Source organism: Aulonocara sp. 'chitande type north' Nkhata Bay, linkage group LG5 (assembly GCF_057382095.1).
Source record: "Aulonocara sp. 'chitande type north' Nkhata Bay isolate Kocher_YH1m ecotype deep benthic linkage group LG5, A_spYH_male_GT1.1, whole genome shotgun sequence".
In the NCBI taxonomy this organism is placed as follows: domain Eukaryota; kingdom Metazoa; phylum Chordata; class Actinopteri; order Cichliformes; family Cichlidae; genus Aulonocara; species Aulonocara sp. 'chitande type north' Nkhata Bay.
The window spans coordinates 25,097,403-25,375,112 of record NC_141348.1 but is presented as its reverse complement, the minus strand read 5'-3'; the positions used below and the strand labels follow the sequence as shown (position 1 = coordinate 25,375,112).

The following is a 277,710-nucleotide window of genomic DNA, read 5'->3' as shown; positions in this document are numbered from 1 at the left end:
GGGGGGGGGGGGGGGGGGGGGGGGGGGGTAATGACACATCCTAGGGACCTCTATAGTTTCACCACATTTTCTTACACCCCACACCTTTATCTCTACAGGCAGACAATTACACTTCCTACTGACTAACCGAACCACCATAGGCTTTCCTCCTTTCTTCTTTACATCCTACTCTTTTAATCTTATCTCATGTCAGAGGGATCAACTGAAACTAGCCCCACCTATATAAAAACATCCTAACCAGACACCCTGTATTTTTCCTCACTACTTCATATTGGCACTAGCGAGCACAGCACTTTGTTCATCAGCACGGTCAACAAAACTAACAGCGTTCTTTTTTTAACATGGACTTCATATCTGGTAAGTAAAACAAAACTATTATTGTATTTTTAAATTTATACCGCAGTATATCATAGTATGTTCAATCTGTTTTCTTTTCTAAAACAAAAGCCTGATTTTTAGGAGCTCGGCACAACGGGACAGCATACATTTCACATACACAAGGTTCGTGTTTCTTCTTCTTCTTTTTTTAAAAAAAAAAACCAGTCACCCGCTCACACAAAACAGTTTATGTCTCGTTGTTTAGAACCAATCATACCTGTTTTCTCATATAGTAACATTTAAAATGTATATTTCTCTCTCTTTCTACAGGATCACAGGCCTATATAGGTCAAACTACACCTCTAAAAAACACAAGGTAAATACAGTGTTACACATGTTTTAAATATAAGTGTGTTTTGTTTAAACCGTGTATTAACTGTGCTTATACCCCCGGCACAGGGTCAATAAGTTGACCACAAAAACCCACAGAAGCGGATGCAATAAGACCAAGCCTTACGTTAGGTATGTATACAAGTCTCTGTATACATATACATGACAACCAATTTAAAGGGAAAAAAAAGGTTTAAATATTTACAAATGTTCTAATACATCAGATCTGAGACAGAGTACCCAGCGTGTCAAGAACCGGGGCCATCTGGAATAACACAGAACAAAGTGTGAGTATAGTCATAAATAAATCAAAAGAGCCAAACATATCCTGTTTTTGAAATGATACACTATATATATATACTGTATAACACACCCAGCACGCCCCTGCGTGCGGTTTATCCTTCAAGCTCGGGTCCTCTACCAGAGGCCTGGGAGCTTGAGGGTCCTGCGCAGTATCTTAGCTGGGAACAGCTAAGATACTGCGCAGGACAGAGTTCTCCGATGTTGTTCCCGGGATCTGCTGGAGCCACTCGCCTAGCTTGGGAGTCACCGCACCTAGTGCTTCGATTACCACGGGGACCACCGTTACCTTCACCCTCCACATCCTCTCGAGCTCTTCTCTGAGCCCTTGGTATTTCTCCAGCTTCTCGTGTTCCTTCTTCCTGATATTGCTGTCATGCGGAACCGCTACATCGATCACTACGGCCGTCTTCTTCTGTTTGTCTACCACCACTATGTCCGGTTGGTTAGCCACCACCATTTTGTCCGTCTGTATCTGGAAGTCCCACAGGATCTTAGCTCGGTCATTCTCCTCCACCCTTGGGGGCATCTCCCATTTTGACCTCGGGACTTCCAGATTATACTCGGCACAGATGTTCCTGTACACTATGCCGGCCACTTGGTTATGGCGTTCCATGTATGCCTTGCCTGCTAGCATCTTGCACCCTGCTGTTATGTGCTGGATTGTCTATGGGGCATCTTTACACAGCCTGCACCTGGGGTCTTGCCTGGTGTGATAGACCCCAGCCTCTATGGATCTTGTACTCAGAGCTTGTTCTTGTGCTGCCATGATTAGTGCCTCTGTGCTGTCTTTCAGTCCGGCTTTGTCCAGCCACTGGTAGAATTTCTGGATATCAGCCACCTCCTCTATCTGCCGGTGGTACATACCGTGCAGGGGCCTGTCTTTCCATGATGGTTCCTCGTCTCCCTCCTCTTTCTTGGGTTTCTGCTGCCTGAGGTATTCACTGAGCACTCGGTCAGTTGGGGCCATCTTCCCAATGTATTCTTGGATGTTCGTTGTCTCATCCTGGACTGTGGTGCTGACACTCACCAGTCCCCGGCCCCCTTCCTTCCGCTTAGCGTACAGACTCAGGGTGCTGGACTTGGGGTGAAACCCTCCATGCATGATAAGGAGCTTTCTTGTCTTTATGTCAGTGGCTTCTATCTACTCCTTTGGCCAGCCTATTACCCCAGCAGGGTACCTGATCACGGGCAGGGCGTACGTGTTGATGGCCCGGATCTTGTTCTTACCATTCAGCTGACTCCTCAGGACTTGCCTGACCCTCTGCAGGTACTTGGTGGTTGCAGCCTTTCTAGCGGCCTCTTCATGGTTCCCATTCGCCTGCGGGATCCCCAAGTACTTTTAACTGTACTCTATGTCTGCAATGTTGCCTTCTGGTAGTTCAATCCCTTCAGTTCTGACTACCTTCCCTCTCTTTGTTACCATCCGACTACACTTCTCCAGTCCGAACGACATTCCAATGTCATTGCTGTATAGCCTGGTAGTGTGGATAAGTGAATTGATGTCTCGTTCACTCTTGGCATACAGCTTCATGTCATCCATATATATATATATATATATATATATATATATATATATATATATATATATATATATATATATAAAATGTTTTTAACACACGTATATTTCCACAGCAATCACACAACCCCTTCCCACTATGGACCCCATGAAGACCCCTTGATGCTTTTAGAATATTTACGCGATGTTGTACTCCCAGAACAACAACAACAAGAAAAACCACAACCTTTGTGCAACAACGGAGACTCGGAACCCCATTCTTCATCGCCGAACCATGCATAACCGTGAGTGAGTGTCTGCCTAATGATTTCAGCGATGTTTTTGAGTACAGTCTATCAGATTTCAATATAGTTGATATACCCACCACACCAGATTGTCTCAGAAACAATTGTCCTCTCTTTCTCTCTTCCTTCTCTCCAGATTGAGTAGTGTGGGCTTGCGGGCCTCATTGCTGCTACCAGTGAGTAGGTTGGTCCTGTAGGCCGCAGAAGTGTGTTTATTTTATTTTATTTGGGTTTTTTTTTCTCTGTCTTGTTTGTTTCTTCTTCCGTCTCCTTAGTCACATTGCTGCCTTCTTATATATGTTCCCTGCTTGTAATGAAACATGCTGGTCGTTATTCTCTTCGTCCGCATGGTTACTTGTTGCTTTCTGTTCCATTTGCCCGAACTGAACTTGGTAAAAGAGCTTTTGTCCATTTAGCACCCTTGGCTTGGAACAAACTGCAGAAGGAATGGAAAATGACTGAATTCATTTCATTAAGTGCTTTTAAATCTAAACTACGAATCCTTGAGGCCAAGTCCATAACATGCAACTGTTTCAATTAGATTGATTGTCATTTTAACTGACTTTTTTATTTTTATTTGAATTTTATTGAATTTTATTTTATTTTATTTGTATTCTTTCACTTATTGTTGCATGTGTGTTGTTGCTGCCTGTGTGTGAGTAATTTCTGTAACTGTGAGACACCTGCTGCTGCCTATCTTGGCCAGGTCTCCCTTGAAAAAGAGGTTTTTAATCTCAATGGGATCTTCCTGGTTAAATAAAGGGTAATAAATAATAAATAAATAAAATAAATAAGGCCAGGTCTCTGATAGAGCGGTGTTGCCATCTTTTTGTGTTGAAACTGTTTATAATAAACACTTATTATTTACCATACTGCTGTGTCATATCTTCCTTTTTCTATTAAGGATTTAAGCAGTGATTCAAACTCCTTTAGTGGAAAATGCTGGAGAATCCTGCAGTCAAGCTATAAACAACCTGATGGATGGATGGATAATTTCAGTTCACTAGCCAATCGGGCTTTGGGCAACAGTGTTTTAGAGAGTTAGCAGCTGGTCGTGTTTTTATGTAAACACAGACACAATACACAATGATGAATTAAGCACTTGCTTATACCTTACTAAAACTGTTCCTTAATAATGCTTAATACTGTGACATTAGTATACAATGCTGTCCAGAGGGCCTCAACCTATTTAACTATAATATATTTAGACTGTGCCCAACTCTGCCCCAGTGTTGACTAACAGCTACAGAGCGATTTACCAGTGTATTCATAACAACACACTTTAGCAATAGTGAAGTATTAGTAAAACTTAATTCAAAAGAAAGTAAATAAGCATTTTTTTAACCAATGTATCAAAGTTTTTCTCTCTGGTCTCTCTGGCAACTGTTTCATAGCCAAACTGTCACACAACAGAACATTTTACAATAAAAATTAAACATTCAAATTCAAAAAATATATTTTTCTCTTAGGTCATTGTGGGACATTTAATGCACTGTAAACACCATCAGTACAGGGACAAGTAAGTGTTCAGCTAAGTTACATTTAAATATAATAACATTTTGAAAACTAGCCAAATGTTTTGGTTATGTTTTTGTAAGATCCAAAATTATTCACATAAAACATGAAACTTCAGATGCACAGGTGAAATATATAATGTGCAAAAATAGTCAAAGTAAACAGCGGATATAGTGGTGACAGAAAAGCATAGTGACTGACCTTGTGCTTTGATGTCATGAAAAGAATCTGTTGAGGAAATTTAAAAAGAGAAAAATATGCAATGATAATAAAACTTAAAGTACAAACTAGCAACAAATAACTCAGATATAAATGGAATAGCCAACATCAAGTTATATCCAATTTGAAAAAAATTTACTTACACACAAGCATGACTAGCAGCAGAAGTTCAGCCATGATAAAAAGTGAGTGTACAGAACAGACTACAGCAGTCTCTCTGATGAATCTGATTTTCACCTGCCTTACATGACATGTGAGAACTCACTTTCAGGAAAACCACAGGATCACAGGATCAAAAGTTTATCACACAAACTGGTCACAGTAAGACCCACTTCACATAGACCTGTGTTGATAGACTGAAAGCCTCAACCCATTTAACTATGATATATTTAGATAAACTCTATCCCTGTGTTGGCTAACACACACATGGTTTATGTGTATTCATTTCTGTTGGGTCACACTTTATTAAAAACAACACACTATTGAGCATTGGTTTATTCTTGATTAATAAGCTCATACAGAACTAATAAATGACAGCATTTTTATAATTTATAAATGATGGATTAACTATTTCAGAATAAAGTATTACATCAAGAACTAATACATTGTTTAGGAACTGTTTCCAAAGTCTATCTATGTTAATGATTTAAGTGTTTAGATTCACATTTACACATATGCGTGCGTTAATAGAAGTTTCTAAACATGAGTATTTATTTTATGATGTCATTTATGGTTAATTCAAGCAGTTTCTTGTTGTTAGTTCAGTGTTTTGTGTGACCTCATTGTGACATTAAAAAAACACAATAATTGCAAAATTTAATTTGTAGTTCTAAATATATAAGTGAGTGTTTTTTACTCACTTATGTCCTTCCACAATGTTATTTCTCTCCCCTACAATGTCTGTTACAATTATATAAGCATGACCAATTATGCAAATTAGGCGATGATGCCATTTAGCAACTTCTAGCAACTTTTAGAACAGCCAATAGCGATTTTCCTTAGTGAGGAGTTGGCACCATTGCCTCAGGATAAGGAGGTTTGGTGTGAATCAGGTTTATGGGTGGCTTGGCATCTCCTTCATTGTGGAGAATCCCAAAGAAAAAATTTCAATGGAGTCTCAAAAGTTTTATCATTTCACAGGCTCACCTGTTCTTAATGTTCTTTTGTATGTAATTTCATGTACATTTCAGTCATTATGCAAATGTAGTCTTTATAAGGGTGGAGAAACCTGCAGACAGCTGAGACTAAAGAAGTCATTTGGATGATTAACGAAACGTTTCTCCCACTGAAAGCGTTACGTCCAGATAAACAGAATCAACTTTTGGGGTTTTAAAGGATGAATTAAGTGTTTATTATCGTTACATGACAAATTTAGATCCAAAATTCATGTTACTTTTTCACAACATGCTTGGCGTGCAATGGCCTTTATATTAACATGAGAAAAAAGTAACCTGGCATCCAAAGCTCAAAAAAGTGATTATTAATTTTTAAAATTTCCAAGTCATTAAACCTTTAAAACAACCCAAAAGAGCAGTAAATGGAATGTGAAGTCAAGTTCACCCATCAATATTGAAATATAGAGTCTGCCATACCAACGCATCAACAGAGAACACAGCTATAAGGCTATTTAGCGCTAGCTTAACACTAAACTCCCCAAGAAGGGTTTCAATGTAATTATTCCTTACATAAATGTTCCTGAATCTCCTCTTTGAGTGTGTACAACTCATGTCTCATGCTATATTTATCCCCATCCAGCACCATTTGTTAAAACCGAATGGACAGCGGCACTCTCTTTTACTTTGTTTCCATGTTATATTCATTTGTATAAATGTCATGCTAAAGAGGCGTAATGCTTTATAACAGATGAAGTATTTATTAATATCATACTAATGCTTAATATTATGTAGTTTGAAGTATTATTTTGCTATCATGTTTTTTATAATAGATTTATAACATCTACATCAAAATCTCCATAATTCACAGACTTTGAGTGTTTTTGAAGAGACTTGCTATTATATTGGCCTGAGTACATTATTAGTGAACTTTTGCTGGTGCATAGCTATTGAAACCTGTTAGACAAAGATCCCAAAAGTGTAATGGCTGTAGCTTTATATAGAAATGCAAGGGTGGTATTATTTTTAAACCCAGTGGCATCACATCAGAGCAAGCAAGGCAAGCATTGCTTGTCTAACAAAACAGAAAACAGACATCAATTTAAACAACCAACAGCTCTACTTTTATCTTAAAAAGCTTTCTGTGATAAAGCTTCTCTTACGCATGTTTGCATCCATCCACATCACTGCCATCTTGTGGCCTAAGACGGCCATTCTCACTGGAAGTTGAATTTATGCAGCTTGACAACAGAGCCAACTAAATCTGTATGAGGGTAGGCGTTCTCGTGAGCTGACACTTTTAAAGCTGAGGCCTTTAGCTTTCAGCAGGTTGTTTGTGCATCCACAATGTAGATAAACCTCAGGTTTTAGATGGGACTGGCTTGTTATAGAGCGTGCTAGATTTTTATTTTGTTTGTTGTTTTTATAAATGTACGTAATCTATCGTTGTTGTTGTTGTTGCTTTTGTTGTTTTTAAATCAGGATTTAGGTATGTTTCTGAGCTGAGGTTCCACTCTCGTTCTCACTGCACAAACACTACAAACATATAATTTATAGATAATGATCCTTTACTGTAGATTGAACAGTTTATAAGCGTTCTTAAATGTCAGATCTTGAATATCTGCAGCACTAACACTGAACCATATAACTTTTTTCTACAGAATAAATATTTACATTTTTGATACTTTTCTAAAATTTGCCAGTAATACAATTTGTGTGTAGTAATTTTTTTTTCATAGTAACTTTCTTTTATTCTAACAAATTCTGTCACATCTAATACAACTAACATAGTTTTCAGCTAGTAGTAAAAAGTTTGATAACTATAGCAGTAATACAATTTGCAAATCCACAGGAGAAAGGAGAAGATGTCCAGGAAGCAAGCAAGATCCTGTCAGAGCAATATTGTTTTAATCTGAACCAGCTTGTCTTGTTAAAGAGCAAAGGAAGCTTTATTTTATTTTATGCAGGGGTTAGAGGGGTATAGTCGCTGCTTACCTTTCTGTAAAAGTCACAGCACACCACTGTTTATACCACTTAACAGGAGTATAACTACTGTAAGCATTTTTACTAAAATGTCAAAGTTTTCCTCAATTGAACTTTTCACAGTCGCTCTAATTAACTGACATGTTATCTCACATGATGTCCTTCAGGGCTTATTTTAGGTTCATTAATACATGTTGCCAGTACTCACAGATCTTTACAAAATGAACAGACTTGATTATGTGCGAGTGGACCTGGCTGTTGCCCTCTCACATGTATTTACTGTTAGTTTTCCCCTCACCATGTCTAAATGTATTGTCATATCTCCATCCTAAAAGTTCTATTTTTTCTCTTTAATCTGTAATTGAGTGTAGTTTCCTTGTTTGTTCATCAACTATTCCAAAGGGAGGTTAAATACAATTTGGCATATACATATGTGTGTGGCAGAGTTCATGCTAGTTCAGCAGCAGCTACATGGCCCTCATGCATTAAGATCTATGCTATTTTTTTCTTGCCAACCATAGCAAAGGTGTCAACACATTACAACAGACTGACAAGCAGCATAGCTAAGAAGAGATTGTATTACTCAGAAACTCACAGAACTTTGAACTGCCGTTCGTCATTGTGATGCTCAACCAATTAGAAGAAAGTGTGTCTAAAAAGAGGATGCTAAAACAGGTTGTGGCTGAACTCAGGGGTTTTACTGAGACCTATTTTAAATAATGTCCAACAATAAAAAGATTAAACAGAGCATGAAGTTCTATATATGTTTTATTCTATGTGTATGTTTTCTGTGTGCATTTGTTACAGATAACTAGAGACAGGGCCCAAATGCAGGAGACCTCTGTTTCATCTAAAACCACAGAAACACAGAATCTAAAAGCTGGGGAAAAAAACAAACCTGGAATCCAAAAAAGAAGAGGCACAAGGTGGACCTTCAAGCTGAGGTGAATCTTATAAGAACAGAACAAACAATACGTAGACAGAGAGAGACAGACTTGACACTGACCAAAGCCTACTAAATATTAATCATAATCAAAACAGTATCACTGATAAATCAAATCATAATCTAGAAAAACACCAAAGCATGAAAAACAGAAAGCTGGGTCAACATGACCCAGAACCGTGACAAATAAGGTGACAGTTAGAATCCCCACATCATTCCCCTATATGCTGTCAGTACAACATTGTACTTTAAGAAATATAGTTTTAAATAGCGCTATAGAACATTGATATCGCTTTGAACCATGGTCAAATCTGACGTGATATTTTTCATCTTTTAACCATACACACAGCACGTGTTTGAATCATAATTTCTAAGTTATAATTTCTAAGCCTTCTGTCAGTTTTTGACCAATAAATCATTAAGGTGACCATGAAGATCTTGGTGGGTGTAAGCCAAATTTTAATGGATTTTTAAAATGACCCCTCTCTACACCCCTATAAAGTTTTATTAGAAACTTAGATAGAAACAAATTTTTTTTAAAAACCACAACAGTAGCTTTCTGACACCAAAAGAGGGGTGCTGTTAGGATTTTATTTCCTCACTTCAAAAAGAAAAAAGCTCAAGAGAAAAGCTCAACCTTAAAAAGAATGAATCCGCTCGGTAGCTTAACAACTCTCCTAGAAAACCACAGAAGTTCACTAACGTACATGATGACAAAATCATTTTAGTATAAATGCAAAGTATAGAAATAGAGGCTAGCTATGCAGAGTTGTTCTCCCACTTGTGTGGTCTGCATATGTTTAGGTTTTATGTGAGGTGTTCATTTTTTAAAGAAAGATTTCATAATCTACTGCCTACGTATCTGTTCAAGCAAACAAATCCAACTTTTTATTCATGGTATGCTTTTAGAGAACATGAATAAAATAGATTTGTGCAGTCCAAAGGCATGTGCTTAGTGGGGATAGGTTAACTGGAAACTCTAAATTGCTCATAGTTGTGAATGTGAGCACGAATGGTTGTCTGTGTCTATGTGCTAGCTCTGTGACAGACTGGCCACCTGTCCAGGGTGTACCCCGCCTCTTTCCCTAAGACAGCTGGGAAAGGCTCCAGGATAAGCGGAAGCAAATAGATGGATGGATGGACATCACAAAAATTACCAGAAATACAATGTGGATTTTAAAATGGTTTTATTGTGATTGTTCTTGTTTTAAAGCCAGCAATATTTAAGAAAAAACTCCCTAATTTAAAATTTGTTTTGTTTGTGTGTGTGTGTGTGTGTGTGTGTGTGTGTGTGTGTGTGTGTGTGTGTGTGTGTGTGTGTGTGTGTGTGTGTGTGTGTGTGAACGTGCACGTGTGCTTTTGTGTATCTGTGTCCAGAGGAACAAAACATGTCCTAACATCTGAAAAATACTAAATCAAGACTGAAAAGTGTGTTGTGTTGTGCTGTGCATTATGAGTGATGCATGTTGCAATAAAAGAATAACAAGATAATGAAGCAATCTCCAACCAGTGACAACAACAACGATCAATCATCTAGTCAACTAGTCACGCGCATCCCTAATTGTAAGCTATATGCCTGAACTTTATGTTATCTTATTAGTGGACTTACTTTATTATTTTGAGTATTTGCTCGATCTTGTTAAATAAAATCTGCAACTGAGAAAGAAATTAACCTCATCGCCATTTTCCTTAGTCTTGCCAATTAATAATCACAATTTTTGAATAACAATTTGGAGACAGAAAGGATGAGAACTGTGTGTGGATACACAGGAAGCAAGGGGACAGAGCACAGGAGAAGCTGTTTGAAGCCAGAGACTAAACTAGTTTTTACCTTGCCTGGCTGGTTCTGTCTTTTAACAATAATCTTTTTTTATTGGAAGAAGTATCATTTTATTCATTACATGTATGTGGAGTTTTAAATGGACACACATGCAGAAGTTTCAGTAAGCTGCAGCACCAGCAGAGGGAGGTGTTTTATTTCAAGCCAAAATGAAAATAATCACAAGAAAGTGTTTAAAAAAAAAAAGACTAACATGTTTACATGTAAATGCATATTAGCCACCTAGAGTCGCTTAATTGTTTGTGTTATTGAAGCAGCCTCCAATGTACTTCATACTATACCTTCCCCGTTCACTAGAAACTTCTTTACTATACATACATTATCTTCCCTCCAATATCTGCATGCAGATGCTGCATGCGTATCTGGTGGACTGGGTGCATTTCTCATGGTCACTATAGAACTTATTTCCTTCTTACACCAAGGCAGTTTTTGTATTCATGAAGCTGTGCCCTGACCAATGGCTGAAACACGTACTCGTAAACCACCTGGGCAAAACATAGCTTTTCACAACACACGGCTAAGAACATGGACTTTTAGGAGAACTCAAGTTGTTTAATTCATTTAATGGTGATATTTGTAATGGGTCTGCTCCTGAATTTTAGTTTAATTGGTCTATACTAGACATATGCAAGGTCTTGTATGCCAACTAACAACTTGGGCTATTAACCTAGCACATACATTATTATACATGGTCACACATAGTGAAGAAATTCTCTCACATACTCATATATTCTTGTTACAACACATCTAGGGGTGGCCAGAACATAACACACAGGAAATCCATCCTCGTCAGACCCCAAGCAGCACGCCACACAACTGATAGCATTTGATAATGATTTATTTACAATAGAATGATTCCTGAGGTTATTTAACACAAAAAGAAGAACTGCCCATATGGAAAAGATATATATAAATCTTATAAAGTTTGTATCTGTCTTGTGTGAAACTTGTATGAAAAGCATATAAGAGTGAAAACAGATATAAGATCTCTTGAAAAATTATATAATGAAACTTGTATGTTTTGGATACTTACTAAAACAATGTATGAAAGTAATGAGAAAGTGGCCACTTTCATGAGTAATCACATATAAGTTTTTACTATTTCTTTTCCATATGGGTGATTACAACTCAGGGTGGACCTAATGCCAAACAAAAAAAGGGAGACTACTTCAGGATTGAACAAACTTACCTACTGAACAGAATTAAACCAAAAGACAAAAACTTACCTCCCTAAGTAAGAAAAACTGGAGAAAACTATAAAGAAACAAAAAGGCAATCTACCCCTACATACTCTAGTATAAAGCAACAGCAACGAGCAAGTAACAAAAGGGTCCACTAGTTAGGGTGCGCCGAGGATAAATCCACTGGTCTACATCCACCAATGACAGAAAGGCACCTGCACACTTAGATTTGCACTCAAGATTACGATGGCAGTCATAACATTCTTCATTCTTAATGTTGTATAGGAATGAATGCTGCCAATCTTTGCTATGCAAAATTGTTCAACATCACTGGCTATTGAGGTTCAACTGTGATTTTAATTATCATTAACTGGTTTCAAATCAATAGTGTATTTTATGAGACTCATTAAACTAATAACTTAGTCAAAAGATTAGAGTTCTCACTGATTTTAGTGATTTTAGTTCTTAGAATGCCCAAATTAATGGTTAATCAGTTAAGATCAGCTTAATTCCTTTATTGGTTTTCCTTCTTTTAAATCTAGAGCCCATTCTTAGCAACACTACTTTTTCTGGACCTGACAGACTATAGTAGTGATACAAAACCTCCCAGGTCTGCCTTAAATTAATCCCCTACTAGGCTTTTCTGGCTTAACTCAACGATGTAGCTGTACCATGAAGTGTGTTGATTCCTGTACACAAGAGTTAATATAAACAAGTGATACTAAACTGTATAAATATATAAATGAAAGGAAATTAGGAACAATACAAGGCTGGAGGGTGGGTGGGAAGGTCCACATAATGAGTTTTCTCATTTTTGATTTTGCTGATTTATTTGTTTTTTATTTATATATATTTTTTGCCTCACTTACTGTCTTACTCCAATCCTACCTATTCTTTTTTGTCTTAATTACCAATATTGTGATTATTTTTGGTGTTTGGTTTTCTGATGCTTGAAATCATCCTTGAATGGCATGGATACAAAAATATACACTTTTGTTTCTGCAGTGACAATAACTTATTATATTGTAATGAGTTGTAGATATTTACTATGTGCCATGAGTATTCTGTAACAGCTTTTGTTATTAAAATAAAAACAAAAATAAATCTTGGGGAAAAAAGGTTAGAAAAACACAAATGCTGCTTGAATAACACACATTGCACTGTTAATACAAAGCTATGGGCTGACACCAAAATAAAAAAATGTATGTTAATCTTTTGAAAATTGTTGTCTTTAATACAATTTGAAAGCTGAAGTAGAAAAGTTATCCAGGTGAGATTCCTACATAAAAAAAGAAAAACATCTCCTGCCTTGTCTATACGGCTTGAGTGTGTAATGGCCATATAGTCTTATCTTTTGTTTTTGTTTTTTTCCAGTTCAGTATTTTTTCATATGCTTCAGTGTGGCTGTAGAGTGCTGTACGCCAGTTCTGTTTTCGTTGTAGGTGTTTCATCTGGCTCCTCAGGGATGGTGGAGTACAAGTGGTATACAGAAGACTAGAAATAAAATAGAGCAAAAAGGTTTTTGCATCTGTATCTTCTCTGTTGTAAATAGTAATCTCTGTAGTCAGTTCAATACTGAGGATGCACTTGTTTCACTTACATTCTCAGTTTGAGACTCTTTTCTGTTTAGATGATCAGACCCTGCAACAGAACCAGAAGACAGATCCAGAGTTACCTTTCTTTCACTTTGTATGTCTATACATGAAAATGTAATGTGTATGAAATAGGAAAAGGTCTGAGGAGTGTTCTATGAAGCAAGGTTATTGACTGAGCAAGGTAATTTGAATCTAAACTCAGAGATTTTAGTGTCACAAAAGTGGATCTCTTTTTACCACCTACATTCCCATGGTAACCTTTGCTAAACACATTACCTGGTCCAGACCAGTCTTTCTTTGAAATTTTGATTTAAAATTGGCTGGAAGTGACATGTTTTCACTAATTTCACCAACATAACTGTGGTTATGTTATGCTAACATAGCTGTGTCACTAGATATCATGTAGCACATCATTATATACCAGCTAGCCCAACTTCAGTTACCCTACAAAAGTCACTGATTGTAAGTGTCACAGAAATGGCTTATGTATAAAGAAGTTTAATAGATGGTTCCAGCAATTAAAATGTTCTTGCTTGTACGTGTCTGTGGTCAATATTGTAAGGGTGTGTTTATCTTGTCACAAAGAACAAGTTTTGTTACACCGCTATTATCGCGAGGTTTGGGCGTGATAGTATAGGCTGTGAGCCCACGTTTAATAATCACGCTAAGGAGTTCAGCGAGCTATCTGCAAAGGCCGGGTTAGTCTACCAGCTGTACAAGGTATTTGTCATTTGCCATAACTGTATTGTAATATTGTGAAAATTTGTAATGTATGGTGTTCTAATTATTTTATGTTTTAATTTAGAATGCACAAGACTGTAAAGGTATTCTTCTAGGACCTCCGAAGTGGCAGGTGGCCACGGGGTAATTTTCGTTGTTAAAGCACAAGTGTTACTTTAGATAGACTAAAGCGCTTAAAGCCTTTGTGTTTTATGTTTGCAGTTTTCACGGCGTTCAATAAATGCAGCGAAGCGCCCATCTTGAAGAAGCCGTGCCTGTGTTGTCATTTCGGAGTTACACTGATGTTTAGTTTTCTGTCTTCATTTATGTTGGAAGTGATAGCAGAGCTGTACCTTTTTAATTTTTTCAGAAATCTCTCTGTCAGAACATGGCATATCACATTTAGGCTAACTTCCTGCTAACTTCTAACTCTGTTAAATTTAATAAATTCTGTTTTCATGGATGCCTGGACATTAAACTTAATTGTTACTTCTGGTAAAGCAGAAACTCTGATCATTTTATCACAGATGAAAGAATTCAGACAGTTTTTAACTCTCAGTGTTTGTTTGACTTTGGGACCTGAAATGAACAGAGTTTTGGATCCAGATTACTCCGTGAGGCTCTGGACTACGGTAGCCGTAATCCATCAAATGGTGCGGCTTTGTAGCTTACCAAAGTAGTACTAAAACATTTTTTGACAGATTTTTGAGCGCATACAATCGGTCCGTGGTCAGTAAGTACAACCAGAATTCATACATGAGGCGCACAGGATTATAAGGCGCACTGTTGATTTTTTTAGAAAATGAAAGGATTTTAAGTGCGCCTTATAGTGCAGAAAATACGGTAAATAGAACAAGATACAAAGCATTAAAACATGTTAAAAACAAAACAGCCTTAATAAACGTAGAGTAGGTTGGACCTGGAAGCAGGGTTCATAAGTCATCAATCAAAGACCGTATATCCCATCTGCTTTAAATGTTTTAATGCAGTACAGTTGTTATTATTATTACTTGTCACATCCTGTTTATGACAGTTAAAATAAATAACATTCATGTAAGAAGTAAAATTGTCTTGTGTAAACTATATATGGTGTTAAATAGGCCTATACTACTGTATTTTAATGTTAGTCATCAGGGTGGTACTTTAAGAGCCATATATTTTATGAGGTAGAAAACTTTGGGAACAACTGGTGTATTTAGAAGCAAATGTCCGCTTGTGGGACAATTAAAGGATTATTCTATTCTATTTAAGCCCTCTGTTTCCCTCCTGCTGAGGGAAACAGAGGAAATACAGCAGCTCACCTTTAGGTGGGTCATCACCAGGGACTAAATTGGTCATATTGAAGGCTTCAGTATCATCTGGAGACATCTTATTTGATAAAAAGAGAGCAAATTGAGAAAAGAAGAAGTAAGAATGACTAGCAATTAAAAACGTGAATTATTATTAGATACAGGGAAATTTATTTAAAAAAAAAAAAACTAACAAAATGTAAAAGAAAAAGAAGAAGTACCCATCCTCCTCTGTCAGTTTTTCTTGTGCTTGAAAAATCACCTACAACAAAAGGCAAAACTCATAAAAAACTACCACAAGAGAAAAAGCCCCAACAACAACATTGGCTACAACACATAGTTGATGTGACAGTGATGTTACATCAGGGCAAAAAGATAAGCATTAATTGTCATGTGATTGTTAGTTAATAAATATGAAAGTAAAGTGATATCTCTGCTTTCGTCAAACATCTGTCATTAGCTTTTCATGAAGCCACAAAATGGCAGTGTTTTTATCTAATACCTGTTTGGATGGACGCAAACAGGTATGAGAAAAAACACTGCATTTCGTGACAGCAGCTGCCTGTTGACTCTGGAAGCAGAATTCTACTTGAAACTGGACCCACTGAAATCTATATGGGCATAGACATTCTCATGGGTGTGTTAACTGGAGCTTGTTAAGCTGAGAGGCCTGCAGTTTGCAACTGGTTGTTTTGTGTGCAGGACAAGCTAACGCTGACTCTGAACAAAGCTCTTGTGCGTTTTAATTCAGCTCTGATTTTTTTTTTTTTAAATATACATAAATTTGTAATTTAGGCGTATTTTCTAACCTTATTAAACACTGGGTTTTTTTGTAATTACTGAACAAACTCGACAAACATAATTTTAAAGAATCAATGTATCACTTTAGATTAGACTTGTAGTCAAGACCGCCTAATCCGAGACCAAGACAAGACCAAGACCAGAGGGTATTGAGACCAAGACAAGACCAAGTTGAGACGAGCCCAAGACTGAGACAAAAAAAAGTCTTTAAACTGCATAGCTGAGCCACTGTGTGAGAGCTGAGCAGCGAAAGGAAATTAAGTGAGGGTAGAAATGACTGAAAGATTATTAGGCTCTGTTTTGAGTTTTGTTAAAAAAAAAAGAATGACTTCATATAGGAAAAAAATAAATATCACATATGCAGGACACCTTAAACTAGTTTTTTTTTTTGTTTTGTTTTTTTTCTAAATGACATCAGAAACAGCAGTATGCGACATTACGTGATGGCAGAGCTTCAGTTCATCCTTTGTCATTTTTTTTTTTTTTTTTTTTTTTTTAATAAATAGGACAGGGGGAATGAATGAGAGAAAGAGGGGGAGAGAAAGAAAGAAAACCAAAGGGGAGAAGAGACGGTGAGAAGGGGGGGGAAGAGAGAGAAAAAAAAAAAAAGAACTCCTGGGTCACCTGTATGGAGAAAAAAAAAAAAAAAACAAAAAAAACAAACAAACAGAGGAGACAGCAAACAACAAAGAACAACATAATAATAGAGAAAACAAAGCACCATCACAATAAACTAGCTAGTCATAGATATCAATATTTACTAAATAATAAACGATATTGTGCAGCACGCAAGATAGACAGCGCACAGTGTGCTTTGAGGCAGCAGCCAAGAAAGCTTTAGTCCGCGTCTGTGAATACCCATGTGTGCATACCTGTGTGGATCAGCATGCTTGCATTCCAAAGGTTTCTCCATGTAATGATCTGCTAGGGAGTGTGGGGGGGCCACAGCCCCGTCCTCCAGGGTGTGAAGTGGGTATGGAGGAGATCAAAACTCCAGACATCCAGAGGCCCCCAGAACACAAGAGACCATGGAAGACCAACAGAGGGGCAGCCGCTCCACTGTCCCAGTAAGAGCTGAGGAGAGTCCCAGATGAGGGCTCGCCCAGCAGCCGCGGAGCAGAAGTCAGGGGGAGTTGCAGTGACGCGCCTGTGAGCTCCGCCGGCCCCCAGCTGTGCCTGAGTGACCGAGCCCCAGGCCGAGAGGCCGGGGGCACCCCACCTCCAAAGGGGGCCCGAGCGAGCCCCAGGCCCCAGGCCCCGACAAGCGGCCGCCAAGGACGCCCACCCCCAGACACAAAGAACCACCAACACACCGACACCTGAGGGAGTCCGCCACCGGCAGGGGAAGTGGTGGTGGGTGGAGATAGGCCTCCAAACCTTGGAGGGCCTAGTTTTTTTTTAATTAAGCAGCAAGGCAGAACAAAGTCGGGGCTGTATCAAGACACAGGGACTAAACCCCAATTCAACCAGACCCAGAACTGATCCAGAATTAAAACAGGACAACAACAGTTCAAAATCAGGACTACTTAGGATTTAACCAAGACAGAACCAGAATCAGAACTAGATGATAGCAGCACTAAAAATCATCATAGACCTGCACTACACTTATTTTTTTAATTCTACCAAAGCATTGTTGTTCGGCTTTTTATTTATCCATTTGTTGATTCAATCGAAGAGCAAGTAACGCAACCAAGTGATCAGTTTGATATCAATCTTTTGTGATACACCGTCATATTTACATTATTTGTACAGTACGAATGACTTGCTTTGGTACCTGGTCAAACTTAAGCTCTCCTCTGTCTGCAGCAAACTCGCATGGGTGCTGTGCTCAGTCGCCTACTGCCTGAGCTCGGATCATACCAAAATTAGGGGGAATTTACGACGGTGCGCTCTGTGCTTCGTGTGTTGTTTTTGTTTTATACAGTTGTCAGTCAGGCATCTAACTAACAAATTACACTCCAAAAGACCCCATGCTTCTGAAAAAATGACCCGGGCTTAAGCCCAGTAAGCCACCCCCCCGCTCCGCTGATGGTTGACTCCAAATCTCCCGAACACTATGTCGATTTGTGAACGCAAGACCGAAACAGCGAGACCAAGACCGAGACCAAGACCACGTAAAAGTGGTCTCGAGACTGGTCTCGAGACATCCAACTCTACTTTAGATTAAACATAGAAAGGATTTACAATGAGCTCAGTGTTAAACATTTGCAGCACTAATCCTCATCCATATAAAATTGTTGGGGAACATTTTCTGCAGAATAAACACTTTTGGAAATTGTGGGAAAGCATATAAACATGCATATAGAAAGGTTTGATGCTTTACATGAAATAAGGAATTGTTACTGTCCTTACCACTTCTTTTTTTCACACACACTAGAGCCATTCCCAGTGAGATGACGCCCACGACTACACCAAAACCAGTTGCAATTACAGGTAGAAGTTTAAAAGGTACTAGAAAAAACACAGCCCACAGGCAAGACTCAGTCTCACTTCCCATTTTTGTTAAGCAAAGTATCCTGAATGTCATATAGGAAATAAATACTGAAATTCAAAAGCAAGATGCTTTTAGTATGACTAATAATACAGTTTAAGGAAATTTCATTTACCTGAAGATATCCTTGGTGTAGTGACAGAAGAAGTAGTCCTTTTAGTGCTGAGCTTTGTAGAAGTTAAGTCTACTGAAATGAACAAATATCACCAAATGTCAAAACACTCCACAACAATTGACCTACGCATTTTTATTAACTTGTAATACTCTTACCAATAGTTGTGTCCCTCGTGACTGTGTCACTTGTGAAGTTTATAGAAGTAGGAGGAGCAGAGGTCAAAGTGTTTTTTTCAGCTGCAATAACAGAAGATGGTGTTGTGATTGTTTCATTATTTGAGTTTCTTGTGGATTCACCTCAGAAGGCATTTTCCTTCCACTACTGCAATACTGACATACAACTGCAAAGTGTCAATGTTTTACACTTAACATTTAACTTATAAATTCAAAAGAATATTGTTTTGCTGTCATCTGATATCAGTGCATAATACTGAATGCAGTATACAAATGCAAATACATCTATCATTACTGAGTATTCTGCTTCCTGGATGGACTTAAATCAATTCAACAAATGCACATTTTTTTAAGAATGAAATTATGTATGTCCTCCTAATACCTGTTACATTTAAAGGTAATTAAAGACTTAGAAACATCTGATTATGTGTCTTCTTTGGTTTGAAAAAACTGAAGGCTTATGCACATCCTATACTGAGGTATAATATAGACCAGCACAGTATGATTACTTACTTTGTATACTGATGAAATATATGTTGCTGTGAGGAGACTGGTATTGTTCTCCTTTATGTTGTGACATGTAAAAACATGTGACTTCCACCTCAGCAGGTGAACTCTGCTGTATCAAAGAGAGCAGCTCAGTTCCTCTTAAAATCTGCAGACAGGAGATGGGTGTAGAGTTTCTTCTTCTTGTAAAGTACAAAAAACACTGAGTCGCAGAAAAAGATGATGGAGCCTGACAATTCAGTGCGACTGAGTCTGTTTCTGTGATCATCCGTGGATTCACTGTCAGTTCAGGTCGAGTAGCTAAAAACAAACATTTGTTAAATTACAAATGTTTCATATATTTGAAAATAAAATCTAACAATAGAAAATGTTCTGAGGGTTGTTTTTTTTTAATTATCATGTCTGTTGCACATGATAATTTTTTCTCACACACCCACAAGTTGAGAACACCTTTGTTGTTTTGTACTAATATTGTAGTTTAACATTCACATATTAATACATTACTGCAGTATTTACAGTATTTACGTGATGATTGCTGTCATGTTACTCACTGGAAATTTGGTCCTAAATGCATTTAGACTTAAATCAATTCAACCAATTGACAATTTATTTAAGAATGAATTTATACATCCCTCCTAAGATTAGTTAATTCTAAATTAAATAAAGCTTTATTAACATCATTTTAGCTTCCTTCTTTGGAAAAACTGAAGAACTTATGTCCATCATATACTGAGGTATAATATAGACAGTTTAATCACTTACTTTGTATGTTGATTGAAGATGTGTTGCTGTGAGGAGACTGGTATTGTCCTCCTTTACGCTCTGTCATGTAAAAACATGTCACTTCAACCTCACCAGACGAGCTCTGCTCTGCCATAGAGAGGAGCTCAGTTCCATTAAGTCTCTGCTGACAGGAGATGGATGTAGATTTTTTTCCTCTCACAAAGTACAAAAAACACTGAGTCACAGAAACAGATGATGGAGTCTGACAGTTCACTGTGACTGAGTCTGTTTCTATGAGCGTCCGTGGATTCACTGTCAGTTCAGGCCGAGGAGCTAAAAAAAATAAACATTTCTCAAGTAAAATAAACAAATCTTTAATTTACTTGACAATAAAATCTGATAATAGAAACTGCTCCAGGAGTTTTACTATTTTAAATATTTATGTCGGCTTCACATGCAGATTTTGCTCACGCCTCGTACAACCCCCAAGCTGAGAGCAGATTTCTTTTTTTCTCTGTAGCCAAACATCCTCATATTATTGCACTACAGCAGTGTTTACTCACGTTGTATGGTGATTGCTGACATGTTACTCATTGGAGATTTATATGCTAAAAGGTAATAACAGGTCACTTCAATTGTAACAGGTGAACTTTCATGTGTCCATGACAGAAATTCAGATCCTGTCAGAGTCCACAGACAAGGAGCTGTTTTATCAATTTTATATCCTGAAATGATGAAATAACACTCAGAGATAGGAAGAGGATTCTGACAGTTCAGCGTAACTGAGTCTGTCTCTGTGATCATCAGCGGGCTCACTGTCAGTTTAGGTGGACGAAGATCTGAAAAATTAAAGTTTATGTCAGCACTCAAAATGCTTTATACAACATGCCACATTCACCCAAGTACTTTCTTCTATGCTTTTAAAGGCTTTCTAACTAACATTTACAAACATTCATACTCCGAATGATGCATTGGAGAGAAACTTGGTGTTCATGTCGTGCCCAGAGATATTTGGCATGCAGACTGGAGGAGCCAGGGATCAAACCAACCTTCCAATCAGCAGATGACCCACTCTACCTTCTGAGCTACAGCCACCCCATCGTAGTCTAAGGAAGGAAAGTGTCTGAACTGCTTTAAGTTTCTTTAAGTCTTTCATCTTCTTTGAGTTTCTTGAAAACTTAAAGATGAAGGACTTAATAGACTTAAAGAAATGTAAGAAGCCCAGATGCTTTCCTTCCAAGCTCCTTAGACTGTATGTTAGATTAATCAAATAGATTTAGCCCCATATTGTATGTAATGGTAAAGTAAGCACTGAGATAATAATAGATTCAAAAAGTCTTAAACATAGTTGACTGAAACATATTGAAACATAATATAAACAGTGCATGTAGTTACACAAATAATATTCATGATGAGCAAAGCTGAGTAACTGTAGAGAAGCTCCAGAGACAAAAAAGAAAGTAAACATGAACCTGAGACTGACCTTGTGCCTTAATTTCATTAAAAGAATCTGAAGGAGGAAGGAAGAAAATAAAAAATTAATTTAACAATAAAAAGATGAAAAATTTAAACTAGTGTTAGACATCTGAGGCAAACAAGAGAAACATGCTAACATGAACACCTAATAGAATGAACCTGATAAGAAGTGTAACTTACACATGAGAACGACTAGCAGCAGGAGATCAGCCATGATTAAAAGAACAATGTGAATATGCAGAACAGACTACAACAGTCTGAATGACTGCTCTGACTCTCATTTAGATTAAATGTCATTAGGAGAAGTTGCTTTCAGAAAAACCACAGTGTTCACAGTGTCACACAAGCTGGCCACAGTAAAACCCATGTCACACAGACCTGCTATGATACACTTTTCAAAACCTTCACCAATATAACTAGAGTGTATACAGCCAGCTACAGCGTTGGTACAGAATAGTTAAAGTGTTTGTTGGTAATTTGTGCTGCTTTTTTTTTTCTTTCTTAGAGGTGCTTATTCACTAGAATGACAGGACGAAAAATTATTAATGAACTTTTAAGATGCTGGTACATGGTCATTGAAACCTTCCACCTCGTGTCCTGACTGTAGTTTATTTACTATAGAAACATCAGAATAAACCTTTAAAAATACTATAAATAAGCATTTTGCTGTTTTACCATTATGATGTACTCTTTTAGGCATATTATGAATACGTTTTTTCAATCAGTGTGATATAATCATTACATTTTTGTATTGTGACACTCATGTTAGACTCAGGCATGAAGTCTTCAGTCAGAACTGCAGCTCTCACAGCTCTGTGAACCTCAGCAAAGCTCTGGTGCGCTGATCTAAACATTTACAATGAAAGTAATATGCTGACAGTAATCAGATAGCAATGTCACTTCTGGCTGTCATTTTTGTTTGGGTATTCATTTAGTGATCACATATTGCACTGAAAATGTTGCATGTTAACGGCACTACAATAATAAAGTCTGTCATGCCTCACTTCATTCCTTAAAGTCATATTATGTCCATATTTTAAAATACTTGTCTCAGTTCTCATTTTAAAAAATTTCACTTCATGTCCTCAGAGAAGTTTCCCTTCATGACTTTACAGAGTCATATGAGCCCCAACAGGATGAGGATGTGGTGCATTAGTGGGTCAAACACAGAACACTAACCGAGACTAGAGTTTATATCCTGTGAGAAACTGAAGCTTTGCAACTTATAATTCTTTGACGTAGCTGATATTTATTTATCTATTTGTTTTTGTTCACCGTTCATTAACAAGGGATCTGTGAGATTAGCATCCGGATTGGAATATACATGTGTCAGACAGAATTAATATAAAGACTCCAGCAGAAGCAACATTATCATGACCCTTGAATGTCTATGCCATGTTTTTATTTAGCAATCCAAAGCAAAGGCTTCAACACATAACGCGACCAACATGACAAACCGTTGACAGTCAGGATGACTTATAAAGTAAGAAAGCTTTGACTGTGAGCAGAGCAGCTCCTCCTAACTGCTGTAAAAATGTCGTCATTTTGATGTTCAACCAATCAGAAAAAAGTTTGTCTTAAAGGAAAATAAAAAAAGGCTGTGGCTGAACTGAGGGGTTTAACCAAGGTCTGTTATAAATAACCTCCAATAATGAAAAAAACTGATCTGAAAATGGGTATAAAAGGTCTCCTTTAAAGCTAAATGAACAAAATTGAAAGCTGACTCACATGTATATTTTATCCAGTTTGTACCATTTTTTAAACAAAAAATGAAGAAAACAAAACAGGAAACCCCCCAAAATATACACAAAATATTAAAACATTTTGCGGATGAAGTTTTTAATTAAATTCTAGGGAGAAAATGTTTTGCCCTTGTTTTTACCTTTGTTAAACACTACTTTCCTTTTTTAATTAATTATTTATAATTTGTATTTAATGAGTTCACTACTACAGATATTGATAAGCAGCAAAATGGAAACAGGAAGAAAATAATTGATTCTGCAGAGGAAATAAATTAATGTTTGCACAAAGCAAGTTATACTGAACATGACTGCATTGTAACACTAATGTCAACGCAGAAGCTGCTGTTGAGTTGAAAATATATATTCAGGACATACATATGAAATAAAAATACAGTTTATAAGCTTAAAAGGTAGACTTCCCAGTATTTTATAAATCCTCAGTGTTTGCATACAGAAAATCCAGGATTTTACTGTCCCATGTTTTACAGTTTACATACAACTTAGAAGTTGGCAGAGTGCAGTCCAGATTAACATGGTTAAAAATGCCTTTGAAGATGATGAAAGTCTTAAGGTGTTTATACTATAGGTCAACTACAGTCAAATGTGTGATGTCACATGCCACGACCCCATGAGCTGATAATGGTATGGCAGAGGAGAATTCTTATGATAAATAATATGGAAGCATACCTACAGCTAAAGGCTCAGTCTCTGGAGAGCAGAGACAGCCCTTCATGCACAGCAAAATCTCCAGTGTTAAATTAACACTGGAGAGTGTCTATATGGGTCCACACCTCTGAGTGTTAAATACAACACTGTTGAGTGTTAAATTAACACTTTTGACAGTGTTATATGTTTAAAAGTAACCTAGTCAGTTTTGAAGATTAACAATGGCTAACACTGAGCAGTGCTGGTTTTCTAACACTGGAAAATAACTCAAAATGTTAGAAATATTCCAGTGTGTCTGGTGTCTGGTGTTTTTGTGTTTGTTGGGGTTTTTTTTAAATTGTTTTATTTTGCGAGTTGGTTATTAGATGCTGCTCCAGCCAGCCAGAGAATCCCCCGCCACCCCCCCCTCTCCTCCCTGTGCCGCAAGCAGCAGGCGCACCTGGCAAACGGAGGGCGCCCTTACTCCCAGCAAATGGGCAATAGAAAATCGATCGGTGCCTGTGACATTCCCAATATGCGCTGGCTGATGTCGGGGAGGCATGAGTAGGAGCATTTTTTTTTTTTTTTTTTTTTTTTGCCGATGCCCGTGAATCCGCCCCCCACTACGATGCCGCCCCGGGCAACCGCCCGTGTCGCCCGTATCAAAAACGGTAAGGTTTACATGTAAAGTCAATGGAGAAGCGCGATGACGCGCAATTGACTCGCGAATAAAACCACGCGCATCAGTTTTTGTGTTGCATTTTGTGCATTTGCGCATATCGTGTCTACCGCTCAAGTTGGAAAAATCTGAACTCTAGCGTCAATTTGCGCCGCGACAACCAATCAGGAGCCTGGTGATGTGACGCACTGACCTAGTTCAAAGGGGCAGGTCCAGCCAAAGCCCTTCCTACTTCATTCAATATGGAGAAACGGCTAATCAACGCTGTAGCAAACCACCCAGAGCTGTACTACACCAGCTGCTTTCTGTACCGAGACAGGAATATAAAGGACCGAGCTTGGAGGAAGATATGTGAAGAGATCAGGCAACCTGGTAAGTTCATTCATTTCTCTTTTGAAATTTTTGACTGACCTGGGGAAGCCGCACAAAAGCCAGCAAGCCCGCCTACTGTCCTGCTATTTTCCCACTGATGTACAAATACCTTTGTAGTTCATGCATGTTGTCATATAGAAATATATGTTATTGTTTATTAATAAACAGCACACAGTGGTCCCGCTGTTCATCTGTCACTGCCTCGCTTTTTCGCAGTTTTTTATTGCACAGTACAACCGTCAACAATGCGCATTGCATTCTGCAGCCTGATTGACAAATCTCCTCCGTGCTGTGTCTCCTGCGCTTGCCAAATTTATCATGTTTGGTTTTGATAACCATCACTTCCAATAGAAAAAACAGCACAAAAACACCCATAACTATGACCCTCATTCGGAAAAAGACACCTGCACCGCCAGGGAAAAAGGCGCACAAAAGTGGCAGGCAGATGAAGACAAAACATGGCATAATAATACTTTTATGTTTTGCAATCTACAAAGGTTTGCACTTTGAGAATCAACTTGTGAGTCCTGTAAGTAATGTTCATGTGTGTGTGAAAAAACAGTGTATAAAGTGGGTGGCGAGGGGCTAGTTATGCTGCATGAGGGACCACTGTATATAATTTCTCTATGACTATTGTTTTCAACCTGTTAACATTTAATATTGTCTTGATAGAACCAACTGATTCTGCAGCAGAGCATCCCCTGTTGCTTCTCCTGGCTCCCCAGTCCCTGAGCTCCTGCTGCTGCACCCACAGATATGCAATTGTAGCATCAGATGTACAGCAAGCACTGATAGCTTTGTACTCGGTGGGTTTCCCTTGTGATCACCTTTACTACTAAATATCTACAACCAATCTGATTATATCCTGTTTTTTCTTTTTCTTTTTTCAATGTTGAAATTAAAATCTAGTAGCAGCCTTCTCATTTCTTTGTGTTTTGTGCTGTTTTACAGGCCCACAGAGGAGGACGGCTCCGAGGCAGATGAGAGACGGGTCCCAGGACGGTCCATCGGCGGTGGAGCTGGCCATCCTGGAGTCCCTGAAGAGGCCACACCAGTCTCCAATGGAGCATTTCCTCCTCAGCCTTGTTCCTGCTCTGGAGAGCAGCTGGGTCCTTTTTATTCATGTCTCTCTGTAAATACTTATATTTTATATATTTATGTTTAATGTTTTTCTGTGTGAGAATTTTAATATTATTTCAAATAAATGTTTATAATGACTAATGTCTCAGTTCTACTACACAGCAAACGTTGGCACACGACTTGACACATGTAGAATTTATTTCATATTATACTAATGACATAATATACTAATACAGTGGGATGCAAAAGTTTGGGCAACCTTGTTAATAGACATTATTTTCCTGTATAAATCGTTGGTTGTTACAATTAAAAATGTCAGTTAAATATATCATATAGGAGACACACACAGTGATATTTGAGAAGTGAAAAGAAGTTTACTGGATTTACAAAAAGTGTGCAATAATTGTTTAAACAAAATGAAGCAGGTGCATAAATTTGGGCACCACAAAAAAAGAAATGAAATAAATATTTTGTGTATATCAATGTTAATATTTTTGAAAAATTCTATCTTGATAAGACAGCTTATCAAGATAGAATATGCTAGATAGAACCATATAACTAAAGATGAACCAAACTAAATCTAACTCTCAGTTTTAAGAAAGGCTGGTGACCCCTGTTATAGTCTGACAGCTGCTGGTTTTATATACAAATATTAAACTATACCAGAATTAAACCAGGTCTAAATAATTAAAAAAAGGAGTGAGTATCACTACAAAGATTAGCAAGTGGTGAAACTCACCAAACTGCTCACGCGTCTGGAGGACCTGATGAACCCAGGTACGGCGAGGACGTCCTTAACGCCACTGCTCTGCTCTCCACAGTAAATAGAGAAGGGAGACTCTCTCTTCAAGTGCTAGCTCGACAGCTGCCATCTAGCAAAGATACCGTCTGGCACAACTTCCTCCCACATTTCTGGTTCACGCGCGTCAAAATATGCAATTTTGAGGCGCGATTGATTTGTGTTGGACACGCATCGAGGTGCGAATGTGCACGCGTCAAATTAGGGGCGTTTGGGGCGTTTTCGCTCGTATCTATCGCGTTCGGTGTGAACACACTGTTAGTCTACTGTTGCCTGTTTTTATATTCATGCTTAAAGTCAGTTGTAGTAAGTAAGTGTAAGTTGAGCAAGTGGACCCAGATAAAAGTCAGAACAGTATGAGAACAGATCTAACTAATCAGATCACACCAGTGCAAAACGTGTACCAGAACTGAATATACAATGATACAGAAGTACTCAAATAATATGGTTTTACCTCACAGACTAGACTCACAGCTAGATGCTGCTCCGGGTCAATCAAAATTATTTCTCTTCCTCCTGAGATGTGGTCTGTTAGATATTTTAGTATTATGGGAGCATGTACTGGGTACTTCTTTTATGATGATATTAGACTGAAGATTCTGTGACTTAACAAGGCTCTTTATGTTAACCGTTATTTTCTCTTGCCTTGTCAACTCAAGATTTATGGTGTGAAAGTAGATGCTAAGGTTGGAAGGAAAACACCAACAAATCACTCTTTTTACTTATCACTCCCTTGCAGAGGATGTGTACGTAAAGACCATCTGGTTTGTGTCAGAACTCAGGATGTAGGAGACCTCTGTATAAGATTCATAGGCCTTGAGAGTGCATCTGTAGAACAAAGGATTCCAACTATCGAAGGACACCACCCCACCCAGTGGGCAGGGTCTGAAACTGAAACTTGTTGTCTGCCTATAAAAACTGCTGCACATAAGAATAAACTTTGAGTTAGTTTGGGATGACAATCTAGAACAGTCTCTGCGTCTTTTTGTTCTTCCAAACTGCTCCCGGTACTCCGGCCGGTGCCGTAATTAACCGTTGATCATACTTGAGAATATTTTAATTGTTATAGGTTAAAGGATGAACTCTGATGATGAAAGCCCACGCCTCAGAGAAACCCGGAATGGAGTTTCTTACAATTTGGTGTCAGAAGTGGGATCCGCTGACAAAGGTAAATACGTGTCTTTTTTATTTTATAAGACTGTATTATACCTTTCTCAGTGACCGATATATATTAAGAAATGGGATATGCTGACGAGCTTTCCTTAGTGGCCCAAATTATAAATGGGATACACTGACGAATCTTCCTTAGTCCCCGTATAAAGTGTAAATTAAAAAAGACACAGGAAGTTGCCTGTTGTTTTGAAACGCATGCTAAAAAAGTGAGAAGTTGCTCACTCAGAGAGCTAGCAAATAATTAAATTAGAGCGGTGATTCTGCAGGTCACCAGCTATTTAAAAAAAAAAGAAAAAAAAAGAGATGTGTGTTGATTAAGCAGTGATGATAATAATGAAAGTCTCTCAGTCTGTCGTTTACAGGTAGGGAACGGACCTGGATCAATTCTCCACGGGCAGCAGTCGGAAGAAAATTATAGGTTGAAATCATTAGAAAAAATAGAAAACACCCAGCCAGAATTTTTTGGCTGAATTGTTTTGCAGCTTCCCGTCCTCATCCCAAACAAGCAAGCTCCAAGGAAACGAATCTCTCCCTGAAGACACCGAGTGCAGTTTCAGAAGCACGAGCATGAACATCAACAGTGGATAGGAGTCCAAGAGACAATCTGAGCAGAGAGGTCAAGCAGCGCTGTGGGCAAACGGCATCAGAAAGAGAAGAACCACCATCTAGATTGGATGGATGGAGATGCGTTTCCAGCCAGCTGCAACCTCACTGTGTGTGAAGGACTTTTGAGAAGACTGTCTGAGTTTGACATTTGCCATGTTTGGAGTGAGATGGCAATGAAAGAGACAGTGGGACAAAGAGAGACACGGGACAAAGCTGAAAAAAACTGACTGCCATTGGACTGAAAAGTGGGAGAGAAAAGGAGCAGAAGAGGACTGAGGCTGCTGTTTTAGTGTGGGGAGTCAAATTAGGTTAAGGAATCCGGGGAGACAAGCGACTGCCTGGAAGTGGAGGATTGACACAGTGTCCAGACCACCACAAAAGGGGGAGGAAGACAAGCACTGAGGTATGCAAGTGTGTATGCAAGTGTACTGCTAGAAAAATGGAAAGTGACACGACACATACAGATAATATGCACCAGAGATAAAAAAAATCATTAACACATTAAAAGAGGGCATTTGTAGAAGGGGTTAACAACACACAGTGTGGTTGCCGATGGTAACCTGCAAGCATTTGGGGTTTAGCTGTGCCTGACTATGACAGAGTTTTTCATTTAGATGTTTCTGAAACAAAATTTGGAGTGAACGGAGTTTTGTTTCAGGAAAAAAGGGGGGAAGGTACATGAAAGGATACATAAAAACAGAAAATGTATTAACCCTACTAATACAAACACAAAATAACTCATGAAGATTAGACAATATTAGTGTGATGCAAAGACCAGTGGACTCATAGCACATTAGTTAAGAAATGATCAAATAATAGTAGAGAAATGTGTAGGAAAGGCAGCTTTAAGAACATGCTCTGCTGGATATGCAGCTCCACAGACATGCATTAAACCTGCCTAATAACACAAACACACATGCAATGAAAATTAGCTTGTTATCTTTCATCAGTGTTAAAATAGTGTCAATTTAGCAGACACTTGTTATTAAATACTGAATTTATCCAATGCAAAAAATTGACTCTCTAGGTTGCAGGACAACAGTTTAACTTTTGTGGGAAAAAAAAGATTCTGGTTTGACCAACCAGTGATCAGACAATAAATTTAGTTGTTAATATAGTAAATTGGGAGAAGCTTCCTGCTTGATTGATGCAGCACAAGTAATTTACTATATGAGGGAAATTGTCTTTTGTGATACTATTTTGAACATGCATTTCTGTCGTCCTGTCAACTTAGTGGGTTAATAGCTGATATGTAAATTAGTTGATCGTTCTTAGATTAATGAAAGATGACTGAATTCTAGCACGAGTGAATGAGATGTGTTGGAGTTTGTTGTGTTGAGTGGAGACTCTAAAACACTGAGTTTCCTGTTTTGATGTGCGAGTGAATCCTGTATTTAGATACACAACTCTGAATACGTCAGAACAAACGTCTTTTGTGAAGTGCATGACAGCATGTCACATGTTTTATGATGAAGGGAAAAAGGAAAATTGAATAAAATAGATCTGTGACCTAAATGAGTGAAGAGCACAGACCTGGTGACTAAACTCATAGCTAATAAGACATTAGGGTTATGTTGTGTGTTGTGCAGCTGATGGTTGGTTTGGAGTGAATCTAGCTGATGATTCTTCTCCTGTTGTGAAGTTGATGAGGAGTTTGTGTCATGACTTAATAAGGGTTATTTTCCATTTTTATCTTTTGAACAGGCACTGATTTTGTTTGTCTATTTCTTTTCTTTAAGCAGATCTGCATGTCGGGAATTAAAAGCGCTACACGTCGTCGAGAAAATTGTGTCAAGTGAAGTTTCTCCACATTAAAATGGGCTCTGGAGAAAGCCACTTATTGGGACAAGTTCCTGTCCAAAAAGGATTCAGCGATGTAATCCAAACTAAAGTTCTTCTTTTTCTTTTTGAAATGACGTCATTTTGCTGAGAGTGGAAACTAAATGCGACGATAGGTTCCACTATCAGCAAAGAAAGAATGAATGAATGAATGAATGGAAATAAAATAAAAACAAACTGACTGACTGGTAAAAGCTGACAAAAGCTGACAAGACTTTACTGATGTAACACGACTGTGCGAGGTTAACCCCCACTTGACAAAGGTGCAGATGAATCTATGTGTGTTTCCTTTTACAGGAGCAGAAAGATGACAGCAACATCCGAGGTTGCATGACGATTTAATCTGTTAAGTGCCACTTTCTGTGTCTGTGCATTTACCAGGGGTGCTATTCCCTACCTTGTGTTGCTTACAGAGGTAACGGTGACAAAGTATGCATACGCCTGCGCAGCGCTAACATTTGTATTTTCTTTTCTACAGCATTACAGTTTTTCATGTGTTTGATCATGTGATTTATAAGAGGATTAGTTAATGTTTTTCCTACTACAGGATTTCTGGGTTTATATGTGAATGACATTCTTTCCACAGCTAGGGATGGCTAACTTTATGGTCTTTTTATGGCACCTCTGGAACCTGTTGACCTGTGTCTGACCTGCGTCTGACCACAGTCAATGTGTATTGCTAATGTTTGTTTTTCTGAGACTGCATGTAGAAGATTCAGCAGAAGCGGACAAGTGACATGAGAAAAATATATAAGGGATGTTTCTGGAATAGTTTAAAATGGAGCTCATTTGCTGGCCACTTTTGAACTCCTAGTAATATATAAGTGGAGTGACCTTGCTTAAGAGAAGTCACCGATTACATTAATGTTAACTGAGCACATGGGATGATCCATGTCTGAGGCAAATTAGGGTAATAGTTGTAGTTTACTGATTTGAGAAAACCTGCACATGACACTTGTCTTGCTGATGTTGAATGCTTATTACCCTTATGATATAATTGGTTACAAGTGTGAAGTTTGATTTTACTTCCAGATTTTGCTTTCCAGGCCATGATGGTGTGTATGTAGGCTCCTGGTGGAGCCAGTTTTAAGCAAATTTAATATGCAAAACACACTAACATCTTTCATTGCAGGATTATAGGTCCAGGGTGGTGCTGCTCCAGGGGAGGAGATGCCCTGATGTTGCCTGGGATATGATCTAGTTAACCTTTTTCTTTAAGACAGGAATCTGATTTGAGTTGACTCATGGGAGTGTCCATGTGTCAAAAAGGGAGGGATCCAGGATTAATATGAAACAACGAATTAACATTAAATTTTGGAATTAACATTAAAATTTGTTTTATATGATTTTTGCAGCGATCTGTGTGATTAACAATTCATTCAACAGGTATTAAACCTATGCAAGTGGTGCATCCATGTTCAGACGAGGCTTTGATGGCCTATAAGTGAAAGGTCATTGAACTAAAGAATGTGGTTAGATGATTGTTGACATGCTCTGCTCCATCCGCAGCTGTTCCCGACATCATGGTCAGCCTCCAGAGGGGAACTCTTCTAGCATAAAGGTCAAAAAGGGAGGAATGTTAGGTTTTGTACTGTTTATTGTTATTTATGCTTAGAAATATCTATATATGCTTAGAGTTTATAATTAGTTGTAGATTGGTAGAGGTTTGATCATACTTGATAGTCTGCAAACTTTGTGTATTAGAGAGCACTCTGGAGCATGGGGGAGGTCGTACCTTGTTTTATTGTTTTACGACAGGATTAACGTAGCTATGTCTGTTTTAGTTTAAGTGCCTTCTTTACATATAGATGAACTGTTGGATTTTCCAGACCAGCAGGTTAAGGGAAGTCGTTTATGGGGTCACACTCTGACCCCACACACCCACACACACACACACACACAAAGATCCAGAGGGGAACAGCGTTACTGAAAGCGATTGTCCGACTATGTTTACAATTTGGTAGAAACACTGAATAATAACTATCAGAAAGTTTGTCTCTCTCAGCCTCTCCCTTCTACAGATCTAACCCATCGGTGGAAACCAGGAGACGCGGTGTTGGTGAAGTCGCTAAAACCAAGGACACTCGGGGAGGCCGCGTTTTCCAGCCCCCAGACTGTGCTTGCAGTGACGAGAACCAGCATCCTTACAGACGGACAACCGCAGTGGATACACGCCAGCAGGGTTAAGAGCAGCCCCACTGGACCATCACAGGCGTCGGATCAAGCAGACGACGACTCAGGCGAGCCAGCGCCCGGGGCCAATATACATACACACACGCAATCACTGATTAACACACAACGCCTGAAAGAGCCAAGACTCAGAGAGCTCTTTGATCCTCCACATGAACAACAACAAGGTACTCGAACATCCAGCAGGAACAGAAAGCCGAGAGTACCACATGATGTCTAATCTGATAAAGCTAGACTCATTCCATCCTGATAATGGAGAAAATGAAATGCCCATTGTCATCATACGATGCTTATTCGATGCCTCTCGAACCTGGGACCAGGCCAGGAGACGACTGAAGAACTGTGTTTTTTCTTATATATTTAGGTTATTTATCATATCTATCGCATTAACTTTAGGATTTTTCTTTGCTATTTTGTATTGTAGACTGCAACCATGTTCACATTTTTGCAGGTCGTATTTTGCTGACAATACCTCATGCTCCATTTGGCAAGACACCCACCTAGTACGCTCATGTATTATTTTGTTTTTGATGATTATTGCCTGTTGTGTGATGCCATGTATATGCTCAATGATGACCCGTATAGCTACTATTACAGCTACCTCAATGTATTTGCAATTGGCACAAATTGACCCAGATGATGTGCCAGATGTCGCCAATGATGATCCTGATATATATATTGAGCATTAGGTTGTGAATTACTCCGTTATCAAAGAAGGGAATGAAGTTTTTTTTATTTCTCTTTTTCCTTTTTCTTTTTTCTTTCTTTTCTTTCTTAGAATTTTGATATCAAGCTTGCTCGGAGGACAAGTTACATTTATGATTTTCCTTTAGATTATGTTATTACATTTTGCCTTTATATTGTGTTATTATTGTGTGATAATAAAAGAAGGGAACTGTTAGATATTTTAGTATTATGGGAGCATGTACTGGGTACTTCTTTTATGATGATATTAGACTGAAGATTCTGTGACTTAACAAGGCTCTTTATGTTAACCGTTATTTTCTCTTGCCTTGTCAACTCAAGATTTATGGTGTGAAAGTAGATGCTAAGGTTGGAAGGAAAACACCAACAAATCACTCTTTTTACTTATCACTCCCTTGCAGAGGATGTGTACGTAAAGACCATCTGGTTTGTGTCAGAACTCAGGATGTAGGAGACCTCTGTATAAGATTCATAGGCCTTGAGAGTGCATCTGTAGAACAAAGGATTCCAACTGTTGAAGGACACCACCCCACCCAGTGGGCAGGGTCTGAAACTGAAACTTGTTGTCTGCCTATAAGAACTGCTGCACAAAAGAATAAACTTTGAGTTAGTTTGGGATGACAATCTAGAACAGTCTCTGCGTCTTTTTGTTCTTCCAAACTGCTCCCGGTACTCCGGCCGGTGCCATAATTAACCCTTGATCATACTTGAGAATATTTTAATTGTTATAGGTTAAAGGATGAACTCTGATGATGAAAGCCCACGCCTCAGAGAAACCCGGAATGGAGTTTCTTACATGGTCCTAACTCTGCCAACATGCGCTCAAACTGCCCACTGACAACCTGAAATATGTATGAACGCAGTCGTGATACAGCTTCAACTTCTGGATCAAACCATGACATTATCCATGTTGCTGCATTCTCATGAGAACTGGCAGAAGTCAAAATCGTTGTTTTTTCCTTTCCTTGTTTAGAAACATCAAATATGCTAATCATTGCTTGATCATTGCTTCATTTTTTTCATTGCATTCATGCATTTTTTGAGGAAGAAATTTGTGCGAAAACACAATGCTTTCGGTGTGTATATGTACAAGTTTGTAACCAAAAAATATTCAGTTTGATGTTGTTTTTTGCAACATCAATAATAATAAAGCACACTAAAAAACCAAGGGTATACCAAGGTGCTTGACAAAAAAATGAAATAAAATAAAATAATGCCCGGATAGCAACAGGAAGATTGTTCCATAAGACTGGGGCAGCTACAGCAAACGCACGGTCGCCCCGAGACTTCAGCCGAGAACGAGGTTGCTCCAGAAGAAGTTGGGTAGCAGATCTAAGTGTTCTGACAGGTGTGTGTAACCTAAGAAGCTCATTGAGGTAGCTCAGCGCCAAGTTATAATAATTTTGTACGTGAAAAGTAGTATTTTAAATTGAATACAGTATTTAACTGGCAGCCAGTGCAAGCCAGCAAGAACAGGAGTGATGGAGGAAAGTTTCCTGCTACCTGTTAAAAGGCGTGCCGCCGCATTCTGGGCAGTCTGCAATCTAAGGAGAAGGGAGGAGGAAAGGCCAATGTAAAGAGTTCATAATTTTTATGGACAAGATTTCTAGGCGCAGCCAAGTGGCGGAGGGCTTTCGCTTTGGTGGCCTCAGAATCTCATCTCTGATTTTTGCGGATGATGTGGTTCTGTTGGCTTCATCGGGTGAGGGCCTCCAGCTCGCACTGGAACGGTTCGCAGCCGAGTGTGAAGCAGCGGGAATGAGGATCAGCACCTCCAAATCTGAGGCCATGGTTCTCAGCCGGAAAAGGGTGGAGTGCCCACTCCGGGTCGGGGATAAGTTCCTGCCCCAAGTGGAGGAGTTCAAGTATCTCGGGGTCTTGTTCGCGAGTGATGGGAGAAGGGAGCCGGAGATCGACAGACGGATTGGGGCTACAGCTGCAGTAATGCGGACGCTGCACCGGTCTGTCGTGGTGAAGAGGGAGCTGAGTGTAAAAGCGAAGCTCTCAATTTACCGGTCGATCTACGTCCCTACCCTCACCTATGGCCACGAGCTGTGGGTAGTGACCGAAAGAACGAGATCGCGGATACAAGCGGCAGAAATGAGCTTCCTCCGAAGGGTGGCTGGCCTCTCCCTTAGAGATAGGGTGAGAAGTTCGGCCATCCGGGAGGGGCTCAGCGTAGAGCAGCTGCTGCTCCACATCGAAAGGAGCCAGCTGAGGTGGTTCGGGCATCTGACAAGGATGCCCCCTGGGCGCCTCCTGGGTGAGGTGTTCCAGGCATGTCCCACCGGGAGGAGGCCCCGGGGCAGACCCAGGACACGCTGGAGAGATTATATCTCTCGGCTGGCCTGGGAACGCCTTGGTATTCCCCCGGATAAGGAGGAGGTGGCTGGGGAGAGGGAGGTCTGGGCCTCTTTGCTTAGGCTGCTGCCCCCGCGACCCGGCCTCGGATAAAGCGGATGAAGATGGATGGATGGAAGAGAGTTGCAGTAGTCCAACCTGGAAGTCACGAATGCGTGAATAAGTTTTTCCAGGTCATTATGCGGAATATAGTGCTTAGCCTTAGAAATGAAGCGCAGCTGATTAAAACTAGACCTCACAACAGCAGACACTTGCTTGTCAAATTTAAACAAGCTATCCAGTAATATGCCCTAATTATCGGCATAATCAGAAGGGGAGCAAGCAAAAGGCATCAGAGCAGCACACAATTGGTTGCGGGGGATTTTACTGTCGGACACCACGATCTCTGTTTTCTTTTCGTTCAGGACAAGAGAATTACTCTTGAACCAATCTTTAACCTCACGCATGCATTCATTCGAAAATAGTGAAAAGACATAGCAAGATCGTCAGTAATCTCAAAATAAATCTGAATATCATCAGCATCGCAATGAAAGGCAATATTAAACTTCTCAAAAATTACTCCAAGAGGTAGCAGATATAGTGAGAATAGGGCCTAATATAGATCCTTGAGGCACACCACAGCGTACAGGTACCGAGAAAGACGAGAAGTTTCCCAAATTAACCGAGAATGACCTGTCACCGAGTTAAGATTTGATAAGCTTTAATATGATCCAACTCTGCCAACAAGAGCTCAAACTGCCCATTAACATCCTGAAATATGTACGAACACAATCGTGATACAGCTTCAACTTCTGGATCAAACCATGACATTATCCATGTTGCTGCCTTCTCATGAGAAGTGGCAGAAGTCAAAATCGCTGTTTTTTTCCTTTCCTTGTTTAGAAACATCAGGAGGTGCTCATCATTGCTTGATCATTGCTTCATTTTTTTCACAGTGCAGTTTTTGAGGGTGAAATTTTTGCGAAAACACAACATTTTGGTGTGTATATGTATAAGTTCGTAACCAATATTCACCAATATCCAAATATTCAGACTTTGATGTTGTTTTTTGCAACAATCTTAGTGTGCAAAGCTGTAACCCTACACTATAAAATCTAATTAGTTCACAGAACTCAAAAAACTATGCAAACCCGTTGCCTCAAAAAAATGAGTAAAGTTTTACTTAAGATGATTAAGCTAGGGCAACTTACTCATTTTGAGTACACTGTACAACCTCGTTAGTTCCCAAAAAAACTAAGTAAAGCTTACTTAAGATGACTGTTAGGACAACTTATTAATTGCAAGTATGCAGTGTTAAGAATAACTTGATATTTCTGACAGTACAAGTTTACCTACTGACAAACATTTCAAGTTCAACTAAATGAAAAACAATGTGTGGTAACCTGAATATGATTAAAAATAATTAACAACACTTTTTGTACTGATGTTAAAATCAGCCCAACTTTTATTTTCAAATGCAACAAAGTATAACAGCCAACATACTGGACACTGTTCTACTGAACAACAAACAATTATATTGCCATCACTGTTATAATCTTAAAATGAAACAAAGTCTCAGATTTAATTATTAAGAAAATAAGTTTAGGCCTACCACAAGTTTGTTTTGTACTTACATTACTTATATAATCAAAATAAAATATATTTATTGTTCTTCACAAGTGCAGTCTCTAATTTAAACAACACATTTGTTTTTCATTCCAACACATGAGCTGGAATGTTGTAATATTTTAAGGATGGCTTGTTTCCAGTCCAGGCATTACTGCCTGAATGACTATCATGGATCGAGGTGATCCAAATGTAGGTGCAGAAGAAAGTCTTTAACTTCCCTTAAGTACAGTGGCAGTGGATGGGGGTTGGAGATGCAATGAGCTTGAACCTGCAGGCGACCATCTTCACTGACCACACCATCTGCGACGGAGGACTCATCTCTCCTGTTGTCCTGCAAGAAAACAATCATATTTTTTGGAACACAAACTTAATTGCTTTCTTAAAACATTTTTTCTGCATTTTGTATAGAACAGACTCCATTTTAGACAATCTCAGACTCCCTCCTGAGATTCAATACATTCAATGTCCCACTTGTCAGTCTGGATAGCCGTGACCACCACCCGACACACAATAATGTCATGAAAGCATCATTTTAAAAAGGGCTATGCAAACATGGCCAATAACTTTCATTCTAATGATGTGCAAAATGATTTGGGAACAAAACAAATTTTGCTGTTAGAAAACTTGCAGACTTCACTATATACAGTGTAGACCCTCTAAACTAAGTTTGGGGGATGTGATCTTTCAAGAAATGCAGACCAAACTGTTGTTGTTTGTTTACTTACACAACATGTCTTGTAGAATTAACTGGAGTCACCAGCAACAGAATAGTGCAGTCATATTTCAAGTCTAATAACAGAAGACAGGAAAAGATCAGTAAAGAAACAACTTCCCCAAACCAAAGCACAAATAAAACAATAAGTAAAACAGGCTGATCTAAAGTATGATTAAAGTTCAGCCTGAATGTCACTGACAGTTGCTGATATATTGGAAAACCAAAATACTTACCTTAGTTGAAGTCTTTCTGTCCAACAGCAGGAGTGCTGTTCCCGAGCCTCAAAGACAGTAAGAAGCAAGCAGAGGGAGAAAAAGCAGAACATTTTTTAGAAGCTGATTTGATTCTTAATGGCCGTGCAATCATTATAACTTACAACACAGAAGGTCAATGTAGACACCATACAACCAAATTAGACTAACACCATCTACTATTTTTCATTAAATCATGTGACCTTTCTCCAGTGAGCCTTGCAGTTGAGTCATTTGCATAAATTGACATAAACAAAGGGGCAAAATAATTCCAACAGAAAACAAGGACTGTGATTTTTTTTAATGTACATTAATTAATCAGCCCTGAAAGTGCTGATTTATCTTAAACGTTATTATTTTGTTGCACTGCAGAAAATGTCACTGTGTGTAGAATTAAATATGTTTGATTATTATTATGTACCTTAATTAGGTAAGAAAGATTTTTTAATCACAACATAATAATAAGATGTTTACAAAAGTTTACAAATGTTTATTAAAAGCAAAGGATCTTTGCTCCTCAATGTCAACTTTGAAAATATTTCTTTTTACTTTGTAAATCTTAAATACAGCAAGATGGGCCCTAGTTTGAGGGATAAACACTCACATGTGTTACAACCTACACATGCTGACCTTGACAAATCAGTTTCTAGTCCAAAACACCAATATTAAAACAAAAGAAAGAAAGTTTAGCAATAAATTTCCCAGGCCTGGAACAGCTGGATGAGGGCGTGATGTACAGCCATCATACTATAGAAAATAAACAGACAGGCACAAATTAACTGATTTCAGTTAAAAATATTTGTTTTCCATCATTATGCAAAATGTAAAGTATTTCATATATGACACATCAAAACAACTTATTTTCCATGTCGCATATAAAACGATTTTACCTGTAGTGTTGTTTTTAGTTTCAGTAGAATTTGAAAATGAAATCGGTCAGTTCCTGCCTGTGTTCAGCTCACCAAAGATGCAGTCATAGGTGACGGTACTGTAGGTGTCACTATCAGCCTGTAAATTATTTCAAACAGACGTTAGGTGGAAGGGACAGAATAATTCCTGCAAAGTGGAACATCTATGAGTAGAAACAGAAGTTTTTGAAATATTCTTCAACTTTTGAGACTTACCATAGATTTCGAGTTATCTAAAATAGAAAACAAAACAATAAAATGGCTTAAATGACCAAATATATATAGACTATATCACTGCAGTGAAAGCAAATGAGCAACACATTTTATGTCACCAGTGATGTTGCGTCATTTATACGTGACAAAAAAAAGAAAGAGGGAGTTTTTCTTTAAAACCTTTCACCTTCCTCATTCTCTCCCTCACTTCTCCACAGCTGTTGCTAGAAGCCACCGCCTGTGACTGATTGGGGCCCAATCAGTCTGTCTGCATTTAGGTGGATTTGTGAAGACAGTATATCTCTGAACGCCTCAAAATTCATTCGGCTGCTTCTTTCCTGTTTCACATCATCAATAAACACTAGTGTCTAAGTTCCACTGGCAGCCATGCACACCCAAGCCATCCCACTGCCTCCACTGTGTTTTATAGATGATGTAGTATGCTTTGGATCAGGAGCTGTTTCACTTCTTCTCCATACTTTTTTCTTGCCATCATTCTAGTAGAAGTTGATCTTGGTTTCATCTGTCCAAAGAATGTTTTTCCAGAACTGTGCTGGACTTTTTTTTTTAGATGTTTTTAGAAAAGTCCAATCCAGCCTTCTTGATTCTTGCAGTGAACCCTCTTTGACCGCATGTTGCCTGTTCATAGCAAAATCTTCCAAATGCAAGCACGACCCCTCAAATCAACTCCTTTTATCTGCTTAACTGATAATGATACAGCAAAGGAATAGCTCACACTTGCTCATGAAATAGCCTTTGAGTCAATTGTACTTTTCGTCCCTTTAAAAACAGGGTGACATATGTTAAGGAGCTAAAAGTCTTAAACGCTTCATCCAATAAAGGCACCTGAGCTTCCATTTCAGTGGGCACGGGAATCACCCGTACAAAACAAAGGAATTCTTGGTCAGAAATGACCTCTTACATACTGTGAAGGCTTGAAATTTGAACAGTATGTAAGAGTTGATATGAGAGGACTGTGGTGGCCAGAATGAACATAATTGAAAGCAATAATGGAAAAGAAGCTGTAGACTGGTTCTTAAGGAAGATGACCAGCTTGAAAATAATATTACTTATGTCTTGGAATCACATTTCTGTAGATTAAAAAAAAAGAAAACAACAAGAGTAATACTTTCATAACCCACAGGAAATCAGAGATACAGTATATTTTATTACTAAAAATGTTATCTGAAAGTTAATTGTAATAAATTGAGAAGTAAAGTAACTGCAGCTGAGATTTTTCTTACCAGTCTTCCTTTGATTAAGCACAAGAGGTAGTGTAAGCAAGAGGACATCCACCATTACGAATGATCTGATTGTCCATATCATTTTTGCAGCTTTAAGAAAGGAGTTCAATTCACATTTTAAGTTTAAAATGTTAAAACAGTAATAAAAAAAAACTTATTGTGGGCATGGTGTAAGAAAAGCTCTACATTGGTTAAATTCTGTTTTTTGTTTTTTAGAGTGCACTGGTATCTTTATGATTTTATGAAGGTGTCATAAGTTGGTGTGAAGGTGGACTTTTAAATTTGAGTTAAAAAAACAAAAAACAAAAGGTGAACCTTTATTCATAAAAATAAGAAAACAATGTCCATAAATTAAAAGGGTTAAAACATACAGGCATTCAAACACGCAGCAATCAACAGTAACAAAACATTAACAATGAGGAAATAAGGTAAACTGAGGCTTTTAATATACTGAGATAACAAGGGAAGGGAAAACACACACAGCTTAAACTAATCATGGTAAACGAGACAAAGGAAGCAAAACTAAACAGTGCACATGAGACGACAAACTAACAAAATACAACAAGAAGTGACTAAACATGGGAACATCTAACAGGATGGAAAACACTGGGGATGTAAAGTAAACAAACTAAAACAAAGTAAGACAGAAAACATTAAATTACAGTCCAAAAACTCAAAACGTTAGTTCAAAGACCAAAGATTGTGGCAGATGCTGACTAACCTATTAAACAATATCCTGTAAGTGCAAAAACATTGTTTTACTTTATTCAAAATAAGAAAATTAAGTCTGTTATTTCATCACTGGTTGCTGGATCTGTAAGAGTGTTAGCAGTGGTCAGATTACTGGCAGCTGTGTCAGTTATACCAGGAAAAGAAGGAGAAAGGGAGCTGCCTCCAGTGGGACAGCAGGAGAAATAATTTATTTAGAGCTGAAGTCAAGCCTAAAAAGTGTACTTGTTCAAACAATTAAAACCATTTCATTTTTAAAATTCTTATCTGCAGGACCATGTCCTGTTGTGACTTTCATAGTAGGAGCAGAGGTCAAAGTGCTTGCAGATGAGAGTGATCTACAAGTAGTCAGAACTAATGCATTCACAAAAAGAAAAGTCAAATCTTCAAAGTCAAAAAGCAATAAACTACAATCAACTACTACCTCAACTTTCCTCTTGGTGTGGCTATATGCACATAATGTAAAAGAAAAAGAGGAGTATGTCACTTACTTCCTATGTTGATGGAAAATATTTTACTGTGAGGACACTGATGTTGTCCTCCTTTATTGCTGTGACATGTAAAAACATGTCACTACCACCTCAGCAGTAAACTCTGCTGCCCAAGATAGGACTTCAGTTCCTGTTACATTCTGCTCACAGGAGACGGATGTATATTTGCTTCTTCTTATAACGTATGAAAAACACTTAAAAGATGACGGAGTCTGACAGTTCACTGTGACTGAGTCTGTCTCTGTGATCACAGGTGGATTCAGATGAAGGAATTGCTGAAATTTAGAGATACTAAATAGAAGTTATATTAAATAGATAATAATTTCATGTGTCAAATCACCATTAACAGAATAATATATTGTTCAAGAATAGTCAGTATATAGTTGACACACTGATGACAGAAAAAAAACAATAAAATAATAAATGAAAAGTTAAATGTGCAAAATCAAAATCAGTGTTTTAATGGGTAACTTTGTATGGTGATTGGTGACATGTTACTGAGTGGGGACTTCTGAAAAAAAAAAAAAAGCAATAACATGTCACTTCAAGTGTAACAGAATAACTTTTGGCAGTTTTTTTTCTTGAAATGAGGAAATAACACTGAGACACAGAAACATGAGTTCAGTGTGACTGAGTCTGTCTCTGTGATCACAAGTGGAGTCACAGTCAGTTCAGGTGGCAGAATGCCTGAAATTTCATATGCACAGATTTTTATTTCTAATAGTTAGTTCCCAGTGTCAGAAATCATAAGGTGATAAGATTTTTGTAGAGAAACTGCAAAGAAAGTCTAAATAAATAGCCAACACATTGGTGACAAAAAACAAAACATGAAACTTAGAGACTGACCTTGTGCTTTAATTTCATGAAAAGAATCTGGTGAAGAACGGCAATATGAGAAAAAAGTGATGATACAGCTGTAAAATGAAATCATAACTGACATAATAACTGAATAGATTTTAAGTAATAGGAAACAATAAAAATTAGATGTGACAAAAAGTTTGACTTTAGAACATTTACTAAATAATGTCAAAGTAAAAAGCCCATAGAAACATAAAAGCTTAGAGATTGATCCCGTACTTTGTTACTGATAGTTAAAAATACAACACAGAAGCAACAATGTACGAAATTTACTGTCTAGTGTTAGCATCCTCATGTAAAAATGCAACATGCTAACAGTGATACCTAACTGATAAATCACCTGAATGGCCGACATCAAGTACCAGCTGATATGAGAAAAAGTTTAACTTATATGCAAAGGCCACCAACAGCAGCAGGAGTTCCGCCATGATGAAACCATGTGAACAGAACAGACTACTACTAACTGCTTTTACTTTTGCCTGAAATAAGTGACATTTTCAAAAGTTGCTTTCAGGAAAACCACAGGATCAGAAGTGAATCACACTAACTGGCCACAGTAAGCCATACGTTTTTCTCACTCTGTCCTGTACATGTTTTTTCATAATATTTTAGGTTAATGTGTAAAGTCTTTTTCTTCTTTTTTTTTCTTAATTCTATATATTCAGGTAAATAAATGTGTAGAAGGAACAACACTAAAAACATTCATATACAAATCAGTCTATTTCTGATTAACAATCGTTCTACTTCCTGGGAGTGGTGTGAGTGTAAACACTGCATCTGCTGAGGTTCCGTTCTTCTGAATAAAATGTGCAAAAAAGGTCTTTGTGAGAACAACTAATGAGCAATGAATAATGAGTTCCTGTTTAGCTGTTTTGTGTGTCATACCATGTTGAACATTCCTGATGCTCTTTTCACAACATCTAACGTAAAAGATAATTGTGGTCGTAAATAAATTAACATTTGCATCTGCTGTCTTGTTCATCATCTTTTTGTCAATAACTGTAAGAAGGCAAAGTTTCACTTCTACTTTGTGTTACGGCCGAGAGGCCAGACCAGGTGAGAGGCCTCAAGTGCAGACACAGACAGAGGCAGATGAACTCTGATGTGAGATCAACAGCCAAAACTTCTACAAAACAAATTCTGTGATCACTGCTGTTTCATTGCCAGTTTTAGACCAAGACATGTTATACTGAACGCTTAGATGTTATGTCACATAATATACCTGGGCCTTTTTTTTACCCTATTTTCCCATGTAAGCAGTTATACATTACCCAATCCAATCCAATCTAATCGTGGAATAACATACAGTTACGACACAACTCAGCAATAAATACAGTAGATCAGAGACTGACCTTGTACTTGCATTACATGGAAGGACACTGTTGAAAATATATGTCAAGGACATAAATAAATCTATTAATAAGTCAGAAATAACTTTAGCAAAATATATGTTTCAAGTGTGAACTTACACGAATGTTGAGAGATCACATTAAATATTGCAAAATCTGCAGGATGTTTAACTCACACATTAGGACAGCACACCAAAGGCTCTGTTGAGAAGAAGATTCTCACGTTTCTGACGACACAGAAGGGGATGAATCGTTTTGTAGCAGTTGGTCACAGGAAAACCACAAGAGGCAGGAAAAGTACTTCATCACATATTGAGGCCACAAAGCTACACATATAAAGAGCAGCTAATTAAAAGTACATATATGTGTGTTATATATACCAGCCACCACAGGGGGGCTAAGTTAAGATTACTAAATATATGCTACAGTATCATTTCTGTTGCTTTAGCTGTTCCTCAGATGAAGGTCAATCAAGGTGCAGTGCACAAACTTGATAGTACAGTAGGGGTCTTAATTCCTAATGCTACTATGTAGCATTAGACAATATATACAATCAAGAAATTGTATATATTGTAACACAATTATTCCAGAGTTCAAATTTCAGACTATATTTTCATTTATATTAATTATAATTTCACAAATCATGTGACTGATTCAGATACCACAGTTTATAAATACACCAGTGGGCTCTGTGTCTGAAAGTCTCACTGGCCTCAAAAGATGTTGTGAAAAAGGAACTTCAGGCCGCTCGCGTGAGTATGACATGTGCTGTGCATGCCCACATTGTCCTTCTTCTGGTTATATGCATACACCCAGAAACTGCTGATAATAATGTGGAAATAAACATCAGTCTATGAGAAAAAACAATTAATAATATTATAATAATATTTTGAGAAGAAAATGGTAAGTTTACCCACCAAAACAATTTAAATATGTTTAATGTTGTTATCCGCGACCTGGCCCTGGATAAGCCGAAGACGATGGATGGATGGATGTTTAATGTGTGAGGACTAGAAAAGTGGTTTACAAGACTTGTGCTGGCAAATGGTTTGAGGCTTTTAATGCATTTTAGATCACTTTCACAGTTAACTGAAATTCTGAGCACTGAAAATAATATAGTTAAATTGGGCTACTGAGCCCTCAGAATAAAATAAGTAGAAAAGTTATAGATTCACATGATTGAGAATTGTTTGTGCAGACTTAGTGAAAGGAGTGTGGAAGTAAACAGAGCGAGGCCATAGACAGTAGCTCACATAGATAGATGCAACTTTAGGTGCATGAAACTGGGTAACGGGTCAGGGAAATGTGTGTGTGTGTGTGTGTGTGTGTGTGTGTGTGTGTGTGTGTGTGTGTGTGTGTGTGCGCTTTCTTTATCCTAGAGAAAAAAAACACGCGACAAATACTGTGGCTTATTACCTGTGTTAGTTTATGTGTAATAACCAGGAACCAGAAACTGAAAATGAAAAACTACATATTTCTAATACATCTCACAGTGATATATCACACAAATGAAACCTAGAGCCAAAAACATACATCTCTATTTACTGAATGTAAATTTCAGATCTTCCCCTTGTTGTTTTACTTCTGTTACCTGTGTGGATACAAAGTATCATCATCACTAAATGTTTTATGTCACATGATTATGTTACTACTACTAGGCAAACTGTAGCAGCTGTGTAGTGCAGTAATCAGCTACAGTACATTATTCTTCCTGTATTTTTTCATCATCATAATCTTTGGCCTAAAATGGTCTTGTGTGCTGACCTAAAAACTGCAGCTGGTTGGTGGGCTGAGGGTCAATTGTATGTTGCCTATTTTTACAAGCCTGTGTGCAGTCACAGCACGTAACAAAAGACTAACTGCTAATGTTATTGTCACAACTCAGAGTAGTAGAGCATCATCTACACAAATTTATATACTGGAGTTGTATTATATGGATACATTCGAAGTACTAAACAGCTTTATTAAGTTGTGCAATAACAGACAGGGTACAGATAAGATTAAGGGGAGATGTATTTCATAGCCCTCAGTAAAGATAGAGATTCCTCTAGATTCCGCTTATTAGAAATACTAAAGCTGAAATCATCATCATGTCAGTTATCTTTAAATAGAAAAAAAATCTACAACAATTCAAGCTCAAGATTTTTTGCAAGATTGCATCTATTACCTGTCACACTTTTCTCACTTTGACATGATTTAGATCATTTTAGGCATTTTACCAACAACGTCACCAAACATGTCTCAGTGTGCATTCAGCATGCTGTATATCGTGTCCTGTGAATCTGGTGGATCTGTTGCTTCAGAGATGGTGGCGTACACATGGTAAATGTCAGACTAGAAGAGAAAGAGTAATGCCCTTTTAGTCATTAGCATTGATTAAGATGAGAAGCGGACATATTTATTACTACACCAGGTCTAACTTACATCTTCATTTTTTGTCTGTTCCAAGTTTAGTTTCTCTCCTGAAAGAGAACAACATTGAAAAATTATTTCTTTCAGTCAGGATTAAAACACACACACACACAAGTGCAAGACAACATGTAGTCCAGTGGGTTCACAAAGTTTGTCTTGTAACTGTATATGTCATAGTGTTCTTCTAAATTTGGACATTTTAAAGGCTCTTTAGTGGTCAAATAGCTTTCCTTATCACAAGGTAGTAAAATGTTATAAAAGCCAAAGCTCCCTTGTCATACACTGGAAAAAATCATTACTGAAAGTTAGTCAGCAGTAATAACTAAATATGCTATAGATATGAAATAAAGATTTGAGCATATTAACAATATTACTGTTAAACAGTCATCATGTTATTGTGTTACTTTCAGAAACAACTAATGGTACACATAAATAATTACTCCATGTAGTAGGGCTGTGCGATATGACCAAAATCTCATATCCCGATATAAGATATTTATCGTCCACACAAAGATATATATCACAAAAATCTCAACAGGATCTTGAGCTTTATTGTGAAATCTTTATGTGGAAAATAAACAAGCAGATGACAGAACCACGCAATGGTTTTACCATCGTTGTTGCTAACGTCAACGCATAAAAACAGTCGCTTGATCGTCTGTAGTGTGGTTATATTAAATATAAGCGAAAGAGAGAAATTCTACAGTGACCATCAAAACAATGAAAAAATATTGCCATAAACAGATTGTTTTGCGACACCACGAAACAAACGATAGTGTAATATGCAATGATAGACGTTTTCATATCGTTATCCAATATATATCGTTATATCGAACAGCCCTACCATGTACAACAATTTCACCATCTTATTACTAGAGGCAAAAGCTGTCTTACTAGTAAGACGGTTGTCATCAGGTACTGAAGTGATCACACTGGAGCCTCCATCATTACCTGCAGGTAACTTAACACAACAGGGAAAAATCTACTTTATGTCCTCGGTATTTAAATTGATTGTTTTAATTAAGAGTATTTTTATTTGACTGAAACATTTTGTTTACCATTCTTCCCTGGTTCATTTTAGTCATTGATATAAAATCACCTGTAACAAAAGAAAAACTCAACAAAATAAAAACCATAATACATGGATTGATAGTTTTGTAATGCTGCCTGACAGCTAAAATGTATACAATACCTGGTGATGTTGCCTTTGTCCTACACATAAATAAAGAAAATGTTTAAAAAAAATAGAAAAAGCTGTATGCATTACATTACACACAAAAAAAGTGTGTTTATTGTAGAGAATTAGAAAACAATATTATGAGACATATTTATTAGGCGTTCTGCCCTCAAGCAAGGCATTTGATTCACCACTGCTCCAGTGATTCTGTTCACTGGATAAATAAGAAAAGGTCTGAAGTAAATAAGACCAACTTCTGGTTGTCTGAATGATGACAGGAAAACAGCTTATTAAGGTTTGCTGAGAAAATATTCCTTACCTGCTTTGAGAACATGTTTCTGAAAAGGTAGTGGCAAAGAAATGTCTGATCAGCATCTGATTAGCTTTAAAGTCACAGGTTCATTTATAACTATGAAACTGATAACATTTTTTACACGTGTATAAATTAGGCATGATGAACTTTTTCTGCTTGAACTTTTTTTCTTCTTCAGAATAAGATGATCTTTTTAATGTACAATTATTATTATTATATATTTAATGCAGCTATGAAAAATGTATCACTATATTACAAAAGGTTCATGAGTTCCAGGTTCTCAAAGTGGGGGTGAATCCCTGTGAGCCCTCACAATGTTGTACTATAACTACAGGAAATAGCCACATTGATTTTTTTCAGAGCAAATTTTTCATTTGCTTGTTCATGGCATAGATGAAGTGAAATAATCATTGGTACCATGGGCTTTTTATCTGTTTTCTGATCATTCAAAAGATATTTTTTTAAAATGCATATTTTGGTTAAACTTTCAATGGTAATATTATCTTATTTTTGGTTGACAGGCAGATTCTATCTCTAAAAGACATAAACATAAAAAGTTGTATGCTTTCATATGTGCCCTCACCACTTCTTCTTTTGAACGTGAGAAGCCCCAGCACCAGTAAGATGACACCCATGGTTACTCCCAATCCAGTCACAGCTACTGCCAACTTCCATATCGATGCTTCTGCTTTGAAAGCCAAACAAGAGTTTCACTTCTAACTCAAAACCAAAACACTTAAAAGTAGACACAGTTGGTCCAGCCAAACTGCTTAAAAAAACTGTGAGACATTAATACATTATTATTATTTTTTTTATTAATTCTATTAATAACCATAATGCCATGTACAAAGAGAAAGAGTTGAAGACATTGTTGTTTACCTACATGATTGTAATATTTTTGAAGAGGAGTTTACTCTACTGTCAGGCTGGCGTGCCTGATCCACTAAAATGAAACCGAAACATTGAGAAGTTGTGAAACTCATGTGATAACATCTTTTAAATGTCATTTTTCTTTCAGTTCTTTTAAAAGCAGAGGTCACACTAATAGCAGTTTAGGATAAGCAATAACTGATCCTTTAGGATATAAATATATGATAAATATTATAATGTTATATACACTATATCACCAAAAGTTTTATTTATATTGTGTTAAATTGCAACAAGAGTACCTCTATAGGATGCCCCTAATCTAGACATGATATCTCCTCGCTACTGAATATTCCACAGTCTGTTAGTGGTATTATAACAAAATGGAAACAACTGGGAATGACAGCAAAGTGGTAGGTAACATAAAATCAGAAATTTGGGTCAGCAAATGCTCCCCCTGTGCTGTGTGCAGTTTGTGTAGTTTTGTTTCCCCTTGTCTCGTTAGGTCTGAGTTGTCCCAGCTGTGTTTCAACCTGTTCCCCATCCCACAGCCATCCCTGTCCTCGTGTGGCTGTGGCTCAGGTGGTAGAGCAGATCAGCTACTGATTGGAAGGTTGGTGGTTCGATTCCTGGCTCCTCCAGTCTGCATGCCAAATATCCTTGGCCAAGATACTAACCCCAAGTTGCCCTCCGATGCATTCATCGGAGTATGAATGTGTGTGAGTTTAGTTTGGACTTGAGTTTAGAAGTGCTTGTATGAATGGGTGAGTGAGGCATGTTGTATAGAGCGCTTTGAGTACTCCGGGAGAGTAGAGAAGCGCAAAATAAGAATCAGTCCATTTACTTTCATTATCCTTCTGTATTTTAAGTCCTTTGGCTTCCTCTGTTCAGGGTCATGACATCTGTTGGCTTCTGTGCCATGTCTCATGTTCCAGGTATCTTTGTATCCAGACCAAGTTTCATGTTTAGGGTTTTTCATGTTTATTTTTAGTTTCCCAGTTTAGGTTATGGTTTATTCCTGTCTTTGTTTGCCTTGTTTTGTATTTTTCCATCAGCCATATTAAACAGCTCACTTTTTGCTAATTCAAGTTTTGTTCCACGTTCCTTTGTGTTTGCATTTGGGTCCACTATACATTTTGAAAATTTTCATTCTTCTATCTTTGTAAGAACAGTTTGTGGATGTCCCCTTCCTGTTCCAACATGACCATGACCATAAAGATTTGGATGGGTGAGTTTGGTTTGGAATAACTTGACTGGCCTGCACAGAGTCTTGACCTAAACCTGACTGAACACCTTTGGGATGAATTAAAGTAGAGATTCCAGGCCGGGCCTTCTTGTCCAGCAGAAGTGTCCGAGCTCAAAATGTGCTAATGGAAGAATGGAAGTTCCCATAAATACGTCCTTGCAGAAAGCTTTCCTAAAAGAGTTAAAGCTGTTATGGCTGCAAACAGTGGGCCAACTTCATTTTAAACCCTATGGTGTGAAAAATCACTCCACAGGATTTAAAATGATTAAGAATGGGATGGCACTCCAGTTCATATGCATGTGAAGGCACTTTTAGTAATCACAAAAAGTTAATTCTGTTAATGTTGATGTAACGTTTTCAGTGGGAGAAACTTTTCATCACTCATTCAAATGACCCTGTATAATGACTGAAAACAGCACCACTGACTAACAATGTGCTGTGAGATAAGTTTCACTTTTGATAATATAGTGTATGTTACCATTTTGTTTAAAAAGAAAAAATAGATACCTGAGGTAGCAGTGGCACGGGTGGAAGTATGAGACCAAGTAAAAGTTGGACCTGGTGAAAAACTTTTTACTTTTGAAATAACAGATAAAACAGATGACTTTTATAATATATTTTTTTATATATGTACAGTTTAACTGCACATTGTCTTACCTTTGACTGTAGTAATAGTCACTGTAGCATTAGTCTTGTATGGATCTTTTTAGAAAAAAAAATATTTGGATCAAAATTTCAAAAAGCTGACTGAGGTTGTTAGGTTCAGTGTATTTGCACAGTTAGTTTGAAATAACATATACTGCAATAGTTGATTCATGTGTTAGCTTATTTTTTTGAGTTGGTTTGCATTAATGTAGAAATATATTTGTATACAATATTTTACAATTCTACTGTCCCTGCAGTTACCTGAAGGAGAATTCACAGACGTGGTAGGACTGGAAGCACTAGGAGTACCGAGACTCGAATCTGTTTCAAAAAATGCACAAAAATGAGTTTCTTTAAAGAAGTTGTGTGTGTGATGATGTTCTGGATTATATTTCGATGTATTGTATTTCCTACCTGTGGCCAGACTAAATGGCATTTTTGCGCTGGTCATTCTTGATTCTCTTCCCACAATAACTACAGTTTTAAAAAGAACTATGATCATGAATATTCATAATAAAGAATATTAAACACACAAAATATCTACAGATAAAACATCTGGTCATTTGCATCAGTGTTGGAGGGTTTGTGACCAAGGGCCAGCAAAATTAGTAACTTCATTTCAACATCAGCTATAGCCCTGGTTACAAAGTACTGCCATTTATTTAAGATGCTGAACATGGTGAATATTTACTGTTCCTGATGAACATCAGAATTTTAGAGTTAGAGTTGAGATTTTTTTTTTACATTCTTAGAATTGAATCAGACATAAATAAAACAAGGACATTTCAATTTATCTTCACATTATTGATGCACTCGGTCTCACCTGTTGTACTGTCTGGTGAGGTTATATACGGAGTTGTTTTGACAGGAGTGTTCACACCAGTTGTAGGGTTTAGATTACGAGTACCCAATCCTTTAAGATAGAAAAATATCAAATAAATACTATAATGTCACATATGTTACTATTCTCTGTAAAGAAATTCCTGCTTCTTTTTTTTCTTTACATTATTCAACCCAAATAAAGGGAATGAAATGTCAAGTATTTGAATTGTTACACATTGTTTCAGTCTTCAGAATATTTAGTTTGAAAAATAATATATAACAGAAAAATTAAATGTCTAATTTTTAATTTGGGCAGATTTACTTTATCACAGAAAAAATATTTACTACTTTACTAACACCACAGCAGTAATTTATTTACCTGTTATCGAGTTCACTGAAGTGGAAGTTGAAGCACTGAGTTTGCTGAGACTTGATTCTGTTTCATAAATGGACAATAAAATGTTAAAGACATTTAAAAGAAGTGATGTGTGATGATGCTCTGGGTTGTTAGTTAAGTGTACTGCATGTCCTACCTGTGGTCATGATAGATGACGGTTTGTTGATCTTTGGTGATTCACTTTCCAGAATAGCTACAGTAAAAGGAAATGGGTTTGTGTACAAATAAAGATTTTGTTATTTATGCAATCAATTCAAAAGTGATTGAAACATTTTGAAACCACATTTACTATTTTATTAAATGTCACATCTGTCCCAATGGCAGTGTCAGGTGGCCCTGAGATAATGAATGCAAACAAGTTTAGGCATTAAGGCAAAATTTTACTTGAGATGTTTAGTGAAATGTGAAATGCTAACAAAATGTGTTCTGTTTAAATTGATCACTTTAAGTCCTGTTCTGATAACTTTCACTTGATTTTATAAAGGACAATCCGATGAATTGTGAAAACATACTTGTACACTGTAGACTCTTCTGCTAATGAAAGGTTTTTGTTCACCTAAATACAATATCAAATTTATTTTAGGTTTAAAAAAAATTTGACCAACTGTGAATGTGGAAAAGAAATGTTTTAGCTGTCTTTCAGTTCTGTCCTTCTTATTTTATTTATTTATTCTTTAGACACAATTATAGTTTTTAAAAAAGTAACCTTTCAACAAATCTTTCAAAGGTTGGCATATTTTGAAAGTTTATTGGTTTGTTTGCCTAACAAACTAAGTATCATGAGCAGGGTCATGTGTACTCCCACACTCAGATACTAGAGTTGCATCAGGAAGTGTTTCCAGTTATAGAAATTCATCCCACACCAAAAATGTTATTTTAAACCTCATAAGGTGTATTGTATTGTGATTTGGTAGTCAGAAAAATTCCAATTGCCTAAATTCAGTACTTAATATGTAACAATAATTTCAACAATAAATGAATCAACAATGATTGTTAACACACAAAGACATTTGAACATGTCATGTTAACAACCTGGAAAGTGCTGGCTGCATATTGTTGTGGTTTACACATTCACCTACGAATAGATGCCCCGATACCCTCCTCTCCCAGGAGAAGATACAGTGGCTTGCAAAAGTATTCGGCCCCCCATGAACTTTCCCACATTTTGTCACATTACAGCCACAAACATGAATCAATTTTATTGGAATTCCATATGAAAGACCAACACAAAGTGGTGTACACGTGAGAAGTGGAACGAAAATCATACATGATTCCAAACATTTTTTACAAATAAATAACTGCAAAGTGGGGTGTGCGTAATTATTCAGCCCCTTGAGTCAATAGTTTGTAGAACCACATTTTGCTGCAGTTACAGCTGCCAGTCTTTTAGGGTATGTCTCTGCCAGCTTTGCACATCTAGAGACTGAACTTCTTGCCCATTCTTCTCTGCAAAACAGCTCCAGCTCAGTCAGATTAGATGGACAGCGTTTGTGAACAGCAGTTTTCAGATCTTGCCACAGATTCTCGATTGGATTTAGATCTGGACTTTGACTGGGCCAGTCTAACACATGGATATGTTTTGTTTTAAACCATTCCATTGTCGCCCTGGCTTTATGTTTAGGGCCGTCGTCCTGCTGGAAGGTGAACCTCCGCCCCAGTCTCAAGTCTTTTGCAGACTCCAAGAGGTTTTCTTCCAAGATTGCCCTGTATTTGGCTCCATCCATCTTCCCATCAACTCTGACCAGCTTCCCTGTCCCTGCTGAAGAGAAGCACCCCCAGAGCCTGATGCTGCCACCACCATATTCGACAGTGGGGATGGTGTGTTCAGAGTGATGTGCAGTGTTAGTTTTCCACACATAGCGTTTTGCATTTTGGCCAAAAAGTTCCATTTTGGTCTCATCTGACCAGAGCACCTTCTTCCACATGTTTGCTGTGTCCCCCACATGGCTTGTGGCAAACTGCAAACGGGACTTCTTATGGTTTTCTGTTAACAATGGCTTTCTTCTTGCCACTCTTCCATAAAGGCCAACTTTGTGCAGTGCACGACTAATAGTTGTCCTATGGACAGATTCCCCCACCTGAGCTGTAGATCTCTGCAACTCGTCCAGAGTCACCATGGGCCTCTTGGCTGCATTTCTGATCAGCGCTCTCCTTGTTCGGCCTGTGAGTTTAGGTGGACGGCCTTGTCTTGGTAGGTTTACAGTTGTGCCATACTCCTTCCATTTCTGAATGATCGCTTGAACAGTGCTCCGTGGGATGTTCAAGGCTTAGGAAATCTTTTTGTAGCCTAAGCCTGCTTTAAATTTCTCAATAACTTTATCCCTGACCTGTCTGGTGTGTTCTTTGGACTTCATGGTGTCGTTGCTCCCAATATTCTCTTAGACAACCTCTGAGGCCGTCACAGAGCAGCTGTATTTGTACTGACATTAGATTACACACAGGTGCACTCTGTTTAGTCATTAGCACTCATCAGGCAATGTCTATAGGCAACTGACTGCACTCAGACCAAAGGGGGCTGAATAATTACGCACACCCCACTTTGCAGTTATTTATTTGTAAAAAATGTTTGGAATCATGTATGATTTTCGTTCCACTTCTCACGTGTACACCACTTTGTATTGGTCTTTCACGTGGAATTGCAATAAAATTGATTCATGTTTGTGGCTGTAATGTGACAAAATGTGGGAAAGTTCAAGGGGGCCGAATACTTTTGCAAGCCACTGTACAAATCCCTTTGAGGATGTGTCAGGAAGAGTATCCAGTGTAAAAACTACCCACTGTGCCACCCACTTCTACTGTAAGCATGTTAATATACTGACAATATCATCAAAGCTCAACTCTTCCTACGTTCCAAGAGACTGCTAACCTGGATCTATTCTTTTTCACATCTAAGGTCGTGGCCAGTGAAATGAAATGATATCTTGCGAGTAACAACTAAAAAACATTTTTAGAGAAAAATACTTTGTATACTTTTATTTTAGTCATTTTCATCATTTTAATTAATTAAAGTAGCATCTGTGCTATAAAGTCTGCTTATCTTCGACTTACCTGTTAAGTTGTATCGATCACTGCGAGGAGACAAAGACCTGGGTTCCCTTTTCAAAGTGTAATCACAGCTGGCATCTTTTTGTTGAACAAAATGTAGATGTCTCAAAAAATCATCAATTGAGACATAAAACTGGCAGAACTGCTGTTTGTTTTTTGTCTTGCTATTCTTCCAGACAGCTACTGTGAGGATTAAACGACTTGCTTCTCCAAAGTACAGATTACATCTTGTATCATCTTTCACAGATCCAGGCAGAGAGCAAACAAACCGAACATGTTCCCCATTAAAATGCTGCACACTCATCTGTGGTGTTTGACCTACATGAAGATTAATCAAGTCCCATTAATATACAAGAATATTGTATGTTTTACCAGCACAACAATAACAATACTGGTGTTCATAAAAGCTGAACGGCAACACATTTTGTAATTAACTGTAACTGGTCATGTTTAGATTCCTGCGTGCTGTCTTTGGTGGTGTAAGAAAATATGTAAGAACAACACTCCTAAAAAAGTTTTGTGAAAGAAAACATGAAGCTTTATAAAGATAATAACGTCTAACACACTGTATGATAACTTATCCAGTCACAGGAAGAGCAGTCTCTCACTTTGTATGGTGATGGAGGATGGTTCACTGTCAGCAGACGTTGAATTAAGGTCTCCAGTGTAAAAACATCTCACTTTAACTTCAGCAGGTGAACTGTGATGTGACATTAACAGCAGTTCTGTTGCAGTGAAATTCTGCAGGCATGAGAAGGCTTTGGAAGTATTTTTGCTCACCGTGTAGAAAAAACACTGATGAACTGAAACAGATGTTGGTGCCTGACAGTGTAACGTGACCGAGTCCGTCTCTGAGATCACCTCTGTGTTCACTGTCAGGGTTGGTGGAAGAAGAGCTGAAAAATTAGAGGTAAAGAAAATTTTGATCTAATAGGTAATTTTTGGTTTTAATAAAAAACAAATATGCAGTCAAAGAAAATCTTTGTGGAAAGTAGAACATCAGGGACTCACCTTGTGCTTGAATTTCATGAACGAAAGCTGTTGGAAAGAAAGTCTGTCAACAACGTACTGGAGGCATGTATGACTCATTAATACAACAAACTGTCTTTTCAAGATCACAGGGAATCGTCCTGCTGAGGAAGTTTTAGTTTTTGATTCCACACGTTAGTTTATCAGTTAAAAATATAAACAAGGAAGCACCAAAAGACACAAAACTGGTTACAAGAGGTTTAACTTACACATGAGGATGACAAACAGAAGGTGTCCAGCCATGATGAAGAAGATTACTGTGACTGTGCAGAACACATCTGAAAGTCTGACTTTGTAAAGGCTGATGTTCCAGTTTAAGGAACTTCACAGGAAAACCACAGCAACAATGAACGCTTTTACACAGCGGAGCAAATGAACGTGAACAGCCCTTTGAAACTACTTATGAGTTTTATTTAGATCAAAGAACAAGAAAGGAAGTGAAATAAAGACAAGCATGAGTACATTTGTGTCATTTCTGTTGCTATGGGCTTAGTTTCCCAGATGTCTGTCCTAGCCTGTTTGGCGCCCTGGGCGAACACTCCCTCTGGCGCCCGCCCCCCCCCCCCCCCCCCCCCCCCCCCCCCCCTCCACACACACACACACACACACACACACACACACACACACACACACACAGACAAAACATATTAAGGATTGTACATTAACATAAAGCTGTTGTACACACACACACACATATGAAGACAGAGAGAGTATGCATAGTATGCAAACGGCTACCAAACAGCCATCATAATTTGTCATACAATGAGAACAGGACAAATCAACAATTGACAAGGACTAATTAATATTAAAATCTGTAACATAATGTATTGTTTGGAGTTTAGTCCGTTACTGTTACTATTTTTACCATTTCTTCTTGCAGCAACTGTAACGCACATAATTTCCTTAGGGATTAATAAAGTATTCTGATTCTGATTGTTTCAGGATGACCTGCCATTATCCAATGACACATCTGCTTACCTGCATCTTTTGCTCGTTTCTCCTCCTCTTCTTTTCTCTTTTTTTCTAAACTGAGGACCTGATGGCTTTGAACTTTTCTTGTCCATCTTCCATTGGTTTTAATTTTGCGCCCCAGTATGAACACCCATCACCACAACATGATCTAACACACCTAAACCTTAGTTCACAGATTCACTTTGTCTAGGGTGCATTTCTGAGATTTCACACAACCCAGGATTCAAATCATGGGCTTGGATTTACAACATTATAAATGAAATGTGCTCTATTTGGAAGCAGCCGGCCCCCCTCCCCTTTCGACGGGTTGTGTGTGAGACTTTAAATCATCAAACTGTAAATTTTAAATTGTTATTGATCCCTTTACCCCGAGTCCTAAAGTGTATATTTATTTTCTTACTCTTCTTATATATATTGTTTGTTTACTTGCACTGCTGTAACTGGAGCCTCGTCATCTCGTCTCTCTATATACTGGACTGTATGTAGCGGAGATGAGAATAAAGTTTACTTTGGCTTCTGCAGCGAGCAGGCGCACCGAGGGCTCTCGCGCTCACTTTTCGTGTATAGAATTTCGAAAAAACATCGGTGCAAATTATAAGTCTGTATCTGTCTGGTGTTTTCGTGTTTGTTGGTTTGTTTTTATTTTGTTTTATTTTGCGAGTTGGTTATTAGATGCTGCTCCAGCCGGTCAGAGAATCCCCCGCCGCCCCGCCCTCTCCTCTCTGCGCCACAAGCAGCAGGCGCACCTCGCAGACGAAGGGCGCCCTTACTCCCAGGAAATGGGCGATAGAAAACCGATCGGTGCCTATGCCATTCCCAATATGCGCTGGCTGACGTCGGGGCAGCATGAGTACGAGCATTTTTTTTTTTTTTTTGCCGATGCCCGTGATGCCGCCCCCCACCACGATGCCGCCCCGGGGAACCGCCCGTGTCGCCCGTATCAAAAACCGCTACTGTCTGTGTGGCAACATGTGGCAGTAAAGAGCTCAAGAGTTTTAATAACAGGGACACCATCATGGGAATTTAACCAAGAGAATATTTATTTCAAACCAGTACAAATAACACACAGTTATACTTGATTAAGACCTTAAGAAGTTATTTTTTTCTAATATTCATTTTAAAAATATTCACACATGTTTGAATCCCAGTTTGGTGTTGTGGTTTTCCTGTAAGCAGAGGTCCAGGGAATTACTTTACCTCGAATGTACATCTCAGTTTTACACACACTGTTACTACAGTGCAGTTCAAACCAGGGCTGCACTGACAACCACTAACCACTGAAGAGAAAGTCTCCACCGTTACAGCCCAGCTACGGCCACTTTAGGCCCTCAGCTCTGGTCAAAGCAAAAGCAACAAAAACAAAAAAGTAACCCCTACTGTTCCTAACCCAGATACAAAAGCAGCCTCCTGCCAGTGTCTAACAAATATTTCATAGAATAAAATACAAAAGTGGAAAAGGGTCATTACTTGGATACACTATATGCAAAAAAAATAGTTTCAGGAAAAATGCTGTGCAAAAATTTTGAGCCAAACACAGATAGCAATTTGACATTAACCAGGCAGAATATATCCAATTACAAAATGTTGTGCTAACATTGATTAGAACAAAAACACGGTTTCAATCTTAACTTGCAGCTTCTGCAGAATACAGTTTGTTCAAGGGACAAAAAACATTTCCAGTACTGACAGAGTGACAGTGGGCATTTGGTTCCATTACTGAAAATAAAATAATAAGCATCATCAATGTGCCTGCAGCATGCTGTAGGTCATGTCCTGTGAGACTGGTACAGCTGGTTTCTCAGCGATGGTGGCGTATGGATGATAAATATCAAACTAGAAAAGAAAGAACACAGCTGTGTGAGTCATTTACGTCTCGCATCTTCAAAGCCAAATAACAAACATCTTAATTACTGAACCTTTGTCTCACTTACATCTTGATCTTTCCTTTCTTGTTTATTCAGTTTCTCAGCACCTGCAATTAAAAGAATCACAAACTAAAACTGCTGTTTTAGACAGATACAAAGTGCAAGAAGAACTGAAGTAATACAGTTTTGTTCTATTCCTGCACAAATATGACCTGGTGTACTTCCCCATGTACTGAAGGGCATACACCACATGTTACTGTCATTTCACTATTTTTTTTTTTTCTTTAAGAGGACCTGAAACATTGGGATCTTTTGTTGGTGTTTTTCATGCAACAGATAAAAGCAACAATGTAACTGAAAGATTTGCTTTTTCATTGGTGCAACTCTTTAAATGATATAGTATTCACTTTTTCATACTTTGAAAGAAACACAGCAACTAAACAACTAAACCTGCAGATAAACTGAGGAAGAGTTGGGAGTTCGCCTTGTAATCGGAAGGTTGCTGGTTCGAGCCCCGGCTCGGACAGTCTCGGTCGTTGTGTCCTTGTCATTGTCTCGGTCTCAAGACACTTCACCTGTTGCCTACTGGTGGTGGTCAGAGGGCCCGGTGGCGCCAGTGTCTCTGTCAGTGCGCCCCAGGGTGGCTGTGGCTACAATGTAGCTTGCCATCACCAGTGTGTGAATGGGTGGATGACTGGATGTGTAAAGCGCTTTGGGGTCCTTAGGGACTAGTAAAAGCGCTATATAAATACAGGCCATTTACCATATTGTACATTCTCTATATAGCAGTAGGGACTGCAGGGATTAGGGACACTGATTGTCCTGCAGCACCCCCTGGTGGATGGTGGATGTCCACAAATATAATTAAAAACTGTGTAGTTGTGTGTTATGTTACAAGGTCTTTGCAGATAAAGTGCTGCCATATTGAACTACTTTTCAAACACGTTTCATCAAACATGCATAACAATGTACAATTTACAACATTTATATAAATATTAGAGGTGCAACGATACTCGTATCGATATTGAACCGTTCGATACAGTGCTTTCGGTTCGGTACGCATATGTATCGAACAATACAAAATTTTTAATTTATTTTATCAACTTTTCTTCTGACGATGCTGTCTGTGTTGAGCGCTCAGTGGATCTGCGCTCGACAGTGCAGCCTAGGCGGAGTAGTCGAACGCAGATTCACTGAGTGCAGGGCAAGCTAGCGAGACAGAAGTTAAGCTCTGGTTGCAACATGGCAAATTGAACCTCCCCCACCCTCATTCAGATGTGGCGTTTTGAACCAATTTGGTTTTCATGTGAAGTATGACCCTGAAGGTAAGCGCGTCATGGACTAAAGTAAAACAGTATGTCGGATGTGCCACGCAATGCTCAATTACATGGGTGGGAACCAGGGCTGGACTGGGACAAAAAATCAGCCCGGGCATTTTGACTAGTGACCGGCCCACCATGGTATTATAGGAAAAGCCATAAAGCCTTTATAATAAACTTAAACCTACACCACCCTCCCTATTCTGGTATTCTAAACGGTCTTTAGCAAAAATATAAAACAACCTAATTTATAATTACATATACCTAAGTAATAGGGTTGCCAACTCCCAGCAGAAAAAAAAAGGGAATCACTCCCCCACCCTCTGTTTCAAGATACTTAATTGACAAAACTGATTTTAATTTAATGCACATATCAAACAAATGCACAGAAATCTATTATTTTTCTCCTGTAATCAAATAGATTCAACATCTTTCTTCAACAGAATTGCAGACTCCACAGATGGTACCTTCCCAAAGGAAAGAATACTATAACTTACTAGGGTATATACTAGACTCAATATTTACTGAATACAATAATGTATTTCTATACATTTTACATCAGATGAAAACTTTGGTTGTAAGATTCAGATAAATATTTATTAAAAGCTAGACATTTTAAATGAGAATAAGAAAGAAAAGTATGGATTCTGGTGTTATTTGTCTCTCAGAAACAGTTCGTTTCTTCCCTTCAACTCATTCATGTCACCTAAAATGTAAACCTGTTTCTCCATCACCTGTTCAGCTCTGATGATTCAGTAAGGACATCTCCTGGTTTCATCTTCATGTTTCCCTCTTACCACATATCCAAACCGATATCATGACCAGCAGCTTTACAGCTGTGGCTCCAACGAACATCAGCTGATACTTGAAATTAACATTAAATAAATTCTACCGACAGCTGATCAAGCTTAAACGTGCTGCTGTTGTTTAGCGCGACATCTGCTGGTTCCCTCTTTCTGGAGAGAAAAGCCGATCAGCTGATCATTGATCAGTTTCATGACTGAATTAGCAATTTTCTAGCTGAAGTAGTGATGAAATCGTGTTCCTTTTCACCTCAACTTTAAATTTCGACCTCCTCTGCTGTAACTGGTCAAGCCCAGAGTCGATCATGACCAACTGGCCAATCCACCACCATTCATTTATATCGTTAAAAAAAAGAAAGAAATAAAACCCCATCGGCCCATAAAAATGAAAAATTACGAGTGGCCCACCGGGCAAATGCCCGGTATGCCCGATGGCCAGTCCAGCCCTGGTGGGAACTAGTGTGTTAGCGCAGTTAGCTCGTTAACGTGTTGGCCTTCCAGCCCCACGCACGGGGTGATCCGCGGTAGCTCGTTAACGGAGATTTGCCGTGTTGTGGCGTTAACGTCATTTCAACAAGATTAACACTGACAGCACTAGTGGGAACACAACGAATATGACTGCACATTTACTCCGACATCATCCTAGTGCAAAGACAAGTGGAAGCAGACAAAAACAACAAGCACGCATGCTACAAACTTTACCCGAGTCATTTAGACAGCCGTTAGCACATGATTCTCCTTATGGGGACCTGATTTGTTTAATATGCTACTGAGAATATAGCCCAGAAGAAGCGGATAGTATAGCTTTTATTTTGGAAAGAGCCATTTCGCTGTAATAAACTCTCTTTTCCAAAGATGAGTGACTTCTCCATCAGATAGATTTATTATTTTATACCTTTGTTGTTTCAGCAACATTAAATTTAAAAACTGTACTTTTGAGTTAAAATATATATTTATAATTTTAATAAATGACAAATTAAAAAGGCATGAAAAAAAAATTTTGTATCGAAAAAATATCGAACCGTGACACCAAAGTATCGAACCAAACCGAACCGTGAATTTTGTGTATCGTTGCACCCCTAATAAATATCTATTTTCATATTGCTGTTGAGGTACCCCCAGTTTTCACACATGTCATCCTTTCAAAACCCCCTGCCTCCACATAAAACATGTTCCCACAGCTGTGGTATAATAATATAATTACAATATTGAAATTTGTCTTCCACCCTGCACTACAGTGTTTAAGTAGGTGTAAAACAAAAAGGAAAATAAAAATAAATGAATAAATAAAAACAGCTCACCGGTAGCACAGCTGACACCGGGTATTGAAGTGATCACACTGTAGGCTCCATCATCACCTTCAGGTAACTTTATGCAGCAGGAAAGAGGACATTAAATGAGAAAATCCATTAATAATACATTAAAGTTAAACTACCCTTAAACCTCTTGCATTTCAATTTTTGAATGTTTTGTTATATTAGTGTAGAATTTGACAAACATTTTAGTTTATTTACCATTCTTCCAGGGTCAATATTTGTCATGCACACAAAGTCATCTGCAGCAGTAGGTAAATCATAAAGCTCAGTTAACAAGTGTATAAGTACTGTCCTAATATTGTATAAATCAACAACACATTGATGCTGCAACTGAATGAATTCAGTACCTTGGATGCTGGTTCTTGTCCTAAACATAAAAAAGAAAAATTAATTTAAAAATTAAACAAAAATCATATAAATGTTGAATATTCTCCATAGACCAATCGTATTACTCTGTTTGGTTACTACTTTAAAGACTGTTTTTTGATACAGGAAAGTGAATGGACTTTCTGCCCTGAAGTGCCCCGCTGCCCCTGAGCAAGGCATTTAATCCACAACTCTTCCAATAATTCTGTTTAGTTGCAGAATAAGAAAATCTAAAGTCAGTAAGTTTAACTTCCGTCTATACAAGTGATAACAAAATAATACTTGCTGAAAACAGGTTTCTTGCCTCTTTAGAGAATATCCTTCTGGAATAAACAGCAATAAAGAAGTGACAGTTAGTCTGCTGGGGTCAGATCAGCTTTACAGCCGTTAATTACAAACTGACAAGCTCTGATTCAGTGAGACGTCTGTGAAACAGAAGAGCCTCTAACAACAAATCTGACTACAAAACTGCTTTTAAGAAGAAGACACTGTAGTTGGTATTAATCCACTGAGTGTGAAATGTTAATATTACACTCTAACTATCAAATACATCTGCATGATTTTACATAATAACTGATTGAGATCTCACCAGTTCTTCTTTTAGATCTGAAAACTGCCAGTACCAATAAGATGGCACCCACAGTTACACCAGAACCAACGACGACCAACACAACAGTCAGTGTCCACATTCCTGTTTAGGAAACCACAAACACATCTCATCTCTAACTGAAAAAGAGATTAATGTCTGCTCTGATTTCTTATTAACTATTGTCACAAATAAAACATCAGTAATTTAATTACCTGATGGTGAGATGACAGAAGTGGGAGAAGTGGAAGCACTGAAACTGCTGAGACTCGATTCTGCTGTAAAAGCACCAGAAATGTTTAAGATCTAAGATTTAAGAAGTGATGTGTGATGATCAGAGTTAATATTCACATGAATTGTATGTCGTACCTGTGGTCAAGGTAAATGATGATTTTGTGTTTGTTTTTCTTGAAACTTCTTCTACAATGTTTAGAATAAAAGCATATTTAAAAACTAAACAAAACAATATATTACACCAAAGCTCCATGTCTCTGCTTTGAGGAGGATTGCATTAATAAAGAAAAATCAATAAATTCTGATTAAATAACGCTACAATGCATAAAACATCAGTAATTTAGTTACCTGACGATACGTCCACAGTACTGGTAGAAATGGAAGCCCTGGGTGCCGTGAGACTTGATTCTGCTGCATAAATACACAAAAAATGTTAAAGACTTTATTTATAGTGATTGTGTGATTGAGTTATCAAGTCATTTTGAACTAATAATCAAAAGTATTATCACATTAATGACTATTTCTTTCCCAGCAGTATTGTTAGTTACTCAGTCAATCCACTGCTTTGTTCCAAATTCTAATATTTTGTTTATTGTTGTAAATTTAGTGCAGACATAATATGAGTGCAAATGTCTGGAGATGCTGAATAGTTCTTGTCTTTGTGTCCTTCTGGTGCTTATTTTTGTTGTTACACTCAAAACAGTACTTCTAGTTTTCTTGGTCAGCAGTCACAGGAACAATAATTAAGCTAAGAGAATTTAATGATTACAACTTTTGTTATACAGATAAGAGAAATCATGTAGGTTTTGCTCTGATAAAAAATGTGTTGGTTTCTTTATTTTCCCTGTGTTATTTCAGTTTTAGAAATCCCCGTACCTCAGGGGAACAAAATAACAGTAGAGACCAGACAGTAGACAGTCGTAATTATAATAGAAATCAAGTTAATGTAACTTCTGTGCCTGACTGTGTGAGTATGTTCACTGTGCGTCTAACTGGAAAACTGATGCTAACTCTGAGGACAGAATTACTTCAGTAAATATTTTGTAATTTCAGCCACAAAAAGAAAAAAAACTGTTGTCACTCTACTTAGTTCCTCTACTTTTACACGAACAGGCTCTTTCTTTACCTGCAGGAAGTTACAAATTTATGATGAAAGAAAAACATTGCTAAATTAATGGCTCAGCTGCTCAGAAGCACATTTTAGCAAATGTTTATGCTTATGTCTGAATTTTTGATGCATACCTAACAATCTTACCACTCAAAAATCGTCACATGTTTTGACTACAGAGGTGGCACTAACTGTAAGGCTGACGCTAACTATTTAAATGTGCTATCAACAATTGTCACACAAAACACATCAGTTACCTGACTTAGACGGTGAGTTCACAGAAGTGGTAGAGGTGGAAGTATTTTGCTGCGGTTTTGCTGCATAAATCCACAAACATGTTTAAGATCATTTTAAGAAGTGGTGTGAAAAAAAGAAGTGATCTGGATTGATATTTAAATGTACTCTGTGTCCTACCTGTGGCTGTGGTAGATGTTGACTTTGTGGTGGTCGCTCTTGATTCTGCTTTTCACAACAGAGTAAAAGAAGACAAATAAATCAACATGACACGTTTTTTTCCTTTCACACAGTCATTTTAAAAGAAGCAATTTTGGAACTAAAAACAAATTTACTGTCACAGTACTGCAGCATTTCCACCCTAAATGCAAGGTTGAGTTAATCAGTCATCCCCCACTTTGTTTCAAACTGAAATATTTGGGGACCTGTTTTAAAATATAAAATTAGTTTTTACCTCCACCTTTACTCTGAGTCTTTACTGAAAATGTTTTATATGTCTGTTAAATATTTATCGTTCTCATCTTTGTATTTCTCTGGTGCTTGGTGCCTGTGGTGTTGCACTCAACAGTCACATGGACAGAGTTAATTATTAAGCCAAGAAGAGAAATTATTGGAATCATGGTATTATTGTTATTCTATTAATAAAAGGTCTCTAAGATGAGACCTTTTATTATCATTCAGTGGTCAAAGAAAGGACAGAGCCAGTGGACACTGTGGATTTATTTTCAGCTCAGCTATCAACGCAAATCTCTCTAACTGTGACTCTGGGGACAGTGAGCAGTTTCTTTGCACAGGAAACATTTGACACTGAAAGCTGATGTGTATTTTTTATTTTTTTTTGTTATTGTTGTTGTTGTTTTATATGTAAAGCAGTTACTGTTGCTTATCTCTTATTAGCAATAAAAAAGTAAAGTATTTCTGTTATGGGTGTAAGAGCCAACATCTCTCAGTGAAGGCTGATATTTTTCATTTATCAAGTTATTAATGGTTTTACTTTGGAAAATTAAAGCAGTGCTTTTCTGTTAATCTTATTCAGCATTTTTATTTCAGAAATCAAAAAATACTCTATAGAAGTGAGGATGAAAAACAGTAGTTTTGTATTTATTTACAAACAGATTTAATGATGAATCCTCCCCAGGTGTATCAGAATTAAAATGGCCACTGCCAGTGGCGGACTCCCTCAGACATCGGTGTGTTGGTGGTTCTTTGTGTCTGGGGATGGGCATCCAGGTACACACCGGCTCACTCCTTGGCGGCCGCTTATCGGGGCCTGGAGCCTGGGGCTCGGTCGGGCCACTTCAGAGGTGGGGTGCCCCCGGCCTCTCGGCCTGGGGCTCGGTCACTCAGGCACAGCTGGCTGCCGGCGGAGCTCATGGGCGCGTCACTGCAACTCCCCCTGGCTTCTGCTCCGCGGCTGCTGAGTGAACCCTCATCTGGGACTCTCCTCAGCTCTTTCTGGGACAGTGGTGCGGCTGCCCCTCTGTTGGTCTTCCTTGGTCTCTTGTGTTCTGGGGGCCTCTGGATGTCTGGAGTTTTGATCTCCTCCATACCTGCTTCATGCCCTGGAGGACGGGGCTGTGGCCCCCCCACACCCTCTAGCAGATCATTACATGAAGGAACCTTTTAAAAAAACAAGCGCGTCCATGCTCACAGGTGTACACACGGGTGATCACACCCACAAACTACACCCCTTTTGGCTCCTACCTCAAAGCACACTGTGTTCTGTTGATCTTATGTGCTGCACAATAATGTTTAATATTTAGTATTTACTGTCATATTCCCATATATCATTGTGATGTTGTTTATTCTATTACTCTTGTTCTCTTCTGCTTGTTCTCTTTTTTCTTTCTCAGCAGGTGATCCAGGTGATTGATATATGCATTTTTTTTTCTGCCCATTCTGTTGGTTTTTGTTTTTTGCCCTTCTCCCCCGTCCCTCTTCTCAGCTGTTTCTCTTTCCCTCTTTCTTTCTCCCTTTCTTTCCTCCAGTCAAGTCTGTCCCGTATTCAGCAAGTGAAAATAAAATAAACAATAAAAGGTGAATCAAATGGACCATTACGGCAAGGCTGGGATGGTCAATTTGGTAAAGTAAATCCGTTGGGCATCTTTCTTTGCCTTTAGACAACAATTCTGATGGCAAAAGAGCCAAACGGGACAGGCCAAAAAAAAAAAAAAAAAAGAATTAAAATGGCGACATAGTGTTTTATATACTCATTGCACGGATGTGTCCTTGTTGTGGAGTTCAACTGATGATGACTTTCTTTTTCTAATATGCTTAACTCAGATGAACACACTGGGAGCTGAATGAACTTAATATGTTAACATGGTGAGAATTTAATGAATGCACAAAGTACACACAGCTGCTGTATCATGGTACATAGAAAAAATCTGGTTAAAACTATTAATAAAAAAAATATTATGGATTTAAAATGATTGAATTGTTTTTACTTACCTGATGTTTTCTTGTTTGAGGTATGGTTTGATTCAGGCTTTTGAAGTTTTGGAACTTCTGAAGTGAAACAGAAACATTAAAAAAAAAATCGTGTTTTTCCATTTTTCATGTACTCATAACAAAATCACACATTGTCATCTCTACTCATGCCATGCTCTTAGGTCACACTAATTGTGGGACTCAGATTAACAGACTTTTCTATTTCTGATTAATTACTGTCACACATAACCTATCAGTAATTTAGTTACCTGATGGTGGGGTTACAGGAGTGGTATTATTGGAAGCACTGGGATTGCTGAGACTCAGTTGTGCTGCATAAATACATAAAAGGTTTGTTTGTTTTTAATTTAAAGAAAACATTCACAATGTTCTGTATGTTACTTAGATGTATAGTCTGTCTTACCTGTGGTCATGGTACATGGTGACATTGTGCATTCTTTTGCCAAAATATCTAAAAATTAAAAAAAAAAAGTGTTTATGTATATAAAAATGAATGTGTCTATATTTTGATGGGTGATTTTGTTGGTTGGTTTTCTTGTGTTTGCCTGTGGTGCATTGGGAGTCATCTGCCGGGTATTTAAGGAGCACTGTGACAGCTCTCGGGTGTCGGATTGTTGTCTCGGCCTTAAGTGGTAAATCATCAACCGGCTTCTATGTAGTACTTTGATTTGCACGACATTCACGGATCGTCATCTCTTCTGCTTCACTGCCCAGCCATTCTCAATCTGGAGTTATCCTGGCTAACTCTCCAAGCTACCTCCCTGCTCACCTGCGCTGCCTGGGGTCCACGTCGTCCCCACTTCAATGTCCAGCCTTAAGTACCTCGCCCAAGCCTCTAGTAAATGTGTGGCAAGTAAGCTCTCTAACTTATTCCTTGTGCAGTCTCTCGTAACTCCTTTGCTCCGTTTCTACAGGTCGCTTAACTGCATTTTCGCCTTTCCCCCTCCGGACAGTTTGAGTTCTCTGTTCAGACAGAACTGTCATGTTTGTTAAACTGAACTACAAACATTAATCGAAATGTTTGTAGTCCCAGATTTAAACCTAGTGGGGAGTCCCACTAGGTTTAAATCTGGGACTCTCCACCATTTGACCTTAGAACTGAAGAAGCTTCTCGGATGAGAGGTGAAACGTCTTCAAGCAACTTAAAGAAGTCCAGACGCTTTTCTTTGCAAGCTCCTTTGACTACGATGACCTGGATGACTGAGAACCTTCACAGACATTAATTGAAATCCTGAAATTCAGGATCTTTTTCAGAGCCAGAGTATACACTAAGTGACTGCAGAGATGAGGTTTTCATAAAACACCTATAAAACATGAAATTAACAAAAATACACAGCAGTCTTTAATAATAAACTCATTCATTTAGAAACTGCATTTTGTGACTACTTGTGTTTTCTTTGTCTAATATTTACATTTGTTTGAAAAATAGGAAAACAGGAAGGTTTTTACACCACTGTATGTCTTTGTAAACTACCCCTTCTTGGGAAATGACAACAATTATTGAATATTAAAAACAGATGAGATCTGTGTAGGAGATCAGAGGGTTGTAACCAAGTAGAATATTAATGATTTCATGTCAACCTCAGCTGCAGCCTTGCTCACCACTAGCACATGCTGGGCTCAATGCTCAACATTGTTAATATTTACAACGCTTACAAAATGGCTTACTAAGAGTTTAATCATAGCTGAACTATGACTTTATTCACATCTTCTGGCACAGCTGCACTCTTATAACCACCAGTTCCAATAATTTTGAAAAAAAAAATTTCAAATAAATTCAAATAATTTTGAATTTTAATGGACAAACAGGCTGAAATTCAATAAACTGAACAGAATTCAGTCAAATTAATCAGATCAACTACAAGAAAAGATGGAATAATTATACAGCGACTAAGGCACACTTTGTAAAGTTATGTCAACTTCAACATTCAGTAGCAGTTTATTTAATTAATGTTTTATTAATTTCAAAAGTAGCATCATATACACTAAAACAGGTTATGCTATGTTTCTCTTTGACTTACCTGTCATGTTGTATCGATCACTGCGAGGTGACAAAGACTTGGGTTCACTTTCCAAACTGTAATCACAGCTGGCATCCTTTTGTTGAACAAGAAGTAGATGCTTCAAAAAATCAGCAACTGGGACATAAAACTGGCAGAACCTCTGTTTGGTTTTTCTCCTGCTTTCCTTGGAGACAGTTTGATTTAGGACTGGACGACTTGCTTCTCCAAAGTACAAATTACATCTTGTATCATTTTTCACAGATCCAGGCAGAGAGCATGTGATGAGAACATGGTCCCCATCAAAAGGCTGAACACTCATCTCTGGTTTCTGACCTGCATGAAGATCAATGTATCGTCATTAAGTATCAGTCACATACTCGTCATGTTTCAACAGTGCAATAATAAAACAGTGTTGACATTCACAGAAGTCCTACTGTAACACTGAGTCATCATGTTTTATAATTTACATTAACATACATGTGTAATGTTAGAGTTTAATCTAAACTGAAATGAGAAACTGTCTGTCACTTCGTACGCTGACAAAGATTGTGTTACTGTGTGAAGAGGGAGAATTCACATCTGCATACTGCACAGTGTAAAAACATCTCACTTTGCCCTCAGAGGGTGACCTCTGATGTGGCACTAACAGCATTTCAGTTCGTTGTCTGTGTCTGTAAACGTGAGAAACCTTTGATAGTTTCTTGCTCCCCAGTATAAAATAACCTAAACATATTGAAGCAGATGATGGTGGCTGACAGTGACTGAGTCTGTCTCTGAGATCACTGTTGCATTGGTCCAAGACACGCTAAACAATAAGAGGTAAAGAGGCGTTTTATCAAAAATATAATTGTTAAATATGACAGTGAGAAATTATGATTTCAGTAAAGAGCAACTCATCAGAAGAAAAACATGTTAAATGTTTAAAGAACAGCTTGAAATTAAAATAGTAAATTGTGGACTGACCTTGTCCTTGAATCTCAGGTGAGGAAACTGTCAGAAAAAAATGACAAGGTAAATATATATATTAATAAGTAAAAAAAATATAAATAAAATGTAGAAACATTTTTTATTGTATCAGAGTCCAGATAGAAGTCAAGATCAATTTAATTTAACACAGGGAAATTTCTTTTGGACTCCATACTGAATTTTCTCAATACAAATAAAAATACAAATAAACAAAATAAACACACACTGCATAAACACTCAACACAAAACCAGCCATCAAAAATTACTGCTACATAAAATGCAAAAACTTTCAGGATGTTTAACTTACTCACGAAGATGACAAATAACAGGAGTCCAGACATGATGAAGCTGAAAACTACAACTGTCCAGAAGTCTGACTGATACACTCGATCAATCATTTTGCAGAACTTACACAGAGTAAAACCACAGGAAGTAACAGTGCTGAAACTCCCACATAAAGACCACAAGCTACACAGTGAACAGGCTTTTGAAAGTGCCTATAGATGTTAGCCTGAGCTAAAACCACAGGAAATAAAGAAAAGGAGAGCATGTTTTACACCATTTCTGTTGCTGTGGCTTTCTGTGATCCAGATACAGATCCAGGCAGAGAGCAAGTGATGAGAACATATTCTCCATTAAAATGCTGAACGCTCATCTGTGGTGTTTGACCTACATGAAGATCAATGCAGTATCATTAGATATCAGTCACATATTCTGCATGTTTTACCAGTACAAAAACGACGACAGCGGTGATAATCACAACTGTCCTACTATAACACTCAGTCATCATATTTTACAACTGACGTTAACATTTTCGATCCCCTGAAATTTCTTTTAACACCACATGGAGGCTGAAATGTATTTTACATGTATTCGACGAATCAGTAAAATTTGACATTCAGCCTTCTCAGATGATGCGTGAGAAACACATGTTGAACTGGTTAAATATCAGCTGGACCATCACATCATGTCTGTTAATATGAACACACAGAAAGGTGTAACTGAAATCCATCATAATTTTATCATAACAGGTTTTTATATGAAATACAAACAGTGATTCTGTATCAGGTTTTTGTATCTGCAAATTTAGCTCAGTGTAGTAGGCCAGATGTTTATAACCAGAGACCTGCAAAGTAATAACTGACAACAACTGTAATTAACTTTAACATACTCTCCTAAACATGAAGCACTGTCCACCAGATTCCTGCTAAAGGTAATTGTATGATAAATGATCTAATAACAGGAAGAAGAGTCTCTTACTTTGTATGGTGATGGAGGATGTGTCACTGTGCGGTGAAGGAGAATTCACAGCTCCATATTTCACTGTGTAAAAGCATCTGACTTTGACCTCAGCAGGTGATCTCTGATGTGACATAAACAGCAGTTCAGTTCCTGTCAGTGTCTGTAGACACAAGTTGCCTTTGTTACTTTGTTGCTCCCCAGTATAAAAATAACAGTGATGAACTGAGGCAGATGCTGGTGCCTGACAGTGTAATGTGACTGAGTCAGTCTCTGAGATCACTGATGTGTTCACTGTCAGAGTTGGTGGAAGAAGAGCTGAAAGATTAGAGGGAAATACATGTATCAAATATCTAAAAGGTTATTATGGCAACACTCTGAATGAGAGAGATTTGTTGTAAACAAACAGTGTGTGAAAACTTTGTTTGGTTATTTGCAGACTGTATCAGTTCATATGATGCTAAAAGAACAGTTTGAAATTAAAACTGTAAATTGCAGACTGACCTTGGACTTGATACTCATGAGAGGAAGCTGTCAGAAATAACATGTCTAACAAGGGAAATACATGCATGTGTTAATAACTGGATATGAACACATATGTAACATTTAAACAATTAAACTGTTAAAGTTTGAGTTAGTTCTTGCTCAGAGTCTGTATAAATGCAGATTTAATTTAATCCAACAAGAACAATAGTTTCTCAATAAACGAACCTGCATAGAATCACCAGCCATGAAAAATGTAGGTAATTTGCAAAGATGACCCTGAGTTCATTTATGGTGAAATCTACAGAGAATTGACTTACTCATGAGGATGGCAAACAGCAGGTGTCCAGCCATGATGAAGCTGAATACTGCAACAGCCAAATTAAACAGACTGATTGTTATTTTGCAGCACTTGTTCAAACTAAAAAGACAGGAAGCAACAGCACTGAACAACAGCCAAAGGCCACAACGATGCAGCTTTCGAAAGTACCCATACGTGTTTTACTGAGAAACAAAGAACCACAGCAGAGGGGTGAAAAGAAGCTAATGAGAGGAGCACATTTGAGCATCATTTACTTTGAATTTGTGTGGGTTAAAGGCCTCACTATCTGCACACATGCATCACTTGCATTTATTTTCAAAGCACTGCAACACATGAAGTATTCACAAGTTAGTTCATAAGACAGTAAAGCGCACATTTTAGCTTTTGTATCTGCTGTTACCTGATAAACCTGTTACCTGATATTCTGCCTCTTTACTGAGCAGTCTAAATGTTTTCTTGCTTCATATATAGATTCATTCAAAGTTTCAGTGATGAGAGGTCAAATCAAATTTAGTTCCTGCCCTTTAGCTCTATTAAATAAATGTATTTATGACAACACTGAAGTCACTATGATGGTTTTTACTGAAATAGAGATTTTTAACACCTCTACAACACATCAAATACATCTGCTTTTGATACAGACAAATGTGCGCACTAAACAACAGCTGAAACGATGTTCAACATTCTCAAAAGTGGGACTCAGCTTTTTCAGTGGGAGAACGATACATTCAGAAAGTGCCGCATTCACTGGAAACACTACATCCAGATGAACAGAATCAACATTTGGTGATTTTCTTACCTGAATGATTGAGTATGCATAAAGATGTTCAACATTGCACTATCAGACTAAATTTAATTACATCTGCACTCTCGGATAATACTGAAATAATGTTACAATCATGACTACAGACCATGATCGACATGATTTTTTTTACCAACTTGCAACCCAGAGACAATAACAGAGCGCTCTACATATCCAACATTTAAGACATTTCAATCAATGACTCATTGCAAATCATCAGCCTCTTTTTTAAGTAATGTCTGCTTGATATGTTATTTGTGTTTCTTTTGTTGTATGTCTGTAGACACATGAACGCATGGAGACTATATTCATATGAAGGTGGAGGAGAAAAGATGCAAAATGGAGCCCACTACATTGTATCTTTTAGGGTTACTGGAGCTGTTGTTTCTCTATGAAATAGACAAAATAGAAATAAAGTCGCATAATGTAATGGTGCATGCTGCATGCAAATTCAATAAATGGATGAAGAACTAATATTAAATGCACGAGTGGTTAATTCATTTTCCCAAGGGACCACATGGGAAATTGGGACTGTTGTGAAGGGCTGCATCAATAAGCTGGACTCAGTTCTGTTTAATTCTAATGTTATCCGATTATAAGCTTACCACAAGAGTCCCAGTGTCCTGTGTGGCCCCAGAGGAAAATTCATAAAACATACTCTGAGTGGAAAACCCATCATGTCACCACTACATTGTGTTTTCAGAGGAGCCGCGGCTGAGTTTCTGAAGTCCTCAATATAAACATATCAAAGCCATTTTTTGTTTGTAGGCATTTCAAGACCCAAGGCTGAACTCAAGCATGAACTCATCCTCACCTACGCAAACATTTTTACACTCATCACAAGTCTGCCTCTGCAGTCACTGAGCAATCTAAATTTGATTTTGCTTCATATGTAAATTAGATACAAAGTTTCAGTGATGAGTTGTGAGTACAAATTTAGTTCCTGTCCTTTTTCTCTAGGAGGTAATTTTATCTATGAGAACACAGAAGCCACTAAGGCGGTTATTACTAAAGTAAAGATCATTTTCGCACGTCTACAATGTGTGACACGCATCTGCTTTTGACACAGACACAAGTGTGCACAATGAGATAGCAAACAATAGTTGTTCAACATTGTGCTATCAGTCTAAATTTGATGAATTCTGCATTGAGCATTGATATTGTTTCTTAATCAGTTTTGCACCCTCAGATAATATTGAGATAATATTAACAACATGACCGGAGAACTTCAGTAATAAAGCTAAACAGCAACAAAAATAGGAAGCATCTCAAACACTGGCTGATAGCAAACCAGGTGTGTGACCACCCAGAACTCATTTATGTATTTATTTTTGTTGTATATCTTTATGTCTTTGTTCATTTTAATGTTTTATGTGACGTGGCCTGGGACTACAGATATAAATGATGAGTTTTGTTATAACCTGGCATCTTTTAATTTTGGCATACTGATGTACATCAACATGCAATTATCCAGTCAGATAAAGAAAAACATTTCATTTAATCAATACTGAATTCTGACATTGTTTTTTAATCACTTTTGTGGCATTTCAACTCATATTAAAAGGCAAATTACTAACAATACTCAATACTTCAGAGTATTGTACTTCTGTATCTACAGCCAGGATAAATTGTGTAATGATGTTGAAATATATTATCCTTATTAAACTTCTTATTATTCATTTAACTCACGTTAAATACTTTTTAGAATATTTTATTTAGCTTGAAATTATGTCTGGGGAATTTTCTCCTACCTCTGTGATGTCCTGCCTCCATCCAGCCTAGACTGTAGCTTTGAACTGCTTATAGCTAAAGGAAAATTCTCTGTGTAATGCATTTGCACCAACTACAAAAGAAAATACAAAAACACAATGTGAATAAAGCACGTGAAATTTTAGAAACCTGTCAAAAACTAAAAATGATTAAATTCACATCTCAAAAGCTAATTTTGAGCATAACATTTAACCACCTAAAACAGTTTATTTTACTATTACAAATATCATCATAAAGAGGTGCAAAAGGTTGCATAAAGTGCCAAATACAGTCAGCAAAGATATGTATGTGATAAAGTGCGTTTCAGTCCCTGGGTAGGTTGTCTCTTGGTCATAAATCCGTGATTTTTAAATATTATTCCCAAAATCTCGATCAGCCAATTAAAGCATACGTCACTGTCGTCACACCGTCAAGTTTAATCAGTATTTAACATTGATCCGACATTTATTTAGGTCTGAGATTTCAGTCTCAGCCACAACGACGATTCAAATAAAAAGGCAGCGTTGTTTTAATGTCGCCTTGCTATCTGTGCATTTGAAGCACTGCTTGGGTGTTTTGACACCGGATGAGGTGACAGGATTCAGTGATAACACATGAAGTTGGATGAATCCGCGGTGGCTTTCAAATCCTAATTTACCACACCTGGTGCGATGCGGTTCACCTGGTCTCATTATACCGGAAACAACAGCATAAAAACGGAGACAGTTGCCAAATAAAAGGAGAGTACGCATATTTTAAGACTTTAGCTTGTCTGCCTTTATTGTGTCCTGTTTTTAAATTTAGCTTTTAGTGAAATGCCTCCCAAAAGGCCACCAGCATACTCCACTGAGCCGTCTGATTCATCCACAAGCGAGGCGTCGGTGGATGAGAAGCCGGAAAAGAAATCAGGTCTGTGCGCAAAAGGCGAAAATCTTTAAGATGGAACGAACTTTAAAAATTATATGTAAATTTACTCTGCGTAGATGCTGCGCCTCATCCATCCACGGCGATCATGGTGAAAGAAGCACTTCAAGCGTTGGACTCGCGCAAAGGGGTTTCATCCCAGGCGATACTGAAGTATATCACAGAAAAATATCCGTTGGTGGATTTGGCGAGACTGAAGACTTTAGTTCGCAAAAACCTGAAGAAGGGAGTGGAAAATGGGACGCTGGTGAAGCCTGGAAACTCCAGCGCGACAATGGCCACGAGGAGATTTAGGGTAAGAGGTTACATCTGCAGCTGGGTTCAAACGAAGAGTTCAAATGTCAATTACGGGTTTCGTCTTTATTAAGCTTGCACCGAAGACTAAACCAAAAGCCGAAAACGCAGAGCCCAGTGTGAAGAAGTCTCCAAAAGCAGCCAAGGATGGCGCCAAGAAGCCCGGGAAAGCGGGTATGAATGACCGTTAAACGTCGAGTGAGCAGTAATTTAAGCTGTTACTCGGTGTCAACTCGTCATTTCTTACAGGTGCCACAAAGAAGAAAGACGCTGCAAATGGACAAACAAAGTCCAAAGAGGTGAGCGGGCGCAAGTTTGGCTTTAGATGAGAAGTTGGGAAGTTGACTCTTCATGTATTTAAGAATGTGGATGAATCTCATGGTAATTTACATCTATATTCATGGTCAGAATGTTACTTTTGCAGAACTATAAATTTCAACAAAATGTACAGCCTCACTAGAGGAAAATCCAAAATTGCACAATAGACTTGAGCATTTATTTTAAGCCAGATGTAGCAAATTTGATGTATTTTATTTACATATGACTTGATTTGGAGTGTGTTTGATCATTTGTCAGATTCATCTTAAAGTGAATTTTCTGGCAATTGCGTTACAATTCAGGCTTTAAGGGGTTAATGGCTTGGTAAAGTGTCCTGAACATGTCAGTTTTCATAGGATCTCTTATTTGTCTGGTAAAGTAGTTTACATTCTCTCCAGTGTTCATAAAATTCTGGCATTCAATCTACTGCTGTCTCCTAAATTCCCCTTTTGCCTTTTAGGACTCAAAGCCTCCCAAAAAGTTGAAGGATGAAGAGGCTTCTACATCAAAGGTTGCTCCAGCGAAGAAGCCAAAGGCTAAAAAAGCTAAACCGACTGGGGATGGTGAGGAAACTGCTGACTCGACCAAGACTAAAGCAAAGAAAACAAAGGAGTCAAAGCCTGGAAAGGCCAAGGTTGCCAAAGCGGACAGTAAAGTGGCTTCTAAATCAAGCGGAAAATGAGGGACAAAGTCTGAAGATTGAACTTGTAATTCTAGACTGTTTTTATATCGTTTATCAAATAAATCTAAGTTTTTAGCTCGAGTGCATTTCAGTATATTCTAATTACCTTTAATTCTAGACTATACAATAACTAACCCCAAGCATTGCAAATGTATTGAATCTGGCACCTAATTTACTTCAGACCTTCTGCATTTGTGCTACTGAAGGTCTAACATGTCCTACAATGAAAGAAACCTGACCGATTTTTGCAATTGTGAGTTTATGACAGCAAGTCTATAATGCTGTGTAACCTGGTTTCAAAATAAAAAGTTGTTCATCTGCAAACATTCTGAACTTAACGTTCAGGTGGCAGCTTTTCTGAGTGAACCATATTTGCACAAGTCTCAGCAGACAATTGTGTAAACGAGCTGACCTAGTGGGCTCCTCACCAAACTGAGTCACTGTTTCTATAAATCGGTGCATGTCCCTGAATATGTTGACCATCCTCAGCTGTAGATTCGTGTCCAACATGTGCAACATTTTTGCACATGTTGAGGAGCGTGTCAGGCTACATTTCACTGTGTGTTATACTTGTATAACTATGCATGTGACAAATAACGAACCTTGAACCTGTAAACAAAGGATTCATTCCTGTTTAACTCGGACTTCACTGTATGGGCTATTGCTTTCTGTAGTAAGACACATGCACTAGATTTAAGTTTCCATACACTGCAGTAATAAAGATGACGGAGTGGTGTCTGCATTCATTTTATTTGTTTCCAAGATGTTAATTGCAGAAGGGTAAATGGTGATACTCTAAAATAACATCCCAGTGCCTCCACAGGAAAGACAAAAGGACCAGAAAAAGCAGTGTGCAAAGCATTAGAAGGGCTGTCTTGAAAAATGGGGCCACCCAGCTGCTCACTGTGGACATCAGCACCAAAAGCACAGTTATAAAGGCTAGCGATACATCAATTAGTTTTTCAAGTACTGTCTGTGCAGTGGTATTGGCCCATGTCTCTGGATGCCCTGCATCCTCTTCTTTCTGCTGCTGCTGCTCCAGCTTGAACTGGCGTCTCTCACAAGCCTCCAGCACCTCCTGCAGGCCAGAGACAGAACTGAAGTTTTCTACTGCCCAAGGAGAAGTACAGTTACAAAGTCAGTGCTAAAAAGATGCCAGGCCCTTATAGTGGTTAAAAAGGGCCTGGCATCTTTTTAGCCCTGTCAGAATCTGTTTTTGGAGTTTTTTCCTGAGGTGGAATAGTAAAGAGTAAATCTGGATTTTTTTTTTTTATTTTGTACAGAAAGGAAGAATCAGCACATCAGTTACATACTGGAACAACTTCTCTTGACATGGGAAAACATTATTTGAAACTTGCATAAAAATCTTGTGTTGCATCAGAAGACCGATCAGCACTCTTCTCCGCTGTGGCGGCTAACTCTTTTTTCATGTTCCAAACGTCATTCTGATACTGTTCTGTCAAGTCAATGAATCGCTCTTCTAGAGATTCCCTTCTGCAAAACACAACACTACATAAAAACAGCAGATGGTTTCAGCCTATACAGCTGTATAGAGTAATATAGTACCTGTTCTGTAGGTCTTTAAGGTCCTCAAAGAGCAAAGAGTAGTCTCGTTGGTGACTCGCATTTAAGTTTTTAAAGTGTTCTTCAAGTTGGCTGTGGCTTTCCTGAAGCTTACCGACGTACTTCAGTACATCATCAAAGGCCTCGCTGTGGTCACAGGTACACTGCCTTGAGCTACTGTATAAGATATTGAAAGAGACATTTTAGTCAGATTTTGCACCACAGTTGCTGAATAATTGGACTGAAAGAAGATGTAGAGGCCTCCTGTTTGTTACTAGCGGTATTTGGATAACAGCGTGCTTTCCAGATGACGGCTGTAACCTGAAAATTGGTCTGCCTCAAAGTGGGCCTCTGTGGGGTGACTACATATATAAGCATGCTTTTTCCACTTACAGTAAAAAGCAATGAGCAGTGTGTCCTTACTGATAAAATCTGTCTTTTACTGCTGTTTAAAATAATAAAACAATTTCTTAAAAAAAAAAAAAGTGAGATTAAATTAATTAAAGTCTTTAAATTCAATGGGTTTTTTTGCATTAGGACAAAAATTCATTTAAAACGATTTATAAGCACTCATTTTAGTGTGGTGTCTGCTTATAATCTATCTATGCTTTATTTAAAAAGTCCATTATGTCACTGTTAAGTTGTGCTGATAAAATGGGAACTAACCTATTACAAAAATGACTGAGAGAATAAAAATTCACCCAGAACTCCAAACCATCATCACAGTCGATCAGCATCACGCCAGGGCATGAGTAAATGTTGTATTAAATGTCATTTCTAGAGTGCATGAAACATCCAACAGTTGTAAATGTTAATATGCAATCACCAGCCATTTTATTAGGTACACTTTACTAGTAATGAGTTGGACCACTTTGGGCTAAATTCTTCATGGCATAGATTCAGCACAGTGTTGGAAACATTGTGTGAGGTTATCATGTCAACATGGACCAAAAACTCTGAGCAGTTTCAGCTGTATGTTTATGATGGGAATCTCAAGTTCCTAAATAACCTTTCTCCTCCATTCTGATGCACTGTTTGAACTTCAGGAGCACGACTTGAACATGTCAACATGCTTACATTGTTAAATTTGCTGCCATGTGATTGGCTGAGTAAATATTTGCTGTGACCCTAGTGTAAATCAGTATTCTCGAAGATATTTTTATTTATTACATTTCAAGAAACACCTGGGCTTATACAGACCACAGAGGATATGTTAGGGCCCTAGCTGGGCCTCCTGATACTGCCCTTGTGTGGGCGTGGTGTTTTTCTCCGCCTCCTCCTCTCTTGCTCCACCCCTCTGTCTCTCTCTTGCTCTTCTCTCTCCACAGGACACAGCTGCTGCTCATTGGACTCATTTACCACCTGGGCCCAGTCAGCAATCACCTCTCTGAGATCATATAAGCTGGGGATGAGCTGTGAGCAGGGGGGGGTGTTCTTGGTGTGGAGTTGTGGGAATAGTATAGCTGCTTTATGTGAGTAGTGTGGGCTGCTGCTAGTGATAGGGTGAGCTTGTGGGCCCCTGGAAGTGCCTCCTCCTGGTGTGGCGTTTTTGTTTGGTTGTTGTGTTCTTTGTTATTGCAACCTTTTTTCCTTTTTCCAAGTGTTATTGGTAAAACGGCGTTGCCGGCTCTTTATGTTAAGATTATCTATAAAGACTATTTTATTTACTGAAAACACCTCTGTTTTCCTTTCATTTGTTACTGGTCCCCTCACTCGCATGCCCAGACCCCTTCGGGGGGACGTAAAAGGATAGAAACAAAGTAACGATCCTATCACCCTAGTATCGATCCGATACCAGCGTTGGTATCGGTATTATCTGCCCGCCTCTCACCGGGAGCTTTCGTCCCTTAGGCTGCTGCTGCTGTACCCCGTGTGTGTGGCCTGCAGACTTACACCTAACACACAGTACACGGCGATAAAGATCCCTACCTCACACTTGAATGTAGTGAGAACATCATTTTTGATGACTGTGCAGTTCTTCCTGGTTATATTGGTCGCTTCATGCTCACCTGGCTTCAAGTGACATCGTTGAGTCGTAGTCGGGTGTCAGTGACCTCTCAGGCGTTGATATGTTGAGACACATTTGTCACCTTAAAAAAAAATAAATCCAACTACTTTGCATGTGTTAAAGTTTAGCGGAATCGAAGCGATAAATGTTGTAAACAGTAAAACGACGTTGGTGCCCAACGTTCATGTTGCGTAACAACATGTAAAACTGTCAGAAACAGAAACGTTCACGCTGATTCAGGTTTGTGAATGTCGTAAACGATCTGCTATCCGGTGTTTCAGGTTCAGTAAGTTTTCTGCAGTTAAATAAAATCTGTGGTAGTTCAATAAAAGAAGTTGTTTTTCTGGGTGTAGCTAAAGGTCTGAAGAAGGAGGCAGTTCCCAGCTCAATTTCACCTTCATCCGCGGGGAACAGAGAAAAAAGAAGTTTTTAAAACGACAGCAGATTTAATGGATTGTGTGGAGCATCTGTTGGCTTTGACGTTTTTTGTTTTTCTGTACACTCTCGACCCTTTTATGAGACGATGAGAAAGGTTAACATATAATTGTTGATATGATCTTCATTGCAAATATCTTAGCCAATCACATGGCAGCACCTCAGTGCATTTAGGCATGTAGACAGGCTCCATATGAGCTGCTGAAGCGCAAACTGACTTTGAACGTAGCATGATTGCATGTGCCAGAATTATTTCAGATACTGCTGATCTGCTGGGATTTTTCCAAACTACAGCAGCAGCAGACCACACCGGTGAGGAAACTAGAAACTGAGGCTACAACTCCACACAAAATGTGACAATAGAAGATTTAAAAATGTTGCCGGGTCTGATGAGTCTCAACTTCTGCTGCAACACTCAGATGATCAGGTCAGAATTGGTCTTAAACAACATGAAAGCATGGCTCTATTCTGCTTCGTATCTACGGGTCTGGGTGGGGATGGCGTAGTGGTGTAGGCAGGGGTGTCAAATGGGCCGGGGACACATCAGAGGCTCTAATCTGGCCTACAGGCCCACTTTGTAAAATGTGAAGAAAGGTATAGATTTTGGACTTTTAACTGCATTTTCACATTTTACATTTACTAGTGACAAACTTCCTCCATGGCCTCTCATACTACATCAATTTACCTAAGTAACAGATAAGCATTTAAATAACAGAACATTTCCTGCATTTTTCACTATCTAAAATAGAACTTTCTTTTTTTCTATAGAGGGTCTACAGAAAAAAAAACTTTTCATTACTGGGCAATAAGCTAACAGCTTTCTGTAATTTTACACATCTATGTGTTACAGTTTAAGCCCAGAGAGCCATGCTGACAGATTTCTTCCATTTATTACAGAATCTATTTTTTTTAGAAGAACTGAGATGTTCTGTCGAAGCTGCACTTCTGTTTTCTTCTTCTAAGATATGTGAATCATTCCATGTGTGGTTAAACTTCTTTACACTGGCAGGAGAATTTCACCGATCCAGCCTACAGAGGGTCAAACACAGCTCTACGTGGCCCACGATGTAAACAGAGTCTGACATCCCTGGTGCACGGGACATAGGGATAGCACACTGACAGCCCCCTTAGTGCAGGCTGATCACTGTTGCCTACCTGAGTAATGTTGCTGACCATGCCCATCTTCTCATGTCAAAAAGGTCAAATCACCTGAAACCAGTTTGTTGATCATGCCAGCGAGCAAAAGTTTTTGTGTTTTTTACCTTCGTATTATTTTGACTATAACCCTCTTTAATGTTAAAGGTGTATGACCCCATAAAACAGATTTTTATAGACAACCGAGGATGGAGAGAAGTTAGACTTTCAAGTTCAGTTTTTAAACAGCAAATTTATTTATCTTTAATTAAAAAATAAAAAACAAGAAAAACCCAACTAAAAGTATTACTATTTCATTGTCACTAATAGAAACAGTACGGAAGCACTGAGTCTTTGAGCACTTTAACTGCTCTTCAAGTATGTTAAATGAGTTCATAGATGATTCCTCTGCAGTGGAAAAACCACCAGGATAGTAGGGTCCGGTTTGCATGATTGCAACTCCAAGCACAAAATTTCATAATAGTAATATCCTGGCTGTGCCGTTACCAGTGTTACTGACTTCACACATCCAGTAAGAAACAAGAACCCACATGTGTCTGACCCAGAGCAATGTAGCTGATGTGCAAGCACCCCGTTCTTTAGAGTGTAGTGAGCAGAGAGAAGAAGTTTTGGTCATAAAAGCTGAAATCTGAAAAGAGAGCAAAGAGGGGAAAAAAAGCAGACGGAAAAAAAAATTGAATCACAAGACCAGAAAAAAAAAAGTACAAAAAAGAGAGCGTGGGCGACTATGACTGCAGAACACTGTAGGCTCATTACAGTTAAAAAGAACATAAAAATCCATCAATCGGCTGTATTAAAAATAGCAGTAACTCCAAAACAATACCACTTGAATCAGTTGAAAAGTAATAAAACTCTGAATAATATTTTCTTCTGTGGGGAAACAATGAAATGTTTTCCCACATGTAAACAAATTCACTCAGAAGAGAGAAATCAAGTGTGCAGTTCTCTCAGCCCGCTCCTTCAACTATGCCCCGTTCACCCTTTTACAGTATGCTCGTGCCACAATTGCACCAGATATAGAAAGTCCATATCAAACATCCAGCCTTTTCTCTCCGTATCCACTTTTATTCTCCTCGAAACGTATTTCATAGAGCAGTAAAGTGACAGACAGCTTTGTAATCCTCCTGTTTTGAGAAGCTGCTGGAAAAAGGAGGACTGCTGAGATTCATCTTCCCACATGGGCCAGTGTCATTCCTTTATTATCGCTTTCACACCTCCGGTCCCTTCATGTTTAAATTACTTAAATGCACCTTCTCCAGGCCGGTCATCTGGGGTGCAGAAGAAAGCGATGCATATACTCTGAAATGGCATCCCAGTGCCTCCAGAGGATGGCGAGGATAATTACAAGGAGCAATGTAGAAAGTGTGCGGCTGCGGGTTTTCATCAGGGGCACGACGCAGTTAGCCACTGTGGACACAAACACCAAAAGGACTGCCATCACAGCTAGCAGCACATTGATTAGTTTTCCAAGAAGAGTCCGCGCTGTGGCATTCTCCAAACCCTCCAGCTGCACCACCTGCTGTTGCTGCTGCTGCAGCTCCATTTTGGAAATGCGTGTCTGACAAGCCTCCAGCGCCTCCTGCAGGTGAGAGACAAAAGAGTCGGTGACAGAGCTCTAATAAGGAAGCACACGTGTTCTGTTCATCCAAGCGAGGCTTACCTGTATGTCTCTCGCTCGTTCATAAGACTGATAGGCGATCTTCTCCTCCATGCTCGCCAGTTCTTGTTTCAAGTTCAAAATTTCATTCTGGTGCAGTTCTGTCAAGTCATTCAGTTGTTCTTCTAAACGTTCACACCTGCAAAGCAGCACATTTCACAAAATGGTACAAGTCCTACATAAACAGACTATACTGCAGAGCACATGACAAATCTACCTGTATCGTTCCTCTTGCAGCCCTTCCATGATCATAGTGTAGTCCCGCTGATAGTGGGCTTTTAAATTTTCAAAGGACTCCTCGAGTCGACCTTGGTTTTCCCGAAGCTCTTGGATCTCGTGGAGTATAGCATCAAAGCCTGAGGCTTGTGCATGATCAAGCGTGTTGCCCTTAGAGCTGGGGGGGCCTCCTGGGGCACCAGGGGTGCTGTTTGCTCCTGCAGAACCAGAAGTAGCACTAGAGCAGTCATCATCACTGGGATACTTTGGGCTGGATGGTAAGGCCCCTGTTCCAAGTGCCCTTGCTCCCCCAGGACCAATGCCCTCATCTCCTTGGGTTTCATCGAGAGAGTCCTTCAGAGCTGCGATGTTATCAGCGCTGCCAAACTTGTTACGGATGATGTTAGCTATTTCTTTCGGCTTGGACACCACGGCTCCAGCTGCAGAATGAGTTGCTTGAGAGAAGCTGGAGAGGCCTCCTGTTACCTGTAGTGAAACAGGATCAAGTCAATACTCAAGAATGCTTTTGTGATATACTGTAAAAAAGCTCTGGCTACATTAAACACCAAGTGTATCGAGACAGTTTGCAGAGCGCACACACTTTTAATTGGCACATCTGCAGATCTGTGCATGACTGGGTCAATCACAAATTAAACAACATTTTGAACTTTTACTGGTATGTTTTCAAGTTGAGGTGAGAGGTGATAAACCCTATCCTAACTGACACTGGTTAGAAGATAAGAGTACACCTGAACAGTTCAGCAGTCCAGATAATCACAGATAAATCTGTGGATGTATTTTGAATTATCCATTAACCCATTAACCCATTAATTGGCTGTAACCAAGGAACCTCACACGACCACAGGGAGAATGCAGACTCCGCACAACAATTTAATAAAAAAATAAAAAATAAAAAAAAGTTAAAAAACGGAAGACTAGTCTATTTTTTTACTTCTGCACCTCTAATCTACGTGGCTGATTTGTACAACTGCACTGACACTTCCAATGGCATCATCAAAAATGGCTAAACCAGGTGAAGTGCTGCAGCAGATACTCAGCAAATGGTCGGTGAAGCCACAGATTAAGATTGTATGATGTTTGTTATCAAGTAAACTGAAGGAAAAAGGCCACAAATATGTTACTGCAACACTATCAGATGGAGAACTTGAGGATTGATTCCACCAGAAAAATAACTAGTCTGTTATTCATGTTTATGCATTTCAGTCTTAACATTGAGCATTGTCCTCCATGTGACCTGGGAGCTGCTCTGAGAAAATTCACAAAGGTTTAACATAAATAATTAGTATGGAAGGTAAATGGTAACCACTACCACTGTACTCCTCTATATCGAGTCACATATTTTATCAGTTATTCAACAGAGTTCTGCTTTTCAAGAAAGTCAACAGTGAGAACAACGACTGGCAGTATGTGCAGTAAGTATGCAGTATTTACATGCAGTGATGTATTTCAGGTAAATGCCACAGCACCTTGCAAGAGAGCAGAATGCAGAGGTTTGTCTTATTTGGTTGAGATAATATGAATTTTAGTGTTCTGTTGTCAGGGCACTTTTTTAAGGCATGAGTGCACTACAGGAGAACGACTTGGACAGGATGATTTCAAAGCTTTGGAGAGCTATGAAAAAAAATTACCTAAAAATTTAAATGACGCTTAAAAAAAAAAACAAAAAAACAAAAAAAAACACAGACCTTGGCTCCGACGTCCTTCAGGCCCTGATGCATGTCTCGGAAAACGTCTTTGGGCTGGCGAGGGATGCCGTTGTGCTCCACCTCTCGAAGCTTCCGGTGGTAGTGCTCAAGCTTCCTCTGCAGCTGCTGGATAGTCTGAGCCGACTTTTGGTTCTTCTTCTCGAACACCTGTTTGATGCGTGCACTCTGCTGTTTGTCAGCATTATTGGCGAGTTTCAGGTATTCGGCCACATTGTCGTCACGTGCAGTTTGTTCTATCTTGATTTGTTCTGTGAGCTTGAGGATCTTCTGCTGCAGTTGGGCAATGGCCTGCTTGGTACGCTGGGGGTCTGGGGTACTGTCAACCACGTCATATCCATCTGCGCCGTATGGGAGGGCATTGGGTGATATAGCAGGGCCCGATGCATCGTAACGATCAAGCTGTTCAAGAAAAGTGGAAAGAGGAAAGTATTTAACCACTTAAAATATAATCAAAACATTTAAATCACTGTGCCATAGTTAAAACTAACCTCCTCGTTTCATATAGTGTGCTAAACGGATGTGTTTTATCAGTTTAGTAAGTCCTGCACTGAAAGTGTAAAAGTATCAACTACTCCACAATTTGTATAAATGGCAACATCGTTTTTGATACATTTCTCTAATGTCTCTGGATCACACCATTTGTGTCCAATTCAAAATGACAAACTGCTCTTGCTGGGCCAATTTTGTAGTTTTAATCATCCTATAAACGCTGAGTAACCTGTGAATCGCTCCTTTTAAACTTAAGGTTTAATTTGCAAAGATTTTTTTAGGCCAAAAACTGGCAACACTAATCAGCACTAACTGAAGGTATACAAATGACTATTTTCACCTACTCATGCACACACGTTTGCACCCTTCAGAGTGATCTGTAACTACATATTCACAACAGCAGAGGGCACCTGTCAACAAAATTCCACCTTAACTGTCACTGCCCAGCTCCAAATCCAGAAGGTACAAGTACAATAAAATAGGTAAACAGAAGGAAAGAAAAATCATTCAAAAGGCAGCAAGTCAACTAATTTTTGTGGTGCTGCTTTGACAGCAATTTAAATGTTCCCCCTGTGACGTGCTTTAGTTACAAAGTCCAGGACAAGTAACCCGACTCCACAAACGAACACCCTCACCCTGAGGCCGCGGGAGAGAGAAACATTAAATCTGAAACAGAAAATCAACAAACACGAGAGCCAACACCCATGACTGAAAACACGACTGCAGCCAACTAAATGACGTAAACCCAAAAAGGTGATGCAAGGTTATGCTATCTAATAACCTGCAAAACAGGAAGACTACTTCAAATTCCAACTGCAGGGTTGAATATACTTGAAACGACAAGGGTGAGTCGTAGAGCAGCTACATAATAATGTAACATCTTCTACAAAGCTCGTGTTTTATGTGTGATTGTGACCCTATTCCTATAATCACAATAATCTTCTGTAACAGCATAAATAAAGTTTTTATATTCAGAAATCATGAAATTTTCCTCCTACATGATTTCTGAATCAGTGATCCTGACTGGTGTCGGTTTGTATCCGGCTAAAAAAAAAAAACCACATTCAACACACCTGCCGACTATAAAGGTAAAGGACTGCAAGGCTGATGGATGTGATGTTTGACCACATGCAAAAACTAGCTTTAAATTTACAATTTGTTTATATAAACTTGTGCATCTCAAACTGAAAACTCATCCATTAACCTGAATTTGTGCTTCATTTTTAATGTCTACTTCTTCTAAAAGTAAACAACAAAGAGATTGAGAGACTTTTTTTACTGTCAGCCATAAGCAGACTTTAGCTGAGAGCTGCTGATTACAAGTTCAGCATCATTAACCACATTCCAAGTGTATCACCTATTTAGAGACGTGCTAATACCCCCCACCATCGCTTCTTATTTCTGAGGTTGTTTTGGGGGGTTTTGCCGAATAATCAATTTAAGAGAGTTTCCTGCCATTGTGAGGTCATGCAGTCTTTCATAACTGTACTTAAATGTCAAACAAACAAGTTTTGAGTTTGTTTAGCCCTGCAAGCCCGCTCTGACCTGAAGTACACTCGGACAGCAAAAGCTAAATTTAGAAAGGCTTAAAGCACATAGTGACCAAACACTCAAAGGCAATCTCTGACCTTCCACCGCTGACAGCTCATCTCCCCATTCAGCAGCTCATCCCTGCGCATCTAAAGCATTAATGGCCTCTTAACAAGTTTGTCCAACTCATTTAGTTTTGACATTCCTGCACACAAATTAGTGCGCGAGTCAGTTTGTGTTTATTTTTAAAATGTAACCGTTTATTTTTAAATAAGCCAAACAAATTAATCCTGAGTGCAAAGCCTTAGTATTGCACCTTGATTCTGAAGGTTTAGACCTCATCTCTATATACAGTATAATGATGTCAGGATTTGCAGTGAGAGTTGTACTTCACATCCTGTGCTTTCACAGTACACTGCACATATTTGTATGTGGTTAGAGGTGAGTGTCATTCTGACTTCTGGAACTACAGTTTCCATCCGTGAATCAGGAAATGTCTCATTTTCAAATTAGAAACTAAGTATAAGTAAAGACTCTGGTTCTATTTTTGTCTTTCGACATTACAGTTTGTAAAACAAGCATTTTGACAAGTAATACTACATTAACTGGAGGCAGATCCTGAACCAGCTATAACACACTATTACTGACATTAAACACTTTTATTTACTGGCAAGTTTCAGTTCAGACTTTTTAGGGCAAACACGCCAGATTTTACAACAAGAATCAAAACTAAGACTCTCACCTTGTCGGGCTCTTCAGTGGAGTGGTAACCAGAGGTCAGCAGCATGTCAGCCAAGGCTGGGCTGCTGGGTGTGTCTGTGGTCGAAGAGGAGCGTGGGCGTCCAGCCTGCAACAGGGCTTCATGGGTGCTGCGCCGGTGGATCTGTGGGCTACCTTTCTGGGGAGGGTCCCCAGTGCCGCCCGCCTTGCTGCGGCGGCTCTGCAGGCTGGTGCCTCGCTTTATCATTGGTGGACCTCGGATCTGCTGCAGGACACGGCTCAGAGCTGCAGGAGGGGCGGAAGTGGCAGGGGTGTCAGAATCCAAAGGGAGGGCCGAGGAGGCGGGGGTGTCCCCTACTTCTGACCCTACGTCAGCGGGTTCGGAGGGAGGGGCGCTTGCGCAGGACGAGGCGGAGTCATGCGGGGAAACGGAGGAGCGTCGGCGCTGTGGCTGGAAGAATTGCTTCAGGCCATGGCCCAACGCTCCCATGTTCTCCAGGGCATTATGGGTGATTTTGGACAAGCCGTGCTCTGACTCCGACGCCCTCCTGCCGAGCTCTGGCTCCGCTCGCCCTCCTGCGTCCGGCTCCTCTGGACTCTGCTCACTACTACCCTGATCCATCTGAGACCTCCAGTTTCACAGTGAGGGTCCTGCTCGGGGTGTGAAGGAGACTAGCTACGCCCCGTCGACACCCCGCCCTCTGAGAGGCAGGTTGAAAGCAGGGAAGCAGAGGGGATGGCGCTCAGTTGGGCCTTTTGAGTGGGCATGCATCTGTGGCTTGGCTCAATGTCATGCTTGTCTACCACAAAAGGAAAATAAAATGTATTATGACATGCAGCAGTGAGTGAGGAACATAATAAGCAGCAGAAGAATAGGAAACAATACTAAGCAACAAAAACCTGGGTTGGCACAGACATGACCTTTTTTTTTGCAGTCAACATGATTCTTAGTTAACTTTTGTTCACAATCTGGATAAAGACATAGGTACCCATTTCGGTTCGTGCTGGGCAGATGTACTGGACGTGCTGGTATACCAGTCGTAATTTTTAGCGTGATATTAATTTTTTTAAATGCCACTGTTTCAGTAAAAAGACAAAACACCCACTGTGGCTCATCAAGGGGTTTAAATGTGTTATAATATTCAGACGGGACCTGTGGTGACTGAGCAGCCTTCCTCCTCACAGTTATTATCAATGAGGCACTTGTTCTCGTTGTCCAAAAACACAGACATGCGTGTTAATCTATCGTGTTATTCTTATTTGGTGAGATGGCAAATACAGCAAATGGTTCAAAACACCGAACAACTGAATAATTAAAACTTATATTTATTGTTCTTGTATTTGTTCATCATTTTGAGATCTGCAACTAAACTTCATATATATAATTTGCAAGAATTTGTGTTATAAAACTAATTCCCAAATGCTATTTACATTTAGATGCTGGTGCACTAGGTAGTGTCATCTAGATTGGTTAACACATCCTGGATGCTATGATTATTCAATTAAGATTTGATGTAAAAAGCCATATAAGGCAAATATTATTAACCTACAACTAAAGCTACGTTTCCCTGCTTCCTTGTCAAAAGGGTTCGTCACAGCAGGCAGCGCCGCATGTTTAATTTGGCACAGCTTTACACCGTTTGCCCTTCCTGACTCAACCAAAAAAGGAATTTGTGTCTCCAGCTGGAATTGAACAGGTGACCTTTTGTGAATGTGAATGTGTAAACCACTACATTGTGATTAATAATCTGCAACTAATCTGTGAATCATTTACTATTTCTCACATTAACAGCTGAATGGAATGTAATTACAGCTAACCAGGTAGAATAACAGTGTGTGATAGCTGCAAGGGCAATCTGCCACTGGTCAGAGGACGAGAAAATACTAAACTGGAGACGCATCAAAGTAACTTGTGACCAAGAGAGACTGTGAATGTTCTATTTGGATATTTGGTGTTTTAAAAATAAAATTGACAAGTTTGCTGGAATTTGTGCTCATGCAGCTCCTCTGTGTTCAGTAAGGCAAAGCAAACTTGTTATTCGAGGGCTTTTCCTGATGACAGCAGAGCATGTGCCACAAAACTTGGAAGAGTAAGTTTGAATGGAGGCTGTGGCAAAGCTGCACATAACTACACTTCCATGGAAACATTAATGCAACACAAAGGGACATTATATGTAACCTAAAAGCACAATCAGCACCCTGTTAAGGATCAACTTTGTTTAAGTATTTTATTTTTGCAAAGAGATCCTAAAAGTAGATTACTCACATGATATGTAAGGGAAAAAAAACACCAGAATCACCACCAGAAAGCTATACTGCGTGTTTCGTGTCATGACTGTGTCAACCCAGAAAAGCAAAAACATAAAATCTACGAAATAAACAAGTACAGTTTCTGAAATGCTCATATCTGATATACTGCACATGTGCAGATAGTGTCCATTCTTTATTTTTGCCCTTATGTATAAAATCATTGAATTATTACATTTCAGAAAGTGTTCCTTACAGAACTAAATAATCAACGTAACTGAGAATGTTCAGATGCTAACAAAGAGACCACAACAAACTAAACGTAAAATAAACATAAATGAAGATCTAAATGGAGAGTGACTACAATCTATTTCTCAACTGAGTAAGGTGCTCCACGATCCACAGCGGCCTCCCCACTTTGCTTCTCATTTCATGAGAAGGCTACATCCTGTAATATAGAGGGCCACTCCAAGTGCTCGGCTTTTAAATGTCAGTTTGTGCTGAACACAGCTCTTTGGGTTTATCAACATGAAACGACAGAGTGAGGATGAGAGCAATAGAGAAGGTTAGATAGTTTGTAAGAGAGCTTACCATCAGCCCAGCCTCTCCTCTTCTGACTCACAAATCAGGACTGGCTAAATGAAGCAGAAGCGCAGACAAAATAAAAAACATAAATTACAATATTCAAATAACAGGAAAAAGAGAAAAACAGAGCTGAACAAAAGCCACTCAGTCACTAATGAGTGGAATGATGGATATGTAAACCAGCACTGCAATAAACAACTTATCAGCATCCAACATGTTGCCCACCGGAAAGCGTCAACAGCCTAGTGGACCTTTGGTTAAAACCTTTAGTCCCTGACACTAAGTTTATGTTTAATACGCATTGTTACTGTTGAATAACAACTACTAGATATACACTACAACAGCAAGACAAGACAACAGCTCATGAATATGAAAACATGAACGCAGCTTAGAACTGCTCCAAGGAGCTGTCACTGCACAGCTCATCTGCAACACATACGAGACGGGAGGATGTAAGCCTGAGAGATTCCTACTTAAACACTTTTCAAATCATTTGTCCTACAAGCTCCAAACCAAACAGCAGAGTTAGCGCTACACAGTCTTCTTTGTTTGAATTCATGGGCATGTTTTGACAATAATTAAACTCAATTATTTTTAAGTACAATTTTCAAGCATGCTGATTTCTTATATCACTAACAGGCAATTTAACTGGTCTCAAGCCGTGCTTCTGCATGCTTCAAGTATGTGAGATCGCGCCTGTCCCTAATCAGAGTGCTTATGGACAGCAGAGGATTACCAATTAGAGGGTTTGATGTTTTCTAAATCAAATATTCACTTGCTACGTTACACCTTTAATACATCTTTCAAAGCATGATAACCAAGGGAACATTACAGTCGACGCTGCATGTCACTAAGGCTGTGATGCGGTTTATTTTGCAGCAGTAACTTTATGATGAGCCGTCAGACAGTCTGTTTTGCGAGACACAATGTACCGTCTGTTTCATCGAGCCATAAAGAAAACATCCAAGGCTTAAAGTGATTGAGGACGAGCTACTTTGCAGACAAACAGAAAAATGATCCTTTGAGTCAGCACAGCTATGTATGTATCATTTAACAAGTCAGCAGAGCAAACCGGCCCAGAAAACCCTTTGAAATGCTCCATTAGTGACACTGTGACTCACTGCATGCTAGTCCAGCTTTTAGACCTGCAGCATCTGAGAAGAAAGCTCATTGTTCAAGAGTAGGTGGTGGTGAACAGTTCAGTAACGAAAGGAAGCTCCTTAACCGCTTCTTGCAGAAACAACACATTAAAACGCTGCTATTTAGTTTTAAACCAGTATCTTGGTTCACTCCTGTTGTTGCTCTTGGTTTTCGTATCTGCTGCTTCAGTTCAGAGGAGCTACCTGCTCATAGAGGTATTGAATACTATATTTATCTAAATAACAACATATCCAACAGATTAAAGCATAAATTTCATCTGATATGAGAAACAGAAGCTCTTTGACCACACATTATTACTCTGAATCGCTTACAAGACTCGTGTGAAGACAAATATTCGACACAGATATGTGACAACGTCCTACATCTACAATAAAAGTACAAAGGCATCTGAGTCCTCCAGGCTGAGGGCAAAGTGTTCTCTTTGAAGTGGGTCAGCCAACATTCGCCCATCACTCTGTGTACATACAGTGCTGCATGGGCACATCATCTACATGAGGTACGTTTTCACTGCAGGAACAAGCGGCAGGCACGAGGCAGCTCGAGGATGAATGAAACCACAACAGAGGGAACATCGTTCCACTTCTCCTAAATTAGCGTTTTTCAGGAAAGAAAAGGTGGTTAATTGACTTTAGAGAGTTTAAACCAATGCTGCTATGATTCATTTTTTAACCACTGAAACCAGCTGTTGTTGTTTCAACCAGTTGTTGTTTCAAGGTGCCCTGAAACGACCCACAAGTTCCTACACCAGAAATATGCAAGCAGCGTTCCTGTTTGGAGCATGTCAGCAAGTCCTTTTGGAGCTGTGTCTTACTAGTATAAAAGACACATCTCCTGGATGCACTGGTACGCATCTTCAGTGATGTATCCTGGGGTCATCAGGTGTTTCGGGTCTCACAACATCATACCCAGCCGGGGGTGATCAGGCCCCGACTTGCGGTACGTAGCTACCCACGGATCAGCCCTCTTGATCCACAGCTACCTTGTGGCTTTCTCTGCCGCTTCACTCACAGCCTGGATGGCCCTCTTCTTGGCTGCCCCAGCCACGCCCAGCCGGCCTAGGACTTTGCAGAGTGATCGTCTGGCAAACCCCTACAACCCACTTCTATGGGCTCATAGAAAGTCTTCCAAGCCGTCGTTTCCTTTCATTGGCCTCCTCAATCCACTCTTCCCAGGGCACTGTGAGTTCCAGCATGATCAGCTGTTTTGAGGCCTCAGAAATACTCTTGAATACTCTTATTCACACTCATTACCATAAACTAGGTTGAATGCATTAGTTTATTCCTTAATTTAACTGGGGATAGAGATAGATAAGTGAAAAGATCCAACAATGTCAATCCTGACAAAAAGGGCATTCATTGCAGCAGGAGTGTACTTGGTGATAAGACATACCTTCAAATGTGGTCATGTGCAATAGATCTATTCTATTGCCACAGAAAAAGACTCAGTAATCCAGGCAAGTATCCAGCACTGCTTCCTCTGGGTACGTTTTTCCAAATTAAAACTGGCAGAAGAGCTGTCAAACTTCAGTCAACTGTTTCCGTGGACATTTAGAAAGATCACATGCTGCAAAGAAAAAGAAGAACAAGAAAAACAAGCATTAAAAAGAGATGCAAAAGTGTGTACTAATGTGCGGTAATAATCAAGCAGTTACATAATCTGTATTATTAAGACCACAAGCAGCCATCCTCCTGCACTAAAAGTAGAGTCAATATTTGGCACCAATAATTAATTCTAACAATCTTATAAAGCAAAGCTGTAATAGGGTGTTCTTGCAGTGCTGCTGAAATTGATGTATGAGGATTTAAATTAAAAACCACAAGGATTGCCCCTAACAGCACACACAACAAACCAAGGCCATTTAATATCCGATATTCAATCCACAACAAATGGTTACAGCCATCCCCCCTATGTCAGGAAGCTCATACAACTCGTTGGATGGCGGAATGAAAACATGTAGTTTAATTTTGTAGAGCGCAGGGCCCCCGCCCCCCTGAGGACTTTTAGCTTAATTAACTGTGTAATGTTAATTAATAGTGCTGCATAGCCCAGAGGGATTATGTGCTGGACAGGTTTACGGAGGCAAATCTACAATAAAATAATGCGACACTGACACAGATGTAAACATCGCTGTCTGTAAGAATAATCTGCCACAATCAAAGCACAAGGAGTGAAAAGGATCTGTGCCTACTAATAAAAAAAAGTCTCCTTTAAATATACTACAGCACCAAAATGATCCTGTCAAGACAAAAAGGCTCAGCTAAATGTATTTATAGCACTGACACTTACTTCAGTTCGCTTCAATGAAGTTAAGAGAGTTAAATCAAACTGTACTGTGCTAATGTTTTTTTCATTTTCTCAACCAGAGAGGTGGTTGAGTACGTTTAAGCTCTACCATGAATTAATGATGGTCCCGGCATGTTTCTGTTGTTTTTGTTCGTGTTACTGTTATTGATTGATTCATATCACCTGAACAACTCCTCTCTGCACTCATTCTTTGTGAAATAAAGGACGGTAGGAAAAGAAAACACCCTGACAAAACCACGTAAGCCGCCCGTCGTTTACCCATCACCACACAGCCCCGGCTAGGTAATTACATTACTCGAGGGGTTACAGGTGCATTCGGTGTCATTACATGTGACGTAACTGTAGTAACGCCTGTACTTAAAAATTGAAAAGGAGATGCTGTGATAAACTAAATTATGTATGTACATACTTGTCTGTATGAGTGCCGTTATTGAGTTACTGCAAATAGTCCGAGCCCAGCGGTTTAACATTAGCCAGAGATAAGAAGAGGATGGAATTAGCAGCTCGCTAGCTTATATTCGTGGGTCCGGGCTTTAAAAAAACTACTGTTGGACATTTTCACAAAACAATCGTGAAATCTACGGCTTTACTTCAGAGTGGTACAAACCCTTGTGCCAGCTAAAGTCAGAAAACATCGCTTTCCCCGAATTGAAGGCTTGGCTTCTCCACTGGTGGCTAACCGGGCAAGCTAACGTAAAGGAGCCGGAGGGCGTTTATTTCACTCCACGGTGCACACCGGTGTTGGTGTTAAGCGGAGCGAGGTCATGCTTAAAATTCATGATAACAGCACATATCGCAGTGTCAAACCCCTGCCCACATCACACCGGAGCTCACGTGAAGCTCTTTAAAATGCAGTCAATGTTTTACAACCTACATACAGAAGCCGAAACTCTTTAAAGCCAGTTTGTGTTGTTTTTGTGTTGTCAGGAGACCTGATTGATTTAACAGTGTGTGTATCCTGCAAAGAACAGAGTGTAGGCTAGCATCACCTCTCACTGCTGCCACGCCTTGTAATGTGGCTTCATATTAAAGTTCACCCAACATCCCTGATTTGAATGTATAAACCAGAAGATGACCGCTGTGTAAGGTGACAGGTGTTTATGACAGGCTCTCCAGTGATAGCAGCAGTTCTGCAGGAGTTCCCCGTTTTCAACAAAACAAAGCGTTAATACACATTTAGTAGCTGTTTATTACACTACATGGCTATTAATGTCATTATTACAGGTTATTCTAGAAGAGCCTCGTCATACACTTACACCCACAAACACAAACTGAAACACAACTTCTTCCCAGAAGCTGTAGCACTGCTGAACTCTGTCACTAACTTATGCATATCTATATCTTGTAAACTTTCCCTTTCACTTGCTGCTATCCTTCTGTCTCAGATCACCCGTGACGTTCATCTCCACCCTGCCTGCACACGTCTTCTTTATCTGTCTTGTGCACTTTCAGGTGCTTTGGATGGATGACCTCAGGTATTTACATTAACACCTTCACTATCTCTACTCCTTGCATGCACCATGTATAGCTATAATTTCATTATGCTTGCATAATGACAATGAAACCTTATGCAGTCATACCCAAACAACAAATAGGCTACCAAGATACTGAGTCATGAACACTGGAAACTCTCCTGCCATATGAAATGTAACCATCAAAATCCATAATAGCAGAAATAAACTGACAGCATCAGCACCGGAGAGGGGGAGGCGGGGACGGTCCCGACAGGTGTGAAAATCTCGAACACGTTTACATTGGAGGTATTGGGTGGCCATCTGTCACCTACTCCCACCAGGCTTTCTTAATCACACCTTCTTGTATTTCATGGTGGCGTATTTAGTCCTCGCAGAGCAGCTTTGCGTTAGCTAATACTCTTTGTACCAGGGCTTGATGGACAAAATCCTTTAGTTTTAGCTCAATGTTATATTCCTCGAATATCCCGACTGTTAAAAAAACATATACATATATCGTCACTGAATCCAGCTGGGTGTTGTCCCCAAAGTTGAACCCTGACGAGTTACAACATGAGCAATCAGTTCGCTTTTCGTGAGCACACACACATGTAAATACACTCCACATCGCCCACCCTGAACACCCTGGCTGGTAAATCAGGCGCTTATTCGCCGCCTGACCACTCGCAGCTGTCAGTTAGCAGCAGGCTGGCTAGGCTCTCAAAGCTAACCAACATCGCTTCAGCCATGGTTAGCTACAGGCAGCAAACAGGCTCATCGCCAGGCGGCAGCGGCAACCGGATAATTAACCCACCGGCCCTGGAGTGCCTGCACGGCGGGCGACAGCACGAGGAAACACGTTTCATTCATACGAGGCTTCTCACATTTAAAAAAAAATGTGTGTTTTGCGGGTATCAACTTACATGAGCGCTCAGAGGATTGTGTTGATGACCGTTCATTTCTCCCGATGGTGGACACTCCCACGGTGACGTCAAATAGCGTGCTCGACGTCAGAGCAGTGCCGAGCTCTCGCCCATCCTTTGCGCGTGTGATCCACGCAGGTGAGCAGGTTGACTGCTGGGTCACACGTCCCTGACCTTGCACTGTTCAAGTAAATGTTTTCAGGCGTGGCTGCAGATATTTTCTCTTAAATTTAACTCAGTATTTTGTTTGGGAATGTTAGGGTCTGTATTTGTACCCTGAATATAAACGTAACACAAAACAGTATAGAAACCTGGTCGATTATGTATCTGTTCTAACAATGCTTCTTTTTTGGGGGGGAATAAATCTTACATCATTGAAAAAAAAACTGTTTATATCCCTTTAAATGGAGCCAAATTTGTAAGGCAAATACATTTGTGGTTAGAGCAGCAGAGTTGAGTCTGTGGGTTGCATGAAAAGTTTGTCAAAACGTCTCTCCCAGTGCCAAACAGCTTGGAAATGTGTGATTGCCACTGATCGCAGATCAATTACCTCTCTCTCTCTGCATCTTCTCCATACTTTGACCCTACGATCTAATTGCTAGGCCGACTCTGGGCTCAACGCTGAACATAATGTTCACCCACATGTTCAGGTACAGCGCACATGTTGCCAACAACCAGTCCTGATAAAGACCAGAAGCTCAAAACATTAAGCTGTTTGATTCTGGCACAGACGTTTTCGGCCAGTTTTTCATGGATGCAACCAACATACTCAAGTCTGCTGCACAACTCACAAATGCATTTTCCTTACAGATGTGTCACCATGTCAGGTAAAATAAACAGGTTTTCCAGTGGCATAAGTTTTATTGCCAAGAAGCATTCTTCTCAAAGAAAGACCAAACACATATTTCCTTACTTTTGTGCTAAATATATGTAAATGTGACTGGTTAATGACAACATAGATGCAGAATTTCAGTTTTGGGTTTATCAATCAGTTGAACTAGAAGATAAATTTAAGATTATTCTGTTATCAAACAACATTCATCTTGAGAAAGAAACCATGCAAGTTAAGTTTACAGGAATATCTCCACATCAAAGGAGACAGATGAGGTGGTTAAAACACTCAGGTACCTCCTAATTAAGGCGTCTTGTGTATATCCTACTGTGAGGGCACCTAGAGGCAGATCCAAGAAACGGTGGAGGGATTAAGTCACTCAGGTGGCTTGAGAATATTATGGGGTCCCACTAGAAGAGCTAGAGGACGTGGCTAGGGAGAGAGAGGTCTGGGTATCTCTGCTAAGGTTGCTGTCCCCCTGACAGGCTCTGAGGTAATTAAGTTTTATTTATAAATCACTAATTCACAGCAACAGCTGTCTGAAGGTGCTTTATATTGTAAGGTACAGATTCTATTGTTCGGAGAAAACCCCAAGAATCAGACGATCTCTAAGAGCTACCTCTTTGCAAGAGTGGGAAGGAAAAACGTTCTTTTACCAAGACATAACCTCTGGCAGGGGAGCGGCAGCCAGTTGGGGAGTGAGGGGAAAGAGAAAAGAATAAAGGAGAACAAAGTGAGACAAGGGCCAAAACATACTACAGGAGACAAAAGAAATACAGTTTAATGTCACGCAGTAGTGGTGTATAAACACAGGCTGGTGTAGAGAGGTGAGAGTGGAGTGGAGAAGAAGTGTTCAGAGTGTCATAAGAGGTCTCACAGCAGCCTAAACCTATTGTAGCAATTGTTCAGGGTCATCTGATCCTAAATGGTTTATCGAAAAGAAACGTTTAAACCTAATCTTAAAAGTAAAGGTTGTGTCTGTGTTTCAAATTCAAACTAAGAGCTGGTTAGAAGGGAGACGGGCCTGATAGCTGAAGGCTTTGCGTTGAATTCTACTTTTAAAAACAGGCCTGCAGCCTGAGAGCAGTTTCTGTTGGGATTATGTTTCTATGAATGTACCCTGAATGTGAGGGTAAAGATTTTAAATTCAGCTCTGGATTTAACAGGAGTCAGTGAAGAGAAGCCAATATTGGGTCAATATTGTGTCTCTTTCTATCCCTTGTTAGTACTTTCTCTGCATTATTTTGGATTAACTGAAGGTTTTTCAGGTAGCTTGTAGAACATGTTTTTAATTTTAGTGATGCTGCTAAACTAATAGCTAATACTAATAACTTTAGTGAATCTCTGTTTCTGCATCTCATACCATCATCAGGTGAATGTTTGATTTGATATGATAAGAGCACTGTGTTACTGTCGCAGATATTAGGACAGCCAGGCGTGTTTATTAGTTATTAATATTAAGACCAAGCGAAAAGACGCCATATATGAGTATAATTGTTATTTGTTGTAATTTGTTTTAATTGTACGTTTAACAATTAAAAAGCATCTTGTAGTGACAGGTCTTCGTGACTAATTGTGATTTTATATTTTATTTTATGGAAAGTTAGATGTGGTTTGCAGTGCTCAACTAGAGTGACTTTTGTGACAATTCTGTTGCTATAATTAAAAAATAAATAAAAACAACAAATACAATAATTTTCTTACAGACTGAATAATAAAATAAAATAAGTTACTGGCAGATTGGCAGCTGTATGCTATTAAGTTAATGTAAAAAGTATTTACAGTAATTTTACTGCAACTTAAACTACAGCAACATAGTTACTGAAAATAATTTACTGTCATCCAGTTGCCAGTGAGTTAATGTAAAATGTACAGCAACCTGTTCACAGCGTACAGATGAAAGAAAGCAATCCTGCATAAATGTACACATTAAGGAATGCCAAAGGATAGGTGATGGACTGACTGAAAAACACGACAAAACAGTTGAGTATGAGTGTTTTAAACAAATTCAGTCAATGATTGTGTATCCAGTTTTGGCCTCCGATGATAAAGGAAAGGGCAAAGAGGAAACACGGCAGACAGGCTGAAATTCTCTGAGCTGATGGAGCTGTGCTGGTAAGAGGTGTGGCTGAAGGATCAGGAAATACTGGCATGGCAGCCTCACGAGGAACATAATGTCATTACTTGTAAGGGTGTGGATGATAAAATGTTTGAGTCAAAGGCTTCTGAGCGGTGGCAACACTGTTGTTGACATAGTAACAGCAGTATGTTGATGGACACACCACAGGCATCTGGTTAGTCTGAGTGTTCGGGTATTGTGGTGTGGGCTTCTGGATTTACAGGTTTAAGATGCTCGGCAGTTTGAGTTTGATCCTTTGGAGATACGAGCAGTTTGTTAGGGAATGGCAGAAAAGTATATTGAGAAAATACTAGAAACAGGCAAGTGGGGAACTTATTGGACTTGTGATCATTTGTGGCCACAGGTATGGTTACAAAAACCACAGTCATGGAGGAGGGGCAAGAGGGTGAGATGGGGTTGTGGGATGGAAAATTCCAGGTCTCACAGGGAATTGTGAGAACAGAGGAAATGGATATTGTGGATACTATGGAGAGGCAGTTCACGTCTGGGAAACAAGACATGAGGCCTAAATGAGAATTCAGGGTAGGGAAGTGCAGGCACTTCTTAGTTTACAAAGCTTGCAACGGTACCTGAGGGAAGCTACGGATGTAGTAGGGAATACCATAAACATGTGTGATAAGTGTGGGAACTACGTATTGTGGAAACACTGGGAACTGAGGGTACTGAGTCTGCCGCAGGACCTGACCACTTTCACCAGGAGGTGCGATTGGTGTTGTAGTAGGGTTAATGTTGGGTAGCAAAAGGCAAGTAACCAAAAACTCACCATCCGCTCATAAAGGAAGGAGTGAATATTCTTTATCCTGCAAGGAAATAAACTGAGTAAATGTTTGTTTACAATGTTTGACCACAAGAGGGCCCATCACACCTTGATCTGTGAGCACATGCATCAATTAGAAGGTGCAGTAAATGTCAACTGTTCAGAAAACTGTTTAACAATAGATCCACAGATGCTACACGTGTAAACACTCCAGTAGTTTTAATATCTGATTATTAACCATTAATCTTTTTTTTTTAATCTAGTGAATCTAAATTCAATAGTATCAATGCATATTCAATATTCATACACTAAATGAAAAGTGTTTGATTTAGAATAATTAGAATATTAAATATATTCAGACTTTTTGATTTGATTGATGTGGTCTGCTGGGTTTTTATGATCTATTCCAAATGAATAATTTACATTTTAAAATTAATCATTAACAAATCTTTTGTTTAAAAGTAAACAGTGAGTCGCCGGACACACCACCTTTAATAAGACAGATGTGAGATGGTATTTAGGCTATTGAAACTTACCAATTTAAGTCACTCTGATGGTCACATTTGAATGTCAGCAAAGTTTTAGGCTAAACATCAATCACACTGCTGCAGGTGTTTGCACAGCACCCACTGCATCATCATCACAAATCATCACAAAGTTTGAAAAACGATTGAGAAACTGTCACTGCAACATACAGCAAATGGAGGCAAGGCATCACACCTTTAATTATTATATAACGGTGCTTTTGTAAAATGATTTCAAAGGTAATCTCCAGAACCACCCCCTTTTCAAACTGTTGACCAATCATTCAACAGTTTGAAAAGGGAGAAGTCTTTGTTGTGTATGATAAGCATGTACTGGACTAATCAGCTCTGTTATCCTGTTTTTTGTGTTTGCGCACCACTGAGAAATACGACATTACGACATATGCATTGGGGCTACTGAAAGTAGAAATAAGAAGATTAAAATATTTATGGGAAAAATAACCATCGAGTTTGCGATTAAAAAAAACAAAATGTAGGTTTAAAAAGGTTCCAAATTCAGCAGGAAAAAGAAAACTCAGAAAATTTCAAATGTTTCTGAGGTTTTTTCTTGTAAATGTGCCTTTATTTAATCCTGAATTTACCACTTTGTCTCTGTACAATTTTTTTTCTTGTCAATTTATGACTTTTTGAAAATTTTGAGTTCTTCCCAATAGATTCCTTTTTTCTAACACTGGTAGTTATATCAAACAATTCAAGCTGAATAATAACACAACTAAATGCTACTAAGTTTAATTAATTCCCTTTTGTTCGGGATAATTACCCACACCCATGTCTAATATCGAATGTTTAAATTCTATTCTTTTTTTCACCTCTTCTCAAAATCTTCTGTTTCTCGGTTTTTCAGCTTTACGTAAACCAGTTTTCAGTGATCTAAACATCTACTAAAAGATTACATCCTTACACCTCCATGCTGACTGCCATTATTATGATTTGAACACAAACACACACACACACACACATATTTGAGGCAAAATCAATAAAAGTAAATTTGGTATGATGTAAAACATGGTTAGCACAAAATTTATTCTTTCAATTTCTAAATTTATTGTTGATCATATTATTCATATAAATTCAAATTGATTTACAAACAAGACAGTAAAAACATCCAGTCGCTGTTGGTACACTAATCAGATGTCAACAGATAAGAGATGGTAACCTGCTGAATTAAAGGTCATCTGTCCTACATACACAAATAACACTGACAGAACAAAACATATTAGACCTTTATTATTATTAAATACTCATATTATTCACTAGGAGAAAAAAATCTGACTCAACAGATTTATTTAAGTGAAAGTACCATCATCTTCTCAAAAACATAAAGATCACATAAAAAGTGACAAATTTCAGGTCATACTGACTGTATTTTTGCATTATCAAACCCACCCATAGTAAACAGTTTTTACTAAAAGAAATATGATAGTTTATGTAAAAGAAGTTTATGTCCTTAGAGGTCTGTGACATCGTCATCTGACCAGTAATGCTGATGCATCACTGCAGAGAATTCCTCTCTCATGTATGCAGCAGCTTTAGACTCACTGCTGCCATTATTTTCAGATGCAGCACTGGGTGACTGTACTGGTTCTTTGGCCTGGAAATGGTCTAGAGATGCCGAAATGGACTCTGTGTCCATCCAGCCGTAGCTGATAAAAGCTGGAGGGAAGGGTTTTAGACCACCGTCTTCATCATTGGTGCCCATTGTCCATGAGGGAGGCGGAGGTGTGAACAGACTCCCTGCTACAAGCTGTCCGTGGTGAAAAGCATTGTCAATGCTGCGCCTGAGGTTAATAGGAGATGGGGGCCGCATGTCAAACTCTATAAGTGAAAGAATACACTCACGTTCACCAACTTTTTGCCACAGCAATGCTGCCTGAGAGTCCGAGCTGCTACTACCAGGATCAGACTTGTGCTCTGATATTTGGGTGGATGTTCGATCATCATATGGGGACATTATGTTGTTGCTGATACCTGCTTTTGACAGGTTATATTTGGACCAGTTATTTGGCATCAGGTCTTCCCAGCTTTTATCTGATTTTTTTAGTGGGACTTTCCACACAGTGGCTAACACCCTATCCCAAAAGCTTTTATCCTCCATTCTTTTGAATGCCTCCACTCTGCTCTGCACATGATCACCCCTTGTGTGACCCTTAGATGGAGTCCAGAAGATCCAAGATCCCAGGACAAGCAAAGAGAATCCCCAGGCTAACTCAAGGAGTCTCGCCCAGAACTGACTCAGCCACCAGCCCCAGCCAAAGCGCCTCCAGTTTCCCAGTAGCCCATAAAGCCAGAAGAGACTATACATCTGAAGGCTGCAGCATAGCACCCCAAGGAAAGCGCACCCTGCTATGACTCGCTTTCCGCGCCTCTCGGGCCTCTGTGAAGGAGCCCACTGTGGTAAAGAGGACCTGAGAAAGGGTTGCAGATTGGAAAGGGCCTTTGTGAGGATCCCCAAGCAAAATGGGAGGCCCCAGCAGAGGGAAAGGGTCTGTAGCAAAAGAGGGACAGCAGGGGTTAAAGTTAAAGAGTATAGATCGGCTACAAATAATGCAGAGCAATGAAATATACCAAACCCTCCAACCACCCATGGGTGCTGCAGCTTTAGTGGGAAAAGTAATAAATTTAACCCTTTCAGTGTAACCAGAGCGAGAGCAAGCTGCACCCACAGAAGAAGCTGCAGAGGAACATTATGTAGTGCTGCCAGAGTGGCATGAGACAGAATCTGACGGGTACCATAGGGGTCAAGTATGAGGAGGATGGTACGCAAAGAACCACCCATGATTAGGAAGCTATTTGCCAGGATCAGGGTGTAACAGAGGGGCCGAGGAAGCGTACATGCTCCAGCCGTCCCCACAACTGCCAGGCAAGCCATCAGCAAGAAAAGGCTGGCAGACCCAAAGACGTGCAATTCCCAGGCAAACGCCAGTGTGCGCCTCATGTCGTCCCAGAGCAGACTGGTGCCATTAAAGTTTTTAAGAACAATACACGGCCCAACACCCAGCACGCAGGGGCCTCCAGGTTCTGAAGGTTTATAATTTATCATGGAAGTAAACGCACTGGTATGGAAAGGAAGTTTAGGGCGGTCTCCACCTGAAAGAAAGAGAAGATTTTATATTTTTAATTAAAAATAATTTCATGGTGAATTTTTACATACTGTACTGTTAGCCCGATTACCAGCATAGTTGCACAGCATGCAGTGTCACAGACAGCTACATCGAACCAAAAGATCCAATATCAATCACTTTTACTTTATTTGCTTTTTAAATAGATTTAAATTTGATTTTTCATACAAAAATGTGAAAAGAAGGATATAATTTTATACTAGATCTCACTGTGACCACCTGACAATTTGATGCAGTTAAAGAAAAACGTCAAGTAATGCACTATGTGCGCTACTTCACTTCCATATCACAGCTTTACTTACGAGTTGGGAAGTTGTGTTTCACAGCAGAGGTATGACTCTCTTGTAAGCGCTCTGCTGTTATGTGGCCGCCTTCCAGCAGAGCTCCCTCTGAGATTACGGGTGCACTGGGGTGAGTGTTTCCTGTAATTGAAGTATTAGCTTTGTCAGCTCTTTGGTCCAGAGGCCCTGAGTGGTGCAGGCTGGGTTCTGTCCCCACTATGATTCCAGACCCAGAGTGGGTTTCTTTGCTCAATGGAGTGACAGCCTGATTGATGAGTTGCTGCAACTCCATGCTGCCAACACTATATCGGCTGCCTTCTACAGGGCTTTCTGATTGAAAGATTACTTCCCTGGCCAAGCTGTCCAGGCTGCTGTTGTTTCTGGCTCCACTTTGAGTTGTTTGGACTGAGCCAGAGTTGGATGGTGAATGCGAAGACTGAATAAGGCTTCCAAGTGAAGAGAGGGACACGGTTAGTGTCACAAAGAGCAGACGCCCCATTTTTGACAGCCAAGATCTGTAGAGAAGACAGAGCGAAAGCACTGAAACACGTTTCCATGCATTCAGGTTCCTAATGTCCCTAGCACTAAAATTAACAGTCTAAAAATATGCTTTACAGTTTTTCTGAAGCTAACGCAAAACTTCAGCCAACCAAGATAATAAAAAGCCTCTTTTAATAAAAAGTTCCTCTTTTGTTGCCACACTTTCACAGCAACTAAATAATCAAAAACTGCTTTGGTAAACACAAACATATGTACTAAAAATATTTATTGATGTCAAGATGGCTAAAACTTGATTTTACCTTGAAATAAACACTGAAACACTTTCTTCACAGCCATAATGGGGAGGTAAATGATTATTAAATATATTTAGATTCACACAGACGAACTTTTATGTTTCAGTTCTAAATGACAATATTTTCTACGTGTAATCTGGAGGATGTGCACCCTCTACAATAAATGCACATTTGAATCAGCAAAATTACAACACAACTTTGGAAAAACTGTTCACAATATGAGTCAGTCGGACCAAAAATATAAAGTAGCCATTTCAGTAATAAATCAGGCAGTGTAAACAATAGGTATCTAAATGCAATTAGAAAGACTAGAAAATGCTGTGAATCCAGAAAAACTCTGAAAAACTGAAATATTTTACCCCTTCATAGTTCAGTTATGATTCAGGCAAACACAAGTATAAAACACACATGACAACACATCATTCAGCTGTCAAATCAGTCTAACTCATTGACTTACCTGCGATCAAGTCTTATTTTCTGCTTTCTTTTTAGTGCATCACGGGTTGTGCTGCATCTCTGGTAAAAGTATGTGTAAAGCCTGATTTCTGAGGTGATACACAAGGTGCATCACAGTGAGCCTTGAACATACTGACTGGCGCGCTCACAACTAACTAACGGCTTATTGCACCTGCTGGTTACTTGGCAACTTTCCATCACTATGTCGCTAGTAAAACAAAGACCTGATTACCATGGCCCATTTCTGGAGAAAAAAAGTTGAATAAATAATTCCTGTTTATTGTTTGCAGTGTTCATAAATGAAGGATTTTAAAATGAAAATCAAAGTTGTAAATGACCGACTGTTAATAACAACCTACAAGCCTTCTGTTTTGTTTTAATGGCAGCTGTTTAAAGGTAAATCCTTCTCAAAAGGATTACATTAAGATTCTTACAGTGGCATAAAGTCACCTGCAGTGATAAGCCAGTAAGTCACGAGCCAAGTAAGCTGTTTCATGCCAACTTACTAGCTTATTATTTTTCCAGAGTGTGCATGTGAAAGACTTACGCTTTATGATCAAATTAGGAGAGTGTTAGTCACCACTCAGATGAATCCTGTGGTCTTTTCTCTATCAATAATGGATCAGCTTTCTTTCCTCTTAACATCCACCATGGTGATAGTGTTCGGGCTAGATTTTGCTAAACAGGCAGATTTTCAGAAACTAGAAGATGTTACATTTCAAATGAAGATTCACCGCATTATGACTTTCGTTTTTTCCATGAACCCTCTTAGTTCCAAGTCATCTTTGCTGACAGCCCCAATTTAGCCTCAAACCATAAACGTAACCCTGTATTTTGGAGAAAAGCCAGTATATATTATACTGGAAAAAATAGTTCTGTTGCATATGTTAAAATAATTTTGTCCCCTTACTGCAAAGAATTTGGACATTTTCTTTTTAAATTACATCTTCTAGGATCATTGCTTGTGATGAGAGACCTCAAGGGGTTAATTATAATAGACTCAGAATTTGGGTGTTTTAAAGTCTATAAACAGGGGTGGACATTTAACAAGAACCTATCCTTAACCCTAGATGTGTTGCCAACACCCTGGAAGATGTTAAGCAGTTAAAGAAAAATGTACACATACTACATAAACGCTGCCATAAGAGAGCCCTTGTAGAGTCAGAGATAGTCTGCAGCGAGTGTGGGAATTAACTCTTTCCAATCCAGTGTGTAGAGGACACAGCCTATGCACACAGCGCATCTGTCTAGGTCCACCTTAAGAAGGGCAAGAGGCAGTTTGTTGTGGAGGGAACAGGGGGAGGCCCTCAGTAGCACATGCCTGGCTCTTTAAGGCAGACTGGGGAAGTTAGAACAAGTTAAAGGCACATGCATTCATGTTTACCAAGCTTCAGGAGAACCATCCTGGAAGAAAATGTTTGTGTTCATTTAAAGTCACGTATCTTGATTTCCAGAGTCAGAGGAAATAAATTAAACAGTTAATAATAAAATAAAATGATTAATAATCAAAAACAGAGACATCGTAACATAAAAACAGTTTGACCGAAAATAATAATTTAAGTAAGGAATCCCTACTAAAATATTTTAAAATAAAATAAATAACCAAGGCCAATTAACCACATAATGTGGCCAATATCTATCTAATTTAAAACTATACAGATCCTACTTTTCTGTAATATTAGAACAGATATCTAATAGTATGACAATGATCAGTCATTATTTTGTCTGATTTTTAAATTAATCCTCAATGAAAGGAGTGGTATTGTAAAAGGCTGTCTATTTATTGCGATCATTCAAACTGGGTATCTGTGTATATAGGTTCTATCATTTCAATGCAAATGACCCTGTTTTAATCTGAGAGACTGTGATTATCTTGCACTGCCAGATTACGGTTGACCCACCGTTACAGATGAGACATGCCCTACCTTTAACTACACAAATGTGGTTGCACTTCTCGTCCAAATGTCATGTAAGTTTTCATAACAGTGCTGCTCTTGCTACCGGGATGGGAGCTGCAGTTATCAGCCCGTTGGTTGGCAGAGCAGTGTGGAGAGCAGCCGCGTTGTTTTCGGGGCCTATACTTCCGTCATTTTATGTCTCACTTGGTAAACAGTGTGTGGGGTTTTGTGCGTGTGTCGCTGAGTGGTGTTTTTTTGGACATACGACGTGGGATTTCGCCGCATAACTAAACCTGCGCTTTGCTGGAAGTGGTAAACTTTTAACACAACCCGGAGCTCAGCGTGAAATAAGCAGACGTCAGAGAATCGGCCAATGGTTAAATTTTATCTCCGTGTAATCACGGCATTGTTTTGCGGTATTGCACAGCTGCTAAAATGTGCTATGTAGCCAAGTAAATGGTATGCTGGTGGTAGCTGTTAGACGTTTATCGGCTTTTTGGTTTTAAACACCGTGCCTTGGCGGAAACAAGAGGATTTCATTTTATTTAAGGTAGCATGACAGGATCCAGAGCAGCCGAGCTAGCTCGCTAGCTAACGTTAGCACAGTGGTTAGCCAGCGAGGTGTTGCTGTGTTAAATACAGTTCGATAGCCTCTATTATGAGTAAAACTATAGCCGTGTTGTATAAGTTACGGCATAAATTATATTGGTATTCAACAGTGTAGAATGCAGTCGGCGGTTGCTACTCAGTGAACTATCCATATGGGTTGTGGCAAAACAGCGCCTAGCTAACATTGTTAAGCTAGCATGCTAACAACTAGCTGTCACATAAACTGTCAATATAATGAAACCAGGCACCATTGTTGGTGCGTTGCTTCATTACTTCATTGCTATTAAACCCAGTTAATCGCTCATAGTAAACATTTAGGTTTACCTTTCAGCTAATCTGTGATTGCAGTGTTTCTTAATTGTAGGAAAAGTTGATTTAAGCAAAGCACAGTCATTGTATTAGCTCCAAGCCAAATGCATTTAACATAGCAACCCTAACGTTCCCAACCTTACTGACAAACATTTAAACTGCATCATTGTAGTTGTATGTAAGAGAGAAAAGCTGTCTCTCATCATTTTACATGAACATTGCAAATGCAGCTTGTTTAGGATGTAATGGATGTAACTGTGCTCTTAGAAGTGTAAAAGAAAAATCTCCTTTCCAGGTCCAGTGACGATGAACGAGCAGGAGAGTGGGGTGGTCTCCTTTGACGAATATGTGCGGCAAAAGGCCCGCACTGTGCCTCAGCACAGGATGAAGGAGTTCCTGGAGTCTCTTGCCAAGGGCCCAGAGGTGCTGCAGGAGTTCAGCCAGCAGGAAGGGGCAGCCACCAGTACAGCCATGGTGTACCATCAGCAGGGTGCCAACTGTGTTTACACAGACAGCACGGAGGTGGCAGGATCTCTCCTGGAGCTGGCCTGTCCAGTAAGACACTTTATATTGGGTGTTGAATTATGTTGTTTGGTGGTTTGCAATTACATGTAAATGTTTTATAACAGGTACAGGTGACCTCAACAGAGATGTCACCCCAGCTGCATCAAGGATCTGAACAGCAGCTTCAAGTGCAGGTTAGTTTCTTCTTGTTTCAGCTGCTCTTGTTATTGGTCGGATCATCTGCCTCCATCTCACCCTATCTCACCCTATCCTCCTCTTTCACACAAACTCTCAAAGTTTGCATCCACACTGCTCAACCTGACCTGGCCCAATGATGTATTCATTTCTAATCATATCCATCCTGGTCACTCCAAAAACAAATCTGAGCAACTTCAGCTCTGTGACCTGCAGTCCCGCCTTGTCTTACTGTCAGTGCCACTGTCTCCAAACCGTAGATCAGAGCAGGTCTCACTACCGTCTTTTAAATTCTTGTTGCTATCCTTCTGTCACAAATCACCCTGCCACTTGTCTCCATCCACTCAACCCTGCCTGCACTCTCTTCTTCACCTCTGTTGTGCACTGTTTGTTGCTTTGCATGGTTGATCCTAGAAATTTAAACTAATCGAACATGATGTCATTTGCAAACGTAGTCCACAGAGACTCTTCCTGCCTAACCTCATACAAAAACATAGTGTGTTTAAATTTTATATAGCCGATTGTCCTCTCAGTCTCAGCACACCACAATTACTCACTAGTGTTTGTGTCATTACATAGAGACCAGAATATGTTACAAATTATTAGTTACTGTTTTAAAAAGCAGTGCGTTATTTTTGCATTACTCCATAGCATAGCCTGATACACTGTCACACATATGAGAATGCATCTATGTTGACATTAAAAACCTGAGGCTACTAAGGATGTACCAGTCCAGCTTTTTCCCTTTCTGATCTGACACCACTGCTTTGACTGTGAGTCTCTGCTGATGTACTGATTTGATCTCAGTGTTGGATTAGAAAGCTGTATTTCTCACTGTGAGGAAGAGATTGAAATAAGGGTGGGTAATTATAGATTCAAAATTTATATCATGATATTTCATCAGAAAATTTGTGCTAATTTTGGTGATATAGAAAAAAAAATACAAAAATTTTAAACGCTTGCAGACAGCAGCTTTTTTTGTAAGTGTAAGTACATGAAGTGCACTCTCTTACTGAAATGAAATTTGAAATGTGAATCTGTCAAAACAAGATGGCAACAGCATTACATACAGTGACACAGCATACGTCAAATGTAATCACAAAAGTAGCCGAGGTAGTGTTTCCATGTAAGTCTGTATAAACATATAAAATAACTGCTTAACATTTGAGTTTATCAATAACTAAAGTAGCTTAACCTCAAACACCTGCGCAGTATTGTCATATAATTAACCTGAAAACGTTTTTTTTTTTTGTTTTTTTTACCCGGGATGTTTTATGTTGTTGTTTTTTTTTTTTTTTTTCTTGGGTTGAGCTGTTTAAACACCTGCAGGTGATTGATTTGGTAATTTCTACCCACCATTGGCTCTTCCTGTCGTAGTAATGCTTAGTTTGAGGCATTTGTTTACTTTTGGGTTACATGTCAGGAGCTGCGAGGCTCTCCTCAAAGTTTCTCCACCTTTTGCAGGAGTGGTTTTCTGGAATATTTGAAAGGTAGCTCCCTTTTTACTAAATCTATCAGAGGCTGACATGTTGCTGTTCCTCTCAGACATGCCTGGGTTTTTCTCCTAGTCCTACATTTGAAAATGTAAATGTGAGACATTGCTGTAGCCAAACCATCAAAATATGACACTCTTATAGCACATAAAATGTGTACTGGTGTTGTCTTTATCAGCTATAGATGTGAATCATTTGTATGAAATGAGGTCATACTCCACTTAAGTTTTCACAAGTTTTGAAAAGGGTTAGGGTTAAAAACAGGCTATAAATTTACAGAATTTATGGTATTTATTATTGAAAAAGGGAGGATATAGAAATATATTCTTGTTCATTTAATCTATTTGCACTGGACTGGAGTCATTAGGCTGCAAACTGGTGTCATTTACAGGCGTTGTACTTTCTTCATCAAGAATGAGACAGCTGGAGTGAAATTAACTTTAACTGACTTGATCACATTTTAAATTATAATTATATCATAAGTTTAGTAAACACTCCTAAAAAGTGTTACACAAAACTTTCCATCTTGCATGACTGGACAGAGCATAATGAGAGTGAATGTAAACAGGAGGAAAGTTTCCAGTTAAATAAATGCTTCTGCAGATGTACAGATAGAAGTTGTTGGTGTAGCAGCATGAAATGACCCCAAACCTCCCTCCATGCTGTGTTAGCTGTGGCGCTAACTGCTGCTGTTATCTGGTAAACAGAAAACATTGTAGAACTCAAAGGAATGGATCCCATACTGACCCAAAAAGTTGGATCGAGTATTGGACTGATATCCAATCCAAATATCAAAGCAGTGCCTTCTGAGAGGCTACAGTCAGGCTCACTGGGAGGAATCCCTTTCCTACTGAATACAAACAGAAGATCTTTCACTTAGTATTTAAGTATGCATACAGAGCCAACAGGAAATGTGAAAACCACGCAAAGGAGCACTTTACAGAAAAATGTTGTGGTCACAATGATTCTTCAGTAGGAAAAGGTGCAGGTGGAAATGGAGGATACATTTCTGACTGGTTATACTGATTTGTACCATCACATTGTAGTCCTTCTGTGCAATAAAAATTAAAGCAATGTAAATGTTTTTAATGTAATTGGAAAGAGGGTGTTTGCTTTTTGTTTGCCTGTTGTGCAGATAATTAAAGACCTTGTAGCACAATCAATGAAATATCTGTTTGATTAGTAGCAGAAGTTAGTTCTATGAAGTATCACAAGCCAAAAAAAAGATCAACTTTCTCTCAGGATTATGGTTGCTGTTTCATGCTTGTTCAATTCACATTAATGTAATTAAAACAGGATCAGTCACCTCAGACATGGGTGTATCTTACTGAGACTTCAAATGTATAAACTTGAGACGCCTTATGACTTTGATGACTGTTGTGTTGTTCATAGCAGAAATGTCAAAGAAAAGTATTTCAGTGTGTTTATGATTCATAAGGTTGCTTACAAGTCTGTTTGTTTTTCTTACTCTCCCTCTGTGCCAGGTTCAGATCCAAGAACAGCAGGGCCAAACAGTTGGTCAGGTTCTTCAGGTGGCCCACCCCTCTCAGCAGGACATACAGGGAATCTCAACAGCCCAGCTTGTGCAGGCAGGAGAGCTCACAGAGGAGCAGCAACAGCAGGTAGAGGATTAACTTCAGTTACGTCTATCAGGTTTTTCCATGTTTCCCCATTTAAACAAACAAACAAAAAAAACATGTTTACTGTGTTTCACAGATTCAGGCTCAGTTGGTTGCCGCCGTAGCTGGAGGACAACAAATCCAACTGTCAAGTGGCCAACAAATCCAGTTGCAGGGAATGCAGCATATTCAGTTGCCTGGGGGACAGCAAATTCAACTTCAGGCCGGCCAGCAGATTCAGTTACAGGGTGGGCAACAAATCCAGATCCAGACCATTGAGACCATGACTCCTGCTCAGCAACAGGACTCTACCAGGGAGGCAGAGCGGAGGCCCAGCACTATCCCCACTGTTCTCCAACCAGCCAAGAAGCGTAAGATGGATGTCCCCCTAGCTGTTTCGTATGCTGTTCCACAGGGGCAGCAGGTGGCTACAGTTTTAGCCATCCCTCAAGGCCAGCAGCAAAGTTATGTGTCCCTACGACCGGATTTGCTCACAGTTGACAGTGCTCAGCTGTACAGCACTACAGGAACAATCACAGGTCCCCAAGGTGAGACCTGGACCATCCCTGTGTACTCCACTCCACAGCAGCAGGGTGTAACTCACATTGCTATACCACAGGAGACGTATAGCACAGTGCAAGTAACTACCGCCAACGGCAAGGACAAAATGTCCCCAAATTCCACATCGAGGTCTGCCGACGTGCATTCGGCCACCACTGCAACGCAGGAAGAGATCGTGCAGACCCTCTTCCCAGCACAGTTCATGAACGGCAACATTCATATCCCCGTGGCAGTGCAGACCGTAGGAGGGACATACAACACTACACAGTCAGTGCAAATATGGGACCCAAATCAACAGCAGAGTCAAGGGGAAGATGGACAAGACCAGCAGCTCCATCTGCAGGTTAGAAAAGACTCCGTCTTACAGTTGTACTCTGGTCCTCGATGATTATGGCTGGAACTAAATTTGCCCTGTGCAAATGTAACAGAACATAACTGATAATTGTTGCTTTGGTCATAATCATGATGGTGTTTTCAAAAGTTCATGTTTATTTTTAGCCTTTTTTTCCTTTCTGAATTAAGAATGTGAACTAGTTTAACTAGGACTAGTTAATACTACTAATCATAACAATACCATGTTACAACATAACAGTATTATCATACTATGAATTACCATCATGTAATTAATAAGATGTGTTTAACTCTGCTGCCATCTTTCTCAAAAACCTTTTTTTTTTTTTTTTTTTTTTTCCTTTGCTCTTCTACTGCAGGGTCAAGTAGCCACTGAAGCTCAGGGCGAAGCACCCACAGAGATTCTGGTTCCTGTGTGTCTAAAGCCAGAGGAAGGGCTGGAGGTTTGGCGCCTTTGGGTGAAGAGAAAAAATGCTGAACTAAGCAAACGGGAAACAACAAAGCTTGCGCCCATAGGACGTAAGTAGGCCTGTTACAGTTGTCTCAGTAACAGTGAGCTCTTGCTGAAACCAGAGGAAGTCACAACATTTTGCTGTTGGCACTCTGTAGTACGTACTGTTATTCTTAGTCACCTAGAAGTAAAGTCAGTTTTACACTGCTTCTCCAAACGTAGTGTTTTCTGGTATTTCTGCATTCAGGTCGTCAGCCCCTGCGTTTTCAGGAAGATCTGGTATCCAGTGCAGTGGCGGAGTTAAACTTGGGTCTTTCCCTGATGACTCAGGAGGCACGAGGATCCGAGGACGAACAGTTTGCTCCCGATGTCCTGTATTATGTTTTCTTGTGTATACAGAAGGTTAGTATCTCCATACTCAACCACAAAAAGGCAGGAAGAATAAAACTAAGGCTGAAATTGCTTTTCTGTGTTGTTGGTTTTTTTTTTCTTTTTTATAGTATCTTTCTGAAAATGGACGTGTGGATGATATTTTCAATGATCCATATTACACTCGATTTTGCGAAAGTTTACACAAAATCCTGCACGACTGGAAACCCACTGTGCATCCTTTAGGTAAGGCAAAATCCACAATTTTGTAATTGTTTTCGATATTCAGGCAGCATTTACATGTCCATTGTCGAGTGTTTACATACATCTTTGACATTTGGGATCTTTTCTGGCATGATTGTCATAGCAACAACCATCAGTCATTCACAAGATTAAAAGAGCTTCTGTTGCCTGTTTGCATTAGCCATGCTAGCTGCACTTTACTAACCTTATGCAGTTAACAGCATTTTTTTTGGCAAGGACGAGCTAAGCAGCAGATCGACGATTTAGTTCGGGATCACATCATCCTGTTCAACATGACGGAGATGCGCTGAAGCCTTAAACACATGCATGTGAATCCTGCCGTACTCATGGTATGTTTTCCTCTTAGGTTATATCATCCCAAGTCACGTGACAGAGGAGATGCTGTGGGAGTGTAAACAGCTTGGCGCACATTCACCTTCCACATTGCTCACAACTCTAATGTATTTCAACACTAAGTGAGTAACCATTGAATGGCCCTTAGTCTTTTATCCTCTCTCTAATCGCTCAGAGTCAAATACCGAATATGGTACAATGTCGTATTTGTTGCAGGTATTTCCACTTGATAACACCTGAACAGCACATGAAAGTAGCTTTCTCTAAAGTCTTAAGACACTCAAGGAAGAACCCAACTAACGCCAAGGACAAAGCAACCAGTATTCGCCTTCTCAAAGGGCAAGGCCTACACAGTGCTGGACAAAAAGGTACTCTCTTGCTCAGGTCGTGATTAGCTCAGTGTTGGATAGCAGAAATGCCCGTTGTTGACCTGTTGCTGTGTACTGCATCATTTAGGAACCGATGACATGTATGAAGAGCAGATCGAGGATCCTGCGAATCCTCTTCGTTGTCCCATCAAACTTTATGACTTTTACCTCTTCAAATGGTGAGCAGCACTTCAGCTTAGTAGGATTTATGTGATGATTACTCTTCAGTTTACACCCCCAGACACATGCTTAACTAACTTTTCCAGCCCACAGAGCGTTAAAGGACGTAACGATGCGTACTACATGACTCCAGAGCCTGTCGTTGCACCAAACAGCCCGATGTGGTACTCCTCTCAGCCCCTCACAATTCAGCAGGTGGAACAAATGCTGTCTCGCATCATCGTGGTCAGAGAGATCCAGGAGATCATCTGTGTTGTTCCAGAAAATGTGAGCTAGATTGAGGACTTGGCTCACAGGAACTTGTTCTCCAGATTGTTGACTATGCAGTATCCATCCTGACTATTATCATCGATGGCCATTAAAATAAAGTGGAACAACTTCTGAGGAGAGTATCATGATTATGCTCATCAGATCCATAAATTCTTCTCTTCTTATTATCTCTGTTTTTGACCGGTGGGTTGGACTTCTTGTTCTCTTGGCTGCCTTTGTAAGATATCACCTCTGTAACTTTTGAACCGGCAAGTGAGCAAGACTTTAGTCTCTTCTCAGCTGGGCAGAGATGATACACGTTCGTGTACAAAGTCAATCTTATAAATGATTAAACAACTGTAATCTTTTCTTTCTTAACCTCACAGGCTGTTCACGTCTTAATTCTCTAGTACCACTAGTAATAATCTTAAGACAGTTACAGGGACCAGTGCTCACAACTTTTTTTTAAAAATACATTTTGGACCATGTATGATAAGTTTGAATCTGAAATACTTGTGCCTGTTTTTTCCAAAACATAATTACATGATATTGCTTGTGGAATAAGTTAAAACTCAATCATTCACATGGTTAAGTGCTACAGATCGGTGACAAATTGAAGGCAAAACCAGTGTGTTTCAGTAACTTGGTTGCCTGTGCTGCCTCTTTAACTCAGCTGTAGTGAAGGACACAATTTTTCTTTATCTAGAAGATATCCTCTAAATGGGTATTTTAACCATGGTAGTGGCCATGTTGGCCCAAACTCCCCCGCAGGGCACTTTTTGTTTAAGATCCGGTGACTCCAGAGGTCATAGCCTGATTCATAATTTCATAGCTCAAGTATTTCAACCCCTTGCTGCATCCTGGGAGATGCCACTCATGTCAAAACTGAAGCATTTTAACATAGGATTAATGTGAGCTGAGACGTACTCCCTCAGCATAACTGAGACACCATATAGTGTTGGATTTTTTTCCCTTTAATTTGTCACCTATATCTGTATATTGTAGTCATTCAGATTTTTCTCAGGATAAAACTAACATCTGAAACACCCATCAAGGATTTTTGCCAACGTATTCCTTCATGTATGTGTGTATAGTAGGTTATTAAACAATATATGCAGATGGAATCTTTGTAGTAAGTCATGTCAAGCTGAAACATAATGATTACTGTCTTCTAAAAAGAAAAAGTGAGCTGTGGGTCTTTTTAATAATGACGCATTTGAATGGTTCTTATTCAGTTCCATAGCATCAGTTTTTAATAATTAACACATTCTGTTCCACATCTGTCCACTATCACACGTATCGGCGCTGTAGTTACACATCCTGATGTTCTATTCCACATTTAAATTACATTTAACAGGGTTGGACTGTTAAACGCTGAACAAAGCAAGGAGATGATCACGTTCGTTTTTCATCTGGGAGAGTTATATGCAGTCGGCCCAGTGTTTGGGTGAAGTATTTCGGTAGCGGGCAGGACACGTTGACGTCAGCTTGGCTGCTTCCTGGCAGCGTCAGCTGTCGTGCATGTAAATGAAGGGGGAGGTGCCGAACCTTGCTCTGTTCAATCCCAAGTTTTCCCAACACACGTTCTGGTAATTTCTGTGGAAGGAAATGTATTATTTAGTCATCATTTGTGACAAAATAGAAATCAAACTCTTATACATGTTAAAAAAGAGACTGTAAACATCTTACCTGTGGTGCCAGTTTGCTCCAGTGGGAATATTTGTGGTCACCAAGAATGGGACACCCGAGAGCAAAGGCCATATGAACCCTCATCTGGTGCTTCACTCCTGTGAACACAATGAAGCAGAAAAATACCGAACATGTGCCCAGGCAGGTTTTTGGGATGATTTCCTTTTGTTCACATGTGCACTGTTACCTGTAAAAGGCTGGAGTTCCACAAGGCTGCAACCACTGCTGCTGTCCAGGACTCTGTACTTGGTCAATGCTGGATGAGCTTGGCGATGACTTCGGACTTTGGTTACACCATCACCTTCATCGTTCAGTCTGTAAAGAGGACTCAGAGCCATCTGAAATCAAAGAAGTTGTTATGAGACTGGAAAATGCACACCATTATTTAAACAATAACTAGTAATTTACTCAAATGCTCTGGACAACAAACCCAAACTAATTTAATGTGTAATAAACATACTAACTACTAAGCTAAAAGCCGTACATACAAGGATGTTTAAAGCAATGATCATACAGAATAAGAGGCACCTTGTAGTGTGGCTGAGGACCTGTGACCTCTCTCTCTATGATGGGAATATCAATCAGACCTTCAGATGGCACAGGAACACCAACCGTGATAACCCTGAAAAGGAACAACATAACTAACATGCAGTGGGAGTATTAGCATGTACATTATTTAATTAATCCTTATCAGTTTCCCCTACTCACCAGTACTTCCTCTCCACTTTGTTATTTCTATTCAGAGCGAGTACGTGCTCCACCACTTCATCCCTCCTGGCCAGCAGGAGAGTTCCCGTTGAGTCCTTTTCTAGACCCAGACAGGGAATGAGCTGAGAATCAGACTTGATCTTCATCCCATCCATCATTTTTGAGAGAACAGGAAGCACAGAGGTGATGGATGTGACGTCGGAGTCATCTGGGAGACAGCAGCAACATTACATTTGTGGTGCCAGTTAGACATCCCAGCTTCAGTGTGATAGCTGACATTTTTATGGTCATTCCAGCTGTTCTCAGTAATGATACTGCATGTCTCCTAACAATAACAACAACAATAATAATAATAATAATAACAACAATACTGAGCCTGTTTAAGAACACCTTAATATGTACAACAATAAAATATAGTCTCACCACATAATTTTTCATACACATGTTTAACTGTTCATTAATACAAATATCTAATTAGATAATCACATTAATTTAGCATGCAGGCATCAATAATGGTCAATAGTTCAGAGCCATGATCAGAATGGGAAAGAAAGGTGATTTAAAAGACTAAATGTGGCATGGCTCTTGGTGTCAGACAGGCAGGTTTGAGTATTTTATAAAGTTTCCCAATCATCTTTCGGGTTCACACAGAACAGTACAAATGGATGATGTCAGACGATGTTTTCTTGGCACACTCTGTGCCCTTTAGTACCATCGTTTAAACACCACAGTCTACCTGAATATTGCTGCTGACCATGTCCATTGTAAAACACCATGTTACAAAGATCTCATATTGTTTTTTTTTTCTTAACATTACAATGAGTTGATTTTTATTTTTATTTCAAACTGAAAATAAAAACTTTTTCAAACTTCTTGTCAGTGTAATCAGATTAAAGAAGACAGCCCAGTGTTGGTTTACCTGCCACAGGGATGCCGTAGGGTTTGTTGACGATCACTACATCCTTGTCCTGGTACAGCACGCTTCTGTGGAGGTGTTTGGCGAGCACGTTGGGGTGCACATTTTGTAACTGTACACTGAACCGTTTCAGCTCCATCACCCTCCTCTGCTGGGCAGACATGGGAGGCGCTGTCTCTCGGGTCTTCGACTTCTCTCCTCGGATCTTACGGGCCAGGTCAACGGCTCTAACACGGGGTTTGTCATCTGCGTCGGAGCCTGGAGTGTGGTTGGCAGCGGTGCTCTGACCCCGGGCGAGGGGCGGTGTTGTCTGCGGACACTGGCGGCAGGTTGTCCGGGGTTTGGCCAGACAGAAGAGCACATCCAGGCCGGAGCTCCGGTCAAACACACGCGCTAGTCTCCCACAGCTGTTCATCACGGCACTGAGTGAACCTCACAGACCAGACGGCGCACACGAGCTTCAAAACACAAGCATGAACTCTGAAGTTATTAAAGAAGTTCCGGGCCAAGCCTTTCAGAATAAAAGCATAATTTCATCCATTCATTCAAATTAAAATAATTCCGACATATTAGACACTATATAGATAAAACCAAACGACAAACGATATAACTATCCGTTTAAATGCTCTTAAACATAACAAATACACACTGCGTAAATGTAAAAAAGCATTCCGGTAATTTCCGCCTTTCTCTCAACGGGTGTATTTGTTAACTACGCTTACACGGCCCGCCAGGTCACAACTGCAAAATATTATAGCTTCTGGCAAGCACCGCCCGCCTGGTAGATGAATAAAACTAAGTCGATCATAATTTCCGGTTGTTACAAAGTTGCATGTTGTCTGCTGTGGATTTTTGTTGCCATAATGCAAATACAAGCACCTTAGTGATCTAATGGACAGCAGATGCGCATAGCTCAACCAAACCGAAATAATTACCAGGCTTCATTAAATCTCAGACAGGAAGCTGATGGAGTGTTTTTTCTCCTAACGTATGCTTTCTTGGTAAAAGCCTGCAGCTATGAAGATCACAGACGGTGTATTACGATGTTTCAGAGTGGCCAGGACTCATCGGAAAAACGAAGAGAAGGTCAACTGCGTGGACTACAGCCCAAATGGTGAAAATGTGATAACAAGCAGCGACGATGACCGCATACTGCTGTATGACATGCGAGATGGAAAGTAAGTGGCAGCCACTGTAGACAGTATACTGTATATGATAAATAAGATCCTTAATGTGACTGCATTGTGTTCTTATGGTGTCCTTGTGCTTTTCTCAGGTGCAAAAGCAACCTCTTCAGCAAAAAGTATGGAGTAGACCTCATCCGCTACACGCATGGAGACACAAATACAGTGATCTACAGCTCCAACAAACTGGATGGTAAACACTTGACGCCATGCACAGCAATGCGAATACAGTTAGTGGTCCATTTTGGAAAATGAAATATATTTTGGGATATTTTTCAGATACCATCAGATACCTTTCGCTCACTGACAACAAGTACATCCGATATTTCCCAGGTCACACTAAGAGGTGCGTAAAGCAAACACACAACCTTAATCAACCACAACTGTAAACATGTAGACTGGTATTCAGTGAAAGCAGACAGTTATATAGTATGCACCCTATATGCCTACTAAGTAAATGGACATGCTTTTATTTACTGTAACCAGACTAAATAGAATAAAATGTAGTTGAGTGGAATTCTCATTTTCTACCTTTCTGGAGCTTTCTCCAGTGTGCTCATAAAAATACAGAAATATGCACTCAATGGTGACTTTATTAGCTAAACCTGTTGAACTGGATTTTAGTGGAAATATCTAATCAGCCAGTGTCATGGCAGCAACTCAATACATTTAGGCATGGTGAAGGTGATGTGCTGAATTTCAAACTGAGCATCAGGATGGGGAACAAAGGTAATTTCAGTGACTTTAATGTGGCGTGGTTGCTGGTGCCAAACGGGCTGGTCTGAGTACTTCTGATACTGCTGATCTGCTGGGATGTTCCCACACAACCAACTCCAAGATTTACAGAAAATGATCTGAAAAAGCAAAAAATTCCAGTAAGCAGCATTTCTCTGGGTGAAAATTCCTCGTTGGTGACAGAGGAGAATAGTCAGACTGCTTTGATCTGAAAGGAGAGAAATAGTAACTCAAATAACCACTCGTTATAACCAAGTTATGCAATAGAGCATCTCTGAATGCTCTCCAGACATTTCTGTAGCAGATGTGCTAAAGCAGCACAAGATCACACTGGGTGCCACTCCTGTCTGCTAAGAACAATAAACAGTAGTTACGGTTTATATCGCTACAATTAGACAACAGAAGAAAAACGTTGCCTGATTGAATGATTCTCAATTTCTCCTGTAAGTTTGAGATGTTAGGATCAAAATTTGGATGAAACAAAGCGTTGCACTCAAATGGCCTCCAGAGTCACAGATTTCAGTCCAACAGAGCACTTTTGGATTGCAGAGGAATTCAGATTCTCATTGTGGATGTGCATATAGTGTGCATTCCTGAAAAGCTTGTTCCTGTCTGTCTTTCCTTAAAGTAATTTTACATTCAATAAAACATTAGCTCAATCCTGATCAGTTAAAACCAGTTTGTTTGGGTTTCAGGGTTACTGCTCTCTCCATGTCTCCGGTGGATAACACATTTATCTCTGGGTCACTGGACAAGACTATCCGGATCTGGGACCTCCACTGTCAAAACTCTCAAGTAAGTAGTTTGTCACTTGATTGAAAAGTTCCATTTCTTCTGCCATTTGTACACATTTACAAATGTGTAATAACAGCTACAGTAATAGAATAGTGTGCTTTATATTGTGACACAAAATACTGCCTATTAAAGTGCTGTTGATTAGTAGTCCCTGAGTAGTCTTGACCACCAGAGGTCTCCAAATCTCTCTTGGATCTGCTCAGACATAATAAATCTATGGGTAATACCAGAAACATAACCTTGCAAAAATATAAGGAGTAAATAAACACCAAATGGAAATAAACACATAAATATGAAAACATGTGATGCAGAAAGTGGTCATTATTGAGGATTCTTTTGCATATTTCTTGAAAGTTACCAGTTTATGTTGCACAATCTCTCTGATTTTCAGGGTTTGATAAATCCACTGGGGACACCTCTGTGTTCGTTTGACCCCGATGGGCTGATATTTGCTGCAGGAGTGGATTCAAAGACAGTTAAACTCTATGACTTTCGTGCTTTTGACAAGGTACAGCTGAGTCCATTAAGGGTTTTCTGTTTGTGTTCACATGCATTCTTTCCAAAAGCCTTAAATGAAATTCTTAATTATCTGAAAATCTTCCCGTTGAAGGGCCCGTTTGCCTGTTTTGAAACGAGGTTTAATCGCGTTTGTGACTGGACTGGACTCAAATTCAGTAGTGATGGGAAGCAGATCCTCATATCTACAAATAAAGGGATTATTGGAGTCTTGAATGCTTTCAATGGATCTGTTCTGCACACTTTTTCCGTAAGAGACATATTGGAACAAAAATACGGAATTGCATCTGTTTTTATGTTAATATAATTATTTTCAGATTACATGCTGAAGCCATCCCTGTCTTTCCTCATTTTAAGGGCTACAACAACAGTAAAGGCATCTCACTGGAGGCCTGCTTCACACCTGACTCGCAGTTTGTCATGATTGGTAAGCTAAAAAAAAACCCTCAAACTTTAGATTTGAGCCTTTTCCTTTAAGCTTCCTGTTAACACTCTGGTTTTTCCAGGCTCAGAAGACGGGAGAGTTCACGTTTGGAGCACAGAGAGTGGAATGAAAGTGGCCGTGCTGGATGGGAAGCATCCAGGACCCATCAGTGCGCTCCAGTTCAACCCCAGATTCATGACGTTTGTTAGTGCCTGCTCTAACACGGTGAGAGCAAGCCTATCTTACCAGTGTGTCATTGATCTCCTGCTGGAAAAACTGCTTATTGTTCTCATTTTGACTTTTTAAAAATTATTTTCTCAACAGACTTTTTGGCTCCCGTGTGTTGATGACTTGTAAAGGCACCAAAGGTCACCATCATGGAGTGAAGTTGGACCTTCCTTTACAAACATCATGACCAAGGAATATTTTGGAAAAATGTTATGTTGTTTCTACCTTTTTTTAAAAAGATGTTTCATTAGCTTTTATTTGCCTGTGTTTTTAAAAAATAATAATTGTGCTTTTATTGATGGTTTTATAATAAACTGGTTTAAAGTTATATAATAAAAAATCTTGTTTTTTAAACGTTGTCCCTCATCCCTCCTCAAACGTTTGCTAGGAATTATCTGAATTCCAACAAGTGCTTTTATTATTATTATTTTTCCTTTGTATTAACGAACAATATTAGAAGTATAAGTGTAAACTGACAAACACTAACAAGTGAGAGTTTTCTGTGTGTGTGTGTGTGTGTGTGTGTGTGTGTGTGTGTGTGTGTGTGTGTGTGTGTGTGTGTGTGTGTGTGTTTCCAAATCCTGTGCTTCTTTACCCTAGCTTAGATCCTCGTGGCGCAAATTCAACAAGGTGCTGGAAACATTTCTTAGAGATTCTGGTCCATATTGACATGAAGACACAGAAGTTGGATATCAGTTGGAGATGGTTTACGCTTCGTGTCACGGCACATTATCCTGATTGAAGCAGCCATCTGAAGACCACTACACTGTGGTGATAAAGAGATGGACGTGGTCAGAAATGAATGACGATGCAAGTACCAGTCTACTTCCTCAGCCTGTCTGACCGATTCTGATGCTCGGTTTCATCGTGTAGATGATGTACACATGTCTAAATGCCTGGAATACAGTGGGGCAAAAAAGTATTTAGTCAGCCACCGATTGTGCAAGTTCCCCCACTTAAAATGATGACAGAGGTCAGTAATTTGCACCAGAGGTACACTTCAACTGTGAGAGACAGAATGTGAAAAAAAAATCCATGAATCCACATGGTAGGATTTGTAAAGAATTTATTCGTAAATCAGGGTGGAAAATAAGTATTTGGTCACCTCAAACAAGGAAAATCTCTGGCTCTCACAGACCTGTAACGTCTTCTGTAAGACGCTTTTCTGTCCCCCACTTGTTACCTGTATGAATGGCACCTGTTTGAACTCATCATCTGTATAAAAGACACCTGTCCACAGCCTCAAACAGTCAGACTCCAAACTCCGCCATGGCCAAGACCAAAGAGCTTTCGAAGGTCACCAGGAAAAGTATTATAGACCTGCACCAGACTGGGAAGAGTGAATCTACAATAGGCAAGCAGCTTGGTGTGAAAAAATCAACTGTGGGAGCAATCATCAGAAAATGGAAGACATACAAGACCACTGATAATCTCCCACGATCTGGGGCTCCACGCAAGATCTCATCCCGTGGGGTCAAAATGATCATGAGAACGGTGAGCAAAGATCCCAGAACCACACGGGGGGACCTGGTGAATGACCTGCAGAGAGCTGGGACCAAAGTAACAAAGGTCACCATCAGTAACACACTACAACGCCAGGGAATCAAATCCCGCAGTGCCAGACGTGTTCCGCTGCTGAAGCCAGTGCATGTCCAGGTCCGTCTGAAGTTTGCCAGAGAGCACATGGATGATACAGCAGAGGATTGGGAGAATGTCATGTGGTCAGATGAAACCAAAGTAGAACTTTTTGGTATAAACTCAACTCGTCGTGTTTGGAGGAAGAAGAATACTGAGTTGCATCCCAAGAACACCATACCTACTGTGAAGCATGGGGGTGGAAACATCATGCTATGGGGCTGTTTTTCTGCCAAGGGGACAGGACGACTGATCCGTGTTAAGGACAGAATGAATGGGGCCATGTATCGTGAGATTTTGAGCCAAAACCTCCTTCCATCAGTGAGAACTTTGAAGATGAAACGAGGCTGGGTCTTCCAACATGACAATGATCCAAAACACACCGCCCGGGCAACAAAGGAGTGGCTCCGTAAGAAGCATTTGAAAGTCCTGGAGTGGCCTAGCCAGTCTCCAGACCTCAACCCCATAGAAAATCTGTGGCGGGAGTTGAAAGTCCGTGTTGCTCGGCGACAGCCCCAAAACATCACTGCTCTCGAGAAGATCTGCATGGAGGAATGGGCCAAAATACCAGCTACTGTGTGTGCAAACCTGGTAAAGACCTATAGTAAACGTTTGACCTCTGTTATTGCCAACAAAGGTTATGTTACAAAGTATTGAGTTGTATTTTTGTTATTGACCAAATACTTATTTGCCACCCTGATTTACGAATAAATTCTTTACAAATCCTACCATGTGGATTCATGGATTTTTTTTTCACATTCTGTCTCTCACAGTTGAAGTGTACCTCTGGTGCAAATTACTGACCTCTGTCATCATTTTAGGTGGGGGAACTTGCACAATCGGTGGCTGACTAAATACTTTTTTGCCCCACTGTAACTGTTATACGATTGGCTGATTAGATATTTGAATGACTTAGCAGTTAAACATAAATGTAGGCCCCCTCACACATGTGTAGCTCTAACTGATCCATTTCCAGTTTTCAGACTTTTTCCATTTGTCACACCCCTAAAAGGATCAGTCAACGCTAATGCACGATTCTCTTGAATCTTGAAAGTGAGACTTTGCTTAAGTTTTATGTTTCAGTTATGGTGAACTATTCTTGAACTCTGTTATCTAACTCAAACCTGTTGCCTCATCTAAATACAGGGAGTCATGTTAAACAAAGCTCAGTTTAAGTTATCCAGCTTTTCTTAAGTAAAGAAGCTTTTCTTAAGCTGAATGGTGATTTACATCTTAACAACATTCAAATTAAATAATGCTCTGAATCACACTGAATTTATTTACATATTTTATTATATAATTTGCCCCTGTCGGAGGAAGATGAGGCTATTCTTGTCAAGGCTCAACTGAAGAAGCAGCACACTGGTGTTGGCCAGAGGGGCCGATGGCGCGATATGGCAGCCTAGCTTCTGTCAGTCTGCCCCAGGGCAGCTGTGGCTACAACTGTAGCTTGCCTTCACCAGTGTATGAATGTGAGAGTGAATGAATAGTGGTATTGTAAAGCGCTTTGAGGGGTCCCGAAAAGCGCTATATAAATGCAATCCATTATTATTATTATTATTACAGTCGTTCTTCCAGAATAACCCGAACCGCTTTCTCTTCTTTCTCAGACTTTTCTCATTTCCTGTAGATTTTTGTTCTGAACTCTGTCATCTCTCTGAAAAGTGCTTCATGCTGCACATCAAGTTTCTTGAACCTTTTCTCTCGTTCTTTTAGTGTTTCCTGCTTTTCTTCACGTTTTCCTTCCAGTTCTTTGTTTGCCTCATGCATGTGTTTCTTTGTTGTTCTTTATGATGGGTGGCTTGTTACTCTTCATGTCTCTTCTGTAGTAATTGAAATGAAGACTGTATGTCTTTATGACTTTTCTCCTGCTGTTGCTTCTGCTTCTGCTTTTTGGTGTTGGCTTACTGGACTTTGTTATAGAGTGCTTGTAAATGGCTGTTTTTGGTCACCACTTCGTGGATTCGTCACTCTATATCTCTGCATATTTTCTCAAGTTCAATTTTATTTCCTTCACTTCATTGTAAAATACTTGTAATTCTGTATTTTGTGTTTCAAACTCTTGGAGAATGTGCTGCGTCTCTCTTTGGGTTTCTTCCAGTTGTTCCTTCTCTTTTAGCAGGTCTGAATTTTCTTTGTGCGCTTTATCAATCATTACTTGTAATGCTTCCATTTTTTCCTCTGTGTCTTCAAGTTTGCACTGCATCTGTTGGTGACCTGCCTCCTGTTCTTCCTTGTCTTTAAGCATTCGTGTGTTTCTTCTCAATGCTTCATCAGACGTCACTTGGAGGCTTTCATTTCTCTTCTCTGTCTTGGAGCTTGCACTACATCTCTATGTATTTTTCTTCTGTGTCATAGACCTCGTAAAACATTTCTCTATGTTTGATTTTCCATTTTTTAAACTCTTTCTCCAGTTGTGTATTTCTTTCAAGTGCTTCATCAAACATTACTCGCAAGCCTTCATTATTTTCCTCCATATCTTGGAGCTTGCAATGCATTTCACTGTTCTTCTCTTCCAGTTGACTTTTCTCCTCCTGCATTTTTGTGATCCTGTTTTCAAGGTCTTGTTTTTCCTTGTTACAATTATTAAAATCTCTTTTGAGGGCTGGAAATTCACTCAAGGAGGAGTGATGAGGTGTTCCGTTTGTCTTGGGTGACGTTGTCTCTGAGACAGTTTGGTACCTTGATGCAACGACTCTGTAGTTTTCTATTTTATTTTACTTTATTTAGGTACAAGAATTACCAGTAAAGTTTCAATCTCTATTTTATCTTTATCTTTACCTTTATCTAAGAATTGTCATTATTTTCATATTTTTATTTTCATATTGTTACAACAGAAACAATAGGAACAGAAGCATGCAGCTGGATAGTATAGTAGTAAGACTACACACTCTTGGAGCAGGAGGCTCAAGTTTTATTCCCACCTGGTATCCAGTAAGGGTCCTGGCTAGACCCCCCATGCTAAAACCAAGCCCTGGAATGGCACAACTATGTCCGCAGCTCGTACACAAGCATTTCACTACATGTTGTCCTCTGTATGATTGTGTATGTGACAAATGAAGGTTGTTTGTTTTGCTGAAACAATAATGGAAATAGATATTTGTTTTATAATATATAAATATTGGTACTGTTTGTTGGGGACTATTTTTAATGAGTATATTTATTGTTAGTGTATTTTATTATATAACACACACACACACACACACACACACACACACACACACACACACACACACACACAAATTCTAAGCTAACTTGTTATTTAAACACAAAGAAGCAAGTTTCCCTTTTCACCAGCCATCTTGTGACCCATGTTAATGGTTGGTCGCATATTTATTTTCAGGGATCATCACATCATAGAAATGGAAAATGTAGAATCACCAGTCAAATCTGCTGAGAGCAGGTAAAATGTGACTTTGCCACAGAACAGGAAGTTGAAGTCCTGGTTCCACTGCAGTATAAGTAGTATCAGAGGGTCGTTCATGGCTTTTTGCTCTGCTTGTGTTAAAGTGGTTCCTGTGGTTTTCCTGTGACGCTCCTTAAACTGGAACATCAGCCTTTACAAAGTCAGACTTTCACATGTGTTCTGCACAGTCACAGTAATCCTCTTCATCATGGCTGGACACCTTCTGTTTGTCATCCTCATGTGTAAGTTAAACCTCTTGTAGCTTTTCGATTGAAGATGCTAAATCTGTAGGTTTTACATTTTTCATGGTTGTGGATTTTACGTTGTGTTCTTACAGCAACTTTTGTAACTTTGTGGTGCTTCTATTTTTTTTATTTTTAATCAATAAACTCACGTGAGGAGTCCCAAACTAAAACTTCCTCAGCAGGACAAATTCCTGTGATCTTGAAAAGACAGTTTGTTTGTATTAATGAGCCATTAATACATAATTATAATAATGGTTATTAATACGTGCATTTAGTATGTTGTTAACAAATTTTCTTTCCAACAGCTTTTGTTCATGAGATTCAAGCACAAGGTGAGTCCCTGATGTTCCAGTGTTCAGATTTTTCTGTGACTGCATATTTGTTCTTTACTTAAACCAAAAATTACCTATTAGATCAAAAATTTCTTTACCTCTGATTTTTCAGCTCTTCTTCCACCAACACTGACAGTGAACACAGAGGTGATCTCAGAGACGGACTCGGTCACGTTACACTGTCAGGCACCAACATCTGTTTCAGTTCATCAGTGTTTTTTCTACACGGTGAGCAAAAGTACTTCCAAAGCCTTCTCATGCCTGCAGAATTTCACTGCAACAGAACTGCTGTTAATGTCAAATCACAGTTCACCTGCTGAAGTTAAAGTGAGATGTTTTTACACTGGAGACCTTAATTCAACATCTGCTGACAGTGAACCATCCTCCATCACCATACAAAGTGAGAGACTGCTCTTCCTGTGACTGGATAAGTTATCATACAGTGTGTTAGACGTTATTATCTTTATAAAGCTTCATGTTTTCTTTCACAAAACTTTTTTAGGAGTGTTGTTCTTACATATTTTCTTACACCACCAAAGACAGCACGCAGGAATCTAAACATGACCAGTTACAGTTAATTACAAAATGTGTTGCCGTTCAGCTTTTATGAACACCAGTATTGTTATTGTTGTGCTGGTAAAACATACAATATTCTTGTATATTAATGGGACTTGATTAATCTTCATGTAGGTCAAACACCACAGATGAGTGTGCAGCATTTTAATGGGGAACATGTTCGGTTTGTTTGCTCTCTGCCTGGATCTGTGAAAGATGATACAAGATGTAATCTGTACTTTGGAGAAGCAAGTCGTTTAATCCTCACAGTAGCTGTCGGGAAGAATAGCAAGACAAAAAACAAACAGCGGTTCTGCCAGTTTTATGTCTCAATTGATAATATTTTGAGACATCTACATTTTGTTCAACAAAAAGATGCCAGCTGTGATTACACTTTGAAAAGGGAACCCAGGTCTTTGTCTCCTCACAGTGATCGATACAACTTAACAGGTAAGTCAAAGATAAACAGACTTTATAGCACAGATGCTACTTTAATACATTAAAATGATGAAAATGACTAAAATAAAAGCATTCAAAGTATTTTTCTCTAAAAATGTTCTGCGTTTGTTACTCGCAAAGTTTTCATTTCGTTTCACTTTGTTTATTTGGACCCTCAGTGCAAATAAATAGAACTGAGCTTTGATGTGAAAAAGAGTACGTCCAGACTTGCAGTCTCTTTGAGCTTTGATGATATTGTCAGCATAATAACATGCTTACAGTAGAAATGGGTAAAGGTTTTTACACTGGATACCCTTCCTGACACAAAATATTTTGTTTTAATACATAGATATAAAAATATGAATATTTGCTGATAAATGATCAGAATTATAATATTTTTCACTGTCAGATTCAAAATTGAATTGAATCGAATCGACTGGAATCGGGGATCAAATCGAATCGGGACCTTGTTTAATCAGAATCGGATCACTTGTAGAAATCAGTGATGATACCCAGGCCTAGACACTACCAAATATTTCAGTATAGGTAAAAAATAGTCCCTCGTCTGACACTCCCTTTGGGACAGATTTAACATTTAATAAAATAGTAAATGTGTTTTCAAAAATTTAAATCACTTTTGAATTGATTGCAGTATTAAAATGATCTTAAACATGTTTGTGGATTTATGCAGCAAAACCGCAGCAAAATACTTCCACCTCTACCACTTCTGTGAACTCACCGTCTAAGTCAGGTAACTGATGTGTTTTGTGTGACAATTGTTGATAGCACATTTAAATAGTTAGCGTCAGCCTTACAGTTAGTGCGACCTCTGTAGTCAAAACATGTGACGATTTTTGAGTGGTAAGATTGTTAGGTATGCATCAAAAATTCAGACATAAGCATAAACATTTGCTAAAATGTGCTTCTGAGCAGCTGAGCCATTAATTTAGCAATGTTTTTTTTTCATCATAAATTTGTAACTTCCTGCAGGTAAAGAAAGAGCCTGTTCGTGTAAAAGTAGAGGAACTAAGTAGAGTGACAACAGTTTTTTTCTTTTTATGGCTAAAATTACAAAATATTTACTGAAGTAATTCTGTCCTCAGAGTTAGCATCAGTTTTCCAGTTAGACGCACAGTGAACATACTCACACAGTCAGGCACAGAAGTTACATTAACTTGATTTCTATTATAATTACGACTGTCTACTGTCTGGTCTCTACTGTTATTTTGTTCCCCTGAGGTACGGGGATTTCTAAAACTGAAATAACACAGGGAAAATAAAGAAACCAACACATTTTTATCAGAGCAAAACCTACATGATTTCTCTGTATAACAAAAGTTGTAATCATTAAATTCTCTTAGCTTAATTATTGTTCCTGTGACTGCTGACCAAGAAAACTAGAAGTACTGTTTTGAGTGTAACAACAAAAATAACCACCAGAGGGACACAAAGACAAGAACTATTCAGCATCTCCAGACATTTGCACTCATATTATGTCTGCACTAAATTTACAACAATAAACAAAATATTAGAATTTGGAACAAAGCAGTGGATCGACTGAGTAACTAACAATACTGCTGGGAAAGAAATAGTCATTAATGTGATAATACTTTTGATTATTAGTTCAAAATGACTTGATAACTCAATCACACAATCACTATAAATAAAGTCTTTAACATTTTTTGTGTATTTATGCAGCAGAATCAAGTCTCATGACACCCAGGGCTTCCATTTCTACCAGTACTGTGGACGTATCGTCAGGTAACTAAATTACTGAGGTTTTATGCATTGTAGCGTTATTTAATCAGAAGTTATTGATTTTTCTTTATTAATGCAATCCTCCTCAAAGCAGAGACATGGAGCTTTGGTGTAATATATTGTTTTGTTTAGTTTTTAAATATGCTTTTATTCTAAACATTGTAGAAGAAGTTTCAAGAAAAACAAACACAAAATCCTCATTTACCTTGACCACAGGTACGACATACAATTCATGTGAATATTAACTCTGATCATCACACATCACTTCTTAAATCTTAGATCTTAAACATTTCTGGTGCTTTTACAGCAGAATCGAGTCTCAGCAGTTTCAGTGCTTCCACTTCTCCCACTTCTGTCATCTCACCATCAGGTAATTAAATTACTGATGTTTTATTTGTGACAATAGTTAATAATAAATCAGAACACACAATCTCTTTTTCAGTTAGAGATGAGATGTGTTTGTGGTTTCCTAAACAGGAATGTGGACACTGACTGTTGTGTTGGTCGTCGTTGGTTCTGGTGTAACTGTGGGTGCCATCTTATTGGTACTGGCAGTTTTCAGATCTAAAAGAAGAACTGGTGAGATCTCAATCAGTTATTATGTAAAATCATGCAGATGTATTTGATAGTTACAGTGTAATATTAACATTTCACACTCAGTGGATTAATACCAACTACAGTGTCTTCTTCTTAAAAGCAGTTTTGTAGTCAGATTTGTTGTTAGAGGCTCTTCTGTTTCACAGACGTCTCACTGAATCAGAGCTTGTCAGTTTGTAATTAACGGCTGTAAAGCTGATCTGACCCCAGCAGACTAACTGTCACTTCTTTATTGCTGTTTATTCCAGAAGGATATTCTCTAAAGAGGCAAGAAACCTGTTTTCAGCAAGTATTATTTTTTTATCACTTGTATAGACGGAAGTTAAACTTACTGACTTTAGATTTTCTTATTCTGCAACTAAACAGAATTATTGGAAGAGTTGTGGATTAAATGCCTTGCTCAGGGGCAGCGGGGCACTTCAGGGCAGAAAGTCCATTCACTTTCCTGTATCAAAAAACAGTCTTTAAAGTAGTAACCAAACAGAGTAATACGATTGGTCTATGGAGAATATTCAACATTTATATGATTTTTGTTTAATTTTTAAATTAATTTTTCTTTTTTATGTTTAGGACAAGAACCAGCATCCAAGGTACTGAATTCATTCAGTTGCAGCATCAATGTGTTGTTGATTTATACAATATTAGGACAGTATTTATACACTTGTTAACTGAGCTTTATTATTTACCTACTGCTGCAGATGACTTTGTGTGCATGACAAATATTGACCCTGGAAGAATGGTAAATAAACTAAAATGTTTGTCAAATTCTACACTAATATAACAAAACATTCAAAAATTGAAATGCAAGAGGTTTAAGGGTAGTTTAACTTTAATGTATTATTAATGGATTTTCTCATTTAATGTCCTCTTTCCTGCTGCATAAAGTTACCTGAAGGTGATGATGGAGCCTACAGTGTGATCACTTCAATACCCGGTGTCAGCTGTGCTACCGGTGAGCTGTTTTTATTTATTCATTTATTTTTATTTTCCTTTTTGTTTTACACCTACTTAAACACTGTAGTGCAGGGTGGAAGACAAATTTCAATATTGTAATTATATTATTATACCACAGCTGTGGGAACATGTTTTATGTGGAGGCAGGGGGTTTTGAAAGGATGACATGTGTGAAAACTGGGGGTACCTCAACAGCAATATGAAAATAGATATTTATTAGGGGTGCAACGATACACAAAATTCACGGTTCGGTTTGGTTCGATACTTTGGTGTCACGGTTCGATATTTTTTCGATACAAAATTTTTTTTTCATGCCTTTTTAATTTGTCATTTATTAAAATTATAAATATATATTTTAACTCAAAAGTACAGTTTTTAAATTTAATGTTGCTGAAACAACAAAGGTATAAAATAATAAATCTATCTGATGGAGAAGTCACTCATCTTTGGAAAAGAGAGTTTATTACAGAGAAATGGCTCTTTCCAAAATAAAAGCTATACTATACGCTTCTTCTGGGCTATATTCTCAGTAGCATATTAAACAAATCAGGTCCCCATAAGGAGAATCATGTGCTAACGGCTGTCTAAATGACTCGGGTAAAGTTTGTAGCATGCGTGCTTGTTGTTTTTGTCTGCTTCCACTTGTCTTTGCGCTAGGATGATGTCGGAGTAAATGTGCAGTCATATTCGTTGTGTTCCCACTAGTGCTGTCAGTGTTAATCTCGTTGAAATGACGTTAACGCCACAACACGGCAAATCTCCGTTAACGAGCTACCGCGGATCACCCCGTGCGTGGGGCTGGAAGGCCAACACGTTAACGAGCTAACTGCGCTAACACACTAGTTCCCACCAGGGCTGGACTGGCCATCGGGCATACCGGGCATTTGCCCGGTGGGCCACTCGTAATTTTTCATTTTTATGGGCCGATGGGGTTTTATTTATTTCTTTTTTTTAACGATATAAATGAATGGTGGTGGATTGGCCAGTTGGTCATGATCAACTCTGGGCTTGACCAGTTACAGCAGAGGAGGTCGAAATTTAAAGTTGAGGTGAAAAGGAACACGATTTCATCACTACTTCAGCTAGAAAATTGCTAATTCAGTCATGAAACTGATCAATGATCAGCTGATCGGCTTTTCTCTCCAGAAAGAGGGAACCAGCAGATGTCGCGCTAAACAACAGCAGCACGTTTAAGCTTGATCAGCTGTCGGTAGAATTTATTTAATGTTAATTTCAAGTATCAGCTGATGTTCGTTGGAGCCACAGCTGTAAAGCTGCTGGTCATGATATCGGTTTGGATATGTGGTAAGAGGGAAACATGAAGATGAAACCAGGAGATGTCCTTACTGAATCATCAGAGCTGAACAGGTGATGGAGAAACAGGTTTACATTTTAGGTGACATGAATGAGTTGAAGGGAAGTTGAAGGGAAGAAACGAACTGTTTCTGAGAGACAAATAACACCAGAATCCATACTTTTCTTTCTTATTCTCATTTAAAATGTCTAGATTTTAATAAATATTTATCTGAATCTTACAACCAAAGTTTTCATCTGATGTAAAATGTATAGAAATACATTATTGTATTCAGTAAATATTGAGTCTAGTATATACCCTAGTAAGTTATAGTATTCTTTCCTTTGGGAAGGTACCATCTGTGGAGTCTGCAATTCTGTTGAAGAAAGATGTTGAATCTATTTGATTACAGGAGAAAAATAATAGATTTCTGTGCATTTGTTTGATATGTGCATTAAATTAAAATCAGTTTTGTCAATTAAGTATCTTGAAACAGAGGGTGGGGGAGTGATTCCCTTTTTTTTTCTGCTGGGAGTTGGCAACCCTATTACTTAGGTATATGTAATTATAAATTAGGTTGTTTTATATTTTTGCTAAAGACCGTTTAGAATACCAGAATAGGGAGGGTGGTGTAGGTTTAAGTTTATTATAAAGGCTTTATGGCTTTTCCTATAATACCATGGTGGGCCGGTCACTAGTCAAAATGCCCGGGCTGATTTTTTGTCCCAGTCCAGCCCTGGTTCCCACCCATGTAATTGAGCATTGCGTGGCACATCCGACATACTGTTTTACTTTAGTCCATGACGCGCTTACCTTCAGGGTCATACTTCACATGAAAACCAAATTGGTTCGAAACGCCACATCTGAATGAGGGTGGGGGAGGTTCAATTTGCCATGTTGCAACCAGAGCTTAACTTCTGTCTCGCTAGCTTGCCCTGCACTCAGTGAATCTGCGTTCGACTACTCCGCCTAGGCTGCACTGTCGAGCGCAGATCCACTGAGCGCTCAACACAGACAGCATCGTCAGAAGAAAAGTTGATAAAATAAATTAAAAATTTTGTATTGTTCGATACATATGCGTACCGAACCGAAAGCACTGTATCGAACGGTTCAATATCGATACGAGTATCGTTGCACCTCTAATATTTATATAAATGTTGTAAATTGTACATTGTTATGCATGTTTGATGAAACGTGTTTGAAAAGTAGTTCAATATGGCAGCACTTTATCTGCAAAGACCTTGTAACATAACACACAACTACACAGTTTTTAATTATATTTGTGGACATCCACCATCCACCAGGGGGTGCTGCAGGACCCTCAGTGTCCCTAATCCCTGCAGTCCCTACTGCTATATAGAGAATGTACAATATGGTAAATGGCCTGTATTTATATAGCGCTTTTACTAGTCCCTAAGGACCCCAAAGCGCTTTACACATCCAGTCATCCACCCATTCACACACTGGTGATGGCAAGCTACATTGTAGCCACAGCCACCCTGGGGCGCACTGACAGAGACACTGGCGCCACCGGGCCCTCTGACCACCACCAGTAGGCAACAGGTGAAGTGTCTTGAGACCGAGACAATGACAAGGACACAACGACCGAGACTGTCCGAGCCGGGGCTCGAACCAGCAACCTTCCGATTACAAGGTGAACTCCCAACTCTTCCTCAGTTTATCTGCAGGTTTAGTTGTTTAGTTGCTGTGTTTCTTTCAAAGTATGAAAAAGTGAATACTATATCATTTAAAGAGTTGCACCAATGAAAAAGCAAATCTTTCAGTTACATTGTTGCTTTTATCTGTTGCATGAAAAACACCAACAAAAGATCCCAATGTTTCAGGTCCTCTTAAAGAAAAAAAAAAATAGTGAAATGACAGTAACATGTGGTGTATGCCCTTCAGTACATGGGGAAGTACACCAGGTCATATTTGTGCAGGAATAGAACAAAACTGTATTGCTTCAGTTCTTCTTGCACTTTGTATCTGTCTAAAACAGCAGTTTTAGTTTGTGATTCTTTTAATTGCAGGTGCTGAGAAACTGAATAAACAAGAAAGGAAAGATCAAGATGTAAGTGAGACAAAGGTTCAGTAATTAAGATGTTTGTTATTTGGCTTTGAAGATGCGAGACGTAAATGACTCACACAGCTGTGTTCTTTCTTTTCTAGTTTGATATTTATCATCCATACGCCACCATCGCTGAGAAACCAGCTGTACCAGTCTCACAGGACATGACCTACAGCATGCTGCAGGCACATTGATGATGCTTATTATTTTATTTTCAGTAATGGAACCAAATGCCCACTGTCACTCTGTCAGTACTGGAAATGTTTTTTGTCCCTTGAACAAACTGTATTCTGCAGAAGCTGCAAGTTAAGATTGAAACCGTGTTTTTGTTCTAATCAATGTTAGCACAACATTTTGTAATTGGATATATTCTGCCTGGTTAATGTCAAATTGCTATCTGTGTTTGGCTCAAAATTTTTGCACAGCATTTTTCCTGAAACTATTTTTTTTGCATATAGTGTATCCAAGTAATGACCCTTTTCCACTTTTGTATTTTATTCTATTAAATATTTGTTAGACACTGGCAGGAGGCTGCTTTTGTATCTGAGTTAGGAACAGTAGGGGTTACTTTTTTGTTTTTGTTGCTTTTGCTTTGACCAGAGCTGAGGGCCTAAAGTGGCCGTAGCTGGGCTGTAACGGTGGAGACTTTCTCTTCAGTGGTTAGTGGTTGTCAGTGCAGCCCTGGTTTGAACTGCACTGTAGTAACAGTGTGTGTAAAACTGAGATGTACATTCGAGGTAAAGTAATTCCCTGGACCTCTGCTTACAGGAAAACCACAACACCAAACTGGGATTCAAACATGTGTGAATATTTTTAAAATGAATATTAGAAAAAATAACTTCTTAAGGTCTTAATCAAGTATAACTGTGTGCTATTTGTACTGGTTTGAAATAAATATTCTCTTGGTTAAATTCCCATGATGGTGTCCCTGTTATTAAAACCCTTGAGCTCTTTACTGCCACATGTTGCCACACAGACAGTAGCGGTTTTTGATACGGGTGACACGGGCGGTTCCCCGGGGCGGCATCGTGGTGGGGGGCGGCATCACGGGCATCGGCAAAAAAAAAATAAAAATGCTCGTACTCATGCTGCCCCGACGTCAGCCAGCGCATATTGGGAATGGCATAGGCACCGATCGGTTTTCTATCGCCCATTTCCTGGGAGTAAGGGCGCCCTTCGTCTGCGAGGTGCACCTGCTGCTTGTGGAAATACGACTTTTGCTTTTAAGAGCATTATGAATTCATTGAAAGAGTAGTTCAAAAATGAAGATTCACAGGGCTTTTACTTTGAAATCCAAAATAAGATGGCCTTGATAGTGACAGGGCACAATTAGGGTACAAGGCTGTGTCATATAGATCTAACATTATTGTTTGTAAAAAAAAAAAAAAAAAAGCCTAAATTATATGTTATTATGTTCTTAACATATCTGTTAATTCACTCGAAGTTGGCTTTTATTTTGAAATCCGGTTTCCACATCCATTCCCGTAATACTTTGAATACACAGGGAACGTAAAATCAACTGGAGGCTGGCTTGACTGCAAGTCTCGAATTGGAGGCTGGCTTGACACAAGTGTCTGCGAGGTGCGCCTGCTGCTTGTGGCGCAGAGAGGAGAGGGCGGGGCGGCGGGGGATTTTCTGACCGGCTGGAGCAGCATCTAATAACCAACTCGCAAAATAAAACAAAATAAAAACAAACCAACAAACACGAAAACACCAGACAGATACAGACTTATAATTTGCACCGATGTTTTTTCGAAATTCTGTACACGAAAAGTGAGCGCGAGAGCCCTCGGTGCGCCTGCTCGCTGCTGAAGTCAAAGTAAACTTTATTCTCATCTCCGCTACATACAGTCCAGTATATAGAGAGACGAGATGACGAGGCTCCGGTTACAGCAGTGCAAGTAAACAAACAATATATATAATACGAGTAAGAAAATAAATATACACTTTAGGACTCGGGATAAAGGGATCAATAACAATTTAAAATTTACAGTTTGATGATTTAAAGTCTCACACACAACCCGTCGAAAGGGGAGGGGGGCCGGCTGCTTCCAAATAGAGCACATTTCATTTATAATGTTGTAAATCCAAGTCCATGATTTGAATCCTGGGTTGTGTGAAATCTCAGAAATGCACCCTAGACAAAGTGAATCTGTGAACTAAGGTTTAGGTGTGTTAGATCATGTTGTGGTGATCCTTGGGTTGAGGGATGGGTGTTCATACTGGGGCGCAAAATTAAAACCAATGGAAGATGGACAAGAAAAGTTCAAAGCCATCAGGTCCTCAGTTTAGAAAAAAAGAGAAAAGAAGAGGAGGAGAAACGAGCAAAAGATGCAGGTAAGCAGATGTGTCATTGGATAATGGCAGGTCAGAATACTTTATTAATCCCTAAGGAAATTATGTGCGTTACAGTTGCTGCAAGAAGAAATGGTAAAAATAGTAACAGTAACAGACTCAACTTCAAACAATGCATTATGTTAAAGATTTTAATATTAATTAGTCCTTGTCAATTGTTGATTTGTCCTGTTCTCATTGTATGACGAATTATGATGGCTGTTTGGTAGCCGTTTGCATACTATGCATACTCTCTCTCTCTTCATATGTGTGTGTGTGTGTGTGTACAACAGCTTTATGTTAATGTACAATCCTTAATATGTTTTGTCTGTGTGTGTGTGTGTGTGTGTGTGTGTGTGTGTGTGTGTGTGTGTGTGTGTGTGTGTGTGTGTGTGTGGAGGGGGGGCGCCAGAGGGAGTGTTCGCCCAGGGCGCCAAACAGGCTAGGACAGACATCTGGGAAACTAAGCCCATAGCAACAGAAATGACACAAATGTACTCATGCTTGTCTTTATTTCACTTCCTTTCTTGTTCTTTGATCTAAATAAAACTCATAAGTAGTTTCAAAGGGCTGTTCACGTTCATTTGCTCCGCTGTGTAAAAGCGTTCATTGTTGCTGTGGTTTTCCTGTGACGTTCCTTAAACTGGAACATCAGCCTTTACAAAGTCAGACTTTCAGATGTGTTCTGCACAGTCACAGTAATCCTCTTCATCATGGCTGGACACCTTCTGTTTGTCATCCTCATGTGTAAGTTAAACCTCTTGTAACCAGTTTTGTGTCTTTTGGTGCTTCCTTGTTTATATTTTTAACTGATAAACTAACGTGTGGAATCAAAAACTAAAACTTCCTCAGCAGGACGATTCCCTGTGATCTTGAAAAGACAGTTTGTTGTATTAATGAGTCATACATGCCTCCAGTACGTTGTTGACAGACTTTCTTTCCAACAGCTTTCGTTCATGAAATTCAAGCACAAGGTGAGTCCCTGATGTTCTACTTTTCACAAAGATTTTCTTTGACTGCATATTTGTTTTTTATTAAAACCAAAAATTACCTATTAGATCAAAAATTTCTTTACCTCTAATTTTTCAGCTCTTCTTCCACCAACACTGACAGTGAACACAGAGGTGATCTCAGAGACGGACTCGGTCACGTTACACTGTCAGGCACCAACATCTGTTTCAGTTCATCAGTGTTTTTTCTACACGGTGAGCAAAAATACTTCCAAAGCCTTCTCATGCCTGCAGAATTTCACTGCAACAGAACTGCTGTTAATGTCACATCACAGTTCACCTGCTGAAGTTAAAGTGAGATGTTTTTACACTGGAGACCTTAATTCAACGTCTGCTGACAGTGAACCATCCTCCATCACCATACAAAGTGAGAGACTGCTCTTCCTGTGACTGGATAAGTTATCATACAGTGTGTTAGACATTATTATCTTTATAAAGCTTCATGTTTTCTTTCACAAAACTTTTTTAGGAGTGTTGTTCTTACATATTTTCTTAAACCACCAAAGACAGCACGCAGGAATCTAAACATGACCAGTTACAGTTAATTACAAAATGTGTTGCAGTTCAGCTTTTATGAACACCAGTATTGTTATTGTTGTGCTGGTAAAACATACAATATTCTCGTATATTAATGGGACTTGATTAATCTTCATGTAGGTCAAACACCACAGATGAGTGTGCAGCATTTTAATGGGGAACATGTTCGGTTTGTTTGCTCTCTGCCTGGATCTGTGAAAGATGATACAAGATGTAATCTGTACTTTGGAGAAGCAAGTCGTTTAATCCTCACAGTAGCTGTCGGGAAGAATAGCAAGACAAAAAACAAACAGCGGTTCTGCCAGTTTTATGTCTCAATTGATGATTTTTTGAGACATCTACATTTTGTTCAACAAAAAGATGCCAGCTGTGATTACACTTTGAAAAGGAAACCCAGGTCTTTGTCTCCTCGCAGTGATCGATACAACTTAACAGGTAAGTCGAAGATAAACAGACTTTATAGCACAGATGCTACTTTGATACATTAAAATGATGAAAATGACTAAAATAAAAGTATACAAAGTATTTTTCTCTAAAAATGTTTTTTAGTTGTTACTCGCAAGATTTCATTTCATTTCACTGGCCACGACCTTAGATGTGAAAAAGAATAGATCCAGATTAACAGTCTCTTGGAACGTAGGAAGAGTTGAGCTTTGATGATATTGTCAGTATATTAACATGCTTACAGTAGAAGTGGGTGGCACAGTGGGTAGTTTTTACACTGGATACTCTTCCTGACACATCCTCAAAGGGATTTGTACAGTGGCTTGCAAAAGTATTCGGCCCCCTTGAACTTTCCCACATTTTGTCACATTACAGCCACAAACATGAATCAATTTTATTGCAATTCCACGTGAAAGACTAATACAAAGTGGTGTACACGTGAGAAGTGGAACGAAAATCATACATGATTCCAAACATTTTTTACAAATAAATAACTGCAAAGTGGGGTTGACATGATAACCTCACACAATGTTTCCAACACTGTGCTGAATCTATGCCATGAAGAATTTAGCCCAAAGTGGTCCAACTCATTACTAGTAAAGTGTACCTAATAAAATGGCTGGTGATTGCATATTAACATTTACAAGTGTTGGATGTTTCATGCACTCTAGAAATGACATTTAATACAACATTTACTCATGCCCTGGCGTGATGCTGATCGACTGTGATGATGGTTTGGAGTTCTGGGTGAATTTTTATTCTCTCAGTCATTTTTGTAATAGGTTAGTTCCCATTTTATCAGCACAACTTAACAGTGACATAATGGACTTTTTAAATAAAGCATAGATAGATTATAAGCAGCCACCACACTAAAATGAGTGCTTATAAATCGTTTTAAATGAATTTTTGTCCTAATGCAAAAAAACCCATTGAATTTAAAGACTTTAATTTAATCTCACTTTTTTTTTTTTTAAGAAATTGTTTTATTATTTTAAACAGCAGTAAAAGACAGATTTTATCAGTAAGGACACACTGCTCATTGCTTTTTACTGTAAGTGGAAAAAACATGCTTATATATGTAGTCACCCCACAGAGACCCACTTTGAGGCAGACCAATTTTCAGGTTACAGCCGTCATCTGGAAAGCACGCTGTTATCCAAATACCGCTAGTAACAAACAGGAGGCCTCTACATCTTCTTTCAGTCCAATTATTCAGCAACTGTGGTGCAAAATCTGACTAAAATGTCTCTTTCAATATCTTATACAGTAGCTCAAGGCAGTGTACCTGTGACCACAGCGAGGCCTTTGATGATGTACTGAAGTACGTCGGTAAGCTTCAGGAAAGCCACAGCCAACTTGAAGAACACTTTAAAAACTTAAATGCGAGTCACCAACGAGACTACTCTTTGCTCTTTGAGGACCTTAAAGACCTACAGAACAGGTACTATATTACTCTGTACAGCTGTATAGGCTGAAACCATCTGCTGTTTTTATGTAGTGTTGTGTTTTGCAGAAGGGAATCTCTAGAAGAGCGATTCATTGACTTGACAGAACAGTATCAGAATGACGTTTGGAACTTGAAAAAAGAGTTAGCCGCCACAGCGGAGAAGAGTGCTGATCGGTCTTCTGATGCAACACAAGATTTTTATGCAAGTTTCAAATAATGTTTTCCCATGTCAAGAGAAGTTGTTCCAGTATGTAACTGATGTGCTGATTCTTCCTTTCTGTACAAAAATAAAAAATAAAAAAAAAAACTCCAGATTTACTCTTTACTATTCCACCTCAGGAAAAAACTCCAAAAACAGATTCTGACAGGGCTAAAAAGATGCCAGGCCCTTTTTAACCACTATAAGGGCCTGGCATCTTTTTAGCACTGACTTTGTAACTGTACTTCTCCTTGGGCAGTAGAAAACTTCAGTTCTGTCTCTGGCCTGCAGGAGGTGCTGGAGGCTTGTGAGAGACGCCAGTTCAAGCTGGAGCAGCAGCAGCAGAAAGAAGAGGATGCAGGGCATCCAGAGACATGGGCCAATACCACTGCACAGACAGTACTTGAAAAACTAATTGATGTATCGCTAGCCTTTATAACCGTGCTGTTGGTGGTGATGTCCACAGTGAGCAGCTGGGTGGCCCCATTTTTCAAGACAGCCCTTCTAATGCTTTGCATGCTGCTTTTTCTGGTCCTTTTGTCTTTCCTGTGGAGGCACTGGGATGTTATTTTAGAGTATCACCATTTACCCTTCTGCAATTAACATCTTTGAAACAAATAAAATGAATGCAGACACCCCTCAGTCATCTTTATTACTGCAGTGTATGGAAACTTAAATCTAGTGTTTGTGTCTTACTACAGAAAGCAATAGCCCATACAGTGAAGTCCGAGTTACACAGGAATGAATCCTTTGTTTACAGGACATGAATCTACAGCTGAGGATGGTCAACATATTCAGGGACATGCACCGATTTATAGAAACAGTGACTCAGTTTGGTGAGGAGCCCACTAGGTCAGCTCGTTTACACAATTGTCTGCTGAGACTTGTGCAAATATGGTTCACTCAGAAAAGCTGCCACCTGAACGTTAAGTTCAGAATGTTTGCAGATGAACAACTTTTTATTTTGAAACCAGGTTACACAGCATTATAGACTTGCTGTCATAAACTCACAATTGCAAAAATCGGTCAAGTTTCTTTCATTGTAGGACATGTTAGACCTTCAGTAGCACAAATGCAGAAGGTCTGAAGTAAATTAGGCGCCAGATTCAATACATTTGCAATGCTTGGGGTTAGTTATTGTATAGTCCAGTATTAAAGGTAATTAGAATATACTCAAATGCACTCGAGCTAAAAATTTAGATTTATTTGATAAACGATATAAAAACAGTCTAGAATTACAAGTTCAGGCTTTGACTCCTTTGTTTTCTTTGCTTTAGTCTTGGTCGAGTCAGCAGTTTCCTCACCATCCCCAGTCGGTTTAGCTTTTTTAGCCTTTGGCTTCTTCGCTGGAGCAACCTTTGATGTAGAAGCCTCTTCATCCTTCAACTTTTTGGGAGGCTTTGAGTCCTAAAAGGCAAAAGGGGAATTTAGGAGACAGCAGTAGATTGAATGTCAGAATTTTATGACCACTGGAGAGAATGTAAACTACTTTACCAGACAAATAAGAGATCCTATGAAAACTGACATGTTCAGGACACTTTACCAAGCCATTAACCCCTTAAAGCCTGAATTGTAACGCAATTGCCAGAAAATTCACTTTAAGATGAATCTGACAAATGATCAAACACACTCCAAATCAAGTCATATGTAAATAAAATACATCAAATTTGCTACATCTGGCTTAAAATAAATGCTCAAGTCTATTGTGCAATTTCGGATTTTTTTTTTTTCCCCCCTCCAGGATTTTTCCTCTAGTGAGGCTGTACATTTTGTTGAAATTTATAGTTCTGCAAAAGTAACATTCTGACCATGAATATAGATGTAAACTGCCATGAGCTTCATCCACATTCTTAAATACATGAAGAGTCAACTTCCCATCTAAAGCCAAACTTGCGCCCGCTCACCTCTTTGGACTTTGTTTGTCCATTTGCAGCGTCTTTCTTCTTTGTGGCACCTGTAAGAAATGACGAGTTGACACCGAGTAACAGCTTAAATTACTGCTCACTCGACGTTTAACGGTCATTCATACCCGCTTTCCTGGGCTTCTTGGCTCCATCCTTGGCTGCTTTTGGAGACTTCTTCACACTGGGCTCTGCGTTTTCGGCTTTTGGTTTAGGCTTCGGTGCAAGCTTAATAAAGACGAAACCCGTAATTGACATTTGAACTCTTCGTTTGAACCCAGCTGCAGATGTAACCTCTTACCCTAAATCTCCTCGTGGCCGTTGTCGCGCTGGAGTTTCCAGGCTTCACCAGCGTCCCATTTTCCACTCCCTTCTTCAGGTTTTTGCGAACTAAAGTCTTCAGTCTCGCCAAATCCACCGACGGATATTTTTCTGTGATATACTTCAGTATCGCCTGGGATGAAACCCCTTTGCGCGAGTCCAACGCTTGAAGTGCTTCTTTCACCATGATCGCCGTGGATGGATGAGGCGCAGCATCTACGCAGAGTAAATTTACATATAATTTTTAAAGTTCGTTCCATCTTAAAGATTTTCGCCTTTTGCGCACAGACCTGATTTCTTTTCCGGCTTCTCATCCACCGACGCTTCGCTTGTGAATGAATCGGACAGCTCAGTGGAGTATGCTGGTGGCCTTTTGGGAGGCATTTCACTAAAATCTAAATTTAAAAACGGGACACAATAAAGGCAGACAAGTTAAAGTCTTAAAATATGCGTACTTTCCTTTTATTTGGCAACTGTCTCCGTTTTTATGCAGTTGTTTCCGGTATAATGAGACCAGGTGAACCGCATCGCACCAGGTGTGGTAAATTAGGATTTGAAAGCCACCGCGGATTCATCCAACTTCATGTGTTATCACTGAATCCTGTCACCTCATCCGGTGTCAAAACACCCAAGCAGTGCTTCAAATGCACAGATAGCAAGGCGACATTAAAACAACGCTGCCTTTTTATTTGAATCGTCGTTGTGGCTGAGACTGAAATCTCAGACCTAAATAAATGTCGGATCAATGTTAAATACTGATTAAACTTGACGGTGTGACGACAGTGACGTATGCTTTAATTGGCTGATCGAGATTTTGGGAATAATATTTAAAAATCACGGATTTATGACCAAGAGACAACCTACCCAGGGACTGAAACGCACTTTATCACATACATATCTTTGCTGACTGTATTTGGCACTTTATGCAACCTTTTGCACCTCTTTATGATGATATTTGTAATAGTAAAATAAACTGTTTTAGGTGGTTAAATGTTATGCTCAAAATTAGCTTTTGAGATGTGAATTTAATCATTTTTAGTTTTAAACAAGCTGTTGACAGGTTTCTAAAATTTCACGTGCTTTATTCACATTGTGTTTTTGTATTTTCTTTTGTAGTTGGTGCAAATGCATTACACAGAGAATTTTCCTTTAGCTATAAGCAGTTCAAAGCTACAGTCTAGGCTGGATGGAGGCAGGACATCACAGAGGTAGGAGAAAATTCCCCAGACATAATTTCAAGCTAAATAAAATATTCTAAAAAGTATTTAACGTGAATTAAATGAATAATAAGAAGTTTAATAAGGATAATATATTTCAACATCATTACACAATTTATCCTGGCTGTAGATACAGAAGTACAATACTCTGAAGTATTGAGTATTGTTAGTAATTTGCCTTTTAATATGAGTTGAAATGCCACAAAAGTGATTAAAAAACAATGTCAGAATTCAGTATTGATTAAATGAAATGTTTTTCTTTATCTGACTGGATAATTGTATGTTGATGTACATCAGTATGCCAAAATTAAAAGATGCCAGGTTATAACAAAACTGATCATTTATATCTGTAGTCCCAGGCCACGTCACATAAAACATTAAAATGAACAAAGACATAAAGATATACAACAAAAATAAATACATAAATGAGTTCTGGGTGGTCACACACCTGGTTTGCTATCAGCCAGTGTTTGAGATGCTTCCTATTTTTGTTGCTGTTTAGCTTTATTATTGAAGTTCTCCGGTCATGTTGTTAATATTATCTCAATATTATCTGAGGGTGCAAAACTGATTAAGAAACAATATCAATGCTCAATGCAGAATTCATCAAATTTAGACTGATAGCACAATGTTGAACAACTATTGTTTGCTATCTCAGTGTGCACACTTGTGTCTGTGTCAAAAGCAGATGCGTGTCACACATTGTAGACGTGCGAAAATGATCTTTACTTTAGTAATAACCGCCTTAGTGGCTTCTGTGTTCTCATAGATAAAATTACCTCCTAGAGAAAAAGGACAGGAACTAAATTTGTACTCACAACTCATCACTGAAACTTTGTATCTAATTTACATATGAAGCAAAATCAAATTTAGATTGCTCAGTGACTACAGAGGCAGACTTGTGATGAGTGTAAAAATGTTTGCGTAGGTGAGGATGAGTTCATGCTTGAGTTCAGCCTTGGGTCTTGAAATGCCTACAAACAAAAAATGGCTTTGATATGTTTATATTGAGGACTTCAGAAACTCAGCCGCGGCTCCTCTGAAAACACAATGTAGTGGTGACATGATGGGTTTTCCACTCAGAGTATGTTTTATGAATTTTCCTCTGGGGCCACACAGGACACTGGGACTCTTGTGGTAAGCTTATAATCGGATAACATTAGTATTAAACAGAACTGAGTCCAGCTTATTGATGCAGCCCTTCACAACAGTCCCAATTTCCCATGTGGTCCCTTGGGAAAATGAATTAACCACTTGTGCATTTAATATTAGTTCTCCATCCATTTATTGAATTTGCATGCAGCATGCACCATTACATTATGCGACTTTATTTCTATTTTGTCTATTTCATAGAGAAACAACAGCTCCAGTAACCCTAAAAGATACAATGTAGTGGGCTCCATTTTGCATCTTTTCTCCTCCACCTTCATGAATATAGTCTCCATGCGTTCAGACATACAACAAAAGAAACACAAATAACATATCAAGCAGACATTACTTAAAAAAGAGGCTGATGATTTGCAATGAGCCATTGATTGAGATGTCTTAAATGTTGGATATGTAGAGCGCTCTGTTATTGTCTCTGGGTTGCAAGTTGGTAAAAAAAATCATGTCGATCATGGTCTGTAGTCATGATTGTAACATTATTTCAGTATTATCCGAGAGTGCAGATGTAATTAAACTTAGTCTGATAGTGCAATGTTGAACATCTTTATGCATACTCAATTATTCAGGTAAGAAAATCACCAAATGTTGATTCTGTTCATCTGGATGTAGTGTTTCCAGTGAATGCGGCACTTTCTGAATGTATCGTTCTCCCTCTGAAAAAGCTGAGTCCCATTTTTGAGAATGTTGAACATCGTTTCAGCTGTTGTTTAGTGCGCACATTTGTCTGTATCAAAAGCAGATGTATATGATGTGTTGTAGAGGTGTTAAAAATCTCTATTTCAGTAAAAACCATCATAGTGACTTCAGTGTTGTCATAAATACATTTATTTAATAGAGCTAAAGGGCAGGAACTAAATTTGATTTGACCTCTCATCACTGAAACTTTGAATGAATCTATATATGAAGCAAGAAAACATTTAGACTGCTCAGTAAAGAAGCAGAATATCAGGTAACAGGTTTATCAGGTAACAGCAGATACAAAAGCTAAAATGTGCGCTTTACTGTCTTATGAACTAACTTGTGAATACTTCATGTGTTGCAGTGCTTTGAAAATAAATGCAAGTGATGCATGTGTGCAGATAGTGAGGCCTTTAACCCACACAAATTCAAAGTAAATGATGCTCAAATGTGCTCCTCTCATTAGCTTCTTTTCACCCCTCTGCTGTGGTTCTTTGTTTCTCAGTAAAACATGTACGGGTACTTTCGAAAGCTGCATCGTTGTGGCCTTTGGCTGTTGTTCAGTGCTGTTGCTTCCTGTATTTTTAGTTTGAACAAGTGCTGCAAAATAACAATCAGTCTGTTTAATTTGGCTGTTGCAGTATTCAGCTTCATCATGGCTGGACACCTGCTGTTTGCCATCCTCATGAGTAAGTCAATTCTCTGTAGATTTCACCATAAATGAACTCAGGGTCATCTTTGCAAATTACCTACATTTTTCATGGCTGGTGATTCTATGCAGGTTCGTTTATTGAGAAACTATTGTTCTTGTTGGATTAAATTAAATCTGCATTTATACAGACTCTGAGCAAGAACTAACTCAAACTTTAACAGTTTAATTGTTTAAATGTTACATATGTGTTCATATCCAGTTATTAACACATGCATGTATTTCCCTTGTTAGACATGTTATTTCTGACAGCTTCCTCTCATGAGTATCAAGTCCAAGGTCAGTATGCAATTTACAGTTTTAATTTCAAACTGTTCTTTTAGCATCATATGAACTGATACAGTCTGCAAATAACCAAACAAAGTTTTCACACACTGTTTGTTTACAACAAATCTCTCTCATTCAGAGTGTTGCCATAATAACCTTTTAGATATTTGATACATGTATTTCCCTCTAATCTTTCAGCTCTTCTTCCACCAACTCTGACAGTGAGCACATCAGTGATCTCAGAGACTGACTCAGTCACATTACACTGTCAGGCACCAGCATCTGCCTCAGTTCATCACTGTTATTTTTATACTGGGGAGCAACAAAGTAACAAAGGCAACTCGTGTCTACAGACACTGACAGGAACTGAACTGCTGTTTATGTCATATCAGAGATCACCTGCTGAGGTCAAAGTCAGATGCTTTTACACAGTGAAATATGGAGCTGTGAATTCTCCTTCACCGCACAGTGACACATCCTCCATCACCATACAAAGTAAGAGACTCTTCTTCCTGTTATTAGATCATTTATCATACAATTACCTTTAGCAGGAATCTGGTGGACAGTGCTTCATGTTTAGGAGAGTATGTTAAAGTTAATTACAGTTGTTGTCAGTTATTACTTTGCAGGTCTCTGGTTATAAACATCTGGCCTACTACACTGAGCTAAATTTGCAGATACAAAAACCTGATACAGAATCACTGTTTGTATTTCATATAAAAACCTGTTATGATAAAATTATGATGGATTTCAGTTACACCTTTCTGTGTGTTCATATTAACAGACATGATGTGATGGTCCAGCTGATATTTAACCAGTTCAACATGTGTTTCTCACGCATCATCTGAGAAGGCTGAATGTCAAATTTTACTGATTCGTCGAATACATGTAAAATACATTTCAGCCTCCATGTGGTGTTAAAAGAAATTTCAGGGGATCAAAAAATGTTGTGAATGCTGTTGTTGTCAGTTGTAAAATATGATGACTGAGTGTTATAGTAGGACAGTTGTGATTATCACCGCTGTCGTCGTTTTTGTACTGGTAAAACATGCAGAATATGTGACTGATATCTAATGATACTGCATTGATCTTCATGTAGGTCAAACACCACAGATGAGCGTTCAGCATTTTAATGGAGAATATGTTCTCATCACTTGCTCTCTGCCTGGATCTGTATCTGGATCACAGAAAGCCACAGCAACAGAAATGGTGTAAAACATGCTCTCCTTTTCTTTATTTCCTGTGGTTTTAGCTCAGGCTAACATATTGGCACTTTCAAAAGCCTGTTCACTGTGTAGCTTGTGGTCTTTATGTGGGAGTTTCAGCACTGTTACTTCCTGTGGTTTTACTCTGTGTAAGTTCTGCAAAATGATTGATCGAGTGTATCAGTCAGACTTCTGGACAGTTGTAGTTTTCAGCTTCATCATGTCTGGACTCCTGTTATTTGTCATCTTCGTGAGTAAGTTAAACATCCTGAAAGTTTTTGCATTTTATGTAGCAGTAATTTTTGATGGCTGGTTTTGTGTTGAGTGTTTATGCAGTGTGTGTTTATTTTGTTTATTTGTATTTTTATTTGTATTGAGAAAATTCAGTATGGAGTCCAAAAGAAATTTCCCTGTGTTAAATTAAATTGATCTTGACTTCTATCTGGACTCTGATACAATAAAAAATGTTTCTACATTTTATTTATATTTTTTTTACTTATTAATATATATATTTACCTTGTCATTTTTTTCTGACAGTTTCCTCGCCTGAGCTTCAAGGACAAGGTCAGTCCACAATTTACTATTTTAATTTCAAGCTGTTCTTTAAACATTTAACATGTTTTTCTTCTGATGAGTTGCTCTTTACTGAAATCATAATTTCTCACTGTCATATTTAACAATTATATTTTTGATAAAACGCCTCTTTACCTCTTATTGTTTAGCGTGTCTTGGACCAATGCAACAGTGATCTCAGAGACAGACTCAGTCACTGTCAGCCACCATCATCTGCTTCAATATGTTTAGGTTATTTTATACTGGGGAGCAAGAAACTATCAAAGGTTTCTCACGTTTACAGACACAGACAGGAACTGAAATGCTGTTAGTGCCACATCAGAGGTCACCCTCTGAGGGCAAAGTGAGATGTTTTTACACTGTGCAGTATGCAGATGTGAATTCTCCCTCTTCACACAGTAACACAATCTTTGTCAGCGTACGAAGTGACAGACAGTTTCTCATTTCAGTTTAGATTAAACTCTAACATTACACATGTATGTTAATGTAAATTATAAAACATGATGACTCAGTGTTACAGTAGGACTTCTGTGAATGTCAACACTGTTTTATTATTGCACTGTTGAAACATGACGAGTATGTGACTGATACTTAATGACGATACATTGATCTTCATGCAGGTCAGAAACCAGAGATAAGTGTTCAGCATTTTAATGGAGAATATGTTCTCATCACATGCTCTCTGCCTGGATCTGTGAAAAATGATACAAGATGTAATTTGTACTTTGGAGAAGCAAGTCGTCCAGTCCTAAATCAAACTGTCTCCAAGGAAAGCAGGAGAAAAACCAAACAGAGGTTCTGCCAGTTTTATGTCCCAGTTGCTGATTTTTTGAAGCATCTACTTCTTGTTCAACAAAAGGATGCCAGCTGTGATTACAGTTTGGAAAGTGAACCCAAGTCTTTGTCACCTCGCAGTGATCGATACAACATGACAGGTAAGTCAAAGAGAAACATAGCATAACCTGTTTTAGTGTATATGATGCTACTTTTGAAATTAATAAAACATTAATTAAATAAACTGCTACTGAATGTTGAAGTTGACATAACTTTACAAAGTGTGCCTTAGTCGCTGTATAATTATTCCATCTTTTCTTGTAGTTGATCTGATTAATTTGACTGAATTCTGTTCAGTTTATTGAATTTCAGCCTGTTTGTCCATTAAAATTCAAAATTATTTGAATTTATTTGAAAAAAAAATTTCAAAATTATTGGAACTGGTGGTTATAAGAGTGCAGCTGTGCCAGAAGATGTGAATAAAGTCACAGTTCAGCTATGATTAAACTCTTAGTAAGCCATTTTGTAAGCGTTGTAAATATTAACAATGTTGAGCATTGAGCCCAGCATGTGCTAGTGGTGAGCAAGGCTGCAGCTGAGGTTGACATGAAATCATTAATATTCTACTTGGTTACAACCCTCTGATCTCCTACACAGATCTCATCTGTTTTTAATATTCAATAATTGTTGTCATTTCCCAAGAAGGGGTAGTTTACAAAGACATACAGTGGTGTAAAAACCTTCCTGTTTTCCTATTTTTCAAACAAATGTAAATATTAGACAAAGAAAACACAAGTAGTCACAAAATGCAGTTTCTAAATGAATGAGTTTATTATTAAAGACTGCTGTGTATTTTTGTTAATTTCATGTTTTATAGGTGTTTTATGAAAACCTCATCTCTGCAGTCACTTAGTGTATACTCTGGCTCTGAAAAAGATCCTGAATTTCAGGATTTCAATTAATGTCTGTGAAGGTTCTCAGTCATCCAGGTCATCGTAGTCAAAGGAGCTTGCAAAGAAAAGCGTCTGGACTTCTTTAAGTTGCTTGAAGACGTTTCACCTCTCATCCGAGAAGCTTCTTCAGTTCTAAGGTCAAATGGTGGAGAGTCCCAGATTTAAACCTAGTGGGACTCCCCACTAGGTTTAAATCTGGGACTACAAACATTTCGATTAATGTTTGTAGTTCAGTTTAACAAACATGACAGTTCTGTCTGAACAGAGAACTCAAACTGTCCGGAGGGGGAAAGGAGAAAATGCAGTTAAGCGACCTGTAGAAACGGAGCAAAGGAGTTACGAGAGACTGCACAAGGAATAAGTTAGAGAGCTTACTTGCCACACATTTACTAGAGGCTTGGGCGAGGTACTTAAGGCTGGACATTGAAGTGGGGACGACGTGGACCCCAGGCAGCGCAGGTGAGCAGGGAGGTAGCTTGGAGAGTTAGCCAGGATAACTCCAGATTGAGAATGGCTGGGCAGTGAAGCAGAAGAGATGACGATCCGTGAATGTCGTGCAAATCAAAGTACTACATAGAAGCCGGTTGATGATTTACCACTTAAGGCCGAGACAACAATCCGACACCCGAGAGCTGTCACGCTGCTCCTTAAATACCCGGCAGATGACTCCCAATGCACCACAGGCAAACACAAGAAAACCAACCAACAAAATCACCCATCAAAATATAGACACATTCATTTTTATATACATAAACACTTTTTTTTTTTTAATTTTTAGATATTTTGGCAAAAGAATGCAAAATGTCACCATGTACCATGACCACAGGTAAGACAGACTATACATCTAAGTAACATACAGAACATTGTGAATGTTTTCTTTAAATTAAAAACAAACAAACCTTTTATGTATTTATGCAGCACAACTGAGTCTCAGCAATCCCAGTGCTTCCAATAATACCACTCCTGTAACCCCACCATCAGGTAACTAAATTACTGATAGGTTATGTGTGACAGTAATTAATCAGAAATAGAAAAGTCTGTTAATCTGAGTCCCACAATTAGTGTGACCTAAGAGCATGGCATGAGTAGAGATGACAATGTGTGATTTTGTTATGAGTACATGAAAAATGGAAAAACACGATTTTTTTTTTTAATGTTTCTGTTTCACTTCAGAAGTTCCAAAACTTCAAAAGCCTGAATCAAACCATACCTCAAACAAGAAAACATCAGGTAAGTAAAAACAATTCAATCATTTTAAATCCATAATATTTTTTTTATTAATAGTTTTAACCAGATTTTTTCTATGTACCATGATACATCAGCTGTGTGTACTTTGTGCATTCATTAAATTCTCACCATGTTAACATATTAAGTTCATTCAGCTCCCAGTGTGTTCATCTGAGTTAAGCATATTAGAAAAAGAAAGTCATCATCAGTTGAACTCCACAACAAGGACACATCCGTGCAATGAGTATATAAAACACTATGTCGCCATTTTAATTCTTTTTTTTTTTTTTTTTTTTTGGCCTGTCCCGTTTGGCTCTTTTGCCATCAGAATTATTGTCTAAAGGCAAAGAAAGATGCCCAACGGATTTACTTTACCAAATTGACCATCCCAGCTGTTGAGCTCGAAGAGTTTTCTTCTTCTTCGGCCATGTTCTCTTAATAATGCATACACTTGGTGGTTGATTACTTTTCCCGTTTCTTTTATTGTTAACAACACAGGAGGGGAAAACCATACATTACTTCAGCAGTTCGCGCTTCGGAACAACAGGAACAGGAAGTGAAGTAATCTATAATCACCAAAAAAAAATCCTTTTCAAAATAAAATGACAATCAGAAAACTTCTTTCACAACATAAAATAAATTAATATATTTACTCATGAGAACACAAATCTAACACCCCCCCTTGTTCTCATGCTGCTAGCCCATAGCATCTTATGCATTTCCAAAGAACCATTTTTGAAACTTTCTGAGTCTCACTCTTGTAACTGGTTTTGTTAGTATGTCTGCAGCCATTTCTTCTGATGGACAGTGTTCAATGCAGATTTTCCTTTCATTTACCGCTTCACGAATGAAGTGATATTTCACATCAATATGCTTTGACCTCTGTCTGTTCACTGGGTTTTTACTCAACGCAATGGCCCCTTGGTTGTCCCCAAACAGTTTAGTACATGTGTACCTTTTTCTGTCCATGCCGTTTAACAGTTGGGTTAAGTACATGCTTTCCTGAGTAGTGGTTGCAAGACCAATGTATTCAGCTGTGCCACTGTAGGCTGTTTCTTTGTTTTCCAAGATATTACTGGTCCCTCTTTAGTAAGTGCAAAACAGTAGCCTGTTGTACTGCGTCTGTCTTTTACAGAGGATGCCCAGTCAGAGTCACTGTAAGCAATTAGATCTAGATTCTCACTGCTTTTCTTAAAGATCAGTTCAAAGTCATTTGTGCCTTTTAGGTATCTGAGGACTTGTTTTGCCATTACTAAGTTCTCTCTCGTGGGTTGAGCTAGTGTTTGAGATAGTCTGCTAACAACCCAGCTTATATCTGGTCTCGTACACGTCATGGCATATATCAAACTGCCCACTATTTCTCTGTACTCTCTTGAGTTAACAGTCTCATTTGCATCACTTCCTCCACATGTAGTAGTGTCCGTTTTTAGTTCACACGGTGTGGATCTGGGTTTGCATTCAGACATCCCAAAGCGTTCCAACATTCTTTGAATGTACCTCTTCTGATTCATCCTGATTTCATTCTCTTTTTGTATAAACTGTATCCCAAGAAAACTGGATATTTTCCCCAGGTCTTTCATGTTAAACTTTGACCTCATTGTTTCTTTGAATGTGTTTAACAAGTTAGTATTGCTAGCCGCAATGATCAAGTCATCTACCCAGATGATAACGAGTAGAGTTTCATGTCCAATGTCCTTTCTGTATACACAGTGATCAGAAAGGTTTCTTTCAAAGTCATTTTGTTCAAGGTAGTCATTCAAGAGTTTGTACCAGTTTCTACCTGATTGTTTTAACCCGTAAAGGGATTTCTTTAATTTGTACACCAAGTTTTCTCCTGACTCTGTTTGCTCAAAACCTTCTGGTTGTTCCATGTATATTTCTTCCTCAATGGGAGCATGCAAATATGCAGTTTTAACATCCATTTGGTGGATAATAAGATCATTCTGGACTGCTATTTGCATTAGGGTTCGCACAGATGTCATGTTTGCTGTTGGTGCAAATGTCTCTTGGTAATCTATTCCTTGTGTCTGGTTGTAACCTTTTGCTACAAACCTGGCTTTGAATATTTGTCCTTGTTCATTTTCTTTGAGGGCGTAGACCCATTTTCCTCCAATGGTATTTCTACCAGTAGGTAAAGTAGTCAGTTCGAATGTGTCATTCTCCTTCAGAGAGTTGATTTCTTCTGTCATTGCCTGTTTCCACCTTGGTGCCTCTGGTGACATCAGCGCCTCTTTATAGGTTTGGGGGATTCCACAGGTTGCTCTGTAACAATAATCAACACTTACAGGGGTTTCATTTGCTAAATCTTTGCAGTTAGATGTGTAATCCTCTAAATATTTAGGAGGTTTCCTTTCTCTGTTAGGATAGCGCTCAGTTTGGTTTTGCTCATCACCCTCATTTCTTTCTATGTCAGGGTTTGGTTCATTTGTGTTGGTTTCCTCTTCTCTAGGAGGTATGTTCTCTGCTGCATTTTCATTTTGTTGTTCTGTACTTTCTTTTGAAGGCACTACATGTTCATAAGTCTGAATTTCTGTGTCATATTCATCAGTCTGTGTTTGTTGTTCAACAGTGTTCTTCTTGATAAATCTCACGAGTCTGTGTTTTGACACTTTTCCTGTGCGAGGGTTATAGACCAGGTATGCTGGGCTATTTTTACTATAACCCACAAATATCCCTTTTTCACATCTGGGATCAAGTTTCTTGTGATCATGTATGTATGCATAACAGTCTGACCCAAATATCCACAGTTTTGAGAGATCTGGTCTTTTCCCTGTTAACATCTGATACGGTGTACTTTTAGTTCTGTTACTGTAGCATCTGTTGCGGGTGTGTGCTGCATTTTGGATGGCGTAAGGCCATAATTCTTTTGGCAGCTCTTTTTCTAGTAAAAGACACCTCCCCATTTCAAAGAGAGTTCTCCATTGCCTCTCAGCTGTGCCATTCTGATGGGGAGAATATGGCGCAGATGTCTCATGCTTTATACCCTTTTCCCTTAAAAGAGACTGGAAGGAACTGCTTGTGAACTCGGTGCCATTATCCGATCTAATGCACTTAACACTGCCGTATGGTGCACAGTCAGCTAGAAACTTTGCTGTGGCCTCTGTGGTGTCACTTTTCTGTTTTAGAAAGTAAACTGACACTGCCCCTGAAAAATCATCTGTAAATAATATAGCGTATTTATGACCACTTTGGCCACTAGGTTCAATGGGGCCCGCTAGATCAGTGTGCACCAACTGTAATGGGTCACTCGCTTTTGGGTCGCTTTGTCTGTTTCTGTTGTTAGTGAATTTCCCTTCTGTACACACATTACAATCTAACATGCCACTGCCTGTGATTTTCATGCCATCTACAACATCGGGTAGCTTTAACACATCACTAACATTACAATGTCCTAAAATTTCGTGCCATGTTTTCACATCACAAGCCAGATTAACAGTGTCACAGGACATCATGTCATTGTATGATGTTTCATTGTTTACCGTTTTCAAATAGTAGAGTCTGTTGTATTCTTCGATGGAGAAGACTGTCCCATCTTTGTTCACCAGTTCATTCTGTCCCTTCTTGAAGATCACCTGTGCTCCATAGTTTGTAGCTGCTTTCACTGAAAATATGCTCTGAGGGTAGGATGGGATGAACAGGGCGTCTCTCAGTGTGATGGTGGTACAGTGTCCTTGTATGTCCCGTAGAGAGACGTTGGCATCTCCCCTCTTGAGTGCGACGTTGTTTGTCCTGGATCCATCAGCGAGCTCCATGTAGTGTTTCTCAGGATCAAAAGTCTCATCAAACTTTATGAACTTGTTCTTCTCTGTAATGATGTGTGAAGTAGCACCACAGTCCACCATTAGTCCTTCTCTTATTATGTCAGTAGGCAGAAGTCTTTGACTAACTTTAAATACAAAAGTCTGCTCTTCTTTCGTGTCCTCTTGTTTTACTACAGTTAGTTTCGCATCATCTCTGTATTTGGTTTTTCTTCTACATGTCTCATCACTGTGTGTCGAGCTTCTATGGTAGCTACACCACTTAGGTGTTCCCTTTTGGCGACAATCTTTTACAAAATGTCCTCGGTTTCCGCATCCATGGCAGGTGATTGATGTTAAATCAACCTTCATCACATTATCCGCTTTTACTTTGTTGTCGAATTTCTCGGTTTCCTCATAACTTCGTAGGTTGCTTTTGAACTGTGTGAATGTTAAATCTTCACTGCTTTGAGTTGTGTGAATAGCAAATGGCTTGTAAGCTTCAGGAAGCCCCTTTAGAATCATAGCGAGTCCATCACTGATGACTTCTTTTGCATTTCTTAGGGAGGTCACTGCTTTTTCAGCCCGGATAATATAATCTGTCACTGTCTCATCTGGTTTCTTCTGTAAAGACGTCAGCTCTGTGTACAGTGCGATGATTCTGGGCTTGCCTTTACTATCGTAGTGGTCACGTAGTATTTTTAAAGCTTTTCTTCCGTCGTCAGTCGCATCTCTCATTACCAGTGAAAGGCTTTTATCATCAAGAAACTGTATCAGTTCAGCGTAGCATTCAGCGTTCTTCTCTGCATCTGGGTTAGTGGCTGATAATATAGTGTCCTTTAGACCAATGATCCGCATGTGGCCGAGAAACTTTGCCTCCCAAAGTTCGTAACTGTTTTCGTCTCCGTTGAACACTAACCTCTGCCATCTTCCTCCTGTTGTGTCACGCCTGGGCCCATAACCTGTTGAGCTCGAAGAGTTTTCTTCTTCTTCGGCCATGTTCTCTTAATAATGCATACACTTGGTGGTTGATTACTTTTCCCGTTTCTTTTATTGTTAACAACACAGGAGGGGAAAACCATACATTACTTCAGCAGTTCGCGCTTCGGAACAACAGGAACAGGAAGTGAAGTAATCTATAATCACCAAAAAAAAATCCTTTTCAAAATAAAATGACAATCAGAAAACTTCTTTCACAACATAAAATAAATTAATATATTTACTCATGAGAACACAAATCTAACACCAGCCTTGCCGTAATGGTCCATTTGATTCACCTTTTATTGTTTATTTTATTTTCACTTGCTGAATATGGGACAGACTTGACTGGAGGAAAGAAGGGGAGAAAGAAAGAGGGAAAGAGAAACAGCTGAGAAGAGGGACGGGGGAGAAGGGCAAAAAACAAAAACCAACAGAATGGGCAGAAAAAAAAATGCATATATCGATCACCTGGATCACCTGCTGAGAAAGAAAAAAGAGAACAAGCAGAAGAGAACAAGAGTAATAGAATAAACAACATCACAATGATATATGGGAATATGACAGTAAATACTAAATGTTAAACATTATTGTGCAGCACATAAGATCAGCAGAACACAGTGTGCTTTGAGGTAGGAGCCAAAAAGGGTGTAGTTTGTGGGTGTGATCACCCGTGTGTACACCTGTGAGCATGGACGCGCTTGTTTTTTTAAAAGGTTCCTTCATGTAATGATCTGCTAGAGGGTGTGGGGGGGCCACAGCCCCGTCCTCCAGGGCATGAAGCAGGTATGGAGGAGATCAAAACTCCAGACATCCAGAGGCCCCCAGAACACAAGAGACCAAGGAAGACCAACAGAGGGGCAGCTGCGCCACTGTCCCAGAAAGAGCTGAGGAGAGTCCCAGATGAGGGCTCACTCAGCAGCCGCGGAGCAGAAGCCAGGGGGAGTTGCAGTGACGCGCCCGTGAGCTCCGCCGGCAGCCAGCTGTGCCTGAGTGACCGAGCCCCAGGCCGAGAGGCCGGGGGCACCCCACCTCTGAAGTGGCCCGACCGAGCCCCAGGCTCCAGGCCCCGATAAGCGGCCGCCAAGGAGTGAGCCGGTGTGTACCTGGATGCCCATCCCCGGACACAAAGAACCACCAACGCACCGATGTCTGAGGGAGTCCGCCACTGGCAGTGGCCATTTTAATTCTGATACACCTGGGGAGGATTCATCATTAAATCTGTTTGTAAATAAATACAAAACTACTGTTTTTCATCCTCACTTCTATAGAGTATTTTTTGATTTCTGAAATAAAAATGCTGAATAAGATTAACAGAAAAGCACTGCTTTAATTTTCCAAAGTAAAACCATTAATAACTTGATAAATGAAAAATATCAGCCTTCACTGAGAGATGTTGGCTCTTACACCCATAACAGAAATACTTTACTTTTTTATTGCTAATAAGAGATAAGCAACAGTAACTGCTTTACATATAAAACAACAACAACAATAACAAAAAAAAATAAAAAATACACATCAGCTTTCAGTGTCAAATGTTTCCTGTGCAAAGAAACTGCTCACTGTCCCCAGAGTCACAGTTAGAGAGATTTGCGTTGATAGCTGAGCTGATAATAAATCCACAGTGTCCACTGGCTCTGTCCTTTCTTTGACCACTGAATGATAATAAAAGGTCTCATCTTAGAGACCTTTTATTAATAGAATAACAATAATACCATGATTCCAATAATTTCTCTTCTTGGCTTAATAATTAACTCTGTCCATGTGACTGTTGAGTGCAACACCACAGGCACCAAGCACCAGAGAAATACAAAGACGAGAACGATAAATATTTAACAGACATATAAAACATTTTCAGTAAAGACTCAGAGTAAAGGTGGAGGTAAAAACTAATTTTATATTTTAAAACAGGTCCCCAAATATTTCAGTTTGAAACAAAGTGGGGGATGACTGATTAACTCAGCCTTGCATTTAGGGTGGAAATGCTGCAGTACTGTGACAGTAAATTTGTTTTTAGTTCCAAAATTGCTTCTTTTAAAATGACTGTGTGAAAGGAAAAAAACGTGTCATGTTGATTTATTTGTCTTCTTTTACTCTGTTGTGAAAAGCAGAATCAAGAGCGACCACCACAAAGTCAACATCTACCACAGCCACAGGTAGGACACAGAGTACATTTAAATATCATTCCAGATCACTTCTTTTTTTCACACCACTTCTTAACAAAACTTTTATTTATACACAAACCCATTTCCTTTTACTGTAGCTATTCTGGAAAGTGAATCACCAAAGATCAACAAACCGTCATCTATCATGTTTACAGGTAGGACACACTTAACAAACAACCCAGAGCATCATCACACATCACTTCTTTTAAATGTCTTTAACATTTTATTGAACATTTATGGAACAGAATCAAGTCTCAACAAACCCAGTACTTTAACTTCTACCACTTCAGTGAACTCATTATCAGGTAAATAAATTACTTACGTGGTAAAATTAGAAAATATTTTTTCTGTATTAAAGTAAATCTGCTCAAATGAAAGATGAGACGTTTAATTTTTGTGTTATATGTTATTTTTCAAACTAAATATTCTGAAGACTGGAGAGTGAAACGATGTCTAACAGTTCAAATGCTGTTACAATACTATGTTTAACATACTTCTCCTTTAAATTATAGAAAAGTACTTTGTAAGCAGGGCTATAGCTGGTGTTGAAAGGAAGTTATTAACTTTGCAGGCACTTCATTATAAACCTGATTGATGCAAATGACCAGATACATTTTATCTGTAGATATTTTTGTGTGTTTAATATTCATTATTATAATTGTTTCCATTCCCTAATAAGTACTAGTTTACCATTGCATACCAAATAAAAACTAATACAACAGTGTAATGTCAACTGACCAGCTGATGACAACATTAGGACAGAAGTGTTGATTGCATTGCTAAACAGAAAACACAGTTTTTAGTTTTAGAATTATATGTTGTAGTGATTGTGCAAATACCAAAAAAGATGCAAAACCACTCAAATTATCTAAGACATGGAAAATATACAGTGGGTAAAATAAGTGTCAGACATGTCACCAGTTTTCTAAGTAAATATATTTGTAATGGTGCTACTAAAATGAAATTCTCGCCAGACATCAATAACGACCCATTAAAGCCCCGCGTGGAAAACATCAAACCAAAGATTCCATAAATTAAGTTCAATTAAATTATGAGAAGTGACACAGGGAAAAAGTACTGAACGCGGTAAAAACAGGAGGTGTAAAAAGGCATGGAAATTCATGATGCCTGAAATTAATCAGTAATTAGAAAACCAAACAGAGATGGTGTGTAAAGAAAAAGTGTCTTGTTTAGTAAGGTGTCACACAAGAAGCATCTCATGGTGGGTAAAACCAGCGAGCTCTCTCAAGACCTTCAAATATTGGTGTTCAATAGTTATTTTACCCACTGTATATTATTTCAAACTGAATGTGCAGAAGCACAGAACCTGAAGAATTGAAACCATGCTGTTGCAGCTTTAAGTGACTGAACACAAATATACACCTCTACATACAAAGCTAACAGGCCCAAATCAATTTTCTTTTCCAAACAGATTCAAACAAGAATGATACTACAGGGAAAGTCGAAGGTAAGAGACACTGCGTAGACTTCCATAATATTACTTATACTTTCACTCAGTCCATGGTTACTGCTGCAACTTTGTCAGATAGCAAAGTATCTTGTGTTTGAGTTACAAGTGAAATTTGTTTGTGGCTTTCAAAACAGAGTCATTATGGAATTTGGCAGCAGCTGTGACAAGAAATGGAATAATTATGGGCATGATCCTACTGGTACTGGGGCTTCTTATACGCAAAAGAACTGGTGAGAAATACTTACTTCATGTGCTTAGAAAAACAATTTTTCAGTGTTCAGGTGACACATATTGAAGCACGATTATAGCATTTTCCATTTTATTTTGCCTTCAGCGTATCAAGCAATGTCAATAAATAAACAAATATATCATTAGATTGCTTCAGAATCATCAAAATTAAAATAAAAAACAACTCGGTTTTACACCCACTACCAGTGTCATCATCAAAACTTGTTAAACATAATTTCTTGTATTATCTCTGAGTATGACCAATGTGGAATATGTCATGTCTCTGTAGCAAAATTGCATCTATGTATTATCTAGATCTAGAGTAACAGCACCCTAGACAGACCCTGGATTCTTAAAGATTCAGTTCAATTCAATTTTCTTTACATCATATCAAATCACAACAAGTCACCTCAGAGAATAATTCAGAGAAAAACCTGACAGTCAGTTGACCTACACGGACTTACAAGAGCAATGTGTGTGTGTGTGTGTGTGTGTGTGTGTTTGTGTTTAATGCTGAATGAAAGCAATAATTGTTGAATGTTATTTTCTTACCTGCAGTTGAGGAGAACCTAAACGTGCAACAGATGAAAAATGAAAATGTAAGTGAGAGCTGGTACTAAATATGTTTTCTGTTTGGCTTAATCATCGCCACAGACTTAAAGGACTCTTACATTACTGTCTTTATCTTCTAGTCTGACATTTACCATGTGTACGCCACCATCTCTGAGGAAACAGATGCGCCAGATTCACAGGATACGATTTAGAGCATGCTGATGCACACTGAAACATTTTGGTGATTTTGTCAGTAAAGTGTATTTAAAGGGTTTTAATTCATGTAAAAGTCAGAAACGTTTTACAGGTAGTAGATATTTTTTGCAAATAGTTTTGTTGTAGATTATTTTTTTCTAAGGATAATTGGCATGATCATGCAGTTTTCAGCTTTTGCATTTTTAATAAATGCTTTTAGATCTTCATTATTTTGTTTTAAGTAACTGTAATTTGGAAGATGATAGTCATAACATCTGAGTCATTTCCAAACTTAGAACTGTGGATACTGTTGCCATATAATAAGATATGCTTCTTTCCAAATTGTCCACCTTTTAAACAATTGCTGCTTTTAAAAATTAGCTAATAGACAATGTGTATTTATTTTAATGGTGTCATTTGCATTTCAAATTGTGTTATTCAACTGTTTTTTAAGGTGGAGTGTATTTGTTTTGTGTTAATACAAACTAAAGGGGAAAACAACATATTAAACGTGTATCTACAAACTGTCAACTGACAACACAAAATGTTCTTCCAAAACCTGCCTGGAAAAGGTCAAAGGATTTAACTGCATGTCCTTTTCAGTTTTCTCTTGGTAATGAAAAAAATAATCCCGTTTTGTTTTTTTAAAGTTATATTGACACATTTTGAAGTAAAGGATTTTGCCTAAATATTAAAAAAGCCAATCTTGACTTCAATCGCAGGTCTCAGAAATTGTGGATTTGAATGTCCAAAAATGTATCTTCCATTTAAACCCTGTACTATTGCCATGTCACACTTTGGAATGGAAAACCATATTCAGTGAAACAAAAATATTTATTTTGTTTATATAATTTATTTTTTTAAAAAACATAAATAAACCTACTAACTGTACTCAGTAAGTACCTGTTGTTTCTTAATTTTTTAACTTTCTGCACATGGATACTGTGTTCATTACATATTTAAACATGTATCACAAACACTTGCTACTGTATTATTGATGGAGATTATACATACAACAAATCTTCCCAGACAATCAGGTAATCCACATCACTTTTCATGTTTACATGAGCAGCCTGAAATTCCTCTTTTAAAACATCTGTCACAGCCAGAGAGACTTTCACCATAGATTGTGCCCCTATACAACTACAGTATACAGTGGGCCAAAAAAGTATTTAGTCAGCCACCGATTGTGCAAGTTCCCCCACCTAAAATGATGACAGAGGTCAGTAATTTGCACCAGAGGTACACTTCAACTGTGAGAGACAGAATGTGAAAAAAAAATCCATGAATCCACATGGTAGGATTTGTAAAGAATTTATTCGTAAATCAGGGTGGAAAATAAGTATTTGGTCAATAACAAAAATACAACTCAATACTTTGTAACATAACCTTTGTTGGCAATAACAGAGGTCAAACGTTTACTATAGGTCTTTACCAGGTTTGCACACACAGTAGCTGGTATTTTGGCCCATTCCTCCATGCAGATCTTGTCGAGAGCAGTGATGTTTTGGGGCTGTCGCCGAGCAACACGGACTTTCAACTCCCGCCACAGATTTTCTATGGGGTTGAGGTCTGGAGACTGGCTAGGCCACTCCAGGACTTTCAAATGCTTCTTACGGAGCCACTCCTTTGTTGCCCGGGCGGTGTGTTTTGGATCATTGTCATGTTGGAAGACCCAGCCTCGTTTCATCTTCAAAGTTCTCACTGATGGAAGGAGGTTTTGGCTCAAAATCTCACGATACATGGCCCCATTCATTCTGTCCTTAACACGGATCAGTCGTCCTGTCCCCTTGGCAGAAAAACAGCCCCATAGCATGATGTTTCCACCCCCATGCTTCACAGTAGGTATGGTGTTCTTGGGATGCAACTCGGTATTCTTCGTCCTCCAAACACGACGAGTTGAGTTTATACCAAAAAGTTCTACTTTGGTTTCATCTGACCACATGACATTCTCCCAATCCTCTGCTGTATCATCCATGTGCTCTCTGGCAAACTTCAGACGGGCCTGGACATGCACTGGCTTCAGCAGCGGAACACGTCTGGCACTGCGGGATTTGATTCCCTGCCGTTGTAGTGTGTTACTGATGGTGACCTTTGTTACTTTGGTCCCAGCTCTCTGCAGGTCATTCACCAGGTCCCCCCGTGTGGTTCTGGGATCTTTGCTCACCGTTCTCATGATCATTTTGACCCCACGGGATGAGATCTTGCGTGGAGCCCTAGATCGTGGGAGATTATCAGTGGTCTTGTATGTCTTCCATTTTCTGATGATTGCTCCCACAGTTGATTTTTTCACACCAAGCTGCTTGCCTATTGTAGATTCACTCTTCCCAGTCTGGTGCAGGTCTACAATACTTTTCCTGGTGTCCTTCGAAAGCTCTTTGGTCTTGGCCATGGCGGAGTTTGGAGTCTGACTGTTTGAGGCTGTGGACAGGTGTCTTTTATACAGATGATGAGTTCAAACAGGTGCCATTCATACAGGTAACGAGTGGGGGACAGAAAAGCGTCTTACAGAAGACGTTACAGGTCTGTGAGAGCCAGAGATTTTCCTTGTTTGAGGTGACCAAATACTTATTTGCCACCCTGATTTACGGTTAAATTCCTTACAAATCCTACCATGTGAATTCATGGATTTTTTTTTCACATTCTGTCTCTCACAGTTGAAGTGTACCTCTGGTGCAAATTACTGACCTCTGTCATCATTTTAAGTGGGGGAACTTGCACAATCGGTGGCTGACTAAATACTTTTTTGCCCCACTGTATAAGAATACAGTGGCTTGCAAAAGTATTTGGCCCCCTTGAACTTTTCCACATTTTGTCACATTACAGCCACAAACATGAATCAATTTTATTGGAATTCCATATGAAAGACCAACACAAAGTGGTGTACACGTGAGAAGTGGAACGAAAATCATACATGATTCCAAACATGTATTCAGACCCTTGAGTCAATACTTTGTAGAACCACCTTTTGCTGCAGTTACAGCTGCCAGTCTTTTAGGGTGTGTCTCTACCAGCTTTGCACATCTAGAGACTGACATTCTTGCCCATTCTTCTCTGCAAAACAGCTCCAGCTCAGTCAGATTAGATGGACAGCGTTTGTGAACAGCAGTTTTCAGATCTTGCCACAGATTCTCGATTGGATTTAGATCTGGACTTTGACTGGGCCAGTCTAACACATGGATATGTTTTATTTTGAACCATTGCATTGTTGCCCTGGCTTTATGTTTAGGGTCGTCGTCCTGCTGGAAGGTGAACCTCCGCCCCAGTCTCAAGTCTTTTGCAGACTCCAAGAGGTTTTCTTCCAAGATTGTCCTGTATTTGGCTCCATCCATCTTCCCATCAACTCTGACCAGCTTCCCTGTCCCTGCTGAAGAGAAGCACCCCCAGAGCCTGATGCTGCCACCACCATATTTGACAGTGAGGATGGTGTGTTCAGAGTGATGTGCAGTGTTAGTTTTCCACACATAGCGTTTTGCATTTTGGCCAAAAAGTTCCATTTTGGTCTCATCTGACCAGAGCACCTTCTTCCACATGTTTGCTGTGTCCCCCACATGGCTTGTGGCAAACTGCAAACAGGACTTCTTATGGTTTTCTGTTAACAATGGCTTTCTTCTTGCCACTCTTCCATAAAGGCCAACTTTGTGCAGTGCACGACTAATAGTTGTCCTATGGACAGATTCCCCCACCTGAGCTGTAGATCTCTGCAGCTCGTCCAGAGTCACCATGGGCCTCTTGGCTGCATTTCTGATCAGCGCTCTCCTTGTTCGGCCTGTGAGTTTAGGTGGACGGCCTTGTCTCGGTAGGTTTACAGTTGTGCCATACTCCTCCCATTTCTGAATGATCGCTTGAACAGTGCTCCGTGGGATGTTCAAGGCTTGGGAAATCTTTTTGTAGCCTAAGCCTGCTTTAAATTTCTCAATAACTTTATCCCTGACCTGTCTGGTGTGTTCTTTGGACTTCATGGTGTCGTTGCTCCCAATATTCTCTTAGACAACCTCTGAGGCCGTCACAGAGCAGCTGTATTTGTACTGACATTAGATTACACACAGGTGCACTCTGTTTAGGCAACTGACTGCACTCAGACCAAAGGGGGCTGAATAATTACGCACACCCCACTTTGCAGTTATTTATTTGTAAAAAATGTTTGGAATCATGTATGATTTTCGTTCCACTTCTCACGTGTACACCACTTTGTATTAGTCTTTCACGTGGAATTGCAATGAAATTGATTCATGTTTGTGGCTGTAATGTGACAAAATGTGGAAAAGTTCAAGGGGACCGAATAATTTTGCAAGCCACTGTATATACAATTTGTAAGCCTGTGTATATGTTGCTCTGTGACTCTTATCTTTAATTTAGTTGTTAGTCTTTTGTTACGTGCTGTGACAATAAAAAAATAGGGCTCACCAACTACACTTTTTATGACTAACCACAGAAGACCGTTTTAGGCTAGAGGACATCATAATTAAAAGATACAGAGAAAATATAATGTAGCTGTTACTACTTGTACTTCGCAGCTGCTGCAGTTTGTTTGCAGGGCACACTTGGCTACAGGAGGCTACATTACACCTTGTACATTATACATTTATTGTATTGTTGTTGATGATACTTGTGCAGTGTATGGCTGTGCCCCTATAAAACTACAATATATCAGCCTGTGTATATGTTGCTCTTTGACTCTTATCTTTAATAACTTTAGCAGTTAGTCTTTTTTACGTGCTGTGTGGCCCAGAGGCTTGTAAAAATAGTCAACATGCAACATACAACTACACCCCACCTCACCAACCAGCTGCAGTTTTTTGATAACCTCACAAGACCATTTTAAAGAATATGATGGTGAAAAAATACAGGAAGAATAATGTACTGTAGCTGGTTGCACAGCTGCTACAGTTTTCTTGCAGGGCACATTTGGCTACAGTACAGCTGGTTAGATCCAACCAAGGTTGAACTGTTAAAGACACTCATATATTACCTAATGTCAAGCATACATCAGGTAATATATGACAAAAAGTAATACAGATTCCACAGAAACAGAGGAACGACCTGACATTTACATTTACTGACTCACGTTGTAGGAAATGTTAATTTCAAATATAGCAGAGTATGTAATCTTTCATTGTGCTGCTCTGATTCCTGCTTATTACAACCAAACTACCACAGTTGTTCCAGGTAATATACCTTCTTATTGAGAGCTTAGTACCACTTTAAAGCCAGCATATAAATATTCTCATGCACCTCATGCATAATTATTTAAAACGCAAAGAAAGAGCTTCGCAGTTTGGATAAAAACACATTAAAATCAGAAATATTTCTACATGCAAACACAGAGTCAAACACGCGCTCTTTCTTTCATTCCTGCATAAACACTGATATGCACACATTTCACAGTAGGAGAACCAAAAAATTAAAGAACAGCTAACCTACAAAAATAAGTTTTCAGTAGTCGTTTAAAACAAACCACAGATTCTGCTAACCTCAGCTCGTCTGCAAATAGTAGACAAACATTCTCATCTAGTCATCTTAATTTAACTCCCCGTGTGGTGTGTGATATTAATAATGCACACACAGGACCTTTCAAAAAGCTGCTATTTGTGCAGCTTTGTGACCTGTATGTGTTGATGAAGTACTGATACCCCCTGTGGTTTTCCTGTGAACAACTTGTGCACAACAATTCATGACCTTCTGCATAGTCAGGCACACAAAAAGATCCTACAAAAAGCACACATGTAAACTAAGACCTTAAATAAAGAGGGGAGTAATGGGGACACAACACTCAAAACATTTAACACAGAAACACTTGTAACAGAGGAGAACAGGGAAACAACCTCAAGGAATCGACTAAAAGTAAACTATAAAAGTCAAATACGAATTAAAACAAACTAAGCAAAAGCCTAATATTAGACAAACCCAAACTTGTGAAACTACAACAGAGCAGGTCAAAAACAGATTAACAAACAGCAACTGAAAGTCCAAACCTGACATTTATGGGTTCAAAATCCAGGATCATTCCCTAGTGAGGACCCACTCATGGCCACACTCACTGAGGAAGCCGGCACACAAGCCCAATTTGTATACCCTTGTGATTTTCTATGTCCTTTCTGAGCCTTGTTTCAATTATTTTGTCCTTGTTCAAATTTTCAGCTTTTGTCCCTGTGGGAAAGAGGAGCTATTCCATCAAACCTACCTTTTTAAGCAGCGTGGTTGGGCTCATCTCTGATGGAGATGACACAGCGTGCACATTGGAGGTAGAGAATTTGTTGCTGAAAAATAAACTAACCCTAAAGATCCTTAAAACAAAAGAACTCAGATTTTATTTTATGCAGTGATTATTCTGTCTTAAATGAGGATACTTCGTTCCTTCCACCTAACATCTTATGAAATAATTTACAGCCTGGTTATAGTGACTCCTACAGTATTGTGACCTGTGAGTTGACCACTTTGTTATTTTTGAAATGCCCAATATTTTTCAAATTGATATTTTGCATGATGACCAAAAACCATTATATTTCACCAGGATCATTCAATTTGTACCTGTGTTTTTTTTACCTGTGTTTGTACCTGGAAATTTATTGGACTTTTCAGAAATGAAATTTATTTTTTATTGAACTTTATGAATTGCTAAAAACTGTGGTCTGTTTTTACTGTGGTCATAAAGGGATTGACATGTAGCTGTAGCCCATCTGCTTCAAGATCCAATGTGTTGTGACTTCAGAGATGCTCTCTGCATCTCTTGATTGTAACAAGTGTTCAGATCATCTTGACCATGCTTTGCATTACTTGACAGGCGTGCCTAACAAAGTGGCCAGCAAGTGTATACAGACTGGAACCATTTGGTTTAAATAGAAAATGTGCAAAATGGAGACACAAACACAGTGGTCTACAGCTCCAACAACCTGGATAGTCATCTCTTGTTGCCATGCACAGCACCTCAAAAACAATTAGTGGTCTATTTTGGAAAATGAAATATGATTATAGGATTTTCTTTTTCCTAGATACCACCCGATACCTGTCGCTCACTGACAGCAAGTGTGTCCAATATTTTCCAGGTCACGCTAAGAGGTGAGTAAAGCAAACACTCAACCTTTATCGAACATAATGGTAAACATGTAGAGTGGTATTCAGTGAAACAGACACAGCTACATAGTATGTACCCTATATATAAAAAACCTTACCTACTGAATACATACATTTATTTACTGTAAGCATTTCAAGCCTAGTGGCTCCATACCAGACCAGGGTAGAATTTTCACTTTCTACTTTTCTGAATCTCTTAGTCCAAATATGCTCATAGAAATATAAAAATATATAGTCACTGGGGACTTCATTAGGAACTCCTGTTGAATGGGTCTTTAACGTAAATATCTAATCAGCGATAAAAAATGGACAACAGAAGAAAACGTGTTACTTGGTTGGACTCTCATTTCCTGTTGAACATTCAGTTCAGTTTAATTCAACTTTATTTATACAGCGCCAAATCGCAAATAAACACCAAATAGAAAATAATCACATACAGATAAAACACAGGAAGTCGTCTTTATTTATGATTCTTTTGCATATTTCTTGAAAGTTAAGAGTTTCTGTTTTGCACCATCTCTCTCTCTGTCACGGTCCTGGGTCAGTGACCCAGTGTTTTTGTATCATTATTGTACTTTGATTGTTTTATCTTTTCTAGTCTTTTGGTTTCTGTTTTCCGTGTTCCATGATTGCTGTTCCCTCCTAGTCAAGTCTGCATCTGTTATGTTTCCTGTTTTACTTTGAAAGTCTGTGTATGTAAATGTATTGAGTTTTGCTTCCCCTGTCTCGTCTTGTCAATTACTCCCAGCTGTGTCCTCCTTCTGTGTCTCATTCCCTCATTATCCCTCTGTGTATTTAAGCCTTGTGTTTGCCTCTGTTAATAGCTGGTTTGTCTGTGTTATTTCCCTTCGTCAACCTGTGTACTTCCCTGCGTGGTCTCCTTGAGTTTCCCTGCATCTCCCTTTCGAGTCTGTTGTTATTAGTTGTTTCCAGTTTAGGCTTTCCTCAGGTTCTGTTTCATGCCCACTGCATTTCTGTTTATTTCACCTCCCTAATAAACTCACTCACATCTGAAAGCTGCCTGGGTTTTCTGTTTGTGTTTACCAATCCAATAGTGTTAACAAAAAGATCAGGCCTAGATGAACAGATTTATGGCGTTCTTCAACACTGATCACAGATGGCTGCATCACATTTAGGACACAATAATTTACCAGCAATGGATATCAATAAAAATTTTATAAATTAGATTAAACGACTAGTAAGTCTGGTACCAACTGGTGATAACAGTGATGATTCGTTGGCCAGTCAACTTGTGGCGCACATACCTGCCCTGTACTATTGCACATTATCTTGGGTGGGTGTGTATGTGTGTGTTAGTGTGTGATTATATTATTATGAACATGTTATTACCTTTAGAGTAGTCCAAGTGTAAAACATTAGCAGCCCAAACAAGAGGCAAATTAGCTGAGGTAGGTTCTTAAAATTAAAATACCTCTATCAAAAATCATGTTAGTAGACTCTGAATCAAGGTAGAGAGGATTTTGAGAGGTGGCCAAAGTGTCATCATTTCCATTCAGTGCAGCAAACAGACCCCAGGACTCCTCAATCTCAGAAGCCTTTCAAAGACCAAACACAAGCAACATATGATCAATTATTAGACAGTTGTTATCTTAATTGTCTTTTAGGATCATTGTCCTGCTGCGTAACTCAAGTGAGCTTCAGCTTCATGGCACAAACTGATGGCCAGACATTCTCCCTCAGGATTTTCTGGTAGAGAGCAGAATTTATGTTCGCATTCATTAAAAGTCATCCAGGTCCTGAAGCACCAAAGCAGCTCTCACCTTGAGTACCAAAGTCGTGCAAATGACCTCTGGTTTAGGGGACTCCCTCCTTCTACTGCTGAAGTAATGTCATTGTTTCCTGTATTGTTACTTGATTGAAAGTTACAGGACTAAAAAATAACCACTACAATCAACAGTGACTTAACAGTTAACAATGTTTTTTATAAGCTATTAAAAAACATATGTTCTTCATTTCCAAGCAAAGTAAACTTATTAATGTAAGTCAGGAAAGCATGTGTGTGTGTAGTTGAAGGATTCCCCCATTCACAGCATTATATTTTGGGAGAATATTTAAATGAATAATACAAAGTAATATTTGCTGCATGCAGTCCAACATGAAATTTAACCCTGAAAAAATTGTATTTTGGTTAACTGTGATAGTTAAAGTTTTTTATTTATTTGAATTCAAAAGGGGAAATGTTATCAGAAAGAGTGCATAACTGACGGGTGGATGGACTGAACTGAAGTCTGTTTCAGTGTTTTAGTTGTATTTTTATGTATACATCTCTTCATGTCTCAGCAGAGACGCAGGGACAACTCTCCATCTGACAAGAACAAATGTATCTCATTAGACAATTTATTAGGTACACTTTGCTGGTACCAGTTTGGACCAACTTTTCCTCAGAACTGCATTCATTCTTTGTGTCATAGATTCAGGAAGGTGCTGCAAACATTCTTTATAGATTTTGTCCATATTGGTGTCACACAGGTGCTGCAGTGTATTAACTGCACATACATGAAGAGAATCTCCCATTTCATCACATCCCAATGCTCTAATGGACTGAGATCAGGTGACTATGGAAGCCATCTGAGTACAGTGAACTCACTGTCATATTCAAGAAACCACTTTGAGGCATATTTGAGATCTATGACATGGTGCATTATTCTGCTGGAAGAAGGAGATGGGTAAACTATTGTCATAAACGGATGGACATGGTCAGCAACGATACTCACACAGGCTTTGGCATTTACACAAGGGCCAATAAGAAGCCCAAAGTGTGTCCAGAAAATATCTACCATACCATTATATCACCTGCCTGAACCACTGACACAATGTAGCATGAATGTTACAGCAGAAATCAAACCAGACAAGACTTTTTCAAACTTCTATCGACCAATTTTGGTGAATTTGAGTGAATTGAAGCTTCAGTCCATATTCAGAGTTTTCTTTTCTTCCCAGAGTGATAGCAGGTGTGGTCTTCTGGTGCTGTAGCCCATCTGCTTCAGGGTTCAATGTGTTGTGAGTTCAGAGATGCTCTCTTCATCTCTTGGTTGTAAAAAGTTGATCCGATCATCTTGACCATCTCTAAGAGCTTGAATGCAGTAGCTGCTATTGAATTAGCTGATTAGTTATTTGCTTTAATGAGTTGTTAAACAGCCATGCCAAGTTATTATGTCTGCTCTTCTCTTTCTTACTGTCTTTGGACCAGTGAAAACTCTGATATGGTTCTTTTCTCCCTTTCTAAGGAGTCCTTGGCCCCCATTTTTTTATGAAACCAAGAAATAATCAAACCATAATTGGAAAGATATATAAACAATTCTATATACTACTACCAATAATTCTTACTTCTAGTAAGATCAAACTTTCTCTAAAGTAAAGAGTAATAATAGAAATAATAATAACTTGCTGTTTTATAATTAAGTATTGCATTACATAAAAAATTAATTTTCTTTTTTTTTTTTTTTAAATCCTTCTGTCGATGTTTATTTGATGTTCATATTGGAGAGTTTAACAGTGATCATACAGCACTATAGTAATAATTTTGGATGTTATTAATCCCACACTGGGGAAACTCAGCCACATGAGGGACAGGAAGAAAAAGAGATTTAGAGACATACTCGAAAAATAAAACAAAAAAAAGAAAACTTGTGTACAAAAAAGGCAAAATTATATAAGATCTACAAATGTTATTATATACAGTAAAATACACAGAGCTTTTTATGAGTACATAAAGTGCAGTGGGAGAAGAGACGCAAACAGATATTTGTGTTGTTACTTTATTATTCTGTGAGAGAAGTGCACTCAGCTTTTTTCTGTTTTTATAAGTGGGTCATTTTTTTTTTTTTTTGCACATTAACTGTGTCTTTCTGAAGTCGAGGAGGGGGGGGGGGGTGCTGTGTTAAATAATGTATAGATGCTTGGGTTCTGTACTCACCACTGAGTGAATAATGGATGATCCTATCACAGGTAACCTCACAGGTACACACTAATATTTCTCTCACCCACCTCTGTGTGTGTGTGTGTGTGTGTGTGTGTGTGTGTGTGTGTGTGTGTGTGTGTGTGTGTGTGTGTGTGTGTGTGTGTGTGTGTGTGTGTGTGTGTGTGTGTGTTACTTTGGTGAGTTTGTTAGTTCCTACATCCTTTTGTTCAGACCATTCAGGGACACTTAATGTTTGGATCTCTTCAGTTTACACCTCTTCTGTCTTCTCATCAGAAACCTCATATTCTCGTGTTTTAACACTTAAGGTTGCTTTATGTAGCTGCTCTATTCTCCCTGTTCACCCTTTCATTGGCTTTTGGAGCTAACCTTGCAGATCAAAATATACTGTGAACACCCGAGGCCCCCACCATCTAAATTCTTAGTCCAGGAAACAATGTTGAAGTGTTGCGGTCAGATTCTTGCTTGGTGTCACATTCCTGTGACCAGGTGGCTGGAATTTGAGATCATGCGTCTGCTGCAGCTGATCAGCCACTCTCTGATCGAGTTATCAGTTGCCATTACATGTGGCAGCATCTGAAAATGTGGCACTGACCCCCGACATCATGTGTGGTGGGTTTCTGCAGAGCCCTCCCGCAGGTTACAGTACAGGACAGTATGTGACCTGCGAGACGCTCCCCCGCCGAGACTATTAAAGTTGTGGTCATCGATACGCAAAGAGTTTTAGATCAGTGGTGAGGGTGGCATATCCCCTGACAGGCACGTTATTACTCATCAGCCACAGTTCCGCAGATTGTATTTCAAGTGTTAGGAAGCTCCTGAGTCACCCTCAAGGCGTTTATGTCACTGGTGCGCGTGGGTCCCTCCGTCTGCCATCAGCTCAGCCTACCTGCTGAGCAAGAAGAGCAAGGACACACTGTGACCTGGACCTGGTCCTTGTTGGATGAGAGGAGTGTGAAGCGGTGAAAACTTACTGCCAAAAGATGTCTCACCAAACTGGAATTATTGGTAAGTTGTTTATTTTTTTAAATGTAAACTGTGCCTTTAAGTTTTATCCCAGTTTTCCCTGAGCTCAGTTTGAAAAGCTTTTTAAATGCTTTTTTATTAACAGACTCTGAGCTACACTGCTGCTAATAACACATCTTCACATCTTCTGATGTTTTTCTGCAAAAAAAAAATTAAAGATTGTTCTCAAGTGATCGCTTAGCTTCTTTAGGCTAATTTATCCTGTGTTATTATAAAAGTATGTGCTAACATTTTTAATCTGTTCTTAGTCATTTAAAATTTCTCTTCACCTTTGTGATGTCAGTGCTAACAATGTTTAGCACATTCAGGCTCTTATAGTTGAATCTCATGCATACATTGCTTTTTATGTGTGTTATGGCTTTTGGTAATCGGAGCGTGAAGGTGGGCAGGCTGACGGAAGCGAACCTCTCTCACCTTTCTCACCTGATCTTGCATCATTAATGAGAGCGCTGTGTTTGGTAACCATGGCAAGAGAGAAGGAAAGTACATAACAAACAGCCAAAGTTTGAGTTTTCTGTGATGACGCTCTGTCCTTAGGCTTTTCAAATTGGGGGATTTATCGACGATGGTCCATCAGATCCTTCAGTGATTCTTGGGGGGCACATGTTTGCTCTCTGAGTCACTGCAGGTGATGGTGTGACCGTCTGGCAGTGGATCAAATTTTTTCCCTGAAGTAGAGTTTCAGGTTGTTACTTGGTCAGCTCTGTCTCACTGGCTTTCAACCACCCATCCTCAGTTTTGACTTGTCTGCCTTATATCTGGTTACTTAAGCAACATCTGAGCTGAAAGATTTTTTGGCCCGAGCGAGGGGAGGTGCCATCAGAATCCTGAAGATTATTATCAGAAACGGTAAAAATGGAATATTTGTGGCATTTTACAGTATTTGATATAAGTGAGCTTTCATTAAACATCTCCAAATCTTGACTTTGTTCACTCTTTTCTCTCTGCAGAGGAATTGGTGCTACATTCATACAAAGAGCCAGCCCGGAGCTGGGACAAGGATTATGACCAGTTCCTGCTTCCTTTGCTCACGCCTCTAGAGCCTTGCTACATCCTCTACCGCCTGGACTCCAAGAACGCGCAGGGTTATGAGTGGATCTTCATCGCATGGTCACCTGACCAATCACCAGTATGTGTGCAGCACATTTACGAAACCATCACTGTAGACTGACATAAAAGTAGGACAGTGTCCTGTGGAAAAATCAAAATAACTTCATGTTTAGTGGCAAAAATGTCTTAATATTAGTTTAAGTTGAGGCTAAAATCAGTTTATGCTTATTGTTAGTGAACACACATTGAAAATAGATTTTTTTTTAAATATAATTTAAGATCTGTAACATATCTGATGTGTTGTTGCCTTCTCCAAAAATATTAGAATCAGAGATATTATGTTTTTTAGTTTGTTTTTACATTTTGTTTTCAATTCTGTTTTATTTAACATAGTTAACAGCAATTTATGTCTTAAAAAGGAAAAAAACAGCTCAGAGATCATCTAAAAAGTAAGAGAAAGGCTGTCTGATTTTATTCTCTTTTTAGAGAATAAAATCAAACTATTACTTTTTACTTAAATATATATATACAAATAATCATCTTTAGATTTTATTTACATTTACAGTTTCTGATTTAATGTGATCGTGGTTGTGAGCCAACATCTTAATCTCAAATTTAAATTGAGCACAGAAAGACTTTGTAGCAAATTCATGTAAAAACAGCCTCTGCACATGCTGAATATAACTGTTTGAAATGCCATACATATGTCAGATTTGTAGGTTATTATCCCAAAATTATTATATAATAACAGGTTGGTACATTTTGTCTTATGGATGTGATTTTTTCCAGTGGCAGAAACAAGCTTCCATACATAGACAGGATGTGTGCAATATTGCCCACACCATCACTTTGGAGTGCTGCAGGAAATGTTTCACTTTTATCTTAATTTTTTAACATTTTTTAATTTCTAAAAATTAATCATAATAAAAATAATAATAAAATGCTAATAAAATGATCAAATAAAAATAATATGATAATAAGAATAAAAATCATGTATTATTCCTAAACAAATTACACTATAATTAGTTCAGTAAGAAAAACAGCTGAAAACAGAAAACAAATCCCACATGCTAGTGCAGGACCTCTCCCCCACATTAACTCTGATCAAATCAAAACAATGGAAAAGAGTTTGATCGCTCAAGTTGCCCTTGCTAGTGAAGAAGAAACTACTTTTTCTAACAATGTAACTAGAACTTGTTAGAAAAAAACAATTATAATATCATTTTATTATTATTATTGCGTGACAATAAAAATGACACCGTTTAGTAATAGATTTCTTTTTTCTTTTTCTTTAATTACAAATTGTAATCAAACTCAGTTATACAGGCTGTTTTTCCCCGCTCACAAATACTGTGTGAAGGTTTTTTGTCGCTGTGTCTGTCCTGGTGTTCTCCAGGTGAGGCAGAAGATGGTGTATGCAGCGACTCGTGCCACACTGAAGAAAGAGTTTGGAGGAGGTCACATCAAAGACGAAGTATTTGGGACGGTGGAGGTCAGTATGGTCCTTCCTGCATAATAACTGATGGACTGCCACTCACAACCAACCCATTGGTGTCTCTGTGTTTCTAGGAAGACGTGTGTTTCCAGGGATACCTTCGCCACAGGTCCTCCTGCTCCTCCCCAGCTCCTCTCACAGCAGCTGAGCAGGAGTTACAACGAATTAAAATCACAGAGGTACAGACAGGCTGTCAAAGCTATATGACTCTTATAGGTACGTGAGTTATCTGTGCTCATCCTGTGTGTGTTTTCCTTGCAGGATAAAGTTGTGTGGGTATGTTGATTTTGTTTTCATTATGATAAAAGAATTCAAGTATGTTTATGTTAAAACTTTATTGTATAGTGATTTCAATACTGTTTCTTTTGTCTGCAGGATGAACGCAGACGAATTGGGACTCCGACAGCGAGAGCAAGGGTTTGTGAAGTCTTCGGCATAGACATAGATTGTTTTTTGATTTTGTTTTTTTGGCTGATTTAGTTGCATTTCATGTGAGGAAGAAGCAGTGCAAATATGTTTTTCCCTCCCCTGAAGGTAACAATGGAGTTTGGCTTGGACAAACGGGCACAGACTCTTCAGGGTCTTGCGTTTCCTTTACAAGAAGAGGCCAAACGAGCTCTGCAGCAACTCAAGCATAAACGCATCAACTATATCCAGCTGGTGAGCCCCCATAGAAAACATTTATAGCTCATTAAACAGTGAATATTTACATGTATACAGTAAAAAGTATACAACATATATTTGATAACAACATCTAAGGGTGTGTTTTTGCCAGTGAAACTAACTGCACGTGACTTGACCCCTCAAAAGTAATTACATTTGCTTGCGTATGTTGTGTTGCAGAGGCTGGATGTAGACAGAGAGACCATCGAGCTGGTTCACACTAAACCTACAGAAATCCACGAACTTCCCTACAGGATTCCCACAGATTCACCTAGATACCACTTTTTCATCTTCAAACATTCCCATCAGGGCCAGCAGGAGGAAGCTCTGGGTCAGTAAAAACTCACTGAGTTCCTCACGCACTGTCTGTGACTTGTAAAGCACTAATTTGGTGCTATAAAAGTGAAGGGCAATGAAAGTAGCTTACAGAGTTCACACATATTGTTTTAACTATCATCACCTCCACTTTTTTCAGGATGTTAGTCTCTCCTAACTTCTTCTAATTCTTGTTGAGTGACACCATGTGGTTTGCCAACCACAAGTTAAACTGTACATAAAGACTGGCTTTAGCTATTGTGACATCATCAATTGGTTTGGGGACCATTATTTTGAAGCTTTGAGGTCATCCAGGTGAATTTCTTTTAGCTAACACTAGCAAGTTTAGTTAGGCCTCAGTCACACAGGTCTAGAGACTGGTCAGTTCTCCAGGAGGCTGGGAAAAAAATGCATACTCTCCGACAGGTTGGTTGTTGAGTGGCTGCTGAGTGGTTGCTGGGTAAAACTGGTCGCAAAGTGGGTGCTACACCAAAAATGTCCTTGTTATTGCTTTGGTCCCCCATAGTTTGCATGCCAACTCATCTACAACTACTACCTATATGCCTGCCTGCCTGCCTGCCTGCCTGCCTGCCTGCCTGCCTGCTTGATTGATTGATTGATTGATTGATTGATTGTAAACACGAAAATAAAAATTACAAAAATATTACAAAAATAATTAACAAGTGTGCACAATACACATATAAAAAGGGCACTGAATTACCATCAAGAACACTGCACCGCTCAGCTTATTCACTTCACAAATAAGTGTTTCTATAGATACTGACAAATCACATTTGCTGTATAATGTGAACTCTGCAGTTTCCTCAGGTCTGTGGGGGATTTTATCATCTTTCGCCTCGCTGTTTGGTTCTGTTGTTTATGTTCCCTGCTTTCACTGGCCTGATTTCAAGTAACAGGCAGCTGTGAAGAAGCTCTGATAAAGCCAGCACCAATAAGCAGACACAAACAGTTAGAATTATGAACATTGATGACCGAGCTACAGATATAGCAGCTATTTCTGTCAGCGGCTGGGCCAAAAAGCTAAAAAGATTTGAGTGTTAACTTGGACTTGACTAGTCCAGTCTCCATAACAGCTGCAAATGAACGCCTGTTTTGTTCCAGTACACATGTAAATGAATTACCATTGACAGTGACAGAGGAGATATAAGCTTGTGTGTCTCCTTTTCATGCGAAACCTATTTAAAAACATTGTTTGTTTTATATAATCAGCTGCCGAGCTGTTAATCTAGTTTGAACCTTTTGTACAAGTGATTTTTATACTGAACAAATGAGCTGGAATTATTCAGTTAGTTACTCTGAAAAGCAGTGTGGGGTTAGCCTCGTGTGTGCTTAATTATAGGATGTTCCAGTCAGATCTACAATATGTAACGTTTGCAGCTATCTAGGCCTGTGTCTCTTTTTACTTAAGACCCACTATGGTCTTGCGCATTTTCATGTCATGAATGATGCTTATGTACAAATGAGGAAATCAGCACAGTACGTCATCTATAACAGAAAGTAGTGAAGTAGCTAGTGAAGCTGATTGTGTGAGGCAGAAAATATCAACAGATCAGCTTCATCTATGTTTCAGTGTTTATATACTCGATGCCTGGGTACACCTGTAGCATCAAGGAGCGGATGTTATACTCCAGCTGTAAGAACAGGCTACTGGACGAGGTGGAGAGAGACTACCAGCTGGAAGTCACTAAAAAGGTACAGCTCTCCCACAGAGACGGTGACAAATAATCTGTAGTACCACTGTCACTGTGTAAACTGTCTAATGACTGTCTACTCTCCATACCTGCTTAGATGGAGATAGACAGTGGTGATGGTCTGACAGAAGACTTCCTGTATGAGGAGGTGCACCCCATGGAGCACACTTTAAAGCAGGCATTTGTCAAGCCCCGTGGCCCGGGAGGGAAAAGGGGCAACAAACGCCTCATCAAGGGTGCTGGAGAAAACGGGGAAGAAAATTAGACATTACACACATTTGCATAACACAAGCACACAACACGATATCTAAGAATTGACTTGTTATTTGATTTGAATTTATTCATGTCTCTTAATCTAATCATTTTTTTTAAAGGGGATGCATCATCATCATGAAACTGTAAATTCTTGTTAAAAGTCATTTTAAATCATGCAGCAGACATTATAAAACTTACATTGCATTGTAGGTTTTCACTGTGCAGCCTCATCTCTGTGTAAAGCTCTAAAAATAGACAATAGCAACATACAATAACATGTAAAAGTCTTGGGCCACATGTCATTTCTTTAGATTTTGGTTGGAAGGAGTCAGGCTTTCTGCAGGTCTTTTATAGTTTTTTTTCTCTCAACACTGAATGCTTTTTCAGTTATTTTGCGTCCAGTCCTTGACCATTTTCAGGAGATTTTTTTTTTTACTTATTTGTTAAAACTCTTAACACTGACCTATGAATCATTTGAATCATTCAAATATATAGTTAAAAAAAACTTAAGGAGTAAAACAGTTTTGTTTTACAACAACAAAGAACTGATTTCTTTAGTTCAAATCTATGAAAGACGTCAGCTCAAATAGCTTTTAGCCAAGATCTTGGCTTATCTCAACATAGTGTGCAGTGTGTCTGTAAAAACGCTGATAAAGCGGAACAAGTGGAGGATAAACGTGGCTTAAAAACTTCTTTAAAACTATCAACAGCAGATGAACAGTCTCTGAAATTCATGTCCTGAAGAAGTGGGAAAAAATCCAACAAAGACCTGAAACATGACCTGAGAAATGCATCTGGCCCTTCAGCTAACCCTTCTACTGTTCACTAAAACCTCATCACAAATGCTCTCAGTGGAGGGACGGGCATCAAGAAAGGATTCTTAAGGAAGGGACACAGGGAGAAAAGGCTGACATATGCCACATTACACAAGAACTGGACAAAAATCAGTGACAACAGGTCTAATGGAGTGATGAATGTAAGTGTAATATTTTGTTCAAATTATTGATACGTAGTAATGAATAGCATTATGTTTATTGTTATTGGACATGCATAATGAAATTGGATGCAACAGATGTAGAGAGGAGGTCGGGAGAGAAGTACAACAGCTAAGGGTCTACAGCCATCTGTAAAACATGGTGGAGGCTCTGTCATGGTTCAGGGGTGTATTTCAGCCAATGGTGTTGTAGATGTTGTCAAAATGAATCCCAGAAACACCAGAGATGCAGTAAAAGCATACCTCAATAGAAAAACACAGTGGATCACTGCCAGTCATGGATTGGCCTCTCCAGAGCCCAGACCTGATAATTATTAAAGCATTGTGTGATGATGTTGATAGAGAACAGAACAAAAGGCAACCAACAAAGAAAAAAGCTAAATGTCCTCCAGAACTATTTCTGAATACTACTTAAAGAAAATACAGAAAAGAAAATACTAGAGTTTAGACTGTGCTGAAGATTTTCGAAGTTGGTCACATAAATTATTGACTTTCAAGCGCATTATAATCATACAGACATTGTTTTTGCCTTATGTATCGGGGCGATTGTGGCTCAAGAGTTGGGAGTTCGCCTTGTAATCGGAAAATTGCTGGTTCGAGCCCCGGCTTGGACAGTCTCGGTTGTTGTGTCCTTGGGCGAGATACTTCACCCGCCACCTACTGGTGGTGGTCAGAGGGCCCGGTGGCGCCAGTGTCCGGCCTTGCCTCTGTCAGTGCACCTCAGGGTGGCTGTGACTACAATGTAGCTTGCCATCACCAGTGTGTGGATGACTGGTTGTGTGAAGTGCTTTGGAGTCCTTAGGGACTAGTAAAGCGCTATACAAATACAGGCCATTTACCATTTATATACCCCATTTCCGTGTATGATTGCACATTTCAAATTTAGATACACCAATTTCCAAGCAAAATATAAAGAAAAGGGGGTTGGCTCGAGATTTTTACATAGTACTGTAACTGTTGGGGGTAGCCTCTCTGACATTGGTCATTTCACTTCAAAGTCTCAGCTGCTGCCGTCTTGTTTTGTAGGGTTTTAAAAAAATCTAGATGTGTCAGTCTGAGAGGATATTCCACACTCATCTGATCGACTAACTTGTCGATCACAGGGTAACTACTCCCTACAGCATATTCTGCTTTATCGACTGTTTTACTCTGCATGTGACTATGAGCAACGTGTAGTTTCAAAGCTTACTGGAAACTAGCAATCAAGATCAAAATCTCATCAGTGGCTGCAGATCAAGAGAGCAGTGAGGTCATTTTCTCATTCGGCTCTCTGTCGCCCCCTGCTGACCATTGGAAACAGTGCAGACTATAATGAGCTGCCAGTTAAACCATATCTGTGTTGTTGTATACAGTATGAACTGGACTGCTCTGCTGGTCTCCAGAATAAAGCTGGGGGGGGGGGGTTAAGGGTTAAAATTTTCTTTTACTCTCCACTCTTCTCCTGCCTTTTTATTTCCATCTTCTTTGATCGCCTGACTAATAATTAGTTCAGCTCATCAAGATCTGTGGGGGAAGTTACATGAATTTCTTTGCTTCAGGGTGGAGTATCCTTTACAGTACACTACCCAGGCATGTGCTGTGCCCACAGACCACGCTTTAGCAGACACAAACTCATCCACATTATTTACAGTTGCCTTCATCAGTGACCTGATTGAGCTCTGACTAGGATCAAATGAGGGCTGTTCTTTTACAATGGTTCTACAATAAAATGTTTTCTGTATTTTCTAGTGTGTGTGTCCTCATTTCTTTCCCTTTAATTGTGCACATGTGTTGGTGATAAAAGTCATGCAGGAAAGCAGCAGCAGGGGTCACAGTTCAGCAGCAGAGGTCAGCTGGTTGTATGTGTATGTGTGCAGCATGTGTGTGTGGGTGTGTGCGTGCGTGTTGGTGTTTTCCGGGAATGCGCTCTACTCGGAAGCATTCAGCTGTGCTTTCTGCTGCTTTTGTATCTCATAGGAAACTGAGTTGATTTGAGCTTGTTTTCTTGGAAAACTGGTTCAGAGCTGAATAGCAGCTTTCATGAGGTCATTATCTCTGCACATGGAAACTGTGGGGTACATTAGGATGAACCTGTTTGAAGACATACTAATTTTAAGCACATTAGCTCATCTGCAAGAGGGAAGGCGCCACACCTAATTTTCTTCATGATAACATAACACATTTAGTACAGAAATAAAGAGCTGAAGAATTAAATATTAACATGCTGCAATGTTTGGACATAATCTTCACCGAGTGTCATACAATAAAATAATAACTACAGTCTGCACACTTAAAGTTGGTATTGCGTAATATCACAGTCTTGCGCAGAATAATTGTAAATAAACAATATTTCCTTCGCGCATGACAACAGCACTTATCAACAGCAGCACTTATCAACAGCAGCATGGTAAGCTGAACATAACCGGAAGCTTTCAAAATAAGAGGTTGACTTTGTCAATACACGCTTTAATGCAGCCAGTGTAGGGTGTTGGAAAGGTTACTTTTAAAATGTATTCCACTACAGATTACAGAATATATGCCCCAAAATGTATTTTGTAACGTATTCCGTTACGTTACTCAATGAGAGTAACGTATTCTGAATACTTTGGATTACTTAATATATTATCGTGCTTTTTACAACTACATGAATGTACTATTTCTGTGTGATTTATTACTATTACTGGAGGTCCGCGGCTCCTAACCATAGTAAAGGGACCTCTGGCTAATACGTCCGGTTCCGTGTTGGGCTCATAGATGAAAAATAGCTTTACTTTGTTATCTGGGTCAACTTTGCTTGCGAGAGACAGAGAAAGGCGTTGAAAGGCTGCTCCAACGGAACTTATTGTTTCGGAGGAAAACACGAACACGGTGTAGGCCCTACAGTCGAGTCTTAATAGCATACTTAGAACTGGGCTTGTCAGGCACTCTTCTTGGCTGCAGTGATTATTATTATATTTACATGCTTCCAGCTCCCGTTTCTGCTGAATGACAACTGTTACTTTTCCACTCTCCTTTTTCTCCCTCCTCGCGATCACAGACACATAACGGGTATGGCGGTCCATTCTCCCTGCAGCACGGACTACACTGCCCATGAGGCAACATTCTTTAGGGCGATACCTGTAACACTCTGCCCATTAGCTTAGCACAACAACAACAACAACAACAACAAAAAGGCCTCTCTCACCCAGGAAACACACACTCGCAGAGAGAGCGGCACCCTGTAACCATGGCAACCATAACGTTGCCGCAGAACATAGCTGTCAAACAAAACCCAAACAGTCCTGACCCGCGACAATATAAAACAGGAAAATACCGCTGTGTAATCCATTTATTTCAACAATGTAACTGTATTCTAAATACCACATTTTTAAACGGTAACTGTAACGGAATACAGTTACTCATATTTTGTATTTTAAACACATTATCCCCCAACACTGACCAGTGATCTGTTGTAATAAAGGCTACCTTTAAAATAATTTTGTTACTATGTATTATATGATAACTTCCACAGACTTTGTTTATTTCTCAACATTTTTATTATTTACAAAAAAATATTATTTATAATATTATAGGGTATAATCAAATTTATCAATTTTCCATTTAAAATCTACAACTTTATTTATAGTTATTATTATCATGGTACATGTGGTGTTATCTTCTCAGCATTTTGAGTTAGAAGTCTCAGACCAACCCTAACCCTTATGTAACTTGAAATTTAGAAATTCTAAGTCCATTTTGACTTACGGGCACAAAAGACAGATATACAAACAAATATGTGTTTTTCTAAATAAAGAAAAGAAAACGTCAGTGGCAGAAGCAAACTTCTATGGCTGTTATTTCTTAGCTTTTTTTTTTTAATTGCACCTGCAGTGTTAAAAGATTAAAACTAACTAATTATAACATTAAAAAAAGAATCAAAACGAAAACTAAATCCTGCAAACGTGACAGCAAACAATGAGGCCATTTAACAGCGCCCAGCTCGTTGCGGTTCCGATGCAATTCATCCCGTTTAGTTAAGAGTTGAGAGGGTCTTTTACATCTTATTTTGAAAGGTTTGGCGGAAGTTGTGCTTATTGACGGAGCCCGACGCAGAGGTGGCCAGCAGCGGGCGGCTCTTGCGTCCCTGCGGGCGCTGAAACACAAAACCTTTCTTGGAAACAGATTCCGGGAACCTCTGTCCGGCTGAACAGAGCTGCTGTCTCCTCTGCGCCTCACTCAGTGAGGGGAGCGCTTCAGTCGCACATCCAGCGCTCAGCACGCTTATATATATTTGAATCATTTTGAAGGACTGAACCGAAAACTTTGGAGGACCGTTTATTATTATTTTATAAATAATATTATAAATATTCACTGCAGGGCTGTTTTTACACTGGTTTCAATCCTTATGGTTTTTCCTGATTTGAGGTAAGAACATTTCTAATATGATTTGGGTAATTATGGGTATTTTATTGCAGTATGCATGATTCAAAGTAAGGTACAAAATAAGCTGAAGAGACGAGTTATTATGAACTGGCGCAGTATAAATAAAGCTGGATTCAGCGTAACTGAATTGGCACATTTACTTGAGTTGTGCATGTGTGTGTAAATATAGATGGGTGTCTTTTTAAAGGTGCTCTTTAACAGAGGTGTGGACTCGAGTCACATGACTTGGACTCAAGTCAGACTCGAGTCATTACTTTTATGACTTTAGACTTGACTTGAAAAAATGTTCTAAGACTTGTGACTTGACTTGGACTTTTACACCAATGACCTGGGACTTGAATTGGACTTGAACCGGTTTACTTGAAAAGACTTGATATTTCACCCCAAATATAAAATTTAACATGCATATTATATAGAGATTGAAAATGTGACGTCATTCAGGGGTAAAACCGCAAAGGATTCTGGGAACTCGTGGCAAGAGGTACTAGCGCACGCAGGCTTTCAATTGAAATCAGTCACACAGCGATAAAAAGAAACACAAAAATGTCAAGAAGCCGTTGTATTATTAACTGCAATAGCCGGTCGCATGACAGCCGACGGGTAAAGAGATCGGTTGTTATCGGATTACGTCGTTGAAGAGAAATTGTTCAGCCATGTTTCTGAAGTAACAAAGACGCAACGGATGGTCTGGATTGCAGCCATTCAAAGACCAAATATAACGTCCCAGAACACTCCAGCTCACATGTTAGTCTGCTCCAAGCATTTCCACAAAGGTCAGAGTTTTTTAGTAGTTAATGCGTCATTTTCTTAACATAATTGGTGATATAGGTTACAAGCAAGTCTGGCGCTGAACAGAAATTGTCGCGCTATGCTCCTTTATTTATTGTGCATAAATAGTGAATTGTCCTGACACAATATTGCGTTTCGCTTCTGTTATTATGGTACATTGACAAAAACATATACTTTTATTCACAGGATAAAACAGTTGTTTTGTATCACTAATTGCCCAGTGCGATTACAACATACAGTATTATTGTCACTGCTACATTTCTGTAACGCGTACCAGAAATTATTTCCACTACTAATTAATTACCGTTGAGCTCAAAGGTCCTATTAATAAACGGTTAACGAATGTGTATTTATGACGACAATTTGTGAGACTGGTAAACTTATGATACGTACGATGGTCTTTCGTTCTACACGGTGCATTTCAAGGTCCTGCACCCATCCGTCGGTAAACTTTACCTGGGCTTGTTGCAGTGACCTGAAGTTACTAAACTTTCATGAGTGTATGCACTCACTCCAACAACCGTATGATTATAAATATGCATATAAATATGCTACAATGAGATAGCTGACTTCATCTAACTAGCAAATGTTGTCCAGGCTACGTTGGTGATGCAGTTTTTTTTAATGTGTATGATATTTTTGTCATGCGATTTTAAAGCCGGTCCTACAACCACATCCAAGAATAACATGCAGCTTATCTCAGAACCGTCGGTGAAAATTATTCTTGGAGCTAGGTTTAATTGAGCTGCATTTTAAAGAGGTGCAATTTCACAATTTGTGTATATTTTCTAAGTTCACTATTTTGTCATGTGTTGAGAAAAACACAGATTTAAAAATTACATGGTCTAATATTTACATTTAGCATAACTGCAACATTCTTTTTTCGTTTTTTTTTTTTTTAAAGACTCGAAAGTACTTGAAATTCAAAATTTCAGACTTGTGACTTTACTCGGACTTTTACACCAGTGACTTGAGACTCGACTCTGACTTGCCTGACATTACTTGAGACTTGACTTGAGACTTGAGGATAAAGACTTGAGACTTACTTGAGACTTGCAAAACAATGACTTGGTCCCACCTCTGCTCTTTAACCCTGTGGTGAGGGGACTCTGTTTGTAACCTTAGCGGCAGGCTTCACTGTAAATAAGCACAAAGGTTTTCTGACTGATCACTTTTCCCGTTGTCCTGATGGGAATGGTCACTTTCATGATTATAATGCTTCCATCAGTAGGGTGGTGGAGTGTCGACAGATCTCCAACCAGCTAACACTACGGGGAGATTTGGGACAGACATATTTGACATAAGCAACTCAATTCGCATTAATTAAGGGAATATAGTTCAGATGATCTCTTAGTTCCTACATGGTCATCGTCGTCTCCACAGGTGTGCTGTCAAGTCAGCAATGGTTGTACAGGCGGTGACCATTTTCCATCATGAGGAACAAAGAAAGTCATCCTGCTCGGATCCTGCCCCTTCATCCTGGGACCCAGCAGATGACCTCCGCTGCATCACCACCACCTTCCAGTATCTGCAGACTTCTGGTACGCCAGCCACATTTAAACACTTCTAGTGTCAGTGTCCATGTGGCTATTAAAAAACAAAAAACAAAAACACTAATAACTGAACTGTCTTCTTCCACAGGTTGGTACTGGGGTCCCATCTCAGCAAGTAAAGCTCGGGAAGCTCTCCTCACAAAGTCTGAAGGCACATTCCTGGTGCGGGACAGCAGCCATCCACAGTACATGCTGGCTCTGTCAGTGAAGACTCGCTGTGGACCTACCAGCGTGCGTATAGAGTACAGCAAGGGCTGTTTCTGGCTGGACTCTGTCTCCCCTGGCCTGCCTCAGCTGCAGTCCTTCCCAGATGTTCTCAGCCTTATACAGCACTACACCAGCTCAGGCCACGCAGCACAGGACCAGACATCTAGTGACATTCACCCCCAAATGGAACCTGACCCTTCCCAGCACGCAGCTAAAGACAGAGGAGTACCCCTGAAGCTGAAGCACCCGCTTCACAAACTGGAGGTTTTCCCTTCTTTGCAGCACCTGACACGCCTCACCATCAACAGGCACACTAACTGCCCCAACCAGCTGCCCCTCCCAAAGCCTCTGCTCTTCTACTTGCAGGACTATCCTTTCTCTATATAATACCTGCCCCTCAGCGACAGGACAGTCAGACTGGAATATGGTCGCGTCGTTGAGCGGATACTGTGAATCGGGGACTCTTTGATATATTTATGTATAATAAACCACTCTTGACCTCACTGCTCATGAATGAGCTTATTCTTACTGCACTGCTGCTGGTATTCTTCAATAAATATTCAATTATTTTTACATGCCGACCCCAGCTACTGTGAAATGTGCAATGCCAATATGTGAGTTGTTTTCTTTCCTTCTTTTTTTGATAATGTGGCCCAGTGAGAAGAAAGCAGCTCCTAAACCAGCTGTTTCGAGTGTTCTTCAATAAAGCAGCCTCCGCTTATAAATAATAAATCAGTGAAGAAAACATCTACTCTGTGCTTTGTTGCTCTAGCAGAGATGACAGTAATAATTTGGGGTTTCGTAACTTAAAAACAGTTTTTCTCCAGTGGAAGAGATTAAAACTCCAAAATACACACAAACAGATGTGTAAACTGCAAAACAAGACAAAACAACATGTGAGACAAATAAAGGAACCATGCAGAGTCTGTACCCAGAGTTCTGCTGTCAATTCAGTGTTTGCATATAATGTGATGTGGACTTCTTTAGTATTCACAATCCTGACAGAAATCTGATATCTTTCATTTCCAGAAAGGAAACATAAACAAATCAAATGCTCTTCAACGAATGCAAAAGCCAACAAAGAGGGCCTGTTTGTAGCTTGTAGAAGAGGATTATAAATACCATTTCTGAGAATTAAATCTCGGAAATGTTTATTTTTCCAGCTGTTGTGTGTGTGTGTGTGTGTGTGTGTGTCTTTCCCTCCCTCCCCTCTTCTGAATTACTGGTCACTTGAGCACACAGATAAATGTGAGGTATTACTGTTTTCATGGAAGCGCATCTGAGCTCGTTTCCACGAGTTGGAACTGAGCAGCGCAGAAAAAGCCTCTTATCAGGATTAGAGTAAGTGCTGCGGTTATTAATACACTGCTGCACTGCCAGCTCACGCTCTGTTTGTGTGCCTTTCAGCTCCAACCTGCCGCCGAAAGGCTTAAATCGTTTCTCAGGCCACAGTTAAATGATCGGGATAAGCAGAATAAAATCTCTATCGAGATCACATTGATCTTTATCAGAATGAGGCTCCTTCATTGGGATTTACTGCAATATTAAATGAAGCCATGTGCCATTTAAGAGCTATATGCTGATACAGGAGGAGAGCTCAGGTTGAAGTAAATGTTGCAGCAGCTCAGTGTAGAAATACTTCATTACAATTTAAAATTCTATTTAAGTAGTGACTAAAGTAAATGAACTTAAAGGATCAGACCATTAATACTCATGATACAGATAAGTCAGTCTACAGCAAATTCTTACTGGCAGCTGGATGTCAGTAAAGTTACTGTAAAAAGTGACAGTAAAAACTTTTTACAGTAAAAAAAACCCTTCTGTAAATGATGTAATTGCATTTACAATAAAGTTGCTATAATTTGATTTTACAGTAATTTTTCTGTCATTTCTATATGCAACATTGAATAAAGATCAGACTTCTACTATACTGTACTCTATAATCTCTTAAATCAGACTTTATAAGATGCTCATGTTTTTTGTAGTCTTTACAAAAGTGTATAACAGCATGAACACAGTGCTGTCATGGAAAAATGAGACTTCATCCACTGACATGAAAGCACTGATGGGCTGAACTTTATCTATGGATCTCAAAGCTGTGAAGCAGATTTATTAGAAGTGATCACAGAAAACATTTTGGCACGTCACCCTTTTTCCTGCTTCAGTTTCACGCTGTCAGGCGTGCCTGTGGCCTATTGAAAAGGACATTTAGTCGATGCATTGACTTTCATGGTGCGTACGCCTAAAATAGTTTAGGATTATTTAAAAATGTTGCAGCGTTACCTATCAAAAATCAGTTAGCAGACTAAATCCAGGTAATACTCTAGAAACAAAACTGAAAGCCAGCAATTGATTTTTACTCTAAATCCAACAAAGGTAAAAAAAAAAAATTAAGACTGATAAGGATACCGATATTTGATCATTTTAAAATTACGATATTCGGAAATATCAGCTGGGATTGTTTTCATTTCAGACAAACAGATTTCCACAACACTTACATGTAGTTATTATTTACTCATTTAGGCCTTGATTATTCTCCATTGCAGACATGAACACAGACAGCTGGAAACCCGACAGCCAACTAGCCATTATTTATTATACTTCTCTGAAGTCCACTTAAAGTCCATGACCTTGGGTGCATGCATAGTTGATGCGCTGTAATATAAACAAAAAACAGGCAGGTACACAGACAACCACACTGACTCTCGTATTCACAGTCTGATGAGGAAATTTACGTCACGCTGACCCTAGTGGCTCATGGACATGGAAAGTGTAATCCCACCTTTACTCTTTGCCCCACTGCTCGGATCACTTTGTTGTCGTTGTTTGCAGACTTCAAAACAGGTGTTTCCAACAGGAAGTTGCCTCTGGTGGACAAACTATGAAACATCAACACTCAGAACCAGGTTGAAGGGTGTTTCTCGTGTCTGTCCTTTAATTTTTACAGTGTGTGTGTGTGTGATCATTCTCTCTGTTCTTCCTATCTTGCATTTCCATATTCATTATGTTATGGAGTCCAATATATTCACTATCCCCCCTTTGCACCTGTCCAGAGTATCTCAGCTTTACCTCTAACTTTTTTCCAAAATGTTCAATCTCAGCTGACCCACTGATGTACTCCTTTCTGATATTGCTCATCCATAAATACACAAAAGAGGTAGAGGGGAAAATCCATGCAATATAAACTAATACACAGTTTTTATTTCACTCCCTCTAAACTTCATAGTATGAGTGTAACATCCAACGACCTATGTTGGACATGCAATCTAGACATGCAAACATTAGCACATGCTACTTGGAAATATAAGCAGGTATAGAGCTCAGAAGCTCAGATATGGATAAATTTGATAATACCCTTATTACCAAAATTATGTGTATTGGTAGGCTGATCAGTCCCACCCACAGCATCGAAATACAATTTAGCGGTGATAAAAGTAAGGGCAATCACAGTTGCAAGAAGAATTCTTAGTGCATGAAAAGACACATCCTCCCCAAACTTCAAATATTGGACCAAAGTTATATTAGAAATTGTATCACCTGGAAGAAAATTGTAAAGAGTCGATGATGATGATAATGACAACTCAGGCAGATCTTTGTAATAAAATGTTATTAACAATGTTGATGTTGCAGTTTGAAGATATAATTGCAGGTGTGAGTGTCAGTTCCTGCTTGAAATTTTTATAATGATGCTCTCTATTCAAGTTTAATACAGGAAATGCAAATTTCAATAACAGAAAGTAAAATACGAAAAAAAAAAAACCCCAATAATTATATGGTACTCTGTCCCTCCTTATATATAACACATGTGTTTAATCTAATATATAAAAAAAGCTAATATATATGTTATTTTTATGTTGCTGTATACAAGTATTGATTAAAACAGTGATATTATTATTATTGTTGTTGTTGTTGTTGTTGTTATTGTTATTGTTATTGTTATTGTTATTATTATTATTGAGAAGAGTGGTGTTGTACTGTAGTACATTGTTGTGCGGTCCCCACCCCCTCACTTCCCTCCTGTTAATCCTTCATAGCGGCGCACAGTAAAGAAGCAGCGGCGGAAGCTAACAAAGCACTACTTGGGCTTCATTTGAGTAGATTTTTAACTAATAACTTGGTGAGTTGGAAATATTTTCAAGAATCCTGTAGCTGTTATATTTTCTAACACTTATTGTGGGTAATTATACTATTGTTCTGACTATAAATCTGTGTCTTCAATATTTCGCCTAGCCTAGCTAGTGAGCTAACGGACCGATAAAGTCATATAGACTTCCGTTATGCTAAGCTAAGTCTAGCTATCTAGCCTAGCAGGCTAAACCGGTACCGGTTTGTTACTGAAAGGAGAAGCAATGATTCCGGCTCAGCAGCTTGAAATAAACAACAAACACGACCTGAGTACATTATATCACACGTGTTGTACGCATTTACTGTAGCACCCCCGAGTTATGTTGTAAACATTCAAATTGAGCTTACAGGACACACACATCCGGCTAAGCTAACGCTCGATGATTAGCTAGCTTCAGTAAACACAACATCCTTCTAGACTAAATCTGGGTCAAACACCACTGCGGGGGTCCAAGTTATATTTCGCTGACATACATTTGCATGTTAATACGGCCAGTGTTGTAGTGATGGAATAAATGTTTGACGGGATATGTATGTGTATTTTTTTGTTCGAGCTTGATGCCGGAGAGGGTCAGAAACACCGGAGCGGAAACGTAACATCACAGTAGAGGGCTTCACTGTATGACTCTTAATTTGTAAGCCAACTATGTCGCGATGGGCCCTTGACAGTATGTACAGTATGGCTGATCAGGGGACCATGAAAAGCCGTGATGGTGGTGATATTGTCGCAGAAAGCTGCACAGTTAGCCCCGGTGTTATTTTGTTTGGACTTTGCCAGCACAGCTGAAGGTTGCTGGCAGTTCATCGTTTATCACAGGCATAGTGTTAGAAAGTTGGACAATGCTTCAGTGTAATAAAATAAAATTACCCACTCTGATATAGATGACGTTCACATGTTTTAATCAATCTTCTATATTTTTTCCTGAAGCTATGGCAGCAATCAGGAAAAAGCTGGTCATAGTGGGAGATGGAGCCTGTGGGAAGACCTGTTTGCTCATCGTGTTCAGTAAGGACCAGTTTCCAGAAGTCTACGTGCCCACAGTGTTTGAGAACTATGTTGCTGACATTGAAGTCGACAGCAAACAGGTAAGCAGTATTTATTTCTTCCCAGAATCGGTGTTTTGTAACTGGAGGACTCTAGTGGCTGCACTCATGTAATGCTAAACCTATAGACCAGGGTGGGCAGTTAATTTTCACAGGAGACCAACATGTTAGATCTAGTCTAACCTGCATGAGTTTGAATTATTGAGCAGATTGAGTTCTGCTTATTGGCAAAATTAATTGTCTGACCTGCCCACCTGCTACCGACTGTGCACTGCTCGAAGATATTTCAGCTTCTAAACACTTTTGGCAGGTCGAGTTAGCACTCTGGGATACAGCAGGTCAAGAGGACTATGACAGACTGCGCCCGCTCTCCTATCCAGACACTGATGTCATTCTCATGTGTTTCTCCATTGACAGCCCTGACAGTCTTGGTAAGTAAAAACAGAGGAGACTCAGCAATGTTGCAGCTCATTTTTAATTTTAAATTATTATGACTAAACCACCAAAGGCTTTGTGGGAGGGGGAAAAAAGACTATTAAAAAAGGGAGGGGATAGCTCAGTAGTTAGAGTGTTCACCCCATGATCAGAAAGTCGGGGGTTGAAATCCACCGAACGGCTACCTGAGTAAGGTACCATCCCTGCACACTGCTGCCTGGGCGCTGGATTGATAGCTGCCCACTGCTTTACTGAGTGAATGGGTGCAGAGAAGGCTCTCCTTGAGTTAAAACCTCTGGAGATTGTTTTGAAATCTGAAACTCTTATGTGGGCCAGTTCTTTGTGTTTTCATTGGTGGTTAAAGGTGATATTTGAACACCTTCTAGTTACTTCCACCACCTAGTTACCCCTACTCTATTTAAGGTCTTTGCCTTGTGTAGCACATAAAAGACAAATTCAGGATTCAAATATTGGCCTGAAAATTCAGAGTAAAATGTTTTTTACTTTCCATTTGTTTGTTTTACCTGATCAGCTTCTCTGTTAAACCTAAATGTTTAAATACAAGGGTTTCCATTAAAAAACTGTATTAGAAAAAATAAGATGGTAATACAGAAGAGGCAGGAGTTACGCGCTATATTATTACTATATATATTTAACAGTAGCGCCTGCGTTTTGAACCAGTACCTGGGTAAGAAGGAGTATTGACAATAATGTCACAGCAATCTTGCCAGGAATAAGACGAAGTGTACTAGAGGATACTGGCTTTTAGCTGCTCCCTCATTCACATGGTGTCACCACAGTAGGTTGCCCCCCATGTTTGATTTGGCAGATTCACCGGATGCCCTTCCTGATGAATGTGTAAACCATAACACTATGGAGCCACTTTTTTTTTTTTTTAATATATGTGTATATTTATTGTAAATAATGGCTTGAGCACTTGCAATACCATTGGTAATGAGAAAAAAAGAGTTCACTGTAAACAGACCCGATGGAAATTCTTGAGATTTGGTCATAGCTTGAATAATCTAATATTAAGAATCAGAAACATAGAAAACAGCTGTTGGACACGGAGTCATGTTATGACTGTCTCCCACCATGAGTCTCAGTTTGCTCTCCTCTGTACATCACAGTGGACGCACATTTATCATGTGATCTGTACCATTACAGCACACCTTGTTCTCAAGTTTCTCCATCTAAAGTATCTGCTCTTCTTGATTCAAGTCCACACCACCTTATCTCGCATACAGCCCAGAGCTGCAACTTTTACAAGTTAAAAGAAAAGTCACTAGCAGTGATTTTAAGTTAAGACAAATAATCGTTTAATTTCTGCTTGCTGCCAAATGTCAGCATTTTATTTATTTTTGCATTGTTTGCACTAGGGCTGCTCGATTATGGCAAAAATGATAATCACGATTATTTTCACTGAAATTGAGATCACGATTATTTGACGATATTTATTTAACCCTTTAAGACCTACCATAGAACCAAGTCCACCAGAGCTTATATTATTTTTTTACATGCTGTAGTGCCATTTGTGGGAGCATTTCAAGTTGCTATACATCAATACAACTGTTATAGCCCATATTTTAATAATATGTATGCATTAAGTCCATAGTAATTACATAAATTGCAAAAAAGTGCAATAAACTACAAAAAAAATTGAAAATCGCTTTTGTTTTGTTTACATATATTTCTACTTGGAGAAATTTAAGAGGTTTATCCCTCAAAACTTTAAATACAATAAAGTTGCAAAAAAATAGTTTCCCACCACAGGAAATTTATTTTGAGTGTCTTCATAGTTTTATTTTGGAGATACAGCAATTTTTATATACTGCAGGAAAAACAAAAAACAATCCTATGATGCAAATTTGCAAAGAAAACAGCATGTGCATCATTTCACTGTGGGAAGTGTTACGAACAGCTGATAGGAACGGCAAAGCGTGTTTCTGGAATATTATGTTTTTGTTCCTGCAAGCGCTTTTTATGCAATTTTTGCAAAGCTATATGTGGAAGGAAACCGTGACCGAGGACAAGCTGATGGCATCAGATGTAAGTACAACTCCTCCGGTTTCATATGCAAAACAAATTATTGCGCTAGCTTACACGGTTCAGATTCTACAGGGATTTAAAAATAGTTACGCAAAACGGAGCGTGCTGCTCTGACCGGCTTTAAAGGGTTAACAATAACTTTAAAAAAATAATATAAAATAGTGTGCAACACCACTGAAGTTTTTTTTTTTTTTTTAACTCTCTTTTCAACCAACGGCAGTCACTCTCCTCTCCAAATAACTTCTGCTTAGCTTTCCGAGCTTCCCTCGGGTCCTCTTAATCAGCGGTCTCCACCCTTTTTTGCGCCACGGACCGGTTTATGCCCGACAATATTTTCACAGACGGCCTTTAAGGTGTCGCGGATAAATGAGGGAGGGGCTAATAATCGGCTCAGTCATTTTTAATGATCGTTGAAAGCCCAGATCGTAATCGTGATTAAAATTCGATTAATTGAGCAGCCCTAGTTTGCACAGCAAAACATGTTAAATGACATCCTCTTAGCCTATAGGAGTCTGTGATCATTAGTGTTTTCCTGCTGGGTTACAGAGCAACAGTACGGTAATCCATTAGGAAAATAATCAACAGCCGTGTGTCTCTGCTTTGAATGCTGCTATATTTGTCTCCTTATTCAGAGAACATCCCTGAGAAGTGGACCCCTGAAGTGAAACACTTCTGCCCTAATGTTCCCATTATACTAGTGGGAAACAAAAAGGATCTGCGTAATGATGAGCACACTCGGAGGGAACTTGCCAAAATGAAGCAGGTAAAACTTAACGCCCTGAGCAAGAAAACAAACAAACTTTGTCAGTGAAAGATTTTTTCCTAACATTGCTTCTTGACCTTTATATTTATTTTAGGAACCCGTTAAACCTGAGGATGGGCGGGACATGGCTAACAGGATTGGTGCCTTTGGATACATGGAGTGCTCTGCAAAAACAAAGGATGGTGTGAGGGAAGTATTCGAGATGGCTACCAGGGCTGCACTACAGGCCAGGCGGGGAAAGAAGAGTAATAAATGCGTCCTACTGTAAAAGGAGGCATGAGGACTGCTTCCTGGAGGGGGAAAGAAGGAGAATTAGGTCAAACCTACCCCCAACACACCCACCCAAAAGACTGTTCTCCCCAGTTTTTACTAAAGATGTAATGCTTTTACTTTTCTTTTATTTCTTTATTTCTTTTTGGTCTTAAGCAAAACTAGTCAGGTTCTGTCAGTATTCAACTTTGAAGTTATGGAAAATACTTTTTTTGTACTTAAACATAAGTAAATTTGCCATAATAATCAAACCTCCTTTATCCACACGTTCTATGTAATCAAAAAGGTCAGCGGGGGAACCGTAGTGTCAGCCTGCCAACTGCAGTTAAGTGCTAAAGCCCTGCGAGCTGATCAGAGGAATGTTTCCACAGCCAACTAGGGTTGAAGTACCTGCTCACTGTGACCCGTAGTCCTTTAATTATTGACAAACTCGTGCACACAAAGTCAAAATTTGTTTGTGTTCTTCATAAACAAATCTGCATTATGATCACATGCACAATGCGAGACTGGAAAATCTTTTTGCTAAAATGCAAATGGAAACTTAGTGTTTTGTGTAATAAATTACTTTGTAAGAATCTGGATAACTTGCATCACTTGATTGAACACTGAATTAAACTGAACTAATGAATTAAAGCCCTGCCTAGGAACAGAATTCAACTTTATGCAGTGGTGAGGAAAATCAAAGGCCAGCCTATGCTTTAGGCTCCTCAGTTTATGGTGAACATTTTGGATTAATGCGGGCCACTCTTTGGCCGTTCCCCTGTGAGCTGAGCCTGAGTGCACACAAGCATGTCAATGAATCCCATTAATAGTTGTTAAAAAACTGACAGCCGAGATGTTTACTGATCAGGACAGTGAATGTGAAAAATAAACCTGCCCAGACTTTCTGGGGGTCAAACTGCCTCTACCTTCACTTTTTGTTCTAAGCACATATCAGTAATCATCTCTAGTTGAAGGTGATCTTTTTCCTGAATGAAAACATGAGCCAAAAGTAGTTTCAAACTTTTACTCAACATTTAAAGCAAACACAATTGAGAACCCCACTTCTTTGGTGTCTTTTCTGTTTTACATGTAAGAACTGAATTTTTGATTACAAATAATAATTATTAAACCTACTGAGCTTTATAAACAGTGAAAACAGAGGTATGTAACAAATATACAGTTAAACAATTCATTGGATGCACATAGCTAAAACTACTGCAGTTTCACTTATCAGTGTATTAAATCCAACCTTAATAATGCAAAGTTCTGAAGAGTGTTGAGCACTTAGTTTTGTCCAGGACTGTTGGATTCGACTGCATTTATTTTTAACTGGGTGAAAAACATTCAAGCTAAAAAAAAAACCAAACATATAATGGAAGGAACAACTTTGGTGAAGTAAAAATCTATATATTGCCAGTGAAACTGATGCATGCTGGATTAAATTTATTTAACCAAAAAACAAACCCATACACTCAATGTTTGTTTAAATCAACAACAACCCTTTGTGCAGGCTGTAACAAACTGGGGGAAAAAACTGGCAACACAAAACATCTGCAGCTCACCATCAGAAAATCTATAATCATCAGTTCAATAGTCATGCGTTCTTCTTGGCGGGAAGTCCTGAGCGGGCGAGAAATATCGGAAGAACAGCCAGCGCTCCTAGAGCTACTGCCACCAACGGTCGGTAATAAAGCCAGCCAAACCCAATAACGATAAGAGACAGCGAGCAGGAGACGCACAAGGCGAAGATCTTCAGTCCAATGGACACGAGCTCTCTAAGGACAGGAACCCAGTCCACTGCAGGAACACAACAGACAGGAAGTATGAATAATAGAAGCAAGGAAGGACACTCACAACTGTACAGCAGCAGGGTTAATTTACCCAGCGTGTAGATGATTTGCATGCTCAGCTGGATACCAAGGAACATGAGGGCCCAGCCTGCAGCCCGGAGTCCCCAAGTCTTCATGCTGTTAAACTGGTGCTCCCTTGCAAACACCTCCTACAGATAACACAGAAATACGCTTTACCCAGATAGACACACAGAAAGAGAATTTAAACCAACAAATGGAAATGAAGCCCACGCTGACCTCCGCAGAGAGCTCCTCCAGATAAAGGATCTCCAGAGTGTCTCTTGATCTGGTTTTAAATGGCAGCAGCTGCTCCCCTCTCTGCATGGCAACAATACTGACCTGAAAAACCGCATGTGAAGCAGAGTTAGAGACTTAGTTTTAATCTAATATAAATACATAAATGAGCAACTCTTTTGACAATATTTGTTCCTGCTCATATTTCATGGTAAACTGAACATTTGTTTGTTTGGGGCTTTTGGTTGGAATATAATAAACGGCACATTTGGCTGAAGAACATACATCTTTTTCCTCAACAAAACAACTTTTTTTTAATAATCCCATAAATGTAAGCAGCATGCCAAAGGAGACCAGAACTGTCCTCATGTTGATCTACTAAACTTTCAAAAAAAAAAAAAACAGCTGTGAAAAAGTTTTACCATGATTATTTGGTGCCGTGTAAATTTACTCATTTAACAGTATAGTACATTCTATATGTTTACAGTATACAATTTTTTATTTCATGTGCAGTTTTATAGTAGTACACAGGTACATTATAGATAAAAACAATCAAGAAAATATCCCACGTCATTCTGTTATGGATAAAACTTAAAAACAATATTAAGTTTCCGTACCTCCACCAAAATATTATAATAACTACTCATAAACAGTAAATGTTTGAAATACTTGATCATATATTTGACTATCCAAATTCTATTTGTATTAATAATCATTTAAAACACTACTTAAATTGATTTTTATGAAAGTTAATGATAAAATATTTTATTATTGAATGTTATAAATAGCAACATAAGAACATCATGTAGGTTGTGACCAAAGACAGTACATAAAAGATGGACATAGCTGTAGTGAAGTCAACCTCAGGAATAAGGGTTAGAGTTTACTGAGAATATTGCATGCTCATGACTATTATGTTCTACTGAAGATTTGATGCTAGCAACTGAGACCATAAACTTATTAGGAAAATGTTTACTGGGTAACAGTGAAATGAAAAGTAGGGTCACTTTTCCATAAACTTCTACACAATCAGACTTTGTTTTTAACCAGGAGTCTCCCCCTGGTGGCCATCAGAAAGAATGCAGGTTTAAGGCACTGAATTCACTTTTCAGATCCTGAAGGTACATCAGTCTCCTATAAACAGACTACAGTCAAGACCCAGTGCAAATGTAGGCAGAGAATGTGTTAATCAGACATTTGTAGCTTGTACCGTCTGAGCAGGGCCGTGGCGTGAGTTGTCACTGCTCAGTCCAGCGAAGGAGAACCTCACCCGCACGTCACCCACCTCATGAATTCAAACAAATTCAAAGTCAACAAGTGTGGAACGCATAACATATAACAGAGTGCAACACTGAGATTATTTGTGAGGCACTCACGACTAGATGCTCACCTCTGGCCTGCGTGGATTTGGAGTGTGATAGAAGTAGTCATCATGAATAGAGAGAAAAGGGTCCAAGTTAAAGACAGGAAAATCCCCCAAACTCAGTGTCTGGAAGTTATTTATCTGCTCCACCAGGCCTGATGATAACCAGGAAATTAACTGAGTACTAAAATCCAAACACATGAAACACAGCATATGTGTAGTGGCTGTGTGTTTGCTTAGACAAACCTTTAGACAGAATGAATGGCCCAGTTCGGACTTCAGGAGACACCACCATCACACTCTCAACAGCCATGGCACTGAAACACAAAGACTGAAGTGAGCATGGACTGGATGCACACACAAACACAAGAAGACCATATTAAATATGTTTTAGTACCTCGGGTTCTGGTGACCAATCTCCTTATCAAAATTACGACTGTTCACCAACTCTGGCTTCCACTCAGTGTCTACAAAAAAGGAGTTATAAAATATAACCTCTATGCACAGGCTGTGCTGTTACCAAAGATTACAGACTGCAAAAAAGAAACTCACTGTAGGTGTATGTAGTTTCTGTTTTGGTTTCACCGTTCTCCTGGTAATCCCTGAATTAAAACGTACAGTCAGCTGCATTCTAGCCAACATGTCCACACCCAGTCCCACCCTGAGTGCTGACAAGCCTTACCTGCTCTCATGGTACTCCACCCACTGATACATCTCCACCTGCCGCTTCAGCTTCACTGCATGCACCACCACTTTGTAGTTGGGGTCATACAGGGGCTGCACAGACACATCAAAATTTAACAGCAACAAACCAGATGAAAACACTTACCTGAAGACAACAACACTTCCACCTCTACTAATAATTATGATCAGCTGATTGGTGCATGCAAAATTCTTAATGCTGGATTATTAAACACGACAATGTCAAAGTCTGACAATGTAATGAGTACAATAATGCATTACTATAAACACAAACAAAAGAATTCAAGTGAAACTATATGAAGCTTCAGTATACAGATTAAACAATAAAACATTAGCAGAATCAAAACAAGGAAGCCAACTGGTGGCACATTTAAGTCCACAAAAAATAAATTAAAAATAGAATCAAATACTAGCAAAAATATTTACATGTTGTACAACTCCTGCGGTTGTGTATTAATTTAACATAGATAAATACAACACTCTTTCTCACTGTCTGAGTCTCTCTCAACATTACCTTCTTTTGTCCTCCTCTGCAAAGATATGAGGGTAAACACAGCCAGATAACAGGCACCACCGCCTGTTTATCTAAACAAACTAAGGCAGCCCTGAACTTTTTAGACATCACCCAACAGAGATGCACGTGAGAAGGCAAACAGCCAGAGCAGAAACTCTTTAACCTGCCAGCCCCATGGAACAAAGTCTGCGTGATGTCCAATTGCATCCATGCGAGAAAAACATACATAATCGGTCACAGAGTTCAGAGCAAGCAAGCGGTCGTCCGCCCGAGCTGATTCCTCACCTAAACTGAAAGGAGTATGTTCCAACCCGATTCCCCCAACATTGCTCAGTTCTCTGCAATGGATCAATGGATGGATGTTCTTTTACCAAATGTACATACAAAGGTTATTAGGTTTCTATCACATATTTAAACAAATATGTAAATTGAGCTGTAGGGAACAAATAGTTAACTGAAATGACAATGAAAACTAGACTTGGAAAAAAACTAAAGCCAACTAAAATAAAAATAAAACATCTTCCAGAGTTGTCCTTTATTTTTAGTGTACTTGTCAGTTTGGTAAAATTCTGTTATCACAGAGTGCCTGATGGGGCATGAATACACATGTTGAGCTACACTCTGGATGACTCCGTGAGTCAACAAAGAGTTGTGTTTGTGTAATTCCTACACTGATTTTAATTCATTACATGAAAAGATTAAAAAACACTTCTTATCAAATGCAGTGTGCTACACACACTGCATTTGCTTGAGTGTGTAGCTCAAGCAAATGCAGAATGATGGAAGTTCTTAAAATATCTGGATGTTCGATATCTGAGCACAGTTTCGGAGGCCTGCAGAAACCATAATTTTAGGGGTAGGGGACGCTAAAACTATACAGAAGGCACAAGTTTTGAAGTGCATCTCCACCTGAAATTTTGTCATGCAAATCTGTGACAGTCAGGTTAAAGGCTCCAGACAAATATCCTCCATATCTTAATAATTAAAAGACTGAAACTAATACAGAACCTTTGAACTGCTCTGTAAACTAACAGAAACTGAACTCAATAAAAAAATTTTAAAAAAAAGCTAAAACATAATAAAAAATATACAAATCAGGGACACCGACACATACACGGCAGACCACTGTTCAAAATACAGGCGAGCTCACCTCTGCAGTATGCAGCTTCGCAGACAGGTGAACTAAACGGCCGTTGTTTTGTGTGTCGAAGCTGATATACGGCCCCAGTGATACAACCTGGGAGAGACCTTCATCCAGGGACTTTGCTGTTTGCAGAGTCCGTCCCTGCACGAAGAAACCATCACAGATACAAAGTGCTGTCTTTAGTCTACTGTTAAATCATCGTGACCATGATGATCTGAGCTACTTAGAAGGAAATGTTTCCTACCTCATTGGTGAAGAGAACATAAATCGAGAGGAAAAACAGTCCCACACCAACAACTGCTCCTCCTGTAGTTTCACTTAAACGCTCCAGAAATCCAGGGTTGGACTTTGCAGACACTCGCTTGTGTTGGTCTGGAAACTGGACAAACATAAGAAAAACCTGAATAAACATGACATCAACAATTGGGCGACAGAACCAAGTTTTGGCTTCTCATTAGTTATTTTCTATATTCAATCTTTTAGTAATGACATGACCGTAACAAGACATAACCAGTAACTTAACAATAAACTGTCTTTTTAGTTTATATATATATAATTATACACCAGGTGTTTATCTGAAAACATATGATGGTTTAAATACATGAATCTTAGAAAGCGAAGACACACATTCCTCTGATTTATTACAACTAATCCGGTACCAGCCAACTGCAGTTCTGGTGAGAAGTTTATATCCACTCATCATGGACATGAATGTAATTTTGAGCTTTTTGCTACGTATTTGAACTGTTCTGCTTTCAGGATGTAATCATTGTACAACATACATCTTTACTGACTTTAAAAAACAAGGATTGGGTGAACAAAGTTGGAATTTATTTGGGATTTTCTCTAATCCACACAAGGTCAAATATATACATAAACCCCCACCAATATTTGGTTAAATGTCTCTTGGTGTGTTGCACCTCAACCAGACACTTTTGATTACTCAATAAGTTTGTGTTATAATTCTGGCTGGGTATTTGACCATGCGTTTTGACAAAATTGGTAGAATTCATTTGAAACAGTCGGTTTCCTGGCATGGACATGGTTTTAAGCATAGTCCACAAATTTTCAATAGGGTTGAAGTTGGGGCTTTGGGGAGGCTATTCGATAAGATTAATGTTAGCCTGCTTTATCCATTCCAAACAGTCTTTGGTGTCTGCTTAAGATCATGCAACTGTGTCCAAGTTTAAACCATCTAACTGTTGATTTTGAGGTAAAGGTAGCCCTCCTCCTTTACTATTCCATCTACTTTGAACCAGTACTGCTTGCAGCAAAATTTGTTGTTTAGAAATGAGTTCAAGAGGCCTTCTTAACTTGTGTAAATCTGCAGTTCTTCTTAGATCATTATCAAGCTCCCCTTTCTTCTGGTCAATCATTGGATCGCTGTCCATTTTTATGCTGAGAAACTAGCATTTGTAGTTGATCTTGATAACCAGTGTAAAGTTAATAGGCCTTGGTTTATCAATTTAACAGACGCTGAAGATTCTTCAGTATCAAAATACAGTGAATGTATATTTATACTTGAGCCCGTAGAAAATCTAAATTATTTTCAAGCTTGTGCACCTAGTTCTTGGTTTTAAAGTCACCACCCTGGAAAAAAAAAAGAACAGTTCAAAGAAATCATTAAAAGCCCAAAATTATGACGTTCATGCCCGCGATGAGTGGATGTAAACTTCTGGCAGTAATTGTATGTGTCCCTACATGCAGCCTGTGGTCCCATGTCTCATCATGACTTAGGCGTGAAAGTGACACGCCCCTTTCACACTTCCTAATTTAATTTTCATGTCTGGGCGAAAAAATTAAGACTAAACGACGACTCACCGCTGTTGCCATTGTACGTACCAAATTAGAGCATTAGAAATGATTCGTCAGATTAAACTGACTGAAAAAAGGCGGCAGTTGAGGGTCTAACGCTGCAGCAAAGTTGTGTTAACTGCACACATAAATCCGGAAGGAGTTTACGTTTATAAAGTAGAACCAAAGACCATTATTCGAGCCACCTACTGTCTGTGCTGAAGACATTTCTCTACTTTCTCGACCGCCAACTTTCAAGGAACACGAAGATGCTAGCAACCACAAACTGACACGCCAACGGCCAGTAAGCTTTCACTTTACTCTGGAGTATCCCGAAACTCGCCCAGAGAGGCGGACTATGTGAGATAATAAACTGTGGTTCCCGCCCAACTCGTCGGTTGCCCAAGTGATATTAAGCAATTGCTTTAAGGAAAAAAAAAACAGTTCCGGCACCGACCCGGAAATCTTTTTTCTCGAGGCTTCATGGGAAATGAAGTTTTTTTGGTGACTGTTGTCAATAGAGACGTGAGAAAGAAAAAAAAATACTAGAAATGTATTAGATATTTATTGATATTTAATTTGTTTTAACAGTTCAGAGGAAATAGTATACTGTAAACATATATAGAATGTACTATACTGTTACTGGAAAGAAAAACAAGCAGGCTCACTGAAACCCACATACAACATAAAGGAAAATATTGAAAAATATTTATTATATTTTAGTTTTATACAGAACATGAAACTTTATGGACGGATGTTGTTCATATTATGACACCTAGTGGTGATAAACAGAAGTACCTCAAGAATATGCACATTTGTACTTTTTCTCCACCACCTGGCATTTAGTTTCTTTTCAATTTATAACCACGATAGCGTATCATTAATATAGCTGTTTGTTTGTTGCTTGGTTGTTTTACAGATTGTAATCATATTACAAGAAAGCAGCATACTCTTTTTCCTTCAATAATATAATTTTTAACAAAATAAACAAACAAAAAACAGAAAAACAGACACATTAATTTGAAAATGTGACTTAGTATCATTACAACAGTGGGATATATTATATGTATAATAATACCTCAATCTGCAGTGACTGAGAAGCTCATAGAGCCAATCTCTCTCTATCACACACACACACACACACACACACACACACACACACACACTGCATAGATGGGTCTTAAGAGGATTATTGCAAAGGGGAACACCAAGCAATTGGTGTCACCTATCATCATCACAACTGTTTCTGTCTTACTACACACAGACCCACACTCATAGACTGTGACAGGCTGCGGAAACAAAGCACTGGTACTCAGTGAGGATGGAGCAAGAATATGATATTATCGTGCTTGGAACTGGACTGAAGGTACGAAATTTATATTTGCTGTAAAATCTAAAATGAAATAATCTCTTTTGAATCTCTCTATATATATGATTCTGTTGGTTAACAGGATTTTATGCCTACTTTATTGTCAGTACAAAGCTTGAACCCCGTGAACTGAGCAGGCCATCTTTTGTCATGTGGTCTGAGGTGGAAATGTTCTGAGCTGACCAAAACCAGAAACCCCGCTGTGAGCAAGATATATATTTTCTGCAAAGTGCTAAAAAAAAAAAGATGCCTCACAATAACTGCGACCTTACCAAAACAGTTCTCAAGCAGAGGCACAGTCCTTTTACTGAGCACTTGCAATCATGACTTCTTTCATTTCCTCTTTTTGCTCTTGATTCAATAAGTGATTAAAGTCTGTAAGTGACTGGACTTTCTGCCATGTTTTTCTCGCTTTTACTAATGATCCACGTGCAGACTTGTTAAGCTCTTGCTGGCTGCTAAGGAGGATTTATGGCAATTATCTCTTTAGTCTAGTCCTGATCTGTATACCTTAAACTACCAGCTGCTGATTCGGACACATTTGCCCCTCTGTTTTCTTCCTCATCTCTTTCAGGAATGCATCCTCTCTGGTTTAATGACTTTAAGTGGGAAAAAGGTTCTCCACATTGATAAGAATCCTTATTATGGAGGAGAGAGTGCATCTATTTCTCCCCTTGAGGAGGTGCAGGCAAACAAATACAAAACTCATGAGCATGCATGCACGTACCTTCATTTGAACACTGCTGATAATAAGGTGTTTCCTTTATTTGCAGCTGTACAAGAAGTTTAAGACTCCTGGTCCTCCAAAATCGATGGGCAGAGGGAAAGAGTGGAATGTTGACCTCATCTCCAAATTTTTTCTTTCCACCGGTGAAAGTTTACTGTTTATTGGCAGGTGTTTGTGCAATGTCTTGCTGATTGTTTTGATAGAAATGAGCATGCTTTAATTTTTGGGTGCTGTGGTTTGTGCAGGTCAGATGGTAAAAATCTTGTTGCACACCGAGGTTACTCGGTATCTGGACTTTAAAGTCGTAGAAGGCAGCTACGTATACAAAGGAGGAAAAGTGCACAAAGTCCCCGCCAGTGAAAAAGACGCAGATGCTTCAGGTGCCAAATCAAGTCATTCCACTTTTTAAGACAAGTTTCCAGACGGCCATAGCTTTATAACGCTGAAATATACATATTTTCAGATCTGATGGGCATGTTTGACAAGAGGAGGTTCAAGAAGCTGCTGCTCTTTGCTCTGAACTTTGACATAAGAAACCCTCGTACCCACCATGATGTGGATCCTCAAAAAACGACCACAAGGGAATTGTTCCATCGCTACGACCTGGGACTTGATGTCATAGAGTTTATAGGTCACGCCATAGCCTTGCACAACAGTGAGAGGTCAGTTATAGGAACTTAAGTGAAACAACACTGAAAACAGATTAGTAGGCATGATTTAAACCTGTCTACCTGCCGTCCTCGCAGTTACCTGGACCGGCCCTGTGTGGAAACCATCAGTCGGATCAGGCTGTACTCCGATTCGCTGTCCTGTCGAAACACCAGTCCGTACCTCTACCCACTGTATGGTCTCGGGGAGATACCACAGGGTTTTGCCAGGTCAGGTTCTCACTAGTTCTTTGATTTATGTTCATCAACAGTTTAATTAGTTTAATTCGACTATTTTAATTCGAGTGCAAAAATCCTAGATATTTGCACTCTAGGATTCAGTGCAAGTATATCATCATCAGCCTCCAGCAAGCATGACCTTTAGTGGATGTTCTTCCACTGAAAGTTAAAAGTGGCCCCTTTTTTAAATTTCCATATTATCAGTCAGTCAATCAGTCAGCCAGTCAGCATGATTCACAATTCAAAATTAATCTTATTTATCATACACCAAGCCCCTCAGTTCATCCTTTAACAAAGGCTTCCTTCCACGTCCCTTTAAGAAAACTTTCTTCTGATTGGTTGCTCCTGCAAACAAAAGGTTTGAGCAGCAGGTGGGTGGGGCTTATCTTCTCAAAGCTAGAGCTGCGTACCTGAAATGATCACATTAGGGAAATCCAGTCTTAATGACAACATTCAGAGCCAAGAGTGGGAAAAACTTTATAAAACCAAATATTCAGAGATGCTGATGTCTTTCTTTTAAACTTTTCTCATTTTTAATGTGAGCATGTGCCATTATAGCACTTTCTAGCACACATAAAGAAAAGCATAATAAAAGCTGTTTAAAGGAAACGTTCAGACATTCATGCTTGCACTTATAAGATCCAGTCCTCTTTGTGTTTCAGACTGAATGCAGAGTATGGAGGAACGTTCCTGCTGAACAGGGCAGTGGATGAAATTGTGATGGATAGTGGCAAAGTGAAAGCTGTGAAATCTGAGGGGAAGGTGGAGTAGACAAAATTAAGCCCTGCAGTCACTGTCCAGGAGGCATTTGTACTCCCACTGATGTGGTCTTTTTTTCTCTCCTTCTAACAGCTGTTCCACTGCAAACAGTTAATCTGTGATCCCAGCTACGTTCCCAATCGAGTGAGGAAAGTGGGGCGTGTCGTTAGGGCGATCTGTTTTCTAAATCATCCAGTTAAACACACTCATGATGTCAGCTCCTGTCAGATCATCATCCCTCAAACTCAGCTTAACAGGAAGTCAGGTACTAAGTTATACTACCACAATATCTAACATGTACAAAGTTGAACCCTCTGACCTGCTCTTCCTGGATTTGCTCCTCTACTACTTCCTCCTCCATGCAGACATTTATATATCTGTAGTGTCCTTTGCGCACAACGTGGCATCAGATGGGATGTACATCGCCACAGTCAGCACAACTGCAGAAACCACCAACCCAGAGAAAGAACTGCAGCCAGGACTCGAGCTCCTCGAACCCATCATGCACAAGTTAGTGACACTCTGAAGACTTAAATCTGACAGTTTGTGTTTTTGTGGTGTGATTTAATTCAGTGCAATTCCTTCTTGTTGAATTCAGATTTGTGTCTGTCAGCAATCTGCTAGTTCCAAATGAAGATGGAAAAAAGAGTCAGGTAATGATGGGGTTTCCCCAAAACTAAAGCAATGACACGACTGAAAATAGGATGGTGGCCTTAATTTTTTTTTTAAATCTCTTCTGTCCTTTTAGATATTTGTGTCCCGCTCGTATGATGCAACAAACCACTTTGAGACTGAGTGTGAGGACATCAAAGACATGTACCAGCGACTCACAGGGACAGAGCTCAGCTTTGCAGGATCCAGGCACCAGTCTCATAACTCTGATGACGACTGAGGACAGCTTGATGTCAGCAGCTGGGAGGCCGTAAATGTATGTGGTGTATAATCATCATTCATGGATGATTATATGCCACAGCTGTAAAGCAGAGGGTGTGATGTAGGGTGTAGACTGAACAGAGAGTGTGCTACGTAACTGCCTGACGTCTCTTTTGCCTCTTAATTTGTTTGCTGTAATTTCTCTCTCGTGTGAAAATCTGCTAAATAATGATGTTGCTACTTTGTTATGAGAGAAGGTAATACACCAATATGACTTTTCTGCTGGATAATTTTTACATCGGTTGTTTACACCAGAGTGAAACTTTTTATTTTATTTTATATTACTTATCAAGTTATATTGACTAAAAAACAGAAAATGTCGTGAAAGTATTGAATGTAGTGTCTACCTTCACATTCAATGTTTGTTTGCTCTTCAAATTCACTTATGTATGGCTGAATAATTTCTGCATAAGGAAAAGAGGTCGCCTAACTGGATGTCAGTCAATCAATCAATCAATCAATCAATCAAGGCTTTATTCGCCACATGCAGGTTGCCCTGCAGTGAAATGGCCTTACACACACACACACACAACACAGACATCACATGGGGATACAGGTCAGAGATCGGTAGCGTTACAGAAAAAAACAACAAAAAAAACACTGAAATATACACTACAATAGGAAAGTACAAGAGGGGAAAAAAAAGAGACCTCTACTCATGCTGGGCTCCTGGGAGGACAGCATGAGAACAGGAGAAAAAAAACCTCCTCTGCACAAAAAGCACATAAATGTCCACAGCACAACATTATGGAACACGTGACAAGCAACAGGGATGGGTAACTTTAACCAAAGTTAAAGTTAATTAGATAGATTTTTTTTAAAGTGTTGATCAGTGAGAGTGTTTATGAGCTGCAACATGCAGCTTGTGAGCGATGAGGGTTTAAAGTGTTCAGCCTGACGCTGGGCATCTTCACCGAGACAGATGATTAGCGATGAATCACACTGATGTGTAAAGGATTACTGGACTCTCTTATCTGTGGGGCTTATGTGTGAGAAGGACAAAGCCAATAAATTAGATGCTGCACAAACAGCTTGTCAGTGGCAGCGTGCTGGATGCAGAGGACGGACAGACGCACGGAGTAAAGAGGCTTATCCAAATGAAGGACACTGGCCACCAGCACCTCTGGTAGCCACATTAAAATTATTTCTTTAACAAACGATCCCCTTTAACTGCTTCCCCAGATCACATTCAAAATGAAAACACTGCATGCTGAGGTGATCTTACTACTGATTTATTGTAAACAATAAAAATACATTACACTTATGCTGCGGTAAAGCATTTATATTTTTATACAAGCAAAACTTGTGTTTATATATAAGAACATGCTTACACTTTATTACAGTCTAATTCTGGATTCCTTGACTTGAGTCTTCTTTTAAACTCATGCACACAGAGCTATAAGCAGCTATAAGCAGAATTACAACGGTGATGTGAGACATTTTTATGTGCAACCACATGCTGACTGAAATGTGTGACAGGAAACCCAAAATCAGCATTCACTGGTACACAAACCTCACAGAGATCACTGGGTGAAGGTGGCTGCTACTGCGCTCGTTTACAGCTCTGTATTTATAGACTGTCAGATAGTTATGTTACACTGGGCCTTTGTGCAGCCCTCAGCTGTACGAATTAAGCTTTTAGCATTTTAGCTCCTCACCCTTGAGCTAGCTTCTCCTGACTGGCTGATCCTTCCAAACAGGTTTGAACAGCCAGAGGTGTGCGCCTTAGATGACCACATTAAAGGTATCAGCTCCCACTGACATCATCCAGAGACAAAGTTTAAAAAGAAGTTTTAAATGAACATCTTCTGGTACGACACTATAAATGTCAGGAAAAGCGTAAAAGAGTCACTTAACTTTGTCTATAAGGAAATAAGTGTTGTAATAAAGTGTTGGAGCTTGTTACTACTGGAGTTTTGTGCACAGGCAGATCATCAGTGAACTGCTGACCATTTGTAGTGATCACCTTCTACATGTTGTTGTTGTTCCCAAGGACTTCAAGTGCTGTGCTGGGTGATGGAGGGATCAGGCCTGCGGCTACAATTCTTCGCTCGCTCATTAGGAAGTTGAAGGTTGCACACGCGTTTGGCTGCAAATCAGAATAAATGAATGAAAAAAGACATAAAAGAAGACAATAAGAAGTATTCCAGTGTCTGTTAGCTCATGCCATGCTGTCAGAAAGAGAACAGGATCACTTGTATTTTACCGTGTCCTGCACCTCCACAGAGATGCCTTTACTCTTCAGAAGTGCAAGCACCGAGGGGTTGATTCGTTCCAGTCGTGCGCCTGTGCCCAGCACGAGAATCTCTTCACAAACCAGGAAGAACAGACAATGAGGCAGATAACATTAACAATAACATTTCAGTGGACACATAGAAGAGAGTGGACACTCTGGCAAGGACATTAATGTACCTCACTCAGTGGAACACAAATGATTCTCATGTACAAAGACTGAGCTGAAACAGACTGAGCTGAAACAGACTGAGCGCGCTCGCTGCCCGACTGTTAAAACAGGCAGACACATGAACAGACGTTTGCCAAAAGACAAGCGACTGTGCCAACAGTGTGGTGGAGCCATTATACAAACGGAGCTGCACTTTCTCACTGCTACTGCTCAGTTCCTCACACTTTCACAAGTCCACATACAGAGTGTTGGTGGTGCTGACTAATGAGCCAGAGCAGACTTTCAAGACGGGAACCATGACAGATAACCCAGCAAATGCTTTGGTTTTTTTAATAACTGTGGACCAACTCACTTTTCTCAGTATTTAGTTTTGGTTAAAAACTAGCTTAGAAAAAACAAACAAACAAAGAAAACATGTGCTAGTTCTGCTTTGACACTGTTGGTCATAACATTTTAATTCAAAGCCTTCATGATGCAGATGGTTTAACAGGTCCGGTCCTCGATTGGTTTTCATCACAATAATGAATCTTACCTTACAATACAAAGTGACCTGAGTCAACTGTTGTCGTTGTTGACTGTAGAAATAAAATTGAATTGTACTGAATCACACCTCCAAAAAAACTCCAAAAGTAAAAATTAATCAGGGGTTCCTCAGGGGTCTGCCCTTGGTTCTTTACCTCTTTAACCTTTAAATGTTCCTGTATGGTTCCATCTTTAAAGAAGACAGAATATATATTCTTATGCAGATGATACATGGTTCTACCTATCATTTCACATTGATGATCATTTTACTCTGAAAAATTACTGGATGTTTAGAACATTTTAGAACTAAGCAGAACAGACACAGATATTTGTTGTTGGTTCAGAAAGTCAGAGACAGAAGATTTGTTCACATGAATCAACTCTGTCTCTGAAAGACCTCAAACAAGTCAGAAACCATGGCATCATTTTGCAGTGAACTCAGCTTTGATAATCAAGGTTACCAGAACTGCTTTGTACCACTTAAAAAACTCATCTTTAACTGAATCTGTGAAATCGGTCCATACTTTCATATCAAGCAAGTTAGATTATTGTAATGTTCAATCATCAGTCATCTGTTTAAAGGTCTGCTTTAGTGCGTATATTGGTACCTATTTTTGGTTCAAGCATGTGGAAGAGTGAAACACTTTCTTCTGTGATATCTTTCGAACTTCCAATCTGCAGAGAGAGAAAACACACACATATATAGTTGTTAAAATAAACTACAAAAAAAAAGAAAAAAAAGAGAGAATTTCATAAACTTTCACAAACTGCAAGGACAGACTGGAAAGCACTTTCACCTTCCACTGCAGGATAGCAGGAGGCAGCACGGCACAAGGCCCATACACCCTGTTTCCATCGATATTGAATCCTGCAGAGCTGTAGCTGTGGATGAGGACCCCATTGTCTACATCCTTCTGCATGACAGAGACTGTGGTGCGCTGGTACAACTCGTCATCGGAGGGTTCCAGTCTATGAGCTCGGGACAAAAATGGGCTAAAGAAAGACAACAAGACCCCCACAGTAAGTTAGAACCAGAACCATAAACAGTAGCAATTGTTTTCTATAGTACTGAAAAACTGTGGGTGTGAAACAGATAGAAATCTTTGCACTTTGAATTTCAAAAAACAGGCTGCACCACGGAGCTGCTGCCCAACGGCCCACTTTACACGCCAACCCACTGATAAGGATGTGAGCCAAAAGCTTTAGGCCTCGTTCTGCAAGCCAGGAGCCAAAATATCTGCTCGTCTAAGGAGCTGCAGCAAATGTTAGCCTGCTGTCACACTTTCTTTCCAGGCTATTCCAGAAAACTGAGCTAGATCAGCACTTCTTTGATTCTGAGCTTCTCTGGTCAGATGGAGTCTCACCAGCGGCTTTTAGCAGTGCGACTGGCAATATAAGCCCGGGAAACAGCATGTATGACAGGTAGGTATGAGATAGTAGTAGATTAGAGGTCTCCTGCCTCTGTTGTGTGGAGTGGAGCGGGTGTGGTGGGTTGTCCACGTGCAGTTTCTTCAGTGACCTCCTGTCGCTCAGTGACTCAGACAGCTCCAGATTCTGACCAATGATGGTTCCAGCCTTGTGAATTTGTTTGTTGGTCCTGCTGGCATATCTGGCACTAATGCTGCCAGCAGACAACAGGCTAAGAGAAGAGCTCCAGCATTCTGTTGCACAAATTGATCGTACCCTTCTTGCACAAAACATCAGTGTTGGTCCTCCATATGATGAACAAACGCAATAAATAAATAAGAATAATCTCAAATTTAAACCTGGATGAACTGCAGTTTAGGTTGATCTAAATTTCCCCATCAGCTGCATAGTTACACTCAAGTCAAGTGGCTTTATTGTCATTTCAATCATGTGTAGTGGTACAATACACAGTGAAGCGAGACAACGTTCCTCCAAGACCATGGTGGTACATATAACAGACAATCAATACATGATTACATAAAGTGCAAGTGTGCAAAAATTGCAAAAAAAAAACAAAACAAAGACAGTGCAACACCACCATCATCACATCCCAAAAGTGCTCTAATGGACTGAGATCTGGTAACTGTGATGTTTAAATGATGCTCAGCTGGTACTAGGTGGCCAAAAGTATGCCAGGTTCGACATACTGTGTACTTACAGATGCCTTTCTGCATGCCTCGGCTGCAGTAAGTGGTTATTTGATTTACTGCTGCCTTTCTGTCAACCACAAAGTTGGCCATTCTCCTACAATTCTCCTGCAACCTCTGACAAAAAGAAGGGATTTTCATCCAGAGAACTGCTAGTCAGAGGATTTTTTTTTCTGGACTGTTCTTTGCAAACCTTAGAAACGGCTGTGTGGAAAAATCCCAGTAGACCAGCAGTTTCTGAAATATTCAGACTAGCCTGACAATCTGACACCAAGTCACATTTCCTCGCCATTATAGTGCTCAGGTTCAGGCTTCATGCTGTGTAACTATAAAATATGCTGCCCTGTGATACCATATCAAAGGGTCCTATAAAGCAGTCAGTTCATTCATGACATAAGCTTGCATAATTTCTATTACCTTTTTTAAAAATCATTTTAGGCATGACAAACATTAAGCCGCTAAGCTTCTTTAATATAAGGATATGATCTTTTACCTTATATATCACAGTCAAATTAGATTTAGATGGTTTGCGGGATAAAAAACAAAACAAAAAACTTCTTAAAGAAACTTGGTGACTACTTGGTGTTGAACAACTAATAATAGTCAAAACAATAGCAGGTTGTATGCTCATAAATACTTTGACAATGTAAGTTAATGAAACGTGAGCCTTAAAACGAAACACCGCCCTACCTCCTGAAAGCGGGCACCGCTCTGGAGGAGAACAGAAAGCCCTGGGTTGATTTCTGAAGGAGAAATCTGGCAAAAACCGCAGCAGTGGCCATGTTAACAGAGAAATGGAGAAATGACCCAACCGGTGGCAGGCTGGGGGGCATAACACAGTGTAACACCAGGCACTCGTTTCCGGTGCTGTGTAATGCAAAGTCGAACATCTTTCATTTATTCCTTTTTTGTTTATTCTTTAAAAAAACATCGCGTTATCTTGTTTACATCACGCATTTAAGTTAATCAGATGCACAATAATAATAATAATAATAATAATAATACGTACTGAAGGAAAAAAAAGGGGAGAGGGCGAAATTAACGGGATAACGGCTAACAGTTGGTTACATACGCATGGAGGTAACTCTTACGTAAAAGTATAGATATTAAAATATTAATGTCATTTTTATTTCCGTTTTTGTCGCCTATATGTCGGGTGTTATCCGTATTTAGCTGAAATTTCAATGAAGTTGATATAAAATAAAATACTAAGTCAGCTCTGTCTTTGATTAAAATATCTGGGGGGCGTGTTCGGTGGGATGTGACAGCGCCCTCCTACGGTGTTTACGGTAACAGTCGGGTCAGATGATCCGAGCTGCATTGTAAATAGACATGCCTTCGTAGCCGCTTTAAATCATCCCCAGCAAAGCAGATTTCGGCACTCGGGCACTGCTTATCTCCAGATAACCCTTCTCTGTCGTTATTGGGTCGTTTCGCTGTCTTAAAGTGTCATTAAAGTATGTACCGGTCTTTGTACGCCTTCCGATCCTCGGAGCCCAACTCGCTGCACTTCGCGGCCGGAGAAAGCTTTTTAATCCTGGAGAGGAGCAACAAACACTGGTGGCTGGGGTCCCACTGCAGCTCGGGGGAAACCGGCTACATCCCCGCCTCGTATATCGAAAAAATCCAGGTAAAAACAATGTTTGCAATGCTCACTTTCCCTCTTTGGTTTCAGTGAATGGCATCAGTGACCGAGCTGCACCCTGGGGTGACGTGAAATCCAGGGAATGCGTAGTAAAGCGGCTGAATTGATGCGATCAGACGGATTCAGTGTACCGCTATATGTGCTGCAGTGCAAGCCATGTTGAGGGTGTCAGGGTGGGGGAATGCATGCTTGCGAAATAATAAGCCATAAATTATTGCAAAGGTTGCAGTATGGAGGGACACGGGGTGGCTTTTTTTCTTCCTGCACTGCAGTTGCTGACTGCGACAGAGAGGAGCTTGCAGGAGGATGGGACAGGAAAAGAGTCAGGAAAGGATGCAATATAAGAGGATGAGAGATAGAGCAGATTCAAGGCCACCACCTCTGCCACACAGAGCCATTGTTTCTGCTCAGATTAACTAATCTCCTCCTGTGACTGTGTATCATTTTCCTTTTCTGCTCTCTCATTGTTTTCAAAAGTAGCTGTTCCTTCCACATAACTTTGATTCCCTCTCAGTCACACCCAGATGAGCTCAGCAGTCTCCAGACTCATAGTGAACTAGTCAGAGCATGTTATTTAAAAGAAAAAAAAGTGTCTCACAGGAGAGGAGCGCTGACTGTAATTAATGACATTGGCCTGAATGTGCAGCCTCAGTGAGCATGTGTGACTCTGGTTAAAAGGCTGTTTATGTTAGATAACCGTCCCAGTTTGTCTCACCCTCAGAGCCATATGGCTTGCCCGGTTTTGATCATTTTGTATGCCACTTAATATTTCATTGAGTTTATCCCCCGCCTCTCTCTCTCAGGCTCCAGAGCAGGATGAGGTACTGCAGTCCATCGACAGAGCGATCGAAGGAATCCACAATGTGGCCTTAAAGAATGGAGGCAAATACAATCTGGAGCAGCGGGATGTTCTGCAGTGAGTGAAGCTCTTTATGGAGATGGTGCAGCTCAGTGTTTCTCTGTGTGCTGTGTTTGAATCGCTGCCCTCCTCTGTCGCAGAAAGCTCATCCATCACAGAAAGGAGACCCTCGCTCGGCGAAGTTCGTCCTCCGCCAGTCACAAACAGGGCCTCCCATCTTCCAGCAGTGAGATATCGCTCAGTCAAACCCCTCCTCCACCCAATGGCCTTAGCAGAGACTATCAGCGACAGGGAAGCGTGCCGTTATCAGGAAGCATGGACAGTATGCAAGGACAACAGGGTTTTTATCAGGTAACAAGCAGGTGCAGTTTTTCTTACCTCATGCTCCAATTAATCTGTTAATATAAATGTGAATTATTAACATGAAAAAGCCTCGGTGCATGCAAGAGGTGCAGGGCATGGCAATCAATCTGATATATACATATAAATATTATTGTTTATTATTGTCTGCTCAGCTGTGATGCTGCTCTGGTGCATGTGCTGCGAAAAAGGAGTTTAAAGAGTGGAGTCAGAGCCGCTCTGTACCTGTCGGGTCGCATTTCTAAACAATGTTCTGAAAAAAAATGAAGAAAAGTTTCATGCTGGTGTTTGTGTATCATGCAGCACTGTGCAAAAGTCTTGAGCCACTCCTCATTTCTTTATATTTTGCTTTCAAGATGTCAGACGAAGTTTTTTTTAAGTGGTCTTAAGCAATAGTTCTCCAGGCTTTCTAAAGGTCTTTTAGAGTTTCTCTTTGAACATTTGCTGTTTTTTTTTAACTTATTTTTAGTTCAATCCTTTTACCTGTAACCTGACTGTGAATCATTCAGGCATACAAAAGGCACCTAACTCACAGGATGAACCACCGTTGTGTCTACATATAACAGACAACACAGGAAAGAACCAGTTAGTGTGTACTTAATAAATATGAGGAAACTGGACAGGTGAAGAATAAAAGAGGAAGTGTCAGGTATTAAAAAAATCTATCTACAGCTGATGAACAGTATCTGAAAGTCATGGCCAACAGAAATGCAGCAAAGACCTGACACAGTACCTGAACAATGCATCTGGCTCTGCAGTTGATCCATCAAAAATCAGTGGCAACAGCGGAGGGAGCGATGAATCCAAATTCAGACTCAACATTACTGAAGCTGTGTGCGATCACTTTGACAGAATCAAATAAAAGGCAGCCAAAAAGAGCTCTGAATGTCCTTCAAGAAGCCTGGAGAACTATTCCTGAAGACTGCTTAAAGAAACTAGAAGAAAGTTTGACTAAGAGAGTTCAGGCTGTGCTGAAGAGGCGGCTGTGGCTCAGGACGTAGAGCAGGTCTTGTGCTAATAGGAAGGCCGGTGGTTCAGTCTGCATGCCAGATATCCTTGGGCAAGATACTGACCCTGAGTTGCTCTGTAATGCCTTCATGGGAGTATGAATTTGTGTGAATGTCAGACAGAAAGCACTTAACTGTAGAAAAAAGTGCTTGTATGAATGGGTCTGTGAGGCATGTTGTATAAAGCAGTTTGAGAAACTTGCTGTATTAGAACCATGATACCAAATATTGACTTTCAGGTGCATTTCAAGCACATAACGAATGAGGCGTTCCTCAAGACTTTTTGCATTATAATGCGTGTCCCAGTACTGATCTATTTGTGAAAGGCGATGATATTAGCCGGAGTGTAAATGAGTTTTCATGAAGCTCAGACAACAGGTTGATCTGCTCATTGGTTCCTCCACAGCGTGACCTGCTTTCAGTGTCTGTCTTGATTTTATACACAACATTTTTTTAACCCAACAATTTTTTATTATTTTTGTTAGTATAATTGTAAGTACACTTGGTCGTCTTTGTGATTGTGCCATTAATCTTTTTTAATATGTGCTGTTCAGGTTTCACAAGGGACCTGAAATGTGGGAGCTTTGTTTGTGAGCCCTTTTTTTTTTTTTTTTTTTTTGCTACTAGTTGGTAATTACTGTGACCCATAATTATTTTGTAACAATAGACAACACGTTAATACCAATAAACCGCATTAGTTACTTATTTTTATCATTCCTGCTCCTTTTCTCACGCAGTGCTTCACCATCTGTTCATGGATAGACTTTGCTGTAAACACATTTTTTGTGAGGCATGTCTGCATGTGGCAGCAAAGATGAGCAGCAACGTGAATCTGGATCTTTCTCCTCTGTGAAGAAAAGATGAAATGTTAATTTGAGAATAAGAATAATCTGTGCACAAAAGAAAATATCACCGCATCAAAAAACACATTTTTTTAATATCTAATTTTATAGAAAAATAGGAACGCGAATGCATTTTTTCTGTGGATATTTTTGAGTGTTTGATGAGATTATTTTATCTTAAAAAGATTAGTTCTCTGAGTTCAATGTTAATGCTGAGCTGTGGAAGTTAAATCTCCATCAGCCAGCTGTGCTCCTCCTGGACCGCGAGATGACATGTTTGTTGTCTCCGTCCCTTCCATCAGGTGCCACCTCAGGCCCGGCGTGCTGCTCCGATCACTCCGCCTCCCCCTGAAAAGCAGAGGAACCACCGGCGTCCAGGTGACTTTAAGCCTTGCACTCGTCACCTAAAAACAGATTACGCTCTCAGTGTTTTCGCTCCTGCAGCTCTATTCTTAGTCATTCCTGTTTGCGCTCTCCTTTCTGTAACTGGAGCTCTCTTCCTCTCTCTCAGCAGAGCCAGAGGTCCCCTCCAGAGTGTCCTCTCTTCCCTCGTCCCCTGCTCCCTCCCTCTCGATCAGCACCACCTCCATAGACACTGGCTCCTCCCTCTCTCCGATCTCCTCTGAAGTCAGTCTGCCAAGTATTTCCAGCACCCCTCCTCCTCCTGTGCCGTCCCGTGTCAAGCCCCCCGGGCCGCCTCCGGACCTGCTGCCCTCTGACTTGTCTCCTCAGCAGGCTCCTGCAAAGAAAAGCCCCGCACCGCAGCCCCCCCAGCCTACCCCACCCTCCCAGCGCAGCACCCCTCCACAGCCTGCTGCTCCTGCTTCTCCTGCTGCTCCTGCTGCTCCTGCTGCTGAGGAGGACCAGCGGGAGCCTGAGTGGCCCGTCGCCCCCCCGTCTGTTGCTGAAAACCCTCCTGGCAGCTCCTCGACCTCTGAGGTGGTTCCCATGACCATTGGAGCTGAACTGATCGAGCTGGTGCGAAAGAACACGGGCTTGAGCTACGAGCTGTCGCGGGTCGCCGTCGGCGTGGTGGTCGCCCATCTGCAGACCACTTTGCCGCAGGCCTCCCCCGCTTTGGAGCAAGTCCTCGTCTCGTTGGTGGAGAGCAAGGTCAGATTTGTTTTCATCACATGGCGTGGCTCCAGCACACTGGCGCCCAGCCAGTTTAAGAGCAGAACGCCGGAGTCGTTTAGAGTTTCAGCTCCCGCTGCATTTAGCAGCGAGGGCAGTTCACACAGGATCACTCACACATCTTTAGATACAAGCGTCACGCTTTTCTGTTTCCACTGCTGTCAGGTGGAGATTGTGGTGGAGTGGGTAATGTGACCCCAAATCCCAGTAGATGCCAACTTGTGGCTCCATCCTGTGTTTACACGCTGACATGTGTGCACACATCCTGTCGAAGAGCTCGAATAGTCTGCGGTCTCATCAGGTTGTTTTAATATGTAAAACACTCAACTTAGAAGAAGTTCAAACAAAATCAAAATTAGAGTCAGCCACAGTGTTAAACAGCCTGCCTTGTGTTGCTATGGCAACTTCGAACTCTCAGGACATGAGTAGGGTGCTGTCCTGTGGTGTTTGGCAGCAGATCAGCTGGACTCAAGGGGGTGGAGCCTTCGTGGGTCTGGTTTGTTCTACTCCATGGCTTTGATTGTGATCCTGATTGGGAATTCCAGAAAGCAGGTTTAACAAACTCTGAATCAAACATTTAAATCTGAGATGGGAAACTTGAGTTCTCACTTCCAGAAAATCTTATCAGTCAACTCAGAGTATGTTCACCCCGAGTTAAGCACATGCAGGATTCACCATGGCAACAGGTAGATGAAGAGCGTCCAATAGAATCCAGTGGAATGTTAATTTGTGCCGATGCGGACCGTGATGAAGAAAGAGCAGGGGCAGAGAAATGATTCAGTGTCAACGCCCAACTTAAATGTTCATGATAGAAGTATTAAAGCCTCGGATATCATTATTCAGCTGAGAGGGACGAAGAACGTGGCAGATGAGACGCAGCTCATGTACCTTTGAAATCAGGAAGACTGATTTTGGTGATTTGTAGTGGAAAGGATCTTAGGGTTTAAAGTAAATATTGTTAGATTTTTTTTTATTGTTCTCAACAGCGTTTAAAATTTTTTCTTCCAGCCTGTCATCTGTTTTATGATGAAATGCTGCCACCTGCAGCCTGGATTCAAAGTCCCACTTTAAACCACATTTCTTCCCATTTTAGAGTCTCAGCGCATCAGTGCACAGTCTTGACTCAAATATTTATATAAATTGTAACAAGATGCCATCTGTGAGCTGTGATATGAGCTTTGATGTGGACCGTGTGAGTGAGGAAATGAAACTGAATGTCAGATAGATGTTTCAGGTTCAGCAACAGAGGGGAGGGAGCAGACACAAACCTGCCAGAAAGCTGGTTAGATTCAGAGTTAGCTCAGAGTTAAGTCTCATACTGTGTTTAAAAAAATCAAATTTCACTAAACCTGCTTCCTGGACCAGGACTCGCGCCAGTGCCATTACCACGGGGGGGATGGGGGTCAGTGCTGGTAAAATCCAGATAAATACCAGTTTAATTTTGTGGCTCATCAGTTCATGCTGGCTTTAATGCTTTCTTAATGAACTGCGGAGGACAGCCTCTTTATAAAACAACCGTCAATGTGCCCAGCTGTGCTGCCCGCACACATCCAAGATCTTCATCGACTTCATTGGATTCTTCCTTTATGGGTCACCACATCAGGTCATCTGCCTTCCTATCATCCTCCTCTGGCACACCACTGCTCTGCACGTCCTCCTTCGCTGCATCCATGAATCTTTTCTGAGGTCTTCTTCTTTTCTTCATTGTCTTTTGTATCCATCTCAGCCTTGCCTCCAAACCGCTCGACCTGAGCCGTCCCTCCAATGGACTCGTTTCTAATCCCGCTTAACCTCCAATGAAAATCTTTCAACTCAGCCACCTCTAGCTCGGCCCTGTGTGTTTCCGTTAGCGCACATCCAAGATGATTAACACAAACACCAAGAAAAAACTCTGGTCTTCACCTTTAAAGCTGCTCTGATAAATGTTTTTATATTTAAGGATGACATAACTAATAATTGTTTGGAGATACGTAATAGTGATGGTTTTCTTTATGTTACAGCAGCAGTGGGGAATAGTTTTTTATTTGGGTGTTTTTAGTCAAAGAGTTCCAGTAAATTCTTTGCTCGTGTGTCTCTGATCAAAAGGAAGAAGGAGGCTTCTCTTTGGAAGGTTTCAAACGCAGTGAAACGATTAGAAAATAAATGTTTTTCTCTCTTCATGGAGACAAGAACATAGAAACATGAGAGCGAAAGCCAGGTGACCTGAAATACAACTCCAGCCATCCACTAAACAGAAAACAAAAGTGTTGTTTCGTCTGTCCTTTAGTGTGAGCCTGTGTGTTCGCTGTAACGGGTTAAACAAACGCAGGCGTGTGCTGATGTTTCTTATCCGTCCCTGTAGGACCTGAGTGCGGCGCTGCCGCAGGGCCAGGTGTGTCACGATGAACAGCGGCTGGAGGTGATCTTCAGCGACCTCGCCCGTCACCGGGACGACTCCCAGCAGCGTAGCTGGGCGCTTCATGAAGATCACGCTCTCATCGCCTGCTACCTCGAGGAGCTGCTGAAGATACTGGTATGCGTTTCTGTTAAATATGCCAACGGGATTCATTTATAAAACTGTAACAAGCAAGAAGAAGAAGAAGAGCAAACATCCAAGGAAACTGGAAGGAAGTGGATTTAGGTCAGGAGAGGGAAGCTTTTCAATGTGTTTTTACATACCTAGTAGACAGGACTGATCTGTTGTTATGATTGTGATGTGAACATTTCCTCTGATAAGCCTGTGATGCGAACCCAGGACGCGTCCAGATGTTGTGTAGTAAATACCAGACGCGTCTGATGGGATCAGAGCGGCTCAGACGGCTCCCAAATCCAGCGACGCACTTAAAGACTGAATCTGGAACCGCTTCAGGCTGCTGAATGAGCTTTGTTGGCAGTTTGTGCTGAGCCACAGTGGGATGCCCAGATGAGCTGTTAATGGCGCTCCTGCGATGTGTGGGAGTCTGATTGTTTGGGGATTATGAAGTTTCATTGTTATGTAATGTGACTGCCTTTGCTTTGTGTCCTCAGACCGATGCAGATCCAGAGGTGTGTAAGAGGATGTGCAAGGCCAACGACTTTGAGAACGTGCTGTCCCTGGTTTCCTATTATCAGATGGTGAGATGTGATGTGAACACAACAAAGGATTTGATGTTTGACTCAAATAAAAATAAAGCATCAACCGTAAAATGTCGCGATGCCTCAGAAAGAACTGCGGCAAATATTGTGTGTTTGATATTTTTCATATTTTTGGTAAGAAGTTACACTGAATGTCATCATTTTGGGCTTTTAATTATTTATTTAAACTCTCCTTTTACCAGGATGGAATGATTGTACAGCATACATCTTTAATGGCTTTAAAAAACAAGAACTGGCTTCAACAAGTTTGGATTTATTTTGTATTTTCTCTGAAGGTCAAAAGTATAGATACACATCTGTAATCTTTTAATAAGTAGTGCTGAAGGTCCTACAGTGCTTTTTAACTTGCAAAGACCAAGGCCTCATAACGTGATTGTATCATGACTGATACGACTGGTAGTTTCTCTTTGCCTGCGTAAAAATTGATTCGTTTGACAGCGTTCGCTGGATTAACTCAGAACAACGGGAAAACCTTCTAGAGAAACGTTTGATGATCAGCTGTCAAACATGGTGGTGGTAGCATCACGCTCTGGACTGTTTTGTTTCCAGTGGTATTGGTACATTGCATAAAGTGGATGGAATAACGAAGGAGGACAATATGTCTGTGAAGGTTCTCAGTCATCCAGGTCATCGTAGTCAAAGGAGCTTGCAAAGAAAAGCGTCTGGACTTCTTTAAGTTGCTTGAAGACGTTTCACCTCTCATCCGAGAAGCTTCTTCAGTTCGAGAAGAAGGAGGACAACTACCTCCAAATTCTTCAACTTCACCTCAAATCAACAGCTAGATGACTGAAACTTGGACACAACCGGGTTTTCGGACAGGACACTGATCGCTGGTTTTGGCTAAAACAGGCTAGAATTAGTCATGTGGAAAAGCTTCTCAAAGGCCTGACCATAACCCTATTAATCATTTGCTGCACCTAAAAGTTGAGCCCATGCCAGGAACCAACCAGTTTAAATGAACTTTATCAATTCTTCCAAGAAGAAGAGCCCAGAGTTGTTCCAGAAGCTTTTTGATGGCTTCCAAAAGTGTCCGGTCTGTGCTGTACAATCATCTGACTCTGGACAAACAGTTCAAAGAAACTATTAAAAGCCCAAAATCAGCACGATGTTCGTGTTTGTGTAGTTGGATATCTGTGTGAAGCATCTGTCAGAGCCGCCCTTGTTCAGCCTGGCTGACCTCAGTCAGAGCTTTACTGTTGTTGTGCATGTTGTGTGGTGATCCGGTCTCGTTGTCGCCTTCGTGCAGGAGCACCGTGTGTCTTTGCGGCTGTTGCTGCTCAAAGTTTTTGGGGCGATGTGCAGCCTGGATGCTGCTCTCATCTCCGCCCTTCTCAACTCCATCCTCCCCATGGAGCTGGCAAGAGATCTTCAGACTGACACACAAGGTGAAAATGTCACTCATTGCAGTTCCTCTTGTTTTATAGTTCAGTTAAAAGTTACCCACGTTTGTCTGATTCACTCTTTTTTTTTTTTTTTATGTTTTTCCTTCAGAACACCAGAAGATGTGCTACACAGCTTTGCTGCTAACTATGATATTCTCAATGGGAGAGCAGGTTCCATATCATCACTACGGTATGTCTGCTCTCTCATCATTGGATGAATCTGCTGTGTGACACAAAGCAGTGCTTTGAGTTCAGCTTCCTGGCTGTGCTTTTGTCATCATTTCCAGCACATTATGAGAGGCTTATTCAAGCTAAACACATCAAGAAGTTTGACACGTGTGATTTAAAAGCTCAGCCTAAAGGCTATTGTGTGCAGTGCTGCGAGATCGATCAACTTCAGACCAGACAACAAACGACGGAGGCTCCGGAAAAGTGCAATCAAACGATGAGTTTTATTATCACAGGAGAACAACCAACCATCAGCATACGGATTGTTTTGCTCTGACAAGAATACACTGGGTTCTGGTTTTATAGGGTAAAATATCACACCTACGTCAATACAGTTCAAAAATACATGGTGACAGACGGGCAAAAGTTCAACCCGTGCAGACAAGGGTACATCACGTACACTTCTAATAACCATACACCGACATATAACTTCCCTTTTCTACATTACTTGCCTTTTAGGGTAATAACTTCAGGTCTCAGCATCTCTGAGAGCTAATAATGGACCCTCGTCATTAATCACTAAGTAGAGTACTTTGCAGCCAGTCTCAAAGAAGCAGAAGACGCTTAGGCCTTCGCTCAGACCTGCTACTAGATTAATATGTGTATCGTAAGCGTGCATGCAATTAACCTGCTATGTTCTCATCTCCCCTCAGCATGTATCATCTGGACACTCTCACCAGTGAAGCTTAAAACCTTCTAGAATGGAACATCAACTCTAACCAAGCACATTTATGCATTGTGTATAGAATGAACTCAACCTGTAAAAATAGAAAGGTCAATGTGATGACAGACATATTCAATGCAATATAAACCCTGTAGGAAATATTACTGATAAATGATACTGTAAAACGTGTTATTAATACATTCTTCATAAGGCAAATTATATGGTAGCAATAAAAGAATCTCTGAATCCCAACATTCCCTCTTTTGACATTCCAACAGGAATGTCACCATACTTCATGTTGTATCACTCTAATAAAAAACACTGGACTCTCCCTGCTTGCAGAACACTTGAATGCCGAGTTTGTTCAGTTTCTGCTGGGTGTGGTGGAGGACGGGCATCCCTCTGATCCCACAGAGCAGCTGCCTGACATCTTCCTGAACCTCGTGCTTTCCTTCAACCTGCACCACACAGGTGAGAACGGCCTCCACAGATGCCTTTATCAGCGTTTTTGTACAAATCATAGCAGGAACCTGAAGGAGTTGGTTTTATTTGTAATTATAACAAATGGAGCAAGGCCATAATTTCAGTGTTCTCTGGATCATTTTTACCTTGAAATGGGTTTACGTAGAAAGAAGTTTAATAGTTGTGCTGCTTGATTGTGTCAAGCTCCCAGCAACAACGTGATCATGAACGAACTGAAGCAGAAAAACGTCAAGATCCTCTCAGAGAAAGTGCTGCTGCTCCTGAACAGAGGCGGTAAAAGAAACTATTTTTGGGAGCGTCCTCACTTTATCCTTCATAAATATTCTTCATGCGTCTTCTTTTTTTTTTACATTTTTCATGTCCTTTCCCGCCCCCAGACGACCCCGTGTGCATGTTCAAACACACTCCGCCTGCACCGCACTCGGTGCTCAAGTTCCTGCAGGATGTTTTCGCCAGCCGAGAGACTGCCGACATCTTCTACCGCACCGACATGATGGTGATGATCGACATCGCCGTTCGACAGATATCTGACCTTTCACCTGGTGACAAGGTGGGACACTGAAAGCTGCTGATGTAATTAAGTTGCTGATAAGGAAGTGGGCTTTAGTGGGCCACTGTGGCTCTGGAAAGAGAGAGAGGGGTGATTCTGTTGTTTGCTTGTTTGGGTTACGGGATTCAAAGGCAAAACGTTTAAGTCAAACTGTCAAACAAAAGGAGGAAATCATATTTCATGGATGCATTGCATCCATATTTGTCAGGCACATGATTATTTTTTCTCCTTGTCCCTTCCTGTGAAGCTGCGGATGGAGTATCTCTCCCTCATGCACTCCATAATGCGCTCGACGGACTACCTCGAGCACCGGCACCGCCTGTCGGATCTGCAGGGGACGCTGCAGAGGATTCTCAGGGAGGAAGAAGATCCCGGCGAGGATGAAGGGAGCGCTACGGCGAAACAGATGGATAAGCTGATCGTGCAGCAGATCTACAAGGAGTTCCCACAGATCTGCGAGAACCAGGACTAACCGGTGCCAGTATCACAAACTGTAGTCTGCTCCCAGCTACTGCGGCGAGGTACGGTAAAGATTAAAAGAGGAAGAGCGGACGTTTGAAGACGACTCGTACCCCGCGCCGGCCCGTGCTGAGAGAAGCCGGTGTTTACTCCAGTGCTGCAGCGTGCGTGGGATGCTGAGTGTTATTTGAATAATGAGTGTGTGAGAGTGTGTGAGTGTTTAAGAAGGAAGAAATCTGACAAATGCACAAAAGGTTTGTGCCATATTTGGTGAATTAGTAAGTGGCCAATCCTTGAAGCTCATCTCAAAGCGAATCCTTAGCAATAATGTCCTTGTGAAGCTTACGTGGACTAACTGCATGCACCTAAAAGTATTGTTGAAATTAACTGACTAATAACCACAGGTAAACTCTATTCTAACCAAACTGACTGCAGTTTACAGATTTATAGCAGGAAGGCAAATCAGTGCTTACGTTAGATGATTTGAGGCCACAGCTTCAGCGTGGAGAGAAAGCTTTGAACCTTTACGTGCTTCCCTTTTAGTGGGACCAAACTACTGTGTGTTACTGACAGCGATATTTTCTCCACAGGTCACCGCACTCTTAAAACGGACTTCCTCTTTTATTCATATCCTCCATCCTAATTTAAGACGAGTAGAACAACTTGAGCAAGTTTACTTCTCTGGCGAGAAAAGCACAGTCTGACTCGCGCGTTGCCGATACTAAGCTTTTTGCTGATTAAGCTGCCGCTGCTTATTATCGAGTCTCTTCTCGCTCTGGTACTTTCCTCACAGCTTTTCGCTCTGTACCTGCAAAAGCGAAGCTCCTCAAGCATCACGCCTCATCGACCGTTTACAGCTTCTGTGCTGCAGTAAAGCAAAATTCTGACAACTGGCTTGTGAGCTGTGGCAGGAGTGTTATTACATTATCAGTGTTGTTGATTTCCAGCTTCTCATGTTCATACTTAAAGTCAAGAAGAAGAACTGTAATGCAGGACATTTATTTGATCTCACTGTGGTTTAAATACTTTCATACCTTCCCCCTGATTGTTTTTTTTTTCCCCTCCTCTCAACACTGTAGTGATGATGTTGTTCATTATTATCTGATTTTTAATCTCTGGCATTGCTTCTCCTGACACGATCCAGAGGTGATATCAGACGTTTAGTGTGAGTGTTTCATTCTCTGGTTGACTGTGTGTGTCTCTTTACGGTGTATGTGCGTTCCTTTGTGCGCGTGCGAGTGGTGAACGTCTCCATGATTCACTTTGTCTGCAAATGTGCTGCGGCTGTGTTATAATGAAACTAATAAAGCTCTATTTTAACAGTGAACTGTATTTTTGAGAGTGTGATTGCGGGGCAGAATATCCTCATTCACAGTCTTCACTGCACTAACGACACAACAAATGTTGAAGTCAGATTTGGCTGTTTGTTTGTTTTATTCAGAGTTCAGAATCATTTAATTATTGTATTTGTTTTATATTTATTGTATTCAATTTATTTTAAACATTATTGCACAACTAAGGTGTTGGAAACATTGCTCTGAGATGTTGGTCCATACTGACATGACGGCATCGCAGAGTTGCTGCAGATTTGTCAGCTACACATCAGTGGTGAGACTCTCCCGTTCCATCACATCCTCAAGGTGCTCTGTTGGATGCATCTGGTGGCCATTTGAAAACAGTGAAATATTCATGTTCAAGAAACCAGTTTGAGATGATTTGAGCTTTGCGGCATGATGATCGTGGTAGAAGCAGCCACTGGATGATGGGAACACTGGGGTGACAGAAGGATGGATATGGTCAGTAACAATACCAAACCAGGCTGTGGTGTTTAAACGATGCTCAGTTGGCACAAAGGGATCCAAAATGTGCAAAGAACATTTTCCCTACACCGTTACAGCTTTTATGCTTTCATTATATTCTGACCCAACCGTCTGAATGTTGCAGCAGAAATCAAAACTCATTAGACTCATTAGACATTTTTCCAATCTTCTATTGTCCAGTTTTAGTCAGCCTGTGTGAACTGTAGGCCGGTTGGTGGTGAGGTAACTAAGTAGGACAGATCAAAAGACACGCTGGAAGAAAAGAGAGCGAGAGGTGGCCACACTCTGTTTCTTCCCCATTCTCACGCTCTGTTTGAACTTCAGCAGGTCATTTTGATCATGCCCACAGGCATAAATGGACTGAGTTGCAGCCATGTGATTGGCTGATTAGATAGTTGAATTACGGAGCATCTGAACACTTGTACCTAATGAAGTGGCAGGTGAGTACACTTAGAAAACACATTTACCATGTTTGAGACTCCAACACTTCTCACTTCACTGAAATACAAGACAAGTGTATCATCTTTGATCCATCAGTTTTTGAGACTTCTACATCATCAATGTAAAAAAAATGAAACAAAGTGTACATTTATAATACATTTTTTAAGGAATAAATAGCAAACATTACACTCAAATTTTGTCAGAAGATTCCTTAAACACTTTTTAAGCCATGTTCTGACAATTATTTCTTTAAAGGGTTACAAAGATGTCAGGAGCTTGAATACTAAACGGCAGAGGGCAGGAGTACTTGTGTGCATCGAGTAGTCAGTCTGATAAAAACCAGTAGAAGAAGAATGCTCACCATTTCCGCCGGACAACAAACAGAAACGCACAGGAGTGCAGCAGTGTTGCAGTCAGATCGGTCCGGGTAAAGTGGGTCAAAGGTCCAGCAGACCGGAGCGGCTTCAGCTCTCGCAGATATCCGTCTCTCTCCCTTAGGAAAGCCCGACCAGGTGAGGTGTTAGCGGCTGGCTCCGGCACCTCTGTGTTTCCTCTGCGCTTCATTCATTCCGCTTTCCTTCCTGCAGACTGTAAACATGTCCAAGCAGCCGCAGCCGATCAGCCCGCTGAAGAACTTCTTCGCTGGAGGCTTTGGAGGGGTTTGCCTGGTCTTCGCCGGACACCCACTGGACACGATCAAAGTAAACAATAAACAGCTGCGTGGGTTTATTTGCCACCGTGCTGTGCATGTATTAGACGCACAGCAAGGGTGTGAGGTGTATGGGACACTTTGTGCAGGCCTCGGGGGTGTTAGTGAAACACAACCGTGAGTTCAGTGTGAGTGTTTCTGCAGCTCAGAGATTACCTTTGACCCACTTTCAGGCTGTGAAGTGACTCGGCTCACCTGGATACATGCAGGAGGGCTGTCACTGCGTCAGACACTCAAGATCAGATCAATACTGCTGATAATTCAATCAAGCCTGTGTGCTGTCCAGTTTCAGCCTGCATGAAGTCATGGCTTATCCTTGCAAAGACTGCTGAAACAAAGTCCTGTGGTGTTTGGCTATAATGCACCACACCATGTTACAAACAAGGCACAAACACCACATAGCACCTGTCAGCACGGTGGTGGAGGGTTAAAGTTTTGGTGTAAGCTACGTCATAAATAAAGCTTTAGCTCGTATGATGGGCTGATGTCGCGTGCGAACCGTGAACATCTCCATAAATCAGTAACAGCCCACCTGCATGCTTCCAGGTGAGCTGAGTCACTTCACAGCTTGAAAGTGGGTCAAAGGTCATCTCTGAGCTGCAGAAACACTCTTGCGCCCTTTAATTGGATAAGTGGTTCCTGCAACGGTATTGCTGTCACCTCACAGTAGGTGAAGGTGCTGGGTTTGAAGCCTGGCTGTGTGGAATTTCCTCCAAGAGCTCAGCTCCTGAAGACATGCATGTTAGGTTAATTAGTGATTCTGCACTGGCCATGGAGGGGAAGTAGATAAATTGCTTAAAGTGTATAGAACAAGGTGATGTTAACATGTGACTTGTAGTCTAAAGACTAGAAAAGCGCTATATAAATGGGAGTGCGCTACATTACAAAATGGATTATCAGTTAAAATCAAAAAAAGTAATGCGTACATATCTAACATTCAGATTCTGATATGAATGAAAAATCTCAAGCTGCCCTAAACTTGCATTTAAATTCAGTGGAAACAGCCTGTATGTAAAGTGTGTAGAAAAAAAATTCCACCCATTGCATGTCCTCTGTTATGCTGTAAATATTTTGGGTGTACATCATCTCTTTCATAAAATACATGTTTTCAGGTAAAATGGGTCCTTAGGGAAGTTCCTTTCTACTCCAACATGCTATTTTTGGCTGCTCCTTTATTCACGAGGGGCCGTCACAGCAGGTAGCTTTACATGTTTGGCTTGGAGGCGTTCACTGTCGCAGGCAGAGAAGGGGGGTACACATGGGACAGGTTGTCGCAGGGGTAACACATTCACACCTATGGGCAGTTTAGAGTATCCCGGTAACCAAACATGCATGTTTTGGGGAGGAAAAGACCCCACACCCCCTCTTGTTCAAGAGTGCACACCACAGCACTACCCTGTCCCAAGTGTTTTTACCAAACAATCACACACAGACTGAGATGGAGTCCTCAGGGGTAATTCGGGCTTCTTGCCCAAGAATAATTTGACAAGCAGTCGAGGAGAGCCACAAATATACAAATTAGACTTAATTCACATAACCTCTTTCTGTAAAGATATGAAAATAACCAATCACTAAAAAGCAAAACCTTTCATTATATATGCCGTCACCGCGCAGAAGGTGACGTATTTGTCAATAACCTTCTGAAGTAGGGCTGTGCGATATGACCAAAATCTCATATCCCGATATAAGACATCTATCGTTCGATAACGATATAAATCACAAAAATGTAACATTTTCTGTAAATTCTGTGAATCTCGGGCAGCTCGACTTGCGTGAAGTGTTTCCAGCTGCGCGTCATGTAGCTGGAGTCGAGTGTTTTAACCGATGCATGAAACGATACATTTTTAGACATAAGTTGTAACAGCCGCTGTTTTCTTTGTATTTATTACACAGCGTGCTGCGGGGAAAAGCCTGTTCTAATGTTTGAGTCTAAGGTTTATTTTTTAGCACCTGGCGGCTCTTTTTTTAATTCTCATCCGTAAATAATCTGCTCTTTCACGTGATTCAGTTTATTTTGAAAAGTCTCAACAGGATCTTGGGCTTTATTGTGAAAGGTTTATGTGGACCATAAACAAGCGGATTGTTGCTAACCACAACGCATAAAAACAGGTGCTTGTCTGTCCATAGTGTGGTTATATAAAATATAAGAGAGAACTTTACGAAATTAATATAGCCACTACAGTGACCATCAAAACAATGAAAAAATATTGCCGTAAACAGTTTATTTTGCGACACCACGAAACAAACCATAGCATAAAATGAAACAATAGAGTTCCGATAGATATATGAACAGCCCTATTCTGAAGTCTCTTCCAACTATGAGGTCCATGTTCCCTGTTCTGTAGAAAGGCAGGTCAAAGGCAGGGTTTCACTTGTTTCACTTGATAAATGACATCTTAGATTATTAAGAATGGTTTTGTAAACAGGAGACACTGGAGTTGTTTTGGGGGGTTTCTCTCAGGGTGGCGTCCACCCGACCTCCCCGTACAGGATAGAGTGATGGGATCTGAAACTGTTTCCAGTGTTAAATCCAAGTCCTGAGATTGTGATACCCAGCAGAGCTCTGGCAGCAGCGTGCATGCAGATTACATTTGCATATTCAAAAACTGGTCAAACCTGCTGCTAAACCAGAGCAGCTGCTTTTTTTCTAAAACGAAACCCAACTGAGCTTTCAGCTTCCTCATCAGTTCCTTTTAAAGTAAACCAGGCAATTTTAATATTTCAGCTCCCGTTATCATCACGATAGTAAACCAGCACATCTAAGTTACCTGGGGTTTGGTGGTGTTTAGTGTTAAATGCCTTTAGTTAAATGATAAGTCTAATCAGACCCTTTTTAAATAGCTAAAATAATCAGATTTGAAGTTAGGCAGGGCTTTTTCACTAGAGGGCGCTGTTCCAGCTGAGTGCACAGTGTCAAACTGCAGCCAGGTGAAGAATATGACGTGAAACTACTATGAATGAATCGATTTTTTTTTTTTAAGAAAAGTAAACTGTTTTGATTGTTAATCATCTTTTCAGGTTCTGAAGTGCGCCCTGATCATGATACATGTTACACAAGTGATTTCATTGTTATCTTGGTCAGTGTGTCGTACTGATAGTTACTCTGTGATTCCCACCTTTTTCTTCCACTCATGCTCTTGAGCAGACAGTATAAGGAGGTTCAGAGGAAGACAGAGGTCCTTTCTGGTGCTCAGATTTGCAAAGGAGGCTACAGAAATATTTATAAATAAAGCAGATGCACACCTTAACACATGAGAGAAGAAACGACATGAAAGGAGAAGGTCGATGAGAAGTGTAAAGTCAGTCAATGACCAGCTACATGTAAATCTGTTGTGTACTTTGTGTATCTGGTGGTCGTGTTTGGATTAAATCATGCACGCAGTCCACAAGAAGAAGAAAAGAGCACGTTTCCATGGAAACCTCAGGTTATTTGCACACTTCACATCCTTTTCTCGCTCCCTCTCTCAGGTGCGTTTACAAACTCAACCAAAACCCAAACCTGGCGAGAGCCTCCTGTATGCTGGGACCATAGACTGTTGTAAAAAAACTTTAGCCAAAGAGGTGAGCATGCACACTGATGCAAACTCTGGCATTTATTAACTAAAATATTGTTTTTGAGTCCTCAAACTGATGTTTCCTCCTCCTCGTCTTCCTTTACAGGGTATTAAAGGACTCTATAAAGGAATGGCAGCCCCCATAATCGGAGTCACGCCCATGTTTGCTGTCTGTTTCTTTGGGTTTGGGCTGGGAAAGAAACTGCAACAGAGAACTCCCGATGATATCCTTACGTAGGTCATTGCTTTGTCACGGGTGGCGACAGTTTGGGTTGATCCTGTCAGACGCTCTGTGGTCGATTTCTGAGAGTATATCAGCCCCGTTCTCTTGTCTCCTGCAGGTATCCACAGCTGTTTGCTGCTGGGATGTTGTCTGGCGTGTTCACCACAGCCATCATGGCTCCTGGAGAGCGCATCAAATGTCTCCTACAGGTCAGAGGTTAAACATGCATCTGATTGCTCTCACTTTGTTACCTGAGTAGTTGATTCGACGTGTGGAAACGCCTAGTATTTCTTTCAGCCCCTCCTGTCAAAGGTTAGAAGTTATTATTTGGAACAAATCTTCAGTAAGTGTAAAATTATGCGTGTGTGTCTGCAGATTCAAGCTTCCACGGGGGAGGTGAAGTACGCAGGACCCATGGACTGCGTCAAACAGCTGTACAGAGAGTCTGGAATCAGGGGAGTCTACAAAGGCACCGCTCTGACCCTCATGAGAGGTGCTGCTTTACTTAAATATTCATTATTTGCTCTTCATTTCTTAGTAGATCAAATATTAACACTTCATGTCATGTCTTCACAAACTTTCTGCTTACATTTAGTTTTACTAACCAAATCCCTGGAGGCCTGACAAACATGCTCATGTAACCTTTCCCAAGATGTTTTTAAAGCTATTTTAAGTCCTCCATTGTTAATGTCGCTGTGTCTGCTGCCACATTGTTGCAGTGTTTGGTTCATGACCAGCACCACCATCAGAAAAACTCCTACCACATGACATAGAATGAGTGAAATTGATGTTTTTGCTTTGCCAGCAAGAACAAAGTTGCTTTAGTTGTTCTGTCGCACTGTGTGCATCTATCCACTCATCCACACAACATTAAAACCACCTTCCCAGTACTGTGTAAGATCAGATCGACTTTATTTATCCCAAAGTTGGGAGATTCCTCTGTTAGAGCCGATGAAAAAGTATAAATGGATAACATAAGAAGAATGGTATGAAACTCATTTTTTCCTTCTGATGCAAATCCAGTCATTTTGTTCTAAGAGCAAGCATGAAACATGACGGAAAGTGCTAGTTCAGAAAAGAGCTTCAAGGTTTTCTATATATAAGCTTTCCTGGGGTAAAGAGTTCATGTGGATGCCACTCAAAAAAGCAACAACACAATCTTGGAGATACAAAGTTGAACTTTCTGGATATCATCTCAAAATTCTGCAGTTATTTTCTCAGTTTGAGTTGGTAAGTTTTTCACTTGGCAAAAAAAACTAGATCTTTGTACTGGTAGAAACAAGATTCTATAGCACAATAAGGTAAAAACGTATCAGAAAGATTACAATAATGTAAAACTAAATAAAAGTATAAATGGGGTGGGGGTGTCCCGTGGTGTCTTCCACTGAGGCGTAGGCCTTTGATGCTTCGGGTCCTGTGGGTTGAGGGGTGGGGTATCTGTGGGGCAGGATTGTTTGGGTGCGGCCCACGGATCCTTGATGGGGTTGTGGTCTAGGCGGTTTGCAGGACTTGGGCTCTCTGTTGTGCATTGTTTATGGTGTGGTGAAGCGCATTGTCCTGCTGGGTGTTGGTCTGCGACAGTGTTTAGATGGGTCGCGTTTGAATGCCAACACTCTATTCGTGAGATACTTCTGGAGCATGCAGAGAAGCAGCTCGAGGCCACGTTAGCTGCTAACTCACACGAAACTGTCAGCACCTGAGTCTCGCCGTGAGTGACACAGGCACCACGTTTTCATGAGGAAGAACAAACCAGCACACCCGAGGACGTGGAATTGAAAAAAAACCAAAAAAACAAGATACTTCTGTATTCAAGTTCAGTGAAACTCATTCTGATTATCACCATGTCTCTGATGTGTAAAGATGAAAACCATCACAGGGCGATCTCTGCCTGAACGGCTAACAAGGGCTACCCTCCAAAAAACCCGAGATCTCTTCTAGTTTTGGTCAAACCACATCTGAGGGCTCAAAACTGAAGGAAAGGGTTAAACAGCTCTTACAGGCTTTCAGAAAACGTCAAACACTTGATCTTTAAATTAAAGTAATTATGACTTTAATCCATTTTATTAAATGTCATTGGGTAAAGTAGTCATATTTAAGTTGTTTGGGGTGTTAAAGTGGAAAATTATGAAGTTCAAACAGTGTGTGTGTGTGTGTGTGTGTGTGTGTGTATGTTTGTTTTGTAACTCAGATGTTCCAGCCAGTGGGATGTACTTCATGTCTTATGAGTGGTTGAAGAATCTCCTGACACCTGCAGGAAAAAGGTTCATATTTGCTCTGCCCTGCAGCATTTGCAGCTGTGTGTTTATATAAAACAGGCCGTCTGAGCATTGGGACTTGTACTCTTGTCTTCGCAGCCATAACGAGCTCAGTATTCCCAGTGTGCTGTTTGCAGGAGGGATGGCCGGCATCTGTAACTGGGCTGTCGCTATTCCCCCCGACGTACTCAAGTCGCGTTTCCAGACAGGTTGGTGTTTGTGATCAGTATCCATCCTAGTTTAGTGCTGCAGATCCTGGAGTTTGTTTTTTTTTTTTCAATTCTGCTGATTTATATTTGAAGATTTTTGCACTTTTTGTATTTTAAGATCATCTTCAGTTTAATTTTGTTCAGTGATTTAAAAAAAAAAAAAAATTACATTCATGCTAAATGTAAGGATGCTCTGTAGCCTGTGGAAAGTTTGAAGCTGATTTTTCATCAGTCAGAAAAACTGAAGATGAGTCCTGTTTCTCTGTCCGCTGCCTGACCTCCTCCTGGTATAAGCAGCTTTGTCTTTTAAAACGTTGTCTGTGACCAAGTTAATAAAGTGTCTTTCTCTCAGCTCCTGAAGGGAAGTATCCCAACGGTTTCCGTGATGTCCTGCGGGAGCTGATCAGAGAGGAGGGCGTGGCCTCTCTGTATAAGGGCTTCAACGCTGTCATGCTTCGAGCTTTCCCTGCAAACGCGGTGAGTCTGCTTCACTTATTCTTCAGGCATGATTGATGCAAAAAGAGATAAATTACACTGGAATGGGAATAAAGTGATTTAAAAAAAAATGTAGAACAGCCAGTTTGTGCGTGCTACTCTTGTTCGTGCCGTTTGTGCACTTCAGCCTTCTGCAGAGGCGAAGTGACAGCAAGCAAAAGCTGAAGCAGTCAAAGCAATGAGACGTTTTCACTGCAGCCACTGTTTGTGCTTCTCATGCAGCTTGTTTGATCTTTGTAAATCATGGTGAACTCCTCCATCACTCCCTTTCCTGTTCGGGCTCCCTGTGGAGCCGTTTTTCAGGACAACTGCACACAAGCACATCTGCTGCAAGTCCCTCATTCTTCATACACATTCATAAACACGTTTTTTGATTGTTATTTATGTTTTTTACCTCAGCTGTAAGAGGCTGATGGGGTATTGTCAAGGACATCAAGTTTGATAATGCGATAACTGCGATAAACAAATTTGAATCTCAGTGACTTCAATTTTAAGGTCACAGGTCAAATTTTCTGAAAATACTGTGAATGTGATAACTCAAGAACAAGGTGACAAAGGAATTTGAAATTGATAGTCTAGATGTGTCCACTGGGAGGCTGAGGTGGTTGCCAGTATTTTTCTACATATCAGCCCACTGCATCGTTTTAAATACAGTTTACAGTTTAACTCTTGGACCATAAACAAAGCCCAGATTCACTGTATTCATTTCCAAAACAGCAAATCTGCAAAATATCTGCCTACTGGCATCTTTAAAGATGATTAATTGGCACATTTTATCTCATACATGGAAAAACTACGTCTGGATACGACTTTTTTGTAGTATGAATAGCCTTTGGGGAGGTTGATATCAGCAGGAAAAGTTGTAAAAGTTATGAAAATAGAGTTAAAGTTTACACCCTCCTTCACATTTTCCAATGCTAACAAGTATCGGCTTACATGCAGATGACTGCTAACAAAGTGACACCACTTTAAAGTACACAGTAAGCGTCTGGTGTTAATTTCAACAGGGGAAGCACAGCGAGCCTCACTGTTCCACATAAAAATAACTCGAATAAAAGCCAGCTGATTATTTCTGCGTATCTGTGCTGAGCTTTACTTCCTCCCCGCTTCGTAGACTAAACAGTTTTTGTTTCTCGTCTTTTTGTTACCAGGCTTGTTTCTTAGGATTTGAGCTCGCAATGAAGTTCCTGAACTGGTTGGCACCAAACCTGTGACGGAGGCTCGGCGTCACCTCGTTTGTGATCCCTGGGAAACGCACGCACGGATCTGAAGAGATTTTAAAGAATTTCCAACTTTTTGATTGTTTCTGAAACATTTTGGTACAGTGCAACACGTGGATGGTTCAGACCTGCTGAGAGTCAATTGGAAAATGTTGATTGGAAAATCGTGATGGCTTGGCTGTAACCATGCCAACACACACACAACACACACACTCAGTCGAATGTTCTCACTCCTTTTGTTTTACTTTTTTTTTTTTTTTTTTTTTTAAATTGAGTTTTTTATGTTTTAAAAAAATGGAGTGAAGTGAACATGTGCCTTACCTTTTATCTGCGAGCTGGTGGACGTATCAGGGAAAAGGTGCATTCTCTCGTGCTTTGTGTGCCGGGCTCTCAGCAACACACACCTCTGAACTGTCTGCATCCTCAGTGATCGATAACACAACCTTCACTTTCTGTCTGACTAATGTGAAATTATAGGAATAGGCATAATGGCTGTGATCGAACAGCACATGAATGGCAACATCTGTAAAAATAAATAAATAAATCAGAATCCATAAACAACAAAAAAATTCCTGCTGTTTTTTTGTTGTTGTTTTTTCTGTCATGTCTCCAGTTTTTTTTCCAGTTTTTACCAGTTCAGTGTGTGATTACTGTAGTTGGAGATGTTGGAAAAGCCCCAACTGCTCTCCTCCTGTCTGCATGTCTTTATTCAGGCTGGCAGCATATCATCAATTTCAAATAATCCTAAATAAGCAGTTTTGATATTTTGAGTTTTTTGAGGAAACCATACTGGGGTGGAGCAACTTCTATGTCCTTAAAATACATAAATGCATACAAATCATTTTTTTGTCTCATTTATATCTAAAAGTTGTCTTTGTTTTCTTAGAAGAGATAATGATACAATAAATAGTTGTATGCATTAACATTTAAACACGAGGACGGGGGCAGAAGAGTTCGAGCAGCCTCAGCAGAATAACTAAAGGCAGGTTTAGGGTCACCTGATGGAGCCAGAAGTGTGAACTTTCTGACAAAGACAAGTTTAAGCTTAATCTCAAAAGCAGGGAGGCTCCAGTGTATGAAAAAGTGTTTCCCTGCTTTTCATAATTTTGCTTCATGGTGCTGCTTCAACTACAACAAAAGCAAAGCATAAATATAAATTACTTATAATCATTGAAACAAATGTAAACAAGTAAAAAAAATATGAAAGTATTATAAATCATCTTAATTAGTAATTGGAGGTTTTTCTTTGCAGTACCTGCTGCTTTACGTGTGAGATTCACCATCTGAAATCATATCAGCTTGGACTTTTGCGACATGCACACCCACAATCACAGTCGTCAACTTAAAGTGTATTTCTTCCTGGAGTAGAAACTCCTTGAGCCAGAAATGGCTGCACAAATTGCCAGATCGAAATTTAAACAATGATTTGCCTTATCGTCTTCAGCAGCTGCAGAGTCCCTTTAAGAGGTTAGAATAAAAATAAAAACCTCAGGCAGTTTTTCCCAAAAATAAACTCAGTGTAACTCTAAATTCGAGTTTCTCTTCTTCCTTCATCCATTTAAGTTATGCATGCAAAAAGTTCCCTTTTGTTTGAGTCATATTACCAAAACCATTTTGTACCATAACAGGGTTTTATGTTTGTACCGTGATACAAAATGAGGACAGGAAGAGGAAGATCATAAGATCATCAGAAGATCAGAATCATGTATCTTGTAGAATACAATAGTCAGTGTTGTAAAAGGAGGACAGGAGCAGAAGATCACAAGATCCTCAGAAGATCAGATATCAACCTCCAACCCCCCACAAACACCCCAGCCCCATCACCCGGGGAGCAGAGGAGCACAAAAGACTAATCAGTGTGTGTGAGGACACTTGCATTGAAGTTATTTTGTACTGTGATAGTTACTTTTTATTTTCCAGCGAAGTACTGCGTTTTTCATAACTGTGCTATATATTTATGAATATAAATGAAGACATTTGGACGTGAACACCAGCCTGACTTCCAGGATAAACTGTTAAAATCACTCTGCGTGTGCTGTTTCTTTGCCAGATCATCGTGCTCTGAGGCTTGATCCAGTGGACAGCCTTTAATTACATGTGATGTGAAAAGACCTGGTCAATACTTTCTGACAGGCTGTGCTAAATAAAAGAATCAATACAGGGCAGACTGGGAGAGGAGGAGGAGGAGGAGGTGGAGTCACTATGCTCCAGTGATGATGCTTCAGACAGAAAGTGTGTTTATCACATGCTGATTGCTGCATTTTGTTATTCCTGCCATCGTAAACTGAGGTTAATGGAAAAGAAGCTCTTATAGACTTTTTTTTTCCTCCATTAAAGCTCCTGACCTTTGAACCTGAATGATGAGCACTGTAGAGATACCAGCTGGTTTGAAAGAGCTGCTGCAGGGATACACGGTGGAAGTGCTTCGTCGCAGGCCTCCCAACTTGGCCGAGTTTGCTGTGCAGCATTTCACACGTATTCTGGAGAGCCAAAGAAATGACCAGCAAGACAAGAAACCCAACACTGAGTCTGTGCAGAAAGAAGTCACTTTTGAATCAGACACAGATGAACCCAACAAACGTGAGGAAGAGGAGGAGGAGGAGGAGGAGGAGGAAGAGGAGGAACCGGTCCCCGTTAGTGAGTATCTCACTATTAACACTGTTACGAGCACTTCTGGAGCTGTTACAGTGAAGTGTGCTAAGCCCTGGCTTTAAAAACACTCAGTGTAACGCTCTGACCTCTCTCTCTCTCTGCAGAGCGCCCCTCTGGAAAAACCAATCGCAGAACTGCAGGTCAGTAAGTGGAACGGCGTGAGTCAATGTGGCTACATGACTCCACTTTGTTCATTTGTTTGTCTTGCTGCAGTTTGTGCAGAGGCGTACAACCCAGATGATGATGAGGACGATGACACAGAGCCTCGGGTTGTGAATCCCAAAACAGACGAGCAGCGTCGCCGGCTTCAGGACGCATGCAGAGACATTTTACTGTTCAAGACATTAGAGCAGGTATAGCAGCTTAAATCAGGTTTTAAAAGAAGACGTGGTTCCCCTTGTGATGATCATAGACAGAGACCTGCAGGAACAATGTCCAAGACCAGAAAGTGCTGCAGACCACAGCACTCAGGTTTTAAATGTCATGTTACTGGCTTACTGTAGGTGACAAAGGGACTTTTTTTTTTTTTTTAAATGCAAAAGTCTGCTTCATTTTTCAGTTCTTTCAAATCAAGTTTGGCTTTTGCTCTCTATAATTTTGGCTTCACATCCTACACCGTGCCTGCCCTTTACTATCCTCTCTCAACTGTTCTTATATTTAAGCTTAAGCTCCACTTTTATATATGTTAAATCAGCTTCAAATGCCTTTTTTAAATATGCATTCTTAGAATTTGTTTCATAAAAAGAAACCTGTCTCGTTATGTTTTCCTCCAGGAGCAGTTCTCTGAGGTTTTAGACGCCATGTTTGAAGTGTTGGTCAAACCTCAGGATCACATCATAGACCAAGGAGAGGATGGGGACAATTTCTACGTCATAGAGAAGTGAGCGAGGTTTACCTTCTTTTCAATATTTAAACTAAACCTGCTCAAATCAATTTAATTTAGGTTATAATGCCAAGTCACAAGACAGAACTTTATTTTATAAGGTAAAGAACTTACAATATTACAGACAAAATCCCAACCATCAAGCACTTGGCAACAGTGGGAAGAAAAAACTCAGTTTTAACAGGAAACCTCTTGCAGAACCAGGCTCAGGGACAGGCAGCCATCTACTTTAACCAGTTGGGGTTGAGGGAAGGAAGAGAGGATAAAAGACACTGTGGAAGAGAGCCACAGATTAGTAGTAATTAGATTAATCCTGAATCCAAACTGGGAGCTGGTTCCACAGAAGAGGGGTGCGAAAGCTGAAGCCTCTGCCTCCCATTCGTCTTTTAAATATCATAGGAACCACAAGAAAGTCAACAGTCTGAGAGTGAAGCGCTTGAATGATGTGATACGGTACTATGAGGTCTTTAAGATAAGATGGGGCCTGATTATTCAACATGTATGCTATGCCTTCTAATGATAGTACCTAATGTATAATATATGCATAATGTAAACAGAATTGGTCCTAGTATAGAACCTTGTGGAACTCCATAATTAACTAGTATGTAAAGAGGACTTGCAATTCACATCTGCTCCCTCTCTTTCTCTGTCCAATCACTTCCAGAGGTGTCTACGATATTTTTGTACAGAAGGACGGTGTGAGCATTTGTGTTGGAAAATATGACAACAAGGGCAGTTTTGGAGAGCTGGCTCTCATGTACAACACGCCTCGAGCCGCCACAATCGTGGCGACACAGGACGGAGCCCTGTGGGGCCTGGTGAGTCTGACAGAAGATGACCTTCATCCTCCGTAGCATTGTGCTGTATGTGACAGAGTGCGTGAAACAGGTTGTTCTTTGGTTGCTTCCCTTTCAGGATCGAGCCACATTTCACAGACTGATTGTGAAAAATAATGCAAAGAAGAGAAGGATGTATGAGGCCTTCATTGAATGCGTTCCTCTTCTGAAGTCTCTTGAGGTTTGCAGACACACACACGGCATTTAAAAAAAACAACAGGATATAAGAACATAGCCACCTTTTATTCAACGTTTATTTCACCTGCTTCGTTTTAGGTTTCTGAGAGAATGAAGATTGTTGATGTTCTGGGAGCTCGAGCATTCAAAGATGGAGACCGCATAATTACACAGGTATAGGCCTGCTTTATCTTGGGTTGTTTTTAGATTCAAGTTTATATATTAAGAACACTTTGGTTAAACTTAGTCTTTTCTGCTGCTTTTTCTTTTTGCAGGGTGACAAAGCTGAGTGTTTCTACATTGTGGAAACAGGAGAAGTGAAGATTATGATAAAAAGCAAAGTAAGCGCACTACTATTGCCAAACCTCTTAATTAACCATTTTATCTATTAATTTTTTAAATAATGTTTGTTTTACTGTATGTCTCAGATGTATGAAATGACTGACAAGTTTCTTTATTGCAGACAAAGGCGACCCAGCAGGATAACGCAGAAGTGGAGGTAGCTCGCTGCTCCAGAGGGCAGTACTTTGGGGAGCTGGCGCTGGTCACCAACAAACCTCGTGCAGCAACAGTTTACGCTGTGGGAGAAACCAAATGTTTAGGTACATTAAATGCCCACAGATGTTGGTAATGTTAATTGAGTTTAGCAGGCATTTATTTATGCACAGCTCTCCTAAGGTCCCATCACAGCAACTTTACAATACTTTGGTATACAGACGAGTTCATGGTCAACTGAATGACTGCAAGGTGCTCAGGCCCTGTGGCTGAAAAAACAAGCCCTTCCACCACCATGCTTGATAGTTGATATGAGGTGCTTGCGCTGATATGGTGTGCTTAGCAGCACCTGGCTGCTATATACTTACTACTCGATGCCTGTGGAAACAGTGAGTTTTCAGTGTGTGATGGTTTGAGATCTGTGAAAACGTACTTTTTCCAAACATGACTGTGGGAAGAATGATGCAGCAGCCTGACACATGTACCATGTAAAACGCAAAAATACGAAAATGTCTGTGACATGAATCAAAATGTGTCTTTTTTTCCTTCCAGTAATTGACATCCAGGCTTTTGAGCGTTTGCTGGGTCCCTGCATTGACATCATGAAGAGAAACATCTCCCAGTACGAAGACCAGCTGGTGGCGCTGTTTGGCTCCAGTGATGATTTGAAACAATAGTACACATTTAAAGTTGCCAGTGTTTTATAAATCAAAAATAGAACCAGTGTATGTGATACTTTTATCTTCCTCTCGAGGTAAATACGGCTGCCTCAATTTGAAGTCATGTTTTGTTTTTTTAATGTGTTCAAGTTTAAAATTCACCATTTTTCATGTGTGATGATGTCAATACTTGTCCAAACAAAATTTGATGCATAAAATAAGATTCAGTCAACTGACTCACGGACAACCCATCAGACTGCAGCCTGGCTGGTGCATCATCTCTGTGTTGGTCAGATTGACATGACCACACAGGACACGCATGTAAATAAGTACCTGAAGGTAAACTCACTGCTTTCTGAACCACTCTTGATGTTATTAGTAACACTGTATTTGCTATGCCACAATATAATATTAAAAAGATGGGCAAACTTCTTCTTCACTTTGTTTTAACTAAAGTTATTTTCAGCATATAATCAGATTAACAGGTGGAAAAACTTGCTGTACAACTTTTGAGGGATTTTTCCCACCTTTGTTGGATTGAACAGTGAATATTAGAAAAATAGGGAGAGATAGCGGGGGATGATGTGAAATCAAATTTAAATTATTTGATTAAATGATAATTCTTATTTTTCTTGGCCTTCAGGCAATTACTCCGATTGATGCAGGCCAAAAAAATAATTCTAATTAAAACAAAACTGAACCTTTATTTAATTCTTCATATACTCCAAACTTGCATTCAAGATTTCAGCTCCTGCAGGGCAGTTAGATTTTCATTTAGTGAGCTCTTCTTTTCCTTTTGTATTTTCTGTGTAATGGACTCATTGTTCAATTGAATTTTTCATCTTTCTGAGCCTTCTTTGTACTGCTATGTGATATATTCAATTTACTAAGCTGTGTCATGTTCTGCGTGTCATTTAGCTCATACACCTGTTTCTGCACAGGAATGCATCTTCCAACTCAACACTGACAAATGAAGTGTTAAAATGGGGTTGTGCAAGCAGCCAAAAAACACAGGAAATACAATTTCAGTCTCAGAGTTGTGATTAAAACCTCAAATTTACTCATCCGATTTCTAAAGTTTTAGGTTGTTTTTATGTCATGAAGTACAAATGAACCCAAAAAAAAACAAACTCTTGAGGTCTTCAGTATTAGAAGAAAATGAAACACTTCAACCAAACCGAACCTCTTCAAGGCAGTGCATGGGGGGAAAAAAGATACACATCTTAGATATCCATGTTTCCTGGAGTTTATTTGAGTTACAAAATATGAAGTGCCATTAGCAGACTCCACTCACAAGAGCGTGCCAACCTTCTTCTGTTACAAGTATTTACACCCAAAAATTAAGAATCTGTCCATCTACATTTCCACACTCTGTGTTCTGGTACGTCCCAGAGTACCAGTCTCTCTGTTAAGCTGTCCATGTTGGGTCCGTGTTTTTTTTTTTTTTAAATTCCTTTTAAATATTTAAAATATTTACAAAGTCCCATGTTCAAAAACTCCCAAATCAAACTGTAGCTTGTTCAATGCAAAGGCAGGTGACAGAGGGGTAAACTGCTTCAGTAGTGTGAGAACATGAGCAGAGCTGGTGGAGTTAAACGAAAAGTCTTCTACAGGGTTAATCCTCCTTCCTCTAAAGAAAAGGCCTGGGCGAGGAAGTCTGTACAGAATTATTTAAAATTACATGCTGAAATGTCTGATCTGGTGCTGAGGTACCTCAAAGATCCTAATTTCTGAACCAATGATTAACAATCAATCAGGACAGATGAAAGAAACAGGCCCCTCAGAGAGTCGTTCATCAACCATCCTGACTTTTTTTCTTCCTTCCTTCCTTCTTCAGAGCATCTCCGAATATTAAAATAAAACTCCAATAAATAGAAATACAGCAGAGAAATGGTCAAGTAAGACTCATTCTGGTTTGATCCATCCCTGAGTTCTTTTGAGAAGGACAAATATACCAGACAGGAGTGACAAGAGAGGGGGAAAAACATAAAAAGAGGAAAAAAAAAAGACTGATGGGGAAAGAAAAAACAAAAATGTGTTGATAGGACTTATCCTACACATTCCCACTGTGTCCAGGAAAAAAAAGAAAAAATATTCCTCTGGCTTCCTGAGGCTCATCAACGAGAAGATCCATCCTCCCAGCAGTGGACGTCACACAGAGGTGATGACTATCATGAGATGTGGCGAGATGCTTGAAATCCTGTTGAGAAGGTCGGGGGCGAGCTGGGATAAGTGGCTCTCTGAAAACTCGCACGGAGGGAAAATCTGAAGCACATAGGCGGGCTGGGAAGTACAGAGACACATATCAGTTGCATGGAAATACTGAGATGGGCATGACTTTTTAATATTCAAAAGTGTCATTCAGTAACAAAGAAGTCAAAAAGTTTTTAATTTTTTCTGTCTCAAAGAGTGAGTGTGGGACTCAGTCCCCAGGTAGGCCACAAAAGTTTATTTTTTAAAATTAAATTTGTTTACAAAAATTATTCAGTCTTGTAAGGATTTCAAGATCTATTTATATCTATTTTTTAACAATAGATTGATCAAATATGACAGCGTCTGTTAAACAAAGAACAAAGAGATCCACAGGATACAATTCTTAGAGAATGAGTAAAGTCATTTAAAACTTTAATAGAAAAAAAATCTATTGGACATTTCAGGAAAATTTTGTACAAAAAATAAATAAATAAAAATAAAATAATAAAAAGCCAATGATTAAAAAAAAAAACTGCTACAGGGTGTCAGACTTGTGAAGTGTGTGCTAGAGATGCTGCTTTATTGAAATGAAAAGAAAACCTGTGCACTTCAACTCCTTCGGGTACAATATGAAAACGGGTAATATGCAAACGGCACCAGGTAAAGACAGTATGGCACAGGTCATGTGATCAGTCATTCACATGAACTGTGTGGGGCAGTTTCTGTCTGACAAGGATCCCTACAATAAATATGTTTCACGGCCTGTGAAAGTCCCATGTGAGTTATGCATATACACAAATGCACTTCCAAAGAAGCCTAAACCCTTTACTATATGGTAAGGACTCCACAAGTACTTTGGCCAAGTAAAATGTATGCCATCAATCCTGTAGAACCAGTTCTGTGTTTAAAATGAAGCCATCAAATGGTATTGAAGATCAGAAGATGATAAGCATCAAAACATGTTTGTTTTCTCTGTGCTGCATACTCCAGGAAAAAAAATTAGGGAAGATCAAACCAATGGCCTGATATGCAGCTGAGGAGCCCCTTCTGTGTGTTTAATACACTTAAACCAGCCTTTAAACTGTTGTATAAGCCAGCGTGAAATGTATGGTTTTCAGGGTTTTTAAATCGGTTTTCAGCGTTATTTTGTTATCGTTTTTATTGTTAACTCTGTTTTCCTGGGTCTTTTCACGTGTGTTATGAATAAATCTTTTTTTTTCGGTACCGGTAGTAGTTTTATTTTGTTGTATTTATCTGCGACACCTTAAAGGCCGGTCCGTGAAAATATTGTCGGGCATAAACCGGTCCGTGGCGCAAAAAAGGTTGGGAACCGCTGGTATAAGCCACATAGGACAGACAATTAATAAAACAGTGATGACTCACCTGATTGGAACCTGGGTTGGGGATGTTGATAATACCAGCAGCCAACTTTGTCTGCAAGTAATTGATGAACGCTGCCTTAAGAGCTTGGGTCTGGTTCAGGACGTCATCTTGATCTCGTCCACAAGGCAGAGCAAGGAGGAGACAGTAGTCGGTGTCTCCCTGTGGAGAGCAAAAGGTTCATGTTATTAGCAGACAGAAACTTGTTTAAAACAGGGAAGTAAAGCAAAAAACGCACGTACAGTCATTCTTCTGGCTACACTCTCCAGTTGTGAAGCCTCCAGTCTCATCCTCTGGACAATCCTAAGCAGTGCACCTCCTTCTTGTAGGGGCAGTGATCGATGAGCCAAAGCTTTGTTGCCACAGACGAAATGCAGCTGGACTGCAGCGGTGTCGTTTTTAAGTGCAAGCAACCCTTGCCACACAATAGGGTATTTCTATTTAAATGAGGCAAAAACAAAAACAACAAATGAATGAGACGAGGCTAGCTCTTGCTCAGACCAACCACCTTGTTTAATCTGTTGGGAGATTTGCCTTACCGTGAGTAACTGCACCATATTAACAGGCTGTGTCATCTTGCCATCTTTTGCCTGGTGGTCCGCACCCTACAAATTCAAGAAACAGTTAAGAACAACAGTACAACTAATCTTTGCTTTAAAAATGTTTTCGTTTAAGGTTCAGTTTTCTTTCCTTCAGTTCTTATTTTAATTCATAATTATTCTGAAACCTGCAGTTCATGACAGTGTTAAACGGCTTTCTTATATTAAATGATAGGTTCTCCATGTAATCCACAGCCATTATGAGGCACTTGCTGTTATTAAGCTGTGCTTTTATTGTATAAACCAACTGCTAGTTATACACGTCCTTTGTACCAACACAGATCTGTCAATACTGATTATGTTGACTGTCTTTTTAAACATCACGCACTCACCGCAGCAGGTGTGACATTCATTGGCGGCTGGGTAAGTCCAACAGCAGACGCTTCTGGCATTTGAGAATGGATTCCTCTCGGGTTTGAGTACATCCCCGGGTAGTCTGTGAATGAACCACTAGGTCCAGGTGGCATCAGCTGAACCCTGTGGGGAGATGCCATTGCTTGTCCGGATTGTCTGATTCCCATCATTCCATCCTTAGGAAGTGGAGAGTGGGGCCTCTTTGCCTCTAAAGACTTTGTTATATCCTTATCGGACACACCTTTAGACAAAGCATGTGCTCTTGGAGATAGAGAGGTCTCCTGAATGTGTCCAGAATGAGAGTCTGCGGTTGAACGATCCCCCTGTTGATGCAAAAGAACACGCATGTCTCTCTGTGCTATGTATGTTTTGTCCAAATGGCCACTACTCCGCAAACTCCCACGAGGATCGGGCTGCAGAGTGTCCAGCTTCAGCTGTGCAGGAGATGACTCATGACTCCTCAAAGAACCTGGGTTTACTTTGAGAACCTTGTCTCTGCCAACAGCCTGAGGTGAGGTAGGCCGTGGCTGCATGGCACTAGACCAAGAGGAGCTGAGCGACTCACTGTGCATGCCGTAGCTCATCACAGAAAGAGGTGGAGTATTGACTCTGACATCTCCCTGGACCAGATGCCCCACTTGAATTGACTGAGTAACACAATGTGGAGACATTCGTCCCAAGCCTCCAGGCACACTATGAGGTGGCATGATAACAGACTGCTCGGGATGATGCACGCCAGCAATAAACTGTTGCATGGCAGGATGGCTAGTGGATAACATAACTGGAATACCCTTGGGTGATGAGGAACCAATGGGTGAAGACACAAATGGAGAGTGTGCGTGCCCTGACTTACGTGGGGACCGTGGTTCCTGCTTAACCCCACCGAGATGTGAAGGAGTTCTATCACTAAAACCTACGTGGTTTCCAGGTGGAGAGGGTAAATGGGGGCTTATTGCAGGGCTTATGGCAGAGGTCCAAGGCGGTTTGGTTCCATCTGTACCATGAGGATCAGCACTATCCATTTTCTTTGGATGTTTTAAAGGCATGTAATCTTGATGGTAACCTATTACCTGCTGGTTGCTTGGTGGCAGACGCTTCACTACTCCTTGAGGTCCAGATTGGTAAGCGGAATCCATCTTTTCCAAACCAGTGTTTTCTTGTTTGATTGAAGACAATCCTGACTGGTGTTTACTGGGATGCCCATGATCCATCTGTGATGAAGGCCCTTTTTGAAGCCCTGGCTGGGAATACAAATCCTGCTTGGGTATGGATACCAGTTGCTGAGATTCCATCTCACTTGGTGTTGCTGATGGGATCTGACTTATCTTTGCACTAATTCGCTGGGGTCCCTCTGTTTTTTGACCAGAATGGCTCAATACCACCACTCCTTCAGATGTATTTACTCTCAGACCTGGGCAAGATCCAGTGCTAAGAGTGGGGCTCTCAATAATGAAGCGTGTGGCACTTCCTCCTTCATCACCAGCAGGCAGCACAGGATATGACCCAGCATCATCTTTGCTGGGCCTATAACTTGGTTTGGCTATAGGAATGTCAACAATGTTCATGTTCACCTTATCCTCAGGCTCAGAAGGATTGCAAATACGGCTGATAACAGATGTGGCAGTGGATGCAATAACAGAGATCACAGACTTTGTCTCAGGAGTCGTTTGTGGAGGTCTAACAATAGGTGGGGCAGAATGCACTGATATTTTACTATCAGACAGTGATGACTTATTTGACACAATGGCTGTGAGCTGAGAATTACTTTCAGATAGGTTCTGATCTCGAAGGTTTGGCAGATTACTTGAAACAGAGCTGCTGCCTGTCTGTGAACTAGTTGTATGTTTCTTTAAAATCTGTCTCAAGTCACTTGTGCCATGATCAATATCCTTGTTTTCAGACTCTGATGGTAAAGGCTGGTTTTCCTTGGTTGGTAATGGCATGATTGGTAAGGAAGAGGCACTGGTATCTTTAGAATGATGGCGCCAGTCTGGTGGAGAAACAGGATTTCTGCTTGTTTGAGGGGGTCTGACATTTGGGTTGTTAGCTCGTGGTGACAGAGAAGGAGAGTTGCATTCAGATGGCAAGTGCTGTGGCTTTGTGCATATTGGACTCTTGGATTGCGGGTAAACAGACTTGAAATGCTGGATGTGTTCTTCTGAAGATGACTCTGTCTCTGCGTTTACATCTGTAGCTTTGACTGCTGAGGTTTCAGGCTCTGTCTTCCAAGTAGCAGGAGTAATAACTGCAGTAGTTGCAGCAGCAGCAGGTGTCTCAGAAAAAACCTTTGCATCAGAAGCTGTACTATCTGCTAATGGGGTTGCCGATTCCTCAGTTAACGAATGTCCATCTTTCAAATCCTTTCTTAATTGTTTCTGGCCTTTAGGAAAACGTTTAGGTGTTCTAGGTCTTCCCTTGGGGCCCTTTTTGGGTGTGTTTGGGAAAGCGGGTTCCTCCTGGACAGAAGATGTATTTGTTTCATCTTCCTTGATGTGCTGAACCAAGTCTTGAATCTCAGGTTCTGAGACTACATCTAGATTTGCTGGAGGTGCCTGGGTTATTGAATCAATAGCAGCCATCAGTTCTGACTCACTGGCAGGATTAGATGTTTTTTCTTCCTCTGGGTCACTTTTTACATCTGTATGAGGGACAGGCGGTGTTGGTTCTGTTGGAAAGGTTGGATCTGTTAGTTTAGCAATGTTCTCCACAGCTTGCTCCAGTTCCAGCTCCTGTGAAATTACATTTTTTGATGCTCCCAGGAGCTCCTTTTGGTCTGAAGCTGCATTTTCATTGTCTTCATTGCTGGAGCCTCCTTTGTTAGCATTTGTGCACTTTAAAACCTGTTCACTGTGGTCACCATGTCTAAGACTTTTTGACGAGTCTTCTGGAGTCCCAGGCTCTTCTTCTCCTAACTGAAGAAGGTCTTTCACCTCTGTTGCATGCAGTCTGATTTTGAGGTTCTTGAGGACTGGTGACTTGGAATTCCCTGCTTTTCCTCTAAGAGTTTTCTCTTTTTCTGACATGGTTTTCTCTTCCAGGTTGGAGGCATCTGCCTCTTTTCCATTTGATTTGTCATCATATACCTTTTCATGGAGAACATCTTTACCTTTGGCCAATTCTATGCCTTGTTTGACCATCTCCTCTTTCTTTTCATCAATTTTCAGCGATGGATCTTCTTTACCTGAAACTGATGACTCTTGCAAAGGCGAGGTATCTTCATACGTGAAATCATTTTCCTGACCATTATCATCAGCTGCCTCAGTTTTGTCCCCCTTCCTTGTTGATCCAGATCCTAGTGATGTGGGCATCTGATTTGATGAACCCTTTGTGTCATACGGTGGCGTTCTCCCTTTTGACATTCTTGGAATACGTTCACCACTTTCTGATTCATTTGAATCCGTGTCTTTACCATCCAGTTTAGATTTTTCTACTTTAGCAGTTGCAGTATCATCACCTTGCCTGCGATTCTTGGGAGGCCGACCACGTTTATTTGCATGTGTTGGAGTTGGTGGATCTGGTTCAGTATTTTGTTGTATGGCATCTTTGTCTGTACCACGTTTTCGGGCAGAGCGTGGCGACTCTGCAACATCCTTTCCGGAACGAACTGGTGTATCATCTTCAACTGGGGTGGCATAGACTGATTTAACATTTCTTCGTCTTGCTCTGCTTACTGGTATGCTGTGCTCAGAGGTATCGGGATCTGATCCATGGATTGGAGATTTGCCTGTGGACCTCGACTCACCTCTCGGGGATGAGCCACGTTTCAGCTTCTCTCTGTCAATGCGCTCACTCTTGCGTGTTGCTTGTTTCTCAGTACCTGGTGCAGACGCTACAGGAACAGAAGCAACTTGTGCAAGAGACTTATACTTCTTATTTTTTATTTCTTTTGTTTTATTTTCTTTCTGAGATAAGACTGGTTCATCATTTCTTTCACTGTCAACTGGTACCTGTACTTTACCAGCTTGAGATTTTATGTCACCTTCATTCTCTGATCCTAATTTACAAGTGGATGGAGTCTCTTTCTTGAATACTTCCAACTGCTCAACAAGACTAGGCTGTACTGGACTACTGGCTACAGGTACTTCTGGTTGTTTTGCCTCAGGATTCAGCTCTGGTTCAGAATTGCTAACAAGCTCATTGTGAGACTCGTGGCAAAGTTCTGTGAATGTAGGTTTTACATCCTCAATAACAATATCCAGCTTTGCCTCAGACGGAGAATGTCTCTCTCTATTCGCTGAATAGTTGGATTCAGATGCTGTAATGGGTACAGGCAGAGAATCTGACGTCTCAATTGGTGGGTGCTGCATGGAAACAACATGTTCCTGATCCGTTTCTTGTTCCTTTTTGACAGACACAGGGGGACATGGATCATGGGGTGGGTTTAGTAAAACACATATGTCATCAGGTGGAGGAACGTCTTTGATCACAGTTTGAGTGACAGACGCTGGTTCGAGTTTGGGTTCAGGAACTACATTTTCAGCAGGGGTAATTGGTTTAATTTCTGCCTCTGTGGTAGTTTCTGTTGTTTCAGGTGACTGCAGAGGTTGTTGCTCTTGAACAGGAGCTTTTTCTACTTTGTTTTCATTTGTGGGCATAGTGTCTTCTTTTGCCTCCTGTAGCTGCTGAGTTTTATTTTTCTGTTGCTGTAGTCGTGTTAGTTCCAAAAAACGACTATGGAAAAGGACAACAGGCCCTGAGTCAAGTTCACCATCTCCTGCTGCTTGCTGACTGTTTTGCTCAGGTTCCTCATGCTTGCGTTCCAGGTGCTGAAGTCGTCTCGAGTCCAGCTCAAAGACAGCGCTGTGAAGGAATCGGGAGGCAAATAGCTCCCTGCGTTCTTGTTCCTCTGGCTTAGGTTCCTCTTTCCTGTCATCAAGTTTATCTTCCGATCCAATTCGAGTCTTTTTCTTTTTCATATACCAGGAAGGTGTTGGTCTTGGTGCTGCTTCCACCTTTTCAGTGTCTTTTCTGTTACGCAAGTTTACAAAATGAGAATCGTAGTCTAAAAATGACCAGTTATCTTCTCTGGAAGATGACAGAGATTTTGCACGCTCAAGCAGAGCCTTTGTGTCAGGTGTGATAGTCTGGTCAAGTGCAAAGGAGTAGAATTTATTCTTCTCAAGCTGTGCTTGTTTAGGGTCTGAAAATCTGTCAGCTCTTGGTCTTTCAGAAAAAGGCATAGATGTGGAGGGCACAGGAGAGTGGGGTTTGGGCTCTCTGTCCTCTTCGGAGTCGGATCGTACTTCCCCAGGCTCCAAGTCATGACAAATAGCGTACTCCAAACGTTTGCGATTGTGAATGTTTTTATTTATATTTTGAGAAAAGTTCAGATCAGGTAACAAGCCTTGTTTAATTCTGCTTTCCCATCTCTTTTGTTTCTCGTCCTCCACAATGAGTAAAGGAGTGCCTGTCTTGTTAACTTGTGTGTTATGTGTCCTTTTGACTAATAACTCCAGATCTGATTGAGATTTTTCATCATTTCGGCTCAACTCTTTCTGAGGAGGATCTGCAAAGTCCTCATCTGGACGATTCGAGAAATGTCCTGGAGGGGAGCTGGTGGTCCAGTCTAGATCTTCACTTTTTTGTTTAAAGCTCCTGTACACACGCTCTCTCTTTATCCCTGACTCGGAGTCAATCTGGTCTGGTTTCTTTAATTTGTGGGACGGAAAATTATCTGTGACATCCTCAGGGGGTTTACCAACTTCATGCACGAGGCTCCGATGCTCCAAGTCCTCTGTTTCAGTTCCTTGGGGACTAGCTGGTTTGTCAGTTTTCTCAGACTCGCGCTGTTGCTGCTGCTGATGCAAACGTCTGTTTTGCTCCATCTGTTTGCGATAACTTTGAGAGGTATCAATGTCAATGTGGTCTTCTTTATTCTTGGCACTTTTGTTAATTTCAGAATTTTGACCAATTTTTACAGAAGTATGGTGGTCTGGTTCTCTTGTACTGTTTTGGTCTGCAATACCCTCTTGTGAAAATCGTCTGGAGGAAGGGTGCCCTAGATGTTGTTTGGACTCCAGTGGGTCCAAAGATCCCTCTGATTTCTCTCTTTGTACTTTAAGGTCCTCTTGACCATCTTTTGGAGTTCCACTTTTTTCATTTTTAGGTCTTGAATCTTTCCTCTGGGAATCTTTGTGTTTGTCTGTATCCATTTCTTTCAAATATGTTGTACCTGCACCAAAGTCAGAAGACTGATTACCATCCTCCTCCTCATGCCTGCTTCTCTTCTGACGAGCAGTCCTTCCTGCTCCAGAGTCACCAAAACGCCTTTTTCTTGCAGCACGGCGATCCAAATCTACTGCAGAATCTTTTCCATCAGTTTCAGACTTAACATGCTTCTTGAGTCGATTCCTTCCATCCAAGTCTGAACCATCACTTTTACTCATGTCAGATCGTTCACTTTTTGCTAACAGAGTACTAGTAAGAAGGTCGCCATCCCCTTTACATTTCTGTTTTTCATGGACATCCTGGTCTGATCCTCTTCCCCTTCCAGACCCTCCATCAAAACCAGTCTCAGGCTCTGTTTCAGGTAGTGGATTTGATGGGGATTGCCCCTTTGCTTTTCTTGATTTGATCTTTTCAGCTTTGTCGCCTTTCTCTTTTCGTTTTGCACGTTTGGGTTTCTCAGTTCCAGATAAACGATCCGACTGACTGCTCTTCTCGCTCTTGGAGGGATGTTCTAGCAGGGTCTTTTCAGATTTATCAAAATGTGGTGGTGACACTGAACTCACGCTGTCACTTCGTTCAGATGACTGGCTGTAAACTCGTCGTTCTGAGTCTCTAGGAACCCGCTCAGATGCTGAAGGTGATACTGTTGGACTAATAGGTCGCCTTGGATGGGAAGGGCTCCACCTGCTGCGATCAGCTTCAAAACGTTCTCGCTCCCTTTCTCGTTCCCTTTGAATATATGTGTACTTCCGGATGTCTTGCTCAAAGGGGTCTCTGTAATCCCTGTAGTCTCTAGGGTCTTCATGATAGCGTGGGTCAAAATGATCCCCTTGATAATGTTCAAGTTCAGGAAACCGGTCTCTGCTGCGGGCAGCATACTCTCTTCGAGTGTCCTCTGTATAGAGGCCAGGGGTTCGTATATTCTCATAGTAAGCCCTTTCTGCTGCAAATTCATGATACGGAGCTCTGCGATCCTCTCTATAGAGTTAAGGAGAGAACACAAAGTGTAAAGTATTGAATCTAAATAATTAATTTGTAATTGAAATATTGTCACTAATGGAAGAGAGATTCAAAATATCACCACTTTCACTAGCAGCAAACATTTTCTATCTGCTTCATTTAAAAAAAGGCAAAGCAAATAAAGTCATTAAACAGAAACAATAACTGTATTCAGATAACAATACTGGTCGTTTACCGTCGTTCAGGAGGGATTTCATAGAAGTCTCTAATGTCTTGTCCAGATGCCTGCATGGATCGGTAGAAAGCCATCTGACTCTCTTGACTTGCAAAATCCACCTATCATAAGTGAATAAAACACAAAAAGATTTAAAAAGGGGGCAAAAAAAAACATTAGGATTACATTTTATTAGTTAAACCTTCACTTGATTTTTACCTTTATTTTATTGCCACCAATCTTCCAACCTTTGGTCTCTCTTACAGCTGTCTGAGCAAAGTCGGTGTTGTTGTACAAGATGAGAGCCATCCCCTTCAATCTATCAAACACCACCTTCAAAAAAGAAAAAAATTAAATCAGATTTATGGGAGTACTAAAATCAAAAGTATCAAATCTTAAGGAAGAGAAAAACATCACCTTACCTTAACTACATGTCCGTAGCGGCAGAAATGCCGCGTGAGGTATTGCTCTGTAATATTGGCTGATAACCCATCAAGCCAAACACATGTTGTAGGCATACTCTTTCCAAAACCGAGCTGCAAGGAAACAAGACACAAATATAGATATTATAAACACTCTAATCTATAATTTTGAAAATATACACATACACAGATGAGAAATGGTAAGATTGCTTAGTGTACAAACACTACCTTTAGTCTGTTGGCTCCCAGATACTCTCCATCCATCTTCTTTATAGCCTTGCAAACACTGGCAATATCAGAATACTGGACAAAGGCATACTGGGGAACTCCATTTACTTTCTTGATGTCAATGTCCTTGAGACAAAAAAGAGAGCAAATACAAAATGTTAAATGTAAAATATACAAACTTACGTGTGTAATTCAAAGTCAGATGGATGCTTACCACAATTTCACCAAAGCGTTGGAAAATGTCGAGAAGCTGTTGGTAACTGGTGGTCTTCTCCAGGTTCCCTATAAACAGTGTCCTTGTGGCCTTTGGATGGAATTCATCTATTCGCCCATCCAAAGGCCTGAACTCATTTTCACTTTCTGTTTCTGGAGGAAGAAACGGATTTATCATTAATATTACTCACATGCTATTTGAATTTTGGTTCAAGCCTGTGGAGGGAATTAATGTGTCTGCAAATCTGCCATATTTATCAGAAAAAATACAAATTTCTGTGACTTTTGTTGCAACCTACCTGGTCCATTCCAGGCAGTGACTTCAATAAGCATGCCGAAAAACAGCTTTCCTTTGGAGACACTAAGGGCTTTTTCTTGATCCTCTTGCTGTCTGAAGAATACCAACCCATAGCGGTCTTCTGATGTTCCATGGATCTGAACTGAAGTCACTTTCCCATGTTTCTTGAATTCATGGAAAAGTCCATCTTTCAAACTCGTGTCTGCATTGGAAAACAGAATTACTACAACACTACTAAAAACAACAGAATTCCCAACGACCTAAAGAAGAAATGACTCCCACTTTAATCTGTTGACAGGAAGAGGCTTTCATCTGGCTCAAATTATTTTTATTTCACAGCTTAGTTTGGTTTGCATACCACGAGCATGCTAAATGTGTAATCAAAAATAAAATTAGAAAACATCTGTATGTAAATGAAACAATAACTAATAAAGTGATCAATCTCTGTCACCACAAATCTATACAATGCTCTGCAGCAAACAGTAAAGGAAATAGTAATTTTATTTCATTAAACAACCACTCTTTACCATCAGAAACTCCCTTTTACAAGAGCCAAAAATTAAAGTTTTTAAACATGGCTACATTTAACTACCTGCAGCTAGTCCCCTACCTGCAAATAACTACCTCCTCATGTTTCAGATCATGTTGCCTGTAGGAAATGTACTTTCTAATGCCATTGAGGCAATAACAAATTCAAGGATATGGCAAGGTTATTGAGCAGAGAAAAGACTTAACTTGGTCCACTGAGAGGTAGATGAACATTAAAAACTCACCTGTTGAGCGTACTGGTAGATTTTGCACTTTAATGCCAAAGCTCCTACGGGGCTCTTCAGAGTCAAGCGCCATAGAGGACTGAGGTGGTGCGTGTGTAGCTGATGACTGAACAGAACGAGCCTGCGATCCATCACTTGAGCTGCTGTTTGAATCACTGTCAATGAAAGTGTAAAACGATTAGACACTTCTGTTTACACAAGTCTGAGTAAACGGATTATTTACAAATTGTCCAGCATAATCCCAATGCTTTGTCCATGGACAAATATTCATCCATCATTTGTAGATTAAAAAACGAAAAAAATTCCCACCTGCCACTGCCTGTGCTGCTTGTGCTGCTGACTGAATCAGAGCTTGAAGATCTGCTGTGAGATCGAGATCTCGGGCCTCTCCCAGGGGACAAAGGTGCTTTTTTAGGGGAATGAGGAGTTTTGAGGGGTTGCCCCGTGGTACGCTGAGGGGAGGGATGCCTTGACTGTGAGGAGTGAGACGATCGACTCCGACGGTGATGGTAAGTCCGATCGACACGCCGTCCTCTGTCATCTCGGTACAGGTCACGTCGTGAAGAGTTAGTAAGAGTAAAAGGGTCTCGGATTCTAGAGTCAAAGTGTGGGTCTGACGCCTCAAAGCTTCCCCCAACAGAACTGCTGCCTGGGCCAGCAGCAGTAAACACAGAGCGATCGCGGTAATAATCGGCGTTGTAGTGACGCTGTCTGTCAAAAGTACCACTGCGGTCATGATGTCCATATGGGCTGTGATCATATGCACGTTCACGGCTTTCTGAGCTACTGTAAATTAAGAACAGGACAGACATGAAAATAAAAAGTATTAATCAGACTCTTAACAAAAAAAAGAAAATAAGCATTTCACTTAAAAATGCACTACAGCAATAAATGGCCCAAATACTGGCACTGTCTGTAAAAACTCTGAACAAAAAAAACCAAAACAGATTACATTTGTCACGCTTCTCCAAATCTAATAACCTATACATCTATGATGTAAATTCACAAACAGTCACAGGAAAACAAGCTGCCCACAAACTTTCAGAACTTTATTTCAGATTTAAGCTATGTTGCTCTTAGTCTCCAATTGTTTTTACTGGCACAGCAATAAACACTGAGGTTTCAGAGGTTGACTGTTCATGAATTATTATGAATATGGGGAGAAAATACAAATCTACATAAAACATTTCTCCCAAATATTCAAGTGGACATTTGTTCTAATGATCTATGTGGTATGGAGAAATGCCATGCAGGGTTTGGATCAGTGCATGAACTGGAAATAACAAGTCATAAAACTCAAAAAAAAAAAAAAAAAAAAAAAAAAAACTGAGCAGATACATACATTTAATAAAATTTACTTTTTTCCCTTTCCCTAAAAGCAGTGCAAAACTATGATTAAACAAAGCACGAAGGAAGATTAGGAAAGAAAGTATGCAGAGGGCAGAGAAATACCAACCTTTTAGAAAAGAAGTTACCGAAACTAATCCAAATAAAATCTAGGTGGTCAGAATGTGAGAGACCTAGGCAAAAACGCTTCACGTATTCTCGCATTGCATGTTATGTTCATGTACTGAGCACCAGGGCAGTAGATTGTTGACGTATAATCCACAGTTGGGCTTATTTAATTCTCTTCACTGGATGGAAAAAGGAAGAAAAAAAAATATACAGAAATGGACCTTTATGAGTATTGCAACATGTAGAAAAAAAAAATCATAGGAACATAAAACCTCAATAAATAAATATGGAATAAAATATTTTTTTAAAAAGATGATGAGCTTCAGGGTAATCGGCAGATTCCAGGTTGACTACTCAGTAAGTTGGAGCCTGAGAGAAAAAATACATCCAATGGGATCGGTCTCATTTCACTGTAATTTTTTAAAAGTTTTATAGTGGCAGGGGAAAAAAATATTCCATGGGTTAATGTTAAGTTATTTAACATCACGCAGGTCAGTAGACTCCAGACAAGTATCAGAGTAAATAATATCCTCCTGGACTGGTGGGCCGGATACAACTCCATAATCAGTGGGTGTCATCTTTGTTTACTGTCATGTTACTTAAAAAAATGTCTTCAGCTTCCTCTAAGATACTTGGAGTGCTTTTTCCTGATTGAGGTCTCAAACGGCTACATCCATACTTGAGTAATCCAAATGAATGGCAGCTACACCTATCCACATCAGTACATCCAGCACAGGGTATAATATTGCGTACATCCAGGGGGTTACATCCCAACTATCCACTCTTCATGTCTTCATGGCAAAAGCAAGAATAGCTCCACAAACGTTGTTGGTGGCCAGGTGGTTGGATCCTCTGTGTTCTTGTGAAATCTTCTCGGTGCAGCGTCCATATGCGGAACAAAACCTGTTTTTGATTAAGTTAATCTCATCCTAACATGACAATGATACCTTGGAACTACACCAGTCTTTCTTCTAATGTGTGATGACTGTAAGGTTTCTTCCATCCACTCGGTCAAAAGTTAAATCCAGAACAGGCTGTATCCACAAGTGCAAAGCGCAAAAAAAGAAAAAGGAAAAGTAATGAACAGTCCAGCAATTAGTCGTTGCCTTGAGAAAAAAAAATGATATCCCACGATGGAAGATTTCTTCAAGTGAGTGTATACCTATATAGATACTTCCAAAATACGTGTATCCATCATAACAGTGATGTACTTCCAGCTTCACGTGATTCCAGATTTTTTTTTTAAATTAAAGATAGATTCCATGTTGATTATAAAAAATATCCGCAAGCTCCCCAAGGTAGACTCCCACAAAATGTAATAAATCCACAACTCACCAGGATATTCCACACAGATGTAATATCCACATCAGATGTCAAACTCTCAATATATAGTTACCTTACCAAATGATAATGTGTAGTTAATTTACTTAGATCCAATGGGCAAGGCAAGTCAAATAGGATGAAAAGTGGAACGATCCCTAGATTACCTTTGTGTAACCCCTTGAGGCATCAATCCCTTACGGATACCCCCCACTATGTGTTTAGGTTTAACACCTGTGTGATACCTATGTTTCCCTGGATTCGAAGGGGACGCCGTGTCCACTTACCCATCTATTCTCCGTTCATAACGTCCCTCTCTGGAGTGAAGGGACACAGGTGGCCCAAACACTGGACCAACCGTTCCCCTAGAGAATCCTGTAACATCTCGACTGCTCGAGGGAGAGCTGTCTTCCAGGCCCCGAACAGCACTTGGGACTGACCCGGGTTCATTGTAGTCAGTCCGAAGGTCTCTGTCCCCCATCTTGTTGACAGCATTGTGAGCCTTCTGTGCACTTTTGATATCCACAAAATCCACAAAGGCTGCAACACCCCCCTCTGAACCGCGCTTTCGCAGAACTTTAACACTCTCCACACGACCATACCTGAAATGGAGACAAAGAGGAAATTACATATACACCGGCCAAGAATATAGAATGTGCCAGTTTTTAATCAGCAAGCTTGCAAATGGCACTGACTTTGAAGGCAGGACTTTATGATAACGAACCAGAGACCACACATCAGAGGTGAACTCTCTGAACTTAAAAGTGCTAGCAATTGATTATACTGGATGATCACATTTGGGAATACTTGGAAAAAGAGGAAGTTCTAAGCAGTATTGATGACATTTCTATAGGACGTAGGATATGTAAAAAAAACGCACCATGTTTAAACAGCAGACCACTACATGGGGTGTGCAGCAATAAATCCCATTAGCAGGAATGTTTGTTTTCCAACTACTTAAGTAGTGTTTACGCCGCGTAGCAAGAGATTAGACACCTAGTGTTAGCTACAAAGCTACAAATAACTCTTATGAACCCCGGAAGGCAGTTTGTGGTGTTGGTTTGTTTTACATTTAAGCACTAAAGGGTAGCAAAACCTGGTTTGCAGTTTACAATTTCACAAATGAACCCCAACAACACTGACTAACTTAGCTTAGTTTAAGCAGCTACACTTATGGGACCGGGCGTGAGGCAGCTCTCGTAAATTTCCTTCTATTAGCAATCGGTATATAACACTCTGACGACCAGATAAACAACAGAGTATGAGGTTTTTCCAGTGGCTAAACTAACCGAATGCATTTAATGCTACTCTGTGGTTAACGATAGCTGCCGTTAGGCTTGTACACATCGTGAAAACGTCTCGACTTCCCACAAAATGGTTGGTTGGGTGGAAGCTTGGTGGCTAGCGAATCCAGCTAATTGCTCCTTGGCGTTCACAAAAGTTCGAGGAATGTTATAAATCGTTCACCTTGAGGCCCGAGCGGCTCTGCTTCACATATGACTTCAATTTCCATCACCACGCTGCCAATAATGTGCATTCAGCACACGAGAAATAGCAATACTAGTAAAACGTAAAATGCTAACATTAGCTGTGTTAGCATTGATAGCAACCGCCTACCGTTCGTAATGTTAGTGAGACAGCTAGCGCGCGCTGTTTGGAAAACACGTAACCTACCGTTTAAAATGCTCCACGATTTTCTCCTCTCGAACGTGTTCGGGTAAATTTCCCACCCAGAGGTGTCTGGTTTCCCGAACCATCTTGCGCTACTCTTTCCCCCTCCACACACATATGATCTCGCACGTTTCTAATCCCTGCCGGTCGGAGGTCCGCCTGAACAAAATGAACGACCCGGGCCCGATGGCCCTGCTAACCGTTTAGCTCTAGCTGCTGCGTCCTCGATCTGTCTTGCGTGGACGCGCATCAACCTCGCTCTGGATGATTTTGGTTGCGAGACGCGCGTCCCCGCGATCCCTGTGAAGCAGACGGCAGGCAGCGGGCGATTTTCTCCCAGGGGGATCAGGTCGTGGAAAAGATTAATTAAAACAGCGAAAAGTAGAATTTTTAATCACTTTAACACGTTTATTTAAAAATTTGTAACAGTTGTTGACTTGTTGAATTAAAGTTAAACGAATTCTGTAATAACTACTATGTGAAATAGAAAGTCACCAGTTTCATTCTTCTATCGCTCTGCCAAACCGACAGATAAAGGCAGTGAAAAAATAGTCTGCTTTACAATGCAACGCCTTGTGAGTCCCATGCAGTCAGTGTTTTTCAGTTATTATTGGAATGTTTAGTGAAAACAAGGGCAACGCTAAAAATAAATGAATCTATTATATCTTATCGTAATCAAACTACTGTTTTGACCGTAAAAGGCCCAGAGGGTGCCAACAGAGGAAGTACTGCATGAGGAAGTCAGGACTGGCCGAGGAATATGCGAGGATGGTCCTGGACATGTATGAAGACAGCGGGACAGTGCGCTGTAGGAGTGACAGATGGGTTCAAAGTGGGGGTGGGATTACATCAGGGGTCTGCTCTTCTGGTTTGCTGTGGTAATGGAGAGGTTTGGTAGGAGTCTCAGTGGACTATGATGTTTGCAGACAACATTGTGATCCGTAGTGAGAGCAGGTAGCAGGCGGCAGAGAGCCTGGAGAGGTGGAGGTATGCTCTGGTGTCAAACAGATTGCGATCCCCTAGCTCATCTCTGTCCAAAAGTGGACTAAAATGACTTAACATCCAGCCTTTTTATGGGAAAAATGATACAGAATGTTAAAACGGAGTTAAACGGTTAATCATCCTTAATTCTAATCAAATTCTAATCAAGAATAAATCAAATCTATATGATGAGTAAGAAAATGTAGTTTGAGTAATGACATGATTTTGATGCCTGACTATTTCACCTAGATTCTGGGAGCATTGTTATGACTGTGCATGTCCTTGTCTCTCTCTCTCTGTGAATGAAAGCACTATGTAAACAGTGTGTAAAAGTCCTCATCGTGCATGATTCTGATTAAAATAAATTATATTAAGTATGCTGTGTTTGACAAACACATTCATAAAGATAAAAAGTATATTCACATGTGATGTGATTTTTAACTTTGCCTTAAATTATCTGGGTGAAAAGTCCGAAAGAGAGAGAGAAACAACAGCACGGGACTCACGGAGCAAGCCTTCTGGAAGGAGGTACTCACGATAGTACTCACGAGTAGTCACTGCACATTGCTGATCCATGTCCACATTAAGTGGAATATCCCCCTAAAGTGCAACAGCCAAAATACCTCTAATTTACCTCTTTCATGTCATGTCTGTCTATTCCTCCACGTACCTGTACCACTGTTAAAGCTGCTATTCTTTATTTATGATAGTAGAACATATTCTTTTTATTCTTTTGTTGTATGACTGTAGTATGACTGTTTATTTGTCTGTATAAGCCAAGTTCAGCTGTACTTCAAATTTCATTGGAAGACTTTGTATGGAGGACTGCTTCCTTATTGAATTATATCGACAGAAATAAGTGTGCCAGTGGCCAGAGTGTGCCCATTCTCCTCTCTCATTCCTCCCATGATCAATATTAGAAATCAGCATTAGCTCAGAGTACATTAATTAGTAGTATAAGTAGTATAATTCAAATGATTTGATTATTATTATTTGATTCATATTTTGCTTTCCTCCTTCTAAACTGCTTTAATAAAATATCCTGCATTCAAAAAGTCTAAATTGTGGAAGTTCCATTTTTAACCTTTTGTGAAACAGTAAAGGTAAACACTGTGTAAAAATATTGCACCTAGTTAAGGGTTCTTACAGGTTTCTCTAGCCTTAAAACTTAAGAGATCCTTGAGGTCTATTTTCCAGCCGCTTGTGGCAGATGGCTGCCCTCTCTGAGCCTGTTTCTGCTGGAAGTCTCTTCCTGTTAAAATAGTGTTTTTCCTTCCCCCCCATCACCATCACATCTGATTGTTAGGCTTTTCTCTCTAATATAGTACGGGCATTATCTTACAATAAAAAGCACATTGAGGCAACTGTTGTTGTTATTTTGCACTATTTTGAGCTGTTGTTGATACCTGCAACATATTGCAGCCCCTGATTAACTAATGAAGAAAGTGAAGTGATAAACAGAAACAAAAATAACAAATATGTTTTTCATAAAACAATTTAATACATGTGTACGAGATATGAATTACACCAAGTTTTTTTTTGAGATAGTGACTATAAATAAAGCAATTTCACTGGAATCCGATTGAGACTTTGATACTATGCTGGATAACTTTGTTTTATTAAGGCAGAAGACAATGTTAAAAACAGTCTGCTTGATGATTACTTCGTACTTGTTAGTGGTTTGTCTGCTTGGTTTGATGATGTAGATGCAGTTTGAAGGCGAATAGAGATAAAATATATTAGATTACTTTTCTATCCTTTTTTCAAGTTAAAGTTGATTATTTATATGTTTGTATAATGACTGAGAAACAGCATACTGACTGGGGTTCCATTTATTCTCGTACATTTTTTGTAAAGTGAGTTGCAGGAATATAATTGTTGCTTTTGTAGATTGTATTAAGTGCAAAATGATGAAAAAGAAGAAGGTAATCTTCAGAAAGCATGATATACTGTAAAAATATAGTTTTTCTCTAGTGAAGGAAGCATTTAAGGCATTTGCACATTCATTCATAAAGGCACATGCGCAGTCTCCCAGCTCTTTGTTCAGTTTTTTCTTGTCTTGCTTGCTGTTCACGTGGGATTAGTGCTGACCAGAAGCCAGGTTCAGGTGACAGGGCTTGCAAAGCATCTTCCCGTCTAAAGGATAACAGCCATGCTCGTTCGGTTCAGGAGACAGTTGGATGGCGCAGACCTGCACACAATATGAAACAACATATTCCTGGTACTGAAATAATATCTGTCTGTGTGTTTGTATCCTTGTGAATGTGTCTGTGTAGTGAAGTGTTTCAGAATCAGAATACTTTATTAATCCCTAGGGAAATGATGACACACAAAACACCAACCTCACATCTGTAGCAGTTCTCATGGTAGGAACGCCCCAGACATTCAACTGTATAGCTGTCGGTACCATCTTCTTGTGGAATGATAAGCTGGTTACAGGCACTACACTTTGGAGCGTATTTCCTTTACAATGTTAGATGAAAAAGAAAAATTGATTACACTTGTAGACAAAGGGGTGGTTTATAATGCAACAAAAGCATTGTAATAACATGTCAAATGAAGTGGAACACAACTGTATATATTGATCCTTTACCTAAACCCTTTAAATAGTTTTTTCCCCTTCATACCTGTAATAGTCTTGAAGGCAGTAAACTTCTCCAACTTCTCCCTGGGCAAAAGCTTGCTCTCCAATTTGCCTCTTACATGTTGTGCAGGTGAAACAAGAAAGATGGTATGCTCGCTCGAGTGCGCGGATTATGTGATCTGTGATAGCCTCTCCACATGCCCAGCAGAGCTCCAAACTGGCCTAAGACATGGAGAAAGATACATCGTTAATTACCTTAAAAATTTACGTTTTAATCTGCTTTTTTTCTTTCTTTTTTTTGCATTGGGTCTGTTTCTGAAAATGTTTGAGGCATCAAACAGTGCAAGTTTACCAAGCTTGGTTGTTTTTATGAAAACATGAACCTGGACATCAGAGTGTGAATGTTAGACAGAGAGCGCTCAGAGTGTGTGTGTGTGTGTGTGTGTGTGTGTGTGTGTGTGTGTGTGAGAATGGGTGAATGAGGCTTGTAGTATAAAGAGTAGAAAGGCGCTGTATAAGAACCATTTACCAGTCCTGTGAAACATTACATTGAGCTTAAAATATGCATGCACAAATGTAAAAAAAACAACAAAAAAACAAAAAAACATGGCTTTGAGCTTTTTTTTTAACCACCTGAGACCCTGTGTCCTCATATGGGGATACATTTTGGGCTTTCTGCACCTTGTACTTCATTCTGCTCAGTATTTCAACACTTCAGAAATGTTCAGAAGTGGTGACATTGCTGTAAAATAAACCAGTTTTTAAAAAATCCTTTCTGTTCAACGGTGACTCATCAGGTCCAGCTAATCTCAAAAAGCTAGAAGAAACAGGAAAATTAAACCCAAAGAAGAGCTCAGGTTTCAGGAGGTTAAAGTTTGCATGTATATTCACAGCTTGGTTAACACGCTGCATTGCGCTACCTGGTAACAGTCTTCGCAGAGCGGGATCCCGGCCTTGTTGTAGTACTGTTTACCAGCCAGGGGAATGTGACAAGATCTACACTGGAAGCAGCCATCATGGTAAGTCCTGTTTAAGGCCTCTATCGCAGGTTCAGAAGGAGTCACTGGCTTTCGACAGAAGCCGCACAGATCTGCATTGTTCACACACACACAGTCAAACCAGGTTATAATAATGTGGCACGCAGAGTGGCAAAATGTATAAAAAGAGATCAGGTTACCTTTGCTCTCTTTGTCTTGGCTGTTTTGGTGGATCCTGTGGATTTGGTCATCTGAGCTTAACCCACTAGATGGTGTTCTTGCTTTCACCTTAAATGTAAAGCGCATTATTAAACTGACAAGTTGAGTTTGGCCTACAGAGGCGAACTGCATAATTTAGCAGCGCTTGATTTTGAACACATGTGGGAGTTGTTTAAAAGTGGCTCTGAATGTGACAGGCGTAAGAAACACCAGAGTCATCCGCAGCACATCATCAGGACCAAGCCACACAAACATTTTAATTTCACTGTGGTTTGAAGGTTTGGTTTAAAATGGGTGGTGAATACTATTTTTTTAATACTTCAAACATTTCAATTCTATTGAGTTTAACAGATTATTTCTAACCCTTTTCACCAGTCACATAAAGACCTTACCTTCTTTCGTGTAAAGACCTGCTGGTGATTCAAGGATGAGTTGTTGAGTTTAAGCGTTTTTAAAGGGAAACCTTTCAGCTTTTATTCAGTCAGTAAAATTCTCAGAAACCGGAGAGGAAGAAAGTAATTTAGCAGTTCCCCCCCAAACTGATCTTTGTCTACACAGACATGGAGCAATAAAGTTTTTGTTTATTTACGGGAGCAGTTTGGAAGTTGGTGATTTTGTGAAAGCAAGTGTGCACACTTTTAGTAAGATGGTCATATAAGAGCCCTGTTCTTTATGTTTTGGCGCTTTACAGCCACTGTGAAAGGCTTGTGGAAAAGCTGTGGAAAGCTAATCCTTCATTGCAGACAAAATAATTACTCGTGTGTTTAAAATAATTTAAGGCATTTTTTTTTATAGGAAATTTGGCACCACGTTTTCGAAGCTGCAAACTGGAAGATTTTAAATGTCATTTGTTATAGTGACACTGTAAGATAAGTCTGCATACCTCTGGATTGTAAACTGGCTGCTGGCCTGGGGTCACGGGGTAGGGGAAAGACGCTTGGGCTGGAGGAGGTGGTGGAAGTGCTGATTCTTCAGAGGGCAACTCTCCCGGACATAGAGGCGGTGCATCAGAGGGAGGGGTAGGAGGAGGGAAAAGCTCTGTTTGGCATGAGAACAGTTTTAGATGATTTTGTAGCAGCATAGACAGCTGATTAAAAAAAAACAGACTAATGACAAATTAGATGAAAAAACTGAATGTTTAATCACATGTACTGATGCGCTGTGCTGACATAGTTTTGGTCTACTTATCCTTTCAGAGTACATGTTTTAAAATCGAGACCCCCATGGCCCTTCACTGATTTTATTCTGGATCACTCATCACTTTAAATTCCCCATGCACTTTGGCCCTCCTGGTTGATACAGCAGTCTGCACAGTGACTTTTTGTTCACTGGTTCAGGTGTTACATGTTTGAGAGAAGATATGTAGGACATACATTTTACCTCAAGTTCAAGCGTATCTGTATAGTGCATATTTCCAGCACCTGATGTCAGTTTGACACTCTTGCTTTAGTAACTCTTGTCTAACGATAAAATATTTGTGTCCTGATGGGAGTTGTCTCTTCCAGGAAAAAACTGTCCTTATCCACGGGGCAGGAGGGTGTAAAACACGGTTTGATGAATCATGGTTTATGGCCTACACGTTCACCTTATGTCATCCCAATTTCATATCTCCATGAGAACCACCATCATAAAAAAAGAAATAGATACAAATAGGGAACATCTTTTAGGAGAATCTGTTGATTCCTTCAGTAGAAGTCAAAGACTTGGAGGATCAATGCCAAGGAGAGCTGCAGCTGTTCTGGGGGCTCATAGTGACTGAAAAGCACATGGGCTCAGTTTCCCAGACATGAATTAAGCCTAGAAACTTTTCTGAGGAGATCCTCATTGATTTTTTTTTTTCTTTAAGTCTAGGACAAGGCTCAATCCCTGTCTGGGAAACGGGCTGGAAATTTTTTTTGGCTCTTTTAAAAGTCTTTTAGATGTATAAAATCAATATTTTACATTTTGGGATCAGATATTTTGAAATGCAGGTCAGGAAATACATAAATTATCATTCTGATCTGGGGAGGACCCAATAAAGGGCCTTGCAGGGCCATTTTCTAATATTTTATAGATAGTCTTTTTAACTAAGAGAAAAAAAATCAAGTATATAATAAATACCTGATGAACTCCTCTGGTCATTTTTTTCTTGAAGCTGTGTTTTGCCTGGTTCATGTTTGGGGGGATTGTGGCTCTGTGGGCCTGAAACCAGGGCCGAGGACCCCGCATTAGTCAAGCCTTTGATCTTTAGGCCGCCATTAGACTCTGACGGCGGTGACTTGTCCTCTCTGCTGTGCCTGAGGGCAGGTATGCTGTCACCTGGGCTGACTCTTACAGCAGGATGCAGTTTCTCTCTAGCCGGGGCACTGTGGGCTTGAAGGGCAGGCTGCTGCTGTGGGGTCACGGTGGCTCGGTGAGGAGAAGCCAGAGTGATGAAGACAGAAGAAACCACCCTTTTTGGTGGAGCTGCTGATGCCATGAATGTACAAAAGTCTCACGCAGCCTGAAAGGAAGACAGAAGAATAAACTCATGACTGCTTGCGACAGAGAGAAACACAGCATAAACCACAGGCTCAGTTTATAATATCAGGCAACAATAAACTACAAGAACTCATACTGAAGACAAAACAGACATTTATTTCCTATCATGTTGATCTAATTTAATCTAGGTATAGTTGCACAGCTGTATTCACCCGCTTACAGCTCTCATTAACCATAATGAATGGTACTAGAGTCAAAAAGCACAAATGTGAATCATCTGTATGCTGTAAAACCACTCACACCGGCTGTGTCACATACCTGGAAGAAAATGGGCTTTCTCTTTGCTTCTTTCTTCTTTCCCGTTCTGTATCTCCCAAATCTCTGGTTTATTTTCTCTCCTATGAGCTGCCTCAGAGAGAAGACTTTACTCCGGTAGAGAGGGGCTGCTATCTGCAGAAGGCCACTCCTTTTCCTTCTGTACCTCCCTCCGTCAGTCGACCCCTCCTCCTCCTTCTCTGGCTGAATGACAACACCGCCTCCCTCCCGACCGTAAAAGGTGAACAGTTAATCTCGGACAAAGTGCAGTAAAAGACATGACACATTCATCTACTATGAAAACTTGGAAGGCTGCACACACACACACAGACAAGAGTGCATGAACGTAGACACACACCCACACTGAGTTATGCAACATGTGTGCACTCATACCAAAATCACACAGCCTTTTTTTCTTTCTTTTTTTTAACAAATGCAATACACAGTGCCATAAAGTTCCTCGTAAGGTTTTTACCCAGAAGCAAGCAGGCAGAGACACACACACACCTACACACACACAAGCAAACTCCCAGTTCTTTATCTCTCTGCATGCCAGCAGGATGTGACTGTACCTGCCTTTTCCAGCAAATTTCTATCTCAAACTGCCCTCTTTTTCTCCCCTGTGCAGTTCTCCCTCATTGTTCTGTCAGCTTTATTTTCCCTACCTCCCTGGTTGAGTCTGCCTCCCTTTTTTCTTTTCCCTCTTTCCTTCGTCCCTTCCCCCACAACATTATATCACTTAAGCCCTGACTCTCTATCAGTGTCTCATGGCACTGCTTCCATTTGGGACACAGAGCAGAAAACACTGTCCGATAATAGGTGCTGGACTTCATCGGGAGCTTTTGTGCTCAGCTTTCCAGGACCAGCGGCATTACGGTGCAGTGAATCAGGGCATTGTGCAAGAGGAGATGTTGGTATATTAGGAGAAGGGGGGCAGGGGGAGTACAGAGTGATGTCTATGGGTGCTATGAAGAAGTGCTTTGTTGTGTTTGCTGTTCCCCATCACAGTCAGTCTTAGTAATATCAGATGTGCTGATCAGCAAATATTATGATTACTCTCTTGAGCCAAAGCGTGTCTTGTCCCTCCTAAAAGTCAAACAGGAAGATGGAGCAAGAGACCGAGCGCTGAATAAAACTTTCCTGATTGATATGGGTCAGCCTGGAAGAAGAGAGGGAGAGGGAGGAATGCGCAGAGAGGGTTAACAGGAGATGGCGATGCGGAGAGTGATGGGGGTCTCTGTTGTTCCAGCTCTGTGGAAAGGAATGCTGCAGTGATGTCACGGCTGCAGGAGGGAGCATGCCTACTGATGACACAATCCCCAGACCTCCACGCTCCGCCTTCCAACAGCCCAAATCCTCATTAGACCCTCTGAACCTCCTCGTTGCTTTCAGCAGCTTGACTTTTCAATTTAATCACCAACACCACAGTGTCATTTTTATGTTTATGTGATTTCAAAGGGGTGGATTTTGCAGAACAGCAACAAAAGCTGAAAAGAATGAAAGGAAGTCAAAGGAACAGGAAGAAACATACAGATGGGAAAAAACAATTGCATGCTCACAAATACACTTTACACGCACACTGACTTTGTAAGTGCTAAGGCAGAAAAGTCAAGCTTTTACTCAGTAACGATTACTTTCATTAAATCTAAATGATGTTATGGGAGAGACAAAAAACGAAGCAGGAGACGGCAGCATAATCGGGTTGTTAGTCCTGAAAGATAAAGCTTCAAAACAGCTGATTCCTACAGTATTCACATTAACCCAGTTGGATATAGTTTCCTATCACCACCTCCTATGTGTCTTTTTCTTCTCTCTCTCTTTCTGTCCTTCGACAACTCTAGTTTGCAATGTAGGATTGTTTTGTTTCCAGATTTTTAAAAATCACTCCAGATTAACAGAACTCTGATCTGATGTTTGTGTTTGGAGTGCTCGTTTAACTTTCTGAGGCCTACAGTGATCCTAAACCTATGGAATCAATACGTTGGCCCGAGACTCAGCAAAAGTCTTGGTTCATATTTTGCTTCCAAGGAACTAGAGTTTTATTTTTAGTGGTCTTGAGCAATGTCTCGCCAGGATTTCTGAAAGTATTTTAAAGCTTTTCTTTGGACATTCACTCAAAAAAATCTGTTGTTGGATGAACACAATTTAATCATGGCACCCTTTTTGCACACAATTTAACCAAGTACAATAAACCCTTTTCGATCATGTCAAACCAACACATTTAGCATTTGGTGGTTTAATGTAATCAGATTACGTTGGATCAACATACTATACTTACATTGATTTGAAGTGATTTATTTAAGTATGTAGAGTGAAATTTGTTTTAATTCATTCTACACAATTTAAAAAGTTTAGGAAAACAGAATTAAATTGTTGTTTCAACAACTACTTTGTTAATCAAGGCAATGATTTCACTCATTTCAACCAAATTATTTCAATTAGATTTGTTTACATTTGTTACACATTTAGAAACCCACTACTTTACAAAAAAAGTCACAATCAGATTATGATAACATTATCTTTATTAACTGGATTTAGTGGACAATATAAAAGCTTACCATTTTTGTACACCTGCAAGCATTATGCCACTTCAAAAGGTAAAACGTTAGAATACTTATTTACATAGGTAATATGTTGGAACCAAAGCTTCCACAACTAAAAACAGATGCAAAATTTGCTCAATATATCGACTGCATTTTAAAAAATTAAACTAAAAGATAAAAATACATCTCCCACTTGGCAAGTTAAAACATGTGACAAAATAGAAATGTGTGAATTTGGAAAAATAAAATAAAATAATTAGAAATAATTTGGGGGCAATACAACAACAACAAAAAATTCCATAGGTGATGAAAATCTATATTTGTTTGGTGTATCTCATTGAAATAATTATTAGTTTGACCAATTTTTATATTTCTGTATTTATTTTTTTAAAATTTTGGTTGCAGTCCTCCACAGCTAGCAATATAGTTTTGCTGTGTTTTAAAACATGCTAGCAAGCAAAATGGACACAATAATACAGTAAACTTAACAGGTGGCAGTGGTCTTAAACTTTACAGGCCCTTGATACATAAACACAACATAGTACTTCTGTCAGTACTTCTGATCCATTTTGAGCCATCTACTGTATATAAGGACAAACAAAAATCATCTGCAGTGCTGTATAAAAGGTGAATTGCCCAACAGAGAGAATCCAAAAACTTAAAAAAAAAATTTAAATGAAAGAAAAAAATATAAACAACTCAAATATTAACATTATATATTGGAAATCACCATTGCACCAATGAACCATTCAAGACCTATCAGTCATTTTCAAGTGCTCTCACCCCATAAGCTTGTTTTTCAGAAACTGTACCTTTGAAGACAGCTTTTGTCCATCAAGATTTAAAAGTATCTTCTGGAGGACTTCAAAGGTGCATTTAAGTTCTGGTGGGTAGCTCAGGTTCAAACAGTATATGAGTCCAAACAACAGAGCACATGCTTGTGCAATGTTACCCAAATCAGTGTTAGCCTCCACACCCTCAATCAGGACACCAACGTCCTCTGGGTCATCCACAGGTTCAGCACCCTCCTTCTGGATGACGTACACCCCCATCACAGTTTGCTCCATGCAGCTTTTTCCCTCGCTGTCCGTATCCTACATGAAAAAGTATAAGACAACAAAGTAAAATTTAAGAGATTGTTTAAACAACTGTTTCTATGCTGTTCATAAAATCCAAGTAGTCAAAGTAATAAACAGAAAATTACACCACTAAAGTAGTTGTTAGTAATTACTCCAATACATAAATTATAAAATACACCTCGCATGTCAAAAGAGGTGGCATAATTGACCTCTCACCGGCCCCTCCCCCGAAAGGGCCATTGTCCAATTACACATTATAGCAACCGTTACTGTGTCTGACAAACATTAACCTCAAGCAAGATGGTGAAGCAGTGTGCCCACCGATACGCCGAGAGATTGTGTCTGGAGGAGTTGTGTTCTTTCCATTCACAAAGTCAAAAACAACATGAATGGATTAAACAGTGTGTATGGCCCCATTCCCAGGTAAATGTACCGATATGAATATGAAGCATGTCTGCTTGCACATTTGGGTACCCATTGGTGCGCAGAGGAAACCATTTGTTTGTCGGACGTAGCAAGAGTAACTTAGGGGGACAGGACTCGAGAAAAGGCTAACTCAGCTGCTAAAATAAAACAGGTATAGAAGTGTTAGTACTAAACAGCTCAAAGTTCATAGACATTTCTATTTACAAATACTGATGACCATAGCAATGAAAAAACAACAGGACTTGTTTTAATCCAAGTACAGATTCAAAAGCAATATTGTCTTGATGCATGTTAAATGCATTGTATGTTTGTGTATCAAGTTTAAGTAGGCATAAATTTCTTTCCTTCCAATACCAAATTCCAGAAATTCTTTATTGCAACGCTTAATACTGTTTGGTATTCAAGACATCCTTTCCCCAATACCAGGTGTCTTGTTGCTAATCTCAAAATTTTAATTTTAATGATTTGCATTTGAGGCAACGTCACAATTTGTATGAGAATGTTACAGACAACATGCTGTCACAATGGCTCACCAAGTACTCCTTTATTAACTTCTCATAGTCTTCGTTTAGGTGGATGCACAAAGACTTCAAGATGCATGCTCGTCTGGTATGGATGTTGTCATGCTGGAGAGGAGGAGGAGATAATATGAGCCAAAACCAGTCTGTTTTTCTTAAAGCTAGGGTAATCAGTTAACTTGCATAATTATTCTTTAGGTTAGAACCGGGCATGTATCATTTGTTAAGCCGAAACAAAATTGACAACTTCATCTCCAAATAAAAGTTATTTTTGCTGCCTATGACAAAGTCTACTCAATCCTAATACAAACCTTGGAGATGGCAAGCATGAGACCTCTTATTTTCTTTCCACGTGTCCCTCCTTTGGTCAGAAAGATTTCCATTAAGCGTGGCGCGTATTGGTCAAGCTCGGCAAAGAAAGTAGATAGCAGAGGCTTTGTGGTGATTTGCAGAAACTCCTTGTCAATCTGCAATAGAGAACAAATACATTGATTAAAAACTCAACTGTATATTTCACTCACTTCACATCTAAGCTGACTAAAGCTGCTTTTAGAAGACCATGCGGACATCAGTGCTGTCTGTGTAGAACATGAATCAGTCTGTGTCAGATCCTGAATTTGAAATTTCCACTAAAGTCACAAGTAAGAGGCAAGTGGAACCAAGATCTAGGCCATTTGCTTTTTGAAGTTTGCAAAGACTGCTAAATTGCACCAGTGGTAGTTCACTCTTTGCAACACAGTACGCTGTTCTAAACAGATTTTTCAGGTTTATTTTTAGTATATTATTTGCAAGTGGTGTTTGTTCTGGGAAAGATATTGCAGACTGACCAATAATACGTTTCTTGCATTTCTCATGGCTTCTAATGGGGGCCTTTCTTAAAATGACTGGTCCCAGTAACAAAGGCGCTTGTCGACTCAGAAATCGAGAGAAAACCAACAACACACCCGGCAGAACATTATGTTATTTACACGGGTGTACATAAGTGGTCCGCATGTGCGCATTCGCTGTCAAAATAAAAGTCGCACACCAGATAAGAAGTTGCAGCGCGCGTTTGCGTCCATATAAAACGCAGTGTTTTTGTCCGCTAGAGTGGGATTTTCACGGCACATTCCGCACCACATCTCTGTGCGTTCATCATTTGTTTGAAGCCAGCTCACCTCCTGCAACCACTTTTCCGAGAATACGCGCTTCTTTTGTGGTTTGGACTCCTTCTGACATTTCTTTGGAGGTGGAGGAACATCACAGTAATTGCTTAAAGGAGCTTCTTCGACATCTTTAAGAGTTCTAAACAAATGTCTGTCCTTCTGAAAAGCTTATGTATGCAAACACGCGTTGCAACTTCTTATCTTGTGTGCGTTTTTTATTTTGACAGCGAATGCGCACCTGCGGACCACTTATGTGCAGCCCTGGTTATTTAGCTCATCATATTGCTTTGGTTTTCTTTCTCTCCCTCTCTTTCTTTCATTCTTTCTCCCTGTCCTATCCCCCAGTCATGTCTGTCCCGTTTGTAGCAACTGAAAATAAAATAAATTCATAATTATAATAAAGGTCAATCAAATGGACCAATATGGCAAAACCATGATGATCCACTTGGTAAAATAAATCCGCTTGGCATCTTTCTTGGCCTTAAGACAACAATTCTGATGGCTAAAGATCCAAACGGGACACACACACAAAAAAAATAAAAAATAATAATTTGTACCTACTACTCTCCCTGATGGAACAACGCTTGCACTGCCACATACAAGTCACTGAAAGAAAAAAAGAAAAGCAGTTTTAAGGATGGTTTTATTGGCACCTTTTTTTCACTTTGATTAAATCATAAAACTATCATAAAAAATATATGATGGTAAAAGGCTTACCATGAGGAGGCACAAACAATCAGAAAAAGGGGTCAGCTTTCTTTGTGGTGTTACTATGGTAAAGAAAACAGACAAAATTATTTTATAAAAATTCCACAGTGGATTTTTTTTTTACTTTGTTGCAAATGTATAAAAAAAAATACAAATACATATAAATACCTCTTGCAATATAAAATTCACAGATAAATATCCAATCTGTTGCCATATGTAATAGCAGTGTTTCACACTATGCAATAAAGATGCTGGTAGTTGCGGTAAAGGTCCGACAGGCAATTTTCATAACTATCCGCCATTGCCTTTTCCTCTGACCTCGTGTTTATGCTCTTTTTCCCATGCACTAGCGTTCAAGTCAATTCGAAGGATGCAGCCCCTGAATTTGAACACAGCTAATATTTAGCAACTCGCGCATGCTAGTTTAACTTGCATTACTGCCAGAGGCCGAATGCTTAAAATAAAAGGAGAGAGAAAGAAAGAAAGAAAAAATGCAAATGATAATAAAAGAAGTGAACAAAGACCATGTCTTGCAATAACCGTCATTTAAAACCAAAGTGAATGCTAACAGAGCTAGGTAGAAGTTCAATGAGACAACCATACTAGCTTTAGCTAACTTCATTTACTTTGAAAGTGAATTAGAAACGTGTTAAATATTGAATTAAACATATCAATAACCGCTAAAAACACTATAAGACTAACTGCAAAAACGGGTAAAAAAAAAAAAAGAAAAACAATGAAGTGGAAATGCTAATAATAGTATAAATATACCCAGAGCGGATTAGAAATCAGGTATTAGACAGTACCGATTGGCACCGTCTAATACCAGATTTTCACTGTATTTGCTCCACTCCCGCTGTCTAATGACAACTTACACATTTGGAATTAAAAACATTGTTAAACAATTAACGGACAGAACAACTTCGTTTGACTAAGATATTTTGAGTTATTTATTACTTACCTGTATTGTGGAAGATTCCGCAGAGGGAAATGGCAGTCCACTGAACACATATAACTTTCTCCGCTTTCCCGCCTCTTCACTTCTGGGAAGTTTGAGCATGCGCACTAGGCATCGGTTTTAGAGTTGTTGATTTAAAATAATTATATTTAATTGAACTGAAGAATGCAAATCTAGTTCATTAAACTTTTTGTTATTTTATGTTAAACCAACAACTGATAATGATTTAAAAACCTAAACTCAATATGTTCATGTTAAATAGACAAATGTCTATTGAATTAATCAAACAACTGCCTTAGTTGACTTTTTTGAGTGTTGGCTGCTTTTTCACTCATTTTCAGCCCAATCTTTGTACCTGACCATCTTCACAGGATTTTTTAAAATCTTTAAACCACTGAACCTATTACTCATTCAAATACTGAAAAGCAGTGTTGTGTTTACACATAACAGATAACTTAGCAAAAACAAAATCTTTAGGCACTTGTTTGACAGACATAAAATAGTATTTTTTTGTTTGTTTCTTTGTTTTTATTTCAACCAATAAGGTGATTTTCAAGCGCTATTAGCTGAGCTCTCAGAATATCTCTACACTGTGTGTGGTGTATACTTGAAACATCTAAGGAAACTGGTCAAGTGTCAGGTCTAAAAACTACATTGAGCAGCACTGTATTTCCATGTTTGTTTGCACATTTCAATAAATTGCTGCACCCATTTTCCATTGTCCTAACAAAATCTAAAGAAACAAGATGTGACTCAATAGTTTTGCATGTATATATATTTTTTCAATTGTACTTCAAAGTCTTGGTAATCAGGGGACAAAACTAGCACATTTGTTCTAACTAGCACACACTGAATAGTATTTAAACTAGTTAACCTCACTGGGTTAATGCCCTGATTACAGCCATCCTTTAATGAACACATCACCAGTTTCTCTTCAGTTCATATAACAATAAAATGTAAATAACTGAATATTTTATGAAAGAAAATCACAGTAAACTTCACTGAAACACTATTGAATTATAATAAATGAGCTGTAACTAATCAGTACTTCTACAGTTCTCCAAAGTCGTGTGATCAGATAA

At 39.6% G+C, this 277,710-nt stretch overlaps 29 protein-coding genes and 2 long non-coding RNA genes across 54 annotated transcripts; 16 read left to right on the top strand and 15 right to left on the bottom strand.

The window, feature by feature from the left end:
- Positions 1–11,289: 11,289 nt before the first annotated feature.
- Positions 11,290–21,708, bottom strand: LOC147330720 (uncharacterized). The gene is made up of 11 exons (XM_086294068.1): positions 21,675–21,708; positions 21,502–21,528; positions 20,582–20,857; positions 20,058–20,351; positions 19,302–19,595; positions 18,771–18,851; positions 18,362–18,460; positions 15,430–15,470; positions 15,221–15,287; positions 13,205–13,245; positions 11,290–13,098 (listed from the first exon to the last, which is right to left on the bottom strand). The coding sequence occupies exons 1-11, from the start codon at positions 21,706–21,708 to the stop codon at positions 13,000–13,002; spliced, it is 1,353 nt and encodes a 450-aa protein (XP_086150194.1). The 3' UTR covers positions 11,290–12,999.
- Positions 21,709–45,485: 23,777 nt separating this feature from the next.
- Positions 45,486–56,335, bottom strand: LOC147330719 (uncharacterized). Its single transcript, XM_086292467.1, has 19 exons — positions 56,214–56,335; positions 55,987–56,013; positions 55,584–55,871; positions 54,979–55,293; positions 52,067–52,123; positions 51,913–51,969; positions 51,535–51,624; positions 51,126–51,185; positions 50,973–51,032; positions 50,724–50,768; positions 50,574–50,624; positions 48,837–48,896; positions 48,537–48,641; positions 47,960–47,978; positions 47,656–47,675; positions 47,522–47,562; positions 47,358–47,424; positions 46,476–46,513; positions 45,486–46,385 (listed from the first exon to the last, which is right to left on the bottom strand). The coding sequence occupies exons 1-19, from the start codon at positions 56,245–56,247 to the stop codon at positions 46,293–46,295; spliced, it is 1,527 nt and encodes a 508-aa protein (XP_086148593.1). The 5' UTR covers positions 56,248–56,335; the 3' UTR covers positions 45,486–46,292.
- A 1,406-nt stretch (positions 56,336–57,741) lies between these two features.
- On the bottom strand, positions 57,742–70,754 carry LOC147330718 (uncharacterized). Its single transcript, XM_086292466.1, has 18 exons — positions 70,535–70,754; positions 70,225–70,251; positions 69,280–69,594; positions 67,662–67,709; positions 67,507–67,569; positions 67,259–67,315; positions 64,988–65,032; positions 64,831–64,890; positions 63,814–63,876; positions 63,601–63,651; positions 63,447–63,509; positions 63,235–63,336; positions 62,950–62,968; positions 62,627–62,646; positions 62,478–62,518; positions 62,265–62,331; positions 58,908–58,948; positions 57,742–58,809 (listed from the first exon to the last, which is right to left on the bottom strand). The coding sequence occupies exons 1-18, from the start codon at positions 70,623–70,625 to the stop codon at positions 58,717–58,719; spliced, it is 1,266 nt and encodes a 421-aa protein (XP_086148592.1). The 5' UTR covers positions 70,626–70,754; the 3' UTR covers positions 57,742–58,716.
- Positions 70,755–75,526: 4,772 nt separating this feature from the next.
- Positions 75,527–77,121, top strand: LOC147330717 (uncharacterized). Its single transcript, XM_086292465.1, has 5 exons — positions 75,527–75,731; positions 75,806–76,041; positions 76,115–76,214; positions 76,290–76,339; positions 76,819–77,121. Exons 1-5 carry the CDS (start codon positions 75,638–75,640, stop codon positions 77,038–77,040), a joined length of 702 nt encoding a protein of 233 aa, XP_086148591.1. The 5' UTR covers positions 75,527–75,637; the 3' UTR covers positions 77,041–77,121.
- Positions 77,122–77,771: 650 nt separating this feature from the next.
- Positions 77,772–81,030, bottom strand: LOC147330716 (transmembrane and coiled-coil domains protein 1-like). The gene is made up of 4 exons (XM_086292463.1): positions 80,613–81,030; positions 78,607–78,780; positions 78,399–78,534; positions 77,772–78,118 (listed from the first exon to the last, which is right to left on the bottom strand). Exons 1-4 carry the CDS (start codon positions 80,684–80,686, stop codon positions 77,807–77,809), a joined length of 696 nt encoding a protein of 231 aa, XP_086148589.1. The 5' UTR covers positions 80,687–81,030; the 3' UTR covers positions 77,772–77,806.
- A 1,383-nt stretch (positions 81,031–82,413) lies between these two features.
- Positions 82,414–97,307, bottom strand: tmcc1b (transmembrane and coiled-coil domain family 1b). 7 transcript variants are annotated; one of them, XM_086292459.1, is made up of 9 exons: positions 97,212–97,307; positions 93,923–94,096; positions 91,379–91,422; positions 91,167–91,299; positions 88,563–89,340; positions 85,781–86,200; positions 84,076–84,560; positions 83,862–83,997; positions 82,414–83,780 (listed from the first exon to the last, which is right to left on the bottom strand). In XM_086292459.1, the coding sequence occupies exons 5-9, from the start codon at positions 89,160–89,162 to the stop codon at positions 83,466–83,468; spliced, it is 1,956 nt and encodes a 651-aa protein (XP_086148585.1). In that variant the 5' UTR covers positions 89,163–89,340; positions 91,167–91,299; positions 91,379–91,422; positions 93,923–94,096; positions 97,212–97,307; the 3' UTR covers positions 82,414–83,465. The 7 variants fall into 7 exon arrangements, with proteins under 7 accessions (XP_086148585.1, XP_086148586.1, XP_086148581.1 ...); XM_086292460.1 differs by having other exon boundaries at positions 91,167–91,235; XM_086292455.1 differs by lacking the exon at positions 91,167–91,299.
- Positions 88,109–90,735, top strand: LOC147330715 (uncharacterized). The gene is made up of 3 exons (XR_015129104.1): positions 88,109–88,261; positions 90,127–90,237; positions 90,333–90,735. It is a non-coding gene; the product is annotated as an uncharacterized LOC147330715 (long non-coding RNA).
- qrich1 (glutamine-rich 1) lies at positions 96,224–116,271 on the top strand. 6 transcript variants are annotated; one of them, XM_086292447.1, is made up of 12 exons: positions 96,224–96,312; positions 109,247–109,506; positions 109,581–109,649; positions 112,628–112,765; positions 112,860–113,666; positions 114,034–114,193; positions 114,373–114,527; positions 114,626–114,740; positions 115,105–115,213; positions 115,308–115,459; positions 115,548–115,638; positions 115,726–116,271. In XM_086292447.1, exons 1-12 carry the CDS (start codon positions 96,303–96,305, stop codon positions 115,913–115,915), a joined length of 2,256 nt encoding a protein of 751 aa, XP_086148573.1. In that variant the 5' UTR covers positions 96,224–96,302; the 3' UTR covers positions 115,916–116,271. The 6 variants fall into 6 exon arrangements, with proteins under 6 accessions (XP_086148573.1, XP_086148574.1, XP_086148578.1 ...); XM_086292448.1 differs by lacking the exon at positions 96,224–96,312 and adding an exon at positions 107,992–108,104; XM_086292452.1 differs by lacking the exon at positions 96,224–96,312 and adding an exon at positions 108,141–108,240.
- LOC147330713 (proline-rich transmembrane protein 3) lies at positions 102,544–109,096 on the bottom strand. Of its 2 annotated transcripts, none has more exons than XM_086292453.1 (3): positions 108,967–109,096; positions 104,907–105,400; positions 102,544–104,572 (listed from the first exon to the last, which is right to left on the bottom strand). In XM_086292453.1, exons 2-3 carry the CDS (start codon positions 105,382–105,384, stop codon positions 102,933–102,935), a joined length of 2,118 nt encoding a protein of 705 aa, XP_086148579.1. In that variant the 5' UTR covers positions 105,385–105,400; positions 108,967–109,096; the 3' UTR covers positions 102,544–102,932. The 2 variants fall into 2 exon arrangements, with proteins under 2 accessions (XP_086148579.1, XP_086148580.1); XM_086292454.1 differs by lacking the exon at positions 108,967–109,096 and adding an exon at positions 106,137–107,411.
- An 830-nt stretch (positions 116,272–117,101) lies between the features above and the next one.
- On the bottom strand, positions 117,102–119,787 carry rpusd4 (RNA pseudouridine synthase D4). Its single transcript, XM_086292462.1, has 6 exons — positions 119,205–119,787; positions 118,286–118,493; positions 118,106–118,199; positions 117,765–117,915; positions 117,578–117,675; positions 117,102–117,484 (listed from the first exon to the last, which is right to left on the bottom strand). The coding sequence occupies exons 1-6, from the start codon at positions 119,614–119,616 to the stop codon at positions 117,284–117,286; spliced, it is 1,164 nt and encodes a 387-aa protein (XP_086148588.1). The 5' UTR covers positions 119,617–119,787; the 3' UTR covers positions 117,102–117,283.
- A 226-nt stretch (positions 119,788–120,013) lies between these two features.
- LOC147330710 (WD repeat-containing protein 82-like) lies at positions 120,014–123,419 on the top strand. The gene is made up of 9 exons (XM_086292510.1): positions 120,014–120,379; positions 120,478–120,578; positions 120,665–120,731; positions 121,816–121,915; positions 122,307–122,423; positions 122,526–122,681; positions 122,789–122,858; positions 122,938–123,080; positions 123,180–123,419. Exons 1-9 carry the CDS (start codon positions 120,219–120,221, stop codon positions 123,210–123,212), a joined length of 948 nt encoding a protein of 315 aa, XP_086148636.1. The 5' UTR covers positions 120,014–120,218; the 3' UTR covers positions 123,213–123,419.
- Positions 123,420–128,332: 4,913 nt separating this feature from the next.
- LOC147330709 (uncharacterized) lies at positions 128,333–130,453 on the top strand. Its single transcript, XM_086294067.1, has 5 exons — positions 128,333–128,366; positions 128,675–128,701; positions 128,814–129,101; positions 129,392–129,706; positions 130,386–130,453. Exons 1-5 carry the CDS (start codon positions 128,333–128,335, stop codon positions 130,451–130,453), a joined length of 732 nt encoding a protein of 243 aa, XP_086150193.1.
- Positions 130,454–130,772: 319 nt separating this feature from the next.
- On the top strand, positions 130,773–137,245 carry LOC147330708 (uncharacterized). 2 transcript variants are annotated; one of them, XM_086294233.1, is made up of 10 exons: positions 130,773–131,455; positions 131,618–131,668; positions 131,763–131,822; positions 131,930–132,031; positions 132,298–132,316; positions 132,620–132,639; positions 132,748–132,788; positions 132,935–133,001; positions 136,328–136,368; positions 136,467–137,245. In XM_086294233.1, exons 1-10 carry the CDS (start codon positions 131,407–131,409, stop codon positions 136,557–136,559), a joined length of 543 nt encoding a protein of 180 aa, XP_086150359.1. In that variant the 5' UTR covers positions 130,773–131,406; the 3' UTR covers positions 136,560–137,245. The 2 variants fall into 2 exon arrangements, with proteins under 2 accessions (XP_086150359.1, XP_086150358.1); XM_086294232.1 differs by having other exon boundaries at positions 131,760–131,822.
- A 2,167-nt stretch (positions 137,246–139,412) lies between these two features.
- LOC147330703 (uncharacterized) lies at positions 139,413–163,437 on the top strand. Its single transcript, XM_086294066.1, has 10 exons — positions 139,413–139,446; positions 139,647–139,673; positions 139,789–140,076; positions 140,367–140,681; positions 160,307–160,363; positions 160,454–160,513; positions 161,641–161,676; positions 161,814–161,909; positions 162,466–162,506; positions 162,600–163,437. The coding sequence occupies exons 1-10, from the start codon at positions 139,413–139,415 to the stop codon at positions 162,669–162,671; spliced, it is 1,026 nt and encodes a 341-aa protein (XP_086150192.1). The 3' UTR covers positions 162,672–163,437.
- LOC147330707 (transmembrane and coiled-coil domains protein 1-like) lies at positions 141,944–142,939 on the top strand (the record flags this gene model as incomplete). The annotated part of the gene is made up of 3 exons (XM_086290847.1): positions 141,944–142,131; positions 142,204–142,339; positions 142,628–142,939. Coding segments are annotated over 3 exons (636 nt in total), but the record flags the coding sequence as incomplete, so codon positions are not given.
- LOC147330706 (uncharacterized) lies at positions 143,520–145,038 on the bottom strand. Its single transcript, XM_086294231.1, has 5 exons — positions 144,849–145,038; positions 144,539–144,774; positions 144,366–144,465; positions 144,241–144,290; positions 143,520–143,743 (listed from the first exon to the last, which is right to left on the bottom strand). Exons 1-5 carry the CDS (start codon positions 144,940–144,942, stop codon positions 143,525–143,527), a joined length of 699 nt encoding a protein of 232 aa, XP_086150357.1. The 5' UTR covers positions 144,943–145,038; the 3' UTR covers positions 143,520–143,524.
- LOC147330705 (uncharacterized) lies at positions 148,165–151,391 on the top strand. Its single transcript, XM_086292445.1, has 5 exons — positions 148,165–148,309; positions 148,564–148,608; positions 148,795–149,091; positions 150,339–150,365; positions 150,995–151,391. The coding sequence occupies exons 1-5, from the start codon at positions 148,276–148,278 to the stop codon at positions 151,333–151,335; spliced, it is 744 nt and encodes a 247-aa protein (XP_086148571.1). The 5' UTR covers positions 148,165–148,275; the 3' UTR covers positions 151,336–151,391.
- On the bottom strand, positions 152,341–158,690 carry LOC147330704 (uncharacterized). The gene is made up of 2 exons (XM_086292444.1): positions 156,808–158,690; positions 152,341–155,590 (listed from the first exon to the last, which is right to left on the bottom strand). The coding sequence occupies exons 1-2, from the start codon at positions 158,062–158,064 to the stop codon at positions 155,561–155,563; spliced, it is 1,287 nt and encodes a 428-aa protein (XP_086148570.1). The 5' UTR covers positions 158,065–158,690; the 3' UTR covers positions 152,341–155,560.
- Positions 163,438–174,651: 11,214 nt separating the features above from the next.
- Positions 174,652–181,524, top strand: twf2b (twinfilin actin-binding protein 2b). 3 transcript variants are annotated; one of them, XM_086292506.1, is made up of 11 exons: positions 175,135–175,177; positions 175,466–175,543; positions 175,645–175,823; positions 177,141–177,236; positions 177,314–177,418; positions 177,501–177,515; positions 177,615–177,656; positions 177,774–177,899; positions 178,083–178,233; positions 179,809–179,930; positions 180,027–181,524. In XM_086292506.1, exons 1-11 carry the CDS (start codon positions 175,135–175,137, stop codon positions 180,192–180,194), a joined length of 1,125 nt encoding a protein of 374 aa, XP_086148632.1. In that variant the 3' UTR covers positions 180,195–181,524. The 3 variants fall into 3 exon arrangements, with proteins under 3 accessions (XP_086148634.1, XP_086148635.1, XP_086148632.1); XM_086292508.1 differs by lacking the exons at positions 175,135–175,177; positions 177,501–177,515 and adding an exon at positions 174,652–174,676; XM_086292509.1 differs by lacking the exons at positions 175,135–175,177; positions 177,501–177,515; positions 177,615–177,656 and adding an exon at positions 174,652–174,676.
- LOC147330701 (uncharacterized) lies at positions 177,064–184,392 on the bottom strand. Of its 2 annotated transcripts, XR_015129106.1 has the most exons (5): positions 184,342–184,378; positions 181,422–181,482; positions 180,383–180,429; positions 180,019–180,168; positions 177,064–177,383 (listed from the first exon to the last, which is right to left on the bottom strand). It is a non-coding gene; the product is annotated as an uncharacterized LOC147330701 (long non-coding RNA). The 2 variants fall into 2 exon arrangements; XR_015129107.1 differs by lacking the exon at positions 181,422–181,482 and having other exon boundaries at positions 184,342–184,392.
- Positions 183,546–188,706, top strand: LOC147330700 (cytokine-inducible SH2-containing protein-like). Of its 2 annotated transcripts, none has more exons than XM_086292512.1 (3): positions 183,546–183,564; positions 187,752–187,909; positions 188,010–188,706. In XM_086292512.1, exons 2-3 carry the CDS (start codon positions 187,771–187,773, stop codon positions 188,513–188,515), a joined length of 645 nt encoding a protein of 214 aa, XP_086148638.1. In that variant the 5' UTR covers positions 183,546–183,564; positions 187,752–187,770; the 3' UTR covers positions 188,516–188,706. The 2 variants fall into 2 exon arrangements, with proteins under 2 accessions (XP_086148638.1, XP_086148637.1); XM_086292511.1 differs by lacking the exon at positions 183,546–183,564 and adding an exon at positions 185,281–185,561.
- A 3,431-nt stretch (positions 188,707–192,137) lies between these two features.
- Positions 192,138–197,398, top strand: LOC147330699 (rho-related GTP-binding protein RhoA-B). Its single transcript, XM_086292443.1, has 5 exons — positions 192,138–192,245; positions 193,182–193,339; positions 193,608–193,728; positions 196,414–196,544; positions 196,639–197,398. Exons 2-5 carry the CDS (start codon positions 193,184–193,186, stop codon positions 196,810–196,812), a joined length of 582 nt encoding a protein of 193 aa, XP_086148569.1. The 5' UTR covers positions 192,138–192,245; positions 193,182–193,183; the 3' UTR covers positions 196,813–197,398.
- A 407-nt stretch (positions 197,399–197,805) lies between these two features.
- On the bottom strand, positions 197,806–204,857 carry tmem43 (transmembrane protein 43). 2 transcript variants are annotated; one of them, XM_086292439.1, is made up of 12 exons: positions 204,608–204,857; positions 202,848–202,982; positions 202,610–202,744; positions 200,926–201,020; positions 200,796–200,845; positions 200,641–200,710; positions 200,490–200,560; positions 200,271–200,398; positions 200,091–200,165; positions 198,884–198,985; positions 198,678–198,795; positions 197,806–198,593 (listed from the first exon to the last, which is right to left on the bottom strand). In XM_086292439.1, the coding sequence occupies exons 1-12, from the start codon at positions 204,623–204,625 to the stop codon at positions 198,391–198,393; spliced, it is 1,200 nt and encodes a 399-aa protein (XP_086148565.1). In that variant the 5' UTR covers positions 204,626–204,857; the 3' UTR covers positions 197,806–198,390. The 2 variants fall into 2 exon arrangements, with proteins under 2 accessions (XP_086148565.1, XP_086148566.1); XM_086292440.1 differs by lacking the exon at positions 204,608–204,857 and adding an exon at positions 204,425–204,585.
- LOC147330697 (rab GDP dissociation inhibitor beta) lies at positions 204,506–210,427 on the top strand. Its single transcript, XM_086292437.1, has 12 exons — positions 204,506–204,701; positions 205,662–205,763; positions 206,341–206,448; positions 206,540–206,636; positions 206,739–206,873; positions 206,957–207,155; positions 207,240–207,371; positions 208,043–208,142; positions 208,233–208,404; positions 208,505–208,649; positions 208,738–208,792; positions 208,888–210,427. The coding sequence occupies exons 2-12, from the start codon at positions 205,719–205,721 to the stop codon at positions 209,029–209,031; spliced, it is 1,332 nt and encodes a 443-aa protein (XP_086148563.1). The 5' UTR covers positions 204,506–204,701; positions 205,662–205,718; the 3' UTR covers positions 209,032–210,427.
- ndufaf3 (NADH:ubiquinone oxidoreductase complex assembly factor) lies at positions 210,289–217,937 on the bottom strand. 2 transcript variants are annotated; one of them, XM_086292442.1, is made up of 5 exons: positions 217,710–217,937; positions 212,796–212,991; positions 212,607–212,673; positions 211,279–211,379; positions 210,289–211,161 (listed from the first exon to the last, which is right to left on the bottom strand). In XM_086292442.1, the coding sequence occupies exons 1-5, from the start codon at positions 217,796–217,798 to the stop codon at positions 211,042–211,044; spliced, it is 573 nt and encodes a 190-aa protein (XP_086148568.1). In that variant the 5' UTR covers positions 217,799–217,937; the 3' UTR covers positions 210,289–211,041. The 2 variants fall into 2 exon arrangements, with proteins under 2 accessions (XP_086148568.1, XP_086148567.1); XM_086292441.1 differs by lacking the exon at positions 217,710–217,937 and adding an exon at positions 214,803–215,868.
- nckipsd (NCK interacting protein with SH3 domain) lies at positions 214,990–228,166 on the top strand. 2 transcript variants are annotated; one of them, XM_086292436.1, is made up of 13 exons: positions 214,990–215,742; positions 216,561–216,673; positions 216,757–216,967; positions 219,128–219,203; positions 219,340–219,938; positions 222,301–222,471; positions 222,966–223,052; positions 224,320–224,458; positions 224,565–224,645; positions 225,690–225,818; positions 226,014–226,103; positions 226,208–226,380; positions 226,628–228,166. In XM_086292436.1, exons 1-13 carry the CDS (start codon positions 215,572–215,574, stop codon positions 226,850–226,852), a joined length of 2,265 nt encoding a protein of 754 aa, XP_086148562.1. In that variant the 5' UTR covers positions 214,990–215,571; the 3' UTR covers positions 226,853–228,166. The 2 variants fall into 2 exon arrangements, with proteins under 2 accessions (XP_086148562.1, XP_086148561.1); XM_086292435.1 differs by having other exon boundaries at positions 219,337–219,938.
- Positions 228,167–229,454: 1,288 nt separating this feature from the next.
- On the top strand, positions 229,455–238,334 carry slc25a20 (solute carrier family 25 member 20). The gene is made up of 10 exons (XM_086292434.1): positions 229,455–229,612; positions 229,688–229,801; positions 233,278–233,370; positions 233,470–233,597; positions 233,705–233,795; positions 233,962–234,079; positions 235,775–235,847; positions 235,941–236,050; positions 236,403–236,527; positions 237,697–238,334. Exons 2-10 carry the CDS (start codon positions 229,697–229,699, stop codon positions 237,757–237,759), a joined length of 906 nt encoding a protein of 301 aa, XP_086148560.1. The 5' UTR covers positions 229,455–229,612; positions 229,688–229,696; the 3' UTR covers positions 237,760–238,334.
- Positions 238,335–239,989: 1,655 nt separating this feature from the next.
- On the top strand, positions 239,990–244,515 carry prkar2ab (protein kinase, cAMP-dependent, regulatory, type II, alpha, B). The gene is made up of 10 exons (XM_086292433.1): positions 239,990–240,402; positions 240,522–240,557; positions 240,631–240,770; positions 241,191–241,297; positions 241,965–242,118; positions 242,216–242,317; positions 242,413–242,487; positions 242,589–242,654; positions 242,777–242,915; positions 243,361–244,515. The coding sequence occupies exons 1-10, from the start codon at positions 240,123–240,125 to the stop codon at positions 243,483–243,485; spliced, it is 1,224 nt and encodes a 407-aa protein (XP_086148559.1). The 5' UTR covers positions 239,990–240,122; the 3' UTR covers positions 243,486–244,515.
- Positions 244,516–244,699: 184 nt separating this feature from the next.
- Positions 244,700–261,969, bottom strand: LOC147330692 (msx2-interacting protein). 4 transcript variants are annotated; one of them, XM_086292429.1, is made up of 15 exons: positions 261,719–261,969; positions 260,332–260,646; positions 257,579–258,055; positions 257,270–257,424; positions 256,498–256,698; positions 256,200–256,351; positions 255,986–256,111; positions 255,758–255,871; positions 255,555–255,668; positions 255,357–255,457; positions 247,972–255,139; positions 247,580–247,645; positions 247,283–247,477; positions 247,044–247,202; positions 244,700–245,750 (listed from the first exon to the last, which is right to left on the bottom strand). In XM_086292429.1, exons 1-15 carry the CDS (start codon positions 261,799–261,801, stop codon positions 245,619–245,621), a joined length of 9,558 nt encoding a protein of 3,185 aa, XP_086148555.1. In that variant the 5' UTR covers positions 261,802–261,969; the 3' UTR covers positions 244,700–245,618. The 4 variants fall into 4 exon arrangements, with proteins under 4 accessions (XP_086148555.1, XP_086148556.1, XP_086148557.1 ...); XM_086292430.1 differs by having other exon boundaries at positions 257,579–258,052; XM_086292431.1 differs by lacking the exon at positions 261,719–261,969 and adding an exon at positions 258,726–258,903 and having other exon boundaries at positions 260,332–260,435.
- A 2,208-nt stretch (positions 261,970–264,177) lies between these two features.
- fblim1 (filamin binding LIM protein 1) lies at positions 264,178–269,456 on the bottom strand. Its single transcript, XM_086292428.1, has 8 exons — positions 269,255–269,456; positions 268,577–268,958; positions 267,360–267,514; positions 266,458–266,545; positions 266,201–266,370; positions 265,324–265,502; positions 265,039–265,159; positions 264,178–264,887 (listed from the first exon to the last, which is right to left on the bottom strand). Exons 2-8 carry the CDS (start codon positions 268,932–268,934, stop codon positions 264,777–264,779), a joined length of 1,182 nt encoding a protein of 393 aa, XP_086148554.1. The 5' UTR covers positions 268,935–268,958; positions 269,255–269,456; the 3' UTR covers positions 264,178–264,776.
- Positions 269,457–271,669: 2,213 nt separating this feature from the next.
- LOC147330690 (uncharacterized) lies at positions 271,670–276,704 on the bottom strand. Its single transcript, XM_086294230.1, has 6 exons — positions 276,632–276,704; positions 275,680–275,732; positions 275,520–275,568; positions 274,129–274,284; positions 273,833–273,925; positions 271,670–272,888 (listed from the first exon to the last, which is right to left on the bottom strand). The coding sequence occupies exons 4-6, from the start codon at positions 274,198–274,200 to the stop codon at positions 272,574–272,576; spliced, it is 480 nt and encodes a 159-aa protein (XP_086150356.1). The 5' UTR covers positions 274,201–274,284; positions 275,520–275,568; positions 275,680–275,732; positions 276,632–276,704; the 3' UTR covers positions 271,670–272,573.
- Positions 276,705–277,710: the final 1,006 nt, after the last annotated feature.

What these genes read in the sequence shown, in the direction of transcription:
- LOC147330720 (XM_086294068.1), bottom strand. Translation starts at nt 21,708, where the DNA reads ATGGCTGATCTCCTGCTGCTAGTCGTTCTCATGT. An exon ending in AAACTGACAGAGGAGGATGG is followed by an intron (nt 15,288 to 15,429) that starts GTACTTCTTCTT and finishes TTATCAAATAAG; the next exon opens with ATGTCTCCAGATGATACTGA. An exon ending in AAGAGTCTCAAACTGAGAAT is followed by an intron (nt 13,099 to 13,204) that starts GTAAGTGAAACA and finishes TTTTATTTCTAG; the next exon opens with TCTTCTGTATACCACTTGTA.
- LOC147330719 (XM_086292467.1), bottom strand. Translation starts at nt 56,247, where the DNA reads ATGGCTGGACACCTTCTGTTTGTCATCCTCATGT. An exon ending in GTCTGTGAATTCTCCTTCAG is followed by an intron (nt 50,769 to 50,972) that starts GTAACTGCAGGG and finishes TTTTCTAAAAAG; the next exon opens with ATCCATACAAGACTAATGCT. An exon ending in AACAGACAAAAAATGAAGAT is followed by an intron (nt 46,386 to 46,475) that starts GTAAGTTAGACC and finishes TTTCTCTTCTAG; the next exon opens with TCTGACATTTACCATGTGTA.
- LOC147330718 (XM_086292466.1), bottom strand. Translation starts at nt 70,625, where the DNA reads ATGATTGATCGAGTGTATCAGTCAGACTTCTGGACAGTTGTAGTTTTC. An exon ending in TCCTGTAACCCCACCATCAG is followed by an intron (nt 67,316 to 67,506) that starts GTAACTAAATTA and finishes GTTTCACTTCAG; the next exon opens with AAGTTCCAAAACTTCAAAAG. An exon ending in GACAAGAACCAGCATCCAAG is followed by an intron (nt 62,519 to 62,626) that starts GTACTGAATTCA and finishes CTACTGCTGCAG; the next exon opens with ATGACTTTGTGTGCATGACA.
- LOC147330717 (XM_086292465.1), top strand. Translation starts at nt 75,638, where the DNA reads ATGCCTCCCAAAAGGCCACCAGCATACTCCACTGAGCCGTCTGATTCA. An exon ending in TGGCCACGAGGAGATTTAGG is followed by an intron (nt 76,042 to 76,114) that starts GTAAGAGGTTAC and finishes GTCTTTATTAAG; the next exon opens with CTTGCACCGAAGACTAAACC. An exon ending in GACAAACAAAGTCCAAAGAG is followed by an intron (nt 76,340 to 76,818) that starts GTGAGCGGGCGC and finishes TTTGCCTTTTAG; the next exon opens with GACTCAAAGCCTCCCAAAAA.
- LOC147330716 (XM_086292463.1), bottom strand. Translation starts at nt 80,686, where the DNA reads ATGTGTCTCAACATATCAACGCCTGAGAGGTCACTGACACCCGACTAC. An exon ending in ACGATGTCACTTGAAGCCAG is followed by an intron (nt 78,781 to 80,612) that starts GTGAGCATGAAG and finishes TATCTTATACAG; the next exon opens with TAGCTCAAGGCAGTGTACCT. An exon ending in CTTAAAGACCTACAGAACAG is followed by an intron (nt 78,535 to 78,606) that starts GTACTATATTAC and finishes TGTGTTTTGCAG; the next exon opens with AAGGGAATCTCTAGAAGAGC.
- tmcc1b (XM_086292459.1), bottom strand. Translation starts at nt 89,162, where the DNA reads ATGGATCAGGGTAGTAGTGAGCAGAGTCCAGAGGAGCCGGACGCAGGA. An exon ending in CCACTGAAGAGCCCGACAAG is followed by an intron (nt 86,201 to 88,562) that starts GTGAGAGTCTTA and finishes TTTCTTGAACAG; the next exon opens with CTTGATCGTTACGATGCATC. An exon ending in AACGAGCGAGAGACATACAG is followed by an intron (nt 83,781 to 83,861) that starts GTAAGCCTCGCT and finishes TCTCACCTGCAG; the next exon opens with GAGGCGCTGGAGGCTTGTCA.
- LOC147330713 (XM_086292453.1), bottom strand. Translation starts at nt 105,384, where the DNA reads ATGGGGCGTCTGCTCTTTGTGACACTAACCGTGTCCCTCTCTTCACTT. An exon ending in GAAACACAACTTCCCAACTC is followed by an intron (nt 104,573 to 104,906) that starts GTAAGTAAAGCT and finishes TCTTTCTTTCAG; the next exon opens with GTGGAGACCGCCCTAAACTT.
- qrich1 (XM_086292452.1), top strand. Translation starts at nt 108,141, where the DNA reads ATGGGAGCTGCAGTTATCAGCCCGTTGGTTGGCAGAGCAGTGTGGAGA. An exon ending in TTTTCTTGTGTATACAGAAG is followed by an intron (nt 114,528 to 114,625) that starts GTTAGTATCTCC and finishes TCTTTTTTATAG; the next exon opens with TATCTTTCTGAAAATGGACG. An exon ending in CTAATGTATTTCAACACTAA is followed by an intron (nt 115,214 to 115,307) that starts GTGAGTAACCAT and finishes TATTTGTTGCAG; the next exon opens with GTATTTCCACTTGATAACAC.
- rpusd4 (XM_086292462.1), bottom strand. Translation starts at nt 119,616, where the DNA reads ATGAACAGCTGTGGGAGACTAGCGCGTGTGTTTGACCGGAGCTCCGGC. An exon ending in GGAACTCCAGCCTTTTACAG is followed by an intron (nt 117,676 to 117,764) that starts GTAACAGTGCAC and finishes TTGTGTTCACAG; the next exon opens with GAGTGAAGCACCAGATGAGG. An exon ending in GGAGCAAACTGGCACCACAG is followed by an intron (nt 117,485 to 117,577) that starts GTAAGATGTTTA and finishes TTCCTTCCACAG; the next exon opens with AAATTACCAGAACGTGTGTT.
- LOC147330710 (XM_086292510.1), top strand. Translation starts at nt 120,219, where the DNA reads ATGAAGATCACAGACGGTGTATTACGATGTTTCAGAGTGGCCAGGACT. An exon ending in CTGTTCTGCACACTTTTTCC is followed by an intron (nt 122,682 to 122,788) that starts GTAAGAGACATA and finishes CCTCATTTTAAG; the next exon opens with GGCTACAACAACAGTAAAGG. An exon ending in CTCGCAGTTTGTCATGATTG is followed by an intron (nt 122,859 to 122,937) that starts GTAAGCTAAAAA and finishes TGGTTTTTCCAG; the next exon opens with GCTCAGAAGACGGGAGAGTT.
- LOC147330709 (XM_086294067.1), top strand. Translation starts at nt 128,333, where the DNA reads ATGGCTGGACACCTTCTGTTTGTCATCCTCATGT. An exon ending in TCATGAGATTCAAGCACAAG is followed by an intron (nt 128,702 to 128,813) that starts GTGAGTCCCTGA and finishes CTGATTTTTCAG; the next exon opens with CTCTTCTTCCACCAACACTG. An exon ending in TGATCGATACAACTTAACAG is followed by an intron (nt 129,707 to 130,385) that starts GTAAGTCAAAGA and finishes GGATTTATGCAG; the next exon opens with CAAAACCGCAGCAAAATACT.
- LOC147330708 (XM_086294232.1), top strand. Translation starts at nt 131,407, where the DNA reads ATGACACCCAGGGCTTCCATTTCTACCAGTACTGTGGACGTATCGTCA. An exon ending in TACTGTGGACGTATCGTCAG is followed by an intron (nt 131,456 to 131,617) that starts GTAACTAAATTA and finishes TAAACATTGTAG; the next exon opens with AAGAAGTTTCAAGAAAAACA. An exon ending in AAGAAAGGAAAGATCAAGAT is followed by an intron (nt 136,369 to 136,466) that starts GTAAGTGAGACA and finishes TTTCTTTTCTAG; the next exon opens with TTTGATATTTATCATCCATA.
- LOC147330703 (XM_086294066.1), top strand. Translation starts at nt 139,413, where the DNA reads ATGGCTGGACACCTTCTGTTTGTCATCCTCATGT. An exon ending in GTCATCTATCATGTTTACAG is followed by an intron (nt 160,364 to 160,453) that starts GTAGGACACACT and finishes TTTATGGAACAG; the next exon opens with AATCAAGTCTCAACAAACCC. An exon ending in TTCAGTGAACTCATTATCAG is followed by an intron (nt 160,514 to 161,640) that starts GTAAATAAATTA and finishes TTTTCCAAACAG; the next exon opens with ATTCAAACAAGAATGATACT.
- LOC147330706 (XM_086294231.1), bottom strand. Translation starts at nt 144,942, where the DNA reads ATGCCTCCCAAAAGGCCACCAGCATACTCCACTGAGCTGTCCGATTCA. An exon ending in CAAGAAGCCCAGGAAAGCGG is followed by an intron (nt 144,291 to 144,365) that starts GTATGAATGACC and finishes CATTTCTTACAG; the next exon opens with GTGCCACAAAGAAGAAAGAC. An exon ending in GACAAACAAAGTCCAAAGAG is followed by an intron (nt 143,744 to 144,240) that starts GTGAGCGGGCGC and finishes TTTGCCTTTTAG; the next exon opens with GACTCAAAGCCTCCCAAAAA.
- LOC147330705 (XM_086292445.1), top strand. Translation starts at nt 148,276, where the DNA reads ATGGCTGGACACCTGCTGTTTGCCATCCTCATGA. An exon ending in GCTGTTTGCCATCCTCATGA is followed by an intron (nt 148,310 to 148,563) that starts GTAAGTCAATTC and finishes TTCCCTTGTTAG; the next exon opens with ACATGTTATTTCTGACAGCT. An exon ending in ATCCTCCATCACCATACAAA is followed by an intron (nt 149,092 to 150,338) that starts GTAAGAGACTCT and finishes TTTTTCTGACAG; the next exon opens with TTTCCTCGCCTGAGCTTCAA.
- LOC147330704 (XM_086292444.1), bottom strand. Translation starts at nt 158,064, where the DNA reads ATGGCCGAAGAAGAAGAAAACTCTTCGAGCTCAACAGGTTATGGGCCC. An exon ending in GACTCTACTATTTGAAAACG is followed by an intron (nt 155,591 to 156,807) that starts GTAAACAATGAA and finishes TTATTGTTACAG; the next exon opens with AGCAACCTGTGGAATCCCCC.
- twf2b (XM_086292506.1), top strand. Translation starts at nt 175,135, where the DNA reads ATGAGAGCGCTGTGTTTGGTAACCATGGCAAGAGAGAAGGAAA. An exon ending in AAGTATTTGGGACGGTGGAG is followed by an intron (nt 177,237 to 177,313) that starts GTCAGTATGGTC and finishes CTGTGTTTCTAG; the next exon opens with GAAGACGTGTGTTTCCAGGG. An exon ending in CCAGCAGGAGGAAGCTCTGG is followed by an intron (nt 178,234 to 179,808) that starts GTCAGTAAAAAC and finishes TCTATGTTTCAG; the next exon opens with TGTTTATATACTCGATGCCT.
- LOC147330700 (XM_086292511.1), top strand. Translation starts at nt 185,542, where the DNA reads ATGGTTTTTCCTGATTTGAG. An exon ending in ATGGTTTTTCCTGATTTGAG is followed by an intron (nt 185,562 to 187,751) that starts GTAAGAACATTT and finishes TCGTCTCCACAG; the next exon opens with GTGTGCTGTCAAGTCAGCAA. An exon ending in CCAGTATCTGCAGACTTCTG is followed by an intron (nt 187,910 to 188,009) that starts GTACGCCAGCCA and finishes CTTCTTCCACAG; the next exon opens with GTTGGTACTGGGGTCCCATC.
- LOC147330699 (XM_086292443.1), top strand. Translation starts at nt 193,184, where the DNA reads ATGGCAGCAATCAGGAAAAAGCTGGTCATAGTGGGAGATGGAGCCTGT. An exon ending in TTGAAGTCGACAGCAAACAG is followed by an intron (nt 193,340 to 193,607) that starts GTAAGCAGTATT and finishes CACTTTTGGCAG; the next exon opens with GTCGAGTTAGCACTCTGGGA. An exon ending in TGACAGCCCTGACAGTCTTG is followed by an intron (nt 193,729 to 196,413) that starts GTAAGTAAAAAC and finishes CTCCTTATTCAG; the next exon opens with AGAACATCCCTGAGAAGTGG.
- tmem43 (XM_086292439.1), bottom strand. An exon ending in CGAAGCTGCATACTGCAGAG is followed by an intron (nt 201,021 to 202,609) that starts GTGAGCTCGCCT and finishes GTGTCTGTGCAG; the next exon opens with CCCCTGTATGACCCCAACTA. An exon ending in GCCACGGCCCTGCTCAGACG is followed by an intron (nt 198,986 to 200,090) that starts GTACAAGCTACA and finishes GCGGTTTTTCAG; the next exon opens with GTCAGTATTGTTGCCATGCA.
- LOC147330697 (XM_086292437.1), top strand. Translation starts at nt 205,719, where the DNA reads ATGGAGCAAGAATATGATATTATCGTGCTTGGAACTGGACTGAAG. An exon ending in CAAATTTTTTCTTTCCACCG is followed by an intron (nt 206,637 to 206,738) that starts GTGAAAGTTTAC and finishes TGGTTTGTGCAG; the next exon opens with GTCAGATGGTAAAAATCTTG. An exon ending in AAAAGACGCAGATGCTTCAG is followed by an intron (nt 206,874 to 206,956) that starts GTGCCAAATCAA and finishes ACATATTTTCAG; the next exon opens with ATCTGATGGGCATGTTTGAC.
- ndufaf3 (XM_086292441.1), bottom strand. Translation starts at nt 215,002, where the DNA reads ATGTTCGACTTTGCATTACACAGCACCGGAAACGAGTGCCTGGTGTTA. An exon ending in CATGCTTGAACCAAAAATAG is followed by an intron (nt 211,380 to 212,606) that starts GTACCAATATAC and finishes TGGTTTGTGAAG; the next exon opens with AGATTCTCGTGCTGGGCACA. An exon ending in CTGTGGAGGTGCAGGACACG is followed by an intron (nt 211,162 to 211,278) that starts GTAAAATACAAG and finishes TCTGATTTGCAG; the next exon opens with CCAAACGCGTGTGCAACCTT.
- nckipsd (XM_086292435.1), top strand. Translation starts at nt 215,572, where the DNA reads ATGTACCGGTCTTTGTACGCCTTCCGATCCTCGGAGCCCAACTCGCTG. An exon ending in GACAACAGGGTTTTTATCAG is followed by an intron (nt 216,968 to 219,127) that starts GTAACAAGCAGG and finishes CCCTTCCATCAG; the next exon opens with GTGCCACCTCAGGCCCGGCG. An exon ending in CTTCAACCTGCACCACACAG is followed by an intron (nt 225,819 to 226,013) that starts GTGAGAACGGCC and finishes GATTGTGTCAAG; the next exon opens with CTCCCAGCAACAACGTGATC.
- slc25a20 (XM_086292434.1), top strand. Translation starts at nt 229,697, where the DNA reads ATGTCCAAGCAGCCGCAGCCGATCAGCCCGCTGAAGAACTTCTTCGCT. An exon ending in ACTCCCGATGATATCCTTAC is followed by an intron (nt 233,598 to 233,704) that starts GTAGGTCATTGC and finishes TGTCTCCTGCAG; the next exon opens with GTATCCACAGCTGTTTGCTG. An exon ending in CGCTCTGACCCTCATGAGAG is followed by an intron (nt 234,080 to 235,774) that starts GTGCTGCTTTAC and finishes TTTGTAACTCAG; the next exon opens with ATGTTCCAGCCAGTGGGATG.
- prkar2ab (XM_086292433.1), top strand. Translation starts at nt 240,123, where the DNA reads ATGATGAGCACTGTAGAGATACCAGCTGGTTTGAAAGAGCTGCTGCAG. An exon ending in TGTTCAAGACATTAGAGCAG is followed by an intron (nt 240,771 to 241,190) that starts GTATAGCAGCTT and finishes GTTTTCCTCCAG; the next exon opens with GAGCAGTTCTCTGAGGTTTT. An exon ending in AGATTATGATAAAAAGCAAA is followed by an intron (nt 242,655 to 242,776) that starts GTAAGCGCACTA and finishes TCTTTATTGCAG; the next exon opens with ACAAAGGCGACCCAGCAGGA.
- LOC147330692 (XM_086292429.1), bottom strand. Translation starts at nt 261,801, where the DNA reads ATGGTTCGGGAAACCAGACACCTCTGGGTGGGAAATTTACCCGAACAC. An exon ending in TCTACCAGTACGCTCAACAG is followed by an intron (nt 256,699 to 257,269) that starts GTGAGTTTTTAA and finishes TTTCCAATGCAG; the next exon opens with ACACGAGTTTGAAAGATGGA. An exon ending in GAAATCCCTCCTGAACGACG is followed by an intron (nt 255,140 to 255,356) that starts GTAAACGACCAG and finishes TTAACTCTATAG; the next exon opens with AGAGGATCGCAGAGCTCCGT.
- fblim1 (XM_086292428.1), bottom strand. Translation starts at nt 268,934, where the DNA reads ATGGCATCAGCAGCTCCACCAAAAAGGGTGGTTTCTTCTGTCTTCATC. An exon ending in TGACCAGAGGAGTTCATCAG is followed by an intron (nt 267,515 to 268,576) that starts GTATTTATTATA and finishes CATGCCAAACAG; the next exon opens with AGCTTTTCCCTCCTCCTACC. An exon ending in TCTGCGAAGACTGTTACCAG is followed by an intron (nt 265,503 to 266,200) that starts GTAGCGCAATGC and finishes TCCATGTCTTAG; the next exon opens with GCCAGTTTGGAGCTCTGCTG.
- LOC147330690 (XM_086294230.1), bottom strand. Translation starts at nt 274,200, where the DNA reads ATGGAAATCTTTCTGACCAAAGGAGGGACACGTGGAAAGAAAATAAGA. An exon ending in TCATGCTTGCCATCTCCAAG is followed by an intron (nt 273,926 to 274,128) that starts GTTTGTATTAGG and finishes CCTCCTCTCCAG; the next exon opens with CATGACAACATCCATACCAG. An exon ending in AGTTAATAAAGGAGTACTTG is followed by an intron (nt 272,889 to 273,832) that starts GTGAGCCATTGT and finishes TTTTTCATGTAG; the next exon opens with GATACGGACAGCGAGGGAAA.